General features: G+C 38.1%; 3 protein-coding genes, 1 non-coding gene and 2 pseudogenes across 4 annotated transcripts in view; 3 read left to right on the top strand and 3 right to left on the bottom strand.

Annotated features, from left to right (window-relative positions):
- Positions 1-1,587: 1,587 nt before the first annotated feature.
- Positions 1,588-16,481, bottom strand: RBM45 (RNA binding motif protein 45). Its single transcript, XM_034954579.3, has 9 exons — positions 14,904-16,481; positions 11,372-11,494; positions 9,578-9,704; positions 7,350-7,472; positions 6,400-6,579; positions 4,128-4,257; positions 3,867-3,951; positions 3,488-3,651; positions 1,588-1,788 (listed from the first exon to the last, which is right to left on the bottom strand). The coding sequence occupies exons 1-9, from the start codon at positions 15,201-15,203 to the stop codon at positions 1,596-1,598; spliced, it is 1,425 nt and encodes a 474-aa protein (XP_034810470.1). The 5' UTR covers positions 15,204-16,481; the 3' UTR covers positions 1,588-1,595.
- Positions 16,482-19,332: 2,851 nt separating this feature from the next.
- LOC134728681 (probable 3',5'-cyclic phosphodiesterase pde-5) lies at positions 19,333-119,049 on the top strand. The gene is made up of 4 exons (XM_063595087.1): positions 19,333-19,483; positions 23,241-23,415; positions 113,314-113,472; positions 118,942-119,049. Exons 2-4 carry the CDS (start codon positions 23,254-23,256, stop codon positions 119,047-119,049), a joined length of 429 nt encoding a protein of 142 aa, XP_063451157.1. The 5' UTR covers positions 19,333-19,483; positions 23,241-23,253.
- Positions 88,739-88,841, bottom strand: LOC112439250 (U6 spliceosomal RNA). The gene has a single exon (XR_003027532.1). It is a non-coding gene; the product is annotated as a U6 spliceosomal RNA (small nuclear RNA).
- Positions 109,283-111,212, bottom strand: LOC103785563 (succinate dehydrogenase [ubiquinone] cytochrome b small subunit, mitochondrial-like; annotated as a pseudogene).
- A 9,949-nt stretch (positions 119,050-128,998) lies between the features above and the next one.
- Positions 128,999-130,576, top strand: LOC100983070 (apoptosis inhibitor 5-like; annotated as a pseudogene).
- An 82,008-nt stretch (positions 130,577-212,584) lies between these two features.
- The window catches only part of LOC100982736 (dual 3',5'-cyclic-AMP and -GMP phosphodiesterase 11A), a 275,174-nt gene continuing 243,965 nt past the window's right edge, over positions 212,585-243,793 (top strand). The window contains exons 1-3 of the mRNA XM_034954574.3: positions 212,585-212,671; positions 219,564-219,704; positions 241,893-241,957. Of these exons, the coding sequence (XP_034810465.2) occupies positions 212,585-212,671; positions 219,564-219,704; positions 241,893-241,957 (293 nt within the window). The remainder of the gene's footprint in view (positions 212,672-219,563; positions 219,705-241,892; positions 241,958-243,793) is intronic.

Below are 243,793 nucleotides of genomic sequence, written 5' to 3'. Positions count from 1 at the left end.
AGACTAGAAAAAACACATTTTTTGCATGCTAGAGAATAGCTTCTCCAAACAGAATTCATTCTTAACATTTTATCCATAAACAGGAAAAAATGCTTGCTAATTCTTTTCCACTGCCAATTTAATATATCCAGGGTTAAATTGCTAACAATGTATGGTACAATGAGAGTGGTTTTGTCATTTAATAAAACATTTTAAAAGATTTAAAAATTAGGATTATTCATAATGGGCCCAATGGGCACTTTCTCTTGTCAAATGCCTTCTATGAAGGAGGAACTAATCATGTGATCTGTTCTAGGAGAGGAAGGGTCATCAGCAGTGAGGCCTGGCAGGAATCATTCTCATACGTGCTAGCTCACACAATTGGTCAGAAAGAAAATCTTAAGTGAAAAAAATAAAGGTTTCAAGCCAGTAACTTCAAACTGAATTCAAAGTGCCTGCCATCTACTACATTTGACCTATAGTAGACTTGGAAACTTAGTGTGTGGGAACAGGAAAACGGCTTCCCCTGAAATTCAGAATTATTTTACAGAATAAAAACTGCCAAACTTTAGGCCAGGCGCAGTGGCTCATGCCTGTAATCCCAGCACTTTGGGAGGCCGAGGCGGGCGGATCATGAGGTCAGGAGATCGAAACACGGTGAAACCCCGCCTCTACTAAAAATACAAAAAATTAGCCAGGCGTGGTGGTACGCGCCTGTAGTCCCAGCTACTGGGGAAGCTGAGGCAGAAGAATCACTTGTATCCAGGAGGTGGAGGTTGCAGTGAATCGAGATCTCGCCACTGCACTCCAGCCTGGGTGACAGACCAAGACGTCTCGGGGGAAAAAAAAAGTCAAACTTTAAGGAATGTTTCCCCAAACCACACAGATATAAACTCACTGTCACAGTCAAATAAATTGTAGTTTGATTTTTGAAAACTAATAAATAAAATAGGAAATGGAATTCATATGGCTGTATGTATCAAAATTTACAATAAAGAGTTTTTGGTAAATTGTCAGGTTTTCTTAAAAAATACATATATGCATACGAGAATATTTTCTGAATGTATTGTTTTAATGCACAAACTCACAAATACAAGTCCAGAAAACACCAACATTTAGGTTCAAAAGGTCCAAAAATGATATATTATTTGATATTGCTTTTTAGGCATTTCATTAGAGAGAAGTCAAAACATTATCTTTATAAACGACTGTTACAAATTACCTCAATTCATAACTCAAGACACCAATTTTTCAAGTTAAAAATCTTTAGAAGTATTTCAATTTTTTTTAAAGCAATCCTTATTCTAGCACTGGACAACTTTAAAGTTTATATAAGCACATAATAAAAAGTTGAATTCTTAAAATCAAAGATTTCACAAACAAAAAACAATTATTTATCTTTCTAAATTGAAATGTGATTTTATTTTATAGAAGGGCAAAAACATTCTTCAGTAAATGTCAACAATTTTTAAAGTTTAAATAGTTGCAAAGCTCTTTTAACTGACAACTTCTAAATCACTAAAAAGAAAAGTTTATAAAGTACTTACACATATTCCTCATATACTATTTACTCAATATGTTTTAAAATTCAGATTAAAAAGGGCTTACCTCAAGAATCAGTAAGTTCTTTGCCGTTTGTTAGATTCTTCTCTTGGCGAATCTGCCAGCATAACTTTAAGTCTCACCCCATTCAGAATCTTTCCATGTAGAGTGGCAATGGCATCATTAGCACTTATTCTATCGGCATACTTGGCATACCCCACATTTTTTCCTGACACAAGGTAAACTTCGATCAGGTTACCAAAACGACTGAAACAAAGTGAAAAAAATAATCAACCAAAATTGATAAATACAACTGCTCAGGTCTAAAATTTGGAGTCCATTCTTGACTCCATTTTCACCCTTCTCCCCAGATCCAACATCCAACTCATGTCAATCTTAAACATCTCAATCAGTCAATTCTATTCATTCTCATTCAGATCTCTCTTCTCATTCAGACCATCATCTTTTCCTTAATCTAACTCCTTTTTCACTAGTTTCCTTACCCCTGAGCTTGTCCCTCTTCAATCCATTTTTCACTCTGTCTTCTGAGTGATCTTTCTAAAACATAGATATGATCATTTACTCCCTAAAAGTCCCCTCAGCAGCTTCCCATTGCCTCCATGGTGACAACAAATTCCTTAATATAGCTCTAGAGCCGTTCTGACATTGTCCTTGGACTCTTTAGTTTCATCTTCCTTAACAATCTCTCAAATTCCCTGTTTAACAGCCCTTCTTTTACATTCTCTATGGCAGAAATAACCATGCATACCCCCAGCTTTCACCTGCGGAGAAATTATTTTTATACTTCAGGTCTCCACATACACCTTCCTTCTTTCAAGGCTTCTCAGAGTTTCTAAGGTAACTGCTCCTCCTTTGTATCTTACACATTCCTTATCACAGCAACAATCACCCGGGTTGTAATTTTCTGTTTACTTGTCTGTTTCCTACATGAGATCAGCTCTAAGAGGACAAGAATCATAATGTCTTGTCCATTTAATATTTTGTTTACATGATGTCTCTTGTACTTAGCACAGTTCCTGCCTTGAACAAAGAGGAGGTTCAAGAAGAAAACTAAATATATCAGTTAAATAAAGGTCAAAATACTTGAACCATATCCTGATATTTTTTTCCTTTTGAGCCTCAATATACTATCACATTATGTCCCTGATATTTTGTGCAGCTCTTTAACAAGCTTCCTGTCTATCAAATTCACTAACATTCTTGTAAGGCAAATGGGAAAAAGGCCTAAAAGAAAAAGCAAAGAAAGGAGTTATGTTAAAAACACAAAAATAAATAAGAACCTTCCCTTTTTTATTATAAAAAACATTTATATATTTTTCCCTACAATCAAGTAATTGTTTACACAATGCGACTGTATAACCCTTAAGGATCCAACAATGCACCAACAAAACAGAAGATGCTTAGTAAAAAAAACACAAAAAACAAAAAGGGTCTCACTCTGTCACCCAGGCTGGAGTACAGTAGCACAATCTTGGCTCACTGCAACCTCGACCTCCTGGGCAAAAGCAATCCTGCCACCTTAGCCTCCCAAGTATCTGCGACCACAGGCATGTACCACCATGCCTGGCTAATTCTTGTATTTTTTGTAGAGATGGGGTTTTGCCATATTTCCCAGTCTGGTCTTGAACTCCTGAGCTCAAGCGATCCTCTGACCTCGGCCTCCCAAAGTGTTGGGATTACAGGCATGAGCCACTGCACCAGGCCCACTTTATGTTTCAAAAACAAAATAGCAGGAAATTCTCTATGGAGCCTTAGGATGTGTGACTGATAAACAAGAGAAGAAAGTAATCAGAAATTGAAAAAGATGATACAAATAAGGAGTTTTTAAAAGCAGAGAACTAATAATCTCTACTTGATAGGTACTGGGTGAAGGAAGTGTCTAGATTATAAGAATAATTAAATTACTAGTGTAAATAAAATATAACAAAAAATGTAACTTTCTTACCAGAATATATCTTCTAATACGTCTAAAGGTAAAGGATGAGGATTAAACACAATAAAAAGTCTTTCTTTCACAGGAGTTTCAGCAGGAGCTTTTTTTTTGCATGATGGAAGTACAACATCTGTCTGGATTTGAGGCAACTGTGATCCAGAGCTTCCTCCAAATTGCTGTTAACAGGTAGAAAACAAGAAAAAGAAAAAAAATGCCCTTTAGGGATTTTTGGCCAAGAGCTAAAGACAGATATGTATCATGGCATCTATGTGGTCTTCCACAATAGCTCTGAAAATTTTCATACATAGATAATCAACAAAGTATGATTTCTCTTCACATTTATTTTATATGCTATTGATATATTATAAAGGTTAAATTCTCACCTACTTACCATAAATTGTTGCTGACTTGGGTTATTCCACACCATTGATGCAAGCTGTGCAGCTACCATCTGTGTTGCCATTTTTCTAAGGAGACTGGAAACAATAACTGATAATTTACAGAAAACTAAAAATATTCAGTCTTTTAACAGTAGCTTGTTTTGTGTGACTTTCTCACCTGAGAGGTCAATTGTTTCTATTTTTATTCTTCAAGTCCTATCAATCATGTACACTCAAAGCTCGGCTTTAGACACTCCTGGAGTGGTACTTACTCTGTTGCATTACTTCCATCATCAATGAAGGAAACACCTATTCGGTTCCCAGGAGGGTACTGAAATCCATGTAATTTGTATTTTGCATAAATAGCTGATGCTACATTAAAATACTGAACCACTCCATGACCTAAAATAGAGAACATACAGAAATGAAAAAGGAAAGCAGACTGAGTGCCTAAGGCCTATGTTACAATCTATCACAAAAATGAAACCATGTAGAACTCTAATATCACACAACTAGTAAATACAGAATCGAATGTATCAGAAAACACAGTTCTGTTATCATGTGTGCAACAGGTGTATTCCTAGAAAAGGAAGAAATAATTTAGGGAAAAATATGAACATGATATTTTAGGGAAAATGGAATATTAACATACGTCCTGTCTAATAAGTTTAGTTTTAGGATACTAGCTTTTCTTATACGATACCAATATACTTAAAAGTCTAAATTTTTATTCTTTGAAATCTACTTTGAAATTTTAAGATTTTCCCAATCATACTGGGTAGGAAATGAAATGAGAAGTGATAGTTGAAAAGAATATATACTCATCCCGGCTATCTGCAGCAGTAGGGAGAGGAAAAGTGATTTGAATGAAAAACAAAAAGATAGGGAACAGAGGATCTCAGATCACAAGTGATATATTTTACTTTCCTTTGGAGAGATTTCTGCCAAAGGGACGAATTTCAATTTAGGAGGGTGATGTTGAAGGGAGGGACAATGTTATAATGCATTCCTTAGAAAGCCCAGGAGTTTGTGACACAACTAAAAGGTTTTCACTTTTATAATACAAACCACTGGGGAAACACTTATAATTTATGTTCATCTGGAAACCCAAGCATCCAACATTTTAATGAAATTAAAATAAAACACAGAAATCAAATGACCATATAAAGTTAATTCAAATGAGATTCGAACTATATGATGACACCTCTATTAATAAAAAGATGTTCCAATGACACATATATTTCAGACACATCCAACCAGAGAAACGAAACAGGAGGTACAGGAACAAATACATTTTGACATACCAGATAAAAGGGAGGGAACAAAACAAAATGAACACAACTTCATATGCATATAACAAATGTGCCAGAGAACACAAAAATGTGTGTCTAGAAGTCTTAGAACAGAGAATGACAGCATATGATCGGGTTAAGACTGGGGATGGCTCAAAGACAGTTCTACAAAAAGACTAGTGCTGGGTTGGGTACTAGTGAGTATGTGGGGGTGTCTGTATGAAGGGTGGAGTTACCTTAGTCCTGTTGGTCCACATGACCAAACTCACGTCACTACTTCTATGTCAATAGCCATGCCACTCTAAAAGGACTAAATCAGGTATCCTTACAAAACTGGAAGAGATGCCAACCAAGTATGATTTCTCTCTACCACCCCTCACTAACAAAGAAAAAAAAACCCCTTAGATTTAATGAGTGCCCTATTACATGCCAGAACTTGCATTAAGTTATTTTACATATATTATCTCTAATTCTTATCTAACCCTGGCAAAGAAGGTATCAATGATCCCATTTTACATATGAGGAAAGAGAGGCTCAGAGGGGATAAGCAAGTTGCCAAGGTCTCAAAGCTACATGTCACTGCTGGGATTTGTACCTGATTCTATGCAAAATGGAATGCCAGACTTTCCCATTATGCCACAATGCCTCCATTAACAAAGAGCCTTAATAAAATCAAAAGCTTAAAACACAAAGATGGGTTAGCTAATGTTAGATAATGGGTTTAATCAATTAACTAATTAATAAGTTCAAATGGCTGATATTGGAGACTTGCTTCCATTGAGAATTGGAAGAAGCAGGAGAGAAGCAGGGCATTTAGATGCTTGGAATGAAAGGAAGGAGGGGTATAAATTTAAGAGAAAGAGATCAAGGGATGAATGAGGAGGAAATTTTGTGAGTTTCGTAACTTTGTCTAGCATTAACCAAAAGAGTACATAGAAACAGAGGCTCTATCCAGAGGTATTTTTTGTTGTGCAACTGGAATACAGAATGTTATATTTTGTGGGAGTTAAAATATATTTTACAGTGAACAATTTTGTAAAAAGAAGATATATTTCCAGGGCTTTGTTTATTAAGGTATCACCATATTTTGAAGTCTAAAGTAGAGAAAAAGGAAAGATAAAATTCCTGTCACATGAGCAGTACTTGACATAAAAGTGCCACTAGAGAAAAGCCATTTTAACAAAACTCTGTGTGTGTGTGTGTGTATATATACTTATATATATATATTTTTTTAATGTGAACATTATTTTACCATAATTTGAATAAGGATCTCGTTGAACTTCACAATATTCCAATCCTGGTACTATATCAAAAATGCTGAAAAGCTGTTCTTCAGTGAAAGGAACTCTTGATACAACTGACAAGCGTTTGGAGATTGCTTCCTGGCCTCGGCTATCATTCTTGTCAAAACTTGAAAATTCAGATTGTTGTTCTCCGACAATATAAAAAAAAGTAAATCTTTAGATTTCTACACAGCCAACAATTCGCTTAACATTTTAAATACTAGAAAACAGAGTCCATTGTACTGAATAAAGGCACTGTATTTTGTAGTACGCTTCTGGTCATCAGAAATACCGATGGGACTAATGACAAGAAAAGACAACTCTCCCCACTCCCCTACCTTTAATGCAGAAATATAAGAAGAAATGCATAGTCTAATTTCACAGAAAGAAGTTTAGTATGCAAAACTGAAAAATATGGTAAGTATTTTACCTGAATGTTTACGTCAAATAACATTCACAGGCCTTACTTTCATTACCCATTTTCCCCTTTTTCTATTAGAGCTTCTACTTTTACCATTCCTCTCCTTTCTGTAGCCCTAATTTTAAAGTAGCAGTAGTTCTGGAACAAAATTTTAGGACTCATACGGAGAGGATCTCCACATATGTCTTTTTAAGTTTTTGGTCAGCTATATAGAGGCAGAAGCTCACCCGAAAAAGTGGCAGTGGCAATAGTTTCTAATATGAGGAATGCATAACTTAACAGAGAAAACTATAATTAGAAATCAGTTAAACAAAATAAGTGTTAAATATTAAGAACTTTAGGAGTCATAATCCACATTTTAGGAATAAAAAAACTACATGTAAGATTTTTATTCACTAGGTGAAATTTATAGATGCCCAATAACAGAGTATTCTTTAAAACCCAAATTAGATTGCATATACTACATTATACTATTAAAAGTAAAGGTTGCCTACTTACCAAATGGAAACATATTTACTCTAGGTTCATGTCCCAAAGCTTCTTGCCTCATATTACTATAATAATCTTGTTCAGAGGATTCAGATGCTTTATTTTTAGGTTCAGCCAAGATTGCTCTAAAACCTGAAAAAACTCCATGAATTTCAAGTTTCACAGCAAATTTAACATACCTTCAAATATACTTGATTGCTAGTGCCTGACTCAGCTTTATAAATATAATTGTACAAAGCAAAATCTATACAATGGCCATCTCCTCCAGACCTACTTCTTTGCTTTCTGGAAGATGGCAAAGAGTAAATGACAAACAGCAAGTATCCCAAATTACGGGTCAATGTAGACATGAAAGATCAGCAATTCTATGCTATCCCTTCCCATCTCCCCCTATTACAGATAACATCGTCATTCATTCACCTAAGCTCCTCAACATCAAAATCCTGTAGGGCTTCTTCATATTTAACCTGTCACCAAGTTTCTTCCTTTGAAATGCACACAATTGGAATATGCTATCTTTTACTCTAACTTCCCTGCCTCTGTTTTTAATTTAGATTCTCTTCAATGAATTACAAGAGCCCTTTAACTGTTTTTTTTGCTTCTGGATCAAGGGTTCTTAACTAGGGGTCCAAGGATGAGCTTCAAAAGGTGGGAAGATTCCACAAACCCTCTGACACTTCAAACAAAATGCTTATTATGCATTTATGTGCACATGGGCATATTTCAAGGGTTCAGTTTTCTCCACATTATTCAGTGGCTTAAAAAAAGGATAAAACCAGCCAGTTTGAATTCTTCTCTGGAAATCTATCATTAATACTGTGGGGTTAGATCAACTCTTCTTACTTTTGTCTTTCTAAACAATCTACAAAGGAATCCTAATGCGGACTAACCTTGAACTTTTCCTAACCTCCAATATATGGTTCCCATGTTCCAATGTACCTAGTTAACTGTGTCTCAGAATGTCTCAGCAGAAATACTGTGCTTTACTCAGACAGCTGCCTTCACAGCACCAAGCAAAACACATGTTTATTCCTGGCATTGTGCCTCTGCTAGCACTGCTCTCACCTTCTGTCCTGCCTCCTCGACACCAGACACAAGTCCTACCCCCTCGGCATGTGTTGCCATGCTCAACCAGCACTTGTTTTTCACCATTGACAGACTCTACTATACACTTATGAACATTTTTTTCATTTGGCAAATTCTGACTAAGTCTACTATAAATGGCAGTTACTTTTATAGAGAGCTTAATAAATCTTTATTGAGGGCCTATTATTGTACTAGATACCTGGAGTGACAGACAAATAAGACATACTTCTTGCTTTCAAAGAGCCTTTAAAAAAAGTTCTTCCATTATTCTTTATTTTTTGCCTATTAGATCTTGGCTACCCAATACAACCATAAATTCCTTAAATGTGAGGGCTGCCATATACTTCATCTGTATCCCTCTACTTAGCATATTGATCAGTATACTGCAGGTACTCAATTACTGCTAGCTAAATGAGAAATTTAGAAGGATCTAAGAGAAAATTTGGGTATGTACCTTAGGGGTATCTAAGAATTCTACTGATTAACAGTAATTCTTTCCAGTAAGTATATATTTTTATAATGTCCTAAAATCCAGTAATTTAATTACTCTACATATCATTTCTAAAGGTCAATATACCTAACTAGAAGTATACCAACAAAGAATATTCTCTTTGACATCTTTAAAATTCTTATTCTTTATATATACAGCAACATCAGAAGATCACATTCATGTCACTCTAGCTTGAAATTAACCCTATCTATATCAGTTACCTATGTTAGCACATCTTATAAATCTTATCCTTAACCTATAGGTTTATTAGTTATACTTTATAGTCTTTGGGATGTAGATCAAATATAAACAAATATAAATAATATTTTAAAAACCTTGAAAAGGTAAGTCAAGTTTTTAATACTTAAAATTCTAAAATACACTTAAAAAACCCTAAAAACCTATAAAAATAATACCCAAAGTATGCATTTCACTTACTAAGTTAATGTAGTTGCTCTTATTTCTTCAAGATAGTGCCTCAATGAATGTTTAATCATAACCCCAAAATATTTTTCTTCCTTGGACTGTAAATATTTAAATACCCACTGCTAAAATTACATTAGCAGATACAGTTATTGGCAAAAACTAATATTAAATTCAGATATTTAGAATAATCAGAATTTTTTACAAAAGTTTTTAACAATGTTAAACACATCCTTACTTCGATCACAGTTTTCTATTGCTTGGGCAGCTTGTGATGGTTTTAAGTATCGTACGTAGCCCAAACCTTTACTTTCTCCAGTGACTTTATTCTTAATAATGCTGCAATACTCGATATCTCCATACACCTAAGAGAGTTAAAAGACATGATTTTAGGGGACTTAAAATTAATTGAACAGAGTATTTCAGAACTAAAAATTTGTTTATATGTGACCCTTGCATGCAAACAAAGAAATAAGCAGTATAAAATATGCAGATATTGCATATTTGTATATGCAAATATGCTTATTTCATAGACGAGGAAGCTGGGCTTTAGAGAAATCAAAGAGGGACAAAGTCACAGAAGAGTAAGAATTTGTACATGGTCTGGATAGCTCCAAAGTCTTGCTCAACAGTGGTTAAGAGCCAGAGCTCTGGAATTAAACTTTCTAGATTGAAATCCTGAATCAACCACTCATTAATTAGGCAGTTTACTTATTCTCTCTGTGCCTACCTCTTTATTAAAGGGGCTAGCAGTAGTATCTACCTCACAGGGTTGTTTAAGGGTTAACTGAAGTAAAACATGTGAAGTGCTTACATGGGGCTTGGAACATACTCAAAGAACATTAGCTATTATTACTTGTCTGTCTTCTAACAGGAACATAAATGATTGTGTATTCTTTTGAAGGAGTGCTTTTCAAAGGGTATTTCTAAAATATGCTGGTTCACTCAGAAAGTTACTATTCTGAGAAACATGCAGTAGTGTTTACTTTCAATGTTCAAAGAAATATGGAATATAATTGGTATTTATTATTTATTTTATAAATTCTTATGTAATCAATTAGCAACTTAATTACTATACATTAAAGTGTTATATTTGTTCATTCAGGAAAAGATAAAAATTTATAAATATTTAAGGTAAAAAACATTTTCCTTACTACTGGAGGATGTATAAAATATACGTTTTTGGTATTTGTTATTTTTGAAGTATTTCATTGAATTCTCAATTGGGGTAGGAGAGAAAGTTTGAAAATTACTTTTTACTGCTTGTTTTCTTTCTTGCTTGTTGCCACCCAATTCATGGGAGGATTAGTAGAAAAACTATAAAAAACTACAATTCAAAACAATTAAAAAATTGCTTTTTAATAATTTGTGTGAAAGCTCATCACTGCATAAGTTAATGGCTAAAAAGACATAAAATTATCCTCAAATTTCACTTATATAGGTCAGAGCTATATTTACGTTTTCTTCTTTAAATATAATTCCTTCAAAGGCCCAATTTTAGGACAAAAACTCTTCAAAGAATAAGCCTTTCTGTGAATGAGTACCATGTCAACACACCATAGGCCTGCTCTCAATACTAGATAATACGGTTCACACACTCAGGTCTGCCTGATTCGCCTCTACATGCCAGGCAATAGAGGGGAGTGATAAAAGCGTGCTTTGAAATTTTAAAGACCAAGAGCAGGCTCCAGACTCCGACAGCCTGGGTTTAAATCATAGCTCTACCACCTACTAGTTGTGTGACTTAAAAGTTTCTGAGCTTTATGCTTCATTTCTGCGAATCTCTACTTTCACAATAAAGTAGGGAGAGACTACCATTACTATTTTCCAGCTTTTATATATTCTTTAATTTTAAAAACTAATTTATGCTAGGTTTCATATTTAAAGAGTAGATTGAAATTGATGAAAGCAGTTACGTAATTCCCCAAGACTACTCTATTGACCTTATTCCAACAACATTTCAGATTTAGTACCCATACAACCTATGCAGGACTATGAGTTATCACATATGCTAGCTGATTAGAATAAATACCTTAAATTTTTCCCGCAGATCTTCTTCTGTGTAGGACTTTGGTATCATAACAAAGATTCTTGTAAGTTCTTCATCTTCAACATCTCGGTGACTTCCAGATGATCGGGACTGAGCAATGAAAACCTAAGAAACAAACAAAACTCCCAAAATAAAATAATGTCAACTATTTTCCCATTTCTTAAATTTTTTCAAAAGCAATTATTCTTGCAATGACTTTTTTTTTTTCTTTGAGACAGGGTCTCAAAGAAAAAAAAAAAGCAGGCTGGAGTGCAGTGGTGTGAACATGGCTCACGGCAGTCTCAACATTCTAGGCTCAAGTGATCCTCCCACCTCAGCCTCCCAAGTAGCTGGGACCACAGGCACACACCACCACACCCAGCTAATTTTTTAATATTTGTAGAGACAAGGTCTTACGATGTTGTCCAGGATGGTCATGAATTCCTGGGCTCAAGTGATCCTCCCACTTTGACCTTCCAAAGTGCTGGGATTACAGGTGTGAGCCACTGTGCTGGGCCTGCAATGACTTTTTTTTATGAGATAATACCAATCTCTGCATTGTGTTTTTCCCAAATGTATTTCTACTTTTGCATTTATTTTTAGCCAGAGTAATTTGAAGAAACGTAATACAATTAATTAAAACACCATAAACAAGGGCACTTGCATTGTTTGTTTCTTTTTCCTTTAAAGGGGTCTCTATATCTTGGTCTCTGATCCACTGCTGGTAAAGGGGGCTCTGTATCATTAAAGCATGAGAAAACTGGAACTTATGAAATTCCAGAGTAGGAAGCAGCAACCAAGAAAACCACAGTGTTAGAGACATATCCCTTTATAGTCTACTTCTAGTTATTCCTTCAATAAATCTATACTATATGTCAAGCACCATATGAGTACAACTATTGAGTAACATGGAAATGGCCCACTAGAGTCTTGTGGCTGATATCAGTAATAAATGGTAAATAGGGAAATACAAATAGGGAAGCTTTAAGTATATGCAAAGACACTAGAGAAAAAAAAAAGAACCTCAGGTAAGATGAAATTGGAAGTGCCATCAGAGCACAGATTTCTATATTTTAGAGGACTGAGGTGTTTCAAATCTCTGATAAAGGAGACAGTCTGTGTAGAACATACGTAAAATAATTAACCTCCTCATGGTAGATTTCTCCCATAAATTTTTACCTTCATAGACTGAGTGTTCATAGGCTCTAGATAAGAAGCATTCTTGCAAAACCACAGCCAAGATTTTTTTCTTCTGTTTTCTAGGTTTCCCCCTTTCCGCCAGATAACACAGTTGGTCACAGAATAACTTTTACTTGGACAATCTTTTCTGGCTGAGGCCTGGTAAGATAATATTGCTGTCTTATAGATCCTCTGAAACTTTGTAAAAGCAAAGTACAATAGAAATATTGAAGCTGAATTAATTTAACTGGAAATGCTGAAAACAACCCAAGAGTGTTCCAGTTGAAGATGGCTCAAGCTGCAGCTGCTGAATGAAACTAGTCTGTTAGGGTGTGGTGGCTCACAACTGTAATGGGAGGATGAAATGGGAGGCTCACTTGAGTCCAGGAGCTTGAGACTTGCTTAGGCAACATAGTGAGACCCTGTCTCTACGAAAAATAAAAAAATAAGCTGGGCATGGTGGTGCACATCTGTAGTCCCAGCTACTCGAGAGGGAGGATGAGGCAAGAGGATTGCTTGAGTCTGGGAGGTGGAGGCTACAGTGAGCTGTGATCAAGAAGCCACTGCACTCTAGCCTGGGTGACAGAGTGAGATTCTGTCTCAAAAAAAGAAAAAGAAACAGAAACTAGACTGTCTAGCTAGGTACTACAGTGAAACAACCTTCTGGCTAAAACTGAATAGTCAAAAATGTGACAAAGAAAATAGTAAAGTTTATTTCTTTTTGGGAACAAGATCTTTAATTTCTCTGAGGCTAAAAGAGAGGGTACATTTCGGTGTTGGGCCTTTAATTTCTCTTATAGAAATTTATCAGGGGAAGGTGGTCCATCAATTTCAAATATGGGAATTTTTTTGGGTTGCCCACAAGGGCTCTGTGGCCATGTTACACTCAAAATATAAAAATCCTCTCCACTAAGGTCATAATTGGACAGCGATAAAATTCATTAGTCTAGTACAGGGGTCAGCAAACCACAGCTCCATTTTTGGTGTAGCCCATGATGTAATAATTGTTTTTACAGTTTTTAAGGACTGTAAAAACAGACAAGGTTATGTGACAGAGACTGTATGTGGCCTGCAAAGCCTAAAATATTTACTAGTCAGCCCTTTACAGAAAAAGTTTGCCAATTCCTGATCCTGTATGCTGTGGCCCTACAATTAATTTTGTTGCTGTCATTCTGACACACTTCAGAGGGTTGGAGAAGTGGGAGGAAGGGACTGTTTACTGTGTTGTTGGTAGAGTCCCAGGCTCCTTCTCTTCGGTGGATGGAGCAAGACCTCCAGAGACTGAAATATCTCTGAGCCCTTTATTTACATAAATCCATATTAATACCATTCTCAGTTTGGAAAACAATTTTTTAAAAAATTGAGAAAATATTTTTGTGCAAAGTACCAACAGAATAACATACACAGCAACTATTTACATGGGGCAGACGAAGGGTACAATTTAAGCAATTGCCAGATTCTCAGGATTGAGTCCTGATTTGAGATCACAGGGAGTAAGCTGTGACATCTTGGCTACTACTGATCAATAACAAGGACATATTGAGGGCTTACCCTGTGTGAGACACTGTGCTGACAGCACATATTATGTCAAATAACCCTCAAAATGATCCTTCCTGCCATGTGTCATTATCACAATGATTTGGCTCTTCTTAAGGCAGTTTACTTTGGTCTGCTTTCAAAGAAAAGTTGCAGTAACAGAAAGGGTCAAGAACCAAATGTATGCTATTAACACTTTCAGAAACAGAGCTCATTCAAAACAATTTTCCAAAATAACAAAATGTGAAGAATATGTAACAGTGACCGTTTTAAACACCTGCACTTATTCTTTCTGTACATGTATTCTTTCGCCTGGTACTAGGAAAACGTCCAACACCAGAGGTCCCCAGTTTAAAGTACTTTTGTCAAGTTGTTAACGCCTCATCTGTACCTGAGGAAAAGTAGAGTTTTTCCGTTTTTTATATATGGAAATCTGGGCATCTGAGAGAGGAAGGTCAGAAAAGTACTCAAAGTAGGCTAGGACGAGTTTGGCAGTGAACTCAAGAGCTGGTGGATTAGTGAGGGCGAGGGAAAGGGGAAGCCCAGCCACTGCTGTTCTGTCACCCGGTGGCCGCGGCTGCCGGGTCCGCTCTCGTGGGGCAAACACTCCGCATCCCGTCCCCTTCCCTGCAACCCGGCGCAGCTTCGTGGGAGGGGAGCCTCTCCTCAAAGCAGCCCCTGTCCCCAAGCCAGGTGCTGTCTGGTCAGCTGCCGGGAACGGATGTTCCACTCCTCCCTCACCCCGGCAGAGCAGTAGGTGAAGGGAGGTCCACGAGGCCCACTCCTTCCCCCGAGGGCACCCCGACCCGGGCACCCGCACCTTGATGGGCTTGGTGTCGTTGGGGCCGAGGCACTGGCCATGCATCTCCTCCATGGCCCTGCAGGCCTGTGAGCTGCGGGCGAACTTGACGAAAGCAATGCCCTTGGACTCCTTGGTGTGCTTGTCCCGCACCACCCAGATGTCCTGGATGTCGCCAAAAGGCGAGAAGCGCTCCCTCAGCACCGACTCAGGCGTGTACTTGCTGATCACAAGGAAGATGCGGCTGTTGGGCGGTTCGTCCAGGCTGTCCACGCCCGGGCGGAAGCCCCCGCCGCTCGCAGAGCTGCCAGCTTCGTCCATGGTGCTCCACCCGAATGCAGGAGCCTCACTGCTCTTTGCTTCTGCGGTGTCTGCCACCGCTGCTGTCTCACACCCAAGCCTTTGCCGGCTCGGTGCTCCGCTTCCGGGAGAAAGAGGAGTCCGGCGCCAGGCGCTGTCCAGCCGCGCAGGATGCGGCCTTCCGGGGAGCGGCCTGCAGCGCCCCCTGGCGACGCGGGGGACCCTGACCCAGTCTAAGTCTCAAATCCTCAAATCCAGCTGAGCCTAGGCCCAAGTTATCAGTTGTGCAATCGTTCCCTGCAGGCAGAACAGCGCTGCCTAATGCACAGGCTTTCCCAACGCTGGCTTTACCCCACCCCTAAGGCCAAGGATTCTTTCCAGTGTTAAAGAAAAAATTATTCATGACACTCGTTAGAGATGGTACAGGAAGGCCGACTTTGACAAAGGGAGCCATGGAGATAGGTCCAGGGACAGCTGCAATGGGGTCTTGCAGTGGGAGAGAGAGATTGGACTGAATTTTGACTCTAATAAGGACAAATTTCTAACCAAGAAGCTGGGTGGGAGGTCAGTGGATGGAAAATTACAAAGAGGGAACATCAGTGTTAAGGAGGATTCTGGCTAAACCAACTTGACAGGATAGTTGCTGAAGGCAGGCCAGGGTGATTGATATCCATGGTAGTCAGACACCAAGAATGAGGATTTTCACTACACTGATTCAGCAGGATTCTTGCTCAAATTGGATTCTACAAGGACAGAAAGCCCAAGATCAAGCCTAGTCAAGCAGAGGACTCAAAGGAGCCTAACTAAGTTTTGGTCAAAGTGGAGAGTTCTTTGTCACCATCTTGGTCATAAGCTCAATAGATGATCAATATAGGACAGAGTTCAAACTATATAGCATTAGAGTTGGAAGGAAGCTTTGAGATCATTCAATTTCAGCGTCATTTGTTAGAGATGAGGAAACTGAGGCCTATAGCATAGCCAAAGTAATAGAGATAAAAAGTACGACTAAAACCAGAACTAACTTGGCCAGGCGCAGTGGCTCACGTCTGTGATCCCAGCACTTTGGGAGGCCGAAGCGGGCGGATCACGAGGTCAGGAGATCAAGACCATCCTGGCTAACACGGTGAAACCCCGTCTCTACCAAAAAAATACAAAAAAATTAGTTTGGCGTGGTGGCGGGCACCTGTAGTCCCAGCTACTCGGGAGGCTGAGGCAGGAGAATGGTGTGAACACAGGAGGCACAGCTTGCAGTGAGCAGAGATTGCACCGCTGCACTCCAGCCTGGGGGATAGAGCGAGACTCCACCTCAGACAACAACAACAACAAAAAACCCAGAACTAACTCCATCTGTTGATTTACTCAACTTCTACAAGCAACCCTGGGGTTGGAGGGCAGTGAGGGTGGACTGCTCAGCTGTGGAACTAAGAGAAATCATAGAGTGCATGCAAAGTGGGAAATGCCTTCTTGTTAACAAGCCTTAGAGGAGAGGTCAGAAACCCAGTAGAAATCCAGAAACAAGGCCTGGATTTAGCAGTGGCATTGGAATGAAGTGAAAGGAATAAACCCCTAAGTAGACCGAGGGCAGAGTTCTTCAAATGAACAAGTTCTGGATGCTAAGACCTAGGTTGCTCTGAAGTCAACCAGATAAATACTTATTGTACTCCAACTGTGTGCCAGGCTGTATGTCAGGAGCTAGATATATAATGAGGAACAGGAAAGACATGTCCTGAGGGCTTGTTTTCCCCCACTGTGGAAATCTTACATGTAAATATATAATGCAAAGTAATATCAGATTATGTTACATGGTTTTGCTACTGAATTGTGTGAGCCTGGACAAGTTACTTAATACTTGCAGCTTCGGTTTCATTAACTGTAAAGTAGGAATAATATTACCTACTAAATAGGTAATACATATTATTTTGTGGTTGGATTAGTTAAGCTTGATAGCCGCCTAATAGCTACGCAGGAGCATGACTATCAAGTTTAATTAATTCACCCATTCACTTAGTAAGTATTTTTGACTATCTACTATGTGTTAAGCACTGTGTTATACTGAAGGGATGTAGTATTGAACAAAATAATTACTCTTCTTCCCCCACAGAGTTAATTATTTAGCCTTGTATAGTTATGCTCATATAAGATAATATATATGGAGTTCATAGTTTAGAGATCAAATGAGATAATATTTGTATAATGGTATAATTGAGATTAATTTTCTTGTTCCCTTTGACTATGGTATCCACTCCCCCACCACTGATATTATACAGTTGTGTGATGACTACTGAGAGTCAGGGATTGTGGGTTGTCACCCTGGATTTAGCACTAAGATTTTTATAATTTCTCCTTGTATTACATTCCATATCTGTAGTGAGGGTTCTGTTTACCCTGAGGCTGAACAACTCTAGGAAGTATCTTTTCTTGACTTTCCATTTCTCTTTATCCTACCCACAACAATCAAGGTAAATGAAAATAATTTGATAGTGTGAATTTTGTTGATGAGAGGAAGTGCAAAGCAATATTATTTGCAAACCAGTGCCATCTAGTGGAAAATGTGTAATTTTCTTAAATTGTCCTGACTGGGCAATCTCTATTCTTTGTGAAATAAGACTACTGATTGGTGTCCTGAAAATTTTAGGCTGTTATTGAGAACAGTTAATTCTTTTCTCAAAAAAAGATAAAAGATTGCATAAAACAAAACCAGGAACAGAAATATTGGAAAATGCCAGGAAAGCAAAATTTCTTTACTATCCAATTATGTGAAATATGACATATTCAAGGAAAATTAGAAATTTACTTATAAATTAAAAAAAAGTAAGTACATTTTCTTCATGACATGTATTTATTTTAAACAGATTTATTGAGATATAATTCTTCTTCTTATCTTTTTTTTTTTTTTTTTTAAGGGATTGGTGTCTCACTATGTTGCCTGGGGCAATCTTGAACTGGCCTTAAGTGATTCTCTTGCCTACGCCTCCTAAGTAGCTGGGATTACAGGTGAGACCCACCACACCCAGTGAGTTCTAATTCTTACATCATACAATTCACTCATTTGATGTATTCAATTAAATCGTTTTTAGTACCTTCACAGCATTGTGCAAGCATCATCACAATCAATTTTAGAACATTTCATCACTCAATGACCAAATTGTTATATTTCAAATCATAAAACCTTTGAACATGAATTACATGTAACTAAAACACCTAAAAATGTCTGAGGTTTAAAAGAATGATTTTTCGTTAGTCTGCTTAATAGAAGAAACCAGGTGCTGGGCATTTGCAGATTAAATTTTTTTCAAGGCTTTAGAACATGTAGCCTATAAAGCACTGTTATTAGAATGTGCACACATGTTTGTTTCACATGAAATTCAGATTTTTTTGAAACTTTTTCTCCCTCAAATCTTTTCTTTTTAAAAATGAGAGGTGATATTGTGACTAATTTTTGAAATGCCAGGAGCAAATAGTAAATTTTTGTCATTATTTTCCAAACTCAAGTACAATGAGGCTTACTTAGTTGGTGATATTAGTCTTCATATGTTACATCAATTAACTAAAAATATTTCGCCCTATTTGCAAATTTTTTATAGGTTTTAAAACTAAGACTTATTGGTGATCAATTAGTAGCTTTCAGATTGTTGTATATGAATATGGTTCAGAGTTTCCATTTGACCCATCTGTAAGGCTACTGTCTACTGATAACGTATGCAATTACTTAGTCTGACCTGTGGCAGGCACTCAAGAAATGGTAGTCTCCTTCTTGAGTTTGCATGCCTTTGAGTTTGAGAATAATATCTAACACCTGATTTTTTTTTTCACAGTATGCCTGCTCCTTTTGATTCAACTTGATGACATACATCTTTTAAATGTGTAGATCACAGGACAAAATTCATAGATACCACTTAGAATAGTTTCATTAAAGCATCTGGTGACTGTGGCTATTTAAATTAAAATTACTTAAAATTACCTAAAATTAAAATGAATTATAATGAAAATAATTAAAAATTCATTTCCTCAGTTGAATTAGCCAGTTTCCGACAGCTCAAGAGCTATCCACAGCTACTGGACAGCGGGCACGCAGAGCCAAGCACTGCACAGCAAGTACAAGGCTTTAAGCCTCTGCGAGAGGTGAGATCCCACGGGATCTGGGGGCCAATCAGCAGTGGGACCGGGTCCCGGCTTGCCATTGGCTGGCGACCACTGGTCGCGCGCGTCCGGCTGCGCTTGCAGCCCAGGGCGTGAGGTGCTCTTTCTGGATCGCCAGCCTCGAAGTTGAGGCGTGGACTCTGGCCGGGTGGCTGTTCCAGGTGACTGCTGGGAGCGGGGGCAAAGGGAGGAACCGCTGGCCGTTTTTAATGCCAATATTAAAAAGTGTTTCATTAGCATTTCTCTTTTTATGAAAAATAAGACATAGCAATGGTATGTACCCACCTATTCCTCTTTAAGCACTCTCAGTTGGGTAAAAAGAAGTTGTAAGCATCTGCAGTGTTACAGATATTGTGTTCAACACAGGGTTGCCAAGTCACCCTTAAAAAGTAATTGTTGGCTGGGCGTGGTGGCTTACGCCTCTAATCCCAGCATTTTGGGAAGCCGTGGCAGGCGGATCACGAGGTCAGGAGTTCGAGACCAGCCTGACCAACATGGTGAAACCCCGTCTCTACTAAAAATACAAAAATTATCCAGGCATAGTGGTGCATGCCTGTAATCCTAGCTACTCAGGAGGCTGAGGCAGGAGAATCACTTGAACCCGGGAAGCGGAGGTTGCAGTGAGCCGAGATCACACCACGGCACTCCGGCCTGGGCGACAGAGTGAGACTCCGTCTCAAAAAAAAAAAAAGAAAAAAAAAGGAATTGTTAAACCTATAAGATTATAGATTTAATATTAATTCTTCTCCACTGTTCACCAATCTGTGACCGTAAACAAGTCACTTAATTTCTGTTTGCCTCATTTTCTACATCTATAAAAATAGAGATGTTAATGGTATCCATCTTACAGGGCTGTTGTGAGAACTAAATGAGTTAATAATATATAAAGTGCTTAGAATATGCCTGTCACATACTAAGCACATACAAATGTTTGCTACTGTTACTCTATTTAATGTTGAAATTACTTCATTCTTGGAAGAATGACCATTTTCATACAAGATGCCACATCTTTGCCTATTTCAGTGAGATCTTTCTTTTGAAATATGAAATGCTGATAGAGTGCCAAATGATTATAGGACAAAATGAATTCTTTTCATATTCTTCCTGTCCTTCTTAAGATATTCTATCCCTTGCTATCCTGCTCTTCCCTTCCTGCTATTACTGAATCTGTTGGTTTTAATGCACTTGGAAGAGGGTCATAGGTATTTGCACTGGCAGTATTCGTCTATGATTAGAGAGGGCAGAAGTAAACGTTTTAATTGTGATTAATGCTGGTAGTTTTAACAGTTATAATGGAAATATGTTACACGTGACTTTCATGTGAAATCTGTAGTTTATGAGTAAGGAAAGTTTTTTGTTTGTTTTTAAATGTCTGGTTTCCTGAATTACTAGTAACATTTACTTAGTATAAAAATCAATATGATTTTTCTTTTCCTTTTTTTTTTTGAGTCTTGCTTTGTCGCCCAGGCTGGAGTGCAGTGACACGATCTCGGCTCACTGCAACCTTCGCTTCCTGGGTTCAAGTGATTCTCTCACCTCAGCCTCCTGAGTAGGTGGGACTACAGGCATGCACCACCACACCCGGCTAATTTTTGTATTTTTAGTAGAGACGAGGTTTCGCCATGTTGGCCAGGCTGGTCTCGAACTCCTGACCTCAGGTGATCCAACCACCTCGGCCTCCCAAAGTGCTGGGATTACAGGTGTGAGCTACCATGCCCAGCCTCAATCTGATTTTTCTGCTTTGTATAAAAATTGGAAATAAAGATTATCTAGTTAGTGCTTAGATGACTTTTTTATGATACAAGCTTTATGGTTATGGTGAATGTATTTTGTGAAAAGGCCAAAAATGTGCTTTTGTGACTGAAGTTTTATCCTTTATGGTCTGTGCTCAAAGGCTCACTGAATTCTGAACCTATTTAGATAATTAATAGAACTGATAATTGAATGCAGTACTCTGAGTGATGTTTGAAGTTTTAAAGTAAGCTTCTCTTGGATAAAGTAAGTTTTCTTACCCGGCTTTCCATGAAACCTGAACTATTGGTTAATAGCTTAGTTGTTTTTGGATACTGCCTAAAGAAAACTATCTTCCCTTTACGTGGATTGTTGACACTGTTATGGGTTTCCACATAGATTTAAAGAAGTTAGGGAGAGCTGGTTTTGCAGGTTGTTGTGTATAAAGCATTGGCCTTTCTTGGAGCAGTAGCTAAGAATGTTTGTGTTATTCTGCCAATATTGAAGAATAAAGATTGTTTAAGCACAGTATGTTAAACAATTTATGAATTGTAGTTAAACAATATGTTTCTTCAATATTGGCAGAATAACACAAACGTTTTCTGTTTCTATTGATAGATGAATATGTGCTTAGGACTCTACTCTCAAAGAATTTGGTATTTTCATGATGTCTGTAGTAGTAATTCTTTGTGTTCAAATCCATCCCAAACCCCATCTCCCTTGCATTCATTCTTCACAGAACACAAAAACAGAAAAATGGAACCCAGACAGCATATTCCTTACTATATTAAAGTACACTTTTTTTTTTGGACAGAAACCGCAAGTGTTTATTGCAGAAATCTGGCCAAGGTCCCAGTTGGCTGGGCAGGTGAGATAGGGAGGGGTGGAGGAAGTGATCTGGCCCAGGAGCTCAGAGCTGTGAGGTGATATTGGGTGCCAGGCTGCAGGTGAGACCTATGCCATCAGGTTCCACATTCAGGGCCTTCATTATGCCATCCTGCACCACCATGGAGAACCTCCTGAGACATCGATAAAGTACAATTTTTTGATAGTTTGAACTTATTTTAATTTTTACATCATTTTAGATGGAGGAGGCATTTATTTAGTTATAGAATTTTTAACAGTCTCAACCAAAATATCTTTGTAAAAAATTTATTTTATATGTCTACCATCATACAGTAAGGTTTTTGTTTTTGTTTTTGTTTTTTGAGAGGGAGTCTCTCTCTCTCACCCAGGCTGGAGTGCAGTGGCGCAATCTCAGCTTACTGCAACCTCCGCCTCCCAGGTTCAAGCAATTCTCTGCTTCAACCTCCCGAGTAGCTGGGATTACAGGCGTCCGCCACCACACCCGGCTAATTTTTGTATTTTTAGTAGAGATGGGGTTTCACCATCTTGGCCAGGCTGATCTCAAACTCCTGACCTTGTGATTTGCCCGCCTTGGCCTCCCAAAGTGCTGGGATTACAGACATGAGCCACCGCACCCAACCCAGTAAGGTCTTTACTACTTAAAACTGTGTATTTTCCACTACATTAGTATTAAATGCATACTATTGCTGACTGAATTCAATAATGTTATTTCTGATTGCTTTCAGATAATGCTTGATCTAATCTGGTATCTATAGCTAAGAATGTAAAGTAAATGAGAAATTATGTTACATACAGGTTTCTATGGCTGCATTCTTTTCTGTATAATTTTTATTTTTACAGTTTGATTATTGTAGACATATAAATACTCATAGTAATATCATAAACACCTTTCCTATTTGTTCTATTCTTATTTTTAAATAAGGGGATGCAAAATTAGACCTATATGTTTTACATCATCTTTTGCACATGCACTTTTTAGAAATGAAAAGGAATATGATTGACCTGGATAAATTAATATAATTCTTTGAAGGCTGAAGTAAAACCCGTTTGATACCAATAGCAGTTTCTGAAGTAGCTATGGCTAGAAACTTAAAATAAGCCTAATTAATGAGATGATTGTCTTTATGAAATTGGATGTTATAATATATCTGTGTTTTTGAGCACTCATACCTTAAAGCTTGCATGCTTTAAAGGATATGTTTTTGTTTAACATCATCAGCATTCACTTCAGTCAAAATGATGGAATTCTTTTTTCTCCCCAGCTTTGAAAATCTAATATATATATATTTTTTGGTTTGTGGTTTTAATGTTCCATTGCAGAGCAACATGGGAGATGCTGAAGCAGGCAAGAAGACCTTTATTCAGAAATGTGCTCAGTGCCACACAGTGGAAAAAGGTGAAAAACACAAGACTGGTCCAAATCTCTGGGGCCTCTTTGGCTGAAAAACAGGAAAAGCACCAGGATTTTCTTATACAGAGGCAAACAAAAACAAAGGTAAAAACTAGCAGTTGTGGGAGAGAACCAGATACACTGTAGGAAAGAATAAAGCATATGATTTGGCATTATAATAATTTCCTAATTTGCAGCGTTAAAAAATGGACCACTCTTTACATATTACTGAAATATGGATTTATATCATAAGACCTGCATTTGGATAACTGATCATCCTTTTAATCAGAAGAATTAAGAATCTTGTATGGCATAGGTTTTTGCCTATACAGGGTATTTGATTTTAGGTAATACATTTTTCTTGAAAAAGTATAAGCTAGATTTTTAAAAAATCATATTTTAGTGGTATAATGGCAGTAGTGATTCTATTTGTAGTATTGATTTTAGCAGAGTGGGAGAAATGCTATATAGTTTGAAGCGTATATTCAGCATGTTTTTTTGTTTGTGGGAAGAGGGTAAAGTGAGACAGTATCTTAGGGTTAAGATCGAAGTGGTTGGAAAAGACTACACTATCTTTGCAAAGCAATTTGTCATTCCTGGATTAATCATATGGAGATTTATATGTGTACATCTATCTATCTATCTATCTGTCTAAGAATGGAAATTATAATATGATAATCCTGTTAAATATATATATGGTTTTATATATATATATCAGCTTTTTTGAGATTATATATATATATCAGCTTTTTTCAAAATAGGGTATAACTCTATTTGAAACTTTTCTTGGGGCCTAGCATATCTTATAGGTTGGCATTTCAAGTCACTACTATTTGAAAAGGATTTTATTTTATTTTTTATTTCTTTTTATTATTTTTATTGAAGTGAAATTTATATAACATAATTAGCGGTTTTAAAGTGTACAATTCCGTAGCATTTAGTGCATTCATAATGCTGTAAAATCACCGCCTTTCCCTATTTTCAAAACTTTTTGATCACTCCAGAACAACTGCATCCATTAGGTAATCACTCTGCATTCCCCCTTAACCCTATTCCCTGGCAACCACTAATCTGCATTCTGTCTCTTTGGATTTGCCTATTGGATCATATAAAAGGAATCATATAATATGTGACCCTTTGTGTCTGACTTCTTTCACTTAGCATAATGTTTTGAAGGCCCATCTAAATTGTAGCATGTATCAGTACTTCATTCCTTCCCCCCCACTGGAAATGTATATTTAACAACAACAACAACAAAATTACAACAAACAACCCGGAATACAACAGGTGGTACTGAGAAACTAAGTCTAATAATTTTTTATGGCAATCAACACTTCTTATGATGCTTTTCATTCCTTTTTATGGGTGAAATTCTAGTTATGACCTCTAGCTACATAATTCCAATCTCTGACTTTGTTATTACATGACCCCTGTGCATCTCTGTCTTTACATGACCATTTTCTCATAATGACACCAATCATATTCATAAGGACACCAATCATATTGGATTAAGGGCTCATCCTACACCAATATGACCTCATCTCAATTAATCACATCTGCAATGACTCTATTTCCAGACAAACTCATATTCTGAGTTACCAGGGGTTAGGACCTCAACATATCTTTATTTGGGGGAGACTCATAATAAAGGACTACTTTTACATATAAAATAAATACATAATTGGCCAAACATGGTGGCACACACATGTAATCCCAACACTTTGGGAGGCTGAGGTGGGAGGATTACTTGAGGCCAGGAGGATTACTTGGTCTGTAAGACCAGCCTGGGCAATGTAGTAAGACCCTGTCTCTACAAAAAATAAATTAGTTGATGGCTGGGCATGGTGGCTTATGCCTGTAATCCCTGTACTTTGGGAAGCCAAGGCAGGTGGATCACCTGAGGTCAGGAGTTCAAGACCAGCTTGGCCAATATGGTGAAACCCCATCTCTAAAAAAAAAAAAAACAAAACAAAAAACTTAGACCAGGCATGGTGGCTTACGCCTGTAATCCCAGCACTTTGGGAGGCCGAGGTGGGCAGATCACGAGGTCAGGAGTTCAAGACCAGCCTGGCCAACAGAGTGAAACCCCGTCTCTACTAAAAATACAAAAATCAGCCAGGCATGGTGGTGCACGCTTGCAGTCCCAGCTACTTGGGAGGCTGAGGCAGGAGAATCGCTTGAACCCAGGAGGCGGAGGTTGTGATGAGCCAAGATCACGCCACTGCACTCCAGCTGGGGCAACAGAGCAAGACTTTGTCTCAAAAAAAAAAAATTAGACAGATGTGGTGGTATATTCCTCTAGTCCTAGTTACTCAGGAGGCTGATGCAGGAGGATGCCTTGAGCCCAGGAGGTTAAGGCTGCAGTGACCCATGATCTCACAGCTGCACTCCCGCCTGGGTGACAGAGTGAGACCCTGTCTCAAAAAAACAAAAAAAAAAGAAATTAAGTAAATAAATTTATAAATACATAATTGATAAAGTACTTATACTAAAAGTACATTGAATAACATTTAATATTTGTCAAATCAGTAGTATTTTATCATCTTTTAAAATATCAGCATATTTATTATTAACACAAAATCATTGTATTTGGGAACTGCAAAAATGCTGGTACTAAGTACTGGTAATAATTTGGTCTTTGTCCTGGGTTCCTGGCAAGGAACCTCTAAAACCTTGGAATTTCTAGAGTGACAGGAGTATGTTTGTTATTATAGTTGGCCCCTGGGACCAAGACCTGAGTTTATGTTAATAAGATGAATCGCGGTGAACTTCCAGATAGTTTCAGAATGGGTGCTGACCAAACTGCAAGGACCAATCAGGTGATTTCAGAATTAAGGCTTTGAGCTAGATGAGTAAGTCTGACCTCTGGGAACAGAAAGGGGGTTGGAGGTTGAGTTCAGTCATATGGCCAGTGATTCACACAATCATGCCTGTGTAATGAAGCCCCATTTAAAAACTTTAGACACTTTCAACTGGAACTCTGTTTGAGCTTCCTACTTGGTGAACACATCCATGTGTTGGGAGAGTGATGAGACCTGATTCCACAGATAAATGACTCAGAAGCTTTTCATTTGGGACCCTCCCAGCTGTCACCCTATGGGTCTCTTCCCCTGACTGGTCCTGATTTGTATCCTTTATAATACAACTATAATTGTAAATATAGTTCTTTCCTGATTTCTGTGAGTTGTTCTAGTAATAAATTATTGAAGTCGATGAGGTTGTGGGAACCCCCAAATTTGTAGCCAGTTAGTTGGAAGTTTGGGTGGCTTGGGGGCCCCTGAGCTTGCAGCTGGTGTCTGAAGCAAAGGTACTATGGAGTCTGCGCTTACTGTGGGCAGGTAGTATTAAACTTGCATTGCAGTTATTGCAATAGGATTTTCAGTTGATAGACTACTGAATAGATCAGTTTTTAACTCATCTTCATTGTTAGCATTTATATAGCTTTTTAATTTTTAAAGTATTTCTCTATAGAGTCATTTTATTATTATTATCCTGTTATAAGCACAATTTTTGAACTTCTAATTTGTAGAGCAGTCTTAAGCCAATGTTGTTCCTCTAACTGCCAGTAGTTTGAGGAATTTATTCCTCAATAGCGTTGATTTGAAATAATATTAAAACTTATACCAAATATGCCTTTTATTATGTAGATTGTTGCCAATGGTTGAAAGCTGTATAAGGCTTGGGTTTAATATTATTTAAGAATTAGAAATAAAATTTCCCTAAATTGGATTATTTAGGTAATATTTGTGACTAATTTAAGGATATAATATTGTTTGTTAGTTCTGCTGATGAAATAAGAACAATAAGTAGCTTACTATGTTAATTGCACTAGGATTTTAAAGTAAGTTTACTTAAAACTAAACAAGGATTTAAAAAATATGTTAGCACAGCTTGGCTAAAAACAGACTTCAATAACTAAGAAGAACCAGGAAGTCAGTAGTTCAGTGTTAATAAAAATTGTGGTGCACTGTCAACCATATTTTATTTTTTTGTGTATGACCTTTCTGTTGCAAATAATTACACTATTTTTATTTTCAGAAGAATACAGAAATTCTCAATTTTAAAGATTCTTTGTCCCATATGACTTGTATAGAATATAGTTTTACAAAACTCATGATTATAATAATATTATATTATGTGGTTTTTAAAATTGTAGCAAAATATATATAACATAAAATTTACCATTTTAACCATCTTAACTTACAATTCTGTGTCATTTTAAGCACACACTGTTTTGCAACCATAACCACCATCCATTTCCAGAACATTTTCATTTTCTCAAACTGAAACTCTGTACCCATTGAATAGCCCCTGGCGACTGACATTCTGCTTTTTGTCTGTGAATTTGACTGCCCTAGGTACATAATACAAGTGGAATCAAATCATACAGTATTGGTCCTTTTGTGAGTGGCTTATTTCACTTAGCATAATGTCTTCAAGGTTCATTTATGTTGTAACGTGTTGAAATTTCTATCTTTTTAAAGACTGAATAATATTCTATTATATGTAGATAGCATTTTGTTTATCTATTTATCTGTTGATAGAGACTTGGGTTGCTTCCACCTTTTGGCTCTTGTGACTAATGCTGCTATGCACATGGGTATACAAATATCTGTCGAGTCCGTGTTTTCATTCTTTTGGGTATATACCCAGAAGTGGAATTGCTGAATCCCATGATAATTCTGTGTCTAATTTTTTGAGGAACAGCCATATCATTTTTCACAGTGGTTGCACCATTTTATGTTTCCACAATTCCATTGTGAATTAGAATACACAAGGGTTCTAATTTCTCCAGCTTCTCACCAACACTTATTTTCTGTTTTTGTGATAACAGCCATCCTAATGGGTTTGAAGTGCTATCTCATGTGGTTTTGGTTTTCATTTCCCTAATGATTGGTGATGTTGAACCATATATACTGTGTTTTTCTTTGTTCTTCAATTTTTTTTTTTTTTTTTTCTTGAGATGGAGTCTCACTCACTCTGTCACCCAGGCTGGAGTGCAGTGTTGTGATCTCGGCTCACTGCTACCACTGCATCCCAGGTTCAAGCTATTTTCCTGCCTCAGCCTCTGAAGTAGCTGGGATTACAGGCATGTGCCACCACATGCGGCTAATTTTTTTTGCTGTTGTTGTATTTTTAGTAGAGACGGGGTTTCACCATGTTGGCCAGGCTGATCTCGAACTCCTGGCCTCAAGTGATCTGCCCGCCTCGGCCTCCCAAAGTGCTGGGATTACAGGCATGGGCCACTGTGCCTGGCCGTACTGTATTTTTAAAAACATCAGTAAATGGATAAAATTTTTCTTTTGAGAATAATGTCTTTATAGTGCATTGAAGCACCACTTGCATTTTTGGGCAATGATAATTGAAGCGGGTTTTAGAAACAAATTGTTTGAATTAATTCATGATTTTTCCAGGATTCTATGCTAATAAATGGTGGAACTAGGATACAAACCCTGGTTTTCTTGGGCCTTTAAAGAAATCGTATCATGAGATTAGCATATTAGCTAAACTATCTTATTAGGGATTTAAGTCTTTATCTTTTGCTTATTGTCATGTCAAATTTTGTTAGTGGATGCAGTAGGAACACATTGAATCATAAATGTATTAATAACTTTAAAAATATTTTGAAATGCTTACATTATACAAAAATCCAAATAGTTCAAAAGAAATATTTACCATTATGCGTGGTAAGGAAATTATGTATGTCCACTTTTCCTGACATTCTCCTGTTCCTGTCCCTCTACCAACTAAATTTATTTGGCAATGTTATTCTTTTTGACAATTTTGATAGTCATATTTATACTTTAAAGAATATCCATGTGCCTCTACAATTAGATTGATCTGCATTAAGCAACATCTGCTTATCCTCCTCTATGAAGGATGAGAAAGCCAAAATATTTATACAATCTCCCATTTTTCATAGTCTCCAACTCTTACCACTTATGTATGTTGTTATTTCTACTCTGAGATGCCATATATCATTTACACCCCATGTAACCATAATTACCACAGTTGTTCTTAATGTTTGTTCTACATTTAAATAGTACCAGTGAGTGTTCCCAGATTTTACCATATTATCTTCATTTATCTTTTGGTTAGTGGATGGTTTTCTATTCATTGTAACAATAAGAAAGTATTACCAGAACTATATTGTCCCAGTTTTTGGATGTTTAAATACAGCTGGGGATTGTTATTACACTTGAATGATAATTTGGTTGTAAAATGATTGGGAGACATTTTAATTGCTCAGGATTTTATATGCTTTATGTTGAATTATTGTTTGGAGAAATATGAAACCAGCCTGTTGCCTTTCCATTATGAGTTACTTGGTTTTTTATTTTATTTTTTCCCCCTATGTTTCAGTAAAAGTCTTACTGAGAGTTAGCAAATTTGCTAGGCTATATCTAGGCCTTGATTGATCAATTTCACTATCTCCTGGGACATGCTGTATTCTTCCAATTGATAGATTCAGTGCCTTTAGTTTTGAAAGTTTTCTTGATTTATATGTTGTAATAGTTTTACTCTATTTCATTTGTTTTTTAAAAATCTTACTTGGGCCACCGGTTGTGCAGATCTTGTATCTCCTTTGTCTGAGTATCTTCTGTATCTGTCATTTGACCTTAGAGCTGATAGCTAGAGTGATCATTTAAAACTATTTTTTCCATTTCATTTTTATCAGTATTTTGAAGTCTGATTGTGCTAGCAGCAGCATTGTCCCTTTTTGCTGTCATTTATATGTTTCTGTTTTATCATTTTCTACTAGCGTCTTTGTAGCTCTATGATATGGTTTGGCTCTGTGTCCCCATCCAAATCTCATCTCGAATTATAATCCCCATAATCCTCACATGTCGAGGGAGGGACCGGGTGGGAGGTGATTGGATCATGGGGGTGGTTTCCCTCATGCTGTTCTTGTTACAGTCTTTGAGTTCTCACGAGATCTGATGGTTTTATGAGTGTTTGGAATTTCCTCCTTCACACTTCTCTCTCCTGCCACCTTGTGAAGAAGGTACCTTGCTTCCCCTTCATCTTTCTCCATGATTATGAGTTTCCTGAGGCCTCCAAGCCATGTGGAACTGTGAGTCAATTAAACCTCTTTCCTTTATAAATTACCTAGTCTCGGGTATTTCTTTATAGCAGTGTGAATGGACTAGTATAGTAAATTGGTACCAGGGGTTTGGGGCACTGCTATAAAGATACTTAAAAATGTGTAAGAGATGGCCGAGCACGGTGGCTCACACCTGTAATCCCAGCACTTTGGGAGGCCAAGGCAGGTGGATCATGAGGTCAGGAGATCAAGACCATCCTGGCTAACACGGTGAAACCCCGTCTCTACTAAAAATACAAAAAATTAGTCAGGTGTGGTGGCATGTGCCTATAGTCCCAGCTACTCAGGAGGCTGAGGCAGGAGAATTGCTTGAACCCCAGAGGCAGAGGTTGCAATGAGTTGCGATTGCACCACTGCACTACAGCCTAGGTGACAGAGCAAGACTCTGTCTTAAAAAAAAGAACAAAATGTGCCACTCCAGTTTCAACTATGGCTAACTGGGTAATGGGCAGATGTTGGAACAATTTGGAGGGCTCAGAAGACAGGAAGATATGAGAAAGTTGGGAGCTTCCTAGAAACTTGTTGAATGGTTTTGACCAAAATGCTGACAGTGATGTGGACAATGAAGTTCAGGCTGAGGTGGTCTCAGATGAAAATGAGGAACTTATCAGGAACTGCAGTAAAGGTCACTGTTGCTATGCGTTAGCAAAGAGACTGGCGGCATTTTGCCCCTGCCCTAGAGATCTATGGGACTTCGAACTTGAGAGAGATGATTTAGGGTATCTGGTAGAAGACATTTCTAAGCAGCAAAGCGTTCAAGAGGTGACAGAGCATAAAAGTTTGGAAAATTTGCAGCCCGACCATGTGGCAGAAAAGAAAAACGTGGGCCAGGCGCAGTGGCTCAGGCCTGTAATCCCAGCACTTTGGGAGGCCGAGGCGGGCGGATCATGAGGTCAGGAGATCGAGACCATCCTGGCTAACACAGTGAAACCCTGCCTCTAGTAAAAATACAAAAAAAAAAAAAAATTAGCTGGGCTTGATGGTGGGCGCCTGTACTCCTAGCTACTCTGGAGGCTGAGGCGGGAGAATGGCGTGAACCCAGGAGGCGGAGCTTGCGGTGAGCTGAGATCGTGCCACTGCACTCCAGCCTGGGCGACAGAGCAAGACTCCATCTCAAAAAAAAAAAAAAAAAGAAAAGAAAAGAAAAGAAAAACCTGTTTTCTGGGGAGAAATTCAAGCTGGCTACAGAAATTTCTGTAAGTAACAAGGAGTTAATTGCCAAGACAATGTTAAGCACCAAGACAATGGGGAAAATGTCTCCAGGGCATGTCAGAAACCTTCAAGGCAGCTCCTCCAATTACAGGCCTGAGACCTAGGTGGGAAAAATGGTTTTGTGGGCCAAGCCCAGGGCCCCACTGCTGCTCTGTGCTCTGTGCATCCTTGGGATTTGGTGCCCTGCTTCCCAGCCACTCCAGTTCCAACTATGGCTAAAAGGGGCCAAGGTACAGCTCAGGTCGTTGCTTCAGAGGGTGCAAGCCCCAAGCCTGGAAAGCTTCTATGTGGTGTGGGGCCTGCAGGTACACAGAAGTCAAGAATTGAGGTTTGGGAACATCTGCCTAGATTTCACAGGGTGTATAGAAACACCTGGATGTCCAGGCAGAAGTCTGCTCTAGAGGCAGAGTCTTCATGGAGAACCTCTGCTAGGGCAGTGTGAAAGGGAAATGTGGGTTGGAGCCCCATCACAGAGTCCCTACTGGGGCATTGCCTAATGGAGCTATGAGAAGGGGGCCACCATTCTCCAGACCCCAGAATGGTAGATCCACCAACAGCTTGCATGTGTGCCTGTTTTGCCACAGACACTCAATGCCAGCCTGTGAAAGCAGCCAGGAGCAGGGCTGTACCCTGCAAAGCCACAGGGGTGGAGCTGCCCAAGACCATGGGAACCCACCTCTTGCATCAGTGTGACCCAGATGTGAGACATGAAGTCAAAGGAGATCATTTTGGAGCTTTAAGATTTGACTGCCGTGCTGGATTTCGGACTTGCATGGGGCCTGTAGCCCCTTTGTTTTGGCCAATTTCTCCCATTTGGAATGGGTGTATGCACCCATTGTTTGTATCCCCATTATATCTAGGAAGTAAATAACTTGCTTTAGATTTTACAGGCTCATAGGAGGAAGGGACTCACCTTATCTCAGGTGAGACTTTTGACTATGGACTTTTGAGTTAATGCTGAAATGAGTTGAGACTTTGGGGGACTGTTGAGAAGGCATGGTTGGTTTTGCAACGTAAAAATGATGTTAGATTTGGAAGGGGTCAGGGGTGGAATGATATGGTTTGGCTCTGTGTCCCTACCCAAATCTCATCTCGAATTGCAATCCCCATAATCTCCATGTGTGGAGGGAGGGACCTGGTGGGAGGTGATTGGATCATGGGGGCAGTTTCCCCCATGCTGTTCTCATGATAGTGAGTTCTCACAATATCTGATGGTTTTATAAGTGTTTGGAAATTCCTCCTTTTCATGCTTCTCTTTCCTGCTGCCTTGTGAAGAAGGTGCTTGCTTCCTCTTCACCTTCCACCATCAGGGTAAGTTTCTTGAGGCCGTCTCAGCTATGTGGAATTGTGAGGCAATTAAACCTCTTTCCTTTATAAATTACCCAGTCTTGGGTATTTCTTTACATCAGTGTGAAAATAGACTAGAACACTCTACTTTGAGCCCTTAATTCATAAAGGCCTTTTTTGAATCCATGGAAATATGGCTATGATTTTCATCTGCCTATTTATTAATACATAATTTCAGATGTGTATTTTTCATTTAACATTTCGTTTTTGTTTTTCAAGACAGGCTCTCACTCTGTTGCCCAGGCTGGAGTGCAGTGGTGCAATCTCAGCTCATTGCAGCCTTGACATCCTGGACTCAACTGATCATCCCGCCTCAGCCTCCTGAGTAGCTGGGACCCCGGAAGTGCACCACCATGCCCGGCCATTTTTTTTTCTATTTTTTGTAGAGATGGGGTTTCACCACGTCACCAAGGCTGGTCTTGAACTCCTGAGCTCAAGCGATCCACCCGCCTCAGGCTCCCTAAGTGCTGGGATTGCAGGTGTGAGCCACCATGCCTGGCCTAACTTTTGTTTTTCATATTCCTTTCTGCTGTGTGTATGTATGTGGTGTGTGTGTGTTTGTGTGTGTACTGTGTGTATTGTGTGTATTGTGTGTATTTTCAGTACTTTCTTGTGCTGGTTATTTTTTATTATTACCCATCTTCTGATGAAGATAATCTTTTTGGACTAGTTATTTGCAGAAGGAAAATAAGGATGATGGTCTGAGTTTTCCAGTTAGTTTTGATGTCTTCCTTACGCATAGTTATATTAGCGATAACATATACCTGAGCGTGTATGGGTTTATGTTTTGGTGGGGCTGTTATTTGGCTCTTTACTTCAGCTGGCAAAGACTGGCAGGCCTGGGGTTATGTTACCTTTGCAGTTTCTCTTGTACCTTATAATATAAGTTAGAGTGCTTCTTTCAAAGAGGACATATTTATGTTTTCTTCATTCATCCTGTCTCCCCTGGTCCTCCATGGTGTAAAACTGAATTTAAGAAGACTTTCATGGCCAGCTGATATATCCTATTCTTTTTGAGCTAAACAAAGGCTTATGCCTTTGCCTTTCAGAGTGTGTCACATACTTTGGAGAGATGCTTAGTGAAACGTGTCATTTCACTCTGGTCTAGGTTTCATGTCCTTGGTAGGCTTCTAATTATAACAATTATAAAGGTGCTTCCTGAAAGGTTTTATCAAAAGTGAAGGTAGCAGTTCTGTTTCTCTTTCTCCATGTTCTTTTTGACTGGTTTTAGAAAGAAAAGAAAGGAACCTTTCTCTATTGTCTTAAAACTGGATTTTTGAAATCATGGATTTTGATGGAGATCTGGATAGAGGCAGCTTGGTATGATAGGTAGAAAAAACATGCAAATATGAGTTAGTAGTCATAAATTCTTGACTGTAGGTAGCTTTGTAATCTTAGGACAAGCTTTGGACCATCATTTACTAATCTACAAAATTAGGGATTGGATTGCATGATCTCTAAGACCTTTTCTAGAAGGAACTCACTCTGATTCTTGGAGGATGAGGAACTGCTTAAGCATAACATGTCTTTGGTGGTAGTTCATTGGTTTACCATAGAAGACCCTAAACGGTATGTAACTGTTTCTACAGTATGGATTTCTACAGAGAAGCCAAGGAGTGGAGACACATTTTGGAAATTTCTTATAGGTCAGAATCTATAAGTCTCAGTTAAAATAGCCTCCCTACTGAGTCCAAGATTAATCTTTTGTTCACATATGTGGGTCAGATCAGAAAGTGAGCCCTACAAATGTAACTACACAAACTTAAAACTTACCTTCACCTTTGTAGGTATTGTATGGGGAGAAGAGACTCTGATGGAATATTTGGAGAACCCAAAGAAATATATCCCTGGGACTGTACGTGGTGGCTCACACCTGTAATCCCAGCACCTTGGAGGCCGAGGAGGGCGGATCACCTGAGGTTAGGAGTTCAAGACCAGCCTGGCTAACATGGTGAAACCCCATCTCTACTAAAAATACAAAAAATTGCTAGGCATGTTGGTGCATGCCTGTAATCCCAGCTACTTGGGAGGCTGAGGCAGGAGAATGGCTTGAACCTGGGAGGCGGAGGTTGCAGTGAGCTGAGATCGCGCCATTGCACTCCAGCTTGGGCAACAAAAGCAAAACTCCGTCTCAAAAAAAAAAAAAAAAGAAAGAAAGAAATATATCCCTGGAACTAAAATGACCTTTTCTGGTCTTAAAAAGAAGAGTGAGAGAGAAGATCTTATTCAGTATTTGAAATGGGCAACATCTTCACTTCGGAAATATGTTATAAGCCAAAATTTCTAATTTCAAAAATTGCACGTTTAGAGAAGTCATATTTGATCTTTTTTGATCAGCCTGTAGTAAGTTTAACATTTTAAAATAAAGGTTGATATTTTTTATTGTGTGTGATCTACTGATCAGGAGCCCTTCAGATTCTGAACTCGCTTTTGTTGGCATGCTAAGGAAGGGGATAGGTCAGGATGGAGGAGGAGAAGGAAGGAAACTAAAATCTGTTGTGGTTCAGTAGTCTCTACATGCACAAAATAGTTTGTAAGTCTAACAGCTACTATTGATGATGGCTTCCACATACTTATTTCTCTGTAATTTAAATGTAAATATAGAAGACATTAGCTTTAATTTTCATTAAGTTGTGGTTGGTTATGTGTTTGCTTTTTATTATAAACAATACTTAAAGCAACTTTTTAAAAAGTAGGGAAAATAAGGTCACATAGTTGATCTTGCCTTAGGGATGTTTTTGGGAAAAAAGAGCAAATTGTTGACCTTGGGTGACTTAAAATAAAAGAGAGAAGGAGAAAAGCATGTCCAATGTTGTTAAATATTTGTATCATATAACATGTAATCTTTCTGCATTAAGATACTCTGCTAATCCTGAGTAATATGAAGGTAAATTTGCAGGGAAGGATAGCAGGGACACTGAGAGAGAGGGAGAAAAAAAACCCTAAAACCTTCATCATAAATGTGGAAAGAGCCCCCCCCCCACCCCCTTACAGCAAATATAAGAGACGCATGGTGGGGCAGGTCTACAGCAGGGCCTGGGTGGAAGGGAACAGTGGCTTTGTGTAGTGTGAGGCAGCCCCTGCAGCAGCTGTGCAGTCCTGCAAGTGTTCTATCACCCAAATGATATGGCCCAATGCAAGAAGGAGAAGCTGAGTCTGTACCAAAGGGATGGGTAGTGGACTAGGTCAGGAATCATTATGGGTGAGGATAAGACATCTGTTACCTCATTTACACTTCACAACAATAGCCCTGTGATGTGGGTTTTACCTTCTGTGTTGACACCTAGAGAGATCTGGCACCAGAACCAAAACTTGGATCTTCTGCTCCAATTCCTTGCAGCTTTTCACCATTATCATAGGGATAATATATTAGCTAGTTAAGATATTAGTGGGCTAGGTGCAGTGGCTCACGCCTGTAATCCCAGCACTTTGGGAGGCCGAGGTGCACAGATCGCTTGAGCCCAGGAATTGGAGATCAGCCTGGTCAACATGGTGAAACCCTACCTCTGCAAAAAATACAAAAATTAGGTGTCCATGATGGTATGTGCCTGTAGTCCCAGCAACTCGGGAGGCTGTGGCAGGAGAATTGCTTGAGCCTGGGAGGTCAAGGCTGCGGTGATCTGTGATTATGCCACTACACTCAGCTTGAGCAACAGAGTGAGATCCTGTCTCAAAATAAAATAAAATAAAATAAAAAAGATATTAGCATATGCCTTCTGTGAAGATGTCCTAACAGAGTTCTCAGAGTGAGGGGAACATATTGACAATGATTTCCAGACGGTTCCATTAAATCTGCTAAGTGCCCAGGCTTACTCTTAATGCATCTGGTAAGTCGGGGAGAATGCGCTCCTCATGGAGCCCAGTGCCAGTATTGTGTAGGAAAGAGTGCCTGTGGGGGCCCAGGGAGGGCTTCAGAAAAAGCTGAGCTTGTTTTTCTCTCCCTGAAGGAATTATCTGATAAAGGCAGAGACATCCGTAGGGACTGTAAGAGTGTCCTAAGGATGTTGCCAGTTTCAGAGCTCAGTTAGGTTTGCAAATATGTAGAATTAGGTGATGTACCTCCTATCCTAATTGTCATGAGGCCAGAGAGCTCTCTGAGAAAGCACTTGAACTCCATCCACATTTATAATTACAGTTTGGATTTATACAACCCTGATGGATGAACTTGGTGGCACCGATAAAAGCCATATTGCAGGGGGAAGTAAAAGGCCCTCAGGTTTGGAGCTTGAACACTTTTGACTAATGGGAAGTAGAAAGAAGATAGTATGAGGAGAGTTGAGATGAAAAAAGGCAGGTGGGTAGAAATGGAGAAATATTAAGTAGATTTCCATTAAAAAAATTGTAGTTAAAAATAATGTGTTCAGTGTTGCTTTATGTTTACCTTAGAGCAAAATAAGTATCTCTTTGCCGATAGCAATGTTTCCTGTAAAGAAATAAAAGTTGGAAGAAAGTTTGCAAATGAATGCAATAAGTAAAATACTTTATTGTGATAGGTGTTATTATTGAATATATATTATTTCTGAGAGGCTTAAATCCATTTTAGGATGAATTTACATAAAGGGTCTTTTGGATGTGGTGGGGATTTTATACTGTGCCAATTTAGCTAAGCTGGAACTGCATTTTCCAAATTATTCTGTATATAGTCCTCAGTTAGGGCTGGTCACAAGAGAAATTTGTCTGAGATTCAAAAGGGGTCAGGCAGAAACTTTTGCATTTGGAAGGTCAGTTCAGGGCCCCAATTACAAATTATACTTGTAACTAATCTGTTGGCTCACCTTTGTGTGGTGGGACAACAGCTCTTCCAACTCCTGCCACATATTCTTTTATAGCTTCTCTAAGTCTTGGGCCAGGACTACGTGGAGCTTCGAGGGGAAAGGGCCTAGGTTTTTCAGGCCATTCCTATCATCCAGCTTTGAAATGGGGAGAAACAGATAACACAGGTACCAGTTTACCCTCACAGGCTTGTCCTTGCTTTCTGTGTTTGGCTTGCAGCTTTCTTTCCAAGTACTTGCTCTGCTGATCTACAACAACCTTAGGCCCATCACCAGATGCAGAGCCATTAACAAAGATCGTTTGACCAGACTTGAGTCAGGCTCCTCTAAACTGTCTTCTCGACTAGGCCCTGACCTTGGTCTCTGTCTTTGATCCACTTAGTGCAGTTTTAGCAAGAATTGTGCTAAACTAATTTAGCAAAAATCTCCCACCCTTGGTATCTGATAAAATTCCTCACACCTCAGCTTTGATATCTAATCCTCTGGCCTGCCTTCAGCAAGTATCCTGTTAAGTTGGTTTGGCCAGAATTACCTCTTACACCTGGCGTTTCCTCTTAGTGTTTTTCCGTCCACTGAGCTTACACCCTGCTCCTTAGCTATAAGCTCCACTTGACCTTGTTGTATTTATAGTTGAGCTCAATCTTTCTCCCTACTTCAAAACTCTCATTGCAGTAGTCTCTTCTTCAGTAACATCTTTCTTCCTGTCTTTAACAAGTGTTGGAATAATTTTTTTCTCTAACACCAACAACCTCCCATAGTCGTCTTCACTAGTTCTGCTTTGTGGTCTTACTGACTTTCCCCTGATCATTTAACCGTCCGTTTCTCGACCTTTATCTCCTCAACTTCTCCCCAAATTGTGGAAGGCCTAATTCCTATAATAAATTCCTTATTCACATCAGTCGTAGTGGTACTGCTTATCTGCTGAAACCCTAACTGATACGGGCACCATATCTGTGCAACGCCTACTTTGTGAAAGATGAGAACCTCTAAGGAAATTACTCTTTGAGTGCACTTCCATCTAAATTAGGTGTACCCTGACAGAGCAGAGGAAATAATAATTAACTTTTACAACTCTTTACAGTTGTCAAGTTGTTAAAGTCTGGAAATGTCTCCTACACTTGAATTAAATATCCAGTAGGAAAAGGATTCATGTTAATCAGAGAACAGATTTCTATCATGATGAACTCTGAAAAAGTAAGTATTTTTGTTTTGTAGTACCGTTAACAGGAACCAGGAGAATTTAGTGACCAGGAAATGTTATGGTGATAACATACCCACAAAAATATATTTAAAAATATGTAGACCATTGGATGATTATATAGGAACACTGATCACTTTTAGCATAGGCAATTCTAATTCATATCTTCATAAGGATCTAAAAGGACAAAGTGTTGTTTCATTTAATTAAAGTGAAAATGTGAGATTAGTTAACTTGGCAATTATTTGTGTGTTACAGAAGGTACAGAGAGAACTCTTCAGAAAGCAGTGGAACATTGTTAGATCCTGCATTCTTAAAATTTTTTTAGACTAGTGAGTGAAGTACTTCCCAGATGTAAACCTCTAGTCAGTAGGTCTTGTGGGAAACAACATACCATTTATTTTTCAAGAAGAATAATTTTTTGAATTGAACCCTTGTGTCCTACAATATGTTGTGTATAATACAGAATAATTTTGAGCATTTATGTTTTGCTTATTCTTCCTCCTCATCACATTCTTCTAAAATATTAACATAGATTAGAATTTAGAATCAAATTGTCTTCTTTGCATTTTTCACTTTGTGATCAATATGATCAACTTGAGTTTGAAATTACAATTTCAGGCATTTCCTCAGCTTGAATTTCTCATTCCCCACAAAGTGGGGCTTCATGTAAACACATAATACTGTGAGAGTAAGGCAAGTCAGAGTGGGGCGCCATCATGTGAGTCAGGGGTTGCATGAAAGACAGAGGTGGGGAGCTTCAGTGCAGAAAAGGACAGTATTTCCTCATCTATAAAACGTGAGGGGTTGGGCCAGATCTCTCATTTTCGAATATATTTTATTTGCAGAACCACTTGTTTAAATGCAGCCCTCCTCCAAAAAGAAAAAAACAAAAAAAACCTCAGTGTTTAAAACAGAACCACTGTGATTGAGGAGGAGTGGGACACCTTCCCTTCTCCTCCATATCCTTCCTCCCTACTCCTAAGTATAAAACTACTTTCAAATAAAGTGTACAAAGGTTAGAAAATGTTTGAAAACTTACAGTTCCCACACTCTCATTTTGTTTTATTTTTGTTTTTTAAAATTTGTATAAATTTTGTTACATGCATAGATTACATAGTGGTGAAGTCAGAGCTTTAGGGTATCCATCACCCAAATAATGTACACTGTACCCATTAAGTAATCTCTCATCATCCACCTTCTTTTCTCCTCCTCCCTTCCAAGTCTCCTTTGTCTGTCATTTCACAGTCTATGCCCATGTGAATACATTATTTAGCTCCTACTTTTAAGTGACAGCATGAGGTATTTGTCTTTCTGTGTCTTGTTTCATTAAAGTTAATTGCCTCCAGTTTTATCCATGTTGCTGCACAAGATATGATTTTTGTGTGTGGCTGAAAAATATTCAATTGTGTATATATACGACATTTTCTTTTTTTTTTTGAGTTGGAGTCTTGCTCTAGTCATTCAGGCTGGAGTGTAATGGCGCGATCTTGGCTCACTGCAACCTCTGCCTCCCAGGTTCAAGCAATTCTCCTGCCTCAGCCTCCTGAGTAGCTGGGATTACAGGCACCTGCCACCACACCTGGCTAATTTTTGTATTTTTAGTAGAGACGGGGTTTCACCATGTTGGTCAGGCTGGTCTCTTTGGCCAGGCTGGTTTCGAACTCCTGATCTTGTGATCTGCCCACCTCAGCCTCCCAAAGTGCTGGGATTACAGGTGTGAGCCACAGCGCCCGGCTGACATTTTCTTTATCCAGCCATCCATTGGTGGAGGTTGACCATATCTTTGCTACTGTTAATAGTGCTGTGATAAACATACAGATGCAGGTTTCTTCTTGTTACAATTATTTCTTTTCCTTTGGGTAGATACCCAGTAGTGGGATTGCTCATTTTAAAGTTGAGAAAACTGAGGCCCAGAAACTTCTCCAAAGTCAAACAGTTAGTGTTAGTCCTCAAAACTGGGACTAGAACATGGGTCCTGGTTTCACAAAATCTGATTTTCCTACTTTTATGTGGGGTTCTGGCCAGATTCATACACTTTTAACGACTGTTGTCTATCCAACCACTTCCTCACATTTAACTTTTTGTCCTTCTATAAAAACTGCAACAATCATATAAAATAAAAATTTTTTAATGGAATCTTTCTGTTTTAATCTTACCAAGAGATTTAGTTTTGGTTTGTTTTCCTTTTTTGATAAGTATTTGGAATAGTATTATGTGAATATCGTGGCTCTATAAATTGCTGTTTGATCATAAAAATAGGGTGGTCATTTAAAATCATGTATGCCCATCTCTACCATAGATAAGAATGTGGTCTGTTACAGTGGATTACCATTCATTAGTTTATTCAATAAATATTTATTTATTGTGCATTATGGTATCTGGTCTCTAATGATGGCACCTGATAAACCATGCTTCCAGCTATTCATGCCTTTGTGTAGAACTCTCTCATGCTGAATCCAGGTTGACTTTGATTACTTTAACCAATAGGATGTGATAGAAGTGATGTTATACTCGTTCAGATCCTAAGCATTAAGAAGACCTGGAAGCTTACACTTTTGCATTTTTTGGAAGACCTACACCACCATGTAAGAAGGTCGGCAGTCCTGCTGGAAACAGCATGTGGAGAAACCTTATGCAGAGAGAGGCCTGAGACTATTGGAAGAGGGGAAAGAGGAAAGATTGATTCAGCCAGGAGATGGGGAGAGAGAATTTGAGTGATCAGTGGTTCCAGAGTCCCAGCTGAGCCCAGACAGAGTGATCCATCCAGTCCAGTCAAGTCTCCAGGTGACTTCAGCCCAAAGATTGTTTTTATTAAGTTACAGTCTTTTAAAAACCTAGGATAGTGGTACTTTTGATAGCACAACTGTCTCCGAAAATCTGTTTGATTTTTGTTCTTTTTGTCAATCGTACTTTGTGCTTGTCAGGCTTTCATGGAGTCACATTCTTTTTACTGAGCCATTTCTTTGCCCTGGTACTGAGTTTTAATTGGCCTTTGTTGCAAGACTATTTTTAATTTCATCTGAAATTGAGATGAGAAATAGTTGCAGATTTCAGGTGGGCAACTTCTAGGATCTCTGGATTCTCTATTTTCCCTTGAATCTCTGCTTATAAATAGGCCAGTTCTTTTTCTGAGTTGCCTTCTTGTACAGTCTTGTTAAACACAGCTAGTAATGACCAAATACACTAGTAACATTTTGTTCTTCAGTTTCTTCACCTGAAGCTGTATATTCTTTAGGTTTATTTTTTTTTATTTCAACTATTGTTTTAGGTACATAGGGTACATGTGCAGATTTGTTACTTGGGAATATTGTTTGATGCTCAGGTTTGGAGTATGGATGCCATCACCCAAGTAGTGAGCATAGTATCTGATAGGTAGTTTTTAAAACACCCCCCTCCACAGTGTCTTTTGTTCCCATATTTATATCCATGTTAATTAGATTTTTTACCTGTTTAAGGTATTGTAGGTGACAGTTTCACCAAATATTTTATCCCTGTATAACATAGGTCACCATTTTTCCAGCTCCTGATAATAGTTTCCATGCCATTCTCTGTCAGGTATTGAATATAGGGCCATATATTTTGGTGATAGCGGCACCTCACGTCTAGGTACCAATTTCTGTATGTTGACTTGCTATAGTAACAAAATCTCAGGGACCTGCAACAACAAAACATTTATTAATATTTCTCATTCACATGGCATATAGACTGTGGTTGGATGTGGTTTTGCTCCAAGTATCTTCTCATTCTAGAACCCAGGTTAAAGAAGTACCTATATGGACATTCCCACTTGTGTGGCAGAAGGAAAGTCCAAGAGCCATGGAAGAAGCTCCTGATGTTTCATGAAGCTTCTGCTTAGATGTGGCATACATAATGGGTGCTCACATTCCACTGATCAAAACTTATGTTAAGTAGGCAAGGCCAATGTCAATTAAATGAGAAGGTATACTTTCCCTGAAGGAGGAATGCAAGTCACATGACAATAGTTTGTCATTCTTTTAGAGGGAAGAGGGTAGTAAATAATTGCAAAAAAAAAAAAAAAAGCTGTCTACCATAAACATGTATACGCATTTCTTTTTGCTTGTATTTTCGCTTCATACAATCTTTCTGTTGAACCCAGTCTCATTGCTCTTTGACTTACCTGTTAACCCGACCAGTCATGCCCTATGCATCAACTTCGCTTTATTCTTTTTTCTACTTTGTATAGTTGCTTGCAGCCTGCCTGCTCCCATGTCAGACTTGCTCATGTCTGCATTCTGGCTTGCGAAACCATCAGCATTTCTTACTCTCCGACTACTTCTCCAGTTCTGATATGTGAGCAACAAACCAAGCCTTTGTAAAATCCAAGTTTAGATTGACTGTGGGCTAGTGATCAAATTATTGTGCAATTTTACTTGAAGCATGAAGAAATTAGATAACTGAGATTATTTGATACTTAGGACTAGAAGATTCTATTCCCCAATTATATCCAAGAACCTCACTGAGCTACTCAAGGAGATAATTTGTCATTGAGGTTAAATTCTGATTTAGAAAAGAAAGTTATTTCTCTTGTAATTCTGGTTAGAATAAACATGGTCTTTTTACCTTGGAGTGTTAATTTTACTTGAAGATAAAAGTCCTCTTTGGATTTTTATACATTTGAGGTTTTATTTATTCTCACATGGAGGGATAGCTATAATACACTATTGAGTAAAGAAAGCAAATTTCTGATGGATCTTGTAGAATGGCTCACTTTTCTATATGTTTTTTTCTATACATACAAGAATATGTATATTTGTGTATATATGAACGTATCTATATAGCTATTGGCTATTGATACATACCACACTGATAAGTATGTGTTTCTTGGGAATGGAGATGGAAGACTTATTTTTTCTTTATATAATCTTATGTTTAAATTTTTACAAGCATATATTATCCTTTTCATAAAAGAAGAAAAACTAAAAGTATAGCTCAAAGTCACTAAAAAATTTTGTCAGATGCAAAAGCAAAATCTGTGAAACTGTTTTCTGTCACTAAATTTCATATTATTTTATGAAAATCCAGAAAGAGGAACATTTTCCTGCATAGCAAGTTATTAGGAAACTTATTTTGTATGTATTTTGGGAATGTGGTGTTATTAGTTGTACAGCCAATCAAAGGTATGAGGAACTACTTTAGCAGGAAAAGGTAATTCAGACACTTTCTGGTAGGGGTCTTTGGATCTATATGACTGCCCTGGACATGTGCTTTCTTGGCCAGTCTGTGGAAACCAACATAGCCAGTTCTTTGGAAAAACAAGTGTGTCATTTTTCTAAGCAGTACTTTAAAAAAATTTTTGTTTTTATTTTCTGGCTTCCCAAGTTGGTTCAATTTCCTAACACTTTTGTGCTCCTTCAAATATTTAGTTCTACTGGCTGGGCGAGGTGGCTCACGCCTGTGATCCCAGCACTTTGAGAGGCTGAGGTGGGTGGATCACTTGAGGTCAGGAGTCCAAGACCAGCCTGACCAACATGGTGAAACCCCGTTTCTATAAAAATACAAAAATTAGATGGGCATGGTGGCAGATGCCTGTAATCCCAGCTGCTTGGGAGGCTGAGGCAGGAGAATTGCTTGAACCCGGGAGGGAGAGGTTGCAGTGAGCTGAGATTGCGCCACTGCACTCCAGCCTAGGTGACAGAGCAAGACTCCATCTCAAAAAAAAAAAAAAATTTTAGTTTTACTGAGTTCTGTTTTTCTATACAGTGATTTTTCAATTAGCCCTAACTAGCAGAAAGTATGTGAGAAATTAAAATTCTAAGGCCTACAACTGACTGAACAGACCATCTCTTGGCCAAGGGGTTCAGAGTAACCTTGAAAACTAAGTTCTCAGCCATGATTGTGTGAGAGGTCAGATATGGCTTGTTACACTTTCTCCCTGGCTAACTCTCTCCTAAGAGTACAACAGAAACTAGTCCTTTCACTGATAACAACCAGTCACTTGATGCTGCCCCACCGACCATGGAGTGGTTCTGGCCAGTCCACCCAGAATGCACAGTGAGGGTTTTTGTGTCCTCTGCTTTACATTTGATGTCAGAGAGCAAAAACATCACCCTTGGATCATGCTAATGCTTCTGTTTTTTTGTACGTGGGCCCCACGAAGGGACATAAAGCTGAACTGTGCATGCACTTTGTTTCTTCTTTCATAAATATTCATGACTCCTCCTATAGCTGATTGAATATGTATGTTTGGCCACCCTGCTAAGCATAAATTCCTGTTCCCTTTGCCCTTCCCTCAAAGTGTCTGTTTCCAGCTTCTGACTGGAGACTATGCTTCCCAGCATGTCAGAATGGCCACCCTGCAGGCTGCAACACTTATGAGGGTTGAAATTTATAAACTCTGGCATTTTTTAGTTGACATATGGATTTTAAAAAAGGTTTTACTATTAAAAAATGGTATACGTATTTTAAAATTGTATTTCTTTCAGGTGTATGGACTGGTGGCTAAATTAATGATAACAACAACAATAATAGAATGGCTAACATTTATTGAGAGTTTACTATGTGACCGAAACTGTTCTGTTTCTTTCTTTTATTTTCAATCCTGCTCCTTTTGTACAGATACTGTTCTAAGTGCTGTATCCATATTAACTCATTTAATACTCACAATTCTATTAATGATTCACATTTTGCAGATATAGAAACTGAGGCATCTTGCTCCACCATGGCTTGATACTAGTGGGAATATGCAAAAGGGAAATTGAGATCAACTTAAAGTAGTTAAAGGTGGTGATGGAGATGACATTGTGCCTGAAGTCCCCCACAATGGCCTTCACTATGACTGTGTGACAGATAGCACTGCTCCCACTTCAATTGGAAATCTAAATGAGAAAAGCCAACCTACGAAGTACTGGGTAGTCTCTGATACATATTTAAAGTATGAGTTCTATTGCAGAAATGCAAATGACTTCAACCTTGGTGTCCTTTTGTGAGGAAACCTTTGACAGTAAGTGTGGAAATGATAACTTTTAATAATTTTTAAAAAAATTACTTGTGCAAATGTTGAAAGAAAATCACCAGAATTGTTTGCAACTGAAGAAAGAAAAGACTGAGCTAGAAGTAATACAATGAAGTCACTATCACAAACAAACAAACAAAAAAGTGCTTAAAACTCCCTCCAACGTCAGTGTCAGAATATCCTTGGAGGGTTAAGCTCATTTAGTAGGGGAAAATTTGGTGAGGCCCTGTTTGAAGAGATGGGTGAAAGAATGCAGGCAAAGGCAGCCAGGCTGAGAAAGATGCCATTTTGGTCATTGTTAACAAATGACACTTTCTACTGTGCTCAAAAGAATATTTGATGAGAGACTGAAATTAACCAAATTCTTTACCTTATTATTATAGTATAGCATGAATTGAATAATTTGCTCAATTTTTTTCTTTTTCTCTATATTTTCTTTTATAAACTGGTAAGACATTTAAATTGGTCTATTTCTTGGTGATAAAATAGCTTGTAGAAAAGTTTTCCTATAAACACAAGAGTCTCATTAAAAAGCAGGTTATGTGCCAAAAACGTGTATGTATACACAAGTGAGAAACTCTTTCAGAGGCTAAACTTCAGGAGGAATATCTAGCATCAGGTTCTGTCTTGATTAATTCTTCAGTGCACAAGGGTATATTCATTAGCTGTTTTTATAACACGTAGCTGTGATGTAATTAGAGTTTCCAGAATGATAACTAATTATGTTAGTACTATTTCACATTACATTGCACATTAGTAAGATTAATTTGGCAACAGATTCGTGGTTTCTCAAAGTTCAAACTACCTTTAATTTTGATATATTTATTTTGGAAAGATAAATTCTGACATTAAAACATTATAAATGTTTTATGAATAACTTGTACAGTATATTTTTAAAAAATGCTTATTTGATACTAGAGCTGGTTGGCCTTGCTGTAGTCTGTCATTTATCATGATCACTCAAAAAATAAAATAAATAATTGAGGGTTGGCATGTTTTTTTAAATTTATTTGTTGCTGTGGAAGTTACTCTTGGGAGTAATATTTCATCTTTGAATCAAGCCATAAATAACAGATGAGACTAATGGAAACTGTCTTTTAAATGATAAGGCATTTATATTCTAATTTTATAAAATTTTTCCTATAAGAAATGTAAAACAGTGCAGTGCTGGAATGATTAATTATTTTTGATTTAGTGAATAAAGGCATGGCAATTAAGAAGAAAGGCATCAGTGCTTAATATTTATTTCTACCCTTCTTCTTCTTCTTCTATATAACTTCCCTGAATTCAAACCTAAATTAAAATCTGTTGTTGGACACATAGACCAATGGAACAGAATAGAGAACTCAGAAATAAGACTGCACACCTACAACCATCTGATCTTTGACAAACCTGACAAAAACAAGCAATGGGGAAAGGATTCCCTATTTAATAAATGATGCTGGGAGAACTGGCTGGCCATATGCAGAAAATTGAAACTGAACCCCTTCCTTACATCTTATACAAAAATTAACCCAAGATGTTTTAAAGACTTAAATGTAAAACCCAAAACCATAAAAACCCTAGAAGAAAATCTAAGCAATACCATTCAAGACATAGGCACTGTGGCAAAGATTTCATGACAAAAACACCAAAAGCAATCGCAACAAATGCAAAAATTGACAAATGGGATCTAATTAAGCTAAAGAGCTTCTGCACAACAAAAGAAACTATCACCAGAGTGAACAGACAACCTACAGAATGGAAGAAAATTTTTGCAATCTATCCATCTGACAAAGGTCTAATATCCAGAGTCTACAAGGAACTTAAAGAAATTTACAAGAAAAAAGCAACCCCATTAAAAAATGGGCAAAGGACATGAACAGACACTTCTCAAAAGAAGACATTCATGTGCCCAACAAACATATGAAAAATGTTAAACATCACTGACCATTAGAGAAATGCAAATGAAAACCACAATGAGATACCATCTTATGCCAGTCAGAATTGTTTCTTGGCAATTATTAAAAAGCCAAGAAACAACATATGCTAGCGAGTTTGTGGAGAAAAAGGCATGCTTTTACACTGTTGGTGGGAATGTAAATTAGTTCAACCTTTGTGGAAGACAGTGCGACTATTCCTCAAAGATCTAGAACCAGAAATAGCATTTGACCCAGTAATTCCATTACTGGGTATATACTCAAAGGAATATAAATCATTCTGTTACAAAGATACATGCACGTGTATGTTCATTGCAGCACTATTCACAATAGTAAAGAAATGGAATCAATCCAAATGCCTATCAATGATAGACTGGATAAAGAAAATTTGATAGATATGCACCATGAAATACTATGCAGCCATGAAAAGGAACAAGATCATGTACTTTGCAGAGACATCAATGGAGCTGGAAGCCATTATCCTCAGCAAACTAACGCAGGAATAGAAAACCAAACCCACATGTTCTCACTTACAAGTGGGAGCTGAACAATGAGAACACATGGACACGGGGAGGTGGGGAACAACATACACTAGGGCCCGTCAAGGGGACGGGGGAGGGAGAGCAGCAGGAAAAATAGCTAATGCATGCTGGGCTTAATACCTAGGTGATGTGTTGATCTGTGCAGCACACTTTTACCTAGGTAACAAACCCGCACACCCTGCACATGTGCCCCAGAACTTAAAAGTTGAAGAAAAAAAGAATCTGTTGTTGAATTTTTCCCTCCAGCTTTTTCCTCCTTTTGTTCTATTGTTAGTAGGTCTATACTCTCAATCTTAATACTAGTTATGGATTGCTATTGAATATAAAGAATATCATATTGCATTTAAGGATACTTCTGATTTTTAGAAAATAGAATTCCTTGTCTGTCAGACTTCATCAGTGGTATCTTGTATTGTCAGTTGTTCTTTAATGTAAATGTTCTACCTCCCTAGCTATACTGTACATGTTCCTTGAGGAAAGAGATGACTCTTAGACTATTTTATATTGTCAATGTCTTAACTCAACAATCTTGATTATTTAAGATATTTTAGCAAAGTTGCGTTTATGAAGATTCAAGGAATATTTTAAATATTGAATTTATCCATATTCTACTAAGTTCAAATCTCCAAATATATAGAAAATATTTTCAATAATGAAAACCAACCAACTTTTTTATCAACAAGTTATTCTTCAGCAAGATATTTTGATTATTGCTGATTTTTCTGGTGAAAAATACTCTTGATTTTAAGATGAAGAAAATATGTAAAACATTTATGGCATGATATTGAAGCTCATTTTTCTGTAACTTTATGGGTCATTATCGTTCACCAAGATATCTTTGAAATTTTAAAGACTTACCTTCTAGATACTTATTAATCTTTAATACAACTATGAATGTAGGTGGGCTTCTGGCTCAGAGTGCTTTCAATTTCTAAATTGATAGAAGAAGAGATAAAAGAGTAGTAAAGTGTGTTTTAATGTTAAATGTTTTTTAAATGGAGAATTAAATGCATCGTGTTGGGTTGAGTAAACACCAAGTGTTCTATGGTTTATAGCAGGTAGATGACCAAATGTGTGGAAGCAGGACACATAGGACACAGCACAGCTTTTTACTGGGGAAGCAGGAAACATAATATGTGTGACATTTGAAATAGGTGTTAATGGAAAAAAGAAGTTTGAGAGTCAGGGAAGGGGAGAAGAGCATTTCAAGTAGAAGCCCAGAAGAGAGAAGGGGAGAATGCTTGGAGAGTTGTGGCAGGAGGTGAGAAGAGAGATGGAAAATAAAGGTGCAATGAAGAAAGCTCTTGCATTCGTTTCCTAGGGCTGCTGTAACACATTACCACAAACATGGTGACTTGAAACAACATACATTTATTCTCTGACAGTTCTGGAGGCCAGAACTCCAAAATCAAGGCATTCAGAAGATTGATTTTTTTTTTTTTCCTAAGAGCATCTGTTTCATGCCTGTCTTCTAGAATGAGGTGGCCACCAGTAATCCTGGATATTCCTTGGCTTGTAGACCCATCACTCCATCTGTACCTCAGTCTTCATACTACCTTCTCCTCTGTGTGTCTCTGTGTCTTCTCTTTTGTACATATATTATAAGGAAAGTGTCACTTGATTTAGAACCCACCCTAAATCCAGGATAATCTTATCTTGAGATCTTTAATTACATCTGCAAAGACCCTCTTCCCAGTAAGGTGACATTCACAGATTCTGGTGGACATAGCTTTTGTGGAGCTGCAGTTTGACCCATTACTTGCCTTTTGACAAGGCCTTAACGTGCCATTTTTACGTTTGTTATGTGGAAGGTGATACTGGTTGGTAGAGAATGGACAGATAATGAAGGCTTGAATTAAGGAAAGCAGGCTTGGAGAAGGAAGCTGGATTTAAACAGAAATTTCTGCAGTAAAATATACTGGATTGAGTGATTTCATGTGGGTGGGAGTGAGAGTGATCTTGGAGATGAGAAATTTGAGGTGCCTGTGAAACATTTAGGAGCAAATATTTTGCAGTAGTTAGAAATGGGGCTTTGGCATGGTCATGCCACTGCACTTATCTGGGCAGCAGAGTGAGACTCTGTCTCAAAAAAAAAAGAAAGAAAGAAAAGAAAAGAAATGGGGCTCTGAGGTTCAGGAGAGAGTTTGTTTGGTGAATTATTGGATGAGTGGCTCCCAGTGAACCACACCTGTGAGTATTCATGTCCTTGTCCCTCTCTCAACTGATGTGCTTGGCTATATAATTGGCTTTGACCAATGGGGCATTAACAACTATTATATAGGCTTGATAGGCTCTTGCATATTGGGCTTACCCTCTTGCAACACTCCCTCTTGAAACCCAGATGCCATATTGTAAGGAAGGACAGGTTATCCTGCTGGAGACAGAAGCCACATAAAGAGGAACTGGAAAATTAGATACAATGTGGAAAGAGGCCTCCTGGAGAAAAACTGAGCAGCCTCAGCCACAAGTCAGCACTGAGGCCCTAGATACGTATGAGAGGCCTTACTGGACCATCCAGCACATCCCAGCTGCCAGTTGAATGCAGCCACATGAGTGACTTCAGCCAATACCAAGTGAAAGAGAAGAACCACTAGTTAACCTACAGAATTGTGAGAAGTAGGAAAATTGTTGTTTTAAGTAACTAAGTTTTCAGCCTCCCTTTACATATTTGATGATGCTCAGTGGTCACACAATAAAAGTCAGTAACGTCTGTTTTAGGAGACGAATAATTAGGAGGCAAACTTAGGAGACAGAAGTTCATTGGGCTTTAAGAGGTTAATACCAAATTGTGAGATATTGCTAAGGGTGGGATGGAACTATGAGTAGATCAGAGGTTGGCCTGGCAGGTGACTTTGGAGGAGTTATGTGTCCACTCTAGATTTCAATGTAACCATGAGCAAAATGTGGAAAGCATAGTACTAGAAGAACTATAAGCTTCCATCCAGTACTAAAATGTAATGGGATAACAAAAGTTATCTTGCCTGCCACCCAATGGTTTGCACATTGAAAGTACTCAATAAATGCTAATTGGCCATGATAAAGAAATAAATACTTATATTAAAAAGGAACTCCTTATTCTTGAAAAATACAAATAGGAAGACTCCTTTATCTTCTTTAATGAGAGGCTACTTGGACAATCTTTACAGACTGGTAGAGATGGGAAAGGGTAGATGGAGAAGGAGCCTGCAGAGCCTCTTCCTTGCTCTGAGTGATCTATCTTCACAGTATCATGCCTTTTCACGTGTGAGAGTGCCCTGGGGGATTCTATGGACTGCACAGTATCTTCACAATATCACACCTTTTCTGGTATGATAGTTTGTGCCTGAGGGGGCTTTATAGACTGCAAATGTTGTCATGGAGTGTATTATAGATAGTTTCGATGGAATTAGCAGATAAGCAGAAGAGGTCAGAATTACACAGAAAATTATATGGAGCTATATTTCCTAAAGGGAAATATATTTTTATTTTCTTTACCAAAGGAACCCCTTCAAGGTTCCATATTGGCCATTCTTTCCTAGTGGGACCTCTTCCATTATTTCCTAAGGGGACGTCTTCAAGTTTCCATATAGGGCCAAGAATCATCCTTTCACCCTTTCAGATCTTATACAGATCCTGCTTTGTCCCCTCCTACTCTTTGCCCAGTGAGGATGAGGTATCAACAGGCTTCAATACCTTCTAGCTTGTATCTGGTCACTGATAGAAGGGAGGGAAAAGAATAAGTTCCAGCTATTATTAATATTTATTCCTAATATCCCTCCTTTGAGGTTAGCTTGAGCTGTTGATGCCTTTTTTTTTTTTTTTTTTTTTTGAGACAGAGTCTCACTCTGTTGCCCAGGCTGGAGTGCAGTGGTGCAATCTCAGCTCACTGCAACCTCTGCTTCCCAGGTTCAAGCGATTCTCCTGCTTCAGCCTCCTGAGTAGCTGGGATTACAGGTGCATGCCACCATTCCAGGCTAATTTTTGTATTTTTAGTAGAGATGGGGTTTCGCCATATTGGGCAGGCTGGTCTCGATTCTTGACCCCAAGTGATCTGCCTGCCTCATCCTCCCAAAGTGCTGGGAGCCACCATGCCTGGCCTGTTGATGCCTTTTGATGGGCTGTCATTGCTCCCCTCAAGGCAGAAGTCACTATCCAATCTTCTTTCCTTCCAAGTCCTAGTAACTTTTTCCTCCTCTTCCCCTCATGTCTAGGGGTGGTAACTTCTCTACCGCTATGAGTCCCAGGTTTCTTCACTATTTCTGTCATTTACCTATATTCCACCTTTGTAATTTGTTCCTTTGTAAATTAACCTTCTTGGAATTTAATTTGAGTGTGCTCTGTTTCCTGTTGGGACTACGACTAATACACATACCATTCTGCAGATTGAGAGTGAAGATAAATGGCAATGTGGCCACACCAACACACATCTTATTATCAGCCCTCCATTACAGCCCTCTGGACTATCTTATGTGTGCTTTCTGTCACTTTCTCATTTTCTTCCCCAACCATTAACTCCTTTAGTGACCTCACACACCAAGCAGGGAACATGGCTACAGCCAATTCAAAACCCAGCTCGAAATGTTGCATTCACTTTTTCGGATTTCTCTTCTATTGCTTTCCCCATCCTTCCCAGTATTCTTCTCCACTCTCACTTCTCTTGGTGCTGTAGACGGAGATCTTTAGTCAAAAGCACAGCTTTTGTCTTGGTCTTCTTTTGTCCCCAGAGCCTGGAACATGATAAATGCCAAACAACTGCTTGTATAATGAATACATGGAAGATGGAATTAAGGAAGTGTCTTTATTAAACTTTCTGTTTCTAGGAAGCCCAGCGTTGGTCTGCTTCTCTCACTTCCCTGAGAAGCTCATTGCTTCATTTTCATCAGATCTCTACTCAGTGCTTTTCTTGTCTCCATGCACAACACTGCTGCTGTATTATCACCAGTCTCAGGGTAGTAAATGTTTTTTGTTCTTATCTTGTAACAGCTTTATTGAAATATAACTTACATACCATACGATTCATTCAATTAAATGTATAATTCAATGAATTTCAGCATATTCAGATTGTGCAACTATCACCACAATCAATTTAGAACATTTTTATTACCCCCCACACCCCCCAAAAAACTCATACACATTAGCGTCACCCACTTCCTCTCCATCTAGAAAGTAATCTACTTTCTGTCTGTATGGATTTGCCTATTCTGGACATTTCTTATAAATGAAATTTTACACTATGTGGTCATTTGTGAGTGGCTTCTTTCATTTTGCATGATGTTTTTAAGCTTCATTCGAGTACTGGCACATATCAGTGCTTTATTCCATTTTATGATTGAGTAATATTCCATTGTATGGAGTTGTCACATTTTATTTGTCTGTTCCTCAGCTGATGGACATTTGGATTATTTCCACTGCATATCGGTAAATGTTTAACAATTAGCAGTCCATTAAAAAAAAAAACGCTGACACATAACATTTGCTGATTTCCATGGGGTAAACATTCCCGTTGTGACTGATTGCAAACTCCATGATGTGACTGAATACAGAATTGGAAAGAGATTTTAAAATAGGTACTTGTGAGTCCTTACAAGCCAGTTTCAACATATCACTAACCATCTTTACTGATAGATCACTCAAGTGACCAGAGACATAGCTACATGCAGTAAAGTTTCCATACATCGTCACCTTAGAATAATAATAATAATAACAAAAGTAATACAACAGCTAACATTTACTGAGCACTTTTTATGTGCCAGGCACTATGCTAAACGTTGTTTTTTTTCTTTTTAAATCTTGATCACCACTCACCTTCTTGGAAACCAGCAGCTCCAAATTACCAGGATTCTATGCTTGGTTTACTGTCTCCTAGCTGGTCTCCGTGCTGTTAATTAAATACTCCAGACTCTTCAGCACTTACTTCCTCTACCTGGTAAACTCTTTTTCTGTACTGTGTTTTACACCCTTTCTCTGTGTAATCTGTCTCTGCCCCAGGTACATGAATTTGGTTAAAGTCATGAATTGCTCACATCGGAAACTTTATTTGCTATTTTCGGGGAAATGCAATTCCATTAATATTTACTGAGCAGCCACAAGGCGCTGGGCAGTGTTAGTGAGCAAGTCCCAGGAATCCTGGGAACCAACAATCCACAGTCACATCCCAGAAAAATAACCCTGCCTGTCTCTGAGGGTGAACGACACTCTCGATTCCTCGGAGTCCGCTTCTGTGTTCAGATCCCTGCAAAACATCAACACTTGTATCTCGGACTCCCACTGGGTTCCCGCTTGGCCTCCTCGAAACGCTAACGGATTAAGGGGCGGTGAGTAGGTAGGGTTGGGGAGGTAAGGGAGCAAGAAGCGGGGAAGGAACAAGGTGCGTTTCCCTCTTCTAATCGTGTTCCAATCAGGAGTCCTGTACCCAGGCGCCGATTCCGGCCGTCCAGAGACTCTTCCAGGAACCGCCTGGCAGCCTGGGCCGTGGACTTTGGTTGGTCTGGCGTCCGCGGCTCCCTCCTCTTCTCTCCTCCCTCCAGGCTCCGTGCCTCACTCAGGGGCGTGTCCTGCCCTACCTCCCTGTCACAGCGGTCCACTCATCCGGTTACAGCAGCAGTTCCAGCAGCAGCGGCGGCAGCCAGAACAGGAGCAGCGATAGCTCGGGTTTCCGGAACAGGAGCCGGGGCAGCGGCGGCAGCTCAGTGCTGGGCACCTGTGCGGAGCAGGAGTAGCAGGACCACGGGGTGGGGTCGGCGCCAGCCACTCTGAGCCAGAGAAGGAAGGGGCATCTCCCAGATTCCACTGCTGGGAATAATCTCCAGGGGAGGTGGCGCTGAACTGGGAATACTGGTGGGGGTGAACATGTGCAGGAACAGCTAGAGGCCTCGGGGCAGGAAAACATTTGGTTCACGTGTAGACAGGCAAGGAAAGCTGTCTGGGACCATGGCAGCCTCCCGCCTGGACTTTGGGGAGGTGGAAACTTTCCTGGACAGGCACCCAGAGTTGTTTGAAGATTACTTGATGCGGAAGGGGAAGCAGGAGATGGTTGAAAAGTGGCTGCAGAGGCACAGTCAGGGTCAGGGGGCTTTAGGTCCAAGGCCCTCTTTGGCTGGTACCAGCAGCTTGGCTCACAGCACCTGCAGAGGTGGCAGCAGCGTTGGTGGTGGCACTGGACCAAATGGCTCTGCCCACAGCCAGCCCCTTCCCGGTGGCGGGGACTGTGGTGGGGTTCCCTTGAGTCCCAGCTGGGCCGGTGGCAGCAGGGGCGATGGGAACCTGCAGCGGAGAGCTTCTCAGAAAGAGCTAAGGAAGAGTTTTGCCCGCTCCAAGGCCATCCACGTGAACAGGACCTACGATGAACAGGTGACCTCCCGGGCTCAGGAACCCCTGAGTAGTGTACGACGGAGGGCACTTCTCCGGAAGGCAAGCTCCCTGCCCCCCACCACAGCCCATATTCTCAGTGCGCTGCTGGAATCGAGAGTGAATCTGCCTCAGTATCCCCCTACAGCCATCGACTACAAGTGCCATCTGAAAAAGCATAATGAGCGTCAGTTCTTTCTGGAATTGGTCAAAGATATCTCCAATGACCTTGACCTCACCAGCCTGAGCTACAAGATTCTCATCTTTGTCTGCCTTATGGTGGATGCTGACCGCTGCTCTCTTTTCCTGGTGGAAGGGGCAGCTGCTGGCAAGAAGAGCTTGGTCTCCAAATTCTTTGATGTGCACGCAGGAACCCCTCTGCTGCCTTGCAGCAGCACAGAGAACTCAAATGAGGTGCAGGTCCCCTGGGGCAAAGGTATCATTGGCTATGTCGGGGAGCATGGAGAAACGGTCAACATTCCTGATGCCTACCAGGTAGGACTTTGCATTGTCCCCTTCTCCCAGAGCCCCATTGGCTTGGGAGATAAGCCTTCGGTTATCATCTGGCATCCAGGAACACATTAATTTAGGCTCTTTACAATACAAATTTTGCTATTTAAATTCCCGAGTTTAGACTAGTTAGAATGTTACTATGGCATCTTTGATGTGTTGGTCCTTTCTTAACACCCAATGGCTTGTGGGAAGTTAATATATCACCCAATAACACCACGTATTTCTCTGTCAAGACACTTTGTCTTTAACACTGACACTTTGGCTGGTCTGGCATCCACAGCTCCCTCCTCCTCTCTTTAATGTATCAATGTGTGGTTTTAGCTAGAAAAAGATGTGTGCTCCAGAATTCTGGTGTTAAGATGAGCATTTTGGTGTCTTTGATGTCTTTTGGGGACCATAATGCTTCATTCTCTAAGTCAATATTGGAAAGAGAACAAAGTGCTTAACTACTTCCCTGTTCCCTTCTCTAGATTAGAGTTGCACAAGTTGTAAGGTAGGGAAAAGAGGAAAAGAAGAGGAATGTCAGGGGAAAAATGGGCCTGTGACTCACTTGTGCCTTCTTAGTATCTATTGTAACTGTTTCTGTTGTTAAGATTAGAAAGATTGGACAGATAGAGGGGCTAGTTATCTTTAGGCTCAAATATAGCATTATCTATAGTCAGCTTTGATAGGACTGAGCAAGTAGGTTTTTAATTTATGAAACAAACAACAAATATTGATAATTTTTTAGCAACTCCAAAGCCATCAGCAGGGTAAACATGTTAGTTTCAAGTGGAAAAGGAAACCCAACATGCTCTCATCTGGGTTTTCTGAGCCTTTCATTTTCACAGCATTTTGAACTTGATATTAGATGCTGGATCTGAAACCAGTCCGTTCTAATTTCTTCAGTACTTATTCACTGAATATGATGAGACTTGATGTTATTTTCTATGAGACTGCTTCAGGGTTCATAAGAATTAAAAATTCTCATCCTTGGTTAGGAAAGTTTTATAGTCATCTGGTAAGTACTTCTTCCAGTGGTCTCAGGGAGCTACATGTTTCTCTAGAGTTTAGTTGCTGTTGCTGAGAATAGCAAAAAGAGTGGGAAGGACACTAAAGGTAAAATTTTATCTATTTCATCTGAAAGTTGACAATTTTACATAGAAAGTTGACTAGCTTGTACTAAAGCCAAGTTTCATATTTTTGTGAGATATCTGCCAACCTAACACTTTAATATTAAAGGATGTTTCTCAAAATACCATTTTTGTTAACTTTTTATTATAGACTAAGTGCATTATTCATTGTATCTTTCTTGGAAACTTTAAAAGGTGTAGGTGAAGCAACAATGAATGGTTTTCAACAAGTGTTTATTCCTCTACAATCCTAGAAAGCTATGAGAAGAAATACAAGCATTTAATAATTCATATGTTGATTCTATAAAAATTTTGTCACAAATTATTATTTCTAGAGAAATAAAATAATCACACATTTTCTTCTTTCCTATTTTTTTTCCCACATCCTTATTGTATGCTTGGGCTAAAGAAAAATCCCTTCCTAGTCCAATGATACTTATTCTAGCCTAGGGTTGCAGCCTTTTCTCTTTATTGCCCTTACTTTTGAACTTCATCCCCAATTGATTTTCTCCCATTTCTATAGCTTTTATTTCTTACCGTCCTCTTTCAGGCCCTAACCTTTATTTCATACTGTCCTTTCTTTAAGAGCATAATTATTAGCCTCTTCAACAGTTAACTTGTCTTGCTGCTGTCTAGAATTGTGGCTGTAGGTGTCATCACAGGCAGGGGAAAGCAGGTTTTCAGCAGCTGATGCTTCCTGTGGGCTCTACCCTTACTCTGCAGAGTGTAAAGCAAAGTTGCCTTTTAATATTTTTGGAAGCTGACATTGGGAAAGAGGAGTTTTTTTTCCCTTTTCCCCCCAGAGTAGTAATGATAGCCACAAAAGGGGACTGGGTTGTTGGGAGGACTGGCAAAAGGCAGGTAGGGGAAACATGCTATATGGGTTGGGAATTTACCCTTGGTTTACCTTGTTTTCATTTGGTTAGAAAGTTTCTCTTTTCTTTTTCCATTGGCTTATTTTATGTATCTCTGTATTTTTAACTTGGTGTAGTTTTCTTCATTTTACTTATGCTACTCTTCTTTGATAAAGCTACTTTTTTTTCTTTATTATGGGACGCTACAGTCACCAATGGTGTGACCTTGGGGAATTTCTTAATCTCTCACAGCCTCAATTTCCTCACCCATAAAATGGGGACAATAATACCTACCTAGCAAAGATTATTTTTGTTTATCTCAATAAAATGAGATATTGTGTCAAAGCCCCTAAAATAATATCTGGTACATTGCAATTACCCAGGAAATGGTAACAGTTTATGAAGATAATGATGATACCTAGTTTGCTGATATTCTTTTTCTTTCTGTTTACCTTATTTTATATTGTTTTTCTCCTTATCTGGAACTGAGATGTGAAGTCAGCACATTTTGACCAGCCTAATCTTTTCCATGCTCCACCCTTAAATTAAGTATTTTGAAACCAGGTTTACATTCAAGGAACATGAAAATATCTATCCTTCCATTCTCTACTTAAAATATCCCTAAATGTGGTTTGGTAACACTATATCCTAGCCTATCAAAAGTTCTATGCTTTGTTCCTCTTAGTAAGACATGCAGTATAAACTTTTTATAGGGTTGTTGTAGGGAAGGATGTTGCATCCTTCCCCAGTTCTAGCATTTTCCTCCATCCTTTGCATTTCCTGGTGTTACAGATTTCTCTTAATGAAAACCGACAACCTTCCAAATACATGTTCTTTTGTGATGATGTTTTAATTTGTACCATATATGCAAGCATCTTGAAGTTTCTATGTAAATATGTAACTGTCCTTCCTGATTCTTTGTTAACTACTATATTTTTAAGGTGTTTCTTGCTCAGCTTCAGACAGTGTATTTTTTCTTCAGGAGGTAAGGTATTTTTTTATCACACAGAATTTCCAAATTTAATCATTTAATAATTATATTGATGATACTCTTGGGGGTTCCTAATATGGCAAGAGAAAGGCATTGAAGAGACAAAATTATGATGATAAGCGTGGCATTCTGGAGTCAAGGGTAGAATATTTAATGAAATGCTAAAATTGAATAGAAGTTCTGACAGCCCAAAACCCCTCAGTTTATTTCATTATTTTGCATTACTTTCCTCAATTAGTCCTAAAAGACAGACTTGAAATTAGGAAAAAAATAAATCGTAAATGGAAAAAAAAAAACATTCATTTTTAGGTATCCAGTCCAGATCATAGTGACTGCAGTATACCTTTCCCCAGATAGTTATAAGTTATTTAACAGTCCACTGTAATATAGTAATGAAAAAATTGCCCTCAAGAGGTTGAAAATAAGAGCATTCAAGTAACAGGTGTTCTCTGAGATTATTCTAAGCATTCAGAATATAGCACTTTAAACATTCATAAAAATCGTGAGGTGAATTTTTGTCAGTGTTGATAATGATAATACAGGTGTTTGATGGGCTTGGGTGTGAAAAGCAGCAGGATGTTTTGTTAGATGAACTGAGAGCAGGAAAGGGGATGACGCTGAAGGGTTACAGGTGCGCCTGCCTTTCAGAAGGCCTGTTCTGTTTACACAACAGCTTCATTTATTCATTAGTTCCAACAAACATGCACAGAAAGAGCCCATTATCCCCAAGGCCTTGGGTAGAGGGCCTATCGGTGTACAAAGGGCAGGATATGCTTCTGCTCTCCAAGGGTGTACAGTAGACAGCCATGTACTGTCCACAGAAAACTAGTACCAAGCTGTACAAACTAAATGATGTTAGTCTTGGACAAGTATGGAGTCACTTTGTGACTGGGCTCATAATGAAAGACTTCATGGAGGAGGCACCATTCCAGCTATAAATAGGATTAGATTTTCCAGTTAGAGATAGTTGTGGGTAGGGAGAAGTGATTCCAAGTCCAACAAAATAGCTTTAGCAGAGACACAGTGATGACCAAGCATAAAATATGTATAAGGGAGAGTGAGTGGTTTAATTTGGCCAAAATATTGCATATTGCATATATATGACATTCTATTGTCATAGAATGATTTGCAAAAGTAAGGTGAGGACAAAAGAAGGAAGGACTTTGAACACCTAGCTAAAGAGTTTGAACTTCACCAAGAGTAGGCCACAGGGAGCCATTAAAAATATCTTAGCATGATCAAAGTGGTGTTTTGGGTAACCTGGTGGCAGCAGCTGAATGGATTGAACAAGGAGAGGCTCAAAGCTGTGGAAATGATTAGGAGTCTACTGTCATGGTCTGGTGGAGCCATGATGAACAATTAAACTCAAGCACAAACAGTGGGAATGGGCAGAAGGAGACAGATGGGAAGTGGCCTGTGGGTTTGGATTTGGGAAAGGAGGGAGGGAGGGCAATGATGACTCAGATTCTAAACCCAGGAGATATGAGGAAGTGTGATGCCTTTATCCAGAACAGGGAGAGAAGCTGGGTTAAGGGGAAAGATTCTAAGTAGGGCCAGCTACATAATCTGTGGAGCCTTAGTGCAAGATGGTAAAGCAGGACTCTGGCCGGGGTTAAAGAAGTCAGTCTCCCCTTCCCAAGAGTCTGTCCCCTAATCCATAGCAAGCTCCAGTCTGAGAGTCCGAAGGGATTGCAACCTCTAGGCTGAGGCATTCTCAGTATTTGGATTGAAGGTGGGCAAGGGGCCCCCGCTGAATTGCCTGCCTGAAGTGCCATGCTGCTGCCAGCTCTGGGTGAGGAGGGCCACATCCTTGCACTTCCCTGAGGTGGTGTGGGGCATGCACCTGCCCTTCTCCGCACCCTCCCTAGACCCCATCTAAGAGCAGAGTGCAATGGCAGACATGAATGTGGGCCTCTCCCTCAGCCCATGTGACCTGGTTGCTAAGGGCAGAGGTGAGACTGGGAAGAATGGGTGAGGCCTGGGACACCATGGAGCAGGGATCAGGTGGCCAAAAACCAGTCCTGGGCAGGCAGTGGGAGGGGAGACTGTATGTGAACCAAGGTTCTGGACTCTGGGGCTCATACTCCATTGTTCCATTGGACTATGCTTACAAAGCACAAATTCAATGATAAAAAGTATTAAGAATCTCACACAGCATAGCATTAAACCTCAAGCAGGGGTCTTTCATGCCACTGCACTGGTCACATGCTCACGAAGCGGGCCCTGAATCTGAGTCATATGGAGTCTAAGGTAGAGAAGTTCAATCTTAATCCAGCCTTGTCTACTTCAGCCCTTCATGTGGCCTCAGCACCATCCTAATTAAATTAAAGGCTGTTTTCAATGCCCAGATAGTGCTTTTCTATTCCTGTATTTTGCATCCTTTCTGCCAGGACTACTTCTTCTCCATCTTTGCTCATTTAGAACCTGCTTGCCTTCTCATGATATGAGAAGGGAGAGCTGAGTGCCTTATCCTTGAAGAGAGGAGTTGGAAAACAACACAAAAAATTATACATAAAGTTGTATTTAAGAATGCATTATAATATGCTGATATATATTTATTATATATATTTTCTAATAATATGAATAACAATATTTAGTACTTCATTGAATTTCAGTTTTCTTTTTGGAATAATCTCCATTGAAATAATCACATTGAAAGTGTTTGCCTCAGGAGGAATTAATTTTGGGTGTCTAGAAAATTCAGCGATGAGAGTGCTTCATTCCCTGATGAGCCAGTGCTGATAGATATGGTCTACACTCATGTTATTGAGTTGCTGAGATTTGTCTAAAAAGGCAGATGTTGATCCTACTCCAACACTGATATTATAAAGGAGTTTCATGAAATCTTATTCCAGCTTTGCACAGTGTTTAAAAAAAATTCCCCCAAGCGCGCAAACATGTTCACTAGCCCAGAACCAGAGTTGATTTTGTGTTTGAAGTAGGAAACTCTGCTATTTCAGCCTCTCTTCCTGACAGACACATGATCGTGATAAACACAAGGACAAATTACATTTGCTGCTTTGTACATGAGGATAGATTACAGAAAGGCACAGTTCCTACAGAATCATGTAAAGGTAATTTAAGGTTAACTAAATTTTTTTCCCAACCCATAAGCTAAATGTTTACTAATCTGACCAATTTATTTTGGTTCCTGAGGTTTGGGTCACCTGTTTATTGACAAGCCTGGCTTAATTTGGAAGTTAGGGTTTCATGTTGAATATAATGTTGAAGAGTCATACAAACTTTTCTCTGAAACAGCTTTTAGTTGTTTTATAGGAAAGTCAACAAGGTCCTTGAGGTACATTGCTTGCTGCTTATTTTAAGGGTAGTATTTTGCCATATAACCACATTCTTTTGGAAAGTGAAATTTTAATCAGATAAAGGCAGTTTAATCATAAAAGAGTGGGTTAAGTTGCTAATATTTTAGGAGAAGTTTCAGTTCCTGGTCATTTATAGGCATTGAGGCTATATTTATTTATTTGGATTAAAATAGTAAAGAAGGTTTTCTGGCATTAAAAAATATACTTTCTATAATTCCTGAGGTTTTTTTCATTAATTGGTTGTTTTTGACTGAACAGTGGTTTCATATATTAATGACAAATTATGTTTCCTATCATAAAATATAGCTTAAAGGCTGTCGCAAATTCAGGAGAAAAAATCTTTTTTTCCTGAAGAAAAAAAAAGGGGAAACCTATGAGATACCTCTTTAGGGTGTCTATTTTTTTCTTTTTTTTAGAGACAAGATCTTACTATGTTGCCCAGGCTGAATTAAAACTCCTGGGCTCAAGTGATCCTCCCACCTCAACCACATGAGTAGCTGGGACTATAAATGTGTGCCACTGAGCCAGGCAGGGTGTCTACTTTTTTTTTTTTTTTTAACATAATAACAGAAGGTAGAGGGAAGCTTCACTGTAGATGAATAGTAACTTCATTTATGGAGTACTAACTTTGAGCCACACAGCTCGTTAGCAAGCATTGTCTCTTTTAATCCTCTCAACAATCCCCTGAGGTAACTATGACCACCCCCATTTTACAAAAGGAGAAACTGAGGCTTGGACAGTTTAAGTAATTTGCTTAAAGTGACTCCATTGGTAAGTGAGGGAGCTGACTCCCTTATTCTCTTCAAGTTATTCTGTTTATTAGTGAGATTCTGTATCCCCTAAGACAGTCCATAAAAGGTAACCTTGGCCGAACACACCTACAGCGAAGAGGTGACTTTGATCTAGTTTGTGCAACCTGTTCTCTGTACAACCTCATTAAATCCATTTGCCTGACAATTGAATTCTTAGGTTACTAATAACATTGTTAAACTGTAAAAGGCATCAGAGTGTGACAGAACATGCTCTAGACTTACAGTCAGGAATTGTGGTTCTATTCCCAGTTCTGCCTTAGTTTTTTAGCTATAATATAGGGATAATATGTTCAGACATGTCTACCCCATAGTATTTTGTAAACCTCTAATCATCAAATCTAATCATTAGATGGCAATGAGATAATGGAAAAGCATTTTCCAATGGATAAAGTCAGAAATGTAAGGCCTTATTAATGTTTTAAAATACACAGTCCAGAAGGCTTTATTCACAGTGTTGTCTTTGGAAAGGACTTTGAACATAATAGGAGAGTTTTGATCTAAAATGTGGTAGTACCTGTATTGACTATAATTCCGAATTTTCTGTGTTCTTGATGTTCTAGCATTTGAGGCTTACGACCCTGGAGAGAATGCCCCTCCCAGGGCTAGCTAATTTCTGGAGAGAGTGAAGAACTCCCTTTTGAGGGTACCTCTGATATATAAATCAGCCGATCCAGAGCCCTAACTATCTCCTTTATCAAACTCTCATACACCCAGACAATATTCTCCTTGCCCTAAATCACCCAGGGCCAGGTACCCAACAACTAAAGACCACTCCTATAGCCCATAGTTTGCCAAAATTATTCAAACTAGCCAATCCTAAACTTACTCAGCTACCTACCCTGTCTTGTTCATCCTTCCCTGAAGACCCTAGTAAAGGTTCTGTGCCATGCTCTGCCCTGACTTCTGCCTCTGGACTGACCCTGGCCTTTCCCTATGCGGACCTGCACAGTGTGCCATGCCTCCCGTTTCTAGGGTCTGTGAGTATGAACTTTCTTCATGACAGTCATTTCTGTGTTTGCTTTACCATACCCCATTAAAACAAATCCTAGGTACTTTTTAACACAGTACCACACATACATAATCCCTGAAACACAATAAATGATTACTTTAAAATGTAAAGAGATCAAATCCTTTAAATGAATATTATGCTGTCAGGATTTAGAGGCCATAATAAATATTCTACCTTTGACGAACACAGATATGTTAAATTTCTTGTTACAATTGATCAACATGCCTATTTTTCTAGTACAAAATGCAATTTCCGAAGTATACATTGGGTCTCTGTGAAATAAATCCCCATATGAAATCTCCAAGTTGATGATTTGTAGTTTTGTTGTCAAAATATTAAAAATTTTTAAAAATGATGGTATTTGGCTCAAGCACTTGCAAACTAAATCAATTCTAGCAGCTGGCATTAAAGAATAAATGAACACTAAATCTCATGCCTATAATCAAGATCTAATAATTTAGTAGGCTAAGTATATCTATGACACAATTTTATTGTAGATGTGTTGACTATTCCTTATATAAAACATAGGCTTTCTTTATGTTTTTGTGTTTGGAAATGATGATACTTTTAATACTAGCATTACATTTTTGCATTTATGTTGCATGTACTACTTTATCAGATTACCAGAATGTTTTAACCTTTACATTTTTCAATTAAAAAATTAAATGGTACTCCTTTTTCATTTAAATGGGTATGCACAGTTTAATGAGCTAACAGTTTTTATGGGTATTTGGCAACTTAATATGCATGATTACATATTTAAAGTTTTCATAACAGCTGTAATGGCATTAAGAACTGCAGGCTTGGGACACTGTGGGAAAGATTATCCCAGGGTTGCTAAAGAAACCAGTCCAGATTTTTGTTCTTTTCTGAATAAAGTCCTCTGGAAAAGTGAAGCTCTAATTCCCTCTCTCTAATGGCCACCTTTATGGCTACTCACACTTCCCTGTTAGCCTCTTTTTCCTTTTGCTTCCAGAGAACCACTAAGTGAGAGGGTGCACACTCTGTTACTCTGTGCAACTGCTAAGGTAGCTTCTTTTTTTTTTTTTTTTTCTGTCTTCAGGTATATGAGACTGGAGTCAGATTCTCTCACTTCCCCATCTTTGAGCATTGGCTTTGAAAGCCCAAGACAGCCCTAGCCATAGCCCTCCTTTTTATCATAACCCTAAAATTATCATGCAGAGAAGCAAAGAGAGGAACCAGTGGCAGCCAATGTGCCATGAATTAACCAAGCAGGGAGACGAACAGCTGGAAGCTGAGGCATCTCTCCCCTCTCTCTTTTGCCATTCATTTTTAAAATGAATGAACAAGAGGAACAGCCTCTGATTTGATCCTTTCTTTTACTCATGCCTGCTGTGAATAGATAGAAAGGAGCTTTAAAATATAAAGGGCAGGAAAATATTTTTCTACCTCTGACTTAACCAAATTAAGATTATTTGCTATGTTAAAGAACAAAAAGGTCAACTGGGGGAAGAAGAGTTACTGTCATTATAAGAATGTTTCATACTTAAGACTTTGGGTTTCTGTTGAAGAAAAAACTAATTTTGTTCTTCAGAAATAGCCTAAAAAGAATCAGGATCAACCATTCCTGTAGGTAGCAATATAGCAATATTAATCATTTCTTGTGACTACCTTGTGAGGTTATATATTTAATGAAGAATCACATGGAAATAATTTAATAGAAAATTATATAGAAAGATATGAAGGTATAAAATGGAATAGATATGCTTTCTTACTACCAAGTGAAGTCAAACTTTGCTTCTGAGCCACCTCCTCTCTTTACTCTTCCCTATTTATCTCACCCTCATGCTTGAATTCTAACTTAGTACCTACCATGGGATCTGGCATAGAGTAGACGCTTGGTAGATCATGTTTGAGTAAGTGGAAGAGACTTTATTATAAACTTTATTTTGTCTCAAGACTGACACACACTGATGAGGTCATTATGTGGGTTAGCTTTCTCAACAGGGGTATTATTGGCATCTTGGACAGATAATTCTTTGTTGGAGGTAGGGTGACCTGTGCATTGTAGGATGGTTATTTAGTAGCATCCCTTGCCTCTCTCCACTAGATACTTGCCTAGTCTGGACAATTTAAAAAGTCTCCAGACATTGTCAAATATCCCCTGGTAATAAAATCACACCCCCACTGCCCGACTCTGCCAACCACAACTGATATAGGATAATTTGGCAAGAACCGTATACTGCCTTAAGAATAGTCACAACTTCTCCAGCCTGGCCAATATGGTGAAACTTCGCCTCTACTAAAAATACAAAAAATTACCCAAGTGTGGTGGCACGCACCTGTAGTCCCAGCTACTTGGGAGGCTGAGGCAGGAGAATTGTTTGAACCCAGGAGGCAGAAGTTACAATAAGCCAAGATCATACCATTGCACTCCAGCCTGGGTGACAGAGTGAGACTCTGTCTCAAAAAAAAAAAAAAAAAAAAAAAAGAATATTTACAATGGCTTATGTAACAATTCCAGTCATGCTAAGAAAAATTTTATGGGTATGTGCAAAGATTTGTCTATATGAATACTTGTTGCAGTATTATCTATAATAATAATAAATTATCAATCCAAACATTCAACTAGAGGGTTGGATGAATCAATTATGATATATTATAAAAGGGAATATTTAATCATAGGAGATTGCTCAGAGAATACTATTAAGTGAACAAAGTTTATTCAACAGAATCTCAGTTTTCTTAACAGTAACAACAGACGCATAAGGGAAATGGTGGAGTGCATCATTTTCAGAATCAGACCGAATTTGATTCCCAGTTCCACCATATCCAAGGGCTGTGTCATATTTTACCTCTCTAGTTGCTAGTTTCTGCAATTCTAAAATGAGGATAATGATACCTTCTGTCTTAAGAGGTTGCCAAGATTAAACCTGAAAAGTGCTTAACACTGTTTGTCACTTTTTTTGGGCTCAGTAAAAAGAAATTAGAATACTGCATGGTCAAAGGGTGGAGGTCAATATGCCAAAACATTGATAGAGGTAATCTCTGAGTGTGGGCTTATGACTAATTTTTCTCTTCTCTTTTTGTTTTCTTTTATTTTTTTTCCATATATGTAGTAATCATTACTTAAAGAAACCATATTTGCTTTCTCAGATACCCTTCCAAAGCTCAGTGGCATACAGGAGTAACACAATGGAAGCTCATTTCTCACTCTTCTGAGGCTCAGCACAGTCTTCCTGATTGATAGGTGGCTCTCCTCCAAGAGGATTCTTTCCTTCCTGAGCCTCAACACAGGGGTTCAAAGGGCGCTGTCAGCATTAACAGCCCATCAGCAGATGAGGGAAGAGACAGAGAAAAATGGGAAATGAAATGAGAGATTTTCCTGTCCTGTCAGGAAGTGGCACACATTTCTTGCTCATATTTCAATGTCTTTCTAGACTCTAGAACCCAGGGATGTGGCCATAGCCAAGTGCAGGGAGGCTGGCAAATGTAGCTTCACCCTGACCCAGAGTGGGCCCCAGCCCCAGTCCCATCCAGTCACTGCATGCCGTCAAAGTCCAGGGCCTTTAAGTGGTGAGCGTCCTCTCCAGCAGGTCATGATTTTCACAGGCCTGTGCTTGTGTGCATGATTAACTGCCCATAACAAAATCTGAGAGGGAAAGCCAGTTAGGCTTTGGGAAAGGGATCAGAATGGCACAGGGAGATGATTCTTCCTGTTTCAGTTTTCGCTGTTCAGAATGGATTGGAGAATAGGACTCTGGGAAATAGGACACTGGAGGTAGGAAATTTGCTAATGAGATTGTTGCCTCTAAGCTCTGAGGGTTACAAGGTCAAGAACTGGGATCAGACCCAGCTACATAATTTATAGGACTCAGTGAAAAATGAAAACAGGGGTCTTTCTAGGGACAGGGAAGTCAATCTCCCCGTCCCTAGGCCAGCCCCTGCAGGCAGCCACCCGACCCATGGTAGATGGGCAAGCCCCAAAAGATGACAACCTCTGTGCCTGACAAGCTTGCTACCTGGATCAGGGGTGGGCAGGAAGCCCCCATAGAGTCGCTTAATGAACATGCCGTGGTGCTGCCGGCCTGGGGTGGGGACATCCCAAGATGGCCAGGGCCTTTCCCTACCCAGGGACACTGACTCTCCCCATACCCATACCCTGGACCCTGCTAGACACGGAGGGCAACAGTAGAACACAGGTATCTCTGTTCATTGACCCTGTTGCAGCCCTGAGTAGAACAAGGCAGGGCTCATGGAGCTAGGGCAGGAGGCAGAGGCTGAGAACCCATCAGGAGGCTGGACTGTATGTGAACCTCTGAGGCATGCTCCATCAGACCTCATGTACAAAATAAAAATTCCAAAATAAAATTATTAAGAATTTCAAGATAATGACTGTAGTGCATTAAACTTCAAGGGTGGGTTTGGGGACTCTTCTTGGCACAGGACCCTGGGTGAATGCACTGGATGCAGGCTCATGGAGCCAGACTGGAATGAGGCCTAGACTATGACTTTGTCAAGATAAATAATGAGAATGGCAAACTCTCCATGGAAGTTCATTCTTTTTTCCACTAACTTCCATAGTAATTTGTCTATATGACTCTTGCTATTTATTCCAGTTTTGGTTGCTTTAATTTTGGCTCACCTGTCTTTCTCTCCATTAGACTGTGAGCTCCTTGAAGGTAGATGCTATGATTTTCTTGGCTTTGTAGCACTCCCTGTGTTTGGCATGGTACCTAGCACATAGTAGGTAGATACTCAATAAAAATGTTATATGTTACAAGAATAAATGAGGAAAAGGAAATGTATTAGTCTATTCTCATGCTGCTGATAAAGACATACCTGAGACTGGGAAGAAAAAGAGGCTTAATGGACTCACAGTTCCACGTGGCTGAGGAGGCCTCACACTCCTGGCAGAAGGCAAGGAGGAGCAAGTCACATTTTACGTGGATGGTGGCAGGCAAAGAGAGAGCCTGTGCAGGGAAACTCCCATTTTTAAAACCATCAGATCTTGGAAGACTCATTCACTATCATGAGAACAACACAGGAAAGATGTGCCCCCATAATTCAATCACCTCCCACCGGATTCCTTCCACAACATGTGGGAATTGTGGGAGTTACAATTTGAAATGAGATTTGGCTGGGGACACAGCCAAACCATATCAGGAATATAATGAAAAATTCAGTCACAGGGTAAGTGGCCTAAATACCAGCACTGGGTTACAAGGTCAGATTAGGACCAGGGGGTTTAGCTAATAATGCTGAGCTAGGGGCCAGGCGCAGTGGCTCACGCCTGTAATCCCAGCGCTTTGGGAGGCCAAGGTGGGTGGATCATGAGTTCAGGAGTTCAAGACCAGCCTGGCCAACATGGTGAAACCCTGTCTTTACTAAAAATAGAAAAATTAGCCGGGCACGGTGGCAGGTGCTTGTAATCCCAGCTACTAGGGAGGCTGAGGCAGGAGAATCGCTTGAACCCAGGGGGTGGAGGTTGCAGTGAGCCGAGATCACGCCTCTGCACTCCAGCCTGGGTGATAGAGTGAGACTCCATCTCAAAATAAATAAATAAAATAATGCTGAGCTACGGCACTTGTAGGCCAAGAGTCCTTGCATTTTCTCATACATAAGGGTAGGACAGGTTCCCTGGTCAAGTGGTCAGGTGCAGGGCTATCATGCTCCAGGCTGTGACTGTTGGAGACATGAAGGTTCAGGGGATCAAGCAATTCATCTATTACCAGTAGAGAAGAGGAATGAACAAGGTTGGAAGGATGGAGCAGGAGAGAAAGACTATGACTCCAGTGGTGATGATGTAGTTAATAATGGCAATGTTGGAGCAAAGAAAATGTATTCTGCATTTCATATGTTTATTTAAATCACCGTGGTGATATCTTTTGGGCAAGGCAGAATGATTTGCCAGGGAGAATATAAAAGGTCAGGCTGGGAACTCTCTGATGTAAGGGTGGTAACTTGAAGCACATTAATGTATGTAAAGAGCCAGAGCTCAGCCTTTGGTGAAAGCAAATGCTCTGCCACCACCACCACTTCTGCTTTCCCCTGAAGAACCAAGAGCACAGAATATTTATGTTTTTCTAGTCTGTACTTCTCTACTTGCTTCCAGGAAGTGTCCTCCAAGATTGTCAGATTTGTTTTTGGACTCAAGATATTTTTATTTGGATTATCTACCATTACCCTAGAAACTACTTAACCCCCGCAATTCTTCTAAAGTCATCTGTGACCAGTTTTGTTAAACAGCTAAATGACATTTCCAAAGACAGTGATCACAACAGTTAATGCTCCAAAGCTCAAAGGAATAGTTAAATGCATTTATCTATCATGCTTCAGAGTCCCCTGAACTGCTGGCTATCTCAACATCTCCTCTTTTCTCTTAGTCTTTCTGTGTTTCCTCTCCTCTTTCCATTTATTTGTCTTGTCCTCTTAATTTCTTCTTTTTGGACATCCCACACCTGCCATTCCTTTTGTGTAATGGCTTCCCCTGGTGCACCCCATTTTTCCCCCTTCTCCCTCCTCCTATCCTTCATCTTGCCTGTCTCTTTTTCTCCTCATTCTCTTTTCTCTTTTCCTAATCCTCTTCTTGCCTTCTATGACCTTACTTACCTTACTATCAAACTGATATAACATGAAAATAAGTATTTGTTCCCAGTTTTTAATTTTACAATCATATTTTTAAATCTCATCAGCCTCTTTCATAAAACAATTATTTTTTTACTTCCATGTGGCCTGTGAGTGTATCCTTCTTTTCCATTTTAATATCAGATACATGAAATACTTGTTTTTCTTTTAAACACACAGAGTTTAATTACACTTTAAACTGTTACCCCATGTGGCCCTTGGTTGTAATTTATTTGCTATATTGCAATGTCTTGCAATGTAAAAAGGACCTTGCCCCTCCATTCTAAGTAGAACAAGTGACAGGGAAATTTGTATTTAAACACTTGGTATGCAATATCCAGGCTTTTATTAGAATGAGAACGATAATATTCTTTCTTTGATATATCTCTTAGCCTGGTATCTACCAGGAACTTTTAGCAACAGCAACCCAGGAGTTACCATGCCAGCAATTCTCAGGCTCATTGATTGAGGTCTTGTCTCTGTTAACCTAAAGTTCCTGATGGTGAATGTCCCCTTCAGGACTCTTTTTCTTTCTTTTGTATACAGAAAAGAAATATTTTCCATCTTCCTGAATCCACCAGGAAGGATGTGGGACAATCACCTTTGTTATTATATTTCTTCTCCCTCAATATGTTAACGCTCCAAAACTTGCTTAGTGATTTGTAAAATTCAGCCACAGGACTTGCTGGTGCCCGTCTGTGACAAGTCATCGAAGGGAAACTCAACCACACTTTATCAACCGTGTAGCTGTTTCTGAGAGCTTTTTTTTTCTTGACTAAAAACTACACAGAACCTTAATATCTGCATCTTCATTATTTTTAGCAGAACATAATCCCTGGGCTTGTATGTGAAAGTGTATTTAAAAAAAATATCACCCCAGGTTTATGAAAGATACTTTTTTTTCTTTCCTAGAAAAAAGAGCCCATTTATTACGAATGCATTTCTTATTCTCAAATTTTCTATAAGTGTACAAAGCTAAATAATAAGGCCAGCTTTTCAATATTTGAAATAGAAAAACGTGAATAAAGGAGCATCAGATGACTTTTCTTTCTATCTCTTCCTGTAGGGCTGTCATCTTTGATAACCACTATTTGCCTAAGAAGAAGTATATAGTAAAATAATCATGATAATAATAATTATTATTCCAATATAAATATTAGTTGGTCCATTATTAATTTTCTCTTTGTAGAAATTCCATCTATAAATTCCTTAGTCAATGCATTTGGAACTACAAGTGATGTTTCCAATATTTGAATATGACTTTGAGCCTGGCACTTTATTTTTTTATTTTTATTTTTTTATTATACTTTAAGTTCTAGGGTACATGTGCACAACGTGCAGGTTTGTTACATATGTACACATATGCCATGTTGGTGTGCTGCACCCATTAATTCGTCATTTACATTAGGTATATCTCCTAATGCTATCCCTCCTCCCTCCCCCCCACCGCATGACAGGCCCTGGTGTGTGATGTTCCCCACCCTGTGTCCAAGTGTTCTCATTGTACAGTTCCCACCTATAAGTGAGAACATGCAATGTTTGGTTTTCTGTCCTTGCGATAGTTTGCTCACAATGATGGTTTCCAGCTTCATCCATGTCCCTACAAAGGACATGAACTCATCCTTTTTTATGGCTGCATAGTATTCCATGGTGTATATGTGCCACATTTTCTTAATCCAGTCTATCATTGATGGACATTTGGGTTGGTTCCAAGTCTTTGCTATTGTGAATAGTGCCAAAATAAACATACATGTGCATGTGTCTTTATAGCAGCATGATTTATAATCCTTTGAGTATATACCCAGTAATGGGATGTTGGGTCAAATGGTATTTCTAGTTCTAGATCCTTGAAGAATCGCCACACTGTCTTCCACAATGGTTGAACTAGTTTTACAGTCCCACCAACAGTGTAAAAATGTTCCTATTTCTCCACATCCTCTCCAGCACCTGTTGTTTCCTGACTTTTTAATGATGGCCATTCTAACTGGTGTGAGATGGTATCTCATTGTGGTTTTGATTTGCATTTCTTTGATGGCCGGTGATGATGAGCATTTTTTCATGTGTCTTTTGGCTGCGTAAATGTCTTCTTTGGAGAAGTGTCTGTTCATATCCTTCGCCCAGTTTTTTATGAGGTTGTTTGATTTTTCTTGTAAATGTGTTTAAGTTCTTTGTAGATTCTGGATATTAGCCCTTTGTCAGATGGGTAGATTGTAAAAATTTTCTCCCATTCTTTAGGTTGCCTGTTCACTCTGATGGTAGTTTCTTTTGCTGTGCAGAAGCTCTTTAGTTTAATTAGATCCTATCTGTCAATTTTGGCTTTTGTTACCATTGCTTTTGGTATTTTAGACATGAAGTCCTTGCCCATGCCTATGTCCTGAATGGTATTGCCTAGGTTTTCTTCTAGGGTTTTTATGGTTTTAGGTCAAACATTTAAGTCTTTACTCTATCTGGAATTAATTTTTGTGTAAGGTGTAAGGAAGGGATCCAATTTCAGCTTTCTACATATGGCTAGCCAGTTTTCCCAGCACCATTTGCTAAATAGGGAATCCTTTCCCCATTTCTGGTTTTTGTCAGGCTTGTCAAAGATCAGATGGTTGTAGATGTGTGGTATTATTCTGAGGGCTCTGTTCTGTTCCATTGGTGTATATCTCTGTTTTGGTACCAGTACCATGCTGTTTTGGTTACTGTAGCCTTGTAGTACAGTAGCGTGACACCTCCAGCTTTGTTCTTTTGGCTTAGGATTGACTTGGTGATGCGGGCTCTTTTTTGGTTCCATATGAACTTTAAAGTAGTTTTTTCCAATTCTGTGAAGAAAGTCATTGGTAGCTTGATGGGGATGGCATTGACTCTATACATTACTTTGGGCAGTATGACCATTTTCGTGATCTGATTCTCCCTATCCATGAGCATGGAATTTTTTTCCACTTGTTTGTGTCCTCTCTTCTTTCCTGAGCAGTGGTTTGTAGTTCTCCTTGAGGAAGTCCTTCACGTCCCTTGTAAGTTGTATTCCTAGGTATTTTATTCTCTTTATAGCAATCGTGAATGGGAGTTCACTCATGACGTGGCTCTCTGCTCATCTATTGTTGGTATATAGGAATGCTTGAGATTTTTGAACATTGATGTTGTATCCTGAGACTGCTGAAGTTGCTTATCAGCTTAAGGAGATTTTGGGCTGAGATGATGGGGTTTTCTAAATATACAATCATTTCATCTGCAAACAGGGACAATTTGACTTCCTCTTTTCCTAATTGAATACCCTTTATTTCTTTCTCCTGCCTGATTGCCCTGGCCAGAACTTCCAACACTATGTTGAATAGGAGTGGTGAGAGAGGGCATCCCTGTCTTGTGCCAGTTTTCAAAGGGAATGCTTCCAGTTTTTGCCCATTCAGTATGATATTGGCTGTGGGTCTGTCATAAATAGCTCTTATTATTTTGAGATACATCCCATCAATACCTAATTTATTGAGAGGTTTTAGCACGAAGGGCTGTTGAATTTTTCGAAGGCCTTTTCTGCGTCTATTGAGATAATCATGTGGCTTTTGTCATTGGTTCTGTTTATATGATGGATTATGTTTATTGATTTGTGTATGTTGAACCAGCCTTGCATCCCAGGGATGAAGCCCACTTGATCATGGTGGATAAGCTTTCTGATGTGCTGCTGGATTCAGTTTGCCAGTATTTTATTTAGGATTTTTACATCGATGTTCATCAGGGATATTGGTCTAAAATTCTCTTTTTTTGTTGTGTCTCTGCCAGGCTTTGGTGTCAGGAAGATGCTGGCCTCATAAAATGGGTTAGGGAGGATTCCCTCTTTTTCTATTGATTGGAATAGTTTCAGAAGGAATGGTACCAGCTCCTCTTTGTACCTCTGGTAGAATTTGGCTGTGAATCCGTCTGGTCCTGGACTTTTTTTTGTTGGTAGGCTCTTAATTATTGCCTCAATTTCAGAGCTTGTTATTGGTCTATTCAGGGATTCAACTTCTTCCTGGTTTAGTCTTGGGAGGGTTTATGTGTCCAGGAATTTATCTATTTCTTCTAGATTTTCTAGTTTATTTGCATAGAGGTGTTTATAGTATTCTCTGATGGTAGTTTATATTTCTGTGGGATTGGTGGTGATATCCCCTTTATCATTTTTTATTGCATCTATTTGATTCTTCTCTCTTTCCTTCTTTATTAGTCTTGCTAGCAGTCTATCAATTTTGTTGATCCTTTCAAAAAACCAGCTCCTGGATTCATTGATTTTTTGAAGGGTTTTTTGTGTCTCTATCTCCTTCAGTTCTGCTCTGATCTTAGTTATTTCTTGCCTTCTGCTAGCTTTTGAATGTGTTTGCTCTTGCTTCTCTAGTTCTTTTAATTGTGATGTTAGGGTGTCAATTTTAGATCTTTCCTGCTTTCTCTTATGGGCATTTAGTGCTATAAATTTCCCTCTACACACTGCTTTAAATGTGTCCCAGAGATTCTGGTATGTTGTGTCTTTGTTCTCATTGGTTTCAAAGAATGTCTTTATTTCTGCCTTCATTTCGTTATGTACCCAGTAGTCATTCAGGAGCAGGTTGTTCAGTTTCCATGTAGTTGAGCAGTTTTGAGTGAGTTTCTTAATCCTGAGTTCTAATTTGATTGCACTGTGGTCTGAGAGACAGTTTGTTATAATTTCTGTTCTTTTACATTTGCTGAGGAGTGCTTTACTTCCAACTATGTGGTCAATTTTGGAATAGGTGTGGTGTGGTGCTGAAAAGAATGTATATTCTGTTGATTTGGGGTGGAGAGTTCTGTAGATGTCTATTAGGTCTGCTTGGTGCAGAGCTGAGTTCAATTCCTGGGTATCCTTGTTAACTTTCTGTCTCGTTGATCTGTCTAATGTCGACAGTGGGGTGTTAAAGTCTCCCATTATTATTGTGTGGGAATCTAAGTCTCTTTGTAGGTCTCTAAGGACTTGCTTTATGAATCTGGGTTCTCCTGTATTGGGTGCATATATATTTAGGATAGTTAGCTCTTCTTGTTGAATTGATCCCTTTACCATTATGTGATGGCCTTCTTTGTCTCTTCTGATCTTTGTTGGTTTAATGTCTGTTTTATCAGAGACTAGGATTGCAACCCCTGCTTTTTTTTGTTGTTGTTTTCCATTTGCTTGGTAGATCTTCCTCCATCCCTTTATTTTGAGCCTATGTGTGTCTCTGCACATGAGATAGGTCTCCTGAATATAGCACACTGATGGGTCTTGACTCTTTATCCAATTTGCCAGTCTGTGTCTTTTAATTGGAGCATTTAGCCCATTTACATTTAAGGTTAATATTGTTATGTGTGAATTTGATCCTGTCATTATGATGTTAGCTGGTTATTTTGCCCGTTAGTTGATGCAGTTTCTTCCTAGCATCGATGGTCTTTACAATTTGGCATATTTTTGCAGTGGCTGGTACCAGTTGTTCCTTTCCATGTTTAGTGCTTCCTTCAGGAGCTCTTGTAAGGCAGGCCTGGTGGTGACAACATCTCTCAGCATTTGCTTGTCTGTAAAGGATTTTATTTCTCCTTCACTTATGAAGCTTAGTTTGGCTGGATATGAAATTCTGGGTTGAAAATTCTTTTCTTTAAGAATGTTGAATATTGGCCCCCACTCTCTTCTGGCTTGCAGAGTTTCTGCTGAGAGATCCGCTGTTAGTCTGATGGGCTTCCCTTTGTGGGTAACATGACCTTTCTCTCTGGCTGCCCTTAGCATTTTTTCCTTCATTTCAACTTTGGTGAATCTGTTAATTATGTGTCTTGGAGTTGCTCTTCTCAAGGAGTATCTTTGTGGCGTTCTCTCTGTTTCCTGAATTTGAATGTTGGTCTGCCTTGCTAGGTTGGGGAAGTTCTCCTGCATAATATCCTAAAGATTGTTTTCCAACTTGGTTCCATTCTCCCCGTCACTTTCAGGTACACCAATCAGACGTAGATTTGGTCTTTTCACATAGTCCCATATTTCTTGGAGGCTTTGTTCATTTCTTTTTACTCTTTTTTCTCTAAGCTTCTCTTCTCACTTCATTTCATTCATTTGATCTTCAGTCACTGATACCCTTTCTTCCAGTTGATCGAATCGGCTACTGAATCTTGTGCATGCGTCACGTAGTTCTCGTGCCATGGTTTTCAGCTCATCAGGTCATTTAAGGTCTTCTCTACACTGTTTATTCTATTTAGCCATTCTTCCAATCTTTTTTCAAGGTTTTTAGCTTCTTTGCGAGGGGTTCAAACACCCTCCTTTAGCTCAGAGAAGTTTGTTATTACTGATCTTCTGAAGCCTTCTTCTCTCAACTCGTCAAAGTCATTCTCTGTCCAGCTTTGTTCCATTGCTGGTGAGGAGCTGCGTTCCGTTGGAGGAGAAGAGGCACTCTGATTTTTAGAATTTTCAGCTTTTCTGCTCTGGTTTCTCCCCGTCTTTGTGGTTTTGTCTACCTTTAGTCTTTGATGATGGTGATGTACATATGGGGTTTTGGTGTGGTTGTCCTTTCTGTTTGTTAGTTTTCCTTCTAACAGTCAGGACCCTCTGCTGCAGGTCTGTTGGAGTTTGCTGGAGGTCCACCCCAGACCCTGTTTGCCTGGGTATCACCAGCAGAGGCTGCAGAACCGCAAATATTGCAGAACGGCAAATGTTGCTGCCTGATCGTTCTTCCGGAAGCTTCATCTCAGAGGGGCACCTGGCCGTATGAGGTGTCAGTCTGCCCCTACTGGGAGGCGCCTCCCAGTTAGGCTACTCGGGGGTCAGGAAGCCACTTTAGGAGGCAGTCTGTCCGTTCCCAGATCTCAAACTCCGTGCTGGGAGAACCACTACTCTCTTCAAAGCTGTCAGACAGGGATGTTTAAGTCTGCAGAAGCTTCTGCTGCCTTTTGTTCAGCTATACCCTGCACCAGAGGTGGAATCTACAGAGGCAGGCAGGCTTCCTTGAGCTGCGGTGGGCTCTACCCAGTTTGAGCTTCCTGGCCGCTTTGTTTACCTACTCAAGCCTCAGCAATGGCGGGCACCACTCCCCAAGCCTCACTGCTGCCTTGCAGTTCGATCTCAGACTGCTGTGATAGCAGTGAGCAAGACTCCGTGGGTGTGGGACCCTCCAAGCCATGCGTGGGATATAATCTCCTGGTGTGCCGTTTGCTAAGACTGTTGGAAAAGCACAGTATTAGGGTGGGAGTGACCAGATTTTCCAGGTGCCATCTGTCACAGCTTCCCTTGGCTAGAAAAGGGAATTCCCCAACCCCTTGCATTTCCCAGGTGAGGCGATGCCTTGCCCTGCTTCGGCTCATGCTCCATGGGCTGCACCCACTGTCCTGCACCCACTGTCAGACAAGCCCCAGTGAGATGAACCCGGTACCTCAGTTGGAAATGCAGAAATCACCTGTCCTCTGCGTCACTCATGCTGGGAGCTGCAGACTGGAGCTGTTCCTATTTGGCCACCTTGGAACCTCCCCCCAAGCCTGGCACTTTAAAGACAAAAACCTAGGTCTTATCTTTGATTACTTTCTTTTATTCACCTGCCATATTAGGTCCATCAGAAAGTTCTTTTGAGTTACTTGTAAAACCATCTCAAATCTGTTCACTTTTCTCCAACTCTACTACCACAACTCTTACATATGCCACTGGCACTTTAAGTGCCCGGCTCAAAGTCATATTCAAATATTGGAATATTAAGGTTACATTCAAATATTGGTTATTCAAATATTCAAATGTTGAACATTTAAATATTCAAATATTTGTTATTAAGATCTTCATAATAACCTTTTGAGAAATGTAGAGTAGATGCTATCCTTTCCCTTTCATAGATTAGGAAACAAGCACTGAGAAGTTAGGTCCTCTTCCTGAGGTCACAGGGCCACAGTGTTAGAGGAAGGACTCTGTGTTCCTCTCCCACTGTTCCTCCCACTCTTGAGTTTTGAGAGGACCCAATACCTACCTTCTTTCTTCCCTACCCTGAACCAATTCAGATGAGAAAAAAGACAAAAAAGAAATGCATGTGGGATATCAAAATATCACATTTATGGCTTATGAAACAGATACTGGAATATGGGCTTATATTTATAGGCGTGTATAATTCTCAGCACCAGAATTAGATAAACCTACCCTCCCAAGCACAGAAAATGCTGGATGCCCATAGTACTCCCCATGCAAGGGGCCTGTCCCTTTGGAAATTACAGCATCGAGGAACTGAAGGACTGCTCTTTGGGGGTGGCCTGACTCCCAAGGATTAAAGGGAGGAAGGAGCTAGGTTGTGCATGCCCTGTTAGTCTCCCTAATTCCCTCATCAGATAACTCACCCTACCTTTCTGAGGAGGAGCAAGGAATGGATCCAAAGGGTGGAGGGGTTAAGGGAAGTCTCTCCTCATGGAAAACAGAAAAGGGGGAAATATTGTTCCTCCTCTGACATATGCCATGCCACCTCTCAGATTGTTATACACGGAACATTGAGAGAACTCTTTCTTTCATGCCGCGCCCCCACCCCCCATCCCAATACTCTCTTGCCTCTGCCTTATCTTCTTTATCTTCAGTTGCCCAAGCCAGAACCCTAGGTGTTACCTTTGATTCCTTCCTTTTATTCACCTACATATTAGATCCGTTAGAAGGTTCTTCTGATTCACTCCATAAAACAATCTCCAATCTGTTCACTTTTCTGCAACTCTACTACCACAACTCTGATTCAAGTCACCGTTATCTTTCACCCAGATTATTGAAACTGCTTCCCAGCTGCTCTATCTACTTCTGTCTGTAACCATTTCTCACGTAGAATGTTCATGAGCAAAAGGAGTTCATCCTGGGTAGGCAGTGGATAGGATGGTAGAGCCAGATTATTCGAGGGTCTTGTTATCTTAGTCACCTTCAGTTGAAGACAGTGAGCTGTGGAAGGCCTGGGAGCAAGAAGGGGCATAAATCTGGGCTTCCCTGCACTCATCATCTATGGGAATGCAGGCAGATGACCTCTCTCTCTGGCCCTCAGAATCTCCATATATAACATGGGGGGGTTAGGAAAATGACTTCTGAGACTCTCTCAGCTCTAAAATTCCATGTTAATTATGAAAACACAGAGGAGAAACCTTACAAAATAATCCTTCCCCAAAATTTTAAGCTACTAGCTTTGTAGCAGGTTATTCTTGGTGTTGAATGAGGCTCATGTCTGATCTGCTCATAGTGTGACTCGTGGCTGCTCTATCATGTTACCAGAGGGGCTCAGGGCTGTCATCTGACTGAAAGTACTGATGAGGTGACTTGTAACAAAGCTCTATTTGTGTAACAGCATGTTGTTTTATATATCTTTAGGATAGCTGGGGAAAAGCCATTCTTTGATACTGCCACTGGGTGATTTTTTTTTTTTTTTTTTGAGACAGACTCTTGCTCTGTGGCCCAGGCTGTAGTGCAGTGGCATGATCTTGGCTCACTGCAACCTCTGCCTCCTGGGTTCAAGCTATTCTCCTGCCTTAGCCTCCCAAGTAACTGGGATTACAGGTATGTGCCACCAGACCTGGCTAATTTTTTGAGTTTTTAGTAAAGATGGGGTTTCACTGTGTTGGCCAGGCTGGTCTTGAACTCCTAACCTCAAGTTATCCATCCGCCTTGGCCTCCCAAAGTGTTGGGATTACAGGCATGAGCCACCATGCCCGGCCTTGGGTGATATCTAGAAGAAAGAAATTATCTGGGTCCAAGTTTGTTTCTGAGTCTTCCCATCAACTGCAATAAAGGATATAGACAACTATCATGTCATAGGATCTGAGTCCTTTTGTCTCCAAGTAAAAAAAAAAAAAAAATCCCAGAAAGTTTTTCTGCATAATTATTCATCTAAGAACACATAATAAGTCTACAGGAATGAGATAGGCCCTAGACATAGGAATAGTGGACAAAAGATATATGCCTCAAACTAACAACTTCACAACCTATAATTCTTTTATAGTTCTATGCACCTCAAGATTCCTGGCTTTTCCAACTGTAAGAGTCTCCAGACATCTCTGAGGACCCATGAGCAGTGAACAAGTTAATTAGTGATTAACAGTAACAGAAATAAATTTACCACTTGATATGAGCAATAATGGGACCCAGGATAGTTACATTGACTGAGAAGAGTAAAGAGAATCTACAAGGGAACTCAAGATGAACTGACTACCTCAGCTTTGCCAAAAGCCAACCATGTTTAAGTCAGCCCTGCCTGACTTGAAAGGGGCAATCAACAGCCTTCCTTGATCTTCTATCTATCATCTCACCTTCTGACTCAATGACTATTATTCTGAAGTTCTGACTCCAATTCTTCAATTATAAAAACAAACAAACAAACAAACGAACAAACAAGAAACCTAAGTAGAAAGGAAACATTGATGGTTACAATACAGAGATCAACTACTTTCTCAATGTTATCTTTCTATAATTTCTTAGACAATCTACTCCATGATTGTTTCACATTGTAAGATTTATTATAAAATCTTCCAAAAAGTGAACTGAATTCAACATTATAATAACATAAGACTTCTGCTGATAAGACTTCATCCATACATTTTATAGTCCTCAAAGGATCAGCTGCAAAAAATTCATTTTTCAATTAACACACAGGTGAAGAGCTCATATCAACTGTACCAACCAACCCCCCCCAAAAAAAATTAATAGTAATAGCCAGTATTTATTGAGAATATGTTATGCAGTAGGCACTGTGGTAAGATTTAGTTATCTCATTTAATCCTCACAAGGTTCTATGAGATAGACACCGTTACTTCCTACATTTTACATGTGAGGAAGCTAGACTTGAATAGGTTTAGTAACTTGCCCAAGTTTATACAGCTAGTAAGAGGCAGAGACCAGATGCAAACTCAAATTATCCATCTCTGTTTAGATTCTACAGTTTTACCATTATGGGAAATATTAAGGATTACATTCAGGTTCTGTTCACATGTTCAAGGCTGGATTCCTGTCCATGAAAGAAGGCGGGTCCTTGATGGAATATGAAGTTCAAAAATCTGCTAGAATGCATTCCAGAAGCTGTTTTAGCCATTCACATCCATTGACACCAGGTAACTGATTATTTTTGTGCGAAGATCCCAACAATTGTATCAGGTTTGGAGAGTTTGGAACAAGATGCCTCAGGAAACTTCATGGTTTGCAATATAATCCATTAATGCCTGTGAAGGCGATACTACTACTACTACTACTACTACTACTACTACTACTACTGACAGTAGTGATAGTTAACACTTATTAGAAGCTTTCTTAATTTCCCCAAGGTCACACAGCTATTAAGTTGGAGAGCCAGGGTTTGAACCCATATTGTTGGAGCCACAATTTGTACTCTTAACCACCACAAACTGCTGTCTCTGGTGTGGTATGTAAACAATGAGTGGCAGTCTGTTCAACAACATCTTTTCACAATGCTCTTTACCAAAGTTGTGAGACAGTGTTGCCAAGGACTAAACAATATTTCTGGGAGCTATGTTGTGAGTGTGCAAAATGGATAGTTTCATTAAATATGAAAAACTTTCATTTGTCATCACAACTAATCAGTACCAAAACCTGCAGGGAAGGAATCTGTTTATATTACTAGGAATTAACTGGAGGATATAGTTAACAGATTCCCTACAACATTTTAGAGAGTTTTGAAGGCAGAGTTTGAGTTGCTTTATGCAGGTCTTATACTTGCATTTATCCATCGTAAAACAAAGAGATGTACAATTTGTCTCTGAGAAAAAACCTGAAGCTCTAGTGTATACAAGCAAGCAACTTATTCTAGAAAAAAACTGCACATTTCTCTTTATTGTGAAACTTTTTGTAAACTCTAGGTGACCTGTAAGTAGGGTACTGAAGTTACAGCCATACCAGTGATCTATTGGTCCAATAGCTTTTTGCTGTTTGGCTGCAGGGAATGTCCTTTGGGGGCATTTGTTGCCTTAGTCATGGATTGGTTTGATTGCTGGAGCTAGACACCTACTGAAGCAATCAAAAATAATAAGTGGAGTGGGGTATAACATCCCCCAAAAAAACATCTAGGGACAGAATTTGGGAAATGGAGAGTTTCTAATGTTTCTAGTCTGATTCCTGTTCTGTATTCTGAATGTGGTGATATACTTGTGTAGCACTTTATGATTTATAAAATGCTTCACCACATACTACCTAATTAATCCTTGCTGTCTGAAAGGTAAGAATTACTATCCTCATTTGGAGGGTAAAGAAACAGTCTGAGGGAAGTTAAATGGCTCAGTTTGGGGGCTGGGCAGGGGATTCAGGACTTGTGGCATCATATGCAGTGCTTGTTATACCTCCCAAGAACTTCTTATGTGACCATGATCATGAGAGGTTTATATCAGAAACAAGAGTTTTATATTGTTTATATTATAAACAAGGGTTTATATCAGAAAATCATACATTTTACTGATGTATACATACATATATATGTTTATATATAAACATATATAAAGTTTATATATATAAACATATAAAGTTTATATATATAAAAACATATATATAAAGTTTATATATCTATATAAACTTTCTGTTTTTGGAAAATATGGTAAAATCAGGATTCTTCACTTCTTTGGTCATTGCATTATTTTTATGAAATGGCCTATTACTGGAAAAAATATTTGAAAGACATTTGCAATTCATGATGTTCCTACTCTTCATGAAGCAAGAGCTTCAAGCTTTTGGGGAAATATTTTATTTCTTCTATGTTTTCCTTCTGCAGAAGTCAATCTTTGCTAATATATTTAATCATAGACTGGAAAAAATAAAAAGACCTGGTGTTGAACTGGTCACAAGAAGAATGGCAAGCAGTATTAACTTCTCACTCTGTTCTAGTACATTAGGCTGAACATAAACTACTGTTTGTACCACTGACAAGTTTCTTTATGGTTTTTGAGCTGTATTAAACACCAGCATGGACAGAGGCCTTGAGGACAAATTGCTAACTCTTCAAAGTAACATAATGTGGTGAAAAGAGCCCAAGCTTTAGACTCAAGCATCTCTTAGTTCGCATCCTGGCTCAGTTATTGGTAAATTACTTAACATGAGATAAGTTACTGAGCTTCTCTTAGCTTCAGTTTCCTCATATGTATAATGGGGCGAATAGTATCCACTTTGCATGGTTGTTGTGATTATTCCATGTGTGCAAAACTCTGGCACAGATTTTTGCATACATAAATGCACAGGTTATATGGTAGGCTCCTGGTAAATGATAGCCATCATTGCTATTATCTGAGGAATCAATAAGTCTTATAATTGCCTCAATTTCTTTGCAGTTTAAACTGATCACAAGTCTCATTTAGTGCCTGTTTTAAAGGCTAGCTCACCATATGTGGTGCTGGAGTAATTGGTATGACTCTTATGTCTCCGCTTGTCTACTGGCTTAGAAGATCAAGATTCAAAGCCAAAATTATGAGCCATCTGCCACTGCAAAACCAGATTATGTTGTCTTTCTCTCTTCAAAGCAAGTTTTGATGTCTGAAGAACCTTGATCTGTCTTTTCTGGATAGTCAAATCTGTGTACCTTAGCAGGATTTGACTAATATCTTGAATTTAGTGTGAAAGGAGGACCCAGTGGAGAAATTTCCTGGGGAATTCATGCTATTTATAAGCCATCAATGTGAATCATCTGCCCATGACAGATACTGTCTGTTAGGGAAATAGCATTGATTCTTATTAAAAATGTACAGTTCCTTAAGTTCCATTTCACAAATGGGCACCCCGTACCTAATATCAGCCAGATATAATATAATAGTATATAAGACTGCATTGCATAAACCACAACCAGAAATTATCTTTGTGACAATATCAGTTAGAAACTATAACTAAAGGCAAATGATTTATTTTTATCCCGTAAAAGGAAAAAAACTATAAAATCTTTAGCAGCCATGGATGCCTCAGCCCCCATGTCCAAGGGGGCCAGCTGTCCCTCGCCTCCCACCATTCTCTCTAATGATTTAACGTGAGGTTAATACAGAGCAGCTTTGCAGCAATAAGCAATGCCTTGGTTAAGCGCTCTTGCCCCTAAGTGTAGGGTTTTTGTTTGTTTGTTTGTTTTTAACTTCTGTGTAATATAGTTATAATTTTAGAGGCTTCATGGCAGAATATCCTGAATGCTTGCAAGTTTTTAAAATCAAGTTTAGTATTCTGAATGTTACTTAAAATCATATACTGAGGCTCATTGTGGGGAGACTAGAAAGTCCATCATGTAAAATAGATTAGCTACACATTAATATCTTTCAATTTGCCACCAGTTTATTGACTTGGAATAGCCATTTACTCTTTAAAGTTGTATACGTAAGGGGAAAGTTCCAGGTTAGATCTTTCAGAACATGAAATAGATCAAATATATAACTAGGATGGATTTTTTTCTTCTTTTTTTTTTTTTTTTGAGACAGAGTCTTGCTGTCACCAAGGCTAGAAAGCAGTGATGTGATCATGGCTCACTGCAGCCTTAAACTCCTGGACTCAAGCCATCTTCCAGCCTCCGCTTCCTAAGTAGCTGGGACTACAAATGTGTGCCACCACACCTGGCTAATCTTTTTCTTTTGTAGAGGCGGAGTCTCAATGTGTTGACAAGGCTGGTTTCAAACTCCTGGCCTCAAGTGATCTTCCCACTTTGGCCTTCCAAAGTGTTGGGTTTACAGGCATGAGCTACCATACCCAGCCTTAGGATGAATTTTATTTAATTGTAGGTATCTTTAGAATGTTTGAATAAGAACTATTTATGAGGTATGTGAAGCCAGCTGAGGCTGTATAAGAAAATTACATTTACTAATTGTCCTCTTTCCTCACACAAGAACCTAGACCCATTTAGAAACAGAGAAAAGGAATAGTAATGTTTACACCATGCCTTTACAATTTTTTGAAAAGAAAGCAAAAACCTTTTATGTGAGAAAATTACTTTTGTGTGATCATCTAAACTTTGGGACATATGATTAATATGGGCCTTATCAGAAATTTATGTTCAATGTAGTCCTTTAATTTGCAGGCTGGTTCAGCTGTTTGTAACATCTAGGGGGATAATGCTTAAAACATTGTCTTTTCGAGGAGTAAAGGATACAGGGCAGATGTGAAACTGGACAAACAGCACTTCCAAAGAGGAATTTAGTGCTTTTGATGCCTTGGCAATGACATCTGTCATCCAAAGTATTATGAAAAACTGAAAAACTTGCCATGCAGACTTAAAATAAATATTAGCTTCTACCATTTTTGGAAAAAAAAACATATGTGTGTGAAAATAGCTCATTGTAGGTCTTATCTAGTTAAAAGTTAATACTGAATATGCCTTATTTGCAGAAGTCACATGGTTCTTAAAAAAATTTTCTGGCCAGGTGCGATGGCTCACACCTATAATCCCAGCACTTGGAGGCTGAGGCGGGCGGATCAGAAGGTCAGGAGTTCGAGACCAGCCTGACCACTATGGTTAAACCCCATCTCTACTAAAAATACAAAAATTAGCCGGGCGTGGTGGTGCATGCCTGTAGTCCCAGCTACTCGGGAGGCTGAGGCAGAAGAATTGCTTGAACCCGGGAGGCAGAGGTTGCAGTGAGCTGAGACTGTGCCACTGCACTCCAGCCTGGGTGACAGAGCAAGACTCTGTCTCAAAAAAAAAAAAAAATTTCTGAGCTTGACATGGAGGCTCACACCTGTAATCCCAGCACTTTGGGAGGCTGAGGCAGGAGCATTGCTTGAGCCCAGGAATTCGAGACCAGCCTGGGCAGCATAGCGAGACCTCGTATCTACTAAAACTCAAAAAGATTAGCTGGGCATGGTGGCTGTGCCTGTAGTTCTAGCTACTTGGGAGGCTGAGGAGAGAGGATCACTTGAGCCTGGGAGATCAAGTCTGCAGTGAGCTATGATTGAGCCACTGCACTCTAGCATGGGCAACAGAGTGAGACCCTGTCTCAATAAATGAATAAATAAATAAATAAGTAGATAAAAATTTCTGACTGCTCATTTTTATCATTCAGTATTTGTTGACTTTAAATTACATGCATGTCAGACACTATTATGAAAGTCATAAAAATTACCTGGACAAAACAATGTAGAAAGAACTGTAAAGAAGGAAGGCAATTCTATTTAGTAGATTATCTGTAATAAATGGTCATGTCAAAGCATAGTAAAAGGAAAAGAAAAGTGAGCAAATTGAGGTATGTAGTTCTCTGAAGAAACATTCCGTTTTAGTATCAATAAGTCTATGGAGTGAAATTTTAGTTTAGTGGTTTAGCCACAGTGTTCCTATTAACATAACAAGGGTTGGGTTGTTAACTGCTCATGTTGCTAAATCATATCCCTAAGAACTCTGCGCATTCAAAACAATATGTGTGCTGAACATATCGGAAAGGACAAGAGCTTCAGTTCTTCAATTTTCATTATATTGTCCATTGCCTTTAAAAAATTGTGAAATGCATCGTATATTCAAATGGAAGAATAAAATATATACGTACAGCATAAAGAAGAATAAACTGGACATCCTTCTACTCAGACCAGATTAAAATGTAAAACACTAGCTGGGTGCGATGGCTCACACCTGTAATCCTAGCACTTTGGGAAGCCGAGGTGGGTGGATCACTTGAGGTCAGGAGTTCAAGACCAACATGGTAAAACCCCGTCTCTACTAAAAATGCAAAAATTAGCCAGGTGTAGTAGTGCACTCCTGTAACCCCAGCTACTCAGGAGGCTGAGGCAGAAGAATAGCTTGAATCCAGAAGGTGGAGGTTGCAGTGAGCTGAGATTGCGCTGTTGCACTCCAGCCTGGGGAACAAGAGTGAAACTCTGTCTCAAAAAAAAAAAAAAAAAAAAAAAAAAAAAGCCACTACATTGAAATCTTCTGGTGCCCTTTCACAATAATATTATCCTTCCTCTTGTCACCACCACCTTCATTGTCATGCTGAGTGTTGTGTGAAATATCCCCTTGTTTCCCTCCCCATGACTTTGCCACCTATCTTTGTTTTCCTATACAATATGCAATTTAATTTTGCCTGCTTTTGAACTTTGTATAAATGGAATCATTCTACATGTATTCTTTTGTTTCTTTTTCTGCTCAACATTATGTTTTTGAGATTAATTCATGTTGAAATGTGTAGCAATAATTTCCAGTGCCGTATAATGTTCCTTTGTATAAATATATCACAATTTATCATTCTACTATTGACAGACTTTTGAGTTATTTCTAGTTATTTTATTTTATTTTTATTTATTTATTTTTATTTTTTGCTTTTATCAGTAATGCTGCTATGGGCATTTTCTATAGGTCTCCTGGAATCTTGGCATCATATTTGCATGACCGCAGACTTTTAACTATTCATTTTTGTAACTTTTATTTATTTTTTTTTAACTCTTAGGTTTGGGGCTACATGTAAAGGTTTGTTATATAGGTAAACTTGTGTCATGGGGGTTTGCTGTGTAACTATTTCATCACCCAGGTATTAAGTCTGGTACCCAATATTTATTTTTTCTGCTCCTCTCCCTCCTCTCACCCTCCATCCTTAAGTAGACCCCAATGTCTGTTGTTCCCTTTTTTGTGTTCATGAGTTCTCATCATTTAGCTCCCACTTATAAGTGAGAACATGCAGTATTTGGTTTTCTGTTTTTGTGTTAGTTTGCTAATAATAATAGCTTCCAGCTCTATCCATGTTCCAGCAAAAAGACATGATCTCATTCTTTTTATGGCTGCATAGTATCCATGTGTATATGTACCACATTTTATCTATCCAATGTGTCATTGATGGGCGTTTAGGTTGATTCCATGCATGTCCTGCAAAAACATTGATTCCATGTCTTTGTTATTGTTAATAGGGCTTCAATGAACACTCGTGTGCATGCCTTTATGGTAGAATGATTTATATTCCTCTGGTTATATAGCCAGTAATGGGATTGCTAAAAATATGGAATGCCTCATGAATTTGCTCATCATCCTTGCGCAGGGGCCATGCTAATCTTCTATTGTGCCAATTTTAGTATATGTGCTGCCAAAGTGAGCACAAGCATTCGTTTCTTAGTTATTCAGTGTTCTTCTTGTTCCGCTGCATCTTCCTCTTTACAGTGAATATATATGGGGCCAGGACCACCATAGTCACCAGAGCACAAATTCTAGCTTTCCCTACCAAGCCCATTCCCCTCATGGCCACCTGGTCTATGGACAGGGTCCTCATTTACCTCCCAGCCAAGAAAAGAACAGGCTACTCATGGTTGGTATGAAAGTATAGACCATGCAAATGTTCTGGGGTGAGCTCAGTGAATGACTCCCCCTCAACCCTCTTTTCATATGTTTGTGTTTTCTCTTATTGTGGAGTACTGGTCCATGTCATTGGCCCATTTTTTCCTATTGAATTTGCTTTTTTCTTATTGATTTGTAGGAGCTCCTTATATACATATATATTCTGAACACCACCCTCCTTATTGGTTATATGTATTACAAATATTTTTTCTTCTTTATTGCTTGATTTTCATTCTTTTTTTTTTTAATAATGTGGAATGAAAGAAGTCAGACAAGAATGCATACTGCATGGCTGATTTAGATAAAACTCTAGAAAATGCAAACTACTCTCTAGTGACAGGAAGCAGATCAGTGTTATCTGAGGTGGGGGATGGTGGGGTGGGAGGGATGGAAGGTGGGATTAAAAAGGGCATGAAGAAACTTTGGTGGGGGTGATAGTTATATTCATATCTTGATTGTGGCCATTTCATGGGTGTAACCATATGTCCAGACTAATAAAATCATATATGTTAAATATGTGCAGTTTTTTTATTTCAATTATATCTCAATATATCTGCTTTTTTATAAAAAGAAATTTGAATATTTAAATTAAAGGGTATCTAATCTATAACCCTTAGCAATTTTTTTTATTATACTTTAAGTTCTAGGATACATGTGCAGAACATGCAGGTTTGTTACATAGGTATACATGTGCCATGGTGGTTTGCTGCACCTATCGACCCGTCATCTAGCTTTTAAGCCCCCCATGCATTAGATATTTGTCCTAATGCTCTCCCTTCCCTTGTCCCCCACCCCCCGACAGGCCCTGGTGTGTGATGTTCCCCTCCCTGTGTCCATGTGCTCTCATTGCTCAACTCCCACTTATGAGTGAGAACATGTGGTGTTTGGTTTTCTGTTCATGTGTTAGTTTGCTGAGAATGGTGGCTTCCAGCTTCATCCATGTCCCTGCAAAGGACATGAACTCATTCTTTTTTATGGCTGCATAGTATTCCGTGGTGTATATATGGCACATTTTCTTTATCCAGTCTATCATTGATGGGCATTTGGGTTGGTTCCATGTCTTTGCTATTGTAAATAGTGCTGCAATAAACACATGTACGCATGGGTCTTTATATTAGAATGATTTATAATCCTTTGGGTATATACCCAGTAATGGGATTGCTGGGTCAAGTGATATTTCTGGTTCTAGATCCTTGAGGAATCACCACATTATCTTCCACAATGGTTGAACTAATTTACACTCCCACCAATGGTGTAAACGTGTTTCTATTTCTCCACCGCCTCTCCAGCATCTATTGTTTCCTGACTTTTTAATAGTCACTATTCTAACTGGCATGAGATGGTATCTCATTGTGGTTTTGATTTGCATTTCTCTAATGACTAGTGATGATGAGCTTTTTTTCACGTTTGTTGGCCACATAAATGTCTTCTTTTGAGAAGTATCTGTTCATAGCCTTTGCCCACTGTTTCATGGTGTTGTTTGTTTTTTTCTTGTAAATTTGTTTAAGTTCCTGGTAGATTCTGGATATTAGACCTTTGTCAGATGGATAGATTGCAAACATTTTTTCCCATTCTGTAGGTTGCCTGTTCACTCTGATGATAGTTTCTTTTGCTGTGCAGAAGCTCTTTAGTTTGACTAGATCTCATTTGTCAATTTTGGCTTTTGTTGCAATTGCTTTTGGTGTTTTAGTCATGAAGTCTTTGCCCATGCCTATGTCCTGAATTGTATTGCCTGGGTTTTCTTCTAGGGTTTTTATGGTTTTGGGTTTTACATTTAAGTCTTTAATCCATCTTGAGTTAATTTTTCTATAAGGTGTAAGGAAGGGGTCCAGTTTCTGTTTTCTGCATATGGCTAGCCAGTTTTCCCAGCACCATTTATTAAATATGGAATCCTTTCTCCACTGCTTGCTTTTGTCAGGTTTGTTGAAAATCAGATGATTGTAGATGTGTGGTGTTATTTCTGAGGTCTCCTTTCATTCCATTGGTCTATGTATCTGTTTTGGTACCAGTACCATGCTGTTTTGGTTTCTGTAGACTTGTAGTATAGTTTAAAGTCAGGTAGCATGACATGTCCAGCTTTGTTCTTTTTTCTTAGGATTGTCTTGGCTATACAGGTTCTTTTTTGGTTCCATATGAAATTTAAAGTAGTTTTTTTCTAATTCTGTGAAGAAAGTCAATGGTAGCTTGATGCGAATAGCATTGGCTCTATACGTTACTTTGGGCAGTATGACCATTTTCATGATCTGATTCTCCCTATCCATGAGCATGGAATTTTTTTCCACTTGTTTGTGTCCTCTCTTCTTTCCTGAGCAGTGGTTTGTAGTTCTCCTTGAGGAAGTCCTTCACGTCCCTTTAAGTTGTATTCCTAGGTATTTTATTCTCTTTATAGCAATCGTGAATGGGAGTTCACTCATGACGTGGCTCTCTGCTCATCTATTGTTGATATATAGGAATGCTTGTGATTTTTGAACACTGATTTTGTATCCTGAGACTTTGCTGAAGTTGCTTATCAGCTTAAGGAGTTTTGGAGCTTACACAATGGGGTTTTCTAAATATACAATCATGTCATCTGCAAACAGAGACAATTTGACTTCCTCTCTTCCTATTTGAATACCCTTTATTTCTTTCTCTTGCCTGATTGCCCTGGCCAGAACTTCCAATAGTATGTTGAATAGGAGTGGTGAGAGAGGGCATCCTTGTCTTGTGTTGGTTTTCAAAGGGAATGCTTCCAGCTTTTGCCCATTCAGTATGATGTTGGCTATGGGTTTGTCATAAACAGCTATTATTTTTTGAGATATGTTCCATCAATACCTAGTTTACTGAGAGTTTTTAGCGTAAGAGCTGTTGAATTTTATTGAAGGCCTTTTCTGCATCTGTTGAGATAATCATGTGGTTTTTGTCATTGGTTCTGTTTATGTGATGGATTACATTTATTGATTTGTGTATGTTGAACCAGCCTTGCATCCCACAAAAGAAGCCAACTTGATCGTGTTGGATAAGCTTTTTGATGTGCTGCTGGATTCGGTTTGCCCTATTTTATTGAGGATTTTCACATCAATATTCTTCAGGGATATTGGCCTGAAAATTTCTTTTTTTCTTGTCTCTCTCTGCCAGGTTTTGGTATCAGGATGATGCTGGCCTCATAAAATGAGTTAGGGAGGATTCCCTCTTTTTCTATTGATTGGAATAGTTTCAGAAGGAATGATACTAGCTCCTCTTTGTACCTCTGGTAGAATTTGGCTGTGAAGCCATCTGGTCCTGGGCTTTTTTTGGTTGGTAGGCTCTTAATTACTGCCTTAATTTCAGAACTTGTTATTGGTCTATTCAGGGATTTGACTTCTTCCTGGTTTAGTCTTGAGAGGGTGTATGTGTCCAGGAATTTGTCATTTCTTCTAGATTTTCTAGTTTATTTGAGTAGTAGTGTTTGTAGTATTCTCTGATGGTAGTTTGTATTTCTGTGGGATCAGTGGTGATATCCCCTTTATCATTTTTTATTGTGTCTATTTGATTCTTCTCTCTTTTCTTCTTTATTAGTCTAACTAGTGGTCCATCTATTTTGTTAATGTTTAAAAAAAAACAGCTCCTGGATTCATTGATTTTTTTCGAAGGGTTTTTCATGTCTCTATCCCCTTCAGTTCTGCTCTGATCTTAGTTATTTCTTGTCCTCTGCTAGCTTTTGAATGTGTTTGCTCTTGCTTCTCTAGTTCTTTTAATTGTGATGTTAGGGTGCCGATTTTAGATCTTTCCAACTTTCTGTTGTGGGCATTTAGTGCTATAAATTTCCCTCTCAACACTGCATTAGTTGTCTCCCAGAGATTCTGGGTTATTGTCTCTTTGTTCTCATTGGTTTCAAAGAACTCCTTTGTTTCTGCCTTAATTTCATTATTTTCCCAGTAGTCATTCAGGAGCAGGTTGTTCAATTTCCATGTAGTTGTGCGGTTTTGAGTGAGTTTCTTAATCCTGAGTTCTAATTTGATTGTACTGTGGTCTGAGGGAAGTTTGTTATAATTTCTGTTCTTTTTCATTTGCTGAAGAGTGCTTTACTTCCAACTATGTGATCAATTTTGGAATAAGTGCAATGTGGTGCTGAGAAGAATGTGTATTCTGTTGATTTGGGGTGGAGAGTTCTGTAGATGTCTATTAGGTCCACTTGGTCCATAGCCGAGTTCAAGTCCTGAATATCCTTGTTAATTTTCTGTCTCATTGATCTGTCTAATATTGACAGTGGGGTGTTAAAGTCTCCCACTATTATTGTGCAGGTATCTAAGTCTCTTTGTAAGTCTCTAAGAACTTCTTTTATGAATCTGAGTGCTCCTGTATTGGGTACATATATATTTAGGATAGGTAGCTTTTCTTTTTGCGTTGATCCCTTTTGTCTTTCTTGATCTTTGTTGGTTTAAAGTCTGTTTTATCAGAGACTAGGATTGCAACCCCTGCTTTCTTTTTGCTTTCCATTTGCTTGGTAAATATTCCTCCATCCCTTTTTTTTGACCCTATGTGTCTTTGCACGTGAGATGGGTCTCCTGAATACAGCACACCAATGGCTCTTGATTCTTTATCCAATTTTCCAGTCTATGTCTTTTAATTGGGGCATTTAGCCTATTTACATTTAAGGTTAATATTGTTATGTGTGAATTTGATCCTTTCATCATGATGTTAGCTGGTTATTTTGAACATTAGTTGATGCAGTTTCTTCATAGTGTCATTGGTCTTTATATTTTGGTGTGTTTTTGCAGTGGCTGGTAACAGCTTTTCCTTTCCATATTTAGTACTTCCTTCAGGGGTCTTGTAAGGCAGGCTTTGTGGTGACAAAATCCCTCAGCATTTGCTTGTCTGGAAAGGATTTTATTTCTCCTTATGAAGCTTAGTTTGGCTGGATATGAAATTCTGGGTTGAAAACTTTTTTTTTTTAAGAATGTTGAATATTGGCCCCCACTCTCTTCTGGCTTGTAGGGTTTCTGCAGAGAGATCCACTGTTAGTCTGATGGGCTTCCCTTTGTAGGTAACCTGACCTTTCTCTCTGGCTGCTCTTAACATTTTTTCCTTTGTTTCAACCTTGGCGAAACTGATGATTATGTGTCTTGGGGTTGCTCTTCTTGAGGAGTATCTTAGTGGTGTTCTCTGTATTTCCTGAATTTGAATGTTGGCCTGTCTTGCTAGGTTGGGGAAGTTCTCCTGGATAAAATCCTGAAGTGTGTTTTCCAACTTGGTTCCATTCTCCCCGTCACTTTCAGGTACAGTAATCAATCATAGGTTTGGTCCTTTCACATAGTCCCATATTTCCTGGATGCTTTGTTCGTTCCTTTTCATTCTTTTTTCTCCAATCTTGTCTTCACACCTTATTTCAGTAAGTTGATCTTCAATCTCTGATATTCTTTCTCCCACTTGATAAATTTGGCTGTTGATACTTGTGTATGCTACAGGAAGTTCTCGTGCTGTGTTTTTCAGCTCCAATAGGTCATTTATGTTCCTCTCTAAACTGGTTATTCTAGTTAGCAGTTCCTGTAACCTTTTATCAAGGTTCTTAGCTTCCTTGCATTAGGTTAAAACATGCTCCTTTAGCTCAGAAGAGTTTGTTATTACCCACTTTCTGAAGCCTACTTCTGTCAGTTCGTCAAACTCATTCTCCATCCAGTTTTGTGTCCTTGCCAGAGAGGGGTTGTAAGCATTTGGAGGAGAAGAGGCATTCTGGTTTTTTGAATTTTCAGTTGTTTTTTTGCACTGTTTTTTTCTCATCTTCATGGATTTATCTACCTTTGATCTTTGAGGCTGATGATCTTTGGATGGGGTTTTTGTGTGGGGGTCCTTTATGTTGATGTTATCACTTTCTGTTTGTTAGTTTTTCTTCTAACAATCAGGTCCCTCTTCTGCAGGTCTGCTGCAGTTTGCTGGAGGTCCACTCTAGACCCTGTTTGCCTGGGTATCATCAGTGGAGGCTGCAGAACAGCAAAGACTGCTGCCTGCTCCTTCCTCTGGAAGCTTTATTCTAGGGAGGCCCTGGCCTAATGCCAGCCAGAGCTCTCCTGTATGAGGTGTCTGACGACCCCTGTTGGGAGGTTTCTCCCAGTAAGGAGGCACAGGGGTCAGGGACCCACTTGAGGAGGCATTCTGTCCCTTAGCAGAGCTGGTGTACTGTTGCTTTTCATTCTTAATGGAAAACCCAAGTCCTTTTTTTTTTTTTTTTTTTTGAGATGGGGTCTCGCTCTGTCGCCCGGGCTAGAGTGCAGTGATGCGACCTTGGTTCACTGCAACCTCTGCCTCCCGGGTTCAAGCAATTCTCCTGCCTCAGCCTCTCCAGTAGCTGGGACTACAGGCATGTGCCACCACGCCCAGCCCAAGCTCTTAATTTTAATACTACTTGATTTATTGATCTTTTAGAAATTTGCATTTTTGTTCTTATTCTTGAAACAGGGTATGAAGAAAAATATTCTCCTATAGTGTCTTTGGAAATTTTTATAAATTTGTTTTCATATTAAGTATTTAGTTTAATTGTAATTCCTTTTTTGTGTTAGGGTGTAGGATATGAATACAATTTTATTTCTTTTCTATTTGAATAAGCAATTGACCTAGGGTCATTTATTGAGAAGTTCATCTTTTCTCATGATCTGTGATGCCTGCTTTGCCATAAATCCATTTTCTATATGTGCATGGGTTTGTTACTAGGCTCTCTATTATTCTGTTGGTCTATTAATCTATGCCTGTATTACTATCACACTGCCTTAATCTCTGTAGCTTATAGAAAGTATTAATATCTAGTAGGGTGAATCTTCTCCCCAACCCCTATGACTTGTTCTTCCTCAGGAGGGTCTTGGCTTCAGCTGGCCCTTTATTCTTTCATGTCAGTTTTATAATCAGCCTGTTGAGTTTCACACATACACACACATGCACACTCTGGTAGGATTTCAACTGGAATTGCACTGAAGTTATAGGTCAGTTTAGGGGGAATTACTGATGTATGAGAGTCAGTCTTCCTACCCAATAATATGATATATATTTTTTTCCAATTTAATCTTCTTTAATGTCTTTTAAGACTTTTTTTTAGTTTTCACTATAAAAGTCTTACACATTCTTTGCTATATTGTATCCTAGGTATTTAAAAATGTTTATTGATATTTTAAACAGTATATTTAAAAAATTATATTTTTAGTCAATCCTTGTGTTTATCTAGAAATGCAATTTACTTTTGTGTATCAATTTGGAATCCAACAACTCTTATTTAAATTTTTATCTGTAGCTTGTTTAAGATTTTCTGTGTAAGCAATCATATCATCTGCAAATAATGACGGTTTTCTTTCTTTACAATCCTTTACCTTTTATTTCTTTTTCTTAGCTCCTTCTGTGCAAGAACCTCCAGTATCATGTAGAACAAGACTGATTATAACAGGTCTCTTTGTCTTGAAACTGAGCTTATAGAGAATGCTTTCAGTTTAATCATTAGGTATGAGGTTTCTATGGGTTTTTTGAGATCCCCTTTATTGGGTTAAGAAAGTTCCCTTCTATTCCCAGGTTGCTAAGGAGGTTGTTGCTATTATTTTTAAAATAATAAGAGAATGCAGAGTTTTATTAACTTTTTCTGCCTTTATAAAGATATGAATTTTTTTACCTTACACTGTTAATGTGGTGAATTACTTTAATTGATCTCATATTAAACCAATCTTGCATTCCTAGGAAACATCAACTTGGTCATAAAAAGTTATCTTTTTTTATGTATTGTCTGATTTGTTTCACAAAAATTTTGGTTTTTAGGGTTTTTGCATCTATATCCATTCATAAGCAAGACTGGCCTATATTTTTATATTTTCTTCTTTTTGTCACCCAGGCTGGTGTGCAGTGACACAATCACAAGATTCACTGCAGCCAGCCTCAACCTCCTGGGCTCAGGTGATCCTTGCACCTCAGCCTCCCAAGTAGCTGGGACTACAGGCACATGCCACCATGCCTGGCTAATTTTTAAAATTTTTTTTATAGAGACAGTGTTCCACAATGTTGCCCACTCTAGTCTCAAACTCCAGGGCTCAAGCAATCTTTCTGTGTTGGCCTCCCAAGTTGTTGGGATTACAGGTGTGAGCCACTATGCCCAGCCTTTTTTTTTTTTCTTAGAATACTCTTGTCTGATTTTGAAAGCAAAGTTATATCACAAATGAACTGGGAGAATGGTCTTTCTTTTTCCATTAGATGGAATAGTTTGTAATAAATTAGAATTGCCCAATGCCGTGATGTTTGGTATAATTTCCTAGAAATCTATCTGGATCTGAGGATGTGTGTGTATGTTTAATGGGAATATTTTAAAGTACTGATTCAATTTATTTAAAGCTTATAGGACTCTTTATGTTCTCTAGTTTTTTGAAAGATTTTTTGGATAAGTTTTTATCTATTTCATCTAACTTTTCAAATTTATTGGCACAAAGTTGTTCATAACACCATTATATTTGTTTAATCTTTGTAGCAACTGTGGTTTTAGCCCCATTTTATTCCTGATTTTTTAAAATATAAGGCCTCTCTCTTTTTTTTCTCTCCTGATTATTCTTTCTAGAGATTTTCATATGTTATTCTTCTTTTGAACTTTGTTAATTTTTGTCTTAGTCAGTTTTGTGCTGCTATAACAGAATACCATAGACTGGGTAATTTATAACAAACAGAAATTTATTAGTGCACAGTTCTGAAAGTCAGGGAGTCCAAGATCAAGGTGTCTGCATCTGGTGAGGGCCTTCTTGCTGTGGCATAACATGGTGGAAGGCATCATATGGTGAAAGGGCAAAGAGTGCTGGGGAGAGGCAGACCCACTTCTGCAATAATGAACCCACTCAAGTGATAATGGTATGAATGTATTCATGAGGGCAGAGCCCTCATGACCTAAACACTTCTTAAAGGTCCCACTTCCTAATATCATCACAATGGCAATTAAATTTTAACATGAGTTTTGAGGGGGAAAAACATTTAAACCAATTGTCTTCAATATATATTGAATTGTCTTCAATTGTCTTCAATATATATTTCCTGCCATTTTCATTAACTTTTGCTCTTATTTGTATTATTTTTTCCATTTTCTTGAATTTATTTTGCTGTTCTTTTCCCCTAACTCCTTATGGTTGGATGATTATTAAGTTGAACATTTTTTTTTTTTTCCTGAGGGAAGCATTTACAACAGAACCTTTAAGAACTCTTTAACTGTGGACCACGGTTTTGATATATGATGTGTAATCATCCTGGTATTTTTATATTTAGACATTATTTTTCTTAGTATTTTCTAAGTATTTTCTAACTTCTATTTTAATTTTTTGATTGATGAGTAATTCAGAAATGTATTCTAAATGTTTAAATATTTGATTTCACTAGTTATCTTTTTATTATTATTCCTAACTAAAGTGCATTGGAGTTAAATTATATTTTCTGCATGATATCAGTTATTTGACATGGTGATTTCAAACTGGCTAACCTGATGACTTAGCTTTTGGCGAATATTCATAAACTTTTCATGTCAATCATGGAACTAATTATATGAAATCTCTTGTTGTTGGGTGCAGTGTAGCTAGATGTATCAGATGTACGTGAGCATGCTGATGGGTGGCTTATGGTGGGGAAGACAATATCCAATGATGCCTATAAGATAACCTTTCTTAAGTAAGGCAGAGGGACTTGGAAGCTATGAAATTTTTCTATTTGTTTTTGAAACGCCATCTGAAGGAGTATCTAGGAGTCTTATAGACTTTGGTAGCCTAGGGCTTGTTGCAATTTCTACTGCTTCTGTTGTTCCGTACTATGCAGATCCTAAAGTGAAGAATTCTAGTCGGTTAAATTGATTGCTCATTTTACTGGAACACCTCAGAAATGAATTGAGATTTATAGAATGGTTCCTGGCCCTGTTATTTGCATGAGAGTAAATGCTAGCCGATATATCAGATCTTTCTAGCCCGGCAAAACCCAAACCTGAAAAATATGAATGGTCTAATTAGCTGGCTATTCCAGGTGCTTGAATTAGTTCATAAAACAAACACTGCAGCATTTTGCTAGCTGGCTAAGAAAATGACATGTTACAAGGCAGCAGACAAGAGAACAGTTCTAAGAGGAGCTAATCAACTCTATCCAAGGTGGAATAGCTTAGGTGAGAGTGCCAATAAACATGCCAACTCATTTCTCCAGTGTGTCTGGCTAGAGGGCTCCTACTCACAAACATTTATGTGAAAGCACTTTGGTGCTTTATTTAAGGAAAAGGCACGCTTGTATTTATCCAGATTATTTACAAATGATTCCTGCTGATGGGATCCATCCTCTGAATGACTTCCCCCCACAGGTTGACACCTTCAGTTTGGTATGTCACGCCTACTCTCATATTATAGGGCAAGAGATTCATGTCCCCATTTTTTTTTTTTTTTTTGATGGAACATGTGACTATATAACTTCTGCAAGGAGTCCAGGTACTCTCGGCACTTTGCTTATTTGTAGCTGAAGCGAGGGTGAACACCAAGGAAATAGAGAGCCTGGCCTGGGAATGGAGAAGGAAGGCTTCAGGGATGCAGGGACTTATAGTGGGGAAGGGAATGTGTATGGAACCAACCAGCTCCAGGGATCCACCTGGAAGGTTGGTGGGAAGTAGTGTTAAGCTGCTTCCAAGTCCTTTTCCCAGTAGAAGATGCCTGATTTTTTCTAACCTGGGCTTTCAGTGGTGGAACACACTGCTGTGGCTGGAGGACTTGTTCACAGCAATCTTTTACAAACTTATATTTACTGGTTTAATAGTTTGTTTTTTTTAGTTGATAGTATTCATTCTTTTGGAAAATCAGGATGTTTTCCAATATTATATATGCTATGCCACATAAGAGGTTGTGATATTTCACATTAAATGTGGAGAAGGTCAGAATCTGAGAGAGTTGAAAAATCCATCCATTTCACATATCAGAACATTGCCCAATTATAGTATCTTGACAGTCTTCTGTTCTTTGTTCTTTGTGATTTTCAGGCAATACCACCAAGTTCCTTTGGCATTCTGGGTAGCAGGTCAATTGGACCTTTTATGATAAGAGATTTTTTAGCTAGGATGGTAGTGGCTTTAAAAAAACAGCCGGGCCCATTTGGATTGCTAGCTTGGACTCGCTTATATCTTGCTGAAAGTATAGGATGCTATGGTTTTTCATAGAGATAAATTATTTATGAATATCGACCCACCTCCAGCTTGACGGCTGTCATCTGGTGTATGTTGCCTATCTATTTTACTGACAATTCAGTAGCATAATGACTTCTATGTTTTTGGAGGGCACTTTTGAAACTATTGTGCTGTCTTAGATGGTAATTTCATCACCCTTAGGAAATTATGCTAATTTTACTGATTTCTAAACCACTTTTCTTCATGTAACTTTCTCATGTCATAATAAAACCACTTATAACATGTAAAATAAATTCTAATGCTTTTTTTAGTGGTATCGTGTCTATATCATAATATAATCCATTTCCTCTTGAATATGTAGATATTTTTCAATTTTTCCTTATCATAAATTCCTAGAAATGAAATTATTAAAGAGCATAAAAATTTTTAAAAGACTTTTGTTACTTCTTGCCAAATTGCCCTCCATATTTATTGCACTAATTTATATTCTCATTAGCAATGTATAAAAGTAGACATTTCACTGGTCGTTTCAATAAAGCTAGATATTGGCATCTTAAATGATTAATACTATAGTATTTCATGTTAAAATAGGAAATATGTCTTGGCAGGGTTTGAGTAAATTTTTTGTTTTACTTTGCAATTTATTAAGAGATGAGTACATTTAAGTCTTTATTCCGCTTGAAATTAATTTTGATGTCTGATGTGAGATAGGGGTCTAACTTATTTTTCCCAAATATGTAACTAGTTGAATAATCCATAATTTTCTGACTGATTTGAAATAATACTCTTTTGATTAACTAAATACACTTATTTCTATAGACATTTTATTTAAAAATGTGTTTTTAAAACATTTCAAAACCTAAAAAACTTTAAAAAGCAGATTTAAAAAAATTACTTTTTCTTTTCTTTTTTTTTTTTTGAGACAGAGTCTCGCTCTGTTGCACAAGCTGGAGTGCAGTGGCGCAATCTCGGCTCACTGCAACCTCTGCCTCCTGGGTTCAAGTGATTCTCCTGCCTCAGCCTCCTGAGTAGCTGGGATACAGGTTCCTACCATCATGCCCAGCTAATTTTTGTATTTTTAGTAAAGACGGGGTTTCACCATGTTGGCCAGGCTGGTCTTGACTCCTGACCTCAAGTGATCCACCCACCTTGGCCTCCCAAAGTGCTGGGATTAGAGGTGTTGGCCACAGCGCCCGGTCAAAAATTACTTTTTAACATTAAACTTTTGTCAAAGAGGAATTGTAACCTTTGCATATTAACAATAAAACCTAAACAAATTATGTAATTAAAATATAACATATCACTATGACTCTATAAATTATGGTATTTGCCATAAATGTGGGAAGGATCAGCATGTGATTGAGATAGCTGCCTACATATCAGTTACATTTTTGGGCCACTTTTCGGGTTGTCTCAGTTGTCTTCAGTGGGAAGAATTCCAAAGCTCTCTGTTAGAGGTAGTCTGTGTTAGGTTCTGATGAATGGGTGAGACTAAGTCTCCAATGTCTCACTGTTAGATCTGTTCTTCTGACCTGGACCTGGCTTTTCATGCATCACTGTCTTGACCTTGGCTTGCCCTGTATTCTCTACTTTCTGACTGTTTGTCTGGTGTCTGAATCACAGCTTCATGCTGATAGTTCCCTTCCCCTTATTTGCAGACTGCCTGGCCTTCCTGGTTTTACCTTAGAGCCTCATTTCCCTGATTCATTGCAGTTCTTAGATGGTCTCACTGTGTCAGAAAAAAAGGTGCCTTCTGGTTAGCTGACCCTTCCCATAGCTCTTTCTTCAGGTACTGGCCTTTTCTTAGACATTTTCATTATACGCAATAAAGCTTATAGAGCATGAGGTTGCCTTTTAACTCTAGGTACAATATATTTGCAGACTTACGGTAATAGATATCTGGGCTGTCTATTAAAGCAGTTTAAGAATTCATCATTTTCTTTTTTACTACGTCAGTTGCGCTTTGGTTTCAAGTGTGGTGTGGGTCTTCATTTTCCTGTGTATTTTGCCTTGAGATTTGTATTTGTATTTATTGTAATAAAGAGAAATAATAATAATCATGATGATAAGACAGGACCAAAGAAAAGTGCCAACTAAGAAAGGAAGAACAGAGGGAAATAAGATCAGCAAACAACGTTTACTTTAGCAACGTGACTAAAAAAAGGGATAATGCCCCAAACAACATGGTAATCACAATAACTGTTTTGAAACTTCATATCAAATTATTTGATGGTGTCTATCAACCACCAATTCTATTTGAAAGACTTAAATAAAGGTATGCCCTTTAAACATTTAGCAAGTAGAGCTTACCTATGTGAATGTACAAAATACTCCACTTCCAACTACACCACTTCAGGTCCATAAAAGAGTGAAGCTTCAAAAACAATTTTTGGTAATCTTTTGTACTATTTAGAACTCTTTAGGAAAGAATTTGGAGATTCTTTTTTGTTTACCGTACAGCAATGAAATTCTGCAAATACATATTAAGAACAACAATGATAATTTTTCACTTTTTCTCAGCAAATATCAAATTAGGAGGCCTAAAGAATGAGCTATGTAGTTGCCACATGCTGTGTCTTTGTTTTTATGCAGTGTAATCTCAAGTCTTCCATCAATTCAGAACAATTAGTTCTTCTTTCTATGAAGAAAGTAAGAATAATCGATTTCAAGTCATTAAAGACTAATCAATTTTCGAAAGCTTTGCCTTCCAAGCATTTTCTGGAAAATAAGTGATGTCTACTGATAAGTCATAAGTGTAAGGAGATGATTTTATGAATTGGAATTAAATGAGTATTACTAATTGATATAGCAATAAAAGCAATTTTTTGAGCTTCAGAAAGTTTGGCAATCTATTGGTTTGTGTTTCAATGGATTATTCATTTTATGTTTTTTTATTTCCATTAGCTTCTCTACATTACAACTCCATAAGGCATTTGAAACAGGATGTAGATGAAATATGAGACTGAACTTTTTCTCTGAATCTTTTGGTGGGGCAATGGGCTAATATGATGTTGAAAAAGGTATGCAGGCCTAGTTCATGAAGCCGTCAGGGAAAGTGTATGGAAAAGACAAAATAAAACAAAAGCTAAATCTCTAAAGCATGGTTTATAACCTGTTGTCTTCAGACCCCAGAGGCCTTGGATTTTTATTTTTTATTTTTATTTTTTAAGATGGAATCTTGCTCTGTTGCCCAGGCTGGAGAGTAGTGGCACAATCTCAGCTCACTGCAACCTCTGCCTCCCGGGCCCAAGCAATTCTCCTGCCTCGGCCTCCCGAGTAGCTGGGATTACAGGTGTGCACCACTATGCCCGGCTAATTTTTGTATTTTTAGTAGAGATGGGGTTTCAGCTTGTTAGCTGGGCTGGTCTCAAACTCCTGACCTCAGGTGATTCACCCACCTCAGCCTCCCAAAGTGCTGGGATTACAGGCGTGAATGCCCGATGAGGCCTTGGATTTATTAAGTGACCCTCTAATTCAGTGGTTCTTAACCCTACCCTGACAAACAGCCAGAAGTCAGATCCCCTCCAGGGCCCCTCCCCCTACCAATTGTGATTTAATTGGTTGGGGTGGGGCTAAAACATCAGTACTTTCCTAAAGGTCCCAGGTGATTCCAGTATTAACAAGGACTGCCAAGCTCTGTTCTATTCCTATGTATGTCTAAGTGTCTGTAGGCCGAAGAATACCTTATATACATGCATATCTTATTTCACCTTTTCTCTCTAATTTCTTTATAATTTTTCTCTGTAATCTCCACAATTTACAATTATAACTTTATAATTTTTGAGCTATATTTTGTAACTCAAAGACAAGGTCATTTGAAAGTGTTATGGAATTAATAGGGGCTTTTGTCATTACATATTTCCTCATAAGTATGTTCAGGAAACATAATTACATCATGTGGACACTCTTAGACTTGAACAGTTTGAGCATTTTGGCTATGAAGGACCTAAGGTAGATTCAAGATTCTGGTTTTTAAAAATCACCCTTGTAGATTAAACGTTGGTCAAGATTAGTTCTTGGCTTAATCATGAGTACTGGAAAATTTTACTATAAAGTATTGGGGATAGAGTCCTTAAATACAGAGGGAATAAAAGAGATCTTAGGCAACCCATCTTTGCCATGAATGTGGGACCTGGATAAGATTCTCAACTCTGAATCTTGCCTTAGGGAGCCTCCAGTGATTTCTCTGAGAAAGTAGAAAGAGAAGATGGATTTGTTTTGCTTCGAGGCTTCTTTCGTACTTCTAAAGTATGTTTTTTTGGGGCTGGCTGGGGTTCTTGAGCATATTAAATATAATTCTTTCTCAAAGACATGAAAGCTGAGTTCAGAGGTTGCTTTTTACAGCCTTTGTGGATCTTGAAGGTGGGAATCCTTTTTCTGGGTGTGCTTCATGGCACCACATTCAACTCAGAAACTTGCAGATGGGTTTGCAAGTGCAAGATCCTGGGTCAGAAATGTATCCAATTACTGTTCTCTATGAAGGAGGCACAGTTCAGTTCCTTCACTGAGAAGTAAAAATTGCTTTTGGCCTTGTGACTTTGTCTTTTTAAAGGTTAAAAATCATGGCTGCGTGTTATATACAAAAGACAGATCTGCATAAAAGGCATGGAAAAGATTTCTGCACTTCTCAAGAGCAGTTGTACTTAAAATATCTGAGATAGAAAAAATATTATGACATAAAAATACTCAAAGCGGTAAGAGTCTACCACAATTATAACAGCTCATTCCAGATTTTAACAACTTTACTTTACCTTAATTTATTAGAAATCTCTCCTGTTGTAGATCATTTCTTGTTCTTTTGTCCCAAGGGAGATGAGTAAAAATTGGGCACCATTCTCCATATGACATTTCATTATAATCCTTGAGGCATTTGTTAGTTTCCTATTCAAGTTTCCATTTTCAGAAACAAGCACATTTTTTGCCTTCTTACTAGTCCTGTTTCCTCCTTACCTGGCCTTCTGTGAAGCTCTGCTGGTGATTGTGATGACCTTCTGAAGATCCTGGGCTTAAAAGCTGTTAGGCAAAATTCCCATCCTTACCTAGACAATTTTTACTTTCCATTTCAAGTCCTTTTCCTGAAATTAAAAAAAAAATCGTCTATGTCTGTATCTATATCTAAATCTATCAAACTTCTTTTTGAGCATCTGTACCATGTGGATGACCCACAGGCAACTAAACCTTGAAATGTCCACAACGAAACTCATATTCCCCAGAATCTGTTCCTTACTGCGTTCCTCACTCAGTGAATCATCCCACTACCCACCCAGACATCTGCACCAGAAATATGGAGTCATTTTCACTTCTCTAACTTTCACAGCCTTTCAAATTAATCAGCATAGAATCAGTTCTATTCATTCTACCTCCTAAATATCTCTCAACTCAGTCCATTTTCCACCACTCCTACTACCACTAACCACCATCCCAGCCCAGAGATGGTTCATCTCTCACCTGGACCTCTTGCTTCCAATCCATTCTTTACATGTAGCCACAGCAGTCTTTCTAAAATGAAGACTCAGTCATATCACTCCCACTCACCTTCTTAAAACTCTCTAGTGACCCCTCGCTTCCTCTATGATAAATTTACAATTCTACACCTAGTTACTAGGCACCCTCTCATCAGCCTCCAGCTGCCTTTCCTACCCCATGTCTGACACTTCCCACAAGAGCCATCTTCAACTTCTTTCTATTCCTCAAATTAACCAGCGTTTATTGCCTCTGGACTTTAGAGATACTATTCCCTCTTTCTGGGACACTCTCCTCCACCTCTCCCTAATGCTTCTCTCCTTTTTTTCTGGATAATTCCTATTGATCCTGTGGGTATCACCTTAAAGACTTCACTTTCTTTGGGAGATATTGTCTGACCTTAGACTAGTTGTGGCACCCTGCTGTTGTGTTCCATAATGCTCTGTGTTTCCTCTACTATTATACTCATTTGTGGTGATTACTTGGCTAGTTAAATCTATTTTTTAATTTCATCTATTATTAAACTTTTGTTCCTTCTATAATATCAGAGTAACATGTTCCTTTATCTAATTATTTTCCTAATTTTCTTCATCTACTATAATTAATTTGTGCCTCAATTTGGGACTCGGCTTTCTTGATTGTTTTTAATTGGAAGATTAATCTACAGATTTATGTATATATTAAGAAAGTGCATAATTGTATCAGTGATTCTGATCTCCCATTAGATTAGATTAATTTGATTTTATCAAGTTTTGAGTTAATTTGTGAGAATTATCTTATAAGTAGTGTAATGAAGACACAGACAAAGCATGTCCTAAGATGCATTATTTTTTAAAACCATTAAGACTTAATGGAGGCTGGGTGCGGTGGCTCATGCCTGTAATCCCAGCACTTTGGGAGGCCGAGGCAGGTGGATCACTTGAGGTCAGGAGTTCGAGACCAGCCTGGCCAACATGGTGAAACCCCCATCTCTACTAAAAACACAAAATTAGCTTGGTGTGGTGGCACATGCCTGTAATCCCAGCTACTCAGGAAGCTGAGGTAGGAAAATTACTTGAACCTCGGAGGTGGTGGTTGCAGTGAACAGAGATTGCACCATTGCACTCCAGCCTGGGCAAAAAGAGGGAAACTCCATCTCAAACACACACACACACACACACACACACACACACACACACACACACAAGACAAAAAAACAAAAAAACAAAGACTTAATAGAAAAAATCTTTCTTCCTAGCTTTTATTTTAAATTAAAAGATTAATACTTACCACATGTATTAATACAATTACATTTTCTCCTTTTTGTTTTTGAGACAGAGTCTTGCTCTGTCGCCCAGTCTGGAGTGCAGTGGCGCAATCTTGGCTCCCTGCAACCTCTGCCTCTCGGGTTCAATCGATTTTCCTGACTCAGCCTCCCGAGTAGGAGTAGCTGGGATTACAGGCACCTACCACCACACCTGGCTAATTTTTGTATTTTTAGTAGAGATGGGGTTTCACCATGTTGACCAGGCTGGTCTTGAACTCCTGGCCTTAAGTGATCCACCCACCTTGGCCTCCCAAAGTGCTGGCATTACAGGCATGAAGCACCGCTCCAGGCCACATTTTCTCTTTAAGTTATCAGTTTATCAGGTGGATTTAGAGAGGTGAGGAGATGGTGGGGAGAGTTTAGACCATTTTTGTGACTCCTTGTCATGCTAAAGCATCCCAGTGTCTATTGTTCTCATGTGACTTTGGATGCTTTAGCAATGGGGTAGCAACCTACTCCATAGCCTTGGTAGTTGGTCTACTCAGACTCAGAGTTGAGTTTTGGTCGGTAAGAGACCCTTCTCCAGAGATGCAGATTATCACAAAGGTAAGGGCAAACAGGCTGTTCCTACTCCAGAGTGGATTTTCAGTCCATTCCATCATGGCCAACACCATTGATATGCAACCATCAGAATACATACCGCTCTTCTTGTTCCTCCCCATTTTAAGGCATTTCCCATCAATAGGTTTTATTGCTCTCACTAATGACTAAAGTCTTTATCATTTAGGACAGTGGTTCTCATATGAGGATAACAGAGGAGCATTTAAAAAAATACCAATGCCTAGTAATGATTGATTCCATTTGTGATGACTTTCTCAAGTTAATTTTCAGATGCAGTCAGGGGGAACAACCACTGATTTTGGTCAAAGATGCACTTCACCTTGTTTAATAAATTGATTTATCAACCTTCTACTCTCTTCATATGTAGACTTTCACCTTTATCTCAATCTCCCCCATTCCAGTAAATGATACTTCCGTCCACGGTTTCTCAAGTTAAAATCTGAGGCTCATTGTCTTTTGTCTATTCTCCCCTCCCAACCAATTCATCAGGAAGTACTACAGACTCAACTTCCAACATATTTGTCTACTTCTCTTTACCCTCATTGCCTTTTTCTTAAACCCAGACTATCCTCATACCTTACCTGGACCACCAAAATTTCCCAACTGGTCTATTTCAATTCTGTGTCATCCTCCACAAAGTTCTTAATTTTAGATAAGAATAAGCCATCTAGGTTTATAAAATCTTAATATTTTACTACATTGGGCTTTTTTTACATAAAAGAGTCGAATGTGTTTTATTATATAGCATTTTATTTTTAGAAATTTTATTTCATAGAATATATTTTTATATTAGAAAACTTCAAATGGGAAAATAACAATTTTTTATACTTTTATACTTGTAGGCAGATTGTTTTAAGACAAGTAAAATAAACATATTTGAAGGATTAAGTTTTCATTTAGAATGTTTGATATTTTAATACAATTACAAAGGAGACTTCTTCCCTAAACGGAACTTCTCTATATTCAGCAGCTTTCCAAGCTCCTCTTCTTAGGATTTAGAAATTAGTAGTGTGAGATATCAGCTTTTTCTAATTTTAATGTTTCCCAAGGACATGGAACCATCAGTAGCTGATATCAACTGAACAAAGGGGGAAATTTTCAAAAATTAAATATTGTCTAATTTTCTGCAAAGTCTTTGTGCATGAATTAACAGTCTTTCTCTTTGTCTATCCTTATCAGGAAAAATACAGGAGATGTTTGATCACATATTTAGTAATTAAACTGAATTCTGTTTAAGAGATTGGTAAATGAAGATGCAAAAGCTCATATATAATGTTTAGTTATACTCTGATTCTGGGAAAAAAATCTCATTAACTCACCAGAAAATGAGACTCAGTTGCACAGTTTCTTGAATACAAATCCTCTCAAACTTTTCCTCAAAGATTAAATTCTGGGCTGGGAGCAGTGGCTCACACCTGTGATCCCAGCGTTTAAAGAGGCCAGAGTGGGAGGGTTGCTTGAGGCCAATAATTTGAGACCAGACTGGGCAATGTAGTGAGACCCTGTGTCTACAAAAAATAAAAAAGAATAGCTGGGCATGGTGGTGTGCACCTGCAGTCCTAGCTACTTAGGAGGCTGAGGCAGGAGGATTGCTTGAGCCCAGGACTTTGGGTGATGAAAGTGAGCTATGATTGCACCAAAGAGTTTTGTCTCAACAATGAACTTATCTGTTACTTCCTTTTTATTGTTAGTGGAATGGCATGGCACAGCAGAGGCAAAGATAAGTACTTTTTAAGGTGTTAAGAATTACTTTTTAAGGTGTTAAGTCTAAAAGGTCAGAGCTTCCACAGCATGACAACAGCTTTCCAGATGCCCCCATCATGATAGTTGAAATCACAAAGCCCGGCAAAGGTTAAAGTCAAGTGTGCCAAGTTAAAGTCAAGTGTGCCAAAAGGCCTGCCTTGGCAGCTTTCCGTGATGCATCTCCATAGACATAGTTTGAAACAACTTGTTCAAAGTCCTAGTGACTAAGGAGAGTGAGGGCTGTAGCCAGGGAGTAGTCCATCGCAGAGCAAGGATTCAAAGCAGCAGCTGGAAGCAGGAGCTAAACACTGACAACTCTGTCACCAGTCCAGTGGACAGACGCAGCCTTGGAAACAGAATGGCGGCTGGGTGGCAGGTGAACGTGCTGTGCTCCACACCATCCTGGGGTAGGTTGGCCCTAGGGATGTGCTGAGACATGGCAGTTCTGACCAGTGGGGTTCAAAGCAACAGAGATCAGCTTCCTTGGGTGCCACAGATTACACTCAACCTCCAGAGAACCACCGTCTTGCTCCTGAATTGTTTTTCTTTCTTTCTTTTTTTTGAGACGGAGTCTCACTCGCCCAGGCTGGAGTGAAGTGGCGTGATCTTGGCTCACTGCAACCTCCGCCTCCTGGGTTCAAGCAATTCTCCTGCCTCAGCCTCCTGAGTAGCTGGAACTACAGGCACCTGGCACCACGCCCGGCTAATTTTTTGTATTTTTAGTAGAGACAAGGTTTCACCATGCTGGCCAGACTGGTCTCGAACTCCTGACTTCGTGATCTGCTGGCCTCAGCCTCCCAACATGCTGAGATTACAGGTGTGATCCACCGCACCTGGCCCCCCGAATTGTTTTTCTAAAGAAGTAAGCTTTCTTGTTGTAGTTGAAGCCTCCTCTATGCTTCTCCCTGATGCCACTTCCTTCCTTTCTCTCCACAGGTAATCACTAATATAAATTTAGTGTTTATTATTCCCTTACATGCTTTTATACTTTTGCTACATATTTGAATCCATAAATGATATTTAGTATTATTTTTAAGTATTGTGGTATCATATAGATTGTATCAGACTGCTGCTTGTTTGTTTCACTTAACATTATGTTTTTGACATTTGTTCATGTTGATACAGGTAGCTCTAATTTATTCATTTAAATTGTTGTATAATACACTACCAAACCACAAGATCATAATTTATTTTTCTCTTGATCAACATTCAAATGGCTTCACATTTTTAATTTTCATAATTGATGTTGCAGTGAACATTTGTGTACCTCTCTTCTATATATTTGGAAAAATGTCTCTACATATATGCCAAAGAGTGGTATGTGGTGCCTTAGGGCCTTAACAACTTTTCTATATTCTGCATAATTGCAATGCAATCTTTTCAAAAGAATAAATTATTTAAAAAATATTATTTTGCATGTATAATATGCATGCCAGGATGAAGCAGTGAATAGGAGAGACAAAATCTCTGCTGTCTTAGATTTTATATTTTAGTTGGGAGGAAAACAAGTAAACTGGTAAGATAATTGCAGAGAATCTAAGTGCTAAATAGTGGCCAATGCTATTCTTCTGCTTCAAGATCTTCAAAGGTTTTCCATTGCATTTGGGATTAAATATAACTCTTTCTAGGCCTGTGAGACTTGGCACCATTTGGTCACTGCCTCCCTCTTTCACTCTCCCTTTGTCTCCCTCTACTCTAGCCACATTGACCTTTGACTTTTTGGAACTTATTAAGCTTTTTCCTGCTTCAGGACCTTGTATGTATTGGTTCATCTTCCTGGAAAGTTCTTTCCACCACTCTTTGCCTAGAAAATTCTTACTCATGATTGAAGTCTCAGCTTATTTGTTCTGTTTTGAGAGAGAACTTCCTTGATCCCTATAAAAATAAGTCCTTCATATTCAGTCTCTCTCACGCATTTTGCTTTTTTCTCAGTAACACTTACCACAATATATAAATATACATCTATACATTGTCTGCCTCACCTACTTGATTGCAACTTCCACCTAGCCCATAGCCTGACATGTAGTAGTTCCTCAGAGAAATTTAAAAATAATTAATACAGATTGCTGATTTTCTGAAAGTTTGGTCACATACTTATTTTGAGCAGGAGATTTGGTTTTGTTTGGGTTTTGATTTCCCTCTCTTTAACTGGACTCTCCTCTCTCTGGGGTTTAGTGTGGCCTCCATGGATCACCAGACCAGAGCCAGGCCTCATAATGGCATTTAAAGACTCCTGGCCGGGCACTGTGGGTCACGCCTGTAATTCCAACACTTTGGGAGGCCAAGGCGAGTGGATCACCTGCGGTCAGGAGTTCGAGACCACCTTGGCCAATATAGTGAAACCCCATCTCTACTAAAATGCAAAAAAAAAAAAAAAAAAAAAAAAAAAATTAGCCAGGCATGATGGCTTGCATCTGTAGTCCCAGCTACTTGGGAGGATGAGGCAGGAGAATCGCTTGAACCCGGGAGGTGGAGGTTGCAGTGAACCGAGATCGAATGACTGCATTCCAGCCTGGGTGACAGAGCGAGAATAGCATAGCGTAGGCACCAGTGCTTTGTTTTTGTCTTTTAAGCCTCCTTTAACAGGGCTGTGCAGAAGGTACAGGAAGAAGCCTCACTCCAACCCCTGACTTGAAATAGTTTATCGTCAGACTGGATCCAGTTTATCATCTACCTTGGAGCATTTTTAGTCACAGTTACTCAGGAGCCAATCTTTTTCTTTTTTTCCTTCCACCCTCCTTTTTCTCTCTCCTTCCCTTCTCTCCCTCCCTCCTTCCATCCATTCGTTCCTTCCTTGAAAGTGAGTTGAAGGTATGATATTTCACTCCCCAAATACCCTAGCATGTATATCCTGAGAATAAGGACATTCTGCAGCATAATTACAACACCAGTATCATACTTAAGAAAGTTTATAATGATATAATTATCTGACTTAACTTTCTCCAATTGTCCCTCCAGAAATATCCTTTGTGGAATTTTTGGAATTTCTAGTAAAGGATCACATATTTTATTTGGATTTCAGGTCTCTTCAGTCTTCTTTAAATTGGTATAGCTCCCATGGTTTAACTTTATATTTATTTAAAAAAACTTTTTTTTTGTCTTTCATGATCTTGACATTTTTTAAGCATCCAGGGTTAGGTTTCTGATAGAATGACTGATGATTTCTACATTTCTTAATTTTCATTTCTTGAATAATTAGATTCATGTTACACATTTGACAAGAACACTGTATTCTTGGTGATGTTGTGTCCTTTCCATTGCATTATATCAGGAGGCACATGGTGTTAATTTTTCTTCTAAAGAGTGATGCTAAGTTTACTTGTTTGAGGTAGCGTTCACCAGATTTATTCACTACAAAGTCACCTTTTACCTTTGTAATAAGGAATCTTTGGGTGTGGCACTTTGAGACTGTGTGACTATACTGTTTAAGTTAAACAATTTTCACCCAATGGTATTAGCATACTTAATGACCCTTGCTTGTAAACATAATTATATAGGTAGTTGCAAAATATATTGTATAATTTTATCATTTATTTTATATATTTTAGCTGGCATTCTATAGAGAAGTCTTTTATCTCCCCATACCCCACATATTTTTGGGAGGATTTTGAAATATCATTATGTACTCATAGATTCTTTTTTCACAGGATCATTTTGGCCAGAAATAAAGTAGCTCTATATTGAACAATTTTTCAGTGTTTAGTATATATTTCTCATGTAAGTTTCTTATATGACATTTCATATCCTGTCTTTTTGAAATAACATGTTTTCATAAATCACATACCATAGGCTTTCCTTAAAAACACGTTTCCCCAATTTTGATGTGTTGCGGTTGGGCTTAAAGTCTCTCTCTTCATTTACTATGGCAAACAACTATGGCATTGACTTATTTGGATTTATATTCCTTTGGTGAATTAAAAATGAAGTCAAATCTGTTATTGTGATTAAAAATTCATGGGGCTAGTTCCCAGTGATAAGGTATCATATGCAGAAATAAACCTCTCTCTCCTTCTCCCTGACAACAATGCACATGCAGTTAATGCTTTCTTTGTCTTATTTTTAGGATCGACGATTCAATGATGAAATCGACAAGCTAACTGGATACAAGACAAAATCATTATTGTGCATGCCTATCCGAAGCAGTGATGGTGAGATTATTGGTGTGGCCCAAGCGATAAATAAGATTCCTGAAGGAGCTCCATTTACTGAAGATGATGAAAAAGTAAGATTTCATGCCTTTTGTGAGTTGTACTTTTCTTCTTGGTCATTGATTGCTATTCTCCTTTAAAAGACAGGAATTACGTGAATAGCTGTTGGATTAGCCCATTCATGGATCAAAGAGCTTTTTCTCATGGTATACAAAATGAAATGGGAGTTTTTCGATATTTCATAGAATGTGGTAAAATTGAAAATAATTACTTCATCTTTTTTTGTAGCTTGCTTTTCCTTATAAGCCTCGGTAGTATTCTTGTTGTTCCCTGGTCTTTGTCTTCCTTATAAGTAAGATAAGGATCACAACTCCACCACACATGGCCTAAGGGAAGATAGAAAATATAGGAAGATTGCTGTGTTTCAGAAACTCAGCACTTTCTCCTATATTTTTATAACTACAACAAAGAATTGTTTTCTCAGTTCTTATATAAAAATCTCAATAAAAACGAATGTTATTTAATTGTTATTCCAAATTGCTAATAAAAAGAACATTACTTTTGTCCCTGAAGAGTAATTGACCTTGGTGGAAGTAATGTACTTTTTGCTCTGAAATTTTAAGTTCTTTCACTAGTAGTTTATTTACCAGTTTATATTAAAAGAGAGAGAGTCCTCAAAGAACTGAAGTTCTGGCTTTGAAGCTTCTACCTTTATATTGAATAAAATCTGGTTGAATATTTATAAAATATGTGCTAAAAGCAAATCTCAAATTAGTTTGTTTAAGTTTGATGACTCTCATATTTCTATTTAATTAAAAAACACTTTATAATTTAACCTTCTGGATGTGGGTTTGTCATTTGCCAATGCTAATTACAAATGCATTAAATTAATGCAAATGTTCTGGCACAGAAGGTCAACATGAAATATGATTGTAAGGAAACAAGAAGGTTTTTAAGTGAAGACAGTCCTTGATTGAGGTCATTTTTATAGTGGAATTGAGACGGCCCAACTCTCCTTAAAGGTTTATGAATTCATAGAGCATGATAGGACCTCAAAAGATTTCTTACAATGAAGTAAAATGCTATGGGGTATGAGGCACTTGTATTGGGATCCTAGGAGGCACAAAGATAAATCCCAATCATGTTATGTCATCCAGGAGCTACACAAGGCAGGAGACAAGAATCATCAGCAAGTTGTTCTCAGACAGGCTGGGGGCGCCTAGGAAAGACAGGCTTGTTCTCACTTGGATCTGAAAAGGCTTCCTGGAAGAGGCGGTATTTGATCTGTCCTCTGAAGCAAAAATAGGCCTCCATCAGACAGAAACAGATGAGAAGGAGAGGACGTTGTTTAGAAGTGAATATAAATGTAGGCCACTTTATTCCAATAAAGATATTTCCATGGAATGTAAGATAAAGCAGAAATTTCATTTTGTGCATTTTGTATCATAGATGGCAGAGTCCTGAGATGATGTGCCTCTTATACAGATTTAGGTAGAAGGATGTGGGTTTTGCATCTTTCCAAACATAACCACTACATACCCATGCCATACCCCTAACAGTTTAGTTTGTACACAGATGGTAGTCCTGCCTTTGCTCTGCTGCCTTCATTTAAAAGGAACTCATTATATATTTAGTTCTTATCTTTGATTCCATTTATGTTAGATTTGTTTTCTGGACTTTTCTTAATGGACTTGTACCTGTGAGATAGAGCTTCATGAGCTGTGAATAATTTAAAGGGAAGATTTGCACAGGACTCTGTACCTTTCTTGAATAGCATCAATGTTTAGTTCTATTAAGAATGAGAGCCTGGGACTGAGTCCCAGCTCAGCTAATGACAGGCAGCTGCTTGGATGCACAGCTCACACTTACCTCTGACCTGAAGTTTTCTCATCTGTCAACTATACTATTCACCACTCTATAGCAGGAGAATTAAATAAGATCATCAATGAGAAATACTTTGCAAAATACAAGAAACTAGGCAAGTGTAAAATACAATTTTTAAAAATAATATTTTCCCTATGAGTTTTAAAATATTCTTAATTTGTCACTTATCCCCAAGCAACTTTTTTCTTAGATTCAGCCTTATCTGAATATTTTCTAGCTTGAAATGATATATTTTTCTCTTCTGTAGTTATCCCATATGCCACAGTGGCATTTTATCTTCCAGCCTCTACAACTCCCACACCTGACTTGAAAACCCTACTCTAGTTTTGCTTCTTGTAAGAAGTCCTACCAGTTAGTGCAGGTAGATTGTGTTCATGCAGGTGGCACCAGCTGGAGAGTATTTTATCTCAACAACTTCTGCATATGGGTATTGTTATTTCCTGAAAGGATCCTATATATTGCAAACCAAACAGAAAAGGTGAAGGAGAAAAGCAGAAGACAAAATCTAGAAGTGATTCACGGGAAAGTATTTCTTCCAAATAAGAGAAGACAGCAAAGTATAATGGCTGTACTGGCCATATGGTGAGTCTATCTGGGTTGAAATTACATCTCTGCCATGGCCTCAGTAACCTTGGGCAAGTTACTTAGCTTCTCTGGGACACAATATTCTCCTCTTAGAAGAGGGGTGATAGTAACACTTACTCACAGGGCTGTAGGGAGATTAAATGAGAGAATCCGGGGAAAGAACTTGGAAGAGAACTTAGGACTTAGTAAGTTCTCATGAGCGATTGATTAGCTTTTCCTGACAGCACGTGAATACATGTGAGGTATCATGTGTATGTCAGTCAGGCCTCAGTTTAAAAATTACCTTTGTCTAATTTAAGTCTATACATTCATATCAAGTGGACCTCCCAGGTTGCTGAAAGGTGGTAGCTGGGAGGGTGGCACACCCAGAGAAGGATCAGAAGCTCTGCACCTCTTCCCCTATACCTCGCCCTATGTATCTCTTCCATCTGGCTGTTTCTGAGTTACAACCTTTTATAAAATTATAAACTGGTCTTCTATATGAGAGATTGGGTATACAAATGGACAATGACCAGTCCACATATAATGACAGACCCACATTCTCTTCAGCAGGCAGCTTAGAAGGCCAAATCACAGTCTCTGTAGCAATCAGCTTAGCACAGCCAGGATTTGGTCAATGACTGCCACCTTCCCTATTTTTTTTCTCTCATCATGCCTTCCACCCCTGCATACTTACAACTCAGAGCCACTGAGAGAAAAGCCAAATATATTCCCTGAACTCATTACCTAAAATGCCATGCTTCTAGTTACCCTGCCTTCAGCTTCCCCATGCCAACAACCTCCACTCAGAACATACCTAAAGTCTTCTATTTTTTTCACCGTAAAACTTGTGCACTCCCCTTTGAGTGTTCCAAATGCAAGAGATGGTGACTGTCTTCCTTGTTATAGCATGGGATGAATAAATAGCCTGTGTTTGTCCTCATTTAAAGATAAATTTTTATTAAATACAATGTATATGCCAGATGATCCTCCCTTATTGGGATTTCTCCAATTAAAAGGGGGATATATTTCTTTATAAGTTCATGAATCTCTTGCCTTATTAATGCACATACTCTTTTACTTGGGTGTACAAGGTTATCCTTATATGTACTAATTTGCATTCTACGTTTTAACCCAGTTATTTCTTACATATGCGTCCACATACGAATATATTCCACATTTGTCATTTTGGGAGATCATAAAATTTTCTTCTTTTCTTTTTCTACAGAGCCTCGATTGCTTAGTCACTGTCCTATTAGTGAGAGTTTGGATTTTTCCCCTGTGTTTCACTAATACAAATAGCCCTTGAATGAACATCTTGAACAAATTACCTTTTTCTTTGGTGTTATTTCCTTGAGGTTATATTCCGAAGACTGAAATTACTGAGTCAAAGGGCAAGAAAAGTTTTATAGCTCTCATTCCATGTTATAGATAGCTTTTGGAAATATTGATCCCATTTGCAATGGTAGCAGTATGTGTACCTAATTTCTCAGAGCTCTGCCAACTTCATTCACTTCACATTTTAAAACTCAAATTAGTTTTCCTTGGTCAGCCAAGCAGACTTCAGAAAACCTTGTCCCACGTTCAATAGCATAAACTGCAGCAACCAAAGTAATTTCAATGTTGCCTACAAGTAAGAAAACAAGGAAGCAAAAAGGAAGCCATGTCGTGAGTGTTAGGTGAGAGGCTCTGGAGTTAGAAAGTCTCCAAAGCAGGTTCAAGTCTTTGCTCTGCTGCTTATTAACTGAGTGACCTTCAGCAAGTGGCTGCATCTTTCTAGCCTCAGAACCTCCATCACATGGTTGTTGTGTGGAGTAAAATAGATAATAGATGTAAAGTGCTTAGGGTAGCACTTATTATCAATAAATGAGCCTCATGAAAGTTCACCATATATTTCAAAGCCAGACTAAAGTAATTTGAACCCTGTTCGTAATTTTATTTTATACACATAACTGCCATGTCATCATTCACATGAGTAGTGGTGAATTTGTTGCACATTAGCATAATACGATTTGTATGTCCTGATATCTTAAAATGTCAACATCTAGAGACTATAAGTTATGTTCTGTATAATTTCAAAACATTTTGTAATATGGAAATCAGTAAATCATTTGACTGAGATAAATTAAAAATTAAATGTGGTATACTCATTTCTGGGCTATTTATGTACCTAACATAATTGTGCATAGGACCACTATATTGTGTTTCTTGAAAATTCTATACCTATAATTCAGTGGCTGTGCTACATCATGTAATACATATACCCTGTAGTAGAAGAGACTGGAAAAATCACCAAGTCCATTCCCTGCCACCTTTTCCTTCATCCAATGCAGGAAACTTTACCTGACAGATAGTCATCCAGCCTCTGCCTGAAAGCTTCCCTTTTAATGACTTTAAAATCCTCATGCTCTTTAAAGTTCTTGGATAATTAGCAATAATTTTATCAGCAGTGGTGAGAGTTTGTATGAAATATAGCCTACTATATTCACATATTAATAATTTAAGTTCCATACTGACAAATTACTAGTTTGATAATTCACTTTGAAAGTACACACAAAGGCAGACCATGCAGGAGAGATGATCGGAATTTTCTGGTTCACTTTGTGGGTTTCAAACAAATATTCCTATTTTTCAGCAATATGTATAAACTAGCTGATTTAGGTGGTATGAGTAGACTCTTTGCATTCAATTAAGTCATTACTTTGTTATTCCTGGGTGAGTGAAGGAAGGTATTATTTTGAAGAAGAAAATAATGAGACCTCGATAGGAGCAAACATTTGTGATCTATTAAGATGTGTGGGCACGCCAGCATAAACCTGGGAAATGGAAAAGAGCAAGGGCTCTTATCTGCCTTCCCAGGTTCCTATACCTCTGCCCTAAAAGTGTCATTTCATATTGCAGTGTTCCATAAACACTGCATGTTTATTGCAGGTACTTTCCAACAGCCAATGTATTAGCAGCTGTGGTTTGAAGTTCTTCTTTGGCTAATCTCTGTAGGTTTCTTTAGCCCTGGTCACCTCTCTTCAGCTCATGATTCGGAGTGTTTGGTTACCCTGCTGCTCTCCTTCATGCCGACATGTTCCGCCACCCCATAGAGCTGGGATGCAGCCAACTTGAGCTTGGTTGCTGAGGGGCTGGCTGTGTTCCAGGAGCTTGTTACTGATGATGCTGCTCTGCCAACTGGTGTTGAGGATGGTGCCTGAATGATGCTAATGAGTCTCTGCGGAAGCTGGAGTTTTGTTATCAGCAACAGGCCTGAGACTCACAGCCAGATGATAGGGAAAATTTTATAAACTCCTAGCCTCACATTTCTAATAGTGTGAGGAGAATGTTTAAGATTATTGAGATGTCAGGGTTGCACAAGGTATTTAAGTTTACTGTAGTGAGGAGGGGAATATTGACTGCGTCATGCTGAGAAGGGGCAACAAATTGATGGCCCCAGAAGACTGAATGCAGCTCACACATGTATGACTTGCATGGGATTTGACTGGCATAGAACTGATTTTTTTAAAAAATTAGATTACCTTTAGACATGGCTGCAAGCTGTAGTACTACTATAATAGCCAACCCTCAAACAACTCATCAGCTTAATAAAGTCAATTTCGTGGGAGCAAAGAGATTTCTTCTGTCATCTTATGAATAGTTTCCACAGAAGGTACTTTTCAAAGGTACTTTTTGAATATTTTTAAAAAATATTGTTATGTACATGAATAGTGGTATTACAACAACTCTGCCAGGCAACTTTTTATGTTCTATATTAATTCACCATTGTCTTTATAAAAGATACACAAATGCTAAAAAAAAGAATAACTAATTATTTAAAAATTCCCTTTGTGTTCTCATTTCATTTTTTTTTCCTTTTCTGCCTACATTTCAACTAAGTTAGATTTTTGAATCTGTTGAAATAAAACTATAATTAAGGCCAGTTGAGATGGCTCACGCCTGTAATTTGAGCACTTTGGGAGGCCGAGGCAGGCAGATCACAAGGTCAGGAGTTCGAGACCAGCCTGGCCAACATGGTGAAACCCTGTCTCTCTAAAGATACCAAAAAAATTTAGCCAGTTGTGGTGGCGCACGTCTGTAATCCCAGCTACTTGGGAGGCTGAGGCAGGAGAATTGCTTGAACCCAGGAGGCAGAGGTTGCAGTGAGCCAAGATCTTGCCATTGCACTCCAGCCGGGGTGACAGGGCGAGACTCTGTCTCAAAAAATAAATAAATAAATAAATAAATGAAAATAATAATTAAAAGTCGGTCATTAGCAAAAAGGTTTTAAAAGTCCTGGCAGATGGCTCATGATTTCATTATATTTGATCATTAAGACTTCAGTCCTGGAATAATTTGGATTGAATCCCATAACTCATTAATTCCAATACTTTATCTATATTTAAATGATCTACTCACAGCACTATTTGCCTTTTAAAAGCTGTTACCCAGGCTTCATATGATCACTGTGAAACTATAATTTGTTCACCAATTTGTTTGTGTTTTATGTGTTCACTCGACTATATCTGACTGAGTGGTTCAAAAACAACCAAGATTCTTCTTTATCATAATCCATCCAACTGTTTACAAAAAAATTTAAAATCTGGAACTCAAGTGGCACTGCAGCTTTCTACCAAAAATAAACCAGTTTCTGTAATTCAGTAATAGCTTTAGAAGGCCAATATAGTTCAGAGAAAAATGAAACTAAGAATTATATTGAAAACAGAGACCATTAAGTTCTCCAAATATGTTTCATTATTTTGCTCATTTTTCTGAAAACCTTCTTGCCTTATCAATAAAAAACATTCACTTCTCTTCTTATAATTGAATCTTAACATAGATGTAGTGGGAATAAAATAATGGAAATAAAATTTATTGAACACTCTGGCAAAGATGCTGTGGTAGATGAAGTTGGAGTTACAAGGAAGAAGCAAGTATTGGCTTGGCCTTGAAAGAACTGAAGTCTTTCTCATTCACTCTTCTAAAATGCTGCCAAGACAGAGGCAGAAAGAAATGTATGATACTGTCAAGCATACTTTCATTCTTTATTAAGAGAAACAGGTATGTTTGGAATTCAACATCTTTGGTTGGAATGCATTGGCTTTTTCCCCCCCTTGTTTTGATAGAAATGGAATTAAGTGAAAGTAGTTAGTCTTTTCTGTAGTCTTCAAATTTTATAATGCCGTTTATTTTTAATTTAATCCCATTCAATTATTTAGTTGTTATACATTGACATTAACTGCTGTATTTTATGACTTTGTTCAATAATTTTGTTCTTTCAGGGCTATAAATAAACTTAAAAAAACAACAACAACCAAGATTTATGGGAAAACTATTACCAACACAGCACCTGCCAGAACTCAGGTTAAACTTCAGGGATTTTTTTTCTATTGGAGCAATATTGCCATGGTGTCATGGCTGTGGTCTTTTCCTCTTCTTGACTTTAGGGTAAAAAGGCAAATCTGCCTGCCAGGGTCCAGCTTAGGGGTTAACATTCAACAAAAACTGGTCTACCCTGCCCCTGATTTTGTCCTGGGCTTCCCACTCCCATACTTTTCCTTATATTCTTATCTAATTGCATGGAATTCTCATTTCCACCTTTCTTTCAAGGCTTAAGCCGAATTCTGTCATCTCAGACCTAAGTAGGCACTATTTCAAAAGCGATTATTGTTTGTCTTTAACAGTGTTTCCTAACATTTTATAGTTTAACATTTTTTTCCAGATGTCCCCAAAAGATTGCAGTTGAATTTTGAGTAACATTTATTGAGAAAATATATAATGATCAAATATTAAGGAATTTAAGGAAATCAGTAACACAATAATTGAACAAAATGAAGGATGATACCTATATAGTGTATTTTTAAATTCCAAATGCAGATAATGCTTGGTATGCATGTAGATTTACAGGCCCCTTGCAGCAGAAATTCCAGTGTCTTCTTGATGGCTAATATACTGGCATTTGTAATTTCCTGCTTCCCTAGCTCCTCTTTTTATGTTTCTAAGAGTTACCAAGGAAATGATAAATGCTTAGTTGCAACATCCTTCTTTCTATTTCTTTCCACATACTCTGCAGGATCTACATAAGGTAGTTTGCAGTTATCAGGAACATGAAAAATAAATGAACTTAGTAAGTTATAGGGCTGTTACTGTTACAGTGCTGAATCTGGAGGACTTTGCATGATCATTGATCTGCATACTATTTTTAATAGCTATATAGTGTTCCATTTGTGTGGAAGAACTATTCATTCATTCACTATTTATTGCATTTCTACTTAGTAGACAGTATTATGTTTGAGACACGGTTCCAAATGCTGAAGTTAAACTGATGAATTAGGCAGACAAAAATTCTTGCCCTCTCAAGAGTTTACATTCTAGTGATAAAAAACAGACAACAAAGTAAATATATAAGTATATAATGTAATTCCAAGTAGTGATTAGATACATAATTTTTTAAGAGATGGGGCTCACTATGGTGCCCACGCTGGTCCTGAACTCTTGGGCTCAAGCAGTTCTCCCCTCAGCCTCCCAGAGTGCTGGGATTACAGGCATGAGCCACCTTGTCTGGCCAGGATATGTAATTTTCATAATTTAGATTATTCAGTTTTTTTCTGTAGCTTTTATTTATACTAATGTGCTTAATTAGTCTAGGTAATATCAAAAGGGCTAGCAGTAAAGTAGGATATTTCACTAGGAAGCAAGATTTGATCCAGAGCTGTTGCTCAAAATAACTATGATAAATTGTGACTGACTCTTCAACAGAATCTTTCTTTTTTTCCCCTTTACTCCAGGTGTTCATGTAAACTGTGAACACCTGGAGTAAAGGGGACTCAACTCAGTTACTGAGTTCATTTATTTTTCATGTTCCTGGTAACTGCAAACTACCTTACCTAGATCCTGCAGAGTATGTGGAAACCCCTCTAGGCTGCCTTAGGCACTAAAACTTGAAGTTCAAGAAAGTATTGTCTTATTATTATGTTCACCTTAAGTAACTTTTTGTTGTATCTTCTTATGAGTATTAAGTTGTAACCACAGTTTCAGTTTGCCATCCCCTGAACTGGGGAAGTTAAGAGACTGGATGATAATAACCTGACATAGCCAGGCTGTAGATATGCATCATAGTGCTGAAGAGACAGGACTCTGGCACATCTAGGAGGAAAAGTTTGGGGGGTAAGGAGAGCTTGGTGCGTTCTGATTTAAGGGACTGATACATCCATAGCTCTTGATGCTGGCAGGACTTGAAACAGTATTTTAGTTAAGCCACTTCTAAAAGTGCAAAATGACAAAGAACTGTCTTATAAACTCTTCTCTGATTTATTCAGGACTTGGACAGGAGAGAACAATTTGCAACTGTAGATTAGAAATAAATTTGTTGGCAGGCAAAATTGTTATTAAAGAACTAGAATGGGATGTGGTGAATTGTTATTTACTGGGGATTTCAAATTAAGATGGATAACGGTCTTCTTTGAATAACTAGTTTAGCATTATTTGAATAAAAGAGCAAGGTTGCTTCTTTTCATCTTAGAATGCTGAAATACTTGAATTTGAATTTTTAAAAATTAAATTCCTTTCTGATGAAAAGTAAAATTTAATAGAATCCAAGTATATTTGTCTATCTTTGAATTGGGTATCTCTGCCTTTCTTGGATTTTTTTTTCCTTTTCTTTGGTGATAAGATTATTTCCTAATTTTAAAAGTAATATGAACTTGTTATAGAAAATTTGGAAAATACAAAAAAAGGAAAAATTAGTATCACCCATAATCCTAACTTTCAGAGATAATACTGTTAAATTCTTGGTTTATTTACCTATATTTATTTATTTTTACCTACAAATAAATATATGTTTTAAAAATTTGCATAAAGTAGTACACACAGTATTTTATCATGCTTTAAATAATTCTTCAAAGATGTAATTTACATGTTTGCATTATTTTCCACCATGTACTTATACAATAGTTTATTTAATCATTTTATTTCTTAACATTTAGGTTGTTTCAAAAATCACATTCTTACAAAATTACAAATAATGACATCTTTACAAATAAGTCTTGGACTGTGTCTTAGAATAGCTGTTAGGTTGAACTATTAAATTGCTGTTCTATAGGTCAAAAATGATCCGATATCTGCAGTTTTATATGGTTCAAACTAATGCTTAGGATTACTGAGTCAAGGGATTTAAACATTAATTTTTAAACAGTGTTATTGGGATATAATTCACATACCATACAATGCTCCATTTAATTCAGTGGTTTTTAGTATATTTGCAGAGTTGTGTAAACCATCACCACACTCAATTTTAGAACATTTCCATCACCCCAGAAGAAACCCTATACCCATTAGCAGTCACTCCCCATTTCCCCCAGCTCTCCTACTCCTAATACCAGTCTAGGAGTGGTACCTTCTAGTCTACCAGTCTACCTTCTATCTCTGTGGGTTTGCCAGTTTTGGACAATTCATATAAATAGAGCCATATAGTATGTAATCCTTGGTGACTGACTTCTTTCCCTTAGCATAACATTTTCAAGACTCATCCATGTTGTAGCCTGTATCAATACATCATTTCTTTTTATGGCCCAGTAATATGCCACCATGTGGATATACCTCATTTTATTTGTTCATCCAACAGTTGATGGATATTTGTTGCTGTTTCCACTTCTTGACTATTATGAATAATGCTTCTATGAACATTTATTTACAAGTTTTTGTGTGAACATAGTTTTTTCACTTCTCTTGGATATATACCTAGGAATTGAATTGTTGGGTCATAAAATAACTCTAGTGTTTAACCTTTTGAGGAACTACCAGACTGTTTTGCAAAACAGCTGCACTATTTTGAATTGCATCTCGCAATGTATGAGGGTTCCAAATTCTCCACACCCATGTCAGTACTTCTTACTATCTTTTTAATTATAGCTATTCTAGTGAGTGTGAAGTGGTATTTCATTGTGGTTTTCATTTGTCTTACCCTGATGGCTAACGATGTTGATCATCCTTTCATGTGCTTATTGGTGGAACGTTTGTTTTAAGGGCTCTTGATAAATTTCACTCATTTTTCTCTCCAGAAAATTATATTAATTCATAATGCCAGTAGCAGTATATGAACTCACTAAACTTTTATCAGCTTCAATCATTTTTAAAATTGCATTCCCTTGATTTCTAATTTCACTTTATTTCCACCCTTTGGTTTATTCAGTGTCTGCATGCCTTCCACAAGGAATTAATCAACCATTGGTCTAATTTTTGATATAATTTTTTGTAACTGGCATAATTTTTTAACTAGAAAATAAACACTAGCATGATGCAAACTGACCTAAGCCAATTCGACCACACGACTTCTAGGTTATTCATAATACCTCCTAGGTACCTTATAATAGCTTCAAAAGAGTTTGAATTTGGTGGAAGCTGGCTACTTTCCTATAATCTTGCTATTTGGTTTTAATAAAAGCAGATCTCATTTCCCAAAGAACTTAAAACAGATCTACCATTTGACTCAGCAATCCCATTACTGGGTATATATCCAAAAGAAAATAAATCATTCTACCAAAAAGACACATGTACTTGAATGTTCATCACAGCAGTATTCACAATAGCAAAGCATGGAATCAACCTAGATGCCCATGAACAGTGGATTAGATAAAGAAAATGTGATACATAGACACCATGGAATACTATGCAGCCATCAAAAAGAATGAAATCATATCCTTTGCAGCAACACGATGCAGCTGGAGGCCATCATCATAAGCAAGTTAATGCAGGAACAGAAAACCAAATAATGCATGTTTTCACTTTTAAGTGGGAGCTACACATTGGGTGATCATGGACATAAAAATGACACCCATAGACAATGGGGACTACTAGAGGGGGAAGGGAGGGAGAGGGGCAAGTGTTGAAAAACTAACTATTGGGTTATATGCTCAGTACCTATGTGATGGGATCATTCATATCCCAAACCTCAGCATCACACAATATACCCATGTAACAAACCTCACCTATATACTCAAATCTAAAATAAAAGTAGAAATTATAAAAAATGAAAATAAAAAGCAGATAGACCAAATCCTGCCACACATAAAGATGTTTATTTAAACAAAGTTTTGTGGGCAAATTGGGTCAAATGGTTCATATACTCTATCCAGTAAGCTTCATGAAGCCCAAGCTCTCTTTATTTTAGATAATCCTAACTTTCCTAACAATATTTCAAAGGCAGAATCTGGTTTTCTGCTGGTGGGCAACCACCAATCCTTTGACCCAGTGGCAGGATTAAACAACTTCAGGGCTTATCTCTAAGGAAACAAGTTTGGAACTTACTAGATTTTCATACTTTATTAATGCAAAGGTAGGTTGTATGTTCTAGAGACCTAGAAAATTATAACTGCATGTATCTTGAATAGGACTAATTGCAGTAATCAGAGTTGATATCTAAAATCCATTGTGCCGATTAACAAGCTACTGATTTCACCAGTGAAATCCATTTCTAACATTGCAAAGCCCCATGCTATTGAAGGCAGATAAAGATCTCTGGAGCACTTGTAATAGCCACATTTTGAGTGCAGCTTTCTGAATATCCCTGGAGTGTAAATTCTCACTAGGGCAACTGTCTGCTCCCTGATGGCATATTAAACCTACTACTACTACTACACACACACACACACACACACACACACTTTCACATTGTCTTTGCTAAGGAATGTAAAGCAAATTATAGACATCAGGACAGCATGCAGTATTTCTCAGTGTTTTCTTTTCTTCTTAAATGAGAAAATAATGGAAACATTTAAGAGTGTGCTCTGTGATAGGTGCTTTGCATATATTGTCTCATTTAATCCTCACAACAACACTGTTGATATTATTATAATTCTCACCTTATGGATGAGAACACTGAATGTGAGCAATTTTAAAAATGTGTCCAGGGTCGCTTGACTTGTGCTTGCAAAGCCAGGAATTGTCTGCAACTGTCTGTCTTGGCATACCACATGGGGACACTCGGTGGATGTTCATTAGTTTCCTACTGTTGCATCTTCACTTTTGGGACCCATGAACAGGTAGATGGGCCTGATATACGTGTATAGATGGTTAAATAAACTGAGGTTTAATACTTTTGTGTGTGTGTGTGAGGAGAGGGTACTTGACACGAGGAAAACATTATTTCTAAATTACATTGCCTTGTGGCATTTCAGCTTTCCATAAATATTTGTAACCACACTTGAGCTTTGTGTCTGTAAGAAAAAGTTTAAAACTAACAGAGAGTTAGAAATCATTAAAAAATAATAACGGCTTTGTACATATACAGCTATGAGGTAGATACTTTAATATTTTAATTTTCTTCAATTTTGTGCTTTTACTGACAAAACATTTTTAAATTTATGGTTGTTTATTATATTTTCCTCAACTGAGAATGAAAAGAAGGTGAGGATTAGTCTAATTTTAGCATTTTTCTTGCTTTAAAAAGTTGTGCCTCAAATCAGAATTTGCAAATAGCATTTGATTGCACTGAGTGATAAAGTGAGGTGTTCCAGTATAAATTACCCTGCAGCTTACTTAGAGCATTTTCCTACGTATAGCAAAATTTGTGGAATATGTTGTTTAAATGAAGCCACATCATATTTCCTGTTGGAGAATTTCAAATATAATATAACTCTGTGACATACTTTGTAATTTCTATTTTTAACAGTATGTAGTGATTTAGAAAATCTACTTGGATATTTATTTTTTCCCTTTCTTCTTTTCTGAATTGAAGGCAGAAATGAAACCATTTTCTGGTCATTTTCCATTATTTCCTTTTATTTCTCCCACATGTGCCATGGATAATATCCTGGCTAGATATGATTGTAGGTTATTTTCACTGGCAGATTCTGATTCCATTGCCAATCAACAAAAGAGCATTTCCCCCACCCCTTTCATATTCTGCATACTCTATTTAGAAATGAGAAAAAGTCTCAAAGGTAGGCACGACTATATTACCAAAGCAGGCAGCAAGGTGCCCCAAGGGAGGGCCCAAGCTGGAGTGAGAGTATGTTAAGAGGGGAAGAAAGTAATGAGTGGTTTTGAAAAATGAGGTTATGTAAGTTAGAGCTACCCAGAGATGCTTTGAAGGTCTATTAGACACAGTTCTTGAAAGGGGGTTTAAATAAAACTAAAATATAATAGCAAACTCTCTCACTGGAGAGAATTTAAAATGATTCCTCACAAGAATTAATTGACACCATCAGAAGGCTGGAACGGGCTTTAACCATCCAAAAAGTGTGCTTGGTATTTTGGAAGAATTGCTCTCCATAGCATATAATAAGTGGCTGTGGGAAATCAGTACCTTTTCTTTAAAGGTGCCACCCAGTGTTTAATAGCATTGGGTAGCATCATAGCGTCTGGGCAGTTTTAACTCCCTTCTCAGTGCTTGGTTATTTGGTATACTTCATTTACAAAAAACCTATCCATATCTGTCTTCTTTCTCTTAAAAAAAGTTTCTGATTAATTTTGCGAAGCTTTAATATCGACATCAATTTTGTTTGTCCTAATATCACAGTGATACTTGTGATGTAGTGTAACTGAAATTTGTTATAGGTATTCCACTTTTATTTCCAAACCCAGAGTGAGGCATCAGAATAAGTCTTCAGTTATTCTCCCTTGTCATGAAGACAGAGAACCACGATCCTTGGATGAACCTATAAATGTCCATTGCTTCTTTTCAGTAGTTGACTCTAAATTTATTTTTAAGTCTTGGCTTAACACTTTGACATGATTCCCATCATGATTAGGACCACGATCCTTGGATGAACCTATAAATGTCCATTGCTTCTTTTCAGTGGTTGACTCTAAATTTATTTTTAAGTCTCGGCTTAACACTTGGACATGATTCCTATCATGATTAGGACAGTCACAGGACATGATGGGCGTTTTGCTATTCTTATTCTTTTAACCTCTGAAACAGGGTGGCAGAAATTATTGTCTCTATGAGACTGAAAATACATTTTGCACTAGATCTAGAGTGCCCATTGTTTTAAGATTTGATCCGGATGCTGTGGCTTGTTGCCATGGATGTTTCCATTGTTTTACACTTTAAAGAGCCATCCAGTTGGGTGTAATAGTGCAGGTAGTGGGCTTGGAGAAGTGCTGAGGTGGCAGTGGTGCCGGCAAGGATGAAGATAGTGGGAGCAGGCCCTGGGCTTGTTGCTCACCATGCCGATGGTAGAGGAGCTTTACGGCAACTATGGCATCATGGCCGATACCACGGAGCGAGTGGGCCAGCATAAAGATGCCTATCAAGTGATACTGGATGGTGTGAAAGGTGGTACTAAGGAAAAATGATTAGCAGCTCAATTTATTCTGAAATTCTTTAAGCATATTACAGAATTGGCTGATTCTGCTATCAATGCACAGTTAGACCTCTGTGAAGATGAAGATGTATCTATTTGACGTCAAGCAATTAAAGAACTGCCTCAATTTACCACTGGAGAAAATCTTCCTCGAGTGGCAGATATACTAATGCAACTTTTGGAGACAGATGGCTCTGCAGAATTTAACCTAGTGAACAATGCCCTGTTGAGTATATTTAACATGGATGGAAAAGGGACTTTAGGTTCATTGTTCAGCCAAATACTTCAAGGAGAGGACATTGTTAGAGAACGAGCAATTAAATTCCTTTCTACAAAACTTAAGACTTTACCAGATGAAGTATTAACAAAGGAAGTGGAAGAGCTTATACTAACTGAATCCGAACACGTCCTAGAAGATGTGACTCATGAAGAATTTGTTCTATTCATGAATTACTGTCTGGGTTAAAAAGCTTACAGACAGTAAGTGGAAGACAGCAACTTGTAAAGTTGGTGGCTGAACAGGCCGACCTAGAACAGACCTTCAATCCCTCAGATCCTGAGTGTGTGGGCAGGCTCTTACAGTGCACTCAGCAGGCAGTACCCTTCTTCTCTAAAACTGTCCATTCCACAAGGTCTGTGACATATTTCTGTGAGCAGGTTCTCCCTAACCTTGGTATCTTGACTACCGCAGTGGAAGGTCTTGACATACAGTTGGAGGTATTGAAATTGTTGGTGGAGATGAGTTCATTTTGTGGTGACGTGGAAAAACTAGAAACAAATTTAGGGAAACTATTTGATAAGTTATTGGAATACATGCCCCTCCCTCCAGAAGAAGCAGAAAATGGAGGGAATGCTGGTGATGAAGAACCCAAACTACAGTTCAGTTATGTGGAATGTTTGTTGTACAGTTTTCACCAGTTGGGCCAAAAACTTCCAGATTTCTTAACAGCCAAACTGAATGCAGAAAAACTCAAAGATTTCAAAATCAGGCTGCAATACTTTGCACGAGGCCTGCAAGTTTATATCAGACAACTTCACTTAGCTCTCCAGGGTGAAACAGGTGAGAACAGAAGAGAACAGAAAACAGAAGAGAACAAAATTAAAGTTGTTGCATTGAAAGCAACAAACAATATCAATGTTTTAATCAAGGATCTCTTCCACATTCCTCCTTCTTGTAAGAGCACAGTAACACTATCCTGGAAACCTGTACAAAAGGTTGAGATTGGGCAAAAGAGAGCCAGTGAATATACAACTTCAGGTTCACCACCCCAGAAATCTTCAGCAGGACAAAAAAGAGATGCCAGGCAGATTTATAATCCTCCCAGTGAGAAATATAGCAGCAATTTGGGCAACTTTAATTATGAGAGGAGCCTTCAGGGAAAGTAGAGGGGGCCGAGGTTGGGGCACACGAAGAAATCGTAGTCGTGGAAGACTCTACTGAATAAGACATCAGCATTCTTCAGCATAGTCATGAGCTTAATATACTTAAATTCTACTACTCATTGGATTTCCGGGGATGTCCCTTTAAACAGACTGCTGCCTTCACCTAAAAACTTAATGTTCTTTATACCTTTGTATGTATGATCTATTTTTGTAACAGACCATGGTTGTGTCCAAGGTAAAACCACAGTGATATTTTTGGATGCTTCGTCTGCAATATTGAGTTGTTTTTGCAATATCATTATTCAGACTTCAAATTGTGAATCTTTTACTTTTAAATATGTTGATAATTTGTTGTTGAGAGCTGTTCATTCTAAAATGTAGTGAAATTCAGTCTAGTTCTGCTGATAAAGACTATCAGTTTTGAAAAGTTACTGATTTTCCTCTTTCCTCTGTTTTAGTTTTTTGCCCAATATATGGAGAAGGGTAACTGTAAATCTTAACATTTTGTTTTCATTGTTTAATAAAGCTGCTAGGCAGTGGTGCAACATTCCTGTCTAGTGTCATAAAAGCATAATATTTACATTGCTTTCTTAAAATGTAGGAATGACATTACATTTTTAGGAGAAAGTAAGTTGCTTTGCCCTGCTTGCTTAACTTTTTTCCATATATTGTGATACAAACTTTTGAATACAGACCCTTACTATTTGAATAGAAATGTCTATATATAATATACATACATACATAAGCGTATATGTGTGTATATACATATATATATATATATATATATATGTATGCTGTGAAACTTGACTACACGACATAAATCACTTTTTTAAATTCCAGGAATGGGTAGTCTGACACAGGGATTATCCTTTTGAGGCTGAATCCGTTATTAACTTGTTATTTAGGTTTTTACTCCCAGTAGCAAAGGATTCTAAGTCAGTTGCACTTACATGATTATTGTTATTTAAAACTAAAAATAAAGGCTGTGTTTTCTTTTTCTTTTTCTTTTTTTTTTTTATTTGAGACGGAGTTTCACTCTTGTTGCCCACACTGGAGTGCAATAGCGAGATCTCGGCTCACTGCAACCTCCACCTCCCAGGTTCAAGTGATTCTCCTGCCTCTGCCTCCCAAGTAGCTGGGATTATGGGCACCCACCACCACACCCAGCTGATTTTTGTATTTTTAGTAGAGATGGGATTTCACCATGTTGGCCAGGCTGGTCTCGAACTCCTAACCTCAGGCAATCCACCTGCTTTAGCCTCCCAAAGTGCTGGGATTACAGGCTTGAGCCACCGCGCCCAGCTAGGCTGCATTTTCAAAGACAAATTGGAGATTGCTATTGGTGAAATACAGCCAAAATACTGAATCTGATGTATGTATAGATTTCTACAGGAAGAGATAGTATAATTTAGAATTTGGAGATTTCATAACCAGGGCTACCCAGAAAAAGTGACTTGATAACATGGTACCAATAAGGAAGGGAAGCTCTCTCAGTTCGCTTTTGCCATTTTCAAGATTTTTAACTTCTCAGGTTATTAATCAAAATTATTGTATAAGTTAGCCAATAGAATTTTTAGGTTAAAACAGCAGATGGGGGCGGGTGGTGTTTGTGGAGTGTTTAATGTCATGGGCATTTTTAGTAGCATGGAGCCTTTGTTCTGCATTTGAATGTTTAGTATATTTTTGTTTCACAGTTAATCTTCCCTCCTCAAGTTTGCTATTCAAATCAAATGCCTGAATGACATTTCTAGTAGTCTGATGTATTTTTTGAGGAATAGTTTGTGATTCCAAAGCAGGTGTCTTCATTACCATTACCTCTCACTGCAGAAGAAGCAAAATTCCTTTGTTAGAATTACTGCACATGCATATGGAGAAAATAGTTCTGAAAGGCTAGAATGATACAAATGAGCAAAAGTTGGTCAGCTTGGCTATGGATTGGTGGCAATAATCTCTAAACATTCCAAAAGACTGTAAGCTGAACCTAAACTCCCTTGGAATCTGAACAGACAAAGGAATATAAAATTGCCATTTGAAAATTGACCTGCCACTCTGGACCTCAGAGATAGATCAGCCAGTGGCCCAAAGCCATTTCAACTACAGAAATTGTGTTGAGACTACAGCTAAATAAATTTGAACATTAAGTATAATTTTTCCACTTTGCCTCCTTATAAGCATATTTGTAAACTCACAGCTGAGCAGAAGTGACTTTACTCTCTCAAGTTTGATACTGAGTTGACTGTTCCCTTACCCCTCACTCTTCCCTTTCCCTTTCCTAAGACAATAGTGCACAACTTCGGTTATTTTTGCTTCTGAATTTGAATGAAAAACTTAAAACTGTGGATTTTTTTTCTTTTGCAAGACACCTGTTTATCACCTTGTTTAAATGTAAATGTCCCCTTATGCTTTTGAAATGAATTTCTTTTTGTAATTAAAAAAAAGACCCATCCAGTTTAAAACAACAAAACTACAAATTATGGCAAACTTCTGATCAGCAGCATGGATTTCTTAAGTAAAAGAAAATGGGAAACCAAACTGCTTCTTACATTCTTGTCTTCAAATTGTTACCAAGGGGAAGATTATGCACAGATCATTGGGTCAAGTAAGGATTTTTGTTCCCTCAGCAATGCACATTGTAATAAGTCATTCTCCTTCTTGAAATTACATCTTCACTAGGATCAGTATATAAAACACAGTTCTATTTGTGCTGGAAGTACAAGGTCGCAGCCATTCACCTGGAAGGTGATCCTTCACAATTATCCCTAGGAAAAAAACTTGGAAAAATACTCTGTGCTTTTCGTGCTTCAATGATGTAAAATGTTTGTATCATGCTCATTATGGACATTAAAGGCAGGGAGCTTATCCAACACACAGACATGTGGGTCTGGTGCTGTGTTTAGAAAGACAGTTAACTGGAAGATGGTAGCATACATGCCATGTATACAGCTTTTTATGTTTACTCTCTTAGAAGCTGGTGGAAACATCAGTCATTAAGATAACATCAAAATTTACATTTGCAGGCCAGGCACAGTGGCTCTTGCCTGTAATCTCACCACTTTGGGAGGCAGAGGCGGATGGATCACTTGAGCTCAGGAGTTCGAGACCAGCCCGCCCAACATAGTGAAACCCTGTGTCTGCTAAAAATACAAAAATTAGTCAGATGTGGTGGTGGGTGCCTGTAGTCTCAGCTACTTGGCCAGCTGAAGCAGAAGAATCGCTCAGGGAGGGGGAGGTTGCAGTGAGCCGAGATTGCTCCACTGCACTTCAGCCTGGGCAACAGAGTGAGACTCTGCCTCAAAAAAAAATTTACATTTGCGGAGTCTAATCTTCACATATATACATATATATTAACTCATATAATTCTCTCAATATTCTTATGAGGTAGGTAAGAATTGTTAAATTTTTTTCTTTATAGATGAGGTAACTGCAGTCTGTCTTGTCTAGCAAGAAGTTAATAGTGGAGCTGGAAACTCATTGTTCTTTCCTCTCCTTTTTCCTGGCTTGTCATTTTTCATAAACAATGCATTGACTATTCCTACTACTTAGGAAGAGGGGAGCTCAAAGTAAAGAGTACCCCCATTTGATGAGTTGTAAAAATGATGTCACTCAACATGCCAAAATATACAGATAAACAATCAATAGGAAATGCAATATTCTATTGGAAGATTATATCAATGAAGTCACAGATAATCAGGTTGCACATTGAGCTTGTTAAAGACATAAAGGCTGCACAAGCCTTATTTTATCAATCCTTACAGAAAAATTTTAAGAACCATGCACACTGAATATATGAAAATCTTAGAAAGCAAGGGGACTTTAAAAATTACTTTATTCAAACTCTCATTTTAGAGCTAAACATTTTTTTTTTAAAAAAGAAGAAAAATAAAGAGGTTTCGAGATTTTAAATTATTATTAAATTTAAATTATTTGCTTCAGGTTGCACAATTAATTATTTGCTCCAGGTTACACAATTAGAAAACCACACAGCTGAGAGTTGAATCTGTGCCTTCAAATGCCACTGTCCCTTAGCCCTACTCTCTACCATGCAGATGTTTGGCTGCCTGTGGGCAGAGGGCCAGATGACAGTGGTGGTTCCATTCAGCTCTGTATTTCCTTGGTGAGCAAAACCACAATGGTAGCCCCATTTTATGAGTAGGAAAATTCTGGTTGAGAAGTGCCCCTAGAAACAACAGTCAGTGGTGTAACTTAAGTCTCAAGTGCTTCCTTGCTTGTCTTCTCACAGATAGTGGAGTGTACCATGTTTCTGCTTGCGGAGAATCATCTATATATTTCAGCCATGAGAGTTAAGAATTAAGAAAAAATGAGAAAAAAAAGAATATCTGTTTTCCAGCTATCATTGAAGTAAAGTATATATTGTCATGTTCTTTGACAATCTCAATTATGTTGGAATCAAGTCAAAATGCTAAGGGGTGAGGTTATAGGCAGTCATAGTTCTGACTTTGTTAAGGCTGATATTTGGATAGATCAATGTTCTATTATGTCAAACTGAGGGATCTTTAAAAATTGTTATGTAAATCAGAAGCATGCTTAGCTGAAGTATCTTAAAAGAGTGCTTCAGCTACTTAACTATCTTCTGATGACCATTGATCTCTGGCCAAATCATTGACACAATGGGTTTAAGAATAAAGAGAACCATTGGAATAAAAGTTTATACAGAATGTACTGTTAACCATTAGACATAGAAACATTAGTGGAAATGGATTAAGAATAGGTAGGAGGCAGATACTTACTGAAGAGGCAAATAGCATGAATGGTAGAAATATTTTGGTAACTTCTGTTTACCATCTATATACATAGAACATTTTGATTCAAGTGTTTTTGATGCAGGCGTTTTGACAGTTAAGCAAGTGGATGCCCTGGAATCTTTTTCCACACTTAACCACCATCTGATTTCTGGGCAATTTTTATTTTCCACTGTATTAATTTATATACTGTTTGAAAACTTTGTTAAACTTTGGTCTTGTATTACTTTTATTTCTGAGATGAATCCTGTTTGGTGGTAGTGTATTATTTTGATATAATGCTGGGTTCAGTTAGCACTTAATATGAATAATGAAATTGATCTGTAGATTTTTTGGTGCTATTTTTATCTCTACTGTCTTTATTAAGATTATGTGAGATGTATTATTTTAGAATTAGAAAAAAAAGCAGTAATATATTATTTAGTCTTTTATAATTAGGAAGCCTCTAAGAGGTTATCAGGTACTCCCCCCAAAGCATTATTATAAATGAGTTTTACTATAAGGGTAAATGTGTTATTTAGAGAACAGTTAGAAATTTAATTAGGGTCTCTTGTTGGACTGGAGCTGAGAATAGGAGATTGTATTATGGCCCAAATCTCTTCCCTTCAATATGTACCCAATTAAAAAGAAATCTCAAAAAACTTATTGGAAGAAGATAATGCTCTTTATATAGATGTTTTGCAGCACTTAAAAACTCATGCCATCATAAAAATCTAGAAGAATTCTATCCTGACCAGCCATGAAAAAGTTGTTTGATATGACTTTCTATAATTTGCATATGAAAAGAGTATATATATTTTCATTTCCAAATGTAAGGTATATTATTATTATTATTATCATTTTTTGAAATGGAATCTCACTCTGTTGCCCAGGCTGGAGTGCAGTGGTGTGGTCTCGGCACACTACAACCTCCGCCTCCTGGGTTCAAGTGGTACTCCTACCTCAGCCTCCTGAGTAGGTGGGATTACAAGTGCCTACCACCACGCCTGGCTAATTTTTTGTATTTTTAGTAGAGATGGGGTTTCACCATGTTGGCCAGGCTGGTCTCAAACTCCTGACCTCATGATCTGCCCGCCTTGGCCTCCCAAAGTGCTGGGATTACAAGCGTGAGCCACCGTGCCCGGCCCAATATATTATATTTTACTTTTTGAGACGGAGTCTTACTTTGTCGCCCAGGCTGGAGTACAGTGGCACAATCTCGGCTCACTGCAACCTCCGCCTCCCAGGTTCAAGCGATTCTCCTGCCTCAGCCTCCCAATCCTGAGTAGGTGGGATTACAGGTAAGTACCACCACACCCAGCTAATTTTTGTATTTTTAGTAGAGATGGTGGTTTTACCATGTTGGCCAGGCTAATCTCGAACTCCTGACCTCAAGTAATCTACCCATGCTGGCCTCCCAAAGTGCTAGGATTACAGGCGTGAGCCACTGTGCCCAGCCAAGATATATTTTAAATACTTGTTCTTTATTTTATTTATTTATTTATTTATTTATTTATTTAAGATGGAGTCTCACTCTGTTGCCCAGGCTGGAGTGCAGTGGCATGATCTCAGTTCACCACAACCTCTACCTCCTGGGTTCAAGCAATTCTCCTGCCTCAGCCTCCCCAGTAGCTGGGACTACAGGAGCGCACCACTGTGCCCAGCTAATTTTTGTTGACCTTGTGATCTGTCCACCTCCACCTCCCAAAGTGCTAGGATTACAGGCATGAGCCACCACGCTACACTCCGCCTTTTTTTTCCTTTTTTTTTTTTTGAGACAGAGTCTCGCTCTGTCACCCAGGCTGGAGTGCAATGGTGCGATCTCAGCTCACTGCAACCTCTACTTCCGTGTTCAAGCAATTCTCCTGCCTCAGCCTCCTGAGTAGCTGGGATTACAGGCCCACCCTACCATACCCAGCTAATTTTTGTATTTTTAGTAGAGATGGGGTTTCACCATGTTGTTCAGGCTGGTCTTGAATTCCTGACCTTGTGATCCCCCTGCCTCAGCCTCCCAAAGTGCTGGTATTACAGGTGTGAGCCACTGCCTGGCCTTAAATACTTTTTGAAACTATCCCCCCCCAGATACTTGTAACTCTGAAAAATTACTGCTATAAATTTTGAAAATGAAAATCGTTAAGCTCTGTTATTGATCAACCACATTATTAAAAGGCAAAAATAAGTGAGTGTTAAAATTGTAACATTAAAGCAGGAACCACAAAGTCCGATATGCAGAAAATTCCATATACAAGTGAATTTTCATTGACTAGGCAGTTATCTGATTGAAACAATTTATGTTTCTTTCTGAAAAGAGTACATGGTTACTAATCATGTAGCTTGTACTAAGTTAATCCTTATTCCACCTCTATCCTTACCTATCCCCGTTGGTGCTGGGATGAGGCTTATCAAAGGAAAAAGTATGTTGGTTCTGCATATTATTATTATTTAAAGAAGCTGAAACTGTAGTGAGTGGTGTGAGTTTTAGGTTGGATTCAAATGTCACATAGTCAATTCTCTCTCATTCTCTTTCCCCCTTCTCTCCCTTCATTTCCATCTTGTTTCTTAAAGGATTTGAGGCATCTGATGGAAAATATTGGAATATGAATAAACTTTCATGGCCAGATAATGTGATAAGCTGGGAATTCTCAAGGAGTTTTTTGGTTTTTGGTTTTTATTTTTTTTCAGTGCTATGATGTGATAGTAATTTCCAGCTACTTTTTGTCTTGACCAGAATGTGTCATTGATCCACTCTTTCTGGCATGAGGTGAGGCTGGAGGATTCCAGTGGACTCCTGGTATTTAGGTAAATGCTCCTAACCTCAGGTTGAAGGAATTTCAGATGAGGAGCAGTGACTAACTGAGCATGCGCTTCTTGATTCCTGCCAACCAGAAAAGCTATTCTCTCTCAAAATTGGGACATTCATTAACTGCAGTGAAGATCCTTGCTAACACATAAGTATAACTGTTAGGATTGCATCCCCAGTGGGTCAGTGAGTGGAGTCATTTCCCCACTGTGTCAATGGCATCAGTCCCTAGTCTGTGCATAAAGGAATTCACAGAAAAAGTATCCTCTGTTTTACAGAGGAAATGAGCATTTATTTCCTTTCTTATTTGTAGCTCGCCTCTGAGTATGATAGAAAGATTTGACTCTGGGCAGAGTATTCTTTCTGGACTTTGTTCATACTGTGCTATGACTACTAGCTTTTCATCATAACCACATCCAGGATTGATATTGCTTTAGGAAACAGCATTCCATATCTCTAGTGAATTGCTTATCTTTCTTGAAAAAGAGTAGATTGCTCATATTGTCATTCTTGTGTATTTTCTGATGTAATGGAGGCACTAAAACTATCAATTGCTTTAGACTGTATGACAGTATTGAAGGCCACTTAACAGAATGCTGAGTAATACAACTGAATCAGACTCATCTCACCAAAAATTTGAGCATGTGTATGTGGATCTTTGAACGCAGTTAGCAGGCAAGCCTATTTTGCCATCCTCTCTGAGATATAATACTGAAATTTTGCAGACAGAAGTGATACATTTTTTATGTACAGATAACACACATATCTTGATGCATCTAGAAACCCTGATGAGTTTTGAGCAAAGTAAAAATAACGGGACTACAGAAGACCTCACAAAGGTTTCAGAGGACTCAGTTTCAATGGACATTTCTTGCTGCCTGTATACCTGTCATATGACCAGGCTTTCCACAGCTGCTCTAAGTGGCCCTCAGCTTGGCTCATCCTTTTGACTTCCAACATTAATTCATGTCTTATTCCCAGTGCCACAGACAGTGAAGAGAAGATGACTGCCACATGAGAATAGAGTTAGACAATTCAGACACTCTGGCAGGACTGGCTCCGTAATTTATAGAGCCCAGTGTAAAATGAAAAGGCTGGGACCCTTGTTCAAAAATTAAGAATTTTAAGCCTGGGACAGGAGGACTTTAAATCAAGCACAGGACTCTTCTAAGCATGGGGTCCCTTGTGACTGCACAGGTTGCACGCTTATGAAGCCTGCTTTTTTAGTCTTGAAATAATGAAGGTGGAGAGGAATTTGCTTTACATCTACACAATTTGGAAAGCAGTAATAGAATGCATGAATTTTGTTTACAGTGTCTTAGAATATTAAAGCTAGGGAAACCACTGAAGTTTCAAGGTGGGTGATGATAGCATGTACTCCTTTACAGCATAGCAGGAAGAAACTCTTTCTCTGAGAAGTCACACAAGGTAGATCGAAGAGTTTCTTATTTGTGTTGGCCACAGAGTTGGGTTGAACCATGGAAGCATCAAGAGGTGACTGTGAATACCAAGCCTGAGCATGGGTGACATTATTGAACTCCTGGTCTCAGGATAATTATAGAAGGCTCAGAGTAAATGTGTTTATTGATCCAGGCCTGGGTTGCTTTCATCAGAGCTTTAGAGTGAAGATTCTCACAAAACTTAGAAGACATGAGAAAACACTTCTGCACAAGATTTGGTGTGTGGCAATGGTGGTACTCAGTGACTTCTCACACTTAATTCACTAGAAATTGTGTTTATAGTCTCTCCTCTTTCTGACTTTAATTTTACATAGCTGGTCAGCTTTTAATGCATGGACTGTGACAGTGGGGAAGAAAGACTTTACAAAGACTTCTTTGAAGGAATGTTCTAGAGCCGTTGAAAAGCTAATAAAAGAATATTGCCTGGTTCTTCTTTTATCATAACACAAAGTATTAAGCAAAAAATAAAAACATAATAAATGATAAAAATTAAAACACAACTGAGAAATGTCTTCATTCTTTAAAATTCTATAAGAAGAGAGTTGACCGCAATTTTTTAATGCAATAGTCATGCATAGAATATTTGTTTCTGAACAAAATAATTCTAGAGACAGCAGCCTGTTTTCTACTCATCCTGCAATTTAATAAAACATTTATTTCTGATGAGAAAAGATACTCCTGCAGGGATATGAAAGTGTGGAGGGGCTCACTGTGGTAGAGACTTTCATTTACATCATCTTCTTTATTATATGTAACTACCCAATTTGGTATGTATCATTATCCCCACTTTGAGATAAGAAAAATGTGGTTCAAAGTTAAACATTTCAATAAGAACGTCCCTCAGAACAGTGACTGTGTAAGGTATCAATTAATAGTTGTTCTATGGTAATTGAATGGTTGGAAAAATACTTGATTTAGCAAATATTAGAGAAGATTAGGAAACTTGGAATATGTAATTGACATTCTTGGAGTATGTAATTGAGGCCTTTGGTTCTTTACCCTTTTCCCTCTTCTTCCCCTTAAGGGTTAGAGAGTCCTCTGCCTCTCGATTCTCACAGTAAGAAAAGCTGCCCTCGTAAAGCAGCAAGAAAATGGTATTGGCTATAGCACTGCAGGCTGGTGGGGGACATATTTGGGGGACATGGTCTTCATGGAATCATTGCAGTTTTACTATTTAAGTAGATATCAATTGGTTAATCTATTTCTGTTTGTGAAAACACATTGAAGGATGTAGTTGCAGAAAGTTTGCTGAAAAATACTGGACACTAAATATTATATTTAGTCTTCAAAGTTAACATTTTATGGTAGCTTTTATGTATGGCTGAACACCATTCTAAGCACTCTACATGCACTATATCATTTAATCTTCATCATCTAGTGAGATATATACCATTATTATCCCCATTCTTTTTTTTTTTTTTGAGATGGAGTCTCACTCTGTTGCCTAGGCTGGAGTGCAGTGACACGATCTCAGCTCACTACAACCTCTGCCTCCCGTGTTCAAGCGATTCTCCTGCCTCAGCCTCCTGAGTAGCTGGGATTACAGGTGCCCGCCACCACGCCCAGCTAATTTTTCGTATTTTTAGTAGAGACAGGGTTTCAGCATGTTGGGCAGGCTGGTCTCAAACTCTTGACCTCGTGATCCTCCCACCTCGGCCTCCCAAAGTGCTGGGATTGCAGGCGTGAGCCACTGTGCCTGGCCCTATTATCCCCATTCTTAAGAAGACAAAATCAAGGACCAGAGGGTAAAACGCATGAGTAGTAAGTGGTGGAATATGGACTGGAACCAGCTCCTTAATCACTATGGATATTGTGTCTAAGAGGAAGAACATAGAACATTCAGGAAACGTGTTCATAGTGGGTAGAGCAGGCACACAGAGACTGTGAAAAGGCTTTGACACTGCTGCTAGAGATGCTTCTGTTTGTCCTCGGCTTCTCTAGTTTCATGGCTCCTGAAGGCTGACTCTGTGTCAGGAGAGAAGACAAAGCTGAGAATGGGGAAGGGATTCAAGGATGGATTAACCTGGTGTTAGGATCTGGAATCCCCACTTTCCTGAAGGTCTCCAGGTGGAAGATGATAACACGTGTGTTTTACCTGTGTGTTCCCCCGATCCTACAGGGTCATGGTAATTTAGTGCTATCACTATTCTTTGCAGTGTTTGTAGTTGCATACAACAGGGTGGGGTTAATCTTACTCTACTTTTGGACAAAAAAGGACTCAGAAAGTGAGCAAAAGGATCCTTTTTGCCTTGTTTCCTTGCTGCTTGAAATAGTTTGATAGCTTCCTATTTGAGAGAACTTGTTCTAGATAAAAGGGTTTTGGTTAAAGATCACTTTGGCTTATGTTTTTTAGGGCAATTCCACCCTTCTGCAACATAATGTGTAAGCTTTAAAGAAGCAAATGCAAGCACTTGCGCATTGTTCTGCTCTTCACATAGCAATTTATAAAACTCTTGCAATCCCACTTTTTGTCTTTGTACTGTATCAATTCTTAAAACTTTAAAGTTCAACAACAGAAATCCTCTTATTTTACAGATTAAGAGACTGAGGCAGATAGAAAAGACTTGTTCAGTGAGATACACAGTGCAAAGTTTGGATGAAAATAGTGTTTCTTAATGTTGAGTTCGGAATTCTTGCATTGCCTCCATGCCACTGATTAAAGAATTAATGAATTTCTCTAAATATAGAGGCTGAATGCCCAAAATGCCATTGCAAGTGAGAAGAGAATATTATCCCTTACTGATTTTTTTTGTTTCAATGAGTCCCCTGAAGATGAGAGAAACCTCTGTTATGCCTGTGTTCCTTGCCTTGTGTAATTTTAGTTCAAATCACAGCAACGCACAGATTAAATGAAATAGCTGGAGGTAAATTGTGTCAATCCTTCAATGAGGTATAGTAATATTAAAATTCAGAACTCTAAATGATCACTTTTCAAGAAAGCTTTACTATGTATCTACATTATTAATTTCAGTTACCAACTCTATTTGACATGTAGACATTTTAGTAGAGTTGTTGAAGAAAAAAAAGCACTATATTAACTATAATCACCTGAAGTGATAATAGTCACAGCACAGTGACTGTCAGAAGCAATTGAAGACCATTACTGGAAAAATCAAATATGTACCTGATTTCAATTATATCAAATGCCAATTGATTTATTTGTCCATTAGAGCAACTGGTTGGAGGTAGCTGAGAGAAGTTGGAAGGTTCTCAGTAAGAGTTTTTGAATTTCTACTTTATGAACTGCTGGGTGGTATAATAACAACTACATAGAGACACAGAATGTCTAGGCAACTTGCCAAAGACCATAAAGCCAGTCAGCTTTGGAGCTGGGTAGACCTCAGGCACTGTGGCTGTTAACCACCATGCTTCAATCTCTGCTCTACAAGGCGAGCTGGGAGCTTTGGTAGAAGGTATTCTTGAATTCAAAACTTAGCTCTGCTACTTAGTAGTGTGTAGTAGTACTTGGCAAATTAACTTATACCTCTGTTTTCTCTTTATTAATAGAGAGAGCATTAGTCCTAATCTCATGGGGGTTTTTTGGTGAAGTTTATGTATATAATGCTATCTACTGACTTATCACAATATCTGGCATCTAATGAGAACTTAACATGTGTAGCTTTTATTTTATTAATATGATTTTTATAACCATGGAGGAGTTAAAAATTAGCAGATACATTATATATCCCAAGGAGCTCTTGATTTAATTGGGAACTGAAACATACAATTAGGTGCAAATTAATCAAGAATAAAAACATAAAGAATACAATCCTATAATTTGAAAATGCTCTAAGGAGGCACAGATATAACCTATGTTTTCTTTCTTTCTGGAGTTGTTTTCACTCAGTTAAAAGTATATGTATGCCATTCACCCCTATCTTCAGCAATATGGTATGGTATCATGAGAAAGGTAAACATTCTATATTTTTAATATATAGTCTAAGTTTTCCATTACCCTGTTGCTACAATCTGTTTACAAGAGCAAGAAATTTCATGCAGTTTGCTATGCATCACTTTTAGCTCTTTCCTTAGGCACCAGTCTAAAATCAGGGTAGCAGTAAGCCACTTTCAAATTATAGTGGTCTTTTCCATTCATGTCTACGTTTCAAATTTTTATATAAACCACTTCGCTTCCCAAGCTGTCCAACAATTGCACAGCAAGAGATAATCGTTTTGGTATTGATTGATAGCTGCTAAGTAGAAAAAATTTCATAGAAGGAAATACGAGCACCAGTGCATTAAAGAGAAGGTATATTGCTAATTTGTTTTATTAATTGGTGCTACTTTGGGAGTCGGTTTTGTCATGCACTTCTGATAAGAGCTTCCAATCACCTTCAGAACTCTTCATCTAGAAGGTCACTTTTCTAAGCTGTCAAAGTCAGTTGCCTTGCTTAGTTGACTGAAACAATCAGATTACACAGACTTGATGACTAAACTTGTTTATGTTATGGCTATATCTAGTGAACTAATAATTCTTAGTTTTCTGGCTATCTTGCAGTTCAATGATAAATTCATCAGTGCCATGCATTTCAAAATAAAAAAAATTAAGAAACCCAGAACATACAAAAAAGTTTCCTTTAGTCCACCAAATAGCAAAACTCTCATGCATTTATGTTTGTTTGTTTGTTTGTTTTTTAAGTAATTAATTTATCACAGTAAGTGGCTTCTTAGGTTTGGTAGATGGCCTGGAGTGTGGTTTTGATTATAGCTGCTTTATTTTCATTTATGTAATCTTTATTCATCTTTATTCTGCATTGCAGCCTCAGACTTTTCCAGTTTTCTCAAAGCTACTTGGACTGGCTCACTTTTTAGAGTAGTTGTTGATTAAAAGGTGCATCAGTAGCCCATTGCTTATAGTGCCACCGTGTGGCCTTCATCCATCACTGCTGCCCACTTAACAAACACAGCAGGTCCTCAATGGGGCTGAATCTAAAATTAAGTTTCTTTAAGAAGTGCATCCCTAGCACGTGTAATTATTTGTTTTTAATCACTATTTTAGAAAACCAAGGTAAAGACAAATTACAAAGTGAGAAATGACTATTATTGAGGACAAATTAGAAATAAATTTCTAAATTTAGAAATAAATCTCTAAATTACTTAATACTGTCAAAGGGAAAATATGTTTGCTTTATGAAGTCTGGATTTATAGTTAAATTTTTCATGATTTTTTTCTTGAGACAGGGTCTCACTCTGTCACCCATGCTGGAGCGTAATGGCGCGATCTCAGGTCACTGCAAATTCCCCCAGGTTCAAGTGATTCTTGTGCCTCAGCCACCCAAGTAACTGGGATTACCGGTGTGTGCCACCCCGTCTGGCTAATTTTTGTATTTTTAGTAGAGATGGGGTTTTACTATGTTGACAAGGCTGGTCTCGAACTCCTGGCCTCAAGTGATCCATCTGCCCACCTTGGCCTCCCAAAGTACTGGAATTACAGGTGTGAGCTACCATGCCTGGCCTTATTTTTATAGTGTAACAAGAGGCTGGTGTACATTTGAATTCTTTTTTTTGGCTATCAAGAAATTACATTTTGCTAGCAGTTTTTAGAAGGCAAGAAATTAGGTGCCTTAAATATCATCTTGTTAAATTGTGAAATATTTAATCCGTTCCTCCTCATTTTGATTCTTCTTCTCCCTTCACATTGGCATATGAATCTTTTTTCTCTGCCACGTGGTTCTGTCATAGGAGGTCATTAAGGCATTTGAATGAATCAATATAGCCCTAAAAACCCCCACCAAGGTGTCGTATCCCCTACTGGCCTGCATTCTGTCCCCAGAGAGTCCTATTTTTATTTCCTTTGCTAACTAATTTGAAGTCTTTTTTTAGGTTGTACCCATGATTGCAATGTTAGAATATTAAGCCTTCATAGCATGTTGCAGTTTGGGGCAAAAATATATATCATTTTGTAAAACATATGAAGAAATAGAAATTAATGTGTAGTGTTTGGGCATTAAGTTGCATGATGAGAGTGGAGTTACAATCAGGGTTATGGCAGAGAAAACTGGCCAAAAAAAATAACAAAAGCTTATATTACTCACTCAAGACATTTAAGGAGAAAAAAAGAAATTAGCTGAAAAGAATTCATTTTGATTAGTAAGTATGTAATTTATATTCATTGAAGTTCCATTAAAGAGCCGTTCTCTTCCATTCGTGATTAGTACAATTGAAGTTGTTAGACGATTAGCACACCATTCAAAGCAAGGATACATGCCCTTTCTCTGTGTAGTATATACTTTTGCAGGCCCAGTTGCAAAGGCCTGTGCCAGTTTTCTTTGTCTCAAGACCAGGAATCTATAGAATGGCAAAGGAGTCAATATCCTGCCTTTCCAGATTCAGCTAAGCGCAGGAAGGATACTCATTAAGTTCATACCTACATCATTCCATTGAAAAGACTGAGTACTCCTTCCTTTAAAAAGAAAAGAAACAGAAAATGAATCACTAGAGAATGATATTCTACAATTTTGAAGTACTTCATGTACTAATGTATCTCCTGCAGAATATTTCTAGCAAGATAATTTCATAAATAATTGTTATAGGGTGAGTTGTGTTCTTCCCACACCCCTGCAAAAGATAAGTTGAAGTACTAAACCCAGTTCCTCAGAATGTGATTTTATTTGGAAAGAGGGTCTTTACAGAGGTAATCAAGTCAAAATGAGTTCATTAGGATAGACCCTAATCCAATATGACTGGTGTCCTTTAAAAAGAGTCAATTTGGACAGAGAGAGACCAATATCCACAGAAGGGAAGACTCTGTGAAGAGATAAAGGGAGAATGCCATGTGAAGACTGGAGTTATGCTGCCATAAACCAAAAAATGCCTGGGGATACCAGAACCTGAAGACAGCAAGGAAAGATCTTTCCTTTACAGTCTCAAAGGGAGCAGGACCCTTCTGACACCTTGATTTTAGACTTCTAGCCTCCAGAACTGTGAGACAATACATTTCAGTTGTTCTAAGCCACCTAATTTGTGGTACTTTGTTATAGCAGCCCTAGGAAACTAATACAGTAAATATTGAGCTAGTACTTTCTGCCATGCCCTGTGATGAGCACTTGACAAAAATTGTCTTATTTACATCTAGGACCAATCTCAGGAAGGCTATTATTATCTTCCCAAGATACTAACAAGTCAAGATAACTGGCTTACTGGAGGTTAAGTGATTTGCCCAAGATCACACAGCTATTAAGTGAAGGAGCTGGGATTTGAACTGAGATTGGTTTAACTCTAGCTTCTGCTGTGTGTGTGTGTGTGTGTGTGTGTGTGTGTGTGTATCTAGTTCTCACTGGTTTAAGGTCGTAGCCACTTTCACACCACCCTCATGTCTCATTGAGAACCACCCACCTCTATTTAAAGGAGAATTACTCTTGAAATTCACTGACAACCCCACCTTTCATGTTCAAGGGCACAAGTAAGACTCTTCATTTCTCTGACAATAAAAGGTTGGTAATATTCTCTTGACTCTTTGTAATTCAAAATTTTTATAGCCTTATTGGCCTTTTCGCCCACACCTCTCAAATTATTTCTGCTTTTTTCCATCACCCAAATCAGTGTAGTTTAATATGTGCAACAGAGTGAAAAATCTGCATGGAGTCAATTTTCTGCTTCAAAAGAATTTCTTTAAAAAAATCCAACCAATGTCTTCCTAAAAAACTAAATAAATCTGCATTGAATTGTGTAGATGTCAGAGACACTGAACCTGGGCTAAAACTTAAAACCCAAAATTGTATCAGTGAGAATAACCCAATCGTTCTGAGAACAGCTGTCTTCCAAAGGTCAAAATAAGTGCCGTATTTTTACTAATACTTATGTCTGTGTTACAGTTTGACTCCATTCACTGATCAAAAATCCAAACCAAGAAAAAAGTTTAATTTATAACAATGCCACAGGTTGATGCAGTTAAAAAAGAATTATGGTTAGACCAATAGTTACACAATACAGTTGATTGGCCATTAGTCATAGGATATAAAAGCTAAAACTATCAAATTAGATTTCTATTAACTCATCAGAGATAGAATTGGGAATATCGGGATAGACTTGATTTATAATGCCTAAAATTTCTCCTTAGCTGGTATTCTTCATTTTTTTTAAGGATGTCACTTTCTACTTATTGGTCCACCTTAAAGCAGTAGGTTTGAAACTTTTTTGACTGTGACCCATAGTCATGGCAGTCAGGGGAGGAGTTTCAAGAAGGAGGGCTATCAGTACTGTCAACTGCTTCAGAGAGATTAAAAGGATGATTAAGATAATCTTGATATTTGGGGATCATTATTTATTGAAACAAATGTTCTTACTATTGTTTGATGTTTTCACTATTGTTTGATAAAAATGATCATCTGCCGGGCGTGGTGGCTCACGCTTGTAATCCCAGCACTTTGGGAGGCTGAGGCAGGCGGATCATGAGGTCAGGAGATCGAGACCATCCTGGCTAACATGGTGAAACCCCGTCTCTACTAAGAATACAAAAAATGAGCCGGGCGTGGTGGCAGGCGCCTGTAGTCCCAGCTACGCGGGAGGCTGAGGCAGGAGAATGTCATGAACCCAGGAAGCAGAGCTTGCAGTGAGCTGAGATTGCGCCACTGCACTCCAGGCTGGGCGACAGAGTGAGACTCTGTCTCAAAAAAAAAAAAAAATCATCTGAGGATATCCATTCACACTTGAGTAATAAAGCTGTCAGAGAGATACAAGTCCCTGGATTCCACAGAATTGAGACGCTGCATACCAGGAAAACCCTACCTCTTTGTAGGTGTTCCATGTTTCAAAAACATTGCTATATAGACAAACCACCAAGGTCTTAGGCAACTCACAAGACAGCATTTATGCATGCTGAACCTTGAGTTGGCTATCTCATAACAATATAAAAATAATTACCAACCATGTAAGGCATATTTCATTTTCTTTTTCTTTTTATATTGGTCACCCCCAACACATTGTTTATAAAGTAGGAAGAAGTCACTAGTTTTATATGTCAACCTAAAATAACAGCAGAGACAGACTTTCCAAAAAGAAGTTTATTAAGGAATAGCAAGGGATTGCAATCTGGGACATATGCATGCTATGGTGAACCATAGACACATCCAAAGGGGTTGGGGAAAGGGGGAAGCTTTTAAAGATAAAAAGGAGAAATTCATGTAAGCCATTTTCTTGAGTATTCTGAGTCACAGCCACATATATCTAATGGGTTGTCAGATCTTGCCTGCTGTGCCACAGAACTCCCAAACTGCCTTCTCCACTCTGGCCCTATCGCATGAAGCTTTCCCCATCTCTCATCAGAGCTGTTATCATAGGCACAACTTCCCTTCTCTCAGAGTAGCAGATCCAAAGCTTTTCTTCCCCACCTAAGTGCCTACCAATCTCTACCCTAGTCCCATTTATTTGGTAACTGGCTCATTGGTTACAGAGAAGGGCATCTGGTAGGAGCGTTACCTGTAAACTGACCGGTTGGGATGCTTATTCTAACTTCTTAGCCTCTGTCCCACCGATGTCCCTTCTTCTGTCTAGGGCCAACTCCTCCTCATATACATAGGACCCTTTGCCCACCCATCTTCTTTATAGCTTTTTTTTCTTTCAGCTTTTTCTTCTCCTCTAACTCATTCGCCCTTGCTAACCTCTCCCCTATCATAAAACATCCTTTTTGCAATTCAGCCATTCTTTCCACATCTCTCTCTCTCTGCTTTCCTTGAAGGATAAACATCTTGAGGGAGGATTTTACACCTGATGTGGCCACTCCATCCATTTTCATTTATTCTTCACTCTAGTTTAATTTGGCTTTCTCTCCACCACTTCACTGGATGCTTCACTGAGGTTGAGTATTACCTGCCAGACAAATCCCAGGGTGTATTTTGAGTCATCAGCTCCTCTTGATCTTAGAGCAATAACTGATACTGTTTGAAATCTCTCTGGCCTTCTATCACTGTTCTCTTCCTGTCTCTTGGACCATTCCTTCTCAGGCTTCTCTTTCCTGCATGCCCTTCAGTGTCAGGGTTCTTTATGTAATCCTCTTCTACAAATGGTCTACATTTTTTAAGTGGTCTTTTTCCTTTTCATGACATTGTCTACCAGTTTTACCTTGAGATTTCTAAATCGCTCTTTGTAGCTCTGCTCACCTATTATACAAACTTAGCTTGATGGATTTAGCTTTTGTATCCTACTGCTGGTATCACTTTCATCTAAGTGAGGAAGACAAATAAGAAAGTGATATGTATTACTTACTTTCTTAGGCGACTGTATTGGTGTCTAGAGGGTTCTATATCCAGTTCTTATTATGCCCAGAAGTCCACAATGGAAAGTCACTACTGGGTAGTCACATTATGTCTTTTATAACTGCCTTTTTTTTTTTCTGAGTTACTTAGAGGTTGCTATTTTCTAGAATTTTCTTTTTGAATTGTCTGGATGTTCCCACCAGCTCTGTAATAAGTTGAGTGACTGGTATTATTGTCCCTTTTCTGCTATTATATTAATGGGCAGGAAGAGAAATACCCTGGTGACCTTACATAACAGGACTTATTATAAATATCAGCCTCCTCCATCCCCTCTCTCTTCCTCTTCCTTCCCCCATCTCCTTCTCTCTGTCTAGACAGTGGATGACCAGTCAATAAGGGATGTCCCTATTTGGCGTTCTTCAACTTGGAACAGATCTATGTTTTAGTCAGTTATTTCAGTTTAGTTTAGTATTAGTTTAGTCAGCTAAAGTAGCAGGATGACGTCCATGGCTTTGTGAAAAGCTTCCTAAAACTGAAAGTATCTGTGGAGGTAGGATAATTGCTAGGAACTTTTGAGCCTTCCTAGCCTGACAGGCTAGCTGTGGGGACCTGGGCAAGTCACTTAGCCCTCATGAGTTCTAATATCCACATATGTAAACCTACTGACTTCTCCTTCCTACTTCATGGGCAGTTTGTGTGGGAGAAAATCAATATGAAAAGAAAAGGAAAAGTAAATATACTGTAGATGGCTGGTAACTATTTTTGTATTGTTACGAAATAGCCAGCTCAAGGTTCACATGCATAGCTGCTGTCTTGTGAGTTGCCTAAGGCCTTGCTAATGGGTGGTTTTTCTATACAGCAATGTTTGTTGGAACATGAAGAGGTAGGGTTTTCTTGTTATGCAGCTTCTCAATCCTATAGAATCCAGGGACTTGTAACTCTCTGACAGCTTTATTACTCAAGTGTGAATGTATATCCCCAGATGACTATTTTAATCAAACAATGGTAAATACATTTGCTTCAATAAGTAATGATCCCCAGGTAACAAGTAATCATGGTCATCCTTTTAATCTCTCTGAAGCAGTTGACGGTTCTGATAGCCCTCCTTCCTGCAACTCCTCCCCTGACTGCTATGACTCCATGCTGTAAGACTCTGGTCGACTGCCTGCCTTAGTCTTCCCCTGTTGTACCTCCCGTGATTCACTTCTTTTACCTTCTTTTATCTTGAAGTGGTGGTGTCTCCAAAGTTGCTGTCTTCTGCTTTCCTTTCTGTTCTACAGTCTGTCTCTTGGGAGTCTCATTAGTGTACATTATTTCAACTAACACTTTTATGCTAAACCTAGGTCACTAGGCTTATTTGACTTCGGAAGCTCCAAGGCCCCACAGGTCATTTCTGTTTGGATCTTCTGCTGGCTTCTCAAATGCTACATACCCTGAATCAAACTCACTAACTTCCTCTGCTTGTGTCCTGAGTTTCATCATTCTCTTGAGTTTTCTGTGTTGGTCAGTTTTTCAACTACTTGGCTAGAGGCATTGGCATCATCCTTTATTCTGCTCCTCCCTCTAATCTCATGTCTATATCTAACTAATTAGATATAGTCAAAGTCTATCGATGTGACCTAGAAATGACTCTTGGATCTATAACCTTTAAAAATGAGAGTTTATATTTCTACATTCTTGATTCTTGCTCTCACTCTCTGGACTACTATTGCTAGAATTACATTTTTACAGTCCTAGTGTAAACATGTCAGTTTAAATATTTGACAGCTCTCTATTGCTTCTAGCATAACACCAAAACTTTTTAGCATGGCGTTTGAATGGTTTCAGAATTGAGTCTCAACTACTTCTCGAGTCTCTGGACAAATCAACTGGACGTTTCACACTTTATTTACGTTGGAATTTTTGCCATTTACAGTACTCGAAATGCATATTCCCAGCTTGTTATCTTTGCTTATTCAATTCCTTTAGTCCAGAATTCATTTAAAGTCACTAACGTTCATTAAAGTTCCCCGTATGATACCATTCAATAAATGTTTCTTGGATAGAATTATCATTATTAACTTCCCTCCTGAGCCTAAATATGAAAGCAGAGCTCAATTTTTTTTCAACATTGTATTTCCAGTAATTAACAGAATGACAAATGCATAGTAGATATTCAAAAATATTTACTTGGAAATAAAATCTTTAGAATGACTAGTCTTCATGGTTATATGTATTTTTAATACTCATTTATTCCCCAGGAGATACAAAGTAGTGTAATACAATCTTGTAAATACAAGATTGGCACTGACATAATTAGTTGCAAACCCCACTTTTAGTCACTAAGATCTGATTGTTGATAATAATGAATACTTATAGGGAGAGGTTTACTTACTTTTTTTCTTTACATAAAATTTTGCACATATAGGAATCATAGGTTTCAGTATCATATATTACAGGGCACATCTCTGTTCCTTGATTTCTATTAGCACAGCTTAACAATATAGTGCCCATGGAACACTGAGTGTTTATATCAACATTAACAGTGAAATTATGGGTATAATGCAAACACTGGAGAGTTTTTTTTTTTATTATTTTACTTTAAGTTCTGGGATTCATGTGCAGAATGTGCAGGTTTGTTACATAGGTATACATGTGCCATGGTGGTTTGCTACACCCATCAACCCATCATCTAGGTTTTAAGCCCCACATGCATTAGGTATTTCTCCTAATGCTATCCCTCCCCTTGCCTCCCAACCCCGACAGGACTGGTGTGTGATGTTCCCCTCCCTGTGTCCATGTGTTCTCATTTTTCAACTCCCATTTATGAATGAGAACATGTAGTGTTTGGCTTTCTGTTCCTGTGTTAGTTCGCTGAGAATGATGGCTTCCAGCTTCATTCATGTCCCTGCAAAGGACATGAACTCATTCTTTTTTATAGCTGCATAGTATTCCATGGTGTATATGTGCCACATTTTCTTTATCCAGTCTATCATCGATGGACATTTGGGTTGGTTCCAAGTCTTTGCTATTGTTAATAGTGTTGCAATAAACATACATGTGTATGTGTTCTTATAGTAGAATGATTTATAATCCTTTGGACGTATACCCAGTAATGGGATTGCCAGATCAAATGGTATTTCTGGTTCTAGATCTTTGAGGAATCACCACACTGTCTTACACAATGGTTGAACTAATTTACCCTCCCACCAACAGTGTACAAGTGTTCCTGTTTCTCCATATCCTCGCCAGCATATGTTGTTTTCTGACTTTTTAATAATTGCCATTCTAAATGGTGTGAGATGGTATCTCATTGTGGTTTTGATTTGCATTTCTCTAGTAATGATGAGCTTTTTTTTCATATGTTTGTTGAGAGTTTTTAATAATGGAAAAATTGGTTCATCCTATAGGAATTTATTTGACTGCATATGAGTATTTTCACCTGAATTGTTTGCTTTTTAAAATAGTTATGTAAGCTTCGGTTTATTTGGAATTGTATGTAGTAGTTCTTTGTTATCTTCTCAACTAGTGAGCATCACTTAGAAGAACATCAGAATTACAAATTTTCTTTAGTTTGCTATAGAAAAAACAATTTCTACCTTAGCATAATTTCTGTGATCTAGATAAAATAGGAATCAATCAAAATCTAACAAAAAGGAGAAATATTTGTCTTTTTAGCTGGGTTTGCCTGAACAAATTATTTTATTGCTTTGAGAACCACAGGGAAGACTAATTGGTGTTGACATAAAAATTAATGTTTATGTTGATAAACCTTGATTTATTAGGAGAAAAAAGAATATCTTACAGTTTAGAGTCAGAATAAATACAGTCTCTGTTTTTTTTTGTTGTTTGTTTGTTTGTTTGTCTTTGTTACCTTGTTACCAAGGTCTAGGGGATAAATAAGAATTAACACCTCATCTGATAAACACCTAATCACCACTCTCCCAGCTGAGAGGGTGTGAGAAAGTGATTAAAAGCATGGATATTGAAATCAATGTGGCTTGAATTACCATTTCTTATCTGTGTGACTTTGGGCAAATGGCTGAATCTCTTTCAGACTCAATTTCTGCATTCATGAAATAGGTTTTCATTTATTCATTCATTTATTCAATTATTCAATAAAACAAGCAAAAATACATTTGTCCTCATGGAATTTACATCTAATATGGCAATAATAACAGTACCTAGCTTCCACAGTTGTTATGGGAATTAGCTGATAAATGCAGATAAACTGCTTAGCACAATGCCCAGCACCTAGTACATCTAGTAAATTAGAGAAAGTGACTAGTATAGTTTGACACACATATAGAAGAGGCGCTTGTGTGGGGATGGGCCCTGGGGAGACAGTAGATTGGGGCCAGGTTTTAGGGGCTGAGGTTTATTCAGTACTTACTACTGTCAGTCTATACTAGGTGCTTTAAGCTTGTAACAATCCTGTGAGGCAGATATTAGAAATTAACGTTTATTCAATCATTCCTTCATTCAATCAAAAAACCTTTATTATAAACACAATCAAAAGTGACAAAGGAGGCTGGGCATAGTCACTCACACCTGTAATCCCAACACTTTGGGAGGTCGTGGTGGGTGGATCACCTGAGGACAGGAGTTCAAGACCAGCCTGGACAACATGGCAAAACCTTGTCTGTACTAAAACTATAAAAAATTAGCTGGGTGTGATGGTACATGCTTGTAATCCCAACTACTTGGGAGGCTGAGGCAGGAGAATCGCTCGAACCCAGGAGGCGAAGGTTGCAGTGAGCCGAGATCATGCCACTGTACTCAAGGCTGGGCGACACAGGGAGAGTTAAAAAAAAAAAAAAAAAGACAAAGGAGACATTACCACCAATCCCATAGAAACACAAAAAACCCTCAGAAACTATTATAAACATCTCCAGGCACACAAACTAGAAACCTAGAAGAAATGGATAAATTCCTGGAAACATACAGGAATGAACCAGTAAACAATTGAAACCATGAACAGACTGATAATGTGTTCCAAAATTGAACCAGTAATAAAAGCCTACCAACCAGAAGAAAACCTTGAATTAGATGGATTCATAGCCAAATTCTACCAGATGTATAAAGAAGAGCTGTCACCAATTCTATGAAACTATTCCAAAAAACTGAGAAGAGGGACTTCTTCCTAACTCATTCTATGAGGCCAGTGTCATTCTGTTACAAAAACCTTACAGAGACACAAGAAAAAAAGAAAACTTCAGGCATACATCCCTGATGAACATAAATGTAAAAAATCTCAAAAAAATACTAGCAAACTGAATCTAGCCATATGTCAAAAAGTTAATCCACTATGACCAAGTAGGCTTTATTTCTGGGATGCAAAGTTGGGTCAACATATGCAAATCAGTAAATGTGATTCATCACATAAGCAGAATTAAAAACAAAACCACAAGATCATCTTACAGACACAGAAAAGGCTTCCAATAAAATTGAACATCTCTTCATGTTAAAAAAAAAAAACACCCTCTATAAACTAGGCATTGAAGGAACAGGAACATACTTCAAAATAGTAAGAGCCATCTATGACAGACCCACAGCCAACATCATACTAAATGGGCAAAAACTGGAAGTATTCCCCTTGAGAACTACAGCAAGACAAGAATGTCCACTCTCATTATTCCTATTCATCATAGTACTGGAAGACTCAGCCAGAGCAATCAAGCAAGAGAAAGAAATAAAAGACAAGAGGAAGTCAAACTATTTCTCTTCCCAGATGATATGATTTTATACCTAGAAAATCCCATACTCTCTGCCCCAAAGCTCCTAGATCTGGTAAACAACTTTAGCCAAGTTTCAGGATACAAAATCAACGTACAAAAATCAATAACATTTCTATACACCAGCAATGTCCAAGCTGAGAGCCAAATCAAGAACACAATGCCATTCACAATAGCCACACAGAAAATAAAACACCTAGGAATACAGCTGTCTAGGGAGGTAAAAGATCTCTGCAATGTGAATTACGAAACACTGCTGAAAAAAATCAGAGACAACAAATACAAATGGAAAAACATTCCATACTTATGGATTGGAAGAATCAATCATTAAAATGGCTATACTGCCCAAAGCAGTTTACAGATTCAATGCTATTCCTATCAAACTACCAATTACATTTTTCATAGAATTAGAAAAAACTATTTTAAAATTCATATGGAACCAATATGAGCCCAAATAACCAAAGCAATACTAAGCAAAAAGAACAAAGCTGGAGGCCTCACACTACCTGACTTTAATCTATATGACAAGGCTACATAACCAAAACAGCATGGTACTGATACAAAAAGAAACAAATAAACCAATGGAACAGGTTAGAGAACCCAGAAATAAAGCCACACACCTACAACTATCTGATCTTCGACAAAGTTGACAAGAACAGGCAATGGAGAAAGGACTGTCTATTCAATAAATGGTGCTGGGATAACTGGCTAACCATATGCAGAAGAATGAAACTGGACCCCTTCATTTCACCATATATAAAAATCAACTCAAGATGGATTAAAGAGTTAAATGTAAAACTTAAAACTATAAAACCCTAGAAGAAAACCTAGGAAACACTATTCTGGACATAGATCCTGACAAAGATTTTATGACCAAGACTCCAAAAGCAATTGCAACGGAAAAATTGACAAATGGGAACTAATTAAGGAGCTTCTCCACAGCAAAAGAAACTATCAACAGATTAAACAGACAAGCTACAGGATGGGAGAAAATATTTGCAAACTATGCATCTGACAAAGACCTAACATCCAGAATCTTTAAGGAACTTAAACAAATTAGCTAGCAAAAAGCAAACAATGCCATTAAAAATGAGCAGAGGACATGAACAGACACTTCTCAAAAGAAGACATACATACGGCCAGCAAGCATATGAAAAAAGCTCAGCAACACTAATCATTAGAAATGCAAATCAAAACCACAATGTGATACCATCTCACACCACTCAGAATGGCTCCTATTAAAACATCAAAAAATAACAGGTGCTGATGAGGTTGTAGAGAAAAGGGAACACTTATACACTGCTGATGGGAATGTAAATTAGTTCAGCCATTATGGAAAGCAGTTTGGAGGTTTCTCAAAGAACTTAAAACAGAACTACCATTTGACCCTGCAACCCCATTACTGGGTATATACCCAAAGGAATAGAAATCATTCTACCATAAAGACACATATACATGCACGTTCATCGCAGCACTAGTCACAACAGCAAAGATACAGAATCAACTTAAATGTCCATCAGTGATGGACATGGATATACACCATGGAATACAATGCAGCCTTAAAAAACATGAGATTGTGTCCTTTGCAGCAACATGGATGAACCTGAAGTCTATTATCCTAAGCAAATTAACACAGGAACAGAAAATCAAATACCACATGTTCCCACTTTTAAGTAGAAGCTAAACATTGAGAACATATGGACACAAAGAAGGGAACAATAGACGCTAGAGCCTATTTGAGGGTGAAGGGTTGGAGGAAGGTGAAGATCAAAAAACTACCTATCAGGCACTATGCTCATTACCTGGGTGATTGAATAACTGGTACAACAAACCCCTGCAACATGCAATTTACCCATGTAACAAACCTGCACATGTACCCCCTGAACCTAAAATAAAAGTTGGAAAGAAAAAAAAAAAAGAAATAGAGTTAAGTAGTAAATACATAATCAACTAAATAGCTAAAAGTTTAATATGATTAACTCGGAGAAATAGATATGTGTATTATATATTTGAGGGATTGGTGGATAGAAGATAACGCTTCTTTTAAAAATAAATCTTGAGGTTGCACTGAGCTGAGATGGCGCCACTGCACTCCAGCCTCTGTGACAGAGCAAGACCCTGTCTCAATAAAAAAAAAAACCAAACAAACAAAACAGAAATAAAATAAATCCTGTTGATTATTTGACTTTTTCAAGTTATTTATATGTATCACCTGGAAAATAATAGAAATTAAATAATATACAGTAATTTTAAAAAACAGCCATTATTGAGGATCTTCTCTATACCAGGCATTGTGCTAGGCACTGGAGATAAGAAGATGGGTAAGACTCAGGGCCTCCCTTGCAGAATCCACTCACGATGACAGTTCAGTGGAGGGCATGCCATGGCAGAGTAAAGCAGAGTACTTCCCCTGTACCTAACCCAGTCTAAAGGGGTGCAGCTGGCTGGTGGAGGCCACTGGAAACATCTCCAGCTTGGGTTACAAAATGACTCCAGTTCTCAAGCAGCCACCCTGCCCCATCCTCAAGTTTTATTTGTGGCTTTCTAGATACTCTCTGGAAATTTGCCCTATACTTGTGCTTTAGGATAAAAGCTATTTTCAGATATCATATTTCTGCAGACAGATTTCGAGAGAGAAGCAGAGAATGGGGAAAGAATGGGTTGGGTGTTTGTCTGGATCTACTTTCTCACCTTGCAGGTGGACCAGGGGAGAGTAGTACTTGGGTAGCTGAACTGTGGCTAGGTGCAGGCAAGGAGTGGATCTATTCACTTCACTGGACTTGAGTTTATCTTTGTAAGTTGGGAAAATAACTTTTCCTTGGAGTTATTTTTCATATTCAAAGGAATTATAGTAGGAACCTTTAAAGATCTGCTCCTGCTCTGATATCTCATAATTCTCCATGGAGGAGTGTAGGTCACATATCCTAATGCATATTTGGGGGTATATGGAATGCAGGGTTACACTAGCACACACTCAGGTCTGTTTCTGGTTGATGTTTCCTCTGGAATCCGTATAGAGCTCATCCTGAAGATACAGAAATATTGGTGTTTTGAGGGAATGAGTGAAAAAATTGTCTGAGTAGGAACCTTTATAAATTTAGTGGAAGATATTTAATCATTTGGAAGCAGTAGATTTTAGTTTCTTATTTTTCTCTGTTTGAAATAGTTAAAGGACATAGATACAGAAAGCCAACTGACTGCCAGATTTTATTTATTTTTCCTACAGAAGGCACAGGGATCTGGAATAATTCCCACCACCCCAACTAGTTTCTCTATTTACTTTGTCTTAAAAATTCTTCTTGGCAACTTTTCTTTTGAAAATTAAAACTTTGATCTTCGGGAAATAACAGTTCAGAATATTTTTCAAAAAAATGCATTTGGATACAGTATTAACGAAACCTCCAGTTCAAATCAGAAAATTTATGAGATTTTTTTTGAGATTTTTTTCTTTAGCTTTTTATTATCTCCCCCTGCGTTTACTTGTGTTCATTTTTATGATAATGCACACTTTAATTTGTCTAATAAATATGTTCTTGAAATAGGAGTCAAGCTGCATTTAAAATGTTGTTAGGATTTGCTGTTCAAATGGCCTCTACTCTAAATTTATTTTGCAGTGTAACTTATCTGACCCTAATTCATCTTTCATGTATGCTTGGATTTTGATCTATTGGGTTTGTCTAAAGCAAGGCACATCAATTAACTATTGGATCTATTCCTGTTTATTACTCTCATAAAATCTAGAGCTATCACTTTAAAATTTTAAAATCCAGAATCTCATGTGATTAGCACTGTTACTATTAATAGCGATGTTTTCCTTTATTTATAATATATTTTATATCCATGATAGTATACTATATAAATTCATTATATAATTAAATGGGCTTATTAAGTTTGAGTATTTTCATTTTACCGATTGTATAACTATAAGCTGTGACTAGGGATATTGATACATTTGTGGACATTTATTTACTGAACAAATATTTGTTTAATGCCTACCAAGTGCAACACACTGGACTAAAAACACTGTGGAATGTGAAGTATAATATATGACCTTCTTTACGAAGTTATGGTATATTCAGGGAAATAGATATACACACATAATAACTTACATGATGCAAGGCTTAAATTGCAATATGAGATGACAACATAAAGTAGCATTTCCCAAACTGAGATATGTGAGATAATTTTAGGTAGTAGGCATAGACAAACTTTTTTTTTTTTTTTTTTTTTGAGACAGTGTCTCACTCTGTCACCCAGGCTGGAGTGCAGTAGTGTGATCTTGGCTTACTGTAACTTCTGCCTCCCGGGATCAAGCAATTCTCATGCCTCAGCCTCCTGAGTAGCTGAAATTACAGGTGCATGCCACCACACTCAGCTAATTTTTGTGTTAGTAGAGATGCGGTTTCATCATTTGGCCAGGCTGGTCTTGAACTTCTGACCTCAGCCTCCCAAAGGGCTGGGATTACAGGCATGAATCACTATGCCCGGCCTACATAGACAAACATTTTTATATTAATGGTTATATTTTACAATTATCTTCAATTCATGTAAAATGTTATTGGCTTTCCGTTATGGTCATGATCTAAAATTTCCTATAAAATTAAATGTAAGTAAAAATGTGGGAATTGGTTTCAAGAAAATAATAAAGACCAAAACATAGCAGGTAGTATGTATTGACTTTCCATTATGGTCATGATCTAAAAATTTCTATAAAATTAAATGTAAGTAAAAATGTGGGAATTGGTTTCAAGAAGGTAATAAAGACCAAAACGTAACAGGTAGTATGTGAATATGGGAAAAAATAGTGAAGGGTATGTGAATACTGAGATTTTGGAGACTGATGAAAGAAATGTCATACAGTTATTTGTAACAAGGCATGTTGCCAGCGATACAGCCTCTATACTAGAGAAGGAAAGGTCTCAGCAGGCTGGGGTGTCAGGGCAGGCTCCATGAAGACTTGAGACTGGGCAGAGAGAAGGGTGAGCTTGATGCCTTAGGTGAGATTCTCACCGATTAAAAAAAAAACCTGGAGGCCAAATTTCACATTCTCTTCTGGGACAGAGAAAGAGTTTGGAGTAGAGGTTCTGTGTAGGAGAGGATGGGAGGAAGGTCTGAAGATATCAACTGGAGAGAGGAAAATTACACAGGACATTGAATGTTGGGCTGAGAAACCTGGACTCTTCCTGCTGTTTGTAAGAGGAAGCATTTTACTCCATTTGGGGGCAGCATCCTGGAGGAATGATCAGGAAGGTTCTGAAAAGCCATCTGGATCACATATATGTCTCTTAGCATGAGAGTCTCAAAACTGTAATTACTGAAGCATTTGCTATCTGGGATTGACATCTTCTTTACCACTGACTGTGGTTCTGCATCAACTTGTGACCTGAAAGACCAACCAGTCGGGAGGCAACATTAGGATATGTATGGATCCATATAAAGGGGTCATGTCTAGGGCAAGACTAGACTAATATTAAATATGGGATGCTGGGCAGCCCAAGATAACTTTCAATAGTTTTCCTTAGGGCAGACCTATTTTCTCTAAATAGCTATGTTGTACATGTACAAGAGTTGTGATTAATGTGTTATATTAGATTTGTTTTCATGTGCTTCATTTTTTTTCTTCTTGACTTGGCAGCTTTTCTGTTTTAGACAATTACATATGACTATGGAAAATCTCAAATTCCCTTCTATATAGTTTGCTTTAATTCTCTCGTGTGGGCAGCCTGGGCATTTTTAGCAACCTGGGAGTAGTTCTAAGTTTATTCTGAAGTATGTTTACATACAAGTTTGGCTATAAAAAAGTAGACATGAAATGACTCTAATGTTTTATAATGAAATTCAATTTCAAAAAATACTCACAAATAATGAAAACCATTATTAATTCTACGATGTAGTTGAAATTTTTTCATTCCTGATGAGTTTCAAAATGGTACCTTTAGCTTCTTCTTTGATACACAATGGTATCAAAGTGGAACTATTTTCAAATTGTCTTCTGTCTTCTAGGTGGATGAAAAGGAGAACTTTGGGCCCCCGTCTCTACTACAATTAGGGTTTTAAATTAAAGTCCGCTTTAATTTATTTTTATATCATTCTCTGGTGACACTTTGAAACTCTAAAATAATGATGAAAAAGATAATGGAAACTCTAAGCGACGGGGAAATTTCCTAAGTGGTCCAGAGATAAAAAAAAAATAATGACAGTGATTGCTCATCAACCCTGCCAGGAGGTGCTGGGCTAATTCTAAACCTTTAGTTATGTATCAGTAAGCAAGGACATTGCTGTGTAAGCTGGGATTAATGCTTAGCTACTTAGGAAAAAAAGAGTATGAATTTTATTGTTACTTTATTAAAAGGATAGTATAATTATTTATTCTAATCATAAACATTAACCAGTATTTCTAATACCGAAAATTTTGAAGGCATTACAATTGGAGTAAAATTTAAAGAAATATAATATATAACCTTCTCACCAATACTTAATAAACCTGTAACTCCTTGCTTCCTTATCTAAATCCAACTCTACTTGATTTGAGTTTTGGATATCCGATTGATATATCAAATTTTAGGCCTCTTTGCAACCTATTTTCTCCAAAGCCTTTCCTATTCCAATAAAGGACCACACCATTCCCCCAACTATTCAACCCTGAAATCTTTTTCTCACTACTCAAATTAATCAATTCATCAGCAAGTCTCTGTTAGCTTAAAATATATCACAGTCTCTGCTTTCTCTCTGTTTATACAGTTACCATCCTGATCATGATCCAAGCCACCCTCATTTCTTGTCTGGACTATTGGTATAGCCTCCTATTGGGTCCTCCTGATTCCACTACTGCTCCATGACTATGTATTCTCTTTAGGGTAGCCAGAGAGATACTTTAAAACTGTAAATCAGAGCATGGCACTTTTATGCATAAAAAACTGCCACGGGCACTTTTGGCACTGTATCCAAATTCTCAGCCCTGGCTTCCGAGGTCCTGCATGATCTAGGCCTGTCTTCCTTTGAGACACCTTTCCGTCTTCTTTCCATCATGTTCAATACTCTCCAGCCATAGGGATTTTTCTGTTCCTGACACATACCAAGCTCATTCTAGTCTTAGGGTTGTTACATGTCTTCATTCCTCTTCTTGGCTCTGGTTTCCAGATCAGCTTCTTTTCACTCAATACCCCTTCCCTGGGAGATCTTTTCCAAATTAGTCCGTTGACCTTCAAGTTACTCTTTTCTTATAGCAGCGTCGTTATTCATTTACTTGTTTATTGCCCATCTCTACCTCCTCCACTATGGCATGTAAGCTACTGGAGAACAGCAACCTTATCTTCATGGGAATTTCTTATTCCCAATAATTAGCACAGTACTTGGAATGTAAAAGGGGCTCAATAAATTTTGTTCAATTAGTCAATCTATTAATTCAGTATTTTTTCTCCTTTTATTTCATAAATTTAAGGAGACAAACCTTTAGTTATTTTTCTCAGTTTCTTTCAGTTTGCTGTTACTATTAATCTCTAACTCTGGAATTATATGGAGAGGCAGGAAAAAAATAGCACTTTTCTCTACTAAACCCAGCTCTGAGTGTTGCTCAGTTTAAGGAATTATGTCCGTTCCTTAAGGCTTGATTCTGGTGAAATTCACCTTGAGGTTCTAGCATTTCTCTTTTGATAGCCATTCTCTGTACTTCCTTCATAGTGCAGAAACCAAAAGAGGGAGATTAATTAATCCCAGTGTGTGCAAGAATGATATTCCATGATTGTCTCTTTAAGGTTACAAGGGAATAACTTACCCCTCTCAGCCTTATCTTATTTCCATTTGTAGGTATAGATTTGTTAGTCTGAATTTTCTTTCCACATCCAAAATAAAATATACATGTTCAACAGTTAAATAAAATTGCACAAACACTCAAAGCAGAGATAAAATGCAAGAAGTTTCACAAAGGGCTTGCACTATTCTTGGGATGGCCTTGTGCTGCTCACAAACATTTCTCCGTCAAGGCCATTTACCAAATCCTTTTACATCCTTTTATGTACTGAGAAGAAAAAAACATGCTGCAATACTTTATGTACTAGAGGATTCTATTTATTTTTTAAAATGCATTGAGGCCGGGCACGGTGGCTCACACCTGTAATTGCAGCACCTTGGGAGGTCGAGGCAGGTGGATCACCTGAGGTTAGGAGTTGAAGACCAGCCTAGCCAACATGATGAAACCCCGTGTCTACTAAAAATACAAAAATTAGCAGGGCATGGTTGCACGCACCAGCTGCTTGGGAGGCTGAAGCAGGGGAATAGCTTGAACCTGGGAGGGGAGGTTGCAGTGAGCCAAGATTGCGCCACTGCACTCCAGCCTGGGCAACAGCACGAGACTCCGTCTCAAAAAAAAAAAAAAAAAAAAAAAAGGCATTGGAAAAACAAAGATAAAGGATAGAGCAATGTATAGGTAGGTCTTCAACAAATAGTTTTGGAGTTACAGGTATTTTTGTATTCTTTACATCTTTGAAGACTTTCTAGATTTTAAAACAATAACATGTATTGCTCTTGTTTATTATTCTTATTACTTTTATAATCATAAAAAGAATACTATTTAAAGGAAAGAATTATTGTAACTAAAACCCAAAGGTGGCTGTGAGCAGCCAACCCTCTGGCACCTTTGAGTGTGACGAGAGAGGGCCTCCATCTCTTGTCTCTAATAACCTGGAGAATCACATAGCTCAATGGGCTCTGTTTTATTTTCTGGTTTAGAAAAGCTGGTTTCAGGTTCACAACTGGGTTTGAAGTGTAATTGTTTTCCAGACAAAAATGGTTTAAAAATCACAATGTACTACATAATGGGATTTCATTTCTTCCTGAGCAACATTACCCAGGGGAAGTTTTTTGTTTTGTTTTGTGTTGTTGTTTTTAGGATTTAAAAAAATTACTTCCATTGAATTGATAATGTTTGGTTCAATGAAAAGAAACACTATTGAATTTAACAGTTCTAACCATGGAAGTTCTGAGACCATTGAAAATAAAGAATTAAGTTTGCCATCTTCTTTATCCTTTTTTGTTGGGAAAAATAGCATATATTATATACAGTATTGAGTTTTCAAGAAAAGTGGAAATATTTGTACATTTATGTTCTCTTGTGCTACGAGAAGCCAGTGCAGTTGATGACATAATTTTAAGTATCTTGCTACTGAAAGTCTGATCTATGGACCAGCCCCTTGTTTTTTTTTTTTTGTTTTGTTTGTTTTTTTGCTCTTTTCTTTTTTTTATTTTATTATTATTATACTTTAAGTTTTAGGGTACACGTACACAATGTGCAGGTTTGTTACATATGTATACATGTGCCATGTTGGTGTGCTGCACCCATTAACTCGTCATTTACATTAGGTATATCTCTTAATGCTATCCCTCCCCCACCCCACAACAGTCCCCAGTGTGTGATGTTCCCCTTCCTGTGTCCATGTGTTCTCATTGTTCAATTCCCACCTATGAGCGAGAACATGCGGTGTTTGGTTTTTTGTCCTTGCAATAGTTTGCTGAGAATGATGGTTTCCAGTTTCATCCATGTCCCTACAAAAGACATGAACTCATCATTTTTTATGGCTGCATAGTATTCCATGATGTATATGTGCCACATTTTCTTAATCCAGTCTATCGTTGTTGGACATTTAGGTTGGTTCCAAGTCTTTGCTATTGTGAATAGTGCCGCAATAAACATACGTGTGCATGTGTCTTTATAGCAGCATGATTTATAATCCTTTGGGTATATACCCAGTAATGGGATGCCTGGGTCAAATGGTATTTCTAGTTCTAGATCCCTGAGGAATCACCACACTGACTTCCACAATGGTTGAACTAGTTTACAGTCCCACCAACAGTGTAAAAATGTTCCTATTTCTCCACATCCTTTCCAGTACCTGTTGTTTCCTGACTTTTTAATGACCACCATTCTAACTGGTGTGAGATGGTATCTCATTGTGGTTTTGATTTGCATTTCTCTGATGGCCAGTGATGATGAGCATTTTTTCATGTGTCTTTTGGCTGCATAAATGTCTTCTTTTGAGAAGTGTCTGTTCATATCCTTTGCCCACTTTTTGATGGGGTTGTTTGTTTTTTTCTTGTAAGTGTGTTTGAGTTCATTGTAGATTCTGGATATTAGCCCTTTGTCAGATGAGTAGGTTGCGAAAATTTTCTCCCATTCTGTAGGTTGCCTGTTCACTCTGATGGTAGTTTCTTTTGCTCTGCAGAAGCTCTTGAGTTTAATTAGATCCCATTTGTCAATTTTGGCTTTTGTTGCCATTGCTCTTGGTGTTTTAGACATGAAGTCCTTGCCCATGCCTATGTCCTGAATGGTATTGCCTAGGTTTTCTTCTAGGGTTTTTATGGTTTTAGGTCTAACATTTAAGTCTTTAATCCATCTTGAATTAATTTTTGTATAAGGTTTAAGGAAGGGATCCAGTTTCAGCTTTCTACATATGTCTAGCCAGTTTTCCCAGCACCATTTATTAAATAGGGAATCCTTTCCCCATTGCTTGTTTTTGTCAGGTTTGTCAAAGATCAGATAGTTGTAGATATGCGGCATTATTTCTGAGGGCTCTGTTCTGTTCCATTGGTCTATATCTCTGTTTTGGTACCAGTACCATGCTGTTTTGGTTACTGTAGCCTTGTAGTATAGTTTGAAGTCAGGTAGCGTGATGCCTCCAGCTTTGTTCTTTTGTGGACCAGCCCCTTGTTAGAAATGCAGAATCTCAGGCCATTGCAGACCTACTGGCTGTTTAACCAGCTCTTCAATGTCTCTTAGACACATTAATTGGGAAGCACTGTCCTAGAATACTTTGGGAATTTCCAGGTCCTAACTGCTATACCTCTAGCTTCATTTATTGCCCTTTCTCCTTTTCATCTTTTATCACTCGTGACCAGTAACTTATGGAGAAGTCTGCAAAGCAGGACTTCTTAACCTGGGATCTGTGAACTCTCAGGGAATTGTGGGTGATTTGTGAACCCACTGAAATTCTACATAAAATTATATATGTATACACATACTCAGCTTTCATTAAATTCTCAGGAAACAAACAAACAAACAAGTTAGCCATTCCAGGCTATAAAACCATAAATACCACCATGCTTCTCATTAAAACATGGAATTGGATGACTCTTGTAGTTACAGAATCATTATTCCTACCCGGGAAAAATCTAAGAGAAAACATCAATAAGCCTTTCCCATTGTTTTAATAAAAAGAATCAAATTGACTAGAAAATCGATCACAGAGACCAGGAATTTTTGGAAGCAGCTTTCTAATTCCCAAAAATTGAATTATGCTCCACTGGTCCTGATGTGGTAGGTTAGGAGAATATTGCTTTTTTAGTACTCATATGTCTTGCATGCTTTAGGGTAATTAAAGATAAATGTCTCCATAATGTGAGTTTTATGCCTTAACTATCATTTTGATTACTTTGATTCCCTATGACAGAGCTCCTCAACCCTGGCTGCATATTAGATTCATCCCACCCCAGACCAATTGAATCAGATTCTCAGATCCCCTGGGGGTGGAGACCAGGTTTACTGGGTTTTACTTTATTTTAACTCTCCCTGGGTAATTTTAAATTGTAGCCAGGTTAAGAACCATTTGCACAGAGCAATGTTTTTGATAAATTCCAGAATGGCCTTATTGGGGAATCGTGTGTCTTGCATTAACTAAGGGGCACTTGATTCTCTTCCCCCTGGGCAATGAAATCCCTTTTTCTATTGAAATATCATTATATATGTGCACCGCTGTTCTGTCTTTCTTCATTTTGTCAAATGGAGGCTGATGTACAAAGAAGCTGTCCAAATCTGGAACTGACTTCAAGAACTATTGAATCTTCCAGCATTTTGTTTGCTGCTCTAATTACCAGTCCATCTCAGAAAAGCTTTCTGATTTTTATATTACGAGTGACTTTTCAAATACAATAAACCTGAAAAGGACCTCTCTCTTGGGCTCTTTTATGGAGGATACTTGATATGCTGTAAGAATGATGGAAATGAGTAATTGTGCTATAACTAAAGAATTTAATTGTAAGTAACAGTTTCCCCCCATTAGAAGTACTTGGCTGATAGTGGAGTTATAGAATGAACAGCCTCTGACATTTTACAAGGCTAAGAACATATAAGAATCTGTAGGATTGAGGATTTCAAAGGGAACAGGGAAGCATTATAGACCAGAACACATAAGAATCTGTAGGATTCAGGATTTCAAAGAGAATAGGAAAGAGCATTCTAGATGGGAAATAATATACAGTCACTAGTATGCCTTTCACCAAGTAAAGGAAGTGAAATCCCATGATAAAGTTTCCGTTTGTAAAGCTTTCCACTAAGGCATATTTGCAAATTGATGCCCAATTACATATTCAAATTTTTCTATTTGGTACTCTAGCATTATTCGATTTTGCAAGCAGTTTTCCGAAAAATAACCTTAGTTTGCGAACTATCCTTTTCTAAAGGGGATCTCTGGCAATCTGGGCACTTATCTTCTCACTCTTTTGGGAATTTCCATGGGAATTAGAAGGATTTGTGCTCACCTCATGTTCACCTCAGGGATGAACTCACCAAGGGTTTATTTAATTACAATTTCCTCTAAGATGATGAGAATGCATTCCTGAGAATGATAAATTAACATCATTTTAGGAGATGGGAAATAGGGAACGGAGTTACAGAATAATTTAAATCTGATGAAGATATTTTTGAAGTAGCAGCTTGTACTCAACATTAATGAAAAAAATTGGAACTGATTATTTTCCTAGTATCTATGCTTTAGTCATAATGCTTTCTCAGTCTGGAGAAAATAAATTTTCAGAAAGATATAATGTAACTTGTATGATATTAACTTTTCTTAAAAACAGGATATTCACTTTTCTTTAAAACGTTATGATATTCACTTTTCTTTCCTTCTAGCTAAGGGATTTCTCAGTTTTTCTTTGTGAATACATTATGATCAAAGTGATTTTCTATTTGGAATGAAAAATGCATGCAGATTATGTTTATGCCTTTAATCTTTACATTGGCTTTTTTAATTGTAGGAACCTCACCAGGAAGCTCTGTGATAAAGTTGCCCTTCTTTCTAATGTGCTTCAGCATAATTCTTGGAATTTTTATTTCTTTGTTTGTTTCTGATGGAGATTATAGTTTTGTGACAGCTAGGCCCTTGTCTGTTGTTTCATATTTTTCTATCTTATAAAATTTCTACACCTGAGTTCATGAGTTACCTGCCTATTTCATTTCCGTGGCTTTGATGGACTTTGCTTTTAATTTAAGCCAAACTAAAATACTCACAGAGGTTTGGCAACAAATCTGAAATATTTTCCTGCTTTTCAGGAAGACAAATGATGGTTGAGTTGTGAAGCTTAATAATCATTTTAAATTAAGCCCACATTTATGACTGTATAAAATGTCTCAGGTTCTGTGTTAGGCATTCCAGGAAAAGCAGTAATTGCCTGTCAGGGAATCACATATGAGAGGGGAAATAGAAAACTAATAACTATAATATAGTGTAAGTGCAATGTACAGAGTGGGGGCGAACCACAGAAAGATGGCAGAGACCTCTGAGAGAGTTGAAAAGGGCTGCAAGAAGGAAGAATGTAAGTTATTAATATCACCTGTTCAGTTACAAGTAACAGCAACCTCTTCAAGATAACAAGCCAAAAGAAAGAAGGAAAATAAGGAGGGATCAGTTTCCTGGAAGGATATGGGTTTCTGACAGAAAAAGAATAAAAGAAAGAAAGCTGAACCAGGCCTCAGAAAGTACCCAAACTGCTGAGTTCTGAGCATCTAGGTATCAGAAACTAAAGGACAGTTCCTAGGGGGAGTTACTATAGGATGAATTGACTCCAAACGTTTTCTGTCCTTGTGTTGCCTCCCTCAAGATTCACAGGAGAAAATCCGGTGTGGGCCACATGCCTACCACTTAGATAAGACAGGGGAGGCACTTTGATTTACAGTGCAATCAAAACTGTATGCAGTGAGAGAATGGTAATTCCCAAAGAGAAATCAAGGTGCAATTACTGGAAGAAAGTGGAATGGATGCTATCAAGCAAAAATAACAGAAGTCTGTTCCAGGAAGGGATACTTAATCCTTGGAATATAAGTAGGAGTCTCTTAGGTGGAAAGTGGAAGGAGAGAGGGCATGGAATAAACAGTCATAAAAGAGTCTACTTTGTCATGTAATGGCAAGACATTTAGTATGGTGGGAACAAACTATAAATGAGGAAGTTTAGGTGGTGAGAAGTGGCAGGAGGTGAGTTAAGAAAGATCTTCATATGGAAATACCTAATGTAAATGACAGGTTGATGGGTGCAGCAAACCAACATGGCACATGTATACCTATGTAACAAACCTGCACATTGTGCACATGTACCCTAGAACTTAAAGTATTAAAAAAAATTGCCTTTTTTCCCCCTAAACAATCCTCTAAGAATGTTTGCAAAGAAAATAACCTTGGAAGATAAAGATAATACTTCTCTCTGAGGAAAAGGCAAGCTTGTATCTGCCAAGTACAATGAAGATAATATCTTCCTCTGGGGTTTACTGTCAGGTAAGCTTACTGCCCATTATAGAAGAGTTGGGCTCTTCCATAATGCTCAGAATTCCTCCCCCATAGCACTGCCCATTGCATGAACAGGTGTCACATATCCCACTTGCATTGCCCTTTGGGATTGAGTCTCAGAAAACCTTCACAAATGCTGATACTCTCATTACCACTATTACTCTAAGAAGTAAAGTTCTTTGTCTCTGACCCAGGAATCTCATTCCTTCTGTCACCATCCGTAAAATTATGACAAGCTAACTAGATGATTTCAAATGGGGTAGGATTTTAGATTCTTCACTGTCTTGACAATAACAACACCTGAAAAATAATATAAACTATCTTTCTCAACATTTTGTGTCATTGAATTCCATTGATAAGTTATGGAAAACACTTATTAAATTTAAGACATTCTCATATTCAGTGATCAAGAAGATACTGTCATAATAAACTTTCACTAGAATCCAGCTATTAAAGCCTCATGTACTTAGCCAGGCAACTAAAATTGCCCAAGTTGAAATTAGTTGTTCAGTTAGACCATAGGGACACCTGGCTCCTTATAAATACCATTCTTCTTTCCTTCACTTTTGTATAAGACTTCTCATTTTATTTCTGTTCATACTTTTTTTTAAGTAAAACTTGTTTACACTTAGCTCAGAGGAACATTTCTATCTAACATAAAAGATTCACAACAGGAAAGTTACACAGACTTGAATTGGTAAAATAGTAGTTGTGTTTGCATATATTAATAATGTTAATTGTCTATATCACAGTTTCTTCATCTGTAAAAACAGAATATTAATACCTACCCTACAGACTTAACAATTTTTTTTTTTTTTTTTTGAGACGGAGTCTCACTCTTTCGCCCAGGCCGGAGTGCAAGTGGCACTATCTTGGAGTGCAGTGGCACTATCTTGGAGTGCAGTGGCGCTGTCTCAGCTCACTGCAAGCTCCGCCTCCCGGGTTCATGCCATTCTCCTGCCTCAGCCTCCCGAGTAGCTGGGACTATCTGCGCCTGTCATGGCGCTCGGCTAATTTTTTGTATTTTTAATAAAGACGGGGTTTCACCGTGTTAGCCAGGATGGTCTTGATCTCCTGACCTTGTGATCTGCCCGCCTCGGCCTACCAAAGTGCTGGGATTACAGGCGTGAGAAGGACTAAGCATTATTAACATGGTATTGACATGGATGTCACAACTCCCCATATCCTTTTCTTCCCATTTCTCCCCATCCTGAAAATCTCTGCCCCTCATTCTCTCCTAGGCTAGACTATTAATACTGAGGATAATAGCCTGGTCATGCCTACTTAGATGTACCCTGCCCTGTGACTTCAGGGAGATTTTGTCATTTTTAGACCACATACCAGACTTTGAGGATGAAGACTAAAGCATAGACAGAGATGGGCAGAACCCAGGTAGCAGAAGATGAGAGAAATAACTAAGCAAAAGTGAGTTATAAAGGTAAAGAAGAAGGAGAGCTAAAACAAGAGGTAGGAAAGAGTGAAGGCAAGACATTCCTGGGGAACTCTAGCAAATTGAGCTCTGGAGAGTCTGGAAAAGGTGCAAAAAAAAAAAAATGGGAAGGAGAGAACAGAAAGTAGGAAAGTATTGTTAAGAGTTACTACTAGGATTCCCAAGATATGTAATTAAGAAATAAAATTGCTTTTGTAATTTGGAGATAGTGTCAGAAGAAAGTAGCTGTTGACATGTGGTTCTTTGAATGCAACATTATTGTAAGTTTGAATCAGATAGTGTCAGAAGAAAGTAGCTGTTGAAATGTGGTTCTTTGAATGCAACATTATTGTAAGTTTGAATCACGTAGATCACGTATCTACAGTATCAGTACTTTAAGTTATACACAAACTGTTATATCATGTTCTCAACAAAGAGCATTATCTTTATTTTTCCTGCTATTCCAGAATTAATATGAAAAGAGGAATATAAAATAAAGGAGACCTAGATTCCACTGTCAAAGGCAACTAAGATATTTATTTGTATTTGCATCACGCCCTATAAGAATGATAGTACAAAAGCTGCGAAAGCTCTCATTGTCAATCTGAAATGACTCTACTGTCTTTGAATAATGCAGACTTCCCAGTTACCCAACAGCTCCTTCCTTTGAGTGCTGTGATGAGGCTAGGTTAGGCCCTTAGTGGGAGTCATATTAATCAAGTCATTACAGATACAGGATCATTGTCATTAGGTATTAAGTACTATATGGCAAGCACTACATTATGCACATCACGTTTTATCGCATTTATTTCTCACAACACATGATGTGAGAAGTATTATTATTATGATCACCTCCGTTTTATAATACAGCAGGAAGCAGGCTGAAGAAGCTCTGAACTCCCCCTGGCTCAACAGGTCTGGTTAATCCAGATGCCTACTCAAATAAGACCAGCTGGGATGGATCTATATACGTATATGAAGGAAACAAAAGAAAATATTGAGAAAGGCTATCTCTGGATGGAGGGCTATCGCTGAAGTGTGGGTGACTTTAACTTTCTTCTTCATGCTTTTCTGTGTTTCTCAAATTTGCAATGAGTACATGTTGCTTTTCTTTTTAATGTAAAATTAAAATAAAGATTTTAAACTAGAGATGTATTTATAGAAGTGATTGTGTAACAGATCACTTCTATAACTCACCAGTATAAATGGCAATCACAAAATTTGTTTAGGATGACTGATTTTAGCTCTAGAATGGGGCAGGAATGAGTCTGAAATTTGGCATTCTTAAAGAGTACAGCACCTTGTCAAATACTGTGTGTGTAGGATGAGCACTAGAATATTTTTCCTGTCTTTTTAAGATGTTTTATATTAGTTTATATCTTGTGATTAAACATTTTAAATACAAACAAACCCCAGAAAGATCTCCATATGCCATGCAAAAAGATTAAGACTTTTGGTAATATATATAATCAAGTTTTATTATTAAATTATTTTTTAAGAGACAGGATGTCATTCTGTCACCCAGGCTGGAATGCAATGTTGCAATCATAGCTCACTGCAGCCTTGAACTCCTGGGCTCAAGCAATCCCCCCCACCTCAGCCTCTCAAGTAACAAGGACTACAGGCATGTGCCACCACTTTTGGCTAGTTTTTGAATTTTATTTTTTGTAGAGATAGTGTCTCACTGTGTTGCCCAGGCTGATTCTGAACTCCCGGACTCAAGCAATCCTCCCGCTTCAGCCTCCCAAAGTGTTGAGATTATAGGCACAAGCCACTGCACTCAGCCTGTTATTAATTTTTTAAACAATTTAAATCAGTAGAAAAATAAGCAGAAAATTGGCAAAGAAATTTAGTTGATTAACATATATAAGAAAAATGTTCAACTTTCAGAAGTGAAAGTTAATGAAAAATAAACAGATACTATTTTCTACCTATCATTTTTCTATCTAGAGTTTGAGAAGACCAGCTGGGATGGAGCTTTTATATATTGTACATAGGAGTATAAATTAGAACAAGTGTTATTTTTCTAGAAAAGAATTAGACAGGTATATTAAGATTCTTAAAGTTTTCTTCATCTCTGATCCAAAAATTCTACTTCTAAGGTTTGGCTTGAAGGCAATAATCATGGATGCAAACAGATACTAAGTTTCAAGGATCACAGTGTTTTATGAAATCAAAAAATTGGAAAATTTCTAGAAAATAGTAAGAGAATAAGCATATAAACTATATATCCCAATTCAGATGTTAAATCATGTTTTCAAAGAATTTATAATAACACAAAAGGATTTTCATGTTATATTAAATGAAAATGTAGTGTATACATATACACACATGCACATAGTATTATTTTGACTCTGTTAAAAAAAAAAAGGTCGTGCACACATACAATTACCTACCTACCTGCCTACCATCTATCATGATCTATATACATATATGAAGGAAACAAAAGAAAATATTGAGAAAGGCTATCTCTGGATGGAGGGCTATCGCTGAAGGGTGGGTGGCTTTAACTTTCTTCTTCATGCTTTTCTGTGTTTTTCAAATTTGTAATGAATACATGTTGCTTTTCTTTTTAATGTAAAATTAAAATTAAGATTTTAAAGTAGAGATATATTTATAGAAGTGATTGTGTAACAGATCAAACAATGCAGAGATCTAATAAAACTGTTCATTTTCTAATTGTTCGGTATAGCAAAGAATGTGAAGCAACCTAAATTTCCATCAGTTTTTTAAGCAGAGTCTTGAAAAGTAAATTCACATAAGCAAGAATCCTTAGTGTAGTTCCACCTTGTTATATAACTCAGTTAGAGGGCACCCTATCTGTTGCAAAGATCAATGATGAAGGCTGTTTCAGAACACTTTACCAGTTACACATTGACAGAACTTTCTTTTGGTTATATTTTGGTTATTGGTTATTTGGTTTTTGGTTATTTTGGTTATATTTTCCATATCCTCTAATCCAAAATTTCTCCTGCCCTAAGGTAAAATACCTTTCCTCTTGTCTCTTTCTAGAGGATGGAAGGAAAAGATGGGTCCAGGTCTTTATTTTCATCCTTCATAGACTAGAAGCCTGCTTTCACGTTACCATACGGTCTTCTTTCCTTTAGATTCCAGAATAAATCATGCAAATAACCTCAGAAATGACAAAGAAAGTCCCATGTTCTGATCATTTTTTTCAGAACGTTTGACAGCATACTGTAAACACACATTAAAACAAACAAACTCAACATTAACTTCTGAATGTGTAAAGGACATTTAAAAGTGGCTCCATCAATAAGTTTTGCTGGGAAAACTGAACATCAACATGCAAAGAATGAGGCTAAGGCCTTATTTTACACCTTACACAAAACTTAACCCAAAATGGATTAAAGACCTAAGTGTAAGACCCAAAACCATAAAACCTAGTAGGAATCATATGGGGAAGTTTCGTTACACTGAATTTGGCAGTGGTTTTTTGAATATGACGTCAAAAGCATAGGCAACAAAGGGAAAAATAGACTGGGTCTATATCACACTCAAAAACTTCTGGGTGTCAAAGAACACAATGAATAGAATGAAAAGGCAACATATAGAACAGAAGAAAATACCTGCAAATTATATATCTGATAAGGAGTTAATATCCAGACTATAAAAAGAATTTGCACAACCCAACAATAACAAAAACTAACATGATTTAAAAATGGGCAAAGGACTTAGACAACATTTCTCCAAAGATGATATACAAATGTCTAAGAAGCATATGTGAAAAGATGCTCAACATCATTTATCATTAAAGAAATGAAAATTCAAACCACAATGAGATATCATGTTGCACCCACGAGGACGGCAACTATCAAAAACAAAGAAAAAAGAAAAGACCAAATGTTAGTAGGGATATGGAGAAATTTGGAACCCTTGTGAAGTACTAGTGGGACTGTAAAATGGTGCACCTGCTCTGGAAAACAGTATGGCATTTCTTCAAAAAATTAAAAGTAGAACTACCATATAATCCAGCAATCTCACTTTTGGATATATATTCAAAGAATTAAATGCAGGGTCTTGAAGAGATATTTGTACACCCATGTTTATAGCAGCATTATTCACAATAGCCAAGAGGTAGAAGCAATCTAAGTGGCCATTGGTGGATAAATGGAAAAACAATATTGTGGTATTGTACACCTACAATGGAATATTTTTCAGCTTTAAAAAGGGAAGAAATCCTGTTACATGCTACGACATGAATGGCCTTGAGGGCATTATGCTAAGTGAAATAAGACAGTCACCAAAAGAACAATACTGTATGACTCCATTTACATGAGGTGTCTAAAGTAGTTGAATTCATAGAAACAGAAAGTAAAAGGATGGTTGCCAGGGGCTGGGAGGAGGGGGAAATAGGGAGTTGTTTAATGGGTATAAAGTTTCAGTTTTGCAAGAGATAAAAGTTCTAAAGGTCTGTTGTACAACAATGTGAATATACTTAGACTACTGAACTAGAGACTTAAAAATGGTTAAGATGGTAAATTTTATGTTATATGTTTTTTTTACAATAATTAAAAAATTTAGCCGGGTGCGGTGGCTCATTCCTATAAATCCCAGCACTTTGAGAGGCCGAGGTGGGTGGATCACCTGAGGTTGGAAGTTCGACACAAGCCTGACCAACATGGTGAAACCCCATCTCTTCTAAAAATACAAAATTACCTGGGTGTGGTGGCACATGCCTGTAATCCCAGCTACTTGGGAGGCTGAGGCAGGAGAATCACTTGAACCTGGAAGGCAGAGGTTGCGGTGAGCCGAGATCACGCCATTGCACTCCAGCCTGGGCAACAAGATCAAAACTCTGTCTCAAAAAAAAAAATAAATAATTTTAAAAAATAATGGTTTCAATGGATGGTGTAAGGAATAATAGCTAACATTTGCTGGGCACTTGTTAGGGGCCAGGTCCTGTTTTAAATGCCTTACATGGTTAATCTCATTTCATTTTCACAACAGGTCTATTAGGTAGAATCTATATTACCCCAATTTTACAACCAGGGAACTGAGATTCAGAGAGGTTAAGAAGGTTGTCCAAGGTCATAAAATGAGGGAATGATGAAGCCAGGGTCCCATCCTCAGCAATCTGGCTGCAAAGCCTGTGTTCATGTGTTCATAGCTATTATATTACAAGGCTAATGTAGATGAACATGTTTAAAGCAATAGCATTTCTTGTAGAAAATAATTAATATGGGAAAGGAAGGCCCTCATTACAGAAGGACTGGAATGGGAGTATGAAGTCCTGCTCCGTAGCCACAGTGACCCTGCTTTTGTCACTGAAATTCCCTGAGCTTATCTCAACTAGATGGACTAGATGATATTTAAGGTCCATTTATGCTGCCTGAGCCTGTAAATCATGTGCCAAAATATCCTCTAGAATTGCAGCTACAAAGTTATCCAGGGCTTCTGCCACAGGGAGAAATGTTTGGAGATTCTGCAACACTCCACGTTCTGTCCCTGCATCTTCTGAGTCCTGACTATGGCCAACAATTTCCTTCCTTAGAGTAGAACATGTTACTTTTCCCTATCTCCAATCCGTGTGCACCAAAATAACCATGGCAGCATGGGGAGAGGGGAGGAAAGAGAGGGCAGCTGGTGTAATCAGGTCAAATAAAGGTAATTCCAGAATCCCATTTGGCTGGACTGGTGAAGCATTCCGTATTCCAGATCTCTTTGTAGAGAGATTGAAATGTGCTTTAAGGTGCTTTTTAAATTACCCTGTCAGGTGGGGCAATAATAGTGATTCAGGGTACTCGGTATTTTGGGAAAAAATTGGAATCTCTACACCTGAATCAATCCAGGAAAAATTGCCATGCTGCTATACAAACACTTGCATCAGGAAAAGGATAGGTGGAAAAGATGTGGAAGGGTGGAGGGGGTTAGGGTTTGGGGATTGAGGAATTTAACTGATAAAGGGGTCCTCATGCGAGTTAGAAGAAAGTAAAGTATTGAACTTGGTGGAATCTCAGCTTCTCCACTTACTAGGTGGAAAGTTTAGGGCAAGCAGCCTGATGTCTTCAAGCCACAGTTTCCTAGTCTGTCAAAATGAGTTAGTAATACCTAAATCAGAAGATGGCCGTGAGGATTAAATGAGATACTCTATTCAAAACACCTAGCACAGTTTTCAGCTTGCAGCAGGGATTGAACGAGTGCTGGCAGGAAAGCTGAGAAAGGCGCTTTCATTACCTGGAGTTCAGCTGGAAGTTGTGGAGAAGATTAAGAGCCCTAACCTTCCCCCAACTGGTGTTAATTTTTACTACATATTCTCTTTATTTGATATTGAGTCCAGATTGGTCTGGTCTGAAATATGGTCATGTAAAGCTTTGATTTGACTAAGAAATATGTAAACTTGAAAACAAGTCAGTGCTTCACAGCATGTGCATCATGAAGCACCATTTCTTCTAGACTGCAAGATAGAGGGTAAACGATGTCCTACTAAGAGACTCACAGTATATATTCAAGTGCAGGGAATGAAAAGTATTTTCCCAGATTTTGTTTAATTTAGTGATTTTTAAATTTATTTGACAGAACCCTTATCCCATGACAGTTATTAATACCATGCAGAACACACTTCAGGGTGATTTCTTGATTCCTATTATTTGCAAAGTGAATTGCTTGTATTTTAAAAATTACCAGAATATATGTTTTCTAAATGAAATTGATAATGGTATTAGCTAGGAGTGCAATGGACAAATAGGAAGGCAAATTATTATAAATAGGACTTGCATCCTTCCTTCAAGAAGCTGCTGAAATCCCACCTTCTTAGTTCAGCTATGCTGGAATAAATAAAATAGAATCAGTTCTCAGGACTCTATTAAATCCTGATTATCATTTCATGTATTTTTTCAAATATAATTCCAAATATCATCAGGGCTGCCTTTTGGCCTGGATGTCTTCAAAAAAACATAACCCAACAACAAATAGGTTGATTTAGATACTCAACCTCTGAAGAAAATACCAAATTGGAGAATGTATTCTTAATGTATTGAAAAAAAATCTTTAAAAGATACTGTTTTAAGAAAAATTACGGAAAGCTTCATCCTGTGCAGATTAGATAAAATAGTATAGTAAACCCGTCCCCCAGTTGTACAACCATTCACTTCTGGACGATCCTATTTCATCTCCACTCCTACCCATTCCTCCTCCTCCTCCCATGTTATCGTGAAGCAAATTTCAAACATCATTCAACTTTATCCACAAATATTTAAGTTATATATCTCTAAAACAGAAGGATTCACTCTTTAAAAAAAAATTGAAAAACTATTTTTGCATTAAAAATTAACGATAATTTAATTGCTTCATAAAATTTTATAAGTTTATTTGTTCAGAACAAGGTCCACTTATGATTGGCTGATACATCGTTAAATATTTTTAAAGTATAGATTCCTTTGTCCTCTCTTTTTTTCTCTTGTGATTTGTCTGTTAAAGAGAAGGCTAACATGCCCAACTTGTCCTGGTTTGCCTAGGACTTTCCCTGTGTTAGCACTGAAAGTCTCATGTCCTAGACAGTCCCTCAATCCAAGAATATTTGGCCTGTAATGTTTCCCACAATATGGATTTTGCTGATTGCATTCCAGTAGCTAACATTTTTCTCTGTAACTATCTATTTCTGTAAATTGGTAGTTGGATCTAGTGTCTTGGTTAAATTCAGAGTCAACCAACCTTCCTTCCTTCCTTCCTTCCTTCCTTCCTTCCTTCCTTCCTTCCTTCCTCTCTTCCCTCCCTCCCTCCTTCCCTCCTCCCTCTCTCCCTCCTTTCTTCCTTCCTCTCTCCCTCCCTCCTTCCTTTCTTCCTCCCTTCCTCCTCCCTTCCTTCTTCCTTCCCTCCTTCCCTCCCTCTCTCCCTCCTTCCTTCCTCCCTTCCTCCCTTCTTCCTTCCTCACTCTCTCCCTCCTTCCGCCCTCCCTCCTTCCTTCCTTTCTTCCTTTTTTCCTTCCTTTCTTTTTTTGGTAATATGGCTTTATTAGTTGTAGTGTAGTATGCCTCTGCCAGGAGATATATAATGTCTGCTTGGCTCTCCTTTTGTAATGTTAGCAGTTGTTGATAAACAATGTTTAGCTTAGCAAAACATCTTAAAAATCCTTTCCCAGCTCCGATTTCTTCAATTATAGAAGTTCCTGGTTGCATGTTATGCAAGTTTGCTAGGGCTGGAATAACAAAATACCAGAGACTAAAATGGCTTAAACAACAGAAATGTATTTCCTCACAGTTCTAGAGGCTAGATGTCCACCATCAAGGTGTCAGCATGGTTGTTGCTTCTAAGGCCTGTCTCCTTGGTGTGCCACTGGCCATCTTGTTCCTGTGTCTTCACATTGTTTTCCTTCTGTACCTGTCTGTGTCCTAATCTTCTCTTCTTCTAAGGACACCAGTCATATTGGATTAGAGTTCACTCATGTGACTTCATTTTATGTTAATTACCACTTTAAAGACCAGCCCTGATTATATTATGTGGTATTGGGGTGCTGGTTAGGAACTTCAACATACTGATTTTGTGGGGGAAAACAATTCAGCAATCACACATACCAAACACTCTTTATTCCTCTTCTTTCTTTTTAATGGGAATCTACACTACACCTCACTACGATGGGTTCCCAGGTAGGGGAACCTAATTCTGAGCCACAGGTGGGTGAATTATGGTGGGTCTAGGCTATCTGGTGGTCTTATTTTCCTTGCCAGGGAATTGTGTAAGCATAAGTAGGAAATGAAGTTCCAGCCAGGTCAATGGGATGTGAGGAGGCTGCCGAGAAGCTTCTGAGGAGGATGGTCCTCACTAATTAGAAAGAAGACACAGGAGAAGAAACAGAACTGCTTCTGCTGGAACCTGAGGGAAGCAAGCCAGCCTGCTGGTGCACCACACATCTTTAGATTGGTAGGCATGGCAGAGCAGAGGGATGGATGGACGTCCTTGAAGAGCCTTTGGAATCTGAATCACCTAACCCTACCTCCTTACTGTGGAGTTTCCATGTGTGATGATAAGTCTTTTCCCTTTTAAGAAACCCTAAGCTCATATTTCTGCCACTACTTTTGGAGGCATCCTAAGCAGCATGTCCCCTAAACTCTGTCTCTTAAACATATTTAACAACTCCAAACCCAGCTGCTAGCACTCTTCCCTCCTCCCTTCCAACCTTCCCTTTCACTCCTACATCCTTCCTTTTATCCTAATTGTCATTCTTTCCTTTTTCACTCTAAAATTTTTAGCTTCTCCTAGTAACTCCTTATCTATTAATCCCTGAGGTTGGAGGTCAAAGAAAAATATTGGTAATATTCACAGTTACCAATTTCTGCCTGTCTTCATATGATATGTCCTTTTGTCTTTTGCATTGCACCTAGTGTTTATGGCAGTGTCTTTTGGCTGGTTGAGGCTCCTCTTCAGAAAATAAATCTATAGCCTTTTTCTCTATTTCTTGGAAAAAGAGAAACTTTCCTGGAAGTGCCCCTTGTATTGAGTGACAGATGAATCTGCATCCTGTCTGGGGTATACAGGATCTTCTATTCACCTTGGAGATCAAGGCAAAGTTAAAGTGTTCTTGCTCTTCCCATTGTAGGTTTTTGGAAAGAAAAGAGAGAAAGTAAATTTAAATCAACTTAGTGAGTAGATTTCACAAGAAAAGAGTCATACCTTCTTGCCAAGAGGCCTGGACGCGGTGGCTCACGCCTGTAATTCCAGCACTTTGAAAGGGCGAGACTGGCAGATCATGAGGTCAGGAGTTTGAGACCAGTCTGGCCAACATAGTGAAACCCCGTCTCTACTGAAAATACAAAAAATTAGTTGGGTGTGGTGATGTGTGCCTGTGGTCCCAGCTACTTGGGAGGCTGAGGCAGGAGAATCACGTGAACCCAGGAGGCAGGGGTTGTAGTGAGCCGAGATTGCACCATTGCACTCCAGCCCAGGTGACAGTGCAAGACTCCATAAAAAAAAAAAAGTTTTCAATTTATTATGAAATTTCTGTTTTTAATCAGTTGTGTATCTTTCATGTCTCCCCCAGGGTTGACATTTATAACTAAGTGCATTAGAGGTAGAGTGACCATATAGTGTATCATCCAACTGCAAGCAAAAGGAGGTGGTTCAACAGGCAGAAGCCAGGTCACTCCCAAACTGTGATGTATGGTCACTCTAATTAGAGTGCTGTAAAAGCACGTACAACGTTCTTCTGTTGAAATGTGTAAAGAGATGCCTCACAAATATTTTAGGGGCATAGTAACTAGTCCACACAGTTCACCAGCAGCCTAAACTTTCAGAAAATTGAAGCTCCGAGAAGTATCAAAAAGATATTAAAATATAAATATTTAATAAAAGTATCCCTTAAATTTTTTTTTTTTAAGATGGAATCCTTCTCTTGTCACCCAGTCTGGAGTGCAATAGTGCGATTTCAACTCACTGCAACCTCCCACCTCTTGGGTTCAAGCGATTCTCCTGCCTCAGCCTCCTGAGTAGCTGGAGTTACAGGCGCTGGCCACCAAACCTGGCTAATTTTTGTACTTTTAGTAGAGACAGAGTTTCACCATGTTGGCCAGACTAGTCTTAAACTTCTGACCTCAGGTGATCCACACACTTTGGCCTCCCAAAGTGCTGGGATTACAGGCGTGAGCCACTGCACCCAGCCATATTCCTTAATTTTTAAAGTCCTGGAATAAATTAATAAATTTCCAATCCAAGACAGTTTTCAAATAGCCACCTATCTGTGGTAGACCCTCTGTGATGGGAAATCTTTAGAGACCTGTTCTTCTCAGCATTTTTTCAATTAGGGAAGATCTGTGAGCAGTTGATAAGTGAAACGCTTTCCTTAAACTACATCAAGAGCACAGGGGTGGCTTTCTGGCCTTAGTTCCAAACAATGAAAATAATGTGAGCTTTTTTTTGAACCTGAATGAAAAATAGATCTGGTGTCACTCGCAGAATGTGAAATGATGGGCTGCAATTCTGACATTGTCACACAAATACCAAAATACAGCCAAGTTCAAAATAGACCAGACATGGAAAATTTTAGCAATATGTTCTGGGAGAGCAAGAACAAAAAATGTAAAAGAACATTCTTTATTATGGTTCGATACTCAGTTTTTCACACTTCAATCTGCCAAGTAAAACAGGTGCTTTCCTTTTTCCTCTCTGTCAACATCTCACTCTCTCAAATAACATTCCACCCATCTTTTTCTGTGGTTCCCTAAGACGGTAGGTTAAGATAAATACATAGATGTCTTAGAAGACATTGAATTTCCCAAAAGAGTTTAGGAAAAAATAAAGCAAAATTATATAAAGAAGAGACAACGTATGTTGAGTGATTTTATGTTCCCAGACACATCATGGAGCAGGTTGAGAACTGATCAGGTTGCTGTGTTGAATGGCCAATTCCTTAGGTATTCTGGTCTTTCTGACATCTCTTGGAGATAGGGAGCTGGGGCTAAGATCCCTATTACTCCCTTTTGGCTGATGTTAATTATTTTGCTCAACATCGCATTTATGGTAGGTGTTATAGTCAGAGCTGGGCCTTAAACCTAGGTCTTCTGGCTCCAAGTCTCAAGCTCCTTCCATGGCATGCCCCTGAGCAGCCTGCCCCAACAGATCTGACTCTGGTTGCTCCTTCCCCCAAGGATCTCAGGACATGGCCTCCAGCTGGCAGGGTGAGGCAAGGGCCCCACCTTGAGTGTGGAGGGAGTGGAGGGGTAGTTGGTTTGTGTGGTCTCTTGGGTACTGCCTGTGATTTGTTGTGTCATGGCTCAGAACAAATACAACTTTGCACTAAGAGGGCAATTTGAGGCAATCAGTTTTCACACTAAAAGCAAAAGCACTACCTTGAAAATTTTATATATAAATCAACATGGTAAAATGATGTCTCACAATGACATTCACTGCAGCTAAACTGCTCTTGTTTTCTGGCCCTTTGCAAATTCATGGCTATTTAGCCCAACAATTTCCAACACAGGAACTCCTGACCCCTCGCAGTCTGAGGAGTGGTGGTAAGTAGTGGTGGGTAAGAGTTGAGGTGTTGGTAAAAGGTGGAGGGCCATGAGTAATTAAATAATTCAAAAAGACTAAGAGAGACAACATGCTTAACCAGAACAAGTCTATGTAGATTAAATAAAACAAGATATTTTGTGTGCTTTTGGTGGGAATTTTATCAATATCTTTTTTTTTTGTACTTTTATTTTAGATTCAGGAGGTACATGTCCAGTTTTGTTACCTGGGTATATTGTAAAATGCTGAGGTTTGGCATACAGATGATCCTGTCACTCAGGTACTGAGCATAGTACTCAACAGTTTCTCAACACTTACTCCCCCCCTCCACCTCTAGTAATCTCTAGCGTCTGTTGTTGCTATCTTTACATCCGTGAGTACCCAATGTTTAGCTCCCATTTATAAGAGAGAACATGCATTAATTTGCTTAGAATAATAGCCTTCAGCTGTATCCATGTTGCTGCAAAGGACATGCCCTCACCCTCTTTTATGGCTGCATGGTAGTCCATGGTGTGTATATATCACATTTTCTTTATCAAATCCATTGTTGATGCGCATCTAGGCTGAATCCATGCTTTGCCATTGTGAACAGTGCTGTGATGAACATGCAAATGCATGTGTCTTTTTGGTAGAATGATTTATTTTCTTTTGGGTATATACCCAATAATGGGATTGCTGGGTTGAATTGTAGTTCTGTTTTAAGTTCCTTGAGAAATCTCTAAACTGCTTTCCACAGTGGCTACACTAATTTACATTCCCACCAGCAGTGTATGAGCATTCTCCTTTTTCCACAGCCTGGCCAATATCTGTTGTTTTTTGACTTTTTAGTAATAGCCATTTTGACTGCTGTGAGATGGTATCTCATTGTGGTTTTGATTTGCATTTCTTTGATGATTAGTAATGTGGAGCATTTTTTTACATGTTTCTTGGCCACTTGTATGTCTTCTTCTGAGAAGTGTCTGTTTGTGTCTTTTGCCTATTTTTAAATGGGGTTATTTGTTTTTTGCTTGTTCAGTTGTTGATGTTCCTCTTAGATTCTGGATATTAGACCTTTGTCTGATGCATAGTTTGCAAATGTTTTTTCCATTTTGTAGGGTCTGTTTACTCTGTTGATGGTTTCTTTTGTTGTGCAGAAGCTCTATAGTTTAATAAGATCCCATTTGTCAATTTTTTTTGTTGTTGTTATTGTAATTGCTTTTGAAAACTTAGTCATAAATTCTTTCCCAAGGCCAATGTTCAGAATGGTGTTTCCTAGGTTTTCTTCTGGGATTCTTACAGTTTGAAGTTTTACATTTAAAGCTTTAATCCATCTTGAGTTAATGTTTATATATGGTGAAAGGTAGGGGTCCAGTTTGATTCTTCTGCACATGGCTCGCCAGCTATCCCAACACCATTCATTGAACAACGAGTCCTTTCACAATTGCTTATTTTTGTTGATGTTGTTGAACAACAGGTGACTGTAGGTGTGTGGCTTTATTTCTGGATTCTCCTTTCTATTCCATTGGTCTATGTGTCTGTTTTTGTACATGCTGTTTTGATTACTATAGCCTTGTAGTATAGTCTGATAGTGTGAAGTTGAGTAATACCACTGGCTATTTATTTATTTATTTATTTATTTTTTATGGAGTCTCACTCTGTCACCCAGGCTGGAGTGTAGTGGTGTGGTCTTGGCTCACTGCAACCTCCACCTCCCTGGTTCAAGCAATTCTCCTGTCTCAGCCTCTGGAGTAGCTGAGACTATAGGTGCAAGCCACCATGCCCAGCTAATTTTTGTATTTTTAGTAGAGATGGGGTTTCACCATATTGATCAAGCTGGTCTCAAACTCCTGACCTCAGGTGATCCACCCACCTTGGCCTCCCAAAGTGCTGGGATTACAGGTATGAGCCACTGTGCCCAGCCTGGCTTTGTTCTTTTTGCTTAGGATTGCTTTGGCTATTTGGGCTCTTTCTTGGTTCCATATGAATTTTAGCCTAGTTTTTTCCAATTCTATGAAAAATGACATTGGTAGTTTGATAGAAATAGTGTTGAACCTATAGATTGCTTTGAGCAATATGGCCATTTTAATGATATTGATTATTCCAATCAATGAGCATGGAATTTTTTTCCATTTGTTTGTGTCATCTACGATCTTTTTAAACAGTGTTTTGTAGTTCTTCTTGTAAAGATCTTTCACCTCCTTGGTTAGATGTATTCCTAGGTATTTTATTTGTATGTGTGTGTGTGTGTGGCTATTGTAAATGGGATTATGTTCTTGATTTGGCTCTCAGCTTATACATTATTGGTGTATAGAAATGCTACTGATTTTTGTACATTAATTTTACATCCTGAAACCTTTCTAAAATTATCAGTTCTAATAGCCTTTTGGTAAAGTCCTTAGGATTGTCTAAGTATAGAATCATATCATTAGCGAAGAGAGATAGTTTGACTTCTTCTTTTCCTGTTCAGATGCCTTTTTTTTTTTAACTCTTGCCTAGTTGCGCTGGCTAGCACCTCCAGTACTATGTTGAATAGGAGTGGTGAGAGTGGGGATCCTTGTCTTATTCTAGTTCTCAAGAGGAATGCTTCCAGTTTTTGCCTGTTCAGTATGATGTTGGCTGTGGGTTTGTCATAGATGGCTCTTATTATTTTGAAGAATATTCCTTCAATGCCTAATTTCTTGAGGGTTTTTATCATGAAGGGATGTTGGATTTTTATCAAGAGCTTGTTCCTCATCTATTGAGATGATCTTTTGATTTTGTTTTTAATTCCATTTATGTGGTGAATCACATTTATTAATTTGTGTATGTTGAACCAATTTTGCATCCCAGAAATAAAGCCTACTTGATTATGGTAAATTAACTTCTTGATGTACTGTTGAATTTGGTTTTATGTATTGTTGAATTTTGTTGAATATTTTCATGTCTATGTTCATCAAAGATATTGTCCTGTAGTTTTCTTTTTTCATTGTGTCTTTACCAGGTTTTGGTATCAGGGTGATGCTGGCTTCATAGAATGAATTAGGGAAGAATCCCTCCTCTTCAATTTTTTAGACTAATTATAGTAGAATTGGTACCAGCTCGTCTTTGTACATCTGGTAGAATTAAATTCATATGGTCCAGAGATTTTATTTGGTTGGTAGGATTTTTATTACTGATTCTATCTCAGATCTTGATATTGGTCTGTTTTGTGTTTCAATTTCTTCCTGATTCAATCTTGAGAGATTGTGTGTTTCCAAGAATATATTCGTTTCCTCTAGATTTTCTAGTTTGTATGCACAGAGGTGTCGTAATCATCTCTGAGGATCTTTTGTATTTCTGTGGGATCAGTTGTAATGCCACTTTTGTCATTTCTGATTTTGCTTATTTGGATCTATTTGGGTCTTTTTTTTGTTTGTTTGTTAATCTAGCTAGTGGTCTATTGATCTTGTTTATCCTTTCAAAAACCAACTTTTGGTTTTGTTGGTTGTTTGTGTGGATTTTTGGGTCTCAATTTTATTCAGTTCAGCTCTGACTTCAGTTATTTCTTTTCTTCTACTAGCTTTGGGGTTAGTTTGTTCCTGTTTTTTAGTTCCTCTAGGTGTGATGTCAGATCGTTAATTTGAGATCTTTCTAACTTTTTGAGGTAGACATTTAGTGCTATAAACTTTGCTCTTAACACTGCTTATGCTACATCTCAGAGATTTGGGTATGTTCGTCTCTATTTTCATTTATTTCAAAGATTTATTTTTATTTCTGCCTTGATTGCGTCTTTTATCCAAAAGTCATTCAAGAGCAAGTTGTTTAATTTCCATCTAAGTGTGTGGTTTTGAGAGCTCTTCTTGGTATTGATTTCTATTTTTATTCCACTGTAGTCCAGGAGTATGGTTTTTCATGATTTCAACTTTTTTGAATGTATTGAGACTTGCTGAGAGTAGATTTTAAGTGTTCTCACAACAGAAATGATAAATATGTGGGGGAATGCATATGTTAATTAGCTCAGTTTAGCCATGCTAAAGTGTATATATGTTTTGAAGCAACATATTGTTCATGATAAATATGTACACTTTTTATTTGTCAATTAAAAATAAATAAAATAGAACATTGACAACAAAAGAAAATTAGAGATTGGTGGAGTTTTTGTTTGTTTGTTTTGTTTTGTTTTTTGAGACGGAGTTTCGCTCTTGTCGTCCAGGCTGGAGTGCAATGGCGCAATCTTGGCTTACTGCCAGATAGGTGGAGATTTTAAAACATAGTATCTATAAGGAAAAAAAATAACAAAAAGATGTTCTTGATGGGGAAAAGTGTGGGATCTATGGATTAGCCTGTGACTATGTGAGTCCCAAGGGGAGGTGATCCTGGCTAAGGAGCCACAGTGCAAGACTCCCTGTATATGAAAGTTCTGGGGCTTTTCTAATTAAGGTTCAGAGACAAGTTGAGGCTAAGCATTCCACCATCCTCTTTGGATCCTTAGTAGGTCCCGGTTGGTTCATGGATCCTCTTTGGGATTCAGGGTGTGTTAATCAGGATGAGCATTTGCATTTGTCCAGGGCTCCCAAAACGACCCTGGGCCTTGTGTTAGTCAATGCCTGTCTTTACTTTCTCTGTGTTTGGCCATTTCCATGGCTGTCCTACACAGTGCATGTGGTAGCTTCCCTATGAATAGTTGTGGGATGAGATTTCTTATCCTTTCTACTCTTCTGTGAATCTTATTTCCAGATAGAAGAGGCTTGGGCCATGGAGGCTGTTTTTCAGTTTTCTATACTATTCAGTATTCTCTGTTACTCAAGAGTAGTTATTCAGATTCTACTTTTAACTCTGATTACTGCTTCTGCCTTTACCCTGGGCTTCCCTAGGATGCATACTGGGACTCATGCCAAGACTTTTTTTTTTTTTTTTGGTCTATTCTAATCTGTATTAAGCTCATTTACAACTCACCCAGGTATTTTTATGGAATATGGTTGTTTACTTGCAAGGTAGCCATTGTACAGCTGCTAATACCTGCTTGCCTGCTTGGCTACAGGCCTTTTCATTTTATGAGCATGCACAGTCTGTCTCCTACATGCACTGAAGGAACTTGTTTAAAAGTAAATCAGCCTCTAATCTGTTTTCTCAAATTTATCAGAAAAATTAGCTTCAGAAACACTAGTCACTTTATGAATAGCAGCACAAATATAATGATATTGTGAGAGGGCTGTTGAATTTCACATAATTAATCGATCAATTGAATTATCTAAGAATAAGCTTTAAATTGAGCAATGAGAAATCTAAAGTATTAACTGCCAAATCACATACAGATACTGACAAAATGAACAGCCCACACTTACTCTATCAAACTTGTAAATGGTGATTCATTGCCGTTTCTTGGCAGGGAGTGTATTTTGTTTATTATAATCATATTTATCCTGGAACTCTGGTTTGTTAAGTAAATAACTTATACAATGGTAGGATTATTGCTCAAACAGCAGTTACCTATTTACAGATCCTATTGCTGTCTTTAGAGTCCCACACAGGAGCAGACTGAAAGAAAAGCAACACTGTGGGCTATGATTTCTGTGCTGTGAGCTTGATGTGAGACTTGGGGGGAAAGCTTTATAAAGTTCTAAGTGGAATTTATTCAACTACAAAATTAACTGTCTCTTCCCACACCCCCACATTCACCCACATACAGCCTCCTGAAGTAATTTAATTGAGATTAACTGTAAAAGAAACCCAGGAAAATGCAAATGTTGAAAGGGAAGGTAGACCACAGAAGCCACTTCATGGGAATTATGAACTGGAACGAGAGTCTTGTCCTTGTACGGATGAAGCTTCAAGTTCATCCTAGCAGGCTTTAAAATACTGATGCAGCCCTTAAAATACAGTTATAGCATACAGTTACTCAGAGTATAGTAGTATTCCCTGCTCAGGATTCATGCAGTTACTAAGTATCCGTTTAGGTCTGATCTTAGAGACATTGAATCAGTGTTCCTGAACATTTTGCCCAGCAAATGGAGATTCTCAGCTAACAAAAAAGTGGTCTCTCAAAATATGGTCTCTAAACCCCAGAGAGTGTGAACTCCTCTTGAAGTGCCAGGAGCAAAACAGGGTATGAGCCTACACCCTGTGGGCTGGTGCACACTGCTCTTGTGGGAAGGAGGGAACAGCCATCCGAAATGGAGGGAGGAGATTAGGAGATTTGGATGACTGTGAGAGAACCCAGGCTGGGAGCATTTGCAGAGAAAAGTTGGCTAGCCTTGTCTGGATTTTTCCCCTGTGCAACACTCGAGTTCCCCTGCAAACTCCAGCAAGTCTTTTGAAGAAAAAAGATTTCATTTTTTTTAAATCATCCCCCCATGTCGACCTAAAAGAGCACAGTTTACTTTTTCACGGTTCTCAAACACCTTCACTTTAAGGAACATAAATATTGAAAATCTAACTTCAAGATTATGTATAGACTATTCTGTTATTTTTATGTTTTTTTTTTTTTTTTTTTTTGAGACAGGGTCTTTCTCTGTAACCCAGGCTACAGTGCAGTGGCACAATCATGGCTGACTGCAATCTTGACCTCCCACACCCAAGCGATCCTCCCACCTCAGGCTTCCAAGTAGCTGGGACCACAGGCATGTGCCACCACCCCCAGATAATTAAAAAAAGAATTTTTTTAAGCAGTCCTCCTGCCTCAGCTTTCCAAAGTGCTGAAATTATAGGCATGAGCCATTGTGCCTGGCTATTCTGTTATTTTAAACAAAGTTAATTCTTCAGTTTCAGTCAGAATCAGAACTTATATAGGAACTGGAGATACTGCACTTATATTAGTTTTCTACAGTTTTCTCTCTCTCTCTCTCTGTCTCTCTTTCTCTATTTAGAGACAGGGTCACCATCTGCTACCCAGGCTAGAAGGCAGTGGCAAGACCATAGTTCACTGCAGCTTTGAACACCTGGGCTCAAGTGGTCCACCTGCTTCAGACTCCTGAATAGCTGAGACTACAGGTGTGCACCACCATGCCTGACTAATTCTTTAATTTTTTTTATAGAGATGGGGTCTCACTTTGTGGCGCAGGCTGTTCTCAAACTCCTGGCTTCAAGTGATCCTCCTGCTTCAGCCTACCAAAGTGTACAGTTTATTCTTAGAATCACATAAGTAAAATCTTTACATTCTGTCAAGTGATTGTCATAAAGCTTTGTGAGTATTCATTAGATGAGATTTACCAATTGATGTTTCCTCTATCTTATGGCTTTTTTTTTTTTGAGTTGGAGTTTCGCTCTTGTTGCCCAGGCTGGAGTGCAATGGCGCGATCTCGGCTCACCACAACCTCCACTTCCCAGGTTCAAGCGATTCTCTTGCCTCAGCCTCCCGAGTAGCTGGGATTACAGGCATGCACCACCACATCTGGCTAATTTTGTATTTTTAGTAGAGACGGGGTTTCTCCATGTTGGTCAGGCTGATCTCGAAGTCCCAACCTCAGGTGATCCACCCATCTCGGCCTCCCAAAGTGCTGGGATTACAGGCATGAGCCACCGTACCCGGACTATGTTCTTTTAAAATCCACTGTAATAATATGTGATGAACTTGGCATTATTGTATTTTAAATAATAAGTCAGAGCTTTGAGATACTCTTTTGCTTTATGAAAGCAGTTAATGTTAGTATTTCTTTCTCAAAGGTAGACAAACTAATGCAAAGATTGGGTTACTAAAACAGTTATTTTATTGTCCCATTTTACCAATGATTTGATATATTGTCAGCAAAGGTTTATGGAAAATGTGTTTTTCTGGAACTCCTGTGTTAAACACTTTACTCTTAACTCTTTCATTACCAGGCACCTAATGGAAGAGTTTCACCTTTGACAATGTGAACCAACAGTCTGGTATCCTGGAGTGTAATGAGAGTTTTGTTCTCTTATAATCTCAACAGTTAAGAAATGAATGTCTTTCCTCTTCACATTTCCATAGAACAAAATCAGTGCTGGATATTCATATTGGATATTGGACATTTAGGAAATACTTGCTAATTTGACATAAGTACGATGAGTGGCAGGTTTACATTAAGGCAAATTTTTTGAAATTTAATACTAAATAACCAAGAAAGAGAGTATATTTCAAATGCAAAGGTTGACCTGAAAAGTTTGACTAGCTGTCATGGCAATAATTGATTTTTAAAAATTAATGATTGAAAGGAAGAGAGCTATTGTTTGGTTTTATATTTCACTTCATAGGTGTGGGTCAGGGTCACTTGTGCGAAGGCCAAGAGAAAATGAGAGTGGAATATATGTTGGAGTCAGATTGTGAAGGTCCAGGAATGCCCTGACCTGAAGGCAGTAGGGAGTTGCTGGGGACATTTAAGCAGAGACTACATGATCAGATCTGGGGAGTAAATGGTGGCAGAGAGAAGAGGAGATCTCAGCAGGGAGACACTGGAGGCAGAAAGACCAGTGAAGAGATTTTTCTCATGGTGCAGGTAATCATTGATTAGGATTTGCAGATGTGGAATAAAAAAATTACCAGAATGATCCAGGCCTTCGGGTCCTCAGAATGAGCCAGGATTTTAAGTACATAGGCCCCAAAATATCTGAATAGTGGGAGACTGAGTAGAAGGAAAAAAAAACAGGAAATATAGATAATAATAAATAAAATATTATCTGTACCACATTTTGGACTTAAGCAAAATCAATAAATAGCTATGAAATGCTATGAAATTGTCAACTCCTCTTTGGAACATATCTGAGAAGCAATCCTTTCCTTCAAACCTTTCAAACCTTAAAATCTGAAACTTGCTGTATCTCTTATTTGTGAGCTTCATATTTTACTCCCTAGAGCTGTTTGCCCTCAGTGCCTTAATTTCTTACTTGCTTATTTGGGTTCTATCTACTGAATTATAACATAAAGATTGAGGAGATATTGAGTTATGTATCAGTGAACCAGTGCCTTAAGCTGATTCTTTTAGACATAGAATTTGTTTCTGAGACAGTGAGAGTACAGATAAGAACATCTGAAGCTAGTATTTTGCTTATAAACTTTCCCTAAAGTATCATGAAATCAAGAAGGAAAACATAAATTCCTTTTTAACTTTAAAAAAATTTAGTAGAAGTACAGATGATAAATCAAGAATCTTTTTTTTTCCTAGAAAATGAAAAAATACTTCTGAAATTAGCTTAAAGCATATATTGAGAATGGCTATGAGATGTTGGCAAAATAAGATTAGTGCTGAGTCTAATGTGGAATTTACACAAATAATGCTTCCAATGACAGGAATTGTTTATTTGTTTTGGTTTCTACTATCTTTATTATCTTGCTAAGTTGATATATATTTAGAGAGAATTTTTGCTACTTTCCTATTCTTCTTCAAATGGAGGAAGGAGATTTGGGTGACTGTGAGAGAACCCAGGCTGGTAGCACTTGCAGAGAAAAGTTGGCTAGCCTTGTCCTGATTCTCCCTCTCTGCAACACTCAGGTTCCCCTGCAAACTCCAGCGAGTGTCCTGAAGAAAAAATATTTCATTTCTTTATTTGATCTTCCATGTTGACCTAAAAGAACACAGTTCAGTTTTTCAAGGTTTTCTTCTTCAAAGAATAGGGAAGATTGTATACAAGAAAAGATTGCATAATGTAAAAGTTGATTCTTTATCTACCCCAACCCACGCCTGCCTTGTAAGCTTCTTGGTAGCTGTGTGTATGGGAAGATCTGCCCCACATTCTCCTTTGGTAAGTGATTGTGCCTAAAGAAAGCTTAACAGTCGGCAGAATGTGAATCAACATATAAAGCCATAAAGATATATATTTGTGTGTATGTGTGTATGTCAACTCAAGAATTATTTCTTGAGAAGCATTGTACCAGAGATTGTGCCCTGTTTTAGAAGGAGAAAAAAATAAATAAAATATTGACTCTGATATCAAGGAGTTCACTTTCTCTTCATGATTTGACACTGGATCTTATAAATTCCTTGAGTGATGGCCTTCTCTAGCTCTCGTGGCCATGAATAAGTGTTAGAGAAGTCATGGAATCAAACTAACTTGCAAGAGTTAGTCTGCCAGAGATATTCGTAAGGAAAATTTCTGCCCTTTAAGACCAATACAAATAGGCATCATTGCTTTTGGCTCAGGCAAAACTCTACTTGGTAGTCAGCATTTCTGTAGTGTCAGCTGAGGTCAGGCTCTGATTCGATCATGGCCATGGATGCTATAATATATCAATATAAATCCAAAATACAATTTGGGTTCATGTGTGATCATATTACATTTATTTGAGTAAGTGAAAACAAGAATTTAAAGCCATGGCTCATATTCTGAACTATTTCTTTTAAAGGAAAAATAAAAAAGGAGATGGCGAAAATCTACAGATGTTTCTTTAAGCCAACACAAGCTGTGTCCGACTTGCTTACTCATTAAATAATAAATTACACTTTAGAGTAAAGCAGATATCTGGGTTTCTTGACCTGGTGAATATATGTCTTTATATATGACATTTTCTATATATTATTTTAGACCTCTTACAGACTGTGTTATTTATTAATTGATTCTTTTATTTATTTAACACATATTGCTTGAGCCACCACTCTGTGCTGGGTATTGCGCTGGATGTTCAGAAACATCAGCCTAATATTCTTAAGAATTCCGGAATATTTTTAGAAGTAGATTTCAAATTTTATGAAATCTAAATAAGCGAGGTAACAGTGAGAATTCTGCCTGAAATGAAGTTTAATTATAACTTTCTCAAATAACTTTATATTTGTGTACATTTATTATCTTGGACATTCAGCATCTTGATAGGAGGACTTGATTTTCCTCTGGAGAACTGTCTTGTCCCCACCTCTTAGCTCAAAGCTCTACTCAAAGCTCAATCATGGGCATATGGCTAAGTTCTGGCTAAGTCTACTAGAGGATTGGTTTTCTTTGGCCTCAGAGATTGGGTCAACAATGACCACGTGACCCAATTTAGGTCAATGAGAGTGAGGGACAGCTGAGATAAAAGGAGGATGGGTCAGAATTTTAATGACCTCATTCAAGGTCTTATTCATCACTTACTGAACCTAGCCCTACCCCTGTACTTACTTTCTTTTCTTTTCTTTCTCCTTTTTTTTTTTGTTGGGGGAGAGACAGAGCCTCGCTCTGTCACCCAGGCTAAAGTGCAGTGGCACAATCATAGCCCACTGCAACCTGAAACTCCTAGGCTCAAGTGATCCTCTCACCTCAAGTCTGCCATGAACTGTGACTGTGCCACTGCACTCCAGCCTTGGCAGCAGAGCAAGACCCTGTATTTTTTAAAAAAATTAAATGAAAATAAATAATAAATTAATAAATTAAAAATATTTAATATAAAAGTACTGCATTAGAGGTATGTACAAAGAGCTATAAAAGTATTAGAGCTATAAAAGCATATAAAGTGCCATTTCTTTGGTGGAATGAGGAGAATGCAGAGAGACAATGGTAGAGCAAATCGAAAACTCCAGAAAGATTTTATTGAGATATTTGAACTGGTCCTTGTAAAATAAGTAGAGTCTGACAGATGCACAAAGTAGGCAAGAAGGTTCTACAATGAGGGAATTATGATGAACAAAGACAGAGGTATACAACTTAGTTGTACATGGGCATGGATAATCTATTGTGACTGGAATACAAGAAATGTAGAGGGAGAAGAGTGCTGGAAGATGAGTCAAGAAAAGTCCACTGTGTGTTGGGAATAGATTATGAAGGGCTTTGAGTGTAGGCCCTGTAAGCAATAGGAAGCCATGGAACAGCCAGAAAGGTAGCTTGGATTGGGGTGGGGGTGAGGGAGTGGGAAGTGATGATTAAAGGAAGCAGACAATGTTGAGACATAACTAACAGGTAAAATTAGCTGGACTCGGTGATGTCAGGTATGGGACATGGCTCTAGGTTTTTGGGTTCAGCCCTTTGTGGCAAGATGGTGCCTTCACTAAGATATACTCCTCTTGGAAGAGAAATAAGTGGTTGAGGGTGTTTAATTATTATTATTATTTTTTTTGTTGTTGTTATATATTATTTTTTAAATTTTATTATTATTATACTTTAAGTTTTAGGGTACATGTGCACAACTTGCAGGTTTGTTACATATGTATACATGTGCCATGTTGGTGTGCTGCACCCATTAACTTGTCAAGAGGGTGTTTAATTATGAGTTCTGTCTTGGACATAAAGTATTTGAGGTGCTTTTGAGACATCTAAGTGAAAATATTGAGTAAGCTGTTCTTGGGCTCAAGGGGGTAACCTGGGTTAGAAATATAAACTTGAGAGGGGTAACCTGGGTTAGAAATATAAACTTAAGAGTCATGCATGCAGAGGTCAATTTAATCCAGTGTTGTAGATAAGATTTTTTAGAAAGAGAGGAGAGTGAGATAGGAAGTCTCAGAATCAAGCCTCGAGGAATGCTAAAAAGTAAGTCAGATGGGAAAAAAATCATTCTGCAAAAGAACGTGAGAAGGAGGAAAGTTTTGTAAAGTTAACAAAAGTAAGATATTTTAATGATATTCATTTGAGATAATTATTTTTCCCTTCCAGCTTCCTGTCTGTCAGATTTCCCCATTCATCAGGCCACAGACATTCTTGGGATGTAGCTAGGGAAGAAGTCCAGCTGTAGATACCTTTAATTTGAGTTTAGTAGGATAATTTTTATGGTTTCCAATCCCTTTTGTGGAAAGTTGTTGCTAGCTTTATGCTGTAGGAACGGCCTTTCTGAATACTCTTTTGCTCACCATCCCAGTTCACTCAACATCTTGATGCAGATATACAAGGTCAGTGGTTGCATTTTGATATGAAAGTGGTCTATAGTATGTGGGTCTGGAAGAATATGTATAGTGAAGGAGAAACAAGGTTTGAAATGTACGAAGTCAGAAACTAGTCTATGGAAAAAAAATCTTCCAATCAGACTTGTAAAATGTGGTTTTTCATAGATGCCTATTCAAATAGAAGTTTTATGCTCTCCTATCAGGAGCATACTCAAAAATGCAGCATATGCCATGATAAACATGCTTTTTTTCTCTCTTTTTTTTTTTGCTTTTAGATGAGAATTATGCAAAATATAATTTATTGGAATTCCTGCATTTGTAGGACACAAACCAGTACTAGTAGTGCAAATAGGAAATGTGTCTCTGGGTAAAGTTGTATGTATTATGCATCCCATCATAAATAATATAAAGCTCATTTGTATCAATATGCTAATGAAAATGGAATTATTTTCTGTATATCTATAGGAAAATAATATTAAAAATTATAGTTACATGCAGAGGCAATAAAAAAGCATGCTGTCAAAAATTTGGAAAAATTAATACAAATATGCTACGTTTCTGGATCTTGCGATGTTTGGGATATTGTCAATTTAAAAAAAACCTTGTACATTATGATTTCTTTCCTAATTCTAAAAAAAAAAAAGTTATTTTTGAAACAATTTTTTTTTTTTTTTTTGAGATGGAGTCTCGCTCTGTCGACCAGGCTGGAGTGCAGTGGCACAATCTTGGCTCACTGCAAGCTCTGCCTCCCGGGTTCACACCATTCTCCTGCCTCAGCCTCCCAAGTAGCTGGGACTACAGGCGCCCGCCACCACGCCCGGCTAATTTTTTGTATTTTTAGTAGAGACAGGGTTTCACTGTGTTAGCCAGGATGGTCTGGATCTCCTGACCTCGTTCTTCGCCTGTCTTGGCCTCCCAAAGTTCTGGGATTACAGGCATGAGCGACCGCGCCTGGCCCAAAACAATTTTTTAATTGAAGCAAAATATACATATATAATTTACCATCTTCACTGTTTTTAAGTATAATAAATAGTACTCATGGTGATAATAAATAATAAATAAATTTCTAAGAATAGAATTGTAAAGACAAAGGCCTGTACTTTTTAAAGGCATTTTATATATTTTGCAAAACTGTTCTTCAGAATTGTTGCACCAATGAATCTCCCTCAATAATTATATGAGAATGTTTGTTTTCCCATATTATTATTGGCCCTGGGTATTAATTTTAATGATAATATTTGTCAATATAGTAGGAGAAATCTGATAGCTCATTGTTATTTTAATTTATATTTCTTTGATAATTAGTGTCCTGAACACTTTTTGTTCTTCTTTTCGCTATTTGTGTTTCTTTTTGGCAAACTTCCTGTTTATATCTTTTGACCATTTTTGAGGTATTTTTTTTTTCTGATTTTTTCCTACTTAGATGTTCATAATTATCATAAACGTTGCAAATAATTTTCCCAGTGTGTTTTGCTTTTTAATTTATTTTACATATTTAGATATAGATGTTTTCAATTTTAAATGAGTGTGAAGTCTCTCATATAATTTCCACATATAGGGTATGGTTGGAAAGGCCTTTCACAATGAAGAACTATGTAAATGTTTACCATATTTCCCCTATGGCTTTTATAGTTATATATTTTTATTCTATCTTTAATTTCCCTGGGCTTTTTCAAAAAGGATTTTCTAATTTTTAGGCTTTTTTCCAAATGATGAACTATGTCCCAACATGATTTATTGATGAAACCATCCTTTTCTTATGTATGAACTTATTTTATGTATTTTGTTCTGGACTTCTGTTCCTTTAAGTTGCATGATTATTATGTCCTTAGTACTATTCTGTTTTGGTCATCATAACCTTACAATTGGTTCCTCTTATTTCTCGTTTCATTTAATATTGACTATTGTTAAACATTTTTCATTTCATTTGAATTTTAGAATTACTTTTTTTTTAAATTCCAAAAATATCATTCTAAGTTTCACTAGAATAAAATTTATAGATTAATTTGGACAGGTAATTGATATCTTTTTAATATTGATTCAATATCTTTTTATTGAGAAATATGGCATATTTTTCCATTAAAAAATCTTTAATACCCATTATAACTTATTAAAAATTTTATAGCCATTGGGTATTGGATTTTATCAAATGACCTTTTAGAATATTAAGATGATCATTTTTTTCCTTTAAAAGTTAATATGAAAGTTTGGAATAATTGATCTTGAAACATTGAACAATCAGTTTATTCTAAATATAAATTCTTAGTCATGTTCCATTTTTCAATATTTGGCTAAATTCAACTTTCTAATATACAGATATGTATAGATATCAAATCTTCTGGCCAGGCGCGGTGGCTCACATATGTAATCCCAACACTTTGGGAGGCCGAGGTGGGCGGATCACGCGGTCAAAAATTCAAGACCAGCCTGGCCAATATGGTGAAACCCCACCTCTGTTAAAAATACAAAAAATTAGCCAGGCATGGTGGTGCGCGCCTATAGTCCCAGCTACTCAAGAGGCTGAGGCAGAAGAATCGCTTGAACCCAGGAGATGGAGGTTGCAGTGAGCCATGATCATGCCACTGCACTCCAGCCTGGGCAACAAAGCGAGACTCTGTCTCAAAAAAAAAAAAAAAAATGTTAAATCTTCTAATATTTTTATTTAGAATGTTTCTTATCTGTTTTCATAAGGGATCTATTCTGTAGGTTTGATTTTTGCATTATTTTTATCATGATGTGCTATCAGTAATAAATAATATGTCTTCAAAAAATATTTGAGAGTCTCCTTCTCTGGATTCTGGAATTGTTTGAATAGCATAGGAATTTTCTTGTTCTTGAATATTTGAAAGAATTTGCCTATGAAGCCATTTGGACTAGCCCCTTTTCTGAGAATGAGTCTTTTACAAGTTTCTTTATTATTTCTGTGGTGACTATTTTACTGAGAAATTCTCAGGTCTTCTTGAAGAACTTGATTCAGTTTTGTTAATTTATATTTTGCTTAAAATATACAAGTTTACATCAGATTTGCAAATATTTAAGTTTGAGATTATGGCAAAAAATGTCTATTATAATTCTTTTCATTTTCTTCTGTAGCTGTGACTCTATTTCCTTGATCACTTCTGTTTTAGTATATTTTCAGGGTTTTGCCCCTCTGATTAAACTAGCTAGTGATTTATTTGCCTTATTGCTTTTCCCTACATGAGCTATTTCTGGATTTATTTATCAATTCTAATGGTTGTTTTCTCATTTACTATTTTCTGCTTTTATTTTAATTAATTCTTTCCTTCTGCTGTCTTTAGGCTTATCATTTATTCTTTCTGCTTACTTTGTATGTATTTGAGCCCTTAAAATAAATAGCTGAACCATGAAGAGAAAGGAAGCAATAAAGGACAGGCTGAGACTCTGTTGCAGACAGACTGAATATGGGTGGAAAGTAGAAACTGTGAATAGGGGCAATAAAGTATTTTGGCTTCGAAGCTAGCATCTTAGTTTGTAAGTTAGACTGTTCTAGGATACCAAATGGGAAATCTTGCTGAATTACTGATGACTCATGTAGACAGTTTCCCCTCTGCTATTTTGGATTGATACCCCAGTTTGTTAATAAATGATTGGCCCTTCACAAAGTTTTGTTTGTTGTTAGGCCAAACTTTAAAGCTCTTTTTGTCTTCAAGGCTATCCATTAAGAATGCCCTGAATTTACTAGGTACCACTTTTGTGTTTTAGTTGCATAGATACAACTTACGAATTTTATCAAGGCTTTTACACTTATAATATTCATTTTAGGGTACTATTACATTAATTAAATATTAATGCTCTAAGCATATTTTCATAGCCTTCTCTGTTTTAAACTCCACTGGAGAATATTACTGGAAATTAAAAAATAGTATGGTTTATTATCCATGTCATTGGTGTTGCATTTGGATGATGAATTATTTTGGAAATTAAAAAAAAGATATATAAGTAGAATAATCCCCTCTGGGTCTCATGTGTTTCTCTAAATAGCAATTTTATATTTCCTTATTATTTTTCCTGAGATTATTACATATCTTCCACAGTGTCTGTAAAATGCTAAGCCACAGTCTTAAATATTGGAGATACTTTCTGATGAGCTTCTAATGAGATTTTTAAAAATACTGTATGTGGTATGAAAATGCTCATGCAAATGTAGTTTGAAAAAGACTAGTATTTAATATGTGTAAGACATATTTATACCTTACATTTTAAAAAGTTAAGACAATGGAGCACGTTGGGATGGATAGTCAGTGTGTTTAAATTTATAGCTTTTCTGGATGGGAAACAAAGCTTACTGGGTTCTTGTCACATTGCAAGGATGAGAGGATCTTGGCTACTGTTGCAGCAATGGTGAGAGATCTGGGAACTATTACCAGAGATGGTGAGTGATGGCAGTGCTGGAGCAGGGGAAATCAAGGCCATGGGAAAAGAAGTTTCAAAAGCTCCTGAATTGCTTATGCCTACATCTGGATAGCAATCAATGATGGCTCCCAGGATTTGGAATTGGGTGATTTGAACTTTAATTTTTTTTTTTGGCACATATACGGTGGTTTTGGAGGCGGAAGCCCTCTTTCTTTGGAAGGACAAGGGGAATTGAGATGATAAACTTGGTTTCAGAATGCTGAGTTTGTGGTACTGTAAGAACCTTCAAGTTGGCCGGGCACGGTGGCTCACGCCTGTAATCCCAGCACTTTGGGAGGCTGAGGCGGGGGGATCACGAAGTCAGGAGATCAAGACCATCCTGGCTAACACGGTGAAACCCCGTCTCTACTAAAAATACAAATAAATAAATAAATAAATAAATAAATAAATAAATAATTAGCCGGGCGTGGTGGCAGACACCTGTCCCAGCTACTCGGGAGGCTGAGGCAGGAGAATGGTGGTGAACCCGGGAGGCGGAGCTTGCAGTGAGCCGAGATCGTGCCACTGCACTCCATCCTGGGCGACAGAGCGAGACTCTGTCTCATAAATAAATAAATAATTAAAATAATAATAAAATAAAATAAAATAAAAAGAACCTTCAAGTTGAAATGTCCTCTAGGCACCTGGTGATGTGAAGCCAGAGCACAGAGAAAATGTCAGCACTAGAGAGCCCACTTTGAGAATCGTTCCAGAGGTAACTACTGAAGACACAGATAGAAGGAAGGGACTTTGGTGCCTGTTCGGTCACTATGGTTGAATTCAGAGTTCAGTTCAGTCTAGGACCAGGAATACTAAAATTAGACTATAAGATAGAGGAAGCAAATGTTTTCAGAGCTCAAGCTGTGTCTGGATTAGAGACTGAAACGTGGGTCTGAAAGGTAGCAGATGTGACTGATTAGAAGTGGGGTTAGGGATGTAGGAAAGTGAAATCAGAGGCAGAGGGAATTCGTGACAAACCAAAGTTCAAGAGCAGAAGGAGGAAGACTTCTCAGCTGCCTTAAATATATGGCAGTACTGAATTTGTTGTCTTTTCTGACTCTTGCTCAAAGGTTAATTCCTGCATAGCCAACCCACTTTATTTTGCAATATTCTTATATTGTAGAAATAAATAAATGCTTAGAGGGAGAATGTAGAAAGGGACAGTTAGAAGACCAAAGACTGAACCCGGGAATATAACTTGAACGTGAGTGTCAGAAACATAGAAAAAGATTAAATAGGGGTGTATAGTCCATGGAAGCCAAAGTTTCATATCTAGCTGGTGATCAAGTGTTAAAGGCTGCAGAAAATAAGAATGTAGAATAGGTGTATTTCATGTTCAGGTAATTGGGATGTCGTAGACAGGCCACAAGCCAGCCATTTCTGAAGACTGCAAAATTGTAAGCAAAACGACAGGGAGTGAGGACATGAAGCCAAGCAGATGTAGATTACACAGTGAAGGTGGAAGCAATACCAAATGAAGGGACACACTCCTCCTTTGAAGGGACAGGGAGAACCCAGACATAGGAAAGGGTGGGAATGCAAGATGGCACAGCCACTTTGGAAGACAGCTTAGCAGTTTCTTGCAAAGCTAACGATATGCTTACCATGCAATCCAGAAATTGCATTCCTGGATATTTATCCAAATGAGTCAAAAAATTATGTCTACACAAAAACTGGCACATGAATGTTTATAGCAGCTTTTTTCATAATTGTCAAATCTTGGGAGCAATCGAGATGCTCTTCAATAGGTGAATGGATAAACAAACATGGGTATATCCAGTTAATGGAATGTTAATCAGTGATAAAAAGAAATGAACTATTAAGCCATGAAATTATGTAGAGGTACCTTAAATGGATATTGCTAAGTAAAAGAAGCCAATCTGAAAAGGATATATACTGCGTGGTTCCAACTATGTGACATTCTGGAAAAGGCAAAGCTACAGAGTCAGTAAAAAGATCAGTGGTTGCCAGAGACTTAGGGAGAAGGAGGGAGGGATTAGCAGGTGAAGCACTGGGAATTTTTAGGGCAATAAACTATTCTGTATGATACTGTAATGGTGAACATGTACATTTGTCAAAATCCGAAGAATGTGTGACACAAAGAGTGAACCTATTGTAGACTTTGTAGACTAGACTTTAGTTAATAATGTGTCGGTATTGACTCATCAGTTGTAACAAATGTACCACTCTAATGTAAGATGTTAATAATAGGGGAAACTGTGTGTTGGGCAGGGTCTATGGGAAATCCCTGTACTTTCCACTTAACTTTTCTGTAAACCTAAAACCGCCCTAAAAAAAAATCTACTTCTTTAAAACAAAATTTTAAAAGGAATAAAGTACTGATATATCTTCAATATAAATGGACCCTTAAAACAGCATGCAAAGTGAAAGCAGCCAGACACAAAAGGCCACATGTTATATGATTCTGCCTTTATGTAATGTCCTGTACTTTATGAACCAGGAATTATAAAAAGGAAGGAGTTTGATAAACGAGACAGTGAAAAAAAGCCTTCTGCTACTAATAGGAGGAAATAATGTGAATGTATTTCAAATTTAAAGAAAAACTTAGGCATTTCTCATCAGAAAATAGTCTAAGAGGAAATTTTATGTTCGTATGTTCATTGTGATATAATAAGATTTTTCTAGCATTTCAGGGTGTTGATACCTTGACACCTTGACTAAGTTACTCTATTGTGTAGCTTCCTGCATTTATACCTGTGCTGGGTAAGTGGGGAATCATAATGATCTTAATAACTAAAACTCAAGAATGCTTGGATCAAACAGCAGCTCAAACCAACTTTTTGCAGAAGCTGTGAGTTACAAAGGCAGATGGAATAAATGGGCAGGATGATATATGTAGGTCAACCTGCTTATAAAAATAACCTTGGCAGAGTTATATAGGCAGATATCTTTATAAAAGATCTTCACACTGTGAGAGGGAGTAGGCCAAGTTTATTGAGCCATAATATTATTCATCTTAGACAAAGCACTCATAGCTTGTAGGCCTAATGGATTGTATCAAACAGATGACAATTACTGTTTGATTATCAAGTAAGATTCATGAATTCTGAAAATGGAAAATGTTTAATATTCTTAGCACATAAAGGGTACTTACTGAGCAATAAGTAATAGATGAATGTCCACTAAAAAATAAACAAAATAAGCAAAAGAGGCCATATTTTAAAATACAGACAACCAACAAATTATGAAAAGTGTTCAATCTATTAATCAAGTAAATGTCAGTTAATACAAAAATGAGTACTGATTTTATCTGTCGGATAGACAAGATTTTAAAAGAATGGTAATACCCAGTGTTGTATGAGTTGGGGTAAATGAATCCTCTGATTGCTGTTAGTGGGAGTATAAATTGGTAGAGCCTTTTTGGTGGATGATTTGGCAGTAGTAATTAAGATTTTTTGAGCATATATTATTAAGTCTTAAAATTCCACTTTTAGGAAACTGTCAAACAGAAGTATTGTCCAGGTGCATGAAGATTTATTTGTAAGAAAGTTGACACCAGCATTATTTGTAATAAAGAAAAATTAGAAACAATGGCAATGTCTAGTAACAGATACAACCACCCCCTAGAATATTCTGCAGACATTAAGATGAATGAAGTAAGTTCTCTTTGAATTAACATGTAAAGATTTCCAAGATATATTGCCAAGTGAAAAAGAAGGTATCGAAAATAACATAGTGTGATCCCACTTATGTTTACAAACAACCCTAAAACTAGATATTGTGTGACTGTAGCCATAAAACATCCGGAAGAACACACTACAAATGCTAGCAGGGTTGTACCTTGGGAAGGGAGTGGGTAGTGGGACAGGAAATTAAGGGGGAACTGTCGTTACTTTACTCTGTGCATTTCTCTACTGTTTTCTTTTAGCAAAAAGTAAATGTGTTTATATTGTTAAGGATTATTTTAAAGGGTACACAACCCCCAATTAATTAATATTAGTAAAGCATTTAGAATATTGCCTGGTACAGAAAAGCGCTATATAAGTTGTGTGTTGAATAAAGTAAGTTCCAATATCAACGCTTTACTCTAAGAAAATAATAATGGGATTCAGAGAGATTTAATTTCTAGGATGTTTAACCCCAGAATTATTAATCTAAAATTGGAAGCAACCTAAATGTCCAATGTTCTATGATTGACTAAGTAAACTACATTAATCCATACCATGAACAGAGTATTTATGGTAATTTTTAAAACTTTCTTGAGGTATATTTTATATATCATAAAATTCATGCATTTCAAGTGAGCAATTCAATGACTTTTAGTAACATTATGAGAGGTACAACCATCACCATAAATCAGTTTTAGAACCCACTACCAATAAGATCCCCTATGCCCATTTACAGAAAATCCTGTTACTGCTGCTAACCCAGGCAACCACTAATCTACTTTCCTTCTCTATAAATTTTATGTTTCTGCACCATACAATGGGATATTTTGCATCCATAGAAACTGGTCATAATAGGTAATAGCTAGTTATAAAAAGTGGAAAAAGCTGATAAAATATTATGTATAGGATTAGCCTATTTGGCTTTATGTGAAAGGAAAAAGAGAGAAGAAAACTTGAATATATTCCAAAATGTTAATAATGGTTACCCTTGAGTGGCAGAAATATGGGTATTTTTTTTTCTCTTGAAATCTATGATCAGAAAAAAAAAAATATTTTAGAAAGGACATGGGTCCTGCAATAGATTCCTTCAGGGTTTTCCCTGAGTGTCTGGAAATAAGAGGGTGGGAATTAAAAACTGCCCCCAGACATGAGAAGGTTATTTCCCTAAAGTTGTGGGGGTGGACATAGGACCAAATAGAAATAAGGTTATTGAGTGATATGAGTAGTACCTGCATGATTCAAGCACTCAGTAGACCAGAGCTTCTAAAAAGTCAAAGAGAATAGGTGTTGATGCTAGCTACTAGGCTACTTGCCAGGAACTGAATTCAGCATCTCTGCCCCTGGATAGCCTCCTGGGGATATTTTAGCCAACACTAGCTTGTAGGAGAGGGGCTAGAGTAGTGGAAGGGGGCTCATTCCAATCTCCCTGGGGTCCCAGCTTTAATACTCAGGGACAGAAGTAGAAGCACCTCAATTTCCCTGTCCTAAGAAGGGAACATGGAAGAAGAGTGATGATGCCTAGACAGGAGAAGGGGAGCCTGTAAAGATTCACACTTTAGGATGTGTTCTGCCCCAAATTTGGACCAGTGAGGAGCCCACCTTGGGTTTGCTTTCCTTGCTTCCCTCCCCACATCTCTGATCCATTATCTTGTCCTTGTTTCTGTCTCCAAAAAACAAAGCTTCTCCTTCTTTTTTATTTGCCTTCTTGTTCTCCCTTGTCTTTTGTGAATGAAGTCCCCCACCCTATTCTTCAGAATGTCAATTCTCATAGTGAACAATTTCAAAAGGCATGTAATTGAATCATCTATTCCATCACAATTTTTTTTTTTTTTTTTTTTTTTGGAGATGGAGTCTCACTCTTTCACCCAGGCTGGAGTGCAGTGGCACAATCTCAGCTCAGTGCAACCTCTACCTCCCAGCTTCAAGTGATTCTCCTACCTCAGCCTCCTGAGTAGCTGGGACTACAGGTGCACACCACCACGGCCAGCTAATTTTTGTATTTTTGGTAGAGACGGGGTTTCACCATGTTGGCCAGGCTAGTCTGGAACTCCTGACCTTAAGTGATCCACCTGCCTCGGCCTCCCAAAGTGCTAGGATTACAGGCATGAGCCACCGCGCCTGGCCCCATTACAATTTTTAAAACAATGTTTTATATTTATTTGTATCTTTTGGAGACTGTTTTCTTTGAAAAGGGCGGAACACTGGTAGAAAAAGGCATGCCTTAGCCAAGGTCATATATTTTGGTATGAACTAACAAAAGTCATTTATGATTCTGATTCTTAAAATAAAAGCTCCATCTTTTATCTTTATTGAATTTGTGTAGAAACAAAATTGCAGTGATTGAAGCTACACCTCGGGAAGCAGGGCTTTCCTCTGGAATCTCTGGAAAACTGCAAACTCATTTAAAAATTATTTTTAATATTATATTCCTAAAAATGCTCTGAAAGTATTTCATCGTATGAAAATAATGTGACTGCTTTCATATTTTGATATGTTATTTTCTAAATTACTCTACTTGAAGAGTTTATTCAGCATCTGAATCACAACTATCTTAAAACATCCCCAGTTCCAAATCAGTGGGCTCCAAATCAGTGAAGCTTTATCATATAGTTACTGCCTGAGGGCAGAAGTGACTTTAAGAGTCCTGTTTTCAGAATCTACACAAAGGGAGGAGGTGTTACCTGTAGGTGGGAAAACCTTTTTTTCACCTGTTCATTTAGCTGACAGTGATGTGGCTCTTCAAGCTGTTTTGCCTTCTACAAGTAGGGTCCACGAACGGGATGGCCCCCTTCACTAAGATTCTCCAGTGTAGACCCCTGGCATTCTTCAATGATGTATAATTGGACCAGACCACACAATGGGGCTTTAATAGCCTTTCTCTGTGGCTTGCAAGTTTGAAAAGGCTGGCTACCTACTGTCTTTTTTTGTGTACATTGATAGAAGGCCCAGTGCTCAAATTCTATGCATATTAGTGATATTTTAATGAGTTTCCAGGGCTAAAGTGACTTTTTTACATTGTTTAATGATTTTCAGTTTAACTCTCTTTCTGAGTGGGATGTTGTAAATATTAATTAGCCAATGTTCATAAAGTGCTTTCAAGCCGAAAAGTGCTGCACAAGCGTGTACAGACTCATTTGCTTCTTAGTCATTAAGGCTTTTTAGACCTTTGGCATTCTGAAACTATATAGTGAAGGCCAAATTAGTTGGTTTTTTTGGAAATGAGGGACTTCAGAAAGAGCAGAATAGCAGAATAGAGCGATATATGTGTGTGTGTGTGTGTGTGTGTGTATATATATATATATATAAAGACATCTGTAACACTGGGACTGAAAAAAAAGATTAAAATATTTTGTTTTTCATTTTCTATTTCTACACTGCTTCAGTTTTTCTTACTGCCTCTTTTCAAAAATGTATTTGCCTGCTTCTCCTGCACATTTCTTTAGAAACTCCATAGATCATACTGTCATATGCGTATACATTGTGCAATTGAGTCTGACCCCAGAGGGCTGAATTGTCATGCCAATGAATGACACAGGGTAGAACATTTCCTACATTAACAAAGATTCTCTCTCAGTGTGCAATGAGTCATGAAGGTATAATATTGTCTCCATCCACAGTAATGTTTGGCCAATATATACATTGGAGGTTACCATGATTCAATTAAGCCTTTGATTGAGGCTGACAAAATACAAATTGGCTACCTATGACATAAAGAAGACCTAAAAGAAACCGGAGACAAAGGCAGATAATCTACCAAGATTTTGATTGGCAGCTGGCTTTTTAGCAGCATCAGTTGCACTTGATAAGGGAATAAAATGTTTTAAGTACTGAGAGAAAATAAGTGTAAGCCTAGGATTGCATACCCAACTACCTTACCTTTTAAGATTGATTATAAAATAAACATATATTCATACAAAACTAAAAGCATTTATCACCAATGCTAAAAGATACTCTAAAGGATTGTCTTTGGAAAAAAAATAAAACTTTATCACAGAAAGAAGGAAGGAGGTGTTGGAAGGAATGAGGAGGAAAAAACTGGTACACATGTGGGTAAATCTAAACAAACATTAATAATAACAATAGTAATAATGTCCAATAGGGCCAACATTTGGGAGGCCTTAACAGGGAGTTGAAATTTGAACTTTAGCCTGTATTTTTGTGAAAATATTGAAGGAATTTTAGCTGGCTAGTAATCATCTCAGGGATGTAGCTGAAACTAGTGGTAAACTTGAAAATAGTAATGGTGTCATGCAATTTAGTGTACGGGCTGCATATTAACCCAGGGCCTGACGGGAGAAGGCAGGGTGGCTCTTGTTAAATTGAGCTGATCTGTGCATTCCCAGTACAGTGAGTTGGGTGTTCATTTTGCCATTTGCTTTTGTTTGGATGCTGTTATAGGAGCATTAACTTGAAAAATTGGAGTACACAAAACAAGACAGCAGGAGTCTCTTTTGCCATTCAAAATGCCACGTTAAATGCCTTGTAATTGGCTTAAAATGGCAGAGTTTTTGTTGTTTTTCATCTCCACTAAAGGATAAGAATTGGAAGTATATTGTGATATAAGGAGTTTGTTACATTTGTATGAGAAAATTTCATGAAAGTGACATTTGCTAGATGTGTAAAATGGAGGAAGATTGTGGAGTTGCTTTTCCTGAGGTTGTGACAAGTAAATACCATTCATCTGTCAGGACTAAATTGAGGGGTGCTTTGTTGGACACAGTGGGGTAGATGAAAAGAACTAATACCAATCTGATTTGCATGCTTTCTTGATAGTGCATTGTACTATTCATGAAGAATAGCTTATACTACTTGGAAAAAGTATTTGCAAATTCTAAATTTTTAGATTAAAAACTAGGTTTAACAGAAACAAGATTGGATGAGGATGAAGAGATTTGCGATTGACTGACAGTTTGATGTTGGGCTGTTCCTAGGCTTCCAGGGACACTGCAGTGTTCCCACTGGGCTAAGACTGGAACCTCTCTAGCCATGTGTGGAACACAGCCTGGTTCCCAGTCCCTGATTCATTTTCCACTCTATAGCTGGACCCACACCACAGGACCCTCACCTGTGGGCCCAGCTTTGCCACAGCCCCTATCTGTGAGCAGTTCTGTGTCTCTTTAAAACATAGTGCCTCACATTTCATACCTGATGGGCCCCTTCTTTTCTTCTGCCATTTCCCTCCCTTTCACTACCAAGAGTATAAGCTGATCCTTAAAGCTCCACCTGGAGGCGAGGGCCCTGCTACCTGCTGACAGGCTCGGTTTCTTTTCTGCCCAAACTTTCTACTCTGGCCTTCATAACCACACTCTGATGCCTATCAGTGTGGTCTGCTCTCTACCTAGGATTTCCCTTACACCATCTGCTAGACAAATTGCCCCCTGAGAATGGTTGCCTTGTTATCTCCGGAAACTGGGTTTTGCCTGCTCTACCAGAACTGCTTCCTGCTTCTGCAGTCTCCTATGACTGCTCATACACTGGAATAATGGAGTGCTAGTCTTAGTCATCTATTTGCATTGCAGTTAACCAGACTATCATATTAATTGTATGAAAGATATGTATGACTTTGGGAAGCTGGAGAATGTAGAAGTTAAGAAGGTAGATCTTAGGGTTAGGCCACTTGGATTCTAAATTAAGCTTCTCCATTTACTATCTAGGTGACGTTGTTAAGATTTGTAAAGAGTCTGATTTTACTATACAGTACATGCAGGCTAGCAAGTTAGTCTGCCACAGTCTCATGGATGCTGACAGAAGACATGAGACTCCTGGATCAGTGACAAAAAAACAGTTTATTACTCACAACAATAGCAATAGTTTGAGCATCAGCATTTTTGCTGGTTCCCTGACCCCAATAATAGCACATATAGTAGATTGCATGACAGCAGAGGAACCTGAAATGTAAGCAACCCAAATCTTTTATAATGAACGGTGAGCCTGCCTGACCTCTGTCTAGAGGGAGATATTGTCTTTATTATACTGGATAGTAAACACTTCTGTTCTTTGCTCTGAAAGGAGACAGTATCTCTATCTTCCAAGGCTGTTCATTGTATAAGCATTCCAGAAAGATACAGCCAGTGCCTCTCTCTGCCACGTGTACAGAAACATAAAATATCCATAGAGAATTATCTCCCAAGAACTTTGGGTAAGTTCTTAAAGCCTCAGTTTTCTAATCTGCAAACTGGGATTAATGGTAAAACATAAGTGAATATAAAACAGATGTAATGCATATACAATGCTTAACATCATCCCTGACACATAGCATCATGCCTGACACAATGACAGAAGGGCTTAGCCAATGGCAATTACTATTATAAATTATTTTTTCTCGAATAAGATGCAAGCATGTTTACTGAATTCTGTTTTCTCTAGTAAATAGAATATTGCAGCTCAATGATGTTTCGCATTATTTGAATCACCAAAGATTAGAACTAAAAAAGACCATAAACCTGGCATTTACAGATAAGAAAATAGGTTCAAGAGCTTATATGATTTGTTGCACTTCACACAGCAAAACTGTAAAAAGAACAAAGATTATTTGATTTAAAATTCAGATTCTTTTTAATTTAACATAATACCTGGAACTCAGTAAATATTGGAATTACAAATGAAGTGAAGCAAGCCTATGATATATTAGAAAACATTTCACATCGTCATTTGATCACTCTCCTCTTACTTGCTTGACTTACCAACCACCTTAAATTTGTCCCCTTAAGGCAAAAATAAATAAAACAAATAAGTAGTGGAAAGTTAAAGTAAGTCTCCTGCTTGCTTTTATCCCCGTTATAGTCACTGTCTCCATGGCAGAAAAAAACAATGAGCCAAAAACAAAACCTCCAGAAAACTACAAGGAAAGTGCTTGCTCTATGTGTAGGTGATATTGAAAGTGGTCCCATTCTGCCTAAAGGCAGGGAAATTCTAATGGAATATCTGGCAGCTTTATGCCAACAGCTTTATCTTGGCTTATGGACAGACTTTCTAAGGTATGAGGGGGAGTAGCAAGAAAGGGGAAAGTAGGGGGTAACAGAAATAACATCTAGTTCCAGAAGGCAACATGTGAAAATCCAGGGAAGGAATTTATCCCCAAAACATCTGCAAAAATCACTGATTTTTGTATGTCTTCTTAATTCGGATCCCATTGTTTCTCTACCTTCTTTAAAAATGAGGTCATAGCTTTAGTTTTTATATGGCTCTGAAATTCTTTCCAGGACCCTAGGTCAGAGTTGATCATGCCCAGGTAACCAAGGAAAGATTTTAATAGGAAATTCAGCGATAGGGAATGTGAATTGCCCTTCATCTTTTGTGTACCTCAAGTCCTCTGCATAATTGCCTTGCACTCCAGGTGATTCTGTTCTGGATGTCCTGGGTGCTTCACAAGTGCTTCCTGAGTTGGTGGAGGCTGCTGTCATCCCTCACCCACAGCGGGCACTGCACTGCCCTCTGCTGGTTACAGCAGGAATTGCTCTATTTTGCCAGCGCTTTGTACCTCTTCCTAGGGCACCATTGTGTGTGTGTGTGCGTGCGTGTGTGTGAGAGAGACAGAGAGACATAGAGTCTATGATATAAACATGCTTTTTTCCCTCTTGCTTTAGAGAAGTCCCAAGTATGTCACTTGTTTCATCTACATTGCGAATAATTTAGGGAAATAGTTCTTTCAGTTTTTACTTGGAGCATTCTATCTCTCTGGAATCAGAGATTCTGGAGATGAATTTCTTGAGAGTGCAAGGCAGTAGTAAAAATCCCTATGCCTAAACCTCCATGATGAGAAAGTCTTTGTTAGGGGTAGGCCCATCACGGCTGGGTGTTTCTGCCCATAGGAGGACTTCTCCATTACAGGCTCCCAGCCTTTCCTCATCAGGCTTCTGCAGAAGCATCCCACCAGTATGATTTGTGACCAGTTATGTCTACACAGTGGCAGACACAGTTAGAACTCTGTCGCAGAAGGCTGCCAGGCCTGCTGACCCCTAGTTCCCACTGGGCCCATCCTGACAGGCATGTTTAAAACTGGTAGCAGATAGGTCTAGAATCAAGCTGAAATCCCTGCTACAGATGTGAATTGTATGCCATATACATATGGTATATGCCATATGCCAACGAAAGAATTGACTTATATCCTGCCTACCTCCAAATGTGAGTATGGGCACATGCCTTAAATTCCAGGTATATCACAGTTCATTTACTTATTTATCCTTCTTTTATCCAAGAAATAATACAAGCTGCTTTAGGCACAGTTCCTATGTCACAGCCCTCATAATGTGTTGCTTCACTTTATGTCTTCATAGATGTGAATTCTCTAGTTAAAGCTTGATTTACAACATATTTTAGTTAACTTTGAAAAATATTCATAATGAAGTTAAAATACTAGTATCAACAACTCTCTGTACTCAATCTCTATAGATGCAAATAAAGTATTACAATCAGGCATATGGAGGAAGTGTGCAACTTAGTCTACAAGGGATGTATCAATGTTCTTATGTTTTAATGTTCTTACTACTCTCTTTGTCCCAGGTTATGCAGATGTATCTTCCATTTTGTGGAATCGCCATATCTAACGCTCAGCTGTTTGCTGCCTCAAGGAAAGAATATGAAAGAAGCAGAGTGAGTAAATAAAAACATTGTTGACACTCCTCAAAACTCTCTTTCTGGTTTCTGTAAGTCATTATGTCTTTTAAAAACAGCCAATGAATGATCTTTGAATAGTACAGGAATCTTTTTTATTTGTATAATTCTGCAAGGCTGTGGTTGAAGATACACTTTAAGCAATAAGCCCAAATGGAAGTGGATACACATTATCTGTTGTTATTTGGGGGAAGGGGTACAAGCTTCTTTTAAAAATGAAATTGGCTGGGCATGATGGCTTAAGCCTGTAATCCCAGCACTTTGGGAGGCCAAGGTGAGTGAATCACCTGAGGTCAGGAGTTCAAGACCAGCCTGGCCAACATGGTGAAACCTTGTCGCTACTAAAAATACAAAAATTAGCCGGGCGTGGTGGTGGTGCTTGTAGTCCCAGCTACTCGGGAGGCTGAGGCAGGAGAATTGCTTGAACCCAGGAGGCGGAGGTCACAGTGAGTGGAGATCGCACCACTGCAGTCCAGCCTAGGTGACAGACTAGACTCCATCTCAAAAAAAAAAAAAAAGGAAATTAATATCACATCTATACTATAAGGCAGCAGATATATCCTTGCTTACTTATGGCTTTGAAGCAATAACACAATTTGGTGATGCTTTTACAACTAAGTTCCTTTAAGAAGCAAGTTACGTTACAAACATGATCTTACCCCCACTTCCCAGATTTTATTTTTGAATTGAAACAATTTTTGGATTGAAACCATTTTTGGATTGAAAGGGTTTCTGAAAGTGCCCTTCACTAGATACTTGGAACAATAATGCAAAGACTGTTTTACAGTATTATAAAGAAACACTTAGAGAGCTCTTTTATACCTTCAGGAGCTATAGATCTAAGTTGCAAAAAAGGCAAAGTCTAGTACTCAAAAAATGCTACATTATCAAATAGAGATTAAATTATATTATACTCATTCTAATTTTAAATATAGGAAGATTACTGTAACAACTTAGAAATATATTTAACAAAACGATGTTCAAAAAGGTTTGAAACCCCTAATTAATCTGGGCATCAAGTTGATTAAAATTTCATTTGCTAATTATTATGATTTATGGATATTTTTATCAGTAAACAGATGAACATAGTTGACTAATACAGCCATGGTCTTTAGCATGGCATACCACATCTTTTCTCTGATTTGATCTTCTTTTCATCTTTAGCCCCATGTCTTACCATGCTCCTGCTTTCATCTGGAACTCCAGCAATATAGTCCCCAATTTCCAGCAAACAATCTGTTTCATTTGATCATACCTTTAGCCGTATTCCTCCCTCGGCCTTCAATGCCTCATGTCAGTCCGACTCCTTCCAACCACATCATGTGCCTCAAACATTCTTCAGGACCCAGCTCAGCTTTCTGATTAATCTTCCCTTCTTCACTTATGGTTTTGCCTTGTATCTACTGCCACTATTCTATTATGAATACTTATCACACTGTATTATGATATTTAAGGAGGGCCCGCCTCTCCAACTACATTTTGAACTCCTTAAGTGAAGCTTCATATATGATTAATCTTTGCATTCTTGTGTATGGCACAATTAATTTATTCATTCAACAAGTATTGATTATGTAGTTCCCTTCACATGCTGTCTATCCAAATCCCTGCCCTTATGGAACTTACTATTCATGAGAACAATACATATTAGATAAGAAAACAATTTTTTTAAATTGCATAGTATAGGTAGCGATAAATACTGCAAGGAAAAATAAAGTGAGATAAAGGGATAAAGGGTTGAGGAAGGCTGGGTCGGGAGGATGTTTATTTTAGAGGGTTATCAAAAAGGTCTGTATAAGGAGATGATCTATAAGCAGAAACTTGAATGAAAAGAAGGAGCAAAGCCACGCAAAGGTCTGCGGAGAGCATTTCTGGCTGTGGAATACCAAACACAAAGGACCTGGGGCAGGAGAAAGCTTGGTCAGTGTGTTTAGAGAGCAGAGAGAAAGGGGAAGAGTGAAAGGGAAAAAAAATAAAATGAGGACGTGGAGGCAGGCCAGATGGTAGAAAAGCCTGTGGGCATGGCAAGGGCTTTGGCTTTCATTCTGAGTGCAATGGAAAGCCATTAGATGATTTTGAGCTGAGTCTGACTTACTTTTAATAGAGTTCACTCTGGCCTCCCTGGAGACAATAAACTGGCTGGGGAGGGAGGGAGAAGGCTGGAGCAGTGAGAGGACTTAGGAAAGAACTGTATTGAAGTCAAAAAATAATATGGCTGGGACTAGGGCAGTGAGAAGTGACAGATTTCCTCCAAAATCAGTGGTGAAATCTGTGGGGGCTTGCTGATATGGGAAATGAGTGAAAGAGACTCTTGGCTGGCACAGCTGGCAAGTAAACAGTTGGATACAGGAGTCTAAAGCTCTGGGAAGATGTCAGGACTGGAGATTAAGATTTGGGAACCAGCAGCATATAAAGGCTATTTAAAGCCAGGGATCTAGCTGGGTTAATTTAGGGAAGAATATGTAGATAAGAGAATGGAAAGCTCCAAGGACACGTCCAGGAGCAAAAGAAGGTCACTAGAAGGAGGGACAAAATGCAGATACTCATTTCCTGGAAGGCAAGTGACATCAAGAAGCAGGGCCTATTCAACTGTGTAAAATACTTCCATTATCTGTTGAATTGGATATTGTCACACACGTCCGTGTGAAGAGAGTCCACCAACAGGCTTTGTGTGAGCAACAAGGCTGTTTATTTCACCTGGGTGCAGGCAGGCTGAGTCTGAAAAAGGAGTCAGCAAAGGGTAGTGGGATTATCATTGTTTCTTATAGGTTTGGGATAGGCATACAAAGTACATTCTTAAGGGCGGGGGAGAATATTACAAAGTACCTTCTTAAGGGCAGGGGAGAATATATCGTATCAGTTAGGGTGGGGCAGGAACAAATCACAATGGTGGAATGTCATCAGTTAAGGCTATTTTCACTTCTTTTGTGGATCTTCAGTTGCTTCAGACCATCTGGATGTATACTTGCAAGTCACAGGGGATATGATGGCTTAGCTTGGGCTCAGAGGCCTAACAGATATTATCCTAGATTTTCTTCTCTTTTTCTCCTATCCTGGAGCTAGTCTGCATTGTTATTTGTAAAACTTCCATCACTCATTAATAAAGCAGTTTTAAATTAGAAACAATAAAATTACTATAATTTGATTTGTCAGTGCAAGACTCAAGGCACAATTAATTTTTCCTCTGAGATAAATGTTCTTGTATATGGATCCCAGAGGCTCTCTCCATGCAATCACAACAAATTGAAAAGTTAAATAATTGTTCAGTTAATATGATCCATCTGAAGAAATAGTCTAGATGATTAAAGAAATAATGTTTTCCCCATTAATAACAGGGCTTTTTGCTTGTAATTACTGAGACAATTGTCTCATTTTTAATGTCTAAACATGGAATTATTGTTCATTGACCCCTTACAGAGATTTGCTGTCCAAATGCCAAATATCAAGATTCACTTAAAAGTTTTTTCACCTTTTGATGTTCCTGTTTGCTTTGGGATCATGGAGCAATATGGTCCTTAGCTCTGTTCAGTCTTTCTTTAGAGATAATATAACCACCCAGTGGGTTCACTTTGCCTGCTGCCTAGACAAAGCTGATTTCTCAAGACAGGGGAATTGCAAAAGAGAAAGAGTAATTCACACAGGGTCAGCTGTGCCAGACACCAGAGTTTTATTATTACTCAAATCAGTCTCCCTGGATCAGAGTTTTTAAGGATAATTTGGTGGGTGGGGGAAGGCCAGTGAGTAGGGAATGCTGATTGGTTGGGTTGGAGATGAAATCATAGGGAATTGAAACTGTCCTCTTGCCCTGAGTTAGCTCATGGATGCGGGGGGTCACAAGATCAGATGAGCCAATTTATCGATCTGGGTGGTGCCAGCTGATCCATCAGGTACAGGGTCTGCAAAATATCTCAAGCACTGATCTGAGAAGCAGTTTAGGAAGAGTCAGCTGTATGACTCCTAAGCCATAATTTCTGATCTTGTGGCTAATTTGTTAGTCCTACGAAGGCATTCTAGTCCCCAGGGAAGAAGGGGGTTTGTTTGGGAAAGGGCTATTGTCATCTTTGTTTTAAACAATAAACTATAAACTGTGTTCCTCCCAAAGTTAGTTCAGCCTATGCCCAGAAGTGAACAAGGACAGTTTGGAGATTAGAAGCAAGATGGAGCTGGTTAGGTCAGCCCAGTTATAATTTTGCAATGGCGGTTTCAATAACCCTACCCAGGATATTTGGTCCTCTTTCAATTGCTCATTGAACTGGACTCATTTCATGGATTTCTTAACTCATTCAAATGTTTTTTCTTTTCTTTTCTTTCTTTTTTTTTTTTGAGATGGAGTCTCACTCTGTCATCCAGGCTGTAGTGCAGTGGCGTGATCTCAGCTCACTGCAACTTCCGCCTCCGAGGTTCAAGTGATTCTCCTGCCTCAGCCTCCTGAGTAGCTGGGACTACAGGCATGCACTACCACACCTGGCTAATTTTTTTGTATTTTTAGTAGAGACGGGGTTTCACCATGTTGCCCAGGCTGCTCTAGAACTCATGGCCTCATGTGATCTGCCTGCCTTGGCCTCCCAAAGTGCTGGGATTATTGGCATGAGCCACCACGCCCAGCTACTCAAATGCTTTTTTACCTGAATAGATTCAGAGAAGAAATTGTCACATTTCAAATAATTTCAGGACAAATCAAATTCATTACTGAAGTTGAAAATTAGTCATGTCCCTGAGATGATGATCAGCACCATGATGAATAGATGTGAATTTGACAATTCATGAAATCCTTTTGTGAGAGGTCAGACTTAAGATTGCACCTCTTTCTACATTCTGTTGAATCAAGTGCCCTCTGGGCAATTCACTGACTATGTAATTTTCTGATTGCTCTCTGAGAGAAGCATAATGTCTACCACCTGTACATAACCTACTAATCTTAAATCTCTGGAAACATCCATGCCATTAAAAATTCCAAACAAATATTGTTTATTATTTATTTTTTATTTTTCACAAATCCATACCTGACCTGAGCAAACAAACATTATTTCAATGCAAAAAAATTGCAGCTAATTTCTTAGCTAGAGAAAACCACGGGTTACTACAATTTAATTTTTAAATAAGTACACAGTTTTCAAGTTAGAGCTTAAGATTTTTTTCTAAGTCGTGTGCTTTTCATTCTGCTGTTTTAAAAAAAATTAAGTGTTTTCTTTCCTGATATATAAATATCTAAATGTTCTTCTGGACAGTTTGGGATAAAGCAGTATTTCGTCTTGGGTAGAGGAATTAAGGAGGGTATATATGTATGTGAGTATATATATATTTATATATATGGAGGGTATATATATTTTATATATATGAAGGGTATGTATATATTATATATATTTATATTATATATGTAATTTATGTATTTACATTTAGCAAAGACTAAATGTAAATTACATATCTTTATATATATATATATATATATTTAAGAATCTGAACCTTAATTAGCATTCACCTCTCTAATTCTTTCAGAGTTATGTAAGGGATGTGTATTAGTGAAAATGTCTCAAGTTTGACCAAGAATCTGTTTCTTCCTGACAGTGAGGAAAAGCTGCTTTGTAAGTTTCTGAAATCCATGTGCTTTGGAGGTATTCGTTATTTATAAAATGTTTTTTGGTTTTGTTTTTTTGTTGTTGTTTGTTTTTTTGTTTGTTTGTTTTTTAGAAAGAGTCTCACTCTGTTGTCCAGACTGGAGTGCAGTGGCAACCTCTGCTCCCTGGGTTCAAGCAATTCTGCCTCAGCCTCCAGAGTAGCTGGGACTACGGGAACATGCCACCATGCCTGGCTAATTTTTTTTGTATTTTTAGTAGAGTTGGGGTTTCACCGTATTAGCCAGGCTGGTCTCAAACTCCTGACTTTGTGATCCACCCTCCTTGGCCTCCCAAAGTGCTGGGATTATAGGCATGAGCCACTGCGCCCGGCCAAAATATTGGGTTTGTACGTAGTTGCATTGCAGAAAAATTACTACAGAAAAGTGGAAATGCCTGTAGCTAATGGTTATATGATCCCTGTGTCAAACTGAAATATTAATAATCAGAATCTAGTTTTAAAGAGTTTATTCAAGTGAAAAGCTGGGAATGGCCAATCTGGGAGATGCAGACTCCAGAGAAATGGGGTAAATGTTTCAAAGTTAAAAGTTAAGCTCCTGCTTCTACAGGTACAAAGTAAAGAAATTTAATAGGGTTTCAGCATTTTCTATACAAGGCCGGTGTATGAGTTATAGCAATATAATTAGTTACAGTTTGTTTTCTTTTCTATACAGCTTGTTTTCTTCATAGCTGGTTTTCATTTTCTTTCCAATTTAAAAGAGTATATTTAACATTCCATCTTAAGGCAATGTTATGGCTATGGAGTTCTTGTGTGAGAAGAGTAAGAGGGAAGTTAATCTGTAATGAAGATCAACAGTGAAGAGGGAAGGGGTATTCTCTGGTGCTCATTAGTAATTTTCAACATTTTACCAAACAATTTTGGTAAGGAAGAAGGCTAATCTATAGTCAAGAGAAACAAGGGTTATAGCTGCCTTGGTTACACCTGCCTCTCAAGTGACCCCTATAATCAGCATCCTTTAAGACTCAAAATAATCTAGAGTTACAATAGCTTAGGTTTTGAATTACTTATCTTCACACCTGTTACAAGAACTAGCTCTATTCTCAAGTTGTATTTTGCAGTTTAAGCATGTGTTCTAAAATTGAGAGATAAAAATATGTCAAAACAATCATAAAATTTTTTAAAATTAGCTACACAAAAAGATTTACTGTATTTTATTAAAGCAAAGATTAAATTTTAAGAAGAAAAGCAACTTTTTTTCAGTTTTACATCCACCTATATACATCTATTTCATCTTTTCTAGGCTTTGCTAGAGGTGGTTAATGACCTCTTTGAAGAACAGACTGACCTGGAGAAAATTGTCAAGAAAATAATGCATCGGGCCCAAACTCTGCTGAAATGTGAACGCTGTTCTGTTTTACTCCTAGAGGACATCGAATCACCAGTAAGTTATCTTTTATCTTTTAAAGTTGAAGACTGTGTGAATGGAATAAAGTTGAGTTTATTTATAATTAGACTTGTGAAATTGTGACTTGATTCACTCTTCGTGACTCTTCAACCATGGGGCAACATTTCATCAAACAAGTTTTTTATTTTCTTTATGTGTATTTCATTCTCTTTTTGCAGTCAACTTAGAAACATAGACTTTTAAGCTAACAGGGACATTAGAGATCTAACCCAGGCCTTTGTAATTGCAGATGAAGGAACTAAGGGGTTCAGTGATTTGCCCAACCTCACACAGCTCCATTAGAAGATAAACTCAAGTGTCTGTCTCACATTTTATTTACCTATGAAGGGTAAGGCCCTCAGCATTTCGTGGGGTGGATTTCAGTCCAGAGAATGCTCCATGGCCTTCTTAAGGCAAGGAGGAAGCAAACAAATGAGTGGAGATTCAGTACCCTTAGCTCTTGGAGCCCAGACAAACTGGACTCGAGCAGAATGGAATGGCCAACCGAAGCTGGGCCCTTCCCTGCAGCAGATTTGTCCTGTGGAGGCTTCCAGGTTCTTTCACAGCTGCTGTTAACCTGCGAATTCTGGCACAGAGTAGCCTTACCAGGTGAAGGGGGCTGCTGTTCACTTCCCTGCAGGGGTTCCTGCTGCTCCATAGGGAAGCATCTCGTTCAGGGCCTTAGGGCTGCCTCACCGTGGCAATTTGTGGCCAGCTTTCTGGTTTTGTTAAGCCCTTTGGCTTTCAGGGGGAAATCTGCTGGGTAGATAAGCAACAATATTGAAATAATCATCATCATCAATCTAAATTCTTGAAAGTTAAATGTCTAAACCCTTGGCAGCAATTTAATATCTTTGCTGAGAACTTGCTTCAAAGATCGGGAATTCTCTAGCAATTAAGAGTTGCTTTAATACCTGACAGAATGTTATTTTGCCACACTTTACTTAGAAAAGATTATTCCCTTTGCCTTTGGGTTTGTTTTCCTCAAAGAATAGGAACCTTAGGGTAAATTTTGGACATTTAATAATAAGTATTGTAAGACTTACAATATTGAGTATCTTTTAAAATCTATATATGTCTAAAATGTTTAGGAGTGTTTCCCCAGATTTTAGCAGAGATTGGGGTTATTTCTGTTTCAGTCAGTGCGGTTTACACAAACAATAGCCTGGAAAGTATCCTGTGATTGTATAAATCTCAGCTGAACCTTGGGAGAACATGCACACACACACACACTCCAATAGCCCATACTTACGGAGTGTTTCCAGAAACGTTGTGAAACATTTGCATTCTTTTAATCCTTATCTTATAAGGTAGGTGTTACTATCATCCTATAATAATTTTATAGATGAGGAAATAAGGCTCAGAAGGTTGCGTGACTTGCCAGTCACCTCCACTGCCTGACTCTAAAGCCCCTTAAAGGAACGGGAAGTGGTGGGGGTGCTCATTAATACCTGGCAGGTTTCAGGGCCACAGAGAAGCCCCCATTAAACAAAGGCAGGAAGGGGCAACTGTTGGGGCTTTGGCTGCCAGGATAACCTGAACCACCCCAAGGTCCCTGTGGGAGCAAGTGGCTGGGGGTGAGGGTCAGGGGTATGCAGGCTGGAATCTGGACACAGGCAAACTCATTGTTTGCTAGCTTACTTGTAAACAGATATAAAAGCAACTTAAACCAGTTAAGCATGGTCATTCTTGCTAATTTTCTAACTTCGACTAATTTTTATGGTGTGGTCTAACTTTTTGGCAAATGACCAAAAAATTATAGATGATGGAAGTTGATATAGAATGTTGGGGCAGAGCTGGAGGGAGCAGTAGAAACAGCAGTATCTTCATGGTATAAAGTAGGAAGAGGAGTGGTCAAAATACACCATCTAGATAGAGTAGATGGTACAAACGATAACAGCGCTGGCTGGTATTCTACTGAAAGTTCAAAAGGCCTCTTTGCTATCACTGCTGAACATTCTAAGACTAATGTTGGGGCAGAAAATTCTGAACCACTCCTCATCATTTCTTCTCTTTTCTTACCCATCCCCCTCCAAAGTGATATTGATGGAAAAACCAAACTCCATAAAATATTTTATTTTTGTTTTGTTTTGGCTTTTTGATTTTTTAAATTCTAATTTTCTAAATTTTAATTGATAAATAATAATTTTATGTATTTATGGTATACAGTGTGATGTTTTGATACATGTATATATTGTGGGATAATTATTAATGTATAATTTATAATGTATATGTATAATCAAAAACATATTCCTTCTATCTAACGAAACTTGTACACTGTGACCAACAACTGTCTACTCACTTTTACTTTTAGCCTCTGGCAACTACCATTCTACTTTTTTCTTCTATGAGTTCAACTTTTTAAATTCTAGAAATAAGTGAGATCATCCAGTATTTGTCTTTCTGTACCTGGCTTATTTCACTTAACATCCTTCAAGCTAATTCATGTTGTTTGAAATTACAAAATGTTATTCTTTTTAAAGGCAGAATAGCTTTTTTTTTTTTTTTTTTTTTTGAGGTGGAGTCTCGCCCTGTCCCCCAGGCTGGAGTGCAATGGCACGATCTCAGCTCACTGAAACCTCCACCTCCTGGGTTCGAGCAATTCTCCTGCCTTAGCCTCCTGAGTTGCTGGGATAACAGGCACCCACCACGATACCCAGCTAATTTTTGTTATTTTTAGTAGAGTCGGAGTTTCGCCATGTTGGCCAGGCTGGTCTCGAACTCCTGACCTCAGTTGATCCACCCACCTCGGCCTCCCAAAGTACTAGTATTGCAGGTGTGAGCCACAGCACCCGGCCCAGAATAGCATTTTTTAAATGGATAATTGTTTCTATTACCTTGTGTATTTTATAGACTTATTATTGAAAGTTTTCTCTGTCATCAAGTCCCTCAGAGCACCTCCAAAAAAGCATCTCTTGAAATATGAAACTCACTCCTTTTTTTTTTTTTAATTTTAGGTTCAGGTATACATGTGCAGGTTTGTTATATAGGTAAATAGGCTTATTCTGAGCCAATATGAGTGACAGTGGCCCAGGGAAAATACAAACAGAAGAAGCCTTGAATAAGTGGTCCCAAGGTAGTTGGATCACAGTTTGGTTTTATACATTTTAGGGAGGCAGGAGTTACAGGCAAAGACATAAATCAATACATGGAAGGTGTATATTGGTTTGGTCCGAAAGGGCAGGATATCTTGAAGCAGGGACTTACAGGTTACAGGTAGGTTTGGAGATTCTTTAATTTGCAATAGATTAAAGGAGTAAGGCTCTATCTAGAACTTAGAGTCAGCAGAAAGGAATGTTTTAAATTAAGATAAGGATGCTATGTAGCAAGATTGGTAGCCTGCAGGAATGACTTAACCCTTGCCTTACATGGCATTAGGTCTTGTTTATAATTTGGTATCTTATTGCCACAAAGAGTCTGTTTCGTGAGTCTTATGATCTCTATTTGAACATTAATGCTGCTCAGCTGTGTATGAACTCCAAAACGGAGGGCAAATAATGAGGAGGCTATTCGACTTTCCTTCCATTTATGGCCAGGAATTCAGTTTTTAAGGTTTTTCTTGGGTCCCCTTGGCCAAGAGGGGGTCTGTTCAGTTAGAGTAGGATTTTATTTTTAGTTTATAGTGAGAATGAGCTCCTGTAACACCATACGGATGAACTCTAAAGGTTAAAAGTGAACCAGGTGAAAAAAAAATATTAATCTGCTCAGTATTGTTCCAGAAGCAGTGAAGACTTTTTGGTAAGTCTGCTGCCTGTGGAGGTGGTGGGAGAAGTTTGGGGTAAAGGTATCTATTTATGTGGCATCCCCAGCAGAAAACTTACCAACACTAGGCATTCCTTTAATACACTTCTCACCAAAGGCTTCTCAAACCTTTAGGCTTGTAGGTGTCACAGTTCTGTGCACCACCCAAGTTGTACAGTAGAAATTATAGAAAGGAGACTAGAAACAGTCCCACCACATTCAGGAGAAGAAGCCAGGATAAACCGGAAACTGTTTATCTCTGCCCCCACATTCAATATCAGCTTCCATCATCTGTACTTTTTTGGTCATCTGCCAAAGAGTTAGACCACACCATAAAAACTAGTCCAAGTTAGAAGATCAGCAAGAATGACCACCCTTCTAATCTACTGTATTAGAAGATTTTCAAACTTGACAAAGTTATTTTTACTGGAAATATTTCAATAATAGGTATATTTTTATAATAATAAAGGAATCCATGTAAGATCTCAATATTACCAAGCAAATCCACAATTATACCTTTTCCATATTACTTATGACCTTTCTTTCCTTATTATTATCAATGAACATATCACTAGCAGGATGCTTCTTAGACAGTCTTCATCACCTCTGATGCCCCTGGTATTTATGATAAACACCAAAGAGCTTTTCCTTATGCAAAGTGCTAGTTCCATTTTTAGATGTGTTATAACCAATAGTTATCTACATAACATAAAACAAAAATTTCAGGAAAAAAAGATTGATATCAAGGGGTTAAGGGGAGTCCCCCTGTCCACACCCCTCCCCAACTTGACAGTAAGCATGTGGTATGTTACTTCAGGGGAGGAATTACTCAGAATACAGGAACAGCTAAATGGGTTTTTAAGTTCCAAAATGGGCTTTTAAAATTTATAGCAGGGCTTTGCACAGTAGCATGCACCTATAGTCCCAGCTACTCAGGAGGCTGAGGCAGGAGGATTGCTTGAGCCCAGGAGTTCAAGGACAGCCTGGGCAAAATAGTGAAACAACACCTCCGAAAATCAATCAATCAATAAATAGATGAATAAATAAATAATATAAAATTTATAGCAGGGTTATTCTGGAAAACCAAAACTTTTTCCTTAAGGCTTGAATGAATCAGAACCTAAAATTATGAACAAAACAGTAGAATGAAAAGAGAATAGATGAAGCCCTAGACTATCCCATTCTTGGATTGCCTGGACTAAAGGAGGAGAGGTGGAGAGGAGAATAATAAATGTGAGGTTGTCAGTCTTCCTAATCTTGCTCCCAGACTCAATTCTCCGTATAGTGGTGGTGGTGGGCATTGGAGAGCAGGTGGGGGGAGTTGAAACTTCCCCCAGGCATCATGGCAGGAAAAAAGAGGTGACAATGTCAGAGGCAGTAAGAGGCAGTGAGAGCCTGACAGCTTTTCTAGAGTCCCAAAGGAGCATGAGAGGCAAATGCAGCTTTCCCCATTTCCTGGCAGACATTAACAGAGGAGGGCTGGGGCCTGAAGAAGCCTGGCTGTCAGGATGAGGAAGGGACAGTGTTGTGACCTAGTCCTGGAGGGGCTGTGGATATTTATGCATATCCAGTGTTAGGAATGACTGTGCTGAGGGCCAGCAAGTCCTTCTTATCTCAGAACAGAGGCCAGTCTGGGTGAGCAGGTGACTGCAGGCCAGCCGTGTCTCCTCCAAGCACCCGGAAAGGTGCATGTCTCCTTGGTGAAAATTTCAGTATTAAATGAGTCTAAATCTGAAATGACTGGGAAAACCTGAAGTGGCTGAGTTTAACTGGAGTAATCTCTTTTGTCTTCTGCCAATAAGCAGACTTGAGGCTTAAGCAGTTAAATTTAGTTGAGTTATAGAAAAAGAATGTGTTACTTTTTTGTATAGCTGTATCTGTGAACCTTTAAATCTATAATCAATATGCAAATTATATTCTCTAATTAGTTATCTTGTATTCAATCCACATATATAACAATTAGATAGATGGGGAGAGTGATGTATTATTCTATGAATGTTTTGGAAGCAAATGGCTGGCAATTTGGAAAAAAAAAACCGTAAGAAGCTGGATTTCTAGTTCATACCTATAAAAATATAATTTTATAAAAGGCAAAATTATGATTCATATAAATATAAAATAAATGCAAGTTGAAGATTTTTTAAACTCATTAATGTATGAGGGAGCCAATATGATGTTAAAACCAGTCCAAAGAGCACTTGAGAAGTTAGGTGTTTATGGGCAATGTTAAGATACAATTTCAAGGTTAAAAACAGTACTGGTTAAAGACAAAACTAAGCCATAAACTATAATCTTCAAGATTGTCTTTTCTATTGGAGAGAATGACTTGTATCTCTACCAGAGAAAGGTACAAGTTAACTTGTAATTTCACTAAATCTGGAGTCTTTTATCTGTATTAACCAGTGAGAGGAAGGAACTAAGTACATTTCTTAGATCAGAAATTGGCAATTTTTTCTGTAAATGCCCAGAGAGTAAATATTTTAGGGTTTGCAAGTCACACAGTCTCTATTGCAGCTACTCAACTTTGCCCATTATAACACAAAAGCAGTCATAGACAATATATATAAAGAATGAGCATGGCTGTGTTGCAATAAAACTTTATTGACAAAAATAGGTAGTATATCAGATTTGACTAGCAGACAAGGGTTTACAGACCACCGTTCTAGATAATCCTTTGCCCTCTTATAACATTGAAAAATGAGTACCCAGCTTTTTGCCTTATTTCTGTAATGCCAATGTAAACTTCAGAAGAATCAAAGATTCAATGTTAAAAAATCAAATGCAAAAATACTGGTTAATATGTTTTATTCACTTGGTAGGTAAAGGCTCTTTAGAACAATCATTCAATTCTGATGAGAATAAGCACTTTCAAACAGCTCTATGATTTTTTCAGCCATCAGATTGGTAAAGCTTGAAAATAATTATAATAACCAGTGTGAGTATGGGCATTAGAAAATTGACTTTCTCATTACTGATATGGGAACTTAAGTTGGGATAACTTTTATGGTCATAAGTTTGGTAAAATATATTTGGAGATGGAGTCTTGCTCTGTCACCCAGGCTGGAGGCCCAGGCTGGAGTGCAGTGGCATGATCTCGGCTCACTGCAACCTCCGCCTCCCGGGTTCAAGCAATTCTCTTGCCCCAGCCTCCTGAATAGCTGAAAATATATTTTAACTTGAAAAAGGGGTAACCTTTGCACCCAGCAACTCCTCCTCTTAAAATTTAGAATAAGGAAATGGATGGAGATGAGACCAAAATGAGTATGTAAGGATACTACTGCATTCCTATAGTATTGAAAATGTAAATAATTCAAATATCAATAGAAGTTTATATAATGAAATTCTATGTAGTGTTTTAAAACAATGATATATGACTATATTCATAGGAACAATGTCTTTGATATAATTTTAGGTGAATAATAAAGGGGAGAAACAACATATATAAAAAGAAGCTGTTTTTATCAGAACATGGGTACATAAATGAGATTACATTTTCACAACTATTAAATTGACGGAGCTTTGAATTTTCTCCTTTTGAGTCATATTTTCTTGTATCTTCTCTTCCAGAAGGAGTCATGAGTTTATCATCTCATGGAAGGAAAGGGCAGGTAGTCAACCTCTTAGCAAGAGAACAAACTTAAAAGTCAAGGTGTCAGGAGAGAGGATTTGCTAAATGGATTTATCTTAACTTTTAGCAATTAAAGACCAATCTGGACCCAGGACAAGACATGCAGACTCCATAATCCACAAAAGAAGTACTCATAACCCCATGCCACAAGTCATCACTCCACTTCCACCCCATATAAGGTTGGGAGGGCTGCTTAATTCAGTAGAAATTAGATAAGATGAAGTATTTAATAAAAGGCTGAGTGAGGTTACTTGCCTTCAGCCATCTTGGGTAGAGCACAATGTTCACCAAAATAAGTCATGTATACTTGCTTGAAACAGTAAGAGCAGGTGCCTGGGCAGGCTTGGGGATGTTTCTTGAGTCCTCCTTGCTGCCATAGATTGGCAGAAGGTGTGGCCAGGGTGAGTGGAACAAGGAAAGTTGCAGACAAGTCATCCTGGAAACAAGGCTATTGATGTATCAGGATAAATAGGAACATGAATGGCAAGTCACCCTGCAGCTGCTTATCTTGGCCAGATGAAGAGATTTGAAAGCTAATTCATTACACAAAAATATCTGTGTCATATTGGACTTTACAGTAAGCACAGGAGACTTCTCACCAGGCAGAAGCTGAAATGGCTGCTCAGAGCAGTGCTGGTGAGAACACACTCAAAGACAATAAACTGAAATTCAAACGCAGCCACCCTAAATCATTCCCCTGACTTCACCCTCCCCGTCCATTATTCATTTAAACACTAACACACAACAAAGAGCCACTAGCAGGGGCTCATGCAAAGATACTCTAACAAAAGAAGTAGGAAGGGATGTGAAAACAAAAGCCAAGTGAAAAACACACACCAGAAAAACGCTTAAAGTTTTCCATGAAATGAAATAAAAAATAATAAGATCTCTCAGGAAAAATAAAGTTGTTCAAGAAAGAGATACAAAAGCTTAAGGAATAAATGATAAGCAGTATAAAAGATAAGAAACTGGGTTGGTAGAACTTGAAAAAAAGTAGAAGAAAAATATGTAGCTGCACAGAAAGGAATACTACATTAAAAACAAGAAGAAATAATACTTCTAAAATACTTTTAGGGACACAAATAATAAAATTGAAAATAAAATGGATAATAATAAAGCATTAAAAAAGGAGAATGATAAAAATGGAATCAGAATAACAGAGGTCCAAACTAAGTATTCTGGGCAACTCTAAAGAGAACATGGCAAATGGAACAGGAAAAATAAAAACATTCAAAATTATAACACTAGGACATTTTACTGAAATAAAGACAATCTTGGATTTACAGACTGAAGGAACACACCATTTCAGGCAAAACTGATACCGACTGCTTAGCACTGAAACACATTTGGTGTTAATAGACTTCAAAGATATTGAAAAAAGCATATGGGCATTTACACACAAAAAAATCAAAGCATCTATTGCAGGAAAATTCATTCTGATGTTAGACTACCTAGTTGCAGTCTCCTGTGCTGGAGGACAATGGGCAGTATCTGCAAAGTCCTCAGGGAAAGAAAATGTGACCCTATAATTTTAAATCCAAAATTTAAAGCCAAACTCATAGACAATTACACAAGTTGCAGAGAGATATTTTCAAATATACAAAGAAGAGCACAGCAAATGTAGTTCTAAGAAGCCCTTCCTGAAAAGTATGAGAGTTTGAAATCTAGCCAAGCAGGTGATGAGTGGGGAAGTTGGGATAAGTAAGATGGGTATTGAGTATTGAATGTATTTAAATATCGAAGTAAGGCTAAAAACAGTGGAGCATATACTTGCAGATACAAATGTAAACCTTATATTGTAAACCATAACAATGGTGCTGGTTCCCCATGTTCTCCAAGTTCCACAGGTGCAACAGGTGAGTATGGGCATGCACATGCACTGGGTCATATTACAGAAGAGGTCATATTACAACACTGTGCTTGGGAAATATATCCCTTTTCTGTGGAGTGGTATCAAGCCTGACGTTTGTCTGTGGAAAGATGTCACTTCATCTCCCAGGTTTGCTCACTGCAAATACAATCCTGAGAACTGAACTAGGGCCTTAAAGTCCTGACATGCATGGCTTGGTTTTGTGGATTGCCTCTCTCAACAGGTATAATTGTGGAATATTTTAATTTTAATGTGTCAAATTTATTAACCTCCTTTTTTGATTTTTGCTTTAAGGGTTTTGTTATAAAAATCTTTATCTACCTTTAGCTATAATGGCATTATTGTATATCTTTTTACATCCATTTGGTATGCATGGTCTTTTTTATCCATCTAGAATGTTTTTGTGTGGAGTATAAAGCAGTATGTGTATAACCAATTGTCTTAGAACTGTTTTGCCTCCACTTTGTAGTGGCACTTCAAAATTATAGTTTCCATATATACCTGGGTCTGTTTCTGAGCTCACAATTTTGTCCTGCTGGTCTATTTGTTTATTTCTGCACCAGTATCTATCTGAATATCTGTAATTTTGTAATGCATTTTGATATCTGATAGGCCAAGTCCTCAGTGTTGTTCCCCTTTAAAAGTGGCTTGCTTATTCTTGACCTGTCATTCTTCCATAAAATTTTAATAGCAGCTTAGCAAATTCCATGAAAACTCTGTATAGATTTTGATTGAAATTTATCTAATTTATGGATCAATTTGGGTGACTCCTGCAGGTAACAGAGTATTCAAGGGCAAGTGGCTTTCACACTGAGAACATTTATTAACTTACATGACTAGCAGTCTCCAGGAGGTGGTTCTGGGGATGACGCAGCAGCCAGATGATGTGATCAGGGACCCAGGCTCTGTCCATTGCCCTCTGCTTGTCTCAGTGGTTGGCCATCACCAGCTGGCTTTTCCCTTTATAGTGCACTAGGCAGCACATCCACACATAACTGTGTCCAGGAGAAGAAAGAGAAACTTCTTTTCACATCCCTCTCTTTTCTCTCAGGGAGCAAAATCCTTTTTGTTTGTTTGCTTGTTTGTTTGAGACAGGGTTTCACTCTGTCACCTACGCTGGAATGCAGTGGCACCATCACAGCTCACTGCAGCCTTGATGTCCCAGGCTCAAGTGATCCTCCCACCTCAGCCTCTCAAGTAGCTAGGACTTCAGGTGCACACCACCACATCCAGCTAATTTTTGTGGAAATGAGGTTCCACTAGTTGCCCAAGCTGGTCTCAAACCACTGTGCTCAAGCAATCCTTCCACTTTGGCCTCCCAAAGTGTTGGGATTACAAGCATGAGCCACCGCACCCAGCTGAGGAAAATCTTTTTTTTTTTTTTTTTTTTAACGGCTTGTCCAGCCGACGTTTCCTAAGACCCCATTAATCAAGAATGAAATGTTGTCCAAGTCATCTATATTCTTAATACTTTTCTATTCTTCATCTATCAATCTCTGATTACGGGTGTGTTCAAATTTTTAGCTTAACAGATTCTTCGGTATTTTTTGTCCAATTATGTAGGTTGTTGATTTAGTTGTTTGTATTAATTATGTGTTTTTGAATTTGGGATTGCAGCTGATTTGGATGGGAGAGTGTTTTTGTTTGTTTGCTTATGCCATTGCTTTCTTTCTTTCTCTCTTGCCCTCTTTCCTACCTGTCTAATAGTTTGCCCAGCTTCCTGACCCCTAATCAAAAACCAAGACTTATTCTGGTGGCTCAGATTTCCTGCTATGTAGTAATATTACACCAAGCTAGAGGCAGCTTGGTTCAGTTTCTTGGGGTGAAGCTGGGTCACCTGTTCCCCACACCCCAGCAGGAGCTGAAATTCTGACCATCACTGCCAGCCTGTTTCTGGACTTGGAGTTCAGCAGGCCTACATGTCTTCAGGCTTGTGACTTTAGAGATCTTTTCCCTCCTTTCCCTTCTCCCCCCTTCCCCTCTCCTTTTCTTCTCTCTTCCTTTCAATCTCTAAATGTCTTTCTGATTTCCTCTGTGTTTTATCAGTCTTTGCTCTGTTTTTGGAAGAGATCAGATGTGTAAAAGCATGAACTTATAGCACCATCTCTACTGGCATTCTGTACACTACTTTTATAATTAGAAAACAAAACAGTATCATTTCAGGAAAATAAAAGTTTCTCCCTCCAAAAGTAAGTTTTATTTCTATTTTATTAGAATAATTCCTGAAAACAAAAGTTCTATTTGTATTTTGTGATTCTAATACTTAAAAAAACCTGCTTATTGCAAATTTATGTTTTATGGCCTTTATATTTGAAGGGAATAAGGGAGAAAAAATTAATTCTGGTTGTAGAAGCTTTGATTCACCAAGATCTGAACTCTGTGTTTAGAAACTGCATTTGTGGTCTTTAAGCTAGGCACTCAGGTGTAAACTGTTCAGTTTACTGAATGGATGCCAAAAATAGAAATGAAGACTGCTGTTCTAGCCCTTTCTCCTGACAAAATTAATATTTTGCCCCCTTTTGCTTCTCTTAAGTGTTTCAGTCCATTGATTTTAAGTGATTTTGTCAATGGCATTTTCCATTAGACTGGGAAGAAGGAAAGATTGCTCCATAGCTGGCTGCTGCTGTTAACATTAGGAACTATTTAGCTCCTTGAACTGAATATTCCCTGCTTACTGTTATTCCATCCTATGAACCTGTCTAAGCAATTCCTATCACTTCTCTTAGTTCTTTCCAGCTCATGCATTTACTATTATTTCTATTTATTTTTGTGTGTAGTCAAGGAAAGTGAATGTAGACATTTTAATCTTATGTCCTAAGGCACTGTCTCAAGTCCTAGTTTTTACAAGTGTTCTCTTCTCATGTATCATCCTGATGGCTGGCAGCTATTTTGTTGTTAAGAACTCTACGAAGTACTTTCCAACTAAGCTTATAAATACCTGGCTAGTGTCTGGAGTTTTTTACAAAACTGTGAAGCATAAACTAGCTAGGCACACTTGTTTTCTTATATCCTCCTTAGCTCCTTGGTCCTTACGTAAATGTACATACAATTAAGCCAGTGAACTAGACGGTCTTCCTGAATCCTACACTCAAGGGGAAGAGATGGGGCGAGCATCCTCCGATTGTTCTGGGGCAGTCTGTAATTCAGTGCCCTCCTTCTCAAGTGAGTTGCAAAAACTGCCTCAGCCTTTGCTTTCTTTATCACTTACTTTCCATTTCCCTACCTTTCCTTCTTTGATTTTCCTTCTCCCTATAAAGAAGCCCACTTAAATTCAGTTTGATTTTTGCTCCAAGTGTTTTTCTAGTGTGCAAAGTGGAGAGTATTTAAAAAAAAATCCTCTGATGATTACCCAAACTATTATTGTTATATACACAGTCATCCCTCAGTATCTGTTGGGTATTGGTTCCAGGACAGCACATGGATACCAAAATCTATGCACACTCAAGTCCTGCAGTCAGCCCTGCAGAACCCACAGATATGAAAGGTCAGCCTTCTGTATCTGCAGGTTTCACATTGCCCTGAATGCTGTATTTTCGACCTGCATTTGGTTGTGGATGCAGAACCCATGGATAAAGAGGGCCAATTATATTAACTGAAAAAATGTGCATATATACTACTATATATATATACACACACACACACACACTCACATCATTAATGTATCATATTACTTGTTCATACATATTAACTCATTTTATTACTAACTGTATATCAATATAGTAAATCAACTCACATCATTAATCATTTATATGTTAAATAAACATAGGTATGCATATATATATTTATATAATCTCCAACTACTGAACCCCTAACCCCACTGTCCATCTCCATTACATCCCATCCCAAATCTTCTCCACCTCTGATATTTCCTATTTAGCCAATAGAACCATCACCATTTAGTAAGTAACTCAAGCTAAAAACTGTAGAGTAGTTTCTAAGTCATTCTCACTATTCTACATTCACCTGTGTCTGTGATCTGTTGCTTCTACCTTGAAACATCATTTCTAGCCCTTCCTTCTCACTCTTTCTACCACCTTCTTCACTGTGTCTTTACTGATTTCTCACTAGGACATTTTTCTCCTGACTCATTTCTTGCTTGCAAACAGGGCACTCTTCTTTTCAATTACTGCTTCTTTTTAAACATGCACTGGCCTCTCCTATGATTCAAAACATTGGTAGTTGTCTATTGCTTGTATAATAATGCTCACACTACCCAACATTCAAGGCCCATCACTTCTGCTTCTAACTTAACTTGCGGTTCTCCTCTCTGGTCCTCAGCCTTGCTCTATCCTTTACTTCACCTCTACCCCACCTCCCCATGGTCAGCCTAAGCATGTACTAGCCTATTAACACAAAAGATGCATATCTTTGCGCAAATAGTCCCAGTGAAAGACAAAATGCACCAGACAATGAAGATCATTTCATCTGGCTATTGCAATAGGGAGAATGCTCATTAATGGTGAACATCTCAAAGAAAAAGATGGGGTTTCACAGAAACATATAGACAAGGGAGTTACCTATATCATTCATGAGCCTTACAGGAGTCATGAGGAAGGATGGAGAAACGTCTTATTTTGAAATGTGCTAGGGCAGAATGGTCTGTTGAGGATAGCCAATTCTGGAACAGTGATAGGGAGATTTCTTTATCATTACTATTTTGGGGGAGCACAGAGCTCAGGTAAAGTTCAACATTGTCAACTCTACTGGCTACTCTCTGGAACCTCTCCACTCCCCAACTACCTATGGTTGGTCTTTCTGTCTTTACCTCAGTGCCCTTGAGGGCTGATCTTTGCTTACCACACCACTTGGGCTTTCTTGTCCTCTGGCTGCCAGTTGGGTTTGACAAATAGAAGGTATGAGCAGAAGATTTAAGGGCCAGAGGAGTGAAAGACATTGGGTGTAGTTATTTTCCTTATTCCTTGTTTACCAGTTCTAGTGGTGGCTAGATCTTTCCATGGCTTCTCTTCACATGGATATCAAAATCACCTCCAGGATCTCAAAATTACCCTTCCCTTCTCCCCTCCCTCCCTCTTGTGTAACCTCAGACCTAGGAGTGTTAACTGCTTTCCAAAGTTGCTAGTGCCTGGGTGCCTCACCATTCCTTATGGGGTTCTTTTCACCCTACCCACACTTCTATAGCTTGCCCCTTTATTGAATTATGTTCAGTTAAACTCTTTTGAGAGTTCTCTATTTTCTCCCAGAACGAACTGATTTGTTCCCTCAGTCTGGGAAACTTCCCCCACTTGTCAGCCTAGAGCGTTCCTGCTCATCACACAGTTCACATGAAGCCTTCCTTAACACCTTCCTCTGTGCACTGGTAGCATTTTGGACATACATTGTGGTGAAACATTTGTGAACTGTTTCCTCGTCTGTACTGTGTTGTGAGTTTCTCAAGGATAGGATATGATTTGTGCCCTTTGGTGTTTATAGAGCCTATAGCAGTGCTTGGTGCACTAAGTATTTGATAAATGCTGACTGCATGAATAAATGATTAGAGTAAATTGGCATAAGCAAGAGATTTATTAAGAAGCATAGTAAGAGATGATTGTTTAATTCATTCTTTTTCTTTTTTTTTTTTTTTGAGACAGAGTCTTGCTCTGTCACTTAGGCTGGAGTGCAGTGGTGCATCTCGGCTCACTGCAGCCTCCACTTCCCAGATTCAAACGATTCTCCTGCCTCAGCCTGCTGAGTAGCTGGTATTACAGGTGCGTGCCACCATGCGTGGCTAATTTTTGTATTTTTAGTAGAGACGGGGTTTCACCATGTTGGTCATGCTGGTCTTGAACCCCTGATCTCAGTTATCTACCCACCTTGACTTCCCAAAGTGCTGCATTACAGGTGTGAGCCACCACACTTGGCCTATTTAATTTATTCTTTTGCCATTTTGAGTAGTCCTCTTATAGAAAAATAGAGATTCAGAAAATTAGAAAACAAAAATCATTATTACTTAGTAGATAATTTTTATTTTGGTGCCCGGAATATCTATTTGAGTATAGTTTTAATTTTTTTAACTTGTTTTTAAGTTAAAAGAACAGAGAGAAGCCAGACCAACTAGCACTTGATAAATATCCAAATCAAAAAGACTTCTGTCCATGGAGCTTTTCCAAAGAACAAGCAGGGAGATGTTTTGTTTACTTCACTTGGCAGGTACACTCCCTTCCCCAGGGTGCAATAATCAGGGCTGATCAGCAGCAAAGGAAGCTTGAAACCAGTTGTTTAGTATCATTGATTTAGAAACCACTTCTGATATTTCCCTTATAAAATTCTCTTTTTTACTTAGTGTGTGTATATTAATTTATTTAATCCATGTTCATTTAGTAAATGTATAATAAAATCAAAGTTGGATTTAGATAGTAAACTTTTAAAATTAATAAAACTAAGAATTATATAATTGGTCCAAGTCAGGAATAAAGCATAAATTCTATTCTATTTTATTTATGCCTTCACCTATTTGGTATTGGTCATAATTTCTGCAATGTCATTCTATATATCCCGTTAAATTATATCCAAATATTTAAGCTGTTTTTGCTGTTTTATTTTTTAACCCAGGTATCTGACTATAAACAATTTTCTATTTGAATGCATTATATTTTCAATTCTTTTAAAAAATATAAGTTGTCTGATGCTTTGAGGAGCAGCCAATGGCCTGCCTGCCTAGAATTTGCTATTCAAAGACACTTGTGAGCATGAAAGTGGGCACTATTAATAATTGTCCCTGGACAACAGGATTAATTGGAGTGGAACTGTCCCCTGCCAACTGGGGATATATCCTCAAGTATATCTCTTACAACTTGCCCTGGTGCCTAAAATTTCTATCATTGCGATACTGTTTCAAATTAAAAGATTATGACTCCAAGAATCCTCTTTCTGAATATAGCTATATTACATGGGAATATTAATACATTACCCTATCATTAGCCATTAACAATTTAGCAAAAATAACTGATCTGGCCTAGAAATGGCTCTACACCAGAGAAGTTGGCAAACTTTTAAAAATAAAGGTCTGTCTACTAAATATTTTAGGCTTTGTGGCCTGCACGATCTCAATTGCAACTATTCACTCTACTGTTATAGTAGAAAGCAGGCGCAGACAATACTTAAATTAATGAGTATGGCTTTGTTACAATGAAACTTTATTAATAAAAACAGGTGGTAGGCCAGATATGGCCCATGGGCCATCCTTTGCCCACTCCTGCTTTTGAGGACTGAGAGGCTGGCAGATGAATTTACATCTCCAGAATCATGTTACTTCTCAACTGTTCATCTTGCTGCCCTCATCACGGACTAATGCCACATGTATATTGCCTTGCCAAATAATCTGATGACTCAGGGTCAATTTGGCTGTGAATCTAACCTCAGAGGTCAACTCACCTTGCACTTTAAATTTTTCTTCTTTAAAATGTTGCAGTAGTTGTGGTTCTCCTGAGAAACAGAACCAATAGGAGACTAGATAGATGGATGGATGGATAGATAGATAGACAGATAGATAGATAGATAGATAGATAGATAGACAGACAGACAGACAGACAGACAGATGATAGATAGATAGAGATAAAGATATTTATTCTAGGAATTGGCTCACATAATTATGGAAGCTAAGAAGTCCCACAGTTTACTGTCTGCAAGCTAGAGAACCAGGAAAGCTGGTGATGTAATTCAGTCTGAGTTCAAAGACCAGAGAATCAGGAGTCCCAGTGTCTGAGGACAGGGGAAAAATGGATGTCCTAGCTCAAACAAAGAGACCACATTTGCCCTTCCTCTTCCTTTCTATCTGAGCCCTCAGTGGAATGGACAATGCCCACCCACATTGCTCAGGACAATCTTCTTTACTCAATTTATTGATTCGAATGCTAATCTCTTCCAGAAACACTTCACAGACCACCCAAAAATAATGTTTTGCCAGCTATCTGGGCACCCCTTAGCCCAGTCAAGTTGACACATACCAATTAACCATCACAAATGTTAAGTCTTAAAAGGTTAGAGACCTTATTTATTATTTCTTTGGTATCTCCCTGTGCTATCCAGTACTTTATACACACTGGATAATCAATATTTAACCAAAGATCAGTAAACATCAGTATCTTCATTTTTCTTCTAAAGACACTAATGAAGATTAGTATCTTCATTTTTCTTCTGAAGACACAGGAACCTAAGAATTATGATATAAGTGTAAAGTTAGGGAACATAGTCTACAATACTTTCCTCACTCCTGACACCATTTATGAGTTTTGGAGTTCCCAAGACCATGCTAAGTTTCAGTAATTTGCTAGAAGGGCTCAAAGAACTCAGTGAAAGCTGTTACACTCACAGTTACAGTTTACTACAGGAAATCATACAGATTAACATTAGCATGGGGCAGAGTCTAGGAAAATTCCACATGTGGACTCTGCTCATGGAGTCATGGATGGTGTCAATGTCTCCTGGCTCTCATGTGTGACAAGATGCATGAAATTTTGCCAACCGGGGCCTAAGCCTTAGTGTCTAGAGTCTTTATTGGGGCTTGATCACAAAAATAGGGTTGACCTGCCCATGCGGCTGACCTCTGACTCCTTTCCTCCAGTGGTCAACTGATACCATGTGTCCCAAAGCTCCCACCCAAATCATATTGTTGGTGTGGCTTGAAGCCCCCATTCTAAATCACACTGTTACTCTTTGCACATTAATCAGGCATTACAAGGGTTTAGAGATTATCTCTCAGGAGCCAAGGACAAAGGCCAGACCTCTCTTTAGGGAAGGTTCAGTTCTTTCCTACATACAAGGTCAATCGTGGTTCATGAATACAGTGTCTGACTTTGATCATGGCACCATAAGCCATTTTACTGGAGGACACAGCTAATGCATTCTATGGAATGCTGAAGTTGAATGATGCATAGTCCTTGACTTTCCCCTTATACATTAAAAATGAATTTAGAAAACAAAACAAATAAAAGTTTTGTCCCTATTTTTCTTTTCAGCTTGTAATTTATGTTGGAGTAAGATGTTCTAACATTTTAGAAAAAAGTGTTTTTTCCTTTTAGTAGTTTCTCCAACTTCTTTTACAAGAGTTCAAACATCCTGTCATTTCATTAAGAGATGTATATATCTTATCCATTCTCTGTAGATCTACAGGTTCTATGGCTTTGAAACGCCATTATTTCCTATTCCATTTCTTATATCCCTCAGTTGCTATTCCTCAGATGGAAAAAATATTTTTAAAAGATCTTTATTTTCTTTCATTCTCTGGACATTTCTCACATTTGTTTTCTTAAGATGTGAAACCAGAAGTGCACTTATTTTTTCCAGGGAGCACTAGTTTTGAGGAGCGAGGGCAAATTAAGCTCCCTACCATAAAGCAAGCTTCATAACTGCAGAGATTTTATTTTCTTTTACTTTCACATTTGTAATTCCATTGTACACTACACTGCTTGACACATAAGACAGTACGTATTTCTTGTATTGAAAGATAATTTTCAAAAAGTTAAAAACTTAACTCTTGCAGAAATCTAAAGCAAGCATGTATCAAAGATTTGTTTAACTCATCAAAAAGAGAAACCGCAGAGTGGCAAAGTTGGTTCTAAAACAGGCACTGAAAGAATGCCAGCATAAGATTGCTAGATTAGCTTTTTAAAATGGTTACTACCAGTCAGGATAATACAATTGTAACCATTGAGCTTTTCTTTTCTCCTGCACAGAAATCATTTGCATCTTTACTTGGATAAAATTTATTTGTATTGCTATCAGATTTGCAGAAATTAACATCTACTCTTACCACGCTGTAAATTATTCTAATCAATAGTAAGAAGTAGGCCAAATGAAGCATTCTTATTAATATTGGAGAATTTAATCTCATTTATCAGATCAGGAATTTAAAAAATGTCCTGCTCAATTTTGAAATGCAGAAACAATTAACAGTTTATTGATAATATGATTAATCTTATACCAAGCCAAGTGTTTTACTTCAAGTTACTTTTTAGTCTGTGTTTACTCAAATTTGGGCATATAGGAGGTACTCAATAAATATTTGTAGAATTAGTAAATAAAAGTAGAGTTTATTCTGGTTTTGAAGGAGTCATGTCCAAATAATTTGCTGCTGCAATAACACTTGCTCTTGCTTATTAAAGCAGTGAGAAGTGGGATCACTGGAGCTGTGGAATCAGAACAACATGGTTCAAATCTCGGTTCTGCAATTTCCTGCTTGCATGGCTTCCAGCAAACCACTTAACCCCCTAAGCCTTAATTTGCTGTCAATAAAATGAGGATAAAATCTACCTTCTGGGATGTTGTAAGCATTGATACATGCATAAAGGATTGTTTATAATGTGTGAAAAATCCCTCATTTGCAGGAAAATGTCCTCTCTATGTGGTTTGGCTCCCTTTCAGCATAGTGGCCTCAGGGTAGTTGCACTTCTTGCATGATGACCGAGGGCTCCAAGCACACATATTTCATCAGGCAAGGCAGAAGCTGTGTTGCATTTTACAACAACCTTGGAAGGCATGTAGCATGTCTTCCATATGCTCTATTTGTTGAAGCTTTCAGAAGCCCACCGGATTTAAGGAGAGAGGATGTAGATCCTACCACTTGGTAGGAAAGTGGCAGGGTTATGTGGAAGAGAAGAAGATGGGATAGAAGATATTGTTGTGACCATCTTTGGAAAATAAAATTTGCCACAATGAGTGATTCTGTAGAGGCTTAATTCATATTACAATATGAAATGAAATATGTTCTATAGTTGTCAAGGGTATTTCCTTGCAGTTGAGCTATTGTCATTGCCCTACATTCATCTGGTCACACAGAATTTTCTTTGTGATGAGCCCTTCTTTTCTATTTTTTCCCTAATGTTGCATTTGCCTAGCTTGAGTTCATTACCTCACTGATAAAGCTTTTTAAATATTTAATCTATTCCTATTTTCCAAATCATTTTCTCAGGTGCTCATCAATTCCTTGTAAGTGGTTAATTTAAAAGGACTTTGAAGCATGACTGCGTATGGCTAAGGAAAATCTAAATGTCAACCTTGGAAGCATTCTATGACATTCAGATGGACTCCTTTCACTATAGGGGCTTGTTTTTCTATCATGTGGTATATCTTGTCAAAAGAGGGTATTGGGGCTCAGAAAAGGAGACTTCAAAGCATGGTGCCTTGGCATACTGAGCACGTTGATCTAAAGGAAATTAAAGGGCCTTGGAACTGAGTCCCCTCAGAGCCAAGAACTTTCTAACCTTTTCTTGTTCCTCCTCACAAGTACAAGATGGAACTCTCTTCCATCCCCTCCCTGAAATTTTATTAACCAGAGAATATTATTCGCATATCACAGAAAGGAAGACTGAGGAATGTCCCCATGCCCAGACAGACTTTCCATCTGTTCTTCTGAGGGCACTCTGAGAGATTACCCTGGAGACTTTATCTGCATAATAAGATAACCTTTGGCCAGATGCGGTGGCTCGTGCCTGTAATCCCAGCACTTTGGGAAGCCAAGGCTGGTGCCTTATCCGGGATGAGGAATTCAAGACTACCCTGGTCAACATGGTGAAACCCTGTCTCTACTAAAAATGCAAAAATTAGCTGGGCATGATGACACGCCCCTGTAATCCCAGCGACTTGGGAGGCTGAGGTGGGAGAATTACTTGAACCCAGGAGGCGGAGGCTGCAATGAGCCGAGATTGGGCCACTGCACTCCAGCCTGTGCGACAGAGTGAGAACCTGTCCAAAAAAAAAAAAAGATAACCTTTGTTTACAGTGAAGTTCCACCCCTTACCTTGCTGCCACCTCCTCCAGAGCTCAGAGAAACTTTGTCCCTGGTCATTGTCTGTTCTTTGGGCTCATTTAATTCCTCTGACATTTTTTTCTACCCCTCAAAATTGCCTACATCCCCCATCCGTCTCCCCTATAAAGAGGATGCTATTTAAGCTTCAATCATCTGGCCCTCCTTTGAGTCTCATACTTTATATGGCTTCTGTGCTTCTGCACATTAGTAAATTTGTATGCTTGTTCTCCTGTTAATCTGTCTATTGTCAGTTTATTTCAGCAAACCTTCAGAGGGTAGAAGGAAAGGTTTCCGTCCACCCCTACAAGGGCCAGAAATAGTGCCTTTCTCACTCAACATTTGTAGTGTTGAAAGAGCTAGCACTCTAGCATCAGAGAGAATTCCTTTCATGCCAGTTGCCTTATTTAATTGTGTGAAACTGAGTAAGTCTTTTTAAAAATTAGGGGTTAGTTTCCTCATCTATAGACTGAGTATAAAATTCTCTACTTTAGATTTATAATAAAGAAATAATCAAAAAAGCTTCTGCTGTAGGGCCTGGTTTACAGTGTAAACTCAATATTAGCTAATAATAAGAAAAACTACATTGACATTTTCTGTTCCCATAAATTCCCCCTCAACATAAGCCTTGGTCAACTCTCGCACTGGTATGCTACTTTCACTGGAGAGGTGAGAGAGGAAGTGTCCACACAAGAATGATTGTTGAATAAGGTGGCTTCCTCTTCTTTACCCTTTAGGTGGTGGTACCACGAAGCTCACCTGAGAACAATGACGAGCCAAGCTTAAAGATGAGCTAACTTCAGGAGCCTGGGGTTGACAGAGGGCATCTTCTTTGAGGGGTGTTCTGTCCCTACCTGGGTCTCTTATTGCTGTTGATTGGGTTGTTAAAAGAACAGTTTTCTTTTTAAGTATTCAAATGAGATTTTCCTTTACCTGACCTCCATAGCTCATTGTACACCTAATTGTAAAAATATGTACATGTTTAGTGAAATGTATTAAAACTTTGACAATGTATGCTTTGTAAGAAATAAGATACAAGATGTAGGATGGGATTCTCCTCTTCTATTCTGTCTTGGGATTTCTCCACTTAAAAATCTGTCTATAATCTCCAAGTATTATATTATAAAGATGAAAATGTTTATTACATTATTTTAAACTGCAATAAAGCTTTAATTGACCTGGATTTATTATCTTTCTATGCAACAGGTGGTGAAATTTACCAAATCCTTTGAATTGATGTCCCCAAAGTGCAGTGCTGATGCTGAGAACAGGTAGGGCTTGTGGGGTTCATGTGTCTTTTGATGTTCTTTTGTCCTTGGTGTTAGCAGCATTGCATAATTCTTAGAAGATAGTAGTAGTTCTTTATATTAGCAAGCACAACCAAATATCGTGACTCTTCTGTATTTCAGGGCTTAAATTAAAACTATATCTTAAAAATAAATGCATATACGGCCAGGCGCGGTGGCTCAGCCTGTAATCCCAGCACTTTGGGAGGCTGAGGTGGGCGAATCGTGAGGTCAGGAGATCGAGACCATCCTGGCTAACATGGTGAAATGCCGTCTCTACTACAAAATACAAAAAAAAATTAGCCGGGCATGGTGGCGGGTGCCTGTGGTCCCAGCTACTTGGGAGGCTGAGGCAGGAGAATGGAGTGAACCTGGGAGGTGGAGCTTGCAGTGAGCCGAGATTGTGCCACTGCACTCCAGCCTGGGTGACAGAGCGAGACTCTGCCTCAAAAAAATAAAATAAAATAAAAATAAATAAATAAATAAATAAATAAATGCATATACATCTAGCTTGCAATCAGTTTTTAGGGCCAACTTTTAGTACTTGTAATAGGATTAAAATGTTGCCTTTAGCTTCCTCTTTTCCCTGAACCTTGTAAATTTTTGTTTGTTTGTTTGTCTTGTTTTTTAATGTGGAGTCTCTCTCTGTTGCCCAGGCTAGAGTGCAGCAGTGCAATCTTGGCTCACTGCAGCCTCTGCCTCCCAGGTTCAAATGATTCTCCTGCCTCAGCCACCTGAGTAGCTGGGATTACCAGGGCGTGCCACCACACCTGGCTAATTTTTGTATTTTTAGTAGAGACTGGGTTTCACCATGTTGGCCAGGCTGGTTTCGAACTCCTGACCTCAAGTGATCTGCCCGTCTTGGCCTCCCAAAGTGCTAGCATTACAGGTGCGAACCACTGTGCCCGGCCACCTTGTAATGTTTTGAAATAAACCTTAAGATACTCTGCTGACTCCTGAACTTTGAATCCAAGTTATTTAGGTAAGTTAATATGGAATAGTACTGGAGCAAACCTGTTTTCGTTAAGCCAACAGTTTCAGTTTCTTTTCACATCACATATTTGACTAAATCTTCCAATAAAAAAAGTAAAATTTTAGATGTATCTTAGCTGTACAGACAGCCTAATTTTTTACTTTATTTTTGCTCTTTGTTTCTCTTCCTCCCTCTTGTTTGTCCATAATTGGCCAATAACATCCCCTTGGAAAAAAGACTGAGAGAGTTTCCAGTAATTCACTTCTTGTTCTCTTTGGCATCTTTGAGGCTATAACAGGGTAGAAGTGAAGATTGCAAGCAATCGGTGAATTTCTCTTAGCTTTTTACTGCCTTGAATAATAGCTGTGTTGCTACAAAAATTCTCTTTGGTTGCCTCTAGAGGAAGGGTTAAAAAATAGTGAAATTAACCAAAATGCAGACATGGAGAAAGAATCGTAAAGCACTCAGGGCAGTATGATGATGATGACAATGATGAAGATATTGATACTAAAATATGAGCAACCTCCATTATTTGACTGTTATGTGTTCCATGTAGTATGCTAAATGATTTATAAGCATTTAATCCCCCAAACAATCTTTTGAAGTAGGCATTCCCCCCATGTTATAAAGGAGAAAGCCAAGGTTCATCAAGTTTAAGTAACTTGTTTGAGGCCCTGCAACCAGCAAGTGGTAGCCACCAAGGACAAGGTCACTTAGATAAGACTCTCCCAACCTCTGAACTTTGATTCCATAACCACACGTCATTTAAAATCTGCTTGTTGATCTCATCTAGTGAATACCTGTCAGGTTAATGTTTCCCAAATCTAATGGGTCAATCAGAATCAGGC

The sequence above is a fragment of the Pan paniscus genome, chromosome 13 (genome assembly GCF_029289425.2).
Source record: "Pan paniscus chromosome 13, NHGRI_mPanPan1-v2.0_pri, whole genome shotgun sequence".
In the NCBI taxonomy this organism is placed as follows: Eukaryota; Metazoa; Chordata; class Mammalia; order Primates; family Hominidae; genus Pan; species Pan paniscus.
Note: the sequence above shows the minus strand (reverse complement) of the source record. Positions and strands in the feature narration are given on the sequence as shown.

Coding starts and splice junctions, on each gene's coding strand:
- LOC134728681 (XM_063595087.1), top strand. CDS start 23,254: ATGCTGAAGCAGGCAAGAAGACCTTTATTCAGAAATGTGCTCAGTGCC. Junction 23,416..113,313: donor AGAGGCAAACAAAAACAAAG/GTAAAAACTAGC, acceptor TCTTATTTTTAG/GATCGACGATTCAATGATGA. Junction 113,473..118,941: donor TTACTGAAGATGATGAAAAA/GTAAGATTTCAT, acceptor GCCACCCCATAG/AGCTGGGATGCAGCCAACTT.
- RBM45 (XM_034954579.3), bottom strand. CDS start 15,203: ATGGACGAAGCTGGCAGCTCTGCGAGCGGCGGGGGCTTCCGCCCGGGC. Junction 3,952..4,127: donor GATGGAAGTAATGCAACAGA/GTAAGTACCACT, acceptor TATTGTTTCCAG/TCTCCTTAGAAAAATGGCAA. Junction 1,789..3,487: donor GTATTAGAAGATATATTCTG/GTAAGAAAGTTA, acceptor ACTTTGTTTCAG/TCGTTTTGGTAACCTGATCG.